Genomic DNA, 288358 nt, shown 5'->3' with positions numbered 1-288358 from the left:
GATTCTGTGAAATTCCCTTGGCTTATTCCCACTGTGGTTATCACCAGTCCTTTCCTGCACATGTTATTTCTAAAATGGGTTTATGTCAGGCCTGGTAAGCATCTGAAATCTGAAAGTGGCTAAATAGTGAAAAGAAGAGATAGCAAATTTTTATGAATTCAAGACTGTATCTCTCCCCAGTCTGAGGCAGCCCACACAGTTTTCGCACAAACAATTGGAAGCTTCCCAAATTTCTTCTTTGATTGCTCATTGCTGTACAATACTATAAATTAGTTTGTTCAGTCATGGCTAAAGCCATCCACCCACTTACAGCTATTCTTATAGAAAATAATGTACTTTCCCACTGACGCATGTAATTTGTGTCTTCTGGTCATAGTACATCTGATATATATAGAGAAGACAATAATGGATAAGGGATTCAATTTGATTTCTGACATATCCCTGGAAAAAAGAGCCAATGGCTTAAGAGAATGTGTGTATACATTTTGCCTGAATGATAAATAAACAAATGGAACGTTTCAATTGCACTATTCAATAACATCAGTAATTTTCTGAGTTTATGAATGGCTGAAATGCCAACAAGTGGACATAACAATCATAGGTATAATTATTTTGACTGTAACTAACTTGCAACTTTTGAAAACCGGAAGTTAAAAAGCATGTCAGACTGTATAGATGCAGTTAAGATGCCCAAATTGAAAAGTAGAACATAGCATTAAATAGTCTTGGTGAATGTATTTTATTCTTAAAGGGAACATTCCTTTCTATTTGGTAATACTATAAGACTTCAAAAATTATGTGTTACTTACGCAGTTTAACTGTTTGTTCAAACTGATAAAGCACATGGTTTAAAAAAAATAATCATTGGTCATGCATTTGGAGTTCAGGTGCTTAGAGGAAGAATAGGCAAACATAGAGCTATAAATCACAGGAGATAGGAGGCTTGGAAGAATTTTCTGAGAACTTTGGGAAGTACCTCATGACTTCTACAAAGTGTATTGAAAATCTGAGGAGCTGAGACACAGAATTTCAAGGTGAAGTTCCATAATTATGGAATTATATATTTATATATGTCTACTTATATCAACGTGAAGTTCTTCTGTGTTCTATATTCTGCAGAAAGAGTGGCCTCTGACATGGCTGAAGATAAAGCGTGCCGTGCCTTCCATCTCGCTGCACAACTGCCTGACCACCAGCTTGTGGCTTGCTTGGGGCCTGCTCCTGGGCAGATTCATCAGGTTTGCCTGACACTGTACTCACTTGTCAGATGTGTTAAGGTGAGTTCAATTCCTGCAGGCAGCAGGTAGCTCTAGCCATGCTGAGTTTGTGCGCAGAAGTTCGGAGTTTGCAGAGCTCCTCCTCAGAGCTGCTTTTGGCAACAGGGGAAAAAAAGTTCACTGGAAAATCCTTTGCATCAGTATATGGAAGGATATGTATTTACATACGAAGATATCAAGAAAAGCACATCCTGTTGTGAGTACATATAATCATGCACCCTTTGATTTATGCACATTCCATTAAGTAATATCATACACATCTTTTCTTGTATCTGAGACAGAAGGTATAATATCTTGTGATGCTACGTGGGACTGTTTCCTACACAGTGCTCATGGATGTCACATAGGTGGAAAGTACAGAACATGTTAAAATTATCCGCAGAGAAAGAAGAGCAATGAAAATTTTCTGGCAAATATAGGTCACCTATTTGTGCAAGTTAGTTTCATGGTTCACTGCCTGCTTTTTTACCTAAGGAGGGTTGTATAGCTAACATAAAATAAATATGTGGTACATAGACTGTGTTGATATTATTTAAATACAGTCTTGAGGGATGAAATTGGGAGTAATGCAGCTAAGCAATAAGAAAAGTACTGGACCATTAACACAATGAAATTAGTGTAAGTATACAGGACTAAGTAATCAGTATAAAATGCCTCAAGTATGCTTACAGTTATCGCAAATATATAGTTGCATTATTTGATAAATGTCATGTGGTCATATCTTTTAATACTGCATTCTAATGTAGAAGCCCAAATGGATTTTTTGTTGCTGTTATATTTTAGGAAATGGATATTTAAAAATCTTAAAAAGATACTCCTTGCACATGACAGTAAGGTACTACTTCTATATGTCGTTATGTTATTAACTCTAGTCACAGAGTTCTTGCTGTGGAGGCCATTTAAATGAACTCATTTCATAGACACAGTGCAAAATTAGAGCGGTACCAAAATTCCACAGCTCAGTGCTGAGTTTGCACGTTATTATTAAAAATATAGCACATCATATTCAGAATTAGTGCTTTTAATCTTGATTACAAAATTATTTTTCTCAGAATTTGCACACTGGATTGGAAAACAGATCCAACTGAAAACTCATCCTGGAAAAGATGGCTTTTTAACCTGTATCACTCGTCTGATACAACTTGCCAGAGGGCAGTGCAAATGGCTGTGCCAGGGCAGGAGCTGGGTGGTGGATAGAGCTGCTGCTTTTAGTAGCAGTGCCAATTTCTGCTGGTTTAAGGTGTTCATTTAAGCTCCGCTTTTGGGTATGCAACTCCATAGTGACTGAAGGCTAGGTTGGTGCTGTTATGGTCCCATGACATTTCCTTCTTTCCCTCAGCTGCATACTCTCACCTTCCTTTTCTTTGGCACAGGATTTTTATTTACCCATTGTGAGCTAGTTTAGGTAGTGAAAGGGGCAGAGATTTAATTTTCTATTAAGTGTGTCATCCAAACAGACTCATCAGAAGGTCAATATGAACCTTACAGGCAACAGTATGAGAGAGCAATGCAAAGCTATGGGCAGGTTTGCAGCATCTGATTTGTATTGGCTTAAATTATCTTGGAAGTAAAACTGTTTTGTGGCAGTCAAAATTTACTTAGGCTAAGCTGCTGCAGTCCTCTCTTCTCTTGCCTGGCTGCATGTTCCCGCACCTTCTTCCTGTAGGCATTCACAACCGTGGAAATTGCATTGGTACAGGGATCAGCCAAAAACTAACTGCTGTTTTTTGTTAAGCATGATTAATTTTCAAATGGTCCAGCTCCTGAACCAGCTCCCTTTCTGGTCACATAAGCACCCAATTTAAGTTGGTTTAAGCTGCCAAGGAATTGCATTTCAGAGTGATGTGGTTTATTCACCCGAAGGTCTTCTCCATTCGATGAAAGAGTATGGAACCAAAAACAGCCAGAGGTGAGAGCTCTGCAATGTGTGAATTGCTCTATTCCTCCTGCTGGGTGCCTTCTCCTCCCAGAGGCAGTGCTTGTGGGGCTCTGATCCATGTCCACTGACCTTGAAAGATAATCCAGGAGAAGCATGTTCCTCAGTTGCCTACTGAAGTGCATAGAAGGAGAGGACCGGTCTGTCCACAAGTTAATGTTCACACCAAAACCTCCCAGCATGTTCCTGCCTTTCCGAGCTCTATCCCCTGAGTCTGTGAGATGTTAATGCTGTCAGCCACTGAGCAACACGGCAGGAAAAGGAGAGCTTTTGTTGTCCTGGGAGGGAAAGTGTTCTGTGACCTGTGTACCTTCTTACAGACTGCAGGCCTGGCTGTATTTCTGACTCACTGTCTATAAGCAAAAACTAGCAGCTTTGAACATACAAATTCTGACAGCTTTAAATAAGTCAGATTTTTCTGAAAATCTATCTTGTGAGCAGTGTGGCTTCCTGGTACTGTAAAGCCTCCTTTTAAAAAGTGCCAGCAGATATGCATAAGCAGGCTTATGCTAAACATACATGAAGAAATTGCATATACAGTAAGTTAGCTATAAATAAGCACAAAACAAAGAAAATGAAAGGGAAAATTCTGCCTTGCTATGTGTATTTCTGGCATAAAATAATACTGAAGAGTGAATCTGGTATGTGTCTCTCAGAGAGTTGTGCATTTTGCTTGAAAAGCATTTAAAATATACTGAATTTTAAGAGAAAATATTTTCTTTGTATTTACTATCTCACACATACAGCATTCCCTAAGGCTGTTTTATTTATCAATTCATACTTATAAGTAATTTCCATAGAGTTACTCTGAAAAAATTGCAAGATGTGGTAAGAATAATAAAAAACACCCTGACATTTTCACAGGAAATACTGTAAAAGAAAACCTGCAATTGTCTTTTAAGCTACCCAGTCTCACAGACCATATTTAGAATGTAAAATAATACTGAAATTACAAACATGTGAGTATCAGAATTGATTTTCTCTCAAAACATGTTGCCTGGGGAGGGCATGTGCTGCCCTTCTATTGCTCTTCACAGCCAGAAATACTTATGCTTAAACCCATTAATTTGTGTTGAAACGAGGCTCTCATGAAGACCCTGGAGTCTTCAGAAGGAACCAGCTGTTTTGGTTTCAAGGAGCTTTAAGGAACTTTCTCAGAAGTCTGTGGCAACTCAGACAAAAAATCAGTGCATTTTAAATCTGCAAATCTGCAAGTGGGAACCTGTTTTGTATATCCAGAGTCTGCTATATGTGACAAATGTGACATAAATCTGACATCTGTATGCGTCCTATGTGTGTCACAAAACCTTTTCTTTCATCAGTTCTGAAGTTGGCACTTGCTCAACTGTCATGTCAGAGATGTATGCAGTAGACGAGGTGGTTGAAGGCCAAAGATTAAAGGGACAAGGACTGACACGATAAGAGCAAGACTGTAGTTTCTAACACTGTTTCAGGTATATTGTTATTTTTGAGGCATAATTTTTTCCTTTGTTATTAATTCCAGTTAGGTAGGGTGCCCGCTGCTTGGGCTCGCACTAGTGGCTTAGGCTATTGGTTGGGGCAGTAGAAACGTAGACACACATTCCCTTCTTCCACTGCTGCTGAAGCAGCATCCCTTGGCACAGGGACAGTGTGGATATCTGAGGATTGAGATTTCCCTACAAGATTTGCCAGAGGACATCTGTCAGAGCCCAAAGAGGTAACAGCTGCACAGAGCAGGGTGGAAAATTTTGAAAGAGAGCGAATACTGATAAGGAAAGAGGACAGCAATTTTTATCTGCCTAGGGCAGCAAAAAACCTTGCATCAGCTCTGCTCAGTTTTAATACAGATTTTATTCTGGCTTTGTTTAGTTTTCCCAGGGAATATTGTGATGTGCGTGTATGTGGGTTGCATTATTCTTTGTGTTATTATTGGCTCACTTAATTCAGTTTAGGGAAAGGCATTCTAAGCAGAATATATTTTAGAGTTATTTTTCAAAAATGCAAAGTGCATCAACCTAATGAATACCCTCTGGAAGAGTCCTGCACCCATAAAGCCACATTGTTTCATGCACTGGCCCCTAGCAGCTTCAAGGCAGCATTTAGAGACATGGAAAAGGTCATTGCTGCTAAAACACGTACTGGAGGAGAGAAGGAAAGAGACAAAAAACCACATTGCTATGACAGACTAAGGGAAAGCTACATATTTGAAGACTGCCAGGATTCAGCGTGAAGGTTTGATGAAAGTTATAATATGTGCTTTTCCTTCCCAAAAGAGCCTGAATAAGCTCAAGTCTGTAACCTGCAGAATGGTAAAGGCTGTAAAACAAGATAGTGTGAGTTCAACGTAGAGACAATAGCATTGATGATCCTCAAGAAACTGTAGTCTCACAGTACCATCCAGCAAGTACAAACAGTTGTTTGTCACTTCCTTAGAGTTCAACCAATTTGTTCAACTCTGCACATGCAGATGGAAATAATTATATTTTTTTTTCACAGATGAGCCTTAAAGATGTTATTCAAGATGCAGATTAGGTTGTGCCTGGAACGTGCTGTGTCAAACAGTGATGACTGAAGACTAGATGACCTGCAAAGATGCCAGTGAGACTTCAGAGACTTTGCTAATAATTACCTATAACTAGTACTTACCTAACAGTTTAGAAGAGTGTGTATATACCTCTTTAATCTATACAGGCTTGTCTGAATACGAAAGAAAAAAAAAAAAGAGTTAGTCAACAGCACAGATGTTGTTGTGTGATAAGTTGTTGTTGCACAGATAAGTGCACAGATAAGTTGTTGGCCTGCCTTTGAGTGATGCATGGGCCCAGGGCTCCCTCTGGGTGAGAGGATATTAAAAATGAGCCCTAAAATCCCCTTATGTGGGTTAAAATATGAGACCTGATCTGATCGCTGCCTACAACTACATTGTCTCTCTGGTCCTTGTTTCACTGGTGGTTTGAATGTCGTATCTCTACTACTGTAAGTTGTCTCAGGAAAGTATAGAAACAAAGAATCAGATGTTTAACGGATGAGACAAGTTTGTCCCCATAGCCCAAGGCCATTAAACAATTTCAGGCTTTGTGGAAATACAGTCTAGAAAAGCATCATTTAGGCAGTATCCTGGGGGAAATCTTTTCCTTGTTCTTCAAGATCACCTTTTCACTGATGTACCCATGAAGCTGCTGGATTTGGATGCATTCAGATCATCCTCCTCCTCTGTTTTCAGGGTCCTGCCAGTGCTACTTGTATGCACCCCCAACTCAGTGATTTCATTACAAGTCCATCTCTTGCTAGGGTGCATGCACCCTGCCCACACCATCTCTTTCCTCTCTGAAGGCACATGTAGATTACCTTTCATAGTTTTCGCTCTTTCAATTTCCTCACCTCCCCTTGGTCTGCTCCCAGTGCATAGGTGTTGAGGCCAGTCTTCTGTCCAGAAATTTTGCTGGTTCCATTTTGACTGTTTTCTGTTTCAATAATGGTGTCCTCAGTAGATGTCCCCTGATTATTTTCAATTAAATTATGAGGCAAGGACATGTCTGTGTCCTGTTTTACCAGACTTCCTTCCTCCTGCTGCTAACTGCAGACCTGCAGGGACTGCTAGAGGGACTGACAGAAGGCAGGGAGAATCTACAGCCCATGCTCACTGTCATTTTTTCTGGGACTCTCTATGCAAGTGATTGGCACCTTCACTGGGGGAGCTGTCACCTCTCATCATCCACTGGCATTTGGATATTTCTAAAAAATCGTGCGTGTTTCTGTGAGCTATGTCACCCTCTAATTCAGTAAATATGTTCTCATTTTTAAATATAGCTTTGTTTATTTCTAATATGCTAAAGCATGTTTTTTCTTCTTTGTATATGGATCAAAGATTACTTGAGTGAGACTGCAGATATATTTAGGAGTTTGCTGCCATCTGCAGTTGAAATCTAATAATCCCAGTTTACATGAGTGATTCCTCCCCAGTGTCTTCAAAGACCTTCAAATCTCAGACTAGCAACAAGACATGCATTAATGACTGTCATTCTGTCCTGACTACCAAGTTCCTACTCTAACAGAATGGAGAAGTGTTTACATAAAATTATTTAACTTTTTCTGGCTGTAAAGTTCATTGACAATCCAGATAGACAGCAAACCCTTGCAGTCATCTCTTCAGCTGTCTTTTTGGTCAATTTGTTAATTTTCCAGTCTATGAACACTTGCAACACAATCTCCCTGTTTAAACTTTGACCAGGAAATTTTCAGAAACTTTCCAGCCTTAATACAGAATTTGAGTGGTTTGGGAGTGGGAGTTGAACACCTGCATTTTCTGAACTGGACTGTCTCCTTGTTTCATCTCTAAAAAAGGAGGACAGCTGGTGATGTAAGATAGCTGTAGTGGGTTTTCTCATTGAGATATATGGTGAATCCTAGTACCGAAGAGAAAGGCATTAAAGCCTGCATGTATCAGGCTGATATAGAATGGAATAAGAAAAGTAATTTTAATAAGATTTACCTCTACAGTTCTGCAATCATTCTAGGCACCAAAATATCCAGAAAAATCTAGATGCACCAAAGGATGCTTGGGATAATTTAAAAAAAAATACAGTTAAAATTTCTATATATTTTATGATTTTGTAGGTAATGCATATAAAATAGTAGGAGAAAAATTAATGTAGTTCTTCACACATCCTGCAAATAAACACAGAAATAAGTAAATAACTACATAAAAGAATGAGAATGGCACAAGGGAAGTGAGTAGAGATGATTAAATTGTTGTGGCATGAACATTTTCTAAGTATGGCTGGATAGTTTTCTATTTATTTTTTTTTCAAATTAATCTAGTCAGGCAACTTTACTGAGGTCGTACAGTAAGAAATTATTTTTGACTGTCTGCATAAGAAAGCAAATTATTAGTTTCTATAATATTTAAAAGTCCTTCCTGCACTCTAGTAAAGGAACTGCTGCCCATTTCACAGGTATTGGTCCTAACTCCTCTACTAAGCACATTTACAAGCTAAAAATTTCTGTATTTGTAAGGATCTAATATGACAATCTCTTTTGATTTTCCTATCTCTGCAAACCAGAGTAAAATGAACAAGTCTTTTAAGTCTGATCATCAAGGACTGTAAATCACTGTTTCTTCACTGAAGGCAATGGAGCTGCACTGATTTGTAGAAACTGAAGATCTATCCCTGGATTTTAAGTGTTTCATAAACACTTCAGTCAAACTGAGAAACATACATGATGATTCAAATAATAGTTTGCTTTCTGCATATTATAGTTTATGCTCTTTTGTCCAATTTGGAGTACTTAAAATATCAACAAATATAATAAAAGTACAATATAGCAGTGATCAGCATGAAGTGCATCAAATTACTACAGTTTAATCACTGAGTGAACTGCCAGCTTATTTTTGCAGTCATACAAAAGCAATGTCTTAATTTGTTCTGACAAATGGAGATTGTTACTTATGCAGATGGTGCATAGATGAAACATGAGTGGTTAAACTTTGCCAGCTTGTCTTTTTCCAAATAATGCTGCCACGGTTTCACCCCAAACAGCAACCAAACACCACACAGCCACTTACTCAGTACCCCCCTGGTTGGATGGGGGAGAGAATCAGAAGAGTACAAGTGAGAGAACCCATTGATTGAGATAAAGACGGTTTAATAAATAAAGCAAAAGCTACGCGCACAAGTAAAGCAAAACAAGGAATTCATTCACTACTTTCCATCAGCAGGCAGATGTTCAGTCACCTCCAGGAAAGCAGGGCCCTATCACACAGAACAATTACTTGAGAAGACAAGAGAACTCCAAACACCCCCCCAATTCCTTCTTCTTCACCCAGCTTTATATACTGAGCATGACGTCATATGGTATGGATGGGCACAAACTTGAGCATAGGAAGTTCCACCTAAACATGAGGAGGAACTTCTTTACTTTGAGGGTGGCAGAGCACTGGAACAGGCTGCCCAGAGAGGTGGTGGAGTTTCTGTCTCTGGAGACATTCAAAACCCGCCTGGACGCGTTCCTGTGTAACCTGCTCTAGGTGACCCTGCTCTGGCAGGGAGGTTGGACTAGATGATCTCCAGAGGTCCCTTCCAACCCTATGATTCTATGATTGTATGAATAGCCCTTTGGTCAGATAAGGTCAGCTGTCCCAGCGGTGTCTCCTCCCAACTTTTTGTGCCCTCCCAGTCTACTTGCTGGTGGGGTAGTGTGAAGAGCAGAAAAGGCTTTGACTGCTTAGCAACAACCAAAACCACCAGTATGCTGTCAACACCATTCTCATTCCCAGCTGCTAGTAAGAAAGTCAACTCTATCCCAGCTGAAACCATGGTGAGTGCTCAACACAGCAATCCTAAAGCTCACAGAATAAAAACTGCTTCCATGCTAAGATCAAGGTCAGAAATTGTAGCCACTGTCAATCCAGTTTTAACTAATTGTCTGTATGGTTGAGGATTTGTCTTAAGGCATTTTAGGGAGTCTGTGTTTCTGTTCACTAAGGAAATGGACGTCATCTTGTATGCATTTATTCTCTCCCCTTCCTGTTTACGGGAAGACTTCACAATCCTCATATATGCAGAAGTGCACAGGCTTTTTGTTCAGCATCTGGAAATCAAGCAGCTCAGGTTTTGGCTTGAGGACCTTGAGTGACTCACTTAACTTCTTTTTAGTGTTTAAATTTAGGTGTTGATTTTCACCCTAGAAAGTCAGTAATATCTGGGTGATCAGTGAATTACAAGGTTTAGTTGAGGAAAATGTTCTGAGACCTTTGACTTAGGCTTCTTTAAGAGCTCTTAATATGTATTATGTGATTTGGCTAACAACGAGCACATTCAGAATTCATAAAAACAGTAGCTATAAAAATTCTCTTCTGTAAAACTACGCTAGTTAATTGAAGTTTTTATTGTAATGCATTCAAATTGTAGCTTGTAAAAAGGATAGTGCAAACCATTTTTCCCATATTGCATTAGTAAAGAGCATAACCAAAACAAATACTGAAATAAACTTTAGTTTTCTTGTTTCTTAAATTACGAGTGTTGTCCTACAACAACCTATGAATAAAATAAATATATGAGGAAATACGTTATGTTCCATATTACACTTCTTAGTGACTAAAACTGACGTTGTTTTGGCTGGTCTGGTACTACAAAATTTGAGTTACAAAGTTTCTGAGAGATCACAAAGATATAATTTGTAACCTGATGCAAGGTCTTGTATCTGCCATAAGCTTAGCATATGTATTTTAGAAATTCAGCATCACTTAGATCCAAGGTTCAGGTTTTGGCCATGTTCTCTGATTTTTGATTGATTGGCGGAAAATTCTTCCTTTAGGGACAGCTCAGTGACTTGTCTTTCAAACAGGAAAAAGTACTCAGAGGAAAACAGTCTTTCTGTCCAACACAGTAATATAAATTAAAAAGTCATCAGCTAAAATAACATTAGAGTGTGTTGTAGACCTGAGTGTTACCAGGCAGAAAGTTTAACAGCAGCTTAAAACTAAAGTCTATCAGAATTTGTCTGGCACTATTTGCAACTTAAGATAGACTCTGTCTAGAAAATTTAAGGCTTTGCAAACTTTTGCAATACCAGTTGAAGTGGTGTTGGGGTTTTTTTGCAAGCAATATGTGACAGGTCTTTCCCAAAGCAGACACTGGTCATATGCTGGTGCTGGAAGCTCTTCTTCTTGAGAATCCCAGGCTGGCCTAGAGGGAAGCTCTCTCTGAGCTTGTGCTTGACCCCACTTGCCTTTCTTCTGGAAAGCTGTCAATAGAGACTTCCACAGAAATCATGCAAAACTCTCCTTTATGATCATGTGCAGTTGATAACGTTTGTACACATGAGAAGAGAGAGAAATAGGGAATAAAAGATCATCAGCTTACTTGAGAAAAAGGTGAGTTTGTTCCCACTCCTTTAACACTAAAGTACTCGACCAGGAAAGAAGAGGGAGGAGAGGAGGAAACTAAAAAAATCTTGAAGTGCCATCTAACTTGCAAGATTAGGAGGGAAAAGTAGTGGGAGCTGTTAAAACTGTCCCCATGGTCTGGATAGAAAACATGTAATTCTGAGTAATCAGAAGTAAGAGCTGGGAAGAGCACTGGAGAGGTGATAAGTGTGCTTCCACAGAGATGTGCCAGCCACAATTACAGTAATAATGTGAAGCAGTGGGTGCTGCTGATGCCAACAGGCCTGGATTGCGCACTGATGTGGTGACACCAGGATGTTCAGTCCATCCATCCGGTTGCTCCCTGGGCAGGCAGGGGAAACACCCACCCGTCACCTGCCCCACCACGCCTGACCATGGGAGTAGACCTGACCCTTAGGGTATGATCAGCACAAGGTATTTAGTTTATTATTCTGCTGCAGCTGCAGTGATCAAGCGTAGGGCTGCCTTTCAGGTGCCCCCTGACAGCACTGGGCACAGGATCAGCATGCTGCATTATCCCTTTCCCTTTCCCTGGTCCCCCGCCTTGCTGCCCTCGTATTCTCCCTTCTCTGCCCCTGTTGATTTCCCAGAAAAGCAACCTCCCCCTAAATACTTTTCCCACGTTGGTCCTTGTTTTGCTATATCTGTACCCAAATTTGCTATTTCTGATACCATTACCTAGGTGATCTTGGCCTTTTATGGAGACGTTGATAACAATAACAACCTATGTGGTGTTGGCTTTGCAAGATTGTACTCCCCAAAATGCCCCTATTACTCCTCTCCAGTTCCCCAGCTCTCTGTGAAGTCCACCTGCAGCTCACAAGTCCCCCCCCATAGCCCCCTGCAGTATTCTGACATCCATGGCAGCACTGTCCATCAAGTCTGGCTGTGTCTTACACTGCTATAGCCACCTGCAGCCCTGTCTCACCAGCAGTTCCCAACATCTTCTTGGTTGGCTGAGGCCTCGGCAGTTGTCCAGCCACCTCCTGGCAGCCCTGTCGTCTTCATGGGCCTCCGACTAGATCAGGTTTGCCTGGCTGGTCATTGCCTCCTTCTGCTGTCCAGGGTGGGTGGGTGCAGTGAGCCCATGTGAACTCAGTGAAGCCATGGTGAGCCAAGGAGACTGCCCAAGGCTTGTCCTGGGTGAGGAAGGAGACAACCTGATTTCTCTGCGAGAAGAGAATTTACTCTCTTGTTGTATGATGGTGGGTTTGCTTGCAATTTAATTCCCTTTAGGGAGCTATGCATTATGAATAAACTAATAACCTTGAATCTGACATGACGAGGCTCCCGACTTTTGATCATAGCTCAGAGATGGCTGCTGAGGGTAGATGGGGCAGAGCCAGCTGAGGGAAAAGCATTAGAAAGCTGAACAGCTGGCAGTTACTGAGGTGACTGAGGAATAGAAAGCAGTAAATAAGGATGTTTGGATGAAACTTGTTCTTGCTGAAGAGGTAATTATGTTTTCCAAAGGGTACACTAATTTATCTATGTGGGTTTTTGCTTGGTTTGGTGGTAATTTGCACGCTATTTGAGAGCTGTGTGTTGATGTGAAGATGGAGGCTTGGCAGCTGAGGGTAACACAATTTTGTGTGTTGCTGTGTAAAAAATCCTTGGGACAATAAACATTTTGAAGAGAATAAAATAATCGAGTGAGGATGTAACCGTTGATTGCAACATGACTTGGCCACCAGTGCCATGGGAAACACAGAGACAGTTGTAAGATGACTGATAGGCACTTCCTGTAGCCATTATCAGGAAAGATGAGTTCAAACCTGAAAAAGTTCCTCAAGAACTCATGAATCGCTCATTTTCTTGAAAGAACTTGACTGACTTAGTTTAGGAAGATTACACTGAAAACCAAAATGTTTAACAATTTTAAGTACATCAAGGTGGTAAACAGCATGACAGAAGAAAGTCTGTTTAAGATACAGGCTATGATGTGTGCACCAGAACAGATGGATATAAGGCTAGTAAACACCGAAGAAAGTTACAAATCATCACAGCATTAAAGTTCTGAAATAGCTTTGCAGCAGGAGTAATAGAGCTTGAAAATTATCTAGGCCTTGGCTGCTGCTTGATTTGCTGTTAAAATAAATTATTTCATGTGGTTGTGGGGACAGCAGGACAACACTTGATAACTTTTGAACATAAGACTGGAAAGGACATTGTCTTCCTAGAAATATAAGCAGAGCAGTTTGATGAAATGCTACAGTAAATCACTCTGATTCTTAAATGCCATTATATTAAAGGGTTGTTATTTCTCCAAAGGGTCTAGGACATCTTAAGCCACTGAAAAAAGTAAGAGGTATTTATTATCAAGGAGGTTTAGACCCAAGAACTGTCTGCACCAGCATCCATACAGCTGTCATGGCCTTCTACTGTGAGGAGTTGCATGGTAAATGGTTATGTTCTGCCTTGGCCTAAGGGAAAGGTACCTTCAGCTGAAAAATTGCTCTGGTTGCTGGTTTTGACAGAAGGCAGACTGTGTACAGGAATCCCTTTATCTGACGGACAGACTGCATCTGAACTAAACCTGTTTTAATAGTTGACTCAGCCTTGCCCATTTAAAGCCATTACAAGGGTCCCATCCTGCTAAGGAGGTAGTGATCCCTGTTGTGTGTTTCTGCATCTAAGGAAAGCAAAGATGCTTTTGAACACAACAAAAAAATTGTCTGCATTTGGCTTGTTTTCATTTAGTCTAAGCTCTGGGCATCTAGCAGAAATTATTCTAAATATTTACTGCATTGAAAGTTTCCCTAAACTTAACCTCTCTATAGTACTCATGTTCTTTTATATAGATATGTATATATTGTTTGCAAGGATGACCTTCACACTTCCTGAAGGAGAATCTCAGTTCTCTTTCTGAACACAAAAAAAATTCTTATTTTGATATGAAATAAGCTAAACCTTTATCATGGATGACTAAAATAAGTAACTATACTGTTTTTGAAGCAGCAGCCTTATGGGTAGAAATCAAAACCCTGTTTTATGGCAAATACTTCAGTAGTAGTCCTGAAATATTTGCTTAGGAGTTTGTAGTCACCGCTGTTTACTACTGTACATTTTTTTTAAATATAAATACATATGTTATTTGTATGTGTAGCACTGGAGCCATCTTAGAAAGAGGCAAATGCAGAATGCAAATATGGACAAAGTGTTAATCTGACACATTTGAAGTGTTGTCTGAATGAAAAAACAGTGTAATGCAAAATTTTGGTAAGGGATATGGTGTTGTCTTCAACAAGATTAAATTGTATTTATTTTCCTTTCAGAATAAATTATAAATGTCACAGTTCTACACAGCTGAAAAGACTGAATTAATTAGCCTGTCACCTGAGAGCTTTCGCCCTTTCTGGAAGAGAATGAAGTGCTTTGAAAGAGCACTGGAAAGGGCCCTCATCCTACTTGACCTTTCCAGAGATGCAGCAGACAGATCGATGGGGAAGTGACTGCAACGAGCTGGCACCTTGCAGAGAGGGTATACTTCAGGAGGCCCAAAACAAGGCAGAAATACATGGAGGTCGACTACTTTGTTTTATGAAGGGTCTCTCCTCTCTTTTTGGTTAAGGCTGAGGTAACTTCCAACTACTTTGTCTGTCCCTTGACTTTATTTTGTTTTAATTGTCTGTGTCTTTATCTAAATCAAACCCTTCTTTGTTCTAAAACATCGGTGGTTTGAATTTATAGTAGCTAATCTTGGGGGTGAACAACCTGGGGCAATTGAAGATGGCTCTCTGAGGTAGAAGTTTTAAAGAGAAACTGGACTTTCTGTAGTTGTTTTCCTGGTCTTTCTTGGCTCAAAATCAAAACTAAACAGCATCACCTTAGAAACCCCAAATGTGCCCTCACTGGTGTCGGTAAGAATTGGTGATGACTCCAAGCACATACAATCGGGGTAGTTAATATGCTGCTGCAAGGTTCATGCTCTCTATGGGATATTGATTCAGTGGTTTGTTCCTGTGATCCTCGGCCAGCTGCTTCCTTGTGGGTAGAGGAGAGTGGAAGAGTACAGAGAGGGGAAATCATTGTGGTTGGAAGTGTGTATGCTAGATTCTTGGTTTGAGGGTGAATTCCGCCAAATGTATCTTTTCACTGAGACCTATTATGCAACATTTGTCTTTGAATGTCAAAGCCCAGTTGTGGGGAGTGATGCAAAACAGCAAATAATATGTGGGTAGAGAGAGTGCCACCTGAGACAATGCTCCTGAATCCCCTCTGACAAAGCTTTCATGTAGTGAAGGGTTTTAAGTATTTAGTTATGGGGGAGAGGGAATCCTATTTTCAGAGCCTGCCCTGCCTTCTTCACCCATTTCCCAACAAGCACATTTATATATTTAACATTTTGCCTATATTAGTAGCCTCTGAACAGCTAACTAACCAAGAAAAAAAAGCATCAAGAGGTGCATGGCAAAGCTAAGTAATTATGTTGATGATAGCAGCTAAACCAGATGTATCTCTCCTAATCACTCCAAAAAAAAAAAAAATTGAATGCCAAAAATGAGTCAATAAGGAACCTTTGCAATTTTTATTGGATTGTTGCTCAACAGCAGAAATATCTAACTTGTAGTTACCAACTTTCTAAAATCAAGTCTTCCAGCAGCTTGGAGGCATGTGTCCGCTGAACCATTCTGTGTTGCTATGTATCTGAATGGTGGAGAAATCAGTGAACAGGATTCATAAATTGTACCTATACCAGCAAATTGAATGGTGTCTGGATGTGAATTTATTAGTATGGGGTGGGTCAAAAAGTCCTCTCCCAGCACAGGCCAAGGACTGTTCCCAGTGTGTAGTTTGAATGCGTCACAACTATTCTGGGGGGAAAGAGGTTTAATGCGATGGAGGTGGCTGGTCTGTAACAGCCACTCTCAGGGCCAGAGAATACACTCTGGCACTATTTAGCTTTCTGTGTAGAAGTAGGCATCACCTCTGGTCAGAGCGCTCTTCTAGAAAACAGGAGACAAGATGAAGCTGATTGCAATAACAAACTCTTTCAGCTGTTTCCTGATGTGTATAGTGATGAGGTCACTCACTTGCAAGGTGATGTTCTAGGCTCTGGTCCTTGCTTTGAGGAATTTTCTGTATTGAAAAAATTAGTGGAGAAAATGAAGAGAATGAATCCTTCCACCCAACAGACTGTAACTGTAGCTTACAGTCAATGTAGAGTCAAAGTCATTTGTGCTCTTTTTATGGCTCAATTAATCTTGATTTTCCTTTATTATACATTGAATGGCTTGACCAAGAATAATAGACTGTGTCTTTACACCCATCCCCCTACACTGGTGATTAGGGCACTCATGTGGAAGGTGAGAAACAAGGATTTATAATTTATTCATATTTGTACATCTAACTCTGACGAATTGCCTTGAAGGATAAAATGAAGGATGACGCTGAAGTTACGGGTTGAGGCCAAGATTATATTGATCGGTTTAAAAGTTCAGTATTCTGTGATTTGATTTAGGACAGAAAGCGGACACAGGAGGCCTACAGACAGACACATGAGTTATTAGTGTAAGCAAGTACACTGTGATTTCCATTTGTTATAGCAAATCCCAATTGTGGTGTGATGCTGCCAGAAGTTTTCACTCTTGTCTATTGAGAAATGATGGTTACTGCCTTTCCAAACATGAAATACTCCAAGGTAAACAGTGCTCATACTCAGAATAATACGGATACCGAGGGAAAGGGTTTCCCTGCTTTGCTCCTTCTGTGTACACTCCTTGAGCATTTAATGTACAAACCTGCGGTGGTGTGTGGCTGTGATTTTTCATCTATTCTATCTTCTACTTTACCTTCTAAATAATCACTGTAACTGTGAAACCAGAAGAAGGAGGTTTTGTGGGTGCTGCTGTCTCAGAACTTGTCCAACTAATTCATTGTTGTACTTTGTGCTGTGCTCTTGCCCTCTTTGTAGGATTGTTCTGGTGGTAAGGAGGACAGCACTGAATGACTTTAATCTTCAATTCCTACCTTTCTTAAAAAAAATTATGAAGAATTTGTGCCTTTCTTATCAACCAGTCTTTCTAGTTAGAGATCTCTTTGGTTAGGACTATCTTTTTCTGAGACACTGTTTTTTATTATCTCTTTTGCATTACAACTGAATCCTTACAAAGGAGTTAAACTTCCTCCTGCTGTTCTGGCAGTGAAGAAGACAGTCTTCAGTGATCTGTGGAAATTCTTCTGCAGAAACCAGAGAAGCTATTAGCATCCCTAAAGTCCAAGTTATTGCCTGAAAGGTTTCTTGGCAAAGAAGAGTACTTGGTCTTCAGTGTGAAGACCATTAACTTACTGCATGGAAGTTGCTTAAGTACCTGAAAATTCTTGTTACAGAGGTTCTTGCCTTGTTCAGGCAAAACGGGAAATAACCTGAACTGCTGTTTTAACTGTGGAACAGCTTGCAGTTCTGTTTAAAATACAGAGTGAAGATGCAGTGATACTTCCTGACCTTGTTAGAGAGGAAACCATTTTATTTTGATTTTTCTGTTAGAACTTGACACAGTGAAACACATGGTCCAATAAAATGTTAATAACTCCTCAAGGGTAAAATGTAGCCAACCTAAAAGTACTGCATGGGTACTGCACAGGTCAGTCACCTGTTCTTCACATGGATGCATTTTTAACAGCATTGTCTGTATATGGTGTTCCAGCTTAAATTTTGAACGAGCCTGGTTTTAATTAGCCTCCAGGAGGGAAAACAAGCTCTTGGTAAACTGTCAGAATGTTGTTGTGTGCTAATAAGACTGGTGGGATTTGGCTCAAATAATCCAACATATTCAGGAGCTGCTGTTACATTAGTAACTTTTTGACCCGAAAAGAAAAAGGGAATATTCAGCCTGGAACTAGGTTCCTGGTCTTTCCAGGTAATCTGCAGTGGTTAGATGCTTAAGAAAGGGATTGTTGGGCACCAGTGGAGTCAGAGAAGCAAGGCATCAAAAAATGCTGTAGATAAATGTGTGCCTAATGGAACTCACAGCTGCGCACTCTCTCTTGCAAAGAAAACTGGTGGCTCATCTCTCTAAGAGCGTGGCAAGAGCAAACTGGGACTCATTGCAGCAAATTTGACAATGGTCAAAGCTTTACCCAGTGGTATAGGAAACCTGCCAGAGGAATTTCCTAGATACCGTGAACTCTTACACCAGATGATGGTTCTGTCTTCTGGATTTATGGATTTGTATAAATCTTTTTTTTTTTTTGGGGGGTGGGGTGGTGGTGGCTTTTTTTTTTTGGTTGTCATGTCAGAACTGCTGGACAATAGAAGCAAACTATATGGCTTAGCCCATATAAAGGGAGAAAATGAGACAATTGTACTGGAGAAACAGGGAGACATCCCCTATGATGTGAGAGACTAAGGTTTGTATCCCTGCTGCAGAGACAAGCTCTGACCTCAGGTGTTTAGTATTATATGTGAGTAAGCACAGGTTAAGCTGGATTGGAGAAAAAATACCGGAATACTAGAAAATCAAAATTGACTCATGACGTTTCATGCACCAGCCTAAATTGTTGTCGCACATAGTTTTGCTGGTTTTGTTTTTTTTTTTTTTTTCTGGTTGTGGCTATTTTAGGTGCCACTTATTATTCCTAGCCTGAGTCTGCCACACCTGTTTCCTCACACAGGCCCCTGCAGTGGCACTTCTTATGGAGCAGATGATGACTCTGAGATAATGGAGGTATTGGGAGATGCATGGAACAACCTTTGTGGCCTTAGAAATGCCTTTCTTAATTTGCAAAAACCTTTTGCCATAAATAGTTTGCCACAGACACATATTTAGGCATGGGGCTTATGCAAATGATGGATACCTGGTCCACATGCTGGTTTACAGATGGTTAACAAAGCTAACACAAAGTTTATATTGGAATTACAGCTTTTTTTTTTTTTTTTCAACATTATATACCTGAAGCAAATATCTAGTACTAAGATAGCTCCAGCAATCCAATAGGTGGTTTTAGATCAAGTATTCTTAATTTGTCTCTTAGATTAGACATCTGATTTTAAAAGTTGTTCTACAAATCAATGTACTAATAAAACCAGAAGAGTCTCCAGACTATCTTTCTCGATCTTGTGTGTTCATGAACTGGACTTTAACAGCTTGCAGTGTCAATTCTATTAAGCATTCGATAACAAAGTAGGCAGTGCTCGCTATGCAAAAGCTGTTTTCCCAGACAGATAAATTACCAGGCTAAAGTGCAAATACTCTTATTCTGTCAATGAATTAAAATTATTGCCTCTAAAAATGGCGCATATGTCCAAAGCGGTGAAACATCTGGTTTCTTTTTTTGTAAATGTTCCTGGGCAAAATAAGTCATGTATAACTGTAGTATTACCTACATCTATCCTTGTTTGCAAATTTTTACACCATTCCACAAGAAATTGCAGATAGTTCTTCAGTTTCATTTCAGCAGCATGAAAGAAAAATATTTAAGCCCCCTTTAGATATTTAACTTTCTTTAGTGGCTAAAAGAAAGGATAGGCTTGTAGGTAAAGCACCGGGCAGAGAATTGTTCACTTGGCTGTAGCCTTCCTGTGTTACTATGGACAAATTAAACAGGTACTTTTTTTTTTTTTTCACTGTTAGGATTTCAGTAATATTGCTTCCTTTCAATCTTCCCCAAGGGTGCTGTAACTTGTTTGAGATGGAGACCATCTCTTACAGCGTTCATACAAGATACACTGATGCCAAATTCTAGGCAGGCAACAAAACTAGCCTTTTTCTGCTGCTGGTCCTTTTCTTGTATTTTTATAATTCCTTTAGGTAAAACCTTTTGAATATATGGACATGGTGTAGCCTGTTGGAATTCTGTTCCCTTTTCAGTAAGGAGTTGCTTTGTCCAAGCCTGGAGGACATATAACTGTGTAAACAGTGAAAAATTAAGTCTTTTTTTTTTTTTTTTTTTTCTGTGGTGGCATGTTCTTTGCCTCTGGGAGAAGTTATTCTCACTAGGGGAACTTTTTTCAGTTACCTGTACTCTGAGATTAGTATGGAAATTGGTTATCTATTCCTTTTTTATCTTTTTTCATCTCTGTTCTTTAGAAAAACATGTAATTTCCTATCCTCCCTTTGTAATTCAGACTGAAGAAAACAGAAGATTGCTATGACATCCTCAACCTTTTTGATTGTAAACCTTTTGAATGTAAACTTAAAAACATAAATGATTAATGAATTAAAAATTAGTGCATACAGGAGGACCTTTCCATCTCTAGAAGTGCAGAGTATAGAACCTTCCTTCTAATTTCATGTGAAATTGAAGCCGCCTTCTAATCAGGCAAACTTTGGGGCCTTGCAAATATTCTTTTAGAAATTTGACAATATTAGAGGAAACCCTATTTCCAGGATAGGGCAGGAAGGACTTTGCTTCTAACTGAAATCACTTTCTACCTGGTAGAACTTTGCACACACAAAAAAAGTATCTTTGTTGCATTTTAAGGTCATAGGATGAAGTACATAGCCTTTATTTCTTGTCCAGTTACGATTACCCTATTTTTCCTCCCTCCTCAAGCAAACATATATTAAAGATTGGAACAAAAATCCAGTCAGAACCTTGATCCACTCGTGTGAGACTTACTGATGTGACGATGACATAGCTGCTTTTAGGACGCTATGTTTCATTTAAAGATCTTTTTTAAGTGAAGAGCGGCAGTGGTGTCTGTGAATTGGAGGTATTGCACAATTTACAACAGTTCTAATTTTTTCCTTCGGTCCCTCTATAAGAAGAGTATGATCTCAAACTCAAATAGACCTTCCCACAGCACCCTGCTTTTACTGAAGCCTGTCTACACTGATTTCCCTGCAAGGTAACAAAAGGTAACAAGAACCTTTAAGAGCATCAGCAGTTGTAATTTGCTTTTACCCATTTAAATTCAGAGGTCCTTCTGGGGTTTCCATAGGCTTAAGGGAAAATACTATTACTCTTCTCTGATACAGATTTGCAGCGTGAAACCATCACTCCACTTACACACTCCATGCATTGCATTTTACAGTCATTGTCTTGATTACTGAGCTGCAATTGATTCACCGGACAGCAAATTGAAAAATTATCTCTAGGCTTCTATGTAATATTACCTCTGATAGCAGGTGCATTAGATGGTGCTTTAGTACTAACAGAAGGCTGTCAGGCTGTTGCCTTCTCTGCCAGCTAGCTCTAACTGCTAGAAGAAAATTAAAGTCTGGGTTTAGAAGCTACAGCCACTGACAGGTTCCTTTCAAACAACAGCAAAGTATGGGATGGCAGATTGGGAGGGAGGGAAACACTCACCTTACTATATTCAAGCAATTTGGGTGCTTAATTTGCCTTATAAATAATGGTGATTAAAGAGCTCTCATGCCAAAGTTGGTTAGAAAGAGCAATGTTCTTTTTATTTCAGCATCTGTGGGTTGCATGTGCATCTCCTGTAGTGAACTGTTACTCACTTGTGTGCCTCTGTCGTCTTCATCAGGGGTAAGAGGCACGCCATAAAACTCAGGCAGCAGCTTTAGAGCAGAGGACGTAGTAGTCTTTCAGACAGCGTGCAGCGAAGGTGGAGACCTCATTGCTACAGATGTAGCTACAGATGTAGAAGCTAGAAGTACAAATGATTTTGCATGAATGTGTGAATTTTTTGTGTTTCTTTTAATATATCCATGGAAGATAAGAGGTCGTGAACAAATTTTTGGACCACGAGGAGCTATATAATCAAGAGTCATGACCAGTTCTGTGCAGTTTTGTGAACAAGGATGTAACGGAATCAAAAAATTGAGACAAGGCAAAATAAGCTGAAGTATAACAATACAAACTTTGCTGAGGAAGATGCCATCTGGAATTTCAGGAAGGTTTTTGGTGCTGAAAGGGATGAAAGCAGAACTGGAGAAAATTAGTACTAAATGTGATAGAAAAATGGCGTTGAGGTAGTAGTTGCGTGTGGGCGGTAAGCAGGGTAGAATTTCTTTCAGTTCAGTCTCTACTAAGACCTTTTTGAGAACAGTGGAGCCTCAGGCATGCTTGTGTTGAGAGGCAGAGGGGAAGGGGTATAAAGCCAAGAGGCTGTCTTCATGCTGGTGGTGTACTTTGTGGTTTAATTTGGAAAAGCAATATATATGCAAGGAGAAAAAGTGAAGGAGCAGTTCTGGGTCAGAGGGCTAGGAATGTTCTTGTCTTCTAAGTTATTTTGAAGCAGCCGTTGAGCAACAGGAGGAGAAAAGCAATGTTTGCTTCTTTCTTAGGGTCAATGAATAGAGGCTATGTTTGTAAAAAGGTGGGGTTTTTTCCTCTAGGAAAAAGGCTGTCATTGATGTAAGTGAAATTGTTGATTCCATTCTGCAGTAAATTTTATGTACCAGTGGGGATGTATGTGAGTACATGCATTACTCGCATCTCGTGGGGGTTTCTAAGGACTGTGACTTCAAGGTCTCCAAGTGGAGTCACACCTATTACAGTTTCTGCAGTGTCCCTTTAGCCTCAAAAGTCTATGCATAGCTAGAATGTCTTTATTTAGATCTTACCTTTCCCTGTGTATGTGGGTGCATGCACATGTGCACACAACTGTCCGTTGCTCACTGTGGCCCTTACAGCTTGTGATAAAGCCACAAGCACCAGCAAAAGTGACCTTCCTAAATGTAAGATGACAGTGCTTTTATCCCTCTGCTTGGCATGACTGGAAGCTGTAACTGTAAAAGAGAGGAATGTCTGCCTTTCTGTGCATCCCTTCTGCTCCCTGCCCAAACAGAGCTTAGCAGCCTGCTAACGGGAGGTTGGCATTAGCAATTGTGTAGTGACCCCTGGCCAATTTATGAACTCTCCCCTGCCCTGGGAAGGAGGGGCTGACACATGCCCTTATGTTTTCCTTGCACTCCTTCCACGCTTTCTGCTTTCTTTTCTTGCCAGACACTTTGACACCCTGTCTTATTTTACACTTACAGCAACTTTCTGCTGAGAGCTTAATGAGTGCAAAAGGGCATTCATGACTTCCCAACATTGTAAGGCGTAATAGTGCTGTGGGGGAGACAATCTAAAAATGAACAGAAACAGCAGAACACTGAAGGGCGAGCAGGATGCTGCAAAGCCATCTAGAAATATCTACATACCCTGGAATGACTTTGCCTCACCTTGAATATCTAGCTTTTTTTCCCCCCACTGTAGTTTGCAAAGCTCTACCTGGATACTTCAAGTGTGCCTAAAGCTAGGCTTCACAAAGCGTTAGTGCATTGCTAGCACCATGTGAAATCCTTTCCACATAAGTTTGCTGCTGTATGGTGGAATATTATTAATGCTTGACAACCTCTTGAGAAATAGTTGGCTTTCTCTGGACTCCATCTCATTTTAGCAGATTAGGGTCTGTATTTTTCCCTTCCTGTAGAAAAAGCACACAGAAGAGAAAGTCTTATTGGCACCTAACTGTGTTTTCAGCTTTACGTTCTGCTTTATGCGTTCCTTTCAGAACAGACAGAAGCCCTCAAAAGCAACATTGGCAGTTCTTATGGAAAGCTGAGATTAACAGACTGAGGACACTTTTGGGCTGGTTTTATTCTGTTTAGGTCTCCCATGTCACCAACCACAGGGCTCTCTTCTTTGCTGTTTTGTAGCTTGGCTAGAAAGGTGTGTATTTGACCTAATTACTGCTCAGAGTTTATTAGTCTAGTCTCCCTCGTCATAATTCTTGATTTCTTGATGGAACCTGCCTAAACATGGGACTGGAAGAGTTACTTGGCATTGAGTTGAAGGCCTGGAGCCAGGCACACTCTAGCCAGGAAGGTGGAAGTTGTTTTGCCATTCTGCTTGGTTGTTAAGATATTGCTCCTCTGCCTTTATGGTTGAGGGTCTGTGTTGGTTTTCAGTTCTCTGGCTACATTAAGTGCTCCTTCTTCCCTCACAAAGTGACAAACGTTCAATCGAAATGCCTGGAGAAGTCCAGTCTCGCAGAGGATTCTGTAGACAAAATAGTCTTAGTTCTCAACTTCATAGAAAAAACCCTGGGCCAGTCGGTGCTTGTCAATGTTGTGGGGAAATTCCTGAGCCTCTCTTTACACTGACAAGCCTTGCAAAACAGCGGTCCTTTGGGACATTTCGGGACGTGCAAGGGAAAGCACGTTTCTCCAGTTGTTTCAAGCGTGAGTAATACTGAATAAAAATACCCTGAAATACAGGAAGCATATGTATGTAACAATGCTTAACTTCATTTGTTTCTAAAGGAATCACAGAGAAAATGTGGTCTAGTAAAACAGATCTGGTGACCTTAAGAACCTAAACAAAATCACCAGAGCAGAAGTGGTGGGGTCCTTATGAATGTGGGGTCAGCTTCGGGTTCCTTTTTTGATATGCTGAGTGCAGCTGGAGGTACACACAAGCCTGCTGCACCAAGACTCTTCCGCCAAGCAAAGACCTTTTACTATGGGCTTCCGAAATGGTTCCGTAACCACGGTGTTACAGCTAGCACAGGATGCTCAGCAAGGCTTAATATGCTTGGGAAACAAAACAAGCTCGCTCTCATGATCTGATAACTTATCAGCTGCTTGTATGATGTAGATTTTAACCTTTATAGATTCCCAGATTGAAGAGAAGTTAATATTGCCCCAGTGTTAATTGCAGCTGCTTAGGAGGACTGAGGACAGAGGGTGGCAGTACAGCGCTGCCGGAGCCCACCTGCACAAATTGTAAGAGGCTGTGTCAGCACTGAGTGGGTGTAAAACATTTCACACACAATTGCTTCTAATTAAATGTACATATTTTTTTGTTTTGCTTCACAATAGGGCAAAAATAACTTCTGTTTGCCTGGTGTGTTTCGGTATGTTTTAAACTCTATCTTAATGTTTGATTTAAGCTTAGGCAGTGAAGTTTAAAACCATGAGTCATGTGTACAGTGTATGTATGCAAAGGCAAAACTTGCCTCTAAGAGGCTGGTCACACATCTTTTACTTATTAAATGCTATAAAATTACTGCTTGTTCTGACGACAACAAACAGGCCATTTCTTAGCATAAGGAAGAGTTAACAAGAGGCTGTGGTACTGAGGCTCAGGCTTGGGGGGAGATTGAAGAATCTTTGCTGAGAATCTGTCCTGGTTCCGGTGGGGATAGGGTTAACTTTTCCTGGTATTCCATGCCATGTGAGCCACGCCCACCCTGAGCTGCCGGGGGAGGGGGCAGGAACTTGCTGCTTAAAAGCGGGCTGGGGCGTCCCGGGTCCGGCCGGTCGGCGAGCGGCGGGGAGCGGCGGAGCGGCGGTCCCGTAATCGCGTTTGTATATTCCCCTGTCCGTGTTGTTGTTGTTTGCCTGTTCCCTTTGCTGTTCTGTTAAACTGCTTTTGTCCCAACCCAAGAGTCTTGCCTTTTCTTACGATCCTTCCTGTGTTAGGAAGGCACGTGCGAGCGGCACGTGGTTCTTTGTTGCCATCTGAGGCTAAACCACGACAGTCCTTTTTGGCGCCCAACGTGGGGCTTGAAGGGTTGAGATAACGACAGAATCCAACTAGAACGTGGAAAAAACGGTTTTGGTTTTTTTTCTTGTATGCATTTATCTTATTAGGTAAGTAGTCACTGGTCATCATGTTGCTTGGTTTGTTCTCATGGCTGTGTTACATAAATTCCTATATGGCTTATGTACTCCCTGCGATGCTGTTTACCATGTCTGGAAGAGGGATGAGGATTATCATTCTGCTGTCCTGTGCGATATCTGTTTATGATATGATAACATCACTGTTCAGACGGTTATTTTGGGGTGTTTATGTGGTTTTGTTGTCCTGTCCGTACATTGGACACAGTCTCTCAGAATTTGTTAATAGTTTCCCCAGCCCTTTTGCCTCCCTTTTCTCCTTCGGGTCAGGTATGACAGCTTTTGAGAATCTTGAATATCCTTGGGATACTCAAACTAGTGTGTTCCTAGTGCTATGTCTCCTGAATACGTTCCAGGTCTTGTTTAGGGTTAAGCGACTATTTAAGACTACCACCCGGAGATCTGCTCCGAGGCTGGATAGTCAGGGGTGGCATGGCATGTGGGAGAGCATGGGCAGGTACCTAGAGAACTACTCGCCTCCAATGGTCTGGGACTTCACCCCTGAACAATTACAGGACCCTGATAAAGTGGTAGAATATTTGAAGGGAAAATGTTGTGGCTATTCTAGAGAGGCACAACTCACCGCGCTGTGCTGGGCCCTGGCCAGTATCTACCAGGCACTGCTCAGAATTATGCAGCACCCTCAAGGGGAAGAGATGGAAACCAGACCGGCGGCCCCTGCGGCTGCGGCGGCCCCTGCGGCGGCCCCTGCGGCTGCTGCAACCCCTGCGGCGGCCCCTGCGGCTGCTGCAACCCCTGCGGCGGCCCCTGCGGCTGCTGCAACCCCTGCGGCGGCCCCTGCGGCTGCTGCAACCCCTGCGGCGGCCCCTGCGGCTGCTGCAACCCCTGCGGCGGCCCCTGCGGCTGCTGCAACCCCTGCGGCGGCCCCTGCGGCTGCTGCAACCCCTGCGGCGGCCCCTGCGGCTGCTGCAACCCCTGCGGCGGACACTGCGGCTACTGCAACCCCCGTGGTAGCCACTGCCACTGAACCAGAGAACCAACCCGTGCCGGTATCAGTTGCCCCCATACAGAAGAAGAAGTACACAAAGAAATCAGTTCGCTTAGTAAGAGATGATGATGAACCAGGGCCATCACGAGAGCAGGAGGAAGAGGCAGAACCAGAGATAATTACTCGATCCCTATCCTTGAGTGAGCTGCGGGATATGCGAAAAGACTTCAGCCGACTTTCAGGCGAGCACATTGTCACCTGGCTGCTCCGGTGCTGGGATAATGGGGCCAGTAGCCTGGAATTAGAGGGTAGGGAGGCCAGGCAGCTGGGATCCCTGTCTAGGGAAGGCGGCATTGACAAGGCGATTGGGAAAAAGACCCAAGCCCTCAGCCTCTGGAAACGACTCCTGTTAGGCGTGAGGGAGAGGTACCCCTTCAGTGAGGATGTTGTATGTCAGCCAAGCAAGTGGACTACCATGGAAAGAGGTATCCAGTACCTGAGAGAATTAGCCGTGCGGGAGATGATTTACTATGACTTGGACAATGCCGACTTACCCACAGACCCTGATGAGGTGCGATGCACAAGGCCCATGTGGCGGAAGTTTGTACGGAGCGCACCATCGTCATATGCCAACTCCCTGGCAGTAATGGAATGGAAAGGTGAAGAGGGACCAACGGTGGATGAGGTAGCTGGCCGGCTCCGGCGATATGAAGAAAGTCTCTCTTCCCCCCTTGTCTCAGCTGTGGAGAAACTGTCGCGGAAGGTCCAGCAACTTGAAGAGAATATGTTCTACTCCCCACCTGCACGGGCCAGCATCTCAGCTATTAGAAGCAGGCATTTCCCCACTCAAGAGAGAGAGTACAGAGGGTACACACCACGAGGCACCCTGTGGTTCTACCTGCGGGACCACGGAGAGGACATGAGGAAGTGGGATGGACGACCTACTTCGATCCTGCGGACACGGGTACAGGAGTTGCAAGGAAGGACAACCACAAAAGGGGATCCCTCCAGGAAAAGTGCCGCCCCAGTTTCCAGTGGGCCGTTCCCCAGACAAAGCAGAAGGCCTGATCTTGCTTCTGATCCTCTTGAAGGAACTTCCAAGTCATTTATGCAAGAAGTGAGTAATGGATACTATGACGAGTATTAGGGGGGCCCTGCCTCCGGCCAGGTGGAGGAAAGGGACAACCGGGTTTATTGGACGGTGTGGATTCGATGGCCTGGCACATCAGACCCACAGGAGTATAAGGCTCTCGTGGACACGGGTGCGCAGTGTACTTTAATACCATCAAGCTATAGAGGGGCAGAACCCATTTGTATTTCTGGGGTGACAGGGGGATCCCAAGAGTTGACTGTACTGGAGGCAGAAGTGAGCCTAACTGGGAATGAGTGGCAAAAGCATCCCATTGTGACTGGCCCAGAGGCTCCATGCATCCTTGGTATAGATTACCTCAGGAGAGGGTATTTTAAGGACCCAAAAGGGTACCGCTGGGCCTTTGGCATAGCTGCTTTGGAGACAGAGGAAGTTAAACAGTTGTCTGCCTTGCCTGGTCTCTCGGAGGATTCTTCTGTTGTGGGGTTGTTGAGGGTCAAAGAACAACAGGTGCCGATTGCTACCACAACGGTGCATCGGCGGCAGTATCGCACTAACCGAGACTCTCTGATTCCCATCCATGAGCTGATTCGTCAACTAGAGGTTCAAGGAGTGATCAGCAAGACTCGCTCACCCTTTAACAGTCCCATATGGCCGGTGCGAAAATCTAATGGAGAGTGGAGGCTAACTGTAGACTATCGTGGTCTGAATGAAGTCACGCCACCGCTGAGTGCTGCCGTGCCGGACATGCTAGAACTGCAGTACGAACTGGAGTCCAAGGCAGCCAAGTGGTATGCCACGATTGATATAGCGAATGCATTCTTCTCAATCCCTTTGGCAGCAGAGTGCAGGCCACAGTTTGCTTTCACTTGGAGGGGCGTCCAATACACCTGGAATCGACTGCCCCAGGGGTGGAAACACAGCCCCACCATTTGCCATGGACTGATCCAGACTGCACTGGAACAGGGTGAAGCTCCAGAACATCTGCAGTACATTGATGACATCATTGTATGGGGAAACACAGCAGAAGAAGTTTTTGAGAAAGGGAGTAAAATAGTCCAAATCCTTCTGAATGCTGGTTTTGCTATAAAGCGAAGTAAGGTCAAGGGACCTGCGCAGGAGATCCAGTTTTTAGGAATAAAATGGCAAGATGGACGCCGTCAGATTCCAATGGATGTGATCAACAAAATAGCAGCTATGTCTCCACCAACTAGTAAAAAGGAAACACAGGCTTTCTTAGGTATTGTGGGTTTTTGGAGAATGCATATCCCAGATTACAGTCAAATTGTAAGCCCTCTGTATCAAGTAACCCGGAAGAAGAATGATTTTAAATGGGGTCCTGAGCAACGACAAGCTTTTGAACAAATCAAACAGGAAATAGTCCATGCAGTGGCCCTGGGGCCAGTCCGGGCAGGACAAGATGTTAAAAATGTGCTCTATACCGCAGCCGGGGAGAACGGCCCTACCTGGAGCCTCTGGCAGAAAGCACCAGGGGAGACTCGAGGTCGACCCCTAGGGTTTTGGAGTCGTGGATACAGAGGATCCGAAGCCCGCTACACTCCAACAGAAAAAGAGATATTGGCAGCATATGAGGGGGTTCGAGCTGCTTCGGAAGTAGTTGGTACAGAAGCACAGCTCCTCTTAGCACCTCGACTGCCGGTGCTGGGTTGGATGTTCAGAGAAAGGGTCCCCACCACACATCATGCAACCGATGCTACATGGAGTAAGTGGATTGCACTGATCACGCAGCGAACTCGAATGGGAAACCCCAGTCGCCCAGGAATTCTGGAAGTGATCATGGACTGGCCAGAAGGCAAGGATTTCGGAATGTCACCAGAGGAGGAGGTGACGCGTGCAGAAGAGGCCCCACCATATAATAAACTGCCAGAAAATGAGAAGAAATATGCCCTGTTCACTGATGGGTCCTGCCGTATTGTGGGAAAGCATCGAAAGTGGAAGGCTGCTGTGTGGAGTCCTACACGACGGGTTGCAGAAGCCAGTGAGGGACAGGGTGAATCGAGCCAGTTTGCAGAGGTGAAGGCTATTCAGCTGGCTTTGGACATTGCTGAGCGAGAAAAATGGCCAGTACTTTATCTCTACACTGACTCATGGATGGTGGCAAATGCTCTGTGGGGGTGGTTACAGCAGTGGAAGCAGGGCAACTGGCAGCGCAGAGGCAAACCCATCTGGGCTGCTGAACTGTGGAAAGATATTGCTGCCCGGATAGAGAATCTGGTTGTGAAAGTACGCCATGTAGATGCCCATGTACCGAAGAATCGGGCCACGGAGGAACATCAGAACAACCAGCAGGTGGATCGGGCCGCTAGGATTGAAGTGGCTCAACTGGATCTGGACTGGCAACGTAAGGGTGAACTATTCATAGCTCGGTGGGCCCATGACTCCTCAGGCCATCAAGGGAGAGATGCGACATATAGATGGGCTCGTGACCGAGGGGTGGACTTGACCATGGACACTATTGCACAGGTCATCCATGAATGTGAGACATGCGCTGCAATCAAACAAGCCAAGCGTTTGAAGCCTCTTTGGTATGGAGGGCGATGGCTGAAATACAAATATGGGGAGGCCTGGCAGATTGATTATATCACACTGCCACAAACCCGTCAAGGCAAGCGCTATGTGCTCACAATGGTGGAAGCAACCACTGGATGGCTGGAAACATACCCTGTGCCCCATGCCACTGCCCGGAACACTATCCTGGGCCTTGAGAAGCAAGTCCTGTGGCGACATGGTACCCCAGAGAGAATTGAGTCGGATAACGGGACTCATTTCCGAAACAGCCTCATAGACACCTGGGCCAAAGAGCATGGTATCGAGTGGGTGTATCACATCCCCTATCACGCACCAGCCTCTGGGAAGATAGAACGATACAATGGACTGTTAAAAACTACACTGAGAGCAATGGGTGGTGGGACTTTCAAACACTGGGATACACATTTAGCAAAAGCTACCTGGCTAGTTAACACCAGGGGATCTAACAATCGGGCTGGCCCTGCCCAATCAAAACTTCCACGTACTGTAGAAGGGGATAAAGTCCCCGTAGTGCATATGAAGAATATGCTAGGGAAGACAGTCTGGGTTAGTCCTGCCTCAGGCAAAGGCAAACCCATCCGTGGGATTGCTTTTGCCCAAGGACCTGGGTGCACTTGGTGGGTGATGCGGCAGGATGGGGAAGTCCGATGTGTACCTCATGGGGATCTGATTTTGGGCGAGAATAGCCAATGAATCAGATCGTGTGCTGTTAATTGATAAGTAACACTGTCACTGTATGTCCTCATTGCTATAATTGATATCAGTTGTACTACAAGTAAGGCACAGGGATGATGGGATAAGAACTGATCTCAGCAGCTGGCGCCCAGCAGTTTCCTCAAGATCTACATCTTTAGCCCACGGACTGCGTGCATGAGCCACACCGGGTGCACCAGTCACAAGCTCCGAAAAATACAGCATGCAACAGACCAGCACCACCCAGCATCTCACCTGCCCTGAGAGACTGTTTTAACAAATGGAGCCCAAAGCCGTGGATTAAAAGAACTCAACGGACACTTTGGAGGGATGACCCATAAACTAAGGGCATTATATGTGTGTATATATATATATATATATATAACAGGGGAAAGTGGCGGCAATTCATTGGAACCTGCTGGGCATGGCATAGATGGTATGGAATAAGGGGTGGATAATGTCCTGGTTCCGGTGGGGATAGGGTTAACTTTTCCTGGTATTCCATGCCATGTGAGCCACGCCCACCCTGAGCTGCCGGGGGAGGGGGCAGGAACTTGCTGCTTAAAAGCGGGCTGGGGCGTCCCGGGTCCGGCCGGTCGGCGAGCGGCGGGGAGCGGCGGAGCGGCGGTCCCGTAATCGCGTTTGTATATTCCCCTGTCCGTGTTGTTGTTGTTTGCCTGTTCCCTTTGCTGTTCTGTTAAACTGCTTTTGTCCCAACCCAAGAGTCTTGCCTTTTCTTACGATCCTTCCTGTGTTAGGAAGGCACGTGCGAGCGGCACGTGGTTCTTTGTTGCCATCTGAGGCTAAACCACGACAGAATCATAGTAGAGCAGAATGGATGAGGACTGTAGAAGGATGAATGCTTCCAGGAGCCCTAAAATGCTTCATTTTGCATTTCCCCTCCTTGGAGAAACTGAGGTAACAAATTCCTTAATGTGCTGCTGGAACAGGTTGAAATTTTATGGGGCTGTGTGCAGGACTAAAACTCGCAAAACCCACCAGCCCCAAAGTCCCTTAAACTAAAATCAGATCTATCCCCCCACCCCTCCAGCCCCCGGCCATTGAAAAACTGGTACAATCTTTGTCCCTCTCTCACATTCCCAATTAAGTGAAATGAAGGTGTTTGTTAGGCTGCTGATAACATGCTGTAAGGATGTGCGTATGTCCAAAACATTAGTCATGAACCCTCTTTGTTCTTTGAGGAAAACAGCAAGTAGAATTATGGAAGGATCATCCAGAGTTCTTAGAACTAATGAAAGGTTTCCTGAATGAGTTTCAAAAATTAGCTTTTTTAAAAGAAGCTAGCTGAGCATTGAAAGGAAACCTTGCCCATTTCCTCCATTAACAGGAATAGTCTTTTTTGAATGAGAGGTCAGCTTTCAGGTGGCAGACCAAAGTTTCTGGGTCACATTGATTGAAGCTCAAACAGAAAAGTTTTGTATTGTTGAAAATTGGTGACATAATTATACTATTTATATTGTTTATATTGTGATTATTTATATTGTTGTAAATTGCTGATGTGATTTGGATCCGTGTTATGTATGCAGCTTGAAAATGACTGTAAATCTGAGATAACAAACGTAACTCCCAAATGTTGTTTACTTGAACTATATAGAAGTAAAACGTCATTTATTTTTGACCTGTGTTATAATAAGAGCTTCTCTGAAAAAGAAAAAATACACACACAAACACTGGGCTACTTTTACAAATGCCTTTTTCCTCATTCATTTTGTTTAGCACTTCAACAGTTCACTTAGATGAAATGTTGTATTTTGCTTTTACATCAGTTGTTTTACTTAATCTTGTCTTGCTGTGCTCTTTTGGCTAATCAGGAAATGCATCACAATCTGTTTATTTGTGCAGGTGAAATTATTTTATGTCTGATAATTCCAGGAGAGATTGTTTCAGGTCTAAATCATCCCCAGAATACTAAGTAGCTTACGGGGAAACAGGCCCAATGTTTATACCTATTTCATACCAGTCTTGATTTTAGATCAGAACAATGCAAAAGAACATTCCTGAGCTGAAGATGTAATGTTCTGGAAACTTTTAAAGCTTTTTTTAGTCGTGGAATAATTATTCTCATGCTTAAACAGTAGAAAAGCTTGGCAGACTAACTCCAGCAAAGTCCAATATGACTCAGAAGAATGGAGAGAAAAGATTACCTCTTCCAGTTGACTCTCGCTCTTTCTGATTTCAGTCACTCTTTAGAAGTTGTTTCTTGCTTCATCACTACTCCTTTTTGGGTTTTTTTAGTGCCTGTTTTCAGCAGACAGTGCATCTGAGTATAAAAATACCAGAGATCATCTTCCACCTCAACTCCTTTTGGATGGCAGCTCTCTAGATCTTTTCATAAAGGCATTAAAAATCTTTGAAAGGACAAAGGTGAGCTTTAAACAATTGTCTAATTTACAATAGTAAAAAAGAAAGTGGTGGTGTACAAGTCAAGACCTGACTGATAGAAGTCACAGCACACATTTTCATTGGAACTGTACTTTATATTTGTGAAAAGAATCTGAAATATTACTGAGAGTCTTTCTAGTTACTCCTTTTTAACAGCAATGTGATAATCTCCTGCAGCTGTGCTAACATTATTGCCAGAACTTTATGTAGTTTATTTCACTGACATCACATTTCTCATTAAGTACACTGTGGTCTTCACCTATCAGACAAGGTGTTGAAAGAAATATTTGCAATGACCCATTTTCTGCAAATGAAGTATTGTGCCCCCTATGAATCATTGTTTTAGAAAGGCTTTGTCTGCCAGAGGTTGGATGCAAGGTGTGTCAGGTGTTTCTCCAAAACGTGCAGAAACTTGCAAATTGCATGTAATGACACACACTTCCATTTCTGCAGGAAAGGGTTACACAAACTAGGAACGTGCCTGATTTTTGCAGCTCTGCTTTGTGACAATTTGGTAGCAGTAATGTCACCCTGATTTGAAAGGCAGGATTCCCCCAGCTGAGGAAATGAATTTTTGTGGTGGAAAGCAATGTAAGAGGCATGGCCACAGGTTGCGATGTGATGATGTTGGCTGGGGTCGCGCAGATACATGAATGCAGCAGCAGCCACCTGTGTTTCTTTGCTGCAAATAAGATTAGTTCCTAGGTGAGTTCAGTTTGTGCTGGGAGTCAGAGCAGCTTCCCAGAATTTAGAGAAGTGATTTGAGCCAAGCTCAGGAAGACTCAAAAATTGTGCCCTTCGGTTACGAAGAGCAAGAGACAATTTGAAATAGTTATTCCCGGTGGACGCTGTAATGAGGTTAGGTTAGACACCTAATAATTCTAAGTCCTTATTGTCTAATGACACAATTTAAAATAGTATTTCAGACTTGGGCCTCACAGGTAACTGGGTTAGATCAGTATTCTCCTGCTCTGATAGAAACTCTTCTATTCATTCCTCAAAGCCGTGTCTTTTTGTGACTGCCTAAATGTAGGCTTTCAGGTTTCAGTATAGAAATCCGACTATAAGACTTTCCTTTGTAGCTGTATGTATAGACAAGATATTTATTTGAGGGCAAGGTAGAATACAATTGTCAATATAAATATTTTGGTTGGGAGAGAAAAAAAAAAAACACCTTGGAAATGATTCAGGGGAGGAAGATTTTTTTGAGCAGCTGTATCAAAAGCTAGACAGAATGATTGTAGCATCCTAACATATTGTCAGTAATGGCTCGGTGGCTGAATCTTTTTTTTTTTTTTCTTACCAACCCTTTGAAATCTTCCTTCAATTAGTCTCTGAAGGAAGATCAATGAAGTAGTTTTCTCTTCCAACAGTAAAGATGTGTCTAGACTTTGCAATGGAGAAAGTAACAGTTTGTCCACAGCAGTGAAGTCTCCACTCTTAGCTACTATAATATATATGTAGGGCTCCCAACATGACTGAGTCTTCCTCATACAAGGTGCTTTTATCTACACAAAAAAGCAAGCTTTTCTGTTAAGTCACTTGCAAAAAAACTAAAGAAGATTAGTAAAAGCAGCAACACTAGGGAGAAATACGTTACTATCCCTCATCCCAAGATAAGGGTAAATTTTTACATTTGGAAGAGTGAAGTGTTTAAAACAAGAAATTTTTTTTTTCTCCGCAGGTGTTTTCCTGTACTTTCACTCATCCCTGATGTTCTGTTGAGTTAGTCAGTGAGGTTATTAAAAAATTAAGCTGTCTCAAGCATTGTTCTGCTGATGTTTGTCATGGACAGTGAGCCCATACCCACGAGAGACATTATGTTCCAGCTTCCTCCCTCAGCTGTACTTGCTTGGGCATCAGTTAGCTCTTGTTCCTCACTGCTCTGCAGGGAATGGCTGGTACACAGGATTAGGAAGACTAGAACTATGAAGGAAAGCTCAGGTTCTTGTAGTTCATCCCTCTCCGAAGGGAAACAAATAAGAAATAGTAAAGGCACACAGAGGACAGATGCAGCTGTCTCATTAGTAAATTACACAGGTGTGATGGCCTCACCTGTACTTGTTAAGTACTAACGAGGTGAGTGGTGTCCCTCAAAACTGAATCCAGCTTTCAGGTGCGCAGGGTTCATGGTAATCCCTGCTGGAAGAAATTGTGGCTCCACCTCCTTTAAACTTGAATGTTGTGTGAGGCTTGTAAAGTAAGAGAACTCTTTGCACGGACAGAGAAGGTGACTTCTGTATTGCCTGTTGGCCTAAATATTCAGGTAAGCATCTGTTGATGAACTCCTTCCTGCTCTTAATTAATTTCTATTTGTCAAGTTTGTTTGTACAGGCAAAATTCAGCCAGGTCCTGCACACCATACCTCTGTAATAACAGACAGGCCTGGCTTGCAGAAGCTAGCAGAGGAGGTTGGCAGTGTGACCTCTGTTCTGCTGCCTTGGAGGCAAACGCAGCATCCTCGAGATCTGCAGTTTGCTGCCCGAGGTTGCAGACCAGTTATATGGCAGAGCAAAGAGTGGCACGTCTTCCAGTTGGGAAGGCAGCGTATTCCTTGGCAGGCTCCCTAGAGGGCTCATCCAGATCTGTGTCTGTTTGTTGTCGCTGTACTAATCACCTCGTGGTTTAAGCAGATGACTGACTTAGCCTACTTAGTGGGGTCAGGGATGGGAAAAATTTCAGATCTCCTTATTCCTCTCTGTTTGCCTTGGTTTTCTCAGCTTCACAGGGGAGATTACAGCAACACTGAGATAGCCAAATATTTGCTCGTATGAGTACATATCTTAATTAGCAAAGTTCTTTGAAAAACCGTCTGTGGCAAGTGCTCCAACAGCAAGAGGAATCCTTCATGCTATAAAAAGCCAGGAATTGTTTCCTGCAGTGTTTAGTCACCTCTCAGGATAGAGCCACTAATTTCTCCTCCTCCCCTTTAATACACACATTATGTAAATAAACCTAACAATAACCTGTCTGGAGTATTTTATTTCTTAATTAATGTAGTTCAATATTATGAATAAATAAGATCGCATTCAGATTGTGAGTATAGTAAAGTTAAGGGGATATGATCCAAGAAGGAGTTTCAAATCCCTTCGCATCTGTTCCACTATTTTGTCGGATTAATTTTATGTTCTAAATTAAATTATTCTTATGAATCTGTTTCCTCTGATGTTCTGCCCTCCTCCCCCCTGTCTTTTCATCATCTGTCTGCTCAACACCTTTGCTGCTCTCTCGCATGGGGAAATAAAAACCACTTGACAGCCCAGCTGGCTGAGCAGGTCTGTGCTGTTCCCCTCCATCCCTTGTGGGGCTGCTGAATGTGATGGGTTTGGAAAGCTCTGGACTGGTTGGTCTCTGTTTTCAGATGTATTCAGGCTTTCCAACTGGCATTCGTTGTTACTTTGATCCACATTTTAATTAAAAACTTGGGAATTCAAAGTCCAGTGAACTGCAGTACACTTACTTTTTACTAAAAGACCCTTCTCTTTCTCTCTTCCCTACCCTAAGATAAAGATGAGGCCCAAACACCTCCCAGGGCCTTGCTTATTTCTGTTTACTGAAGGAGAAACAGTTGATAAATATTCATCTCCCTTACATAGTTTTTACAAGGATTGTTTTTAACTTTTGGCTACAGAAATGCTGATGCAACTATAGTTTCCAAGTCACCACAAAAGAAAAAAAAAATCAGGAAAAGTTCCCAAGACAGGAAAACAAAATTATTTTAGGCATATAAGATGCTTATTTAGTAATTGAGACTTCCTTTTAATTTTGCTAAGTTATAAACTCTCAATGGAAGGAATCGCCCCTCCCTTGTCCTAAAAGGACCCGGTACATTGTGGGCACTCCCACAAGGTAAAAATAACTGGGTTGAAGGTACAGATGCTGAGGTGCTCCCTGTCCTCTCTGGTGTGAAGAAGAGAGTCTTTGCTCAAAGATGCTTCCTTCCCCCCTGTCGCGTTAAAAGGACTGTAGTTTCGATATTTGTCTGTCAGAGTCCCAGGACTTTCACTGATTGACTCTCAGAGTCCCACCAAAGGACTTTCACTGAATCAGATTCACAAATAATCGAAATTAGTTACTTTATTGAGAGCGACAGATGCAGATTTGAGATTGCCGTTGATAAATTCACTGACTACAATAGCGCTAATTACTTAAGGTTAATATTGCTAGCAAAAATAACCATAGTATAACAACCCGGGGTAACATTCACCAGAGGGTGAAAGGTGCAGCGCTTACCCAGAAAGGCGTCCCTGCCTGGGGTGGAGGAAGAGAACGCAGCCCATCAACTGGTCCATCAGGTATCAAGTTTCTTCACTCCCATTTTAACAGTGATTTTCTCCATCCTTTTATCCCCAAAATTACAAGGTTTCCCTCCCCTAGGTGACGTGTAGTATGATTTGGGTGGAGAGACGAGTGCTATAGTCATACATGTTTAGCATGATCTCTAAAATCTTCATTAGCATATACAGGGGTGTCAACTTTAATATGGATTTCACAGGTAATGAGGCAAAGGTCAATTACCAGGCACGGGAGACTCTCAAGGAAACGAAGAGCTACACAAGGTCTCTGTTATCTTGATTTTACTGTCTCTGCTGACAAAAAGCAGGGCTGTCCTGGCTCCCCAAGACTACCCCGTTATTTATGTATCCTGTGATAGCCAGACAAGCCTTCACTCCCCTGGGTTGCACAAGAGATAGCAAAGCCAGTCTTAATTGCACTTTGAGCACAGAGACTTCACCTCATCGTCCAAATTCCACACCCCCCCTTGCCCGACCTCACACGGCACAAGCAGGGCCTGGACCCCTGTCAAGTAACCTCCTCACTGCCTCCAAAACCCTGCAGGTCCTTCTGGGGTGCCACTGCCTCCCTTCTCCTCCCTGGCGTCCCCCTTGCTGAGAGTAGCCAGCGGTGCTGGGCCCTGAGTTGCTGATGTCTGACTGCGGGGCCCCTGTTTTTCCTAAAATGAGTAGCTCCATATTCCCGACTGATTCCCACCCCCTCCGCCTTTGATAGGATCAAAAGTTTGTAGCTATTGTAAATATTCTTTCCTTTTCTTAAATATGTATTTTTAAGAATTTACAGGCATGCAGTTGTTAGTGGGACTTGAATGCTTCATCTCTGGAGAAAAATTTGGTAGAAATCAGCCTGATGGGTTAGAAATCACTTGGAGAGGGACAAACTAACATAGGCAGACTAAATGACCATATAGAAATGGATTATAGCTAGAAATGTACTGTTTTTTCTAGGAACATTGTCAGGCCATGATCATTTACATGCTGCCATGTCTCATAGCACATACGGAAAGATGAATACAAGTATCTCCTGGTATCCCTGTGGGTATTTGCTTCCACCTTTTAATTTATTTAGTGTTATTCTTACATTCTTATGTTGCAGATTCCAGATTGCACACAAGAGCAATCTCTACGGTGTATGGTTTTTCCTCCTTCCCTCATAGGAAATCAAAGAGAGGATGCAGGAGGCATCCTGAGTCAGCTCCCGCATGTTGAGAGACGTGTGCTGTGGCTGTTTCTTCTGGTGACATCTCTTTGAGTCTGTCTCCTGAAACTAGAAATCCCTTTTTCCCATTTAAGGAATATTAGCCATAATCTCTACGCTTCTAATCTTTTTTAAACTTTTTTTTTTTCTTTTACTACTTACACTTATCTCTTCCCCTGCGGTAAAAGAAACAGCAACTTAACGCGAAGGAAATCATACCTGATTTATTCATGCTTGTATAAACAGCATGTATTTCTTCACATACAGGTAAATGGAATTATAAAGACAAGACTTTGTGAATAAAATTTTGAGAAATGAGAGAGTTTGCTGGTAACTCATTTACCGTGACAGGAGATGAATAGAGGTAATTTAGTCTCATAAAAGTAAAATTGGCTCATGTCTTACATGGGAGTGGGAGGAAGAATATTGTTTAGCAGCTGGAAAGCAGAGTGGAGTTGAGAATTGGCAGCTGTGCTGAGGGGGTTTGACTGCCTGGCTCTGCAACCTTGGGTGAGTCATTTTGTGTGCCTGATGTACATGCTCCCTTCTGTAAATACAGATCTCATTCTTGGCTGGTTTGTAGAGGGTTTTGTTCTCCCCATGTGAAGCACCAAAAAATAGGACTCCAGTGTGGTGCTGCTCTATTGCAAGGTTTGAATCAGGTTTTTTTTCCCCTCCCTCTTCTGCTCCTGTGGCTGATATATTTGCTCCATAAGTATACTTCAGCCTTCACATCTTTCCTGGGGTCAGAGAGGGTGGAATGTAATCCTGAAAGAAAAGCAAATATCCTTTGGTTTTGAAGATATATAATAGTAAGATAAAAAGATTAGGGCCTGTGGGACTAGGCATTATGAGACTCAAATGAAGTATAAGATCTTCTAAGGTACCTACCTCCTTGGACAAATAAGCTGGACTGAAGGCACATATGAATTGTGCTCTGGGAAGTTCTTTCCCAGGACTTCCCTATTAAAAACAAAAAGCAAAAAAGAGACTGAGGAAAAACCACACAGGAAAAAATTCCCCTTGTTACTAGTGAAAATGCTGTGAAAGTCCCTTAGCTAAAGGATCGTCAGGGCTGCTCTGTGATGTAGGCTGAACAGTGGCTCCCTCTCGAGGTCTAGACATGGCCTGAAATGAGAGAGAGCGAGCTGGCAAGGAGGAGGTGGATGCCAAAAAGAAGAAGAGAGAGGGGGGGAAAAAAAAAAGGCATGAAATGAGCTAAAGATTTTGCAGAAACTGGCTTCGGAGTCATTTGTTTCCCCACTGTGAAGGCAGCCAACAGGTTTTGTTGTGGCACAGATTTTGTTTTTGAAGCTGGGACAGAGAGGAGAGGAGGTTTGAGGGTAAACTGGATTGGGTCTGACATGGCCTCTAGTTTTTGGAGGTTCCCAAGAGTGCGCTTTATAAAAATCTGTAGGACTATCAAAAATTCGTTGGTTCCACAGTGCAAAACAGTGTTTGCCTAGTGGTGTGAATGGATTAAAAACCAAAAATGTTTATTTTTCTCCCTAACCAGGTAGCTTTCAGCAGTTTTAGACTCTTAAGAGAGGTAAACAATGAGACTGGGTTATTTCTGCTGGCATTTTGGTTCATAAGAAGTCTTTGCTATCAGTCCTTTTGAAGCTGGGATATTATAGTCTAAAACGGAGTTGCTAAACCTTATGTTATCAGTAATTAATAAAATTATCATGTTTCTGTTTTTCATTTTTGTGGGCTTTCTGGTTCTTCTGAGTGTTCGTGATGTGCAGGCTGCCCTTTCTTAATTAATTATTTGCACATTATTACTGGTAACTGGAGACAGTAAGATTACTTGCGCCTCTTTAAAACATTCCCCTAAATTACTCTGAAGATGCCGTTGTGGCCGTACTACCATACACGCTGCTTCTGTGCTTTTAATCGGCTCATCATGCTGCAAATCTGTGAATAATGTTGTTTACAACAGTTTTGGGGCTCTTCACTAAACACTACAAACGTCTTTGGCCTGGGGCTTGCTGAAGTCCGCAGAGATTGCTCTAGCCTGAGTACTAATCCTTGTGCTTTTCAGCCTGGGATTTAAAAAGCCTATTCAAATTTAGGAAGCTGTACAAATGCTCGGGGTGTAGGAAGGCAGGAGAGAGCCGTATGAGCTCAGGGAAATCTCCACCTCTCCTAACCTTTAAAAGGTCTGTGTGCATCTCGCTAGGAGATTTACTTGAAGAAAGCCTATAGATACCTACCTCCCAGCAAAAGGGCAAATCCAGTGAGGGGTTCCAGTGGGCTGTGAAGTGGATAAGGCTAAGCAGAGAGCTGGGGTGATCAGTAGAAACTGCTAGGTGATGTTTGTGTTGGTGAGCAACCGGCAACCTGTGACTGCCATCTTTACAGCAAGGGAAAAAATTATCAGCTCCTGGATTTTTTTTGTTTCTTTTGATATTTTAAAACAAAGTAAGACAAAAAGTGGATGTAACACAAACTGCACTTTAATAAGCCAAGGAAGGAAAGCTATGCATGAATATTTTCAACTTTTCCTGGCAGCTGGGTCTTTTAGTGCTGCAAGCACCCACTTGTGCCATGGAGGAGCACAGAGCCTGTGGACACACTAGGGCGAGGGAAGGGAATTTTTGGTGTCGTGAGAGGACAGGAGGCCAGTCTGCAATGCAGGGTCATGATTTTAATTTTTATTTTTTTTTCTGCTTGTAGTTTGCAGGCCGTGTTTTTTGTGATTGACTCTCATATTAGGCTTCCAAAGTTGGTGCCCCTACAGCTGCAGAGCGGGTGTGCTCTAGCTGCCCTCCTTAGTGTGCCTGTTCTGCATTCTTCAGCCCTGAGAAGAAGCAGGCATGTCTGAGACAGCAGTGCCATTTTCACCAAAATTCATTTCTTGGCTTATCTGAAGATGACTTTTCTTTTTAAGTGCCCAGTTTGGATGTGTGTGGGTGACACCCCCATTATCTCTGACTCCTTTTCCACCTCCATTATGAAGTATCTCACCATTATCACAGTTCACCTCGCCTGGTTTAGTGGCTTCTGCTTGTAAAAGTTACATCGTCTTCTATTCACTACCTTCCTTTCAACCCAATGCTTTCCGCAACTCATTTTGCCTTATTCTTTTTACTGCTGATCTCCCTATGCCCTTTTCTCGTTTGAATAATTGCCCAGTGACTTACATTTATCTTATCTTCTATTGTAAAAATTTTCAGGAAGAGAACGTGTCTGTATAACTTGCTCTACCTTTATGGCATTATAGACTATAAATGGTTGTTATTAATAATGCATCTCAAAATGGTCTCTTATTTGACAAGTGTACTTTTATTTTAATATATAATATTTATGGCATGCTTGTAAGTGTTCTGAAGCATATTTTATAAAATTAATGGAGTCCCACAAAATGAGAACTCACTGCTGTGTCTGGCTGTTAAATTTTTGCTGAAAAATGGGAAGAGGCTGGAGGATTTTGTATGCAAATTATGAAAGGTGGAGATTCGGCTTTATGTATGTTGGCAGCCAATGTTGGGAGAGGGAGAGAGAAAGATCCTGAGATGTGATATATTAAAACACTTGAGAATGATAGAGAAAAGAAAGCTTCAAATTTTGTTGAAACTATTCATGTTAAGACATGCACACTTTAATTACAGAAGCCAAACATCAGCTGAATGGAAGCCGCTGATTTGTTTTCACTAGGTACAACATAGCTCTGAATGATAAGAAAACGGATAGTTTGCTTGGAGAGAATAAATCCAGACATAGTGTTTATAATCTGAAATAACCACATTTGAAAAATCAGATCATCCATAGGATATTTTAAAAAAAAAAAAAAAAAAAAAAAGGAAAGAGAAGAACAGACAAAACACCTATGTTTTATTTTCCTTGAGTGTTCCTTAGGCTGTATCTGCTTCATAAATCTCCATGTAAAATTCTATAAAATTGTTTTGTCCAGGTGAAAAATTGACTTCACTAAAATAAATGGGAGTTTTGCCATTGACTTTAATGGAGCTGGTTTTCTTGCTAAGTTATTTTTAGAAAGGAAAATGCTCATTGTTGCAAGAAATTTTCCCCAGTTAGCCCACCTTGGTGATAGCATGGGTAAAAAGACAGAAGATTTAGTGCCCCAAACAAGTTGTAAATGTGAGTAGCCAATTAATTCTGTAGCTGAAAATGTTCATATACTTCAGTGTGAGGCTGTTTCCTCCTCCTTATTGCCTTGGAACAGAAAGAAATGAGAATTAGATACTGGGATCTATGTTGCAGTCTATCAAATGCTACTGCAGAAGTGGGTAGTTGGAAGGATTGCTTATATCTGTAAATATGTCTTAGTATAAAACAGTAATAGACTCTACATGTACTCTCACTTTTTCTTTTTTATTGAGAAATATTCAGGTTTTGGATTAAAGTGAGATGCAGACAATAGTATTTTACTGGAACAAATGTATTCAATTTTGTATCTGAGAAAAAAAATCAAAGAACACCTCATTGGTTATTCAGTCAGAGATAAGCATGAGACAAAAATGGCAAATTGAAAAACAGGATTATTTTTCTCTATAGCCTCAATTTCCTATAATTTAATGTAGTTTTTCAAGTCTTTAGATGTGGGTCCAACACTAACTAGCTTCGCTCATAAACTTATTTTCTCTAGAGCTCTCAGAGTGGAAATGGTTATAGTAGCAGCTGAGAGCCCTTGCAGAAATTGTGAGAGGGCCTCTAGCATTGCTCTGCGCTGGTCTTGCTGGGAGACCCCAGGGAGGCTTCCCAGGTAATTGCTCATTATGTAGGTCCTGGCTTATCTTCTCCCCCTTGTTTGCATCCCTGGGTATCAGGAGAGAGGTGATCAATAAGATGATAAACTCCCTTTTTCTGTCTCCATCCCATCGGACCGTGAAGGTGTGTTTTAATTAGTTTTCTATCTATCTGTATTCTTGCAATGACACTTACAGTAGAAAGGTGCTTCACGAGAAAAGGAGGAAATAACAAGTTTCTTTTTCTGTAGAGATTCTTAGGTTTTTCTAGCATCTTTCTTTTAAGCTCCTCTCTCATCCTGCTGAGTCTCTTCCTCCTTTGCTTTTTGTTCTTTTGCTGGCATGGGTTGCACTGGACCTAAGTCACCAAAATTAGTTTCCTGGGCTGTCTGAGCAGCGGTATGCTGTGCCATGAGAAAGTGCTGTTCCTGCTTTTAGGAATTTTGCTCTTGTGCTTTTCCACACTCTGAGACATGAGAAAGGGAGTTTGTCACTGTGGAGAGAGGAGCACTCTGTTCCCAGCTTTCATGGGTGGTGGTTGATCAACGGTTGGTGGGTATTTTATCATGAGTTCTCGGTGCAGCTGACTGTTAGTGAGGCAGGTTTTGTTAGTTTTTAGGCAAGTTTTGATTTGTTTGTGCTTGCTTCTAGTCTGTGTGGTTGCTCTCGAACACGGATCACCATGGTGAGAGCTGGCTTTACACTAAGTAGCAGTGGAAAAGCACATTTCAAGCTACTTCTTGGCAATTTGCTGCTTAATGTTAAAATGTTGAAACAAAATGAAGTAGCAATCTTCCTTGGGCTGCAGAGTTTCTGGAGAGACAACTTGACTCCAGGAGGAGTCCAGTTGTTATGGTAATCTTGCTTCCCACCGTCAGTTCCTTGGCATTTCTTGGCAGAGATGCTGTGTGTGCTACCTGACTCTGTTGCAGCTGAGCGCTTCCAAAGGCCTAGTTCCTGTTGCCAGGTCTTGTTCTGATACATCAGTGGGAACCTCAGTGGGACCAAGGAGGTGTCTGTGTGGGGAGGGAGAGCTCAGTGACCTCATAGGATGGGGTTTGGTTCTTTGCACTTTGGACCAGACATTGACCTGCATCTTTTGCTGCTCAAGTGTGTACCTGAGCTCCTGGCCATCTGGACGGCATTTCTGGTCAACAGATGACAGTGGTGATTAGAAAAAACTTCTATAACCAAAAGGTTCATTGAAATCACTGCATTTGCAAAGAACTATGTTTTTTTCACAAGTAGCAAATCTACTCCCCTAACTAGCTCTGCCCTCAGTTTTTCATGTAGCAGCAGGGAACGGAGGATTTTTCCCTTATGACTTATGTTATATATCCCAGTTCACTCTGGACAGAGTAGAAGCCACTCGTGGGCTAGCAGGTGCCACAGCCTTTAATTTGTCAGGGAAGGCTCAGAAGTGGTTAAAACCTCTTTTTGTTGTGTGATTCTGGGTTAAAAATCTCAGTCATTAGAGTCAGTGTTCAGCTGGATTACAAGCAAGGGACCAGGAGCAGAGGCTTTCAGTTCACCACCAGCGGCTCTGTTATAGCATGCCCAAAGGTGTTGGTCTGTAGGAGCAAGCCACCGTTGTGCCACGCTCTAGCGGCGTGAGGGTGGGCAGCAGGACTGTGGGATACCCACCCTGAGGAACACCTACACTGAGGGATGCTGGTTACACATGGACAGGCAGTGGAGGAGACTGTTGGCAAACTCCTTCTTAGACAGGGAAAACATCAGGCATGAATTCTTTGGCTCTTGAACCACAAAGGAGGAGCGCTGTGATGCTTGAGCTGGTGGTTTGAGTGTCTTCTCCCTCTGCCCTTCCATGGAACAGTGTAGTAAACTTGTCGGGACGTTAGACTCTTTTGGTGGTATTTTGAGCCATTATGTTTTGCTTTCCCATGGTTTCTCCTGCGATCTGGCCAGTTTCTGCCCAGAATGGCTATGGAGTGTTGTACTGTTAATGCGCTGCCGCTGCCCTTGTTAGCTCTGGGTGGCATCTTCGAGGACAGCTGAGACAAATCCTGAAACTCCTGTGCAGCTGTAGATTAGCGGGTGTTGTATAAACTGTAATGATTGAAACTGCACAGGAAAAGTATGTTTTTTAGAATAAGTTATTTCTCTGCTTACTTGTGTACCATGGAATTGTAGCTCAATATTTAAAGTAATGTAAAGTTTTGCAGTGGTTTTTTGTTGTTGTTTTTTTGGGTTTGGGTTTTTTTTTTTTTTTTAAAAACATAGAGCACTTATGGCTGGTTGTTACCACTGGAAAGCTAAATGCAAATGTCTGAGGAAAAGCATTCAAAACGCATACGAGAGGAGCTGGGAATTACATCAAACCCAGAAGCAAATGGAATAGAAAGCAACTGTGGCTGAACATTTAGCTGTAGCTGAAAGATAATCAAATTATCATAAAAACTCTTGTAAATACAGCATTTGGTATAGTTTTGCTCATCCCTTACTTTGTCCCCCCTGCTATACAATTATTTGCACAGTACTTTTGAAATAGAGCATTGTAATATTTTTAAATTGCAAATTGAGGGAACAGAACAAAGCTTACGGATATAGCTTTTCGCAGAACGTAGCAACAATTTTTCACATGGGTTTGAACATACAATTGGCCATAGCAAATGTGAAAGCAGCAAGGTTGTGAGCCTCCTTTTATTTTGAGTGTTTTTTTTTTTGAAGTTGAGGGATTTAACATGCCAGGAGAAAGCAGCTGCAAAAGAGCTCTGAGAAGGCACCTCCATGAGAACGGTCTCCGCCTTTGAGAGGGGCTGGGGGGACGTGAGGTACTCAGAGCCGAGGGAAGCAGACGTGTGCCCAGCAGCAAGTGTAAAGTGCTGGATTGAGAAAAGTAGGACTGAAACACAGAAATGTTTCACACAGCTGAGGTTCTTCAAGGGACAGGCATCAAAATAGAAAGTTGTTTGGGAGGGAATGTGCTGGGTATTAAATAGCAAGTATGTAGCAGGTAGAGGGTAGTAGTAGTCTCCAACTAGAGATGAAAGATGGATTATAACATCTGAACTGTTGGCTAAGAGCAGCAGGATCACAACTGTGAGATCTTACAGCAGTGCAAGAGAGCTGAAAAACTTCGACTATGTATTTTAATAAACAAAGTTCAAACCAGCTGAGGTCAACCAGCGACACAGTTGCCTACCATGCAAGCATTCCCAAAGCCTTGTCCTGACCTGTAGCTGCTGGGCTGTGTCGTGTTGGGCAGCTAAATCCAGCAGCTTGGCAGTGGTGAGGCTGCCACAGATCCGTGCCCTTGGTCCAGCCTGTGGCAGGGCTTATCATGTATTCCCAGTAGGCACATGCACACACAGACAGACCTATACAGAACATATATATGTATATATGGGAAATTGCCGATATCCCTTGCTTTTCCCACCTTTGATGCCTCCTCTAAACATCCCATAAGCCTTGCACCATGACAAAATCCTCTTCCCCTGCATACTCCTTGGCAATACCCACCCTCCAAAAGCTGCTCCGGAGATTTGCTCCTGTTGACTCATCCTGGTGGGCGGACACCTGGGCACCAGGTCTCCTGGGACAGCCCTGGGAGGGGGCCTGGACAGGGTATCCCTTTCCCCGGAGTCCCTCACTTGGGTTCCCACACGCCTGTATGCCTCTATGCTCCTCTGGGAGTGTGGAGGTGGGCCTTTGATGGCCATAGGCTGACTTACATGGGTCTGGGAGTGGCTCGGATAGGGTATTATTACATGATGCCTCAGGATACCATTGCCTGTGTGCTCTTTGGATACGTGCTAATGAACTTTTTAAAATCACAAAATCTACCATTACCGTAGGATCGCTGTTTGCAGCATCAGAATTCTTTAACTAGCCCCCATAGCTGAAACAAATAAATCTGGGCTCTTCTGTCATGTGCAGTGCCAACCTTAACATCTCTCTGAGCTTCTAGAGTACCAGCAAATCCCCTTGTCATGTGGTGATGCTCCTTAGCAGGTGAATCCATGGCCAGAATGTGACAGTATAATGAAGTCACACTGACTGTGACAACAACGCACAATTGAAGTGAAGGGATAAAATATTAATAAGAGGGGTTCTTTAATGTCCTGTAACATATCAGTGCAGGAAAGTTGAAAGGCAAACAACCTTCCACAAATCAGCCACAAAGTGTGCACAGAAAGTTTGGAGAGCATGTGAAAGTTTTAGAGAGGGGCTTCCAAAGAGAGGGTTGATTATGGTGATTTTAATTACAGGGTGAGTGAGCGCAGGTGCAGATAGAGGAGCAGATACCTGAGAAATGAGGGGAGACCTTATCGCTCTCTACAACTACCTGAAAGGAGGTTGTAGAGAGGTGGGAGTTGATCTCTTCTCCCAAGTAACAAGCGATAGGACAAGAGGAAGTGGCCTCAAGTTGTGCCAGGGGAGGTTTAGATTCAATATTAGGAAAAATGTCTTCACTGAAAGGATTGTCAAGCATTGGAACAGGCTGCCCAGGGAAGTGATTGAGTCACCATCCCTGGAGGTATTTAAATGTGTGTAGATGTGGTGCTTAGGGACATGATTTAGTGGTGGTTTTGTCAGTGTTAGGTTGACGGTTGGGCTCGATGATCTGAAAGGTCCCTTCCAGCCTAGATGATTCTATTCTATACTGTTGAATGCTGACAGCCTGCTGGGCTCTAACTGGATTCTGCAGCTGCGTGACTTGCTCCGTCTTCCACTTTGTGCCTGTACAAATGCATAAAACCAGGAGAGCAAACCCCTGTGATTTATCTCTTTGCGCAGTATTCAGACGGGAACTCTGGGTCTCGGTGACCATTTCCTGGGTTTGGCAGACTGCGTTTTGACGCATAATCTTTCCTCCTGCATTTGAGATCAACCAGGACAGACTAATCCCAAGATTAAGGGGGATCGGATGAAGGGCTGTTTCCATAGCAAATGCTGTCATATGAGTGCTGAGTTACTCTTGTGACGGAGCAAGGCCATAGGGCTGTGCAGGCGGCGGGGCAAATCTTGTTTGTCTTGCCTCATTGTCAACTCAGTCCTAGTTCCCTTTTCCCCTGCAGAAAACAAACCACACCAAGCACCCAATTAAGAGACTGAATTGCTAGAAATTCTAACCCAGGCTTGTATTTACATCTCTCGTGAGTAACGATCTGCGCTAAGATTTGCATTAGTTCATGTTTAACTTGTTGAGTAGCAGTTTGTGTGGTTCTGGAGACAAGCTACAGGAGAGGGCTGCCTGCTGGCTACCCCAAGGATTGCCCTGTAGAGCTGCACGCCCGCAACCGTGCTGGAAAAGTAAGACACCCGATCTAAGAGCTGCCCTCCAAAATTACTTAAGCAGGTCTAAGGAGGAAGTCCTTTGACAGAAATTGATACTACTGAGACTGTTGTGTAAAATGACAGCAGTTTATTTCACTATCATCTTTGTATGAGGCTTTCTACTAACAGAAAATAAGGTTATCTATGAGGTGTAGCTGATATTGCAATATTTAGATTGGAGATTTTACCGATGCATCCTTTCGACACAAAAATCTAGTCACAGTTCCTATGACAACTGTTCCTTCTTCCTCTGGAGCAGGGGCTAACAATAGCATTTCATTATATGATCATGTAACACTGGGCACTGTGACAGCCTTGTCATCTCTGCTCCGGTGTTTGCTCCTAAATGCCATTTAGCTGAATCCTGATTGTATTGAGCAGAACATGAACTGGAGTGACTGACCTTCACTGTGCTTACTGCCTGCCACCTCCGCCTTCCCAGCTTCATGCTTTTCGTTAGTCAGCTCACTTTCTACCAAAATATATTTGGTATGCTGAATTTTATTGACAAAAACTTCTAGACATTTATTTCTGTGGTAGCAATTCTGTACACTGACTAAAATTAATTAACAATAGTATCTTAACAAGTACACAGAGTACTAATCTGTATCAAACCAACCTGCTCACAAAACTTCATGAGTATAGCAGCCAAACCAGACTAAGCAGCAGAGTTACTTCTGCAACACATTTGGGAAAAATTATAACAAGTTGAACAGATATATTAAAAGACTTTATTCACAATAGAGAAATTTTTACAAATATAAGTTCTTAAAAATTAAGCATCTTGATCTATTATGTATTCCATAATTTCAGTTTATATAAAGATGAAAAGACTAAATGGACTATGTACAAATCAAAAACAATTTAAATGCATGATAGAAATGGATAATGTGTATGATGAAGTCACCATAGAAACAGTGAACCGTTGGGCATTGCAAAAATCTGTGTACAATCAACACATATGCAATACTTACTTATCTCACAAACAATCAGAACACTTTTTTTTTCCCTATGAAACAATGTGGGTGCCATTAAAAGTGATTTACCTCTTAGGACTCAAAATATGCAGATTTAGATGCATTATTATGCTACAAAGAAATGGAAAACGTATAGGCAGTGTGTTTATGCAAAGGTAATGTCCTGCCCCCCCCTCCCCCCAATAAAGCATTTTCTTTTGCTCTTGTGAATGACTGGGAACACAAAGTGACCATCACTAGCCGCTTCCATGCAGCTAGCTAAGTGAATGGGAAATAAAACACACATTATCCATGTTATCTCAGCAATCTAACAACCAGTGGTTAAGTACTGACTGTTTCAAAATGATTGTTCTAACTTTGGTGTTTTGGGGTTACTTTTTAAAAAAAAAAAAAAAAAAAAAAGGAAGAAACATCAATATATTCTCAGTTTATGAAAAGGTTTTTTCTTACAGTTGTCAGATCTACACGTTGTACAATCTTCTCGTCTACTTACATTAGTTTACAAAAAGTACAGTATAGTGCAGTTTGTACATACAACCTGAATACCAATACCAGACACATCAAATTTGTGCTCTTTCAAATAATTGTAACTCCCAAACTAAAAAAAAAAAAATATTCATACTAAATGCTTGTATTACAAGGAAACAGTCATGAGGCTTATATTTAAGTACGTAGGACCCAACGCGTACAAGAGTTGTGTGTTTGTAGCCTGTGTTTGAAACATGGAGAAGAGCTATTTGTTCTCCACTATTGCTCTTCAGCTTGTTAAATAAAGGCAAGCTCAGCAGACACACTTGGGGGAAGCATACTGTGGTTAAGAAATTCATGTAAAAAAAGGCTTACAAAATGCATTTCTCAAAGACTGCTTTTGTTTGAGCTATTGTAGTTAATTAACTAACTGATGTGAGGCCTACAGCAGCACATGCACAACCACGTGGTAGGCAGCAGCAGATGACCGAATAAAAACAACTAAGACAAAAGTAATTATTATTACTTTTTGATTAAAGAGGGAAGAAACTTTTTGTTTTTATTCCACAGCTATAAATTCTCTGTGGTACTTGGCCGGGGGGGGGAAGCTCCCTTATAATTACTGTTTCTGAAGAAGTACAATGAAATATTATAATCCTCCAACAATATACATGCTGGAGTACCGAAGTAAGCAGCAGCTCTGCTTTTCAATAGAGGAGAGCCAAGACTTCATCCTTGCTCGTTCAGTTGCAGAAAACTGTTACCATGACATGAGGGAATCCATACTTTAAAAAAGAAAATAATGTTGTTAATTAAAAAAAAAACAAACCACAACGCAGTAAAGCAAAAAGTTTTGACTCAATGTGCTGTTTCCATGTAAGCAGGCTTTATCTGAGGCAGATGCACTTACATTTGTACCCGTTCTCCCAGCTCTGGGTTGCCCAGGCGCAGTAGGGTACCCCTATTAACTTCCATGTATGAATGCTCGGCTCTGCCAGGCCTGCGATGGAAGGATCAGCATCCCTGAAGATCCTCTTGTCTTGCCCCCTACAAAAATGTCTTTGGCAGCTCATGTGGCACATGCCATCTTCTGTCTGCAGGGGAAGCAGAGAGGCAGTGCCGTCTGTTACAGACTCCAGAGGGTCGGGTTTATGGGTCACCCTCCAGCTGCTATGTATAAAAATGCAATCCGTTATCTTTGCTCTTGGCTCCTACCTAAGAAAAACTACATTGCAGACCTCTATCAGTAGAGAAAAAAATGTAATCTGTGATGCCTAAACAAATGTGCTTCCTCAGCTGTGATTAGCTCTGCTGGACATGTGAGCTATCCTACTAAATACCTTTAAAGAAGATTACTGTTCGGAACCATATTTGTTTTGCTGCAGTCAAATCAGTGAATAATGTGCTTTCTCTGAACGGGAAGCCAGGTGTTACACCCTACTCAAAATATACGAAAATCATCCTGTCATTAAATGAAAACATAGGTAGACTTAGTAATCATGTAAACCACTCCAAACTACACTTAAGTAGAAATAGGAATTAATCGTGCCTATTTTTTTTCCCTTTGGTGATGCTACAAAGTAAAACATTTTTGGCAAAGCTGTTACCTTTCTTAGTAAACCAGGCCTCTAATCTAGGGAATAATTTTAAGCACGCTGCATTTCTGTGACTTAGAGAAGACAGACTTGGTGCTTTCAGAGTTTTAGTTCTACACTGGATAATTTCCTTTCTGAATGATTATCCTCTTTTTAAGGAGACAAGTTTTCTTCAAGGCATCTGAACATCTAATTTTATTCATGTAGATACATCAAATTGCTTTGTGACAAGAAACTATCAAGTCTGGTGTCAAGTCTGAACCTATCTGAATGTTTGAGAAAGTCCCAGGAAACCAAACAAATTGGCTCTGATATAATTCTCAGCTTCCAGGAAAATGTCATCGAGTATTTTTTTTGTCTTCTTACCATCCAACCAAATGAAAGCTACTGGACTAAATACATAAAGAAGGTAAGACTCCCTTTCTTAATATGAAATGACTATCTTCTTTTACTCTGTATTAGCCTGACTAAAGAAATGAGAATAACACCACTTAGAAAAGGGAGGAAACAGTTTATTCTATTCTATTACAATAGTCTAATCAAAACCTGAAAAACTAAGGTCTGCTAACTAATGTGCTAAATTCATAAAAACTAAGTTTAGACTAACTTCAACGTATACTGCAGTTTCAGAGTTGTGTTTGCATGAGATGAAAATATTCCTATGTAGACTTCATTGACAATGAAAGACATCAGATACTTTACCAAGTAATGATAGACCCGCATAAGAAGAGGCTGTCACAGTCACAAGATTTGTCTTGGATGACACACAAAACAAATTGACATAGAACAAAAAGAAGAAAAAAAGCTCTTTATACTTAATTCAATATGGCTTTTTGCAACATGGCAAAATATTACAGCTTAAAGCAGACATCTCCTCACAGAGGAGAAAAGAATTTTGCAGTCAAATTAAAAGTATAACAGGAAACAAGTAACATGCAGACCCGTTGCTCTTTTTGGCCAAGATGACACTGCAGCCTAACAAAATCTGGGGACATGTCCTATTTCTTTTCAAAGAAGTGGTTCAGCTGGATAAGAGGAAGGAAGTTTTATCATAATCAGTTGGGCTCCATTCATAAATATTTACTGTTAAAGAAAACAGACTGCAAAACACTTGATTTAAAAATTTAACTCAGGAACTTAAAACCAAATCATGTGCCCAAGTTCTGGAAAGAAACAGAAGGAATGAAACAAGTATAACTTAATCTTCATCTATTTCTGGTTTTCTTCTTTATTCCCATCATCTTTGTGAAGAACAGGGAGAGGATGAGCCTCTGTGTTGAAGACCCAGTGTTCGAATGGAAGAAGGTCATCTTCAGAAAACAGCAAATACAAGTACCTGGCAAGAAAAAAAAGCAGGAAATGTGACCACATCAGGGAGGAGAAACCACAATAGTTTTCAGGAAAACATAAATACTTGATTTCCCTAGATGAATGCATCAATGGAAACAGCTGACCAAATACAAAACACCAGTAAGTCCCAGCATCACAATGGTTAGCGCAAAGATTTGGGGCTACTCAACTCAGATTGACTCAAGGGCAATAGCAACTGGAGACCAACAAAAGAACGTCTCTGTCCTGGCAGAGGACAAAGAAGTTTACGCTGTCAAGGTTAAATATCAATTCGCTTCACTTCCATTTAATCCTCAGTAATTTTATTACATATTGTTTAGATAACATACAACCACAGTAGGTTTTTTTTCCTCCGGAATGCCCACATATATCAAGGTGTAGGACTGAAAACATTGTAGTCCAATACTGCCTTAATTCTGAGAACAACCCGTGGCTTAGGATTTTTAAAGAAGAAAACTAGCACTACAGCAGGAGCTTGGGCAGCCATTTACTAAGATAGCGTCCATTAAAACCAGCAGTAAACAGTAAACAAATCCAAGATTTTATTTATTGTCCTGATACTGTAGCATGATTATTGAAGTCTGCTTAGAAATGAAAGTCTGCTTAGCAAATGAAATTTTATTTTTTCCTCAATCACCATCCTTCCCTGAAGGCTTTTCTTGGTCTAATTCTGATAGGCCAATGTAAAAGGTATAGTAGAGGCAGTGCACTATCTCAAAAAAAAAAAAAATTGCCAGGATGTACATAAATATATTTATGATATTTAATTTACTGGAGTACTACATTTTCTGTTGAAATGGCATGATTTCTTCTTTCTGGTCTTTGCAACTTTCTCTTGCACAGCAAAAAAAAAGAAGTGAGGAGACCAAGAGATGTTAATTTTGTTAAAAGCTTAGGATATGGTGATAGATAAATGAAATCTTTTGGTTTTCCTCTTAACAGGCCACGCAAGTTGACTTCTTTTTCCTTTGTCTGTAGTTTTAAAATGAAAAGTATGCAATACAAGCCTGATAAGTCCTCTGTCTACTCAATTTGTTTCTCTAGTGTTGGCATATATAATTAGATCCTATCAAAGCTAGGAGACTTAATTCCTCAGCAAAGACCATCAAGTACCTTTATCAGAAGTAAAGATAATTTCCAGAAGTCATAGAATTCAGTTTATTGATGTAGAAGGGAATAAAAGGCAATTTGGCTTCCCATCACCTAAGAAAAGCTCTACTATTTCAGTCAGATTTTGTTAAGTATTTATCATTAGTACCCTTGACATTCACTTATCTGTAAAGTTGATACATAGAACTACTTCGCATTAATGAAAGTCAACTTTCTTAACTTACTTGAGTGTCTCTGAAAGGAAGAAACTTTGCTGCACATCATCATGGCTTTCATGATTGTTATAAACATCTCTAATGCCAGAATAGCCACCATCTACTCGGCAATGTTTTTCCAGTGCCTGAAGAGGGGATAAAAAAAGCCAGTGGGATTAACAAAATGAATCATCTGTCAATTTTTCTTTGTTTAACAATAAAACTATCCCCCCAAAAAAATTGCCACAAATTTTTTGATAAGGAGGTGAAAACTAGATAAAGCTCGAGATAGAAAACTCTTTCTGAAAAGAGACAGGCACACATCTAATTTTACATTTAGGAAGAAAAGCAAAATGGTAAATTAATAAAAGAAGTGAACACAAACCAGTTTTCAGAAGGAAAGATATACGGATATACGGATGTAAAGATATATGGATTTTCACTTATTTTCTTTTTCCTCTTTTTAATAGGAATAACAATAGCCTCTCTCTCACAGGCTTGTCTGTCAGCCTTCAAAGATCATGTCACATATACCTTTCTTGGTCACATTTTAGTTCTTAAAAATTATTGTGATAGAATTGAATACCAGTCTTTTCCTTACCTCTTGTAAGTCGCTTCAAAAAAGGAAAGGCAACTCTCTATTTTCTATGTAAGTTGTTTGGTTTCTCTGCAATTATTTCATTTTTCAGTGGGAAACCTCTGATACTGGGCTGTGACTGAATTTCTTTTCTGCAGGAGGTACTATTTTTCTTTGACACCTTCCTGAAAAAGCTTTGTCTGTTCCACAGGAGTAGACAGAAAGCTAGTAAGTGGCTGCCCTTAATGCAACATATTTTAGATGTAAAAATAAGAATGTGTTTTTCACTAACTAATTTCCAAACTGTATATTTAGTTAAAAGGTGTAAAACAGGTGATTGACTCCTATTTTACAATAAAAAGGAGCACATGCACCACCTAAAAATATAATTTCTTTTCCGCCCACAGGAATGTTCTATATGATCAGCTAATTTTGAAAGAGAAAAAAGATCAGATGACGGGTGTTTACAGAAGGGCTAAAAACATATACCTGGTACTGGAAGTGTAGACGGTATATAGTTAGTTATACTATTTAATACAATTTGCTGGTTTTCCTTATTTTAGATGTGTTTATATTAGAAAGGTGGTACCTATATGCCTATGTATGAGCCACAACTTCTTTAAATAGACTGCTATCCAATACGTTATTCGAATATTAGTTCTCTTCTCACTGCTTTGTTTAAAAACATTCATTCATCTTTTTTCTTTATAATTGACCTATTTAACAAGGTCGAAAGTATTCTTAGCATCTTCATTTTTCTTATTCTGTTTTATAATAACTCTGGTATCATGCAGTATAATAAAGGAGTGAAAAGAATCTAAGATGATTATATTTAAACCAATTCATTATCCAAAAACAAATCCAGAAAATGCTCTTTAGCCCTAAATAACTTCTCACAATGAAAATGACAGTAAGCATGATGGATTACTACATTTACTCAGGACCACGCTACTCTGAAACATGGCGCCTGTTGTGGAGACACAGGTATTGGAGCAACAACTTTCAGGCAGAAATACCTGGAGTTTTCCATCAAACCCCCAATGAAGAGATGGCAGACAACTAGTTCCTCCATTTCTGAAGTTATCCCAAATATCACTGAAGTGACTACAGGATATGTAGATTTTATTTAGGGAAAGATGCTGCTTTTCAAACCACATATAGTGAAAAGCTATGAAAAGGCAGAAGATATGTCTAGAACAAGCAAACAGGCACAATAAGCATTTTCTGATGAGGGATGGGACTAACAGTCACTAATAATTACTGAGGTATCCATCACCTCCACCTGCTCTAAAGGCTCTTCTGTGTTTTGCTGTGAGTAGATATCCTAAATGTCCTTGTTTTTGCTGGAGTCCCCGTAGCTATCTGCATATATTTAGCTTGCATGTCAGGCTCTCCATAGTTTTCACTGGGGAGTAAGCTGCCTATTGTATGTTTAAAAGGGATTTTTCTCCAGGAGCGATCCTTTAAAATATAACAGGCCTATTTGTCTTTTCTTCTGTGTCTTTAGGTTCTTTAATTTTCCTGGACACTTTTACTAAGTGACAAATATACTTAAGTTTAAACAAGTAATTTCCCCTGGCTGATACTCCTTCCCTCTCCTCTACTTCAACCTGCAATGAATTCAAAATGCTGAATCTGTGTCTGGATTTTCAATGTCAAACACAAGATTATGTTTTCCAAGGCACAGCAGAAGGAGAACTTGAAGGATAAGGCTATTATTCAAGGAAACAACTGCATTCTGAAGAGGGTGAGGTAAAATAAAAGCAAATTGCATTTGGGGTTTATGTGCTCTAACATGTAGTTAGAACCTTCTTTATGAGTTTGTTGTGGGGAGATACCGTTATAGGTACCTGAACACACCGTTATGATGTAGACTAAGAGGCTGACTTGCACCATGTTAGCCATCTGGTGGTACCTACTTGATGCAAACGTGAACCATCTTACCCCTCAAAGCTACTTTCCACTTAACTAAAGGAACGGGACATTTGTGTCCAGCATTAGTATGATAAAAAGGCTCTTGGTTGTCACCCTTCTTTAACTGGCAGTAATGGCCTTTTGTGCCCGTACCTGCAGTTCCAGAGTTCAGTGGTGTTCACATTGATGGTGGGGTAGTGGTGGGTGGGAAGAAACAATCCAACACATTTTAAATTAGTATTTCTTAGAAAATTAGGGTGGCTAAGATCAGTTATGCTGAGTGAAAACTGGCTGACAGTCTCAAAGTATCATAAAGGGAAAAAACAAAGGAAGCGCAATGAATTCAAAATATGTGCTGCATTTATAATGCAGAAAGGGAGACTTTCATGAGCTAAGCTGATAAAACCTTTCTGACTCAGTGAATATTGCTGTTGGTCATAACTGCATTTTCTCCAACCGCTGAAGTACATACAGAGTGATCTTGGCCTCAAATTAAAGCAGCAAAGCAAATTTCCAAAGAAAAAATGGAGAGGCTAGAGCATGTTTTTGAGTCTATAAGAGAAAGAAATAATAGACTTTTTGGAGAGTTTAGAAGTCATGACCTATAGAGCAGTCTCCTAGCTGCAAGGGCACTGGGAAACAAACATAATGAGGTCTTATCGCCAGTGTCATGAGTACAAAATGGACATGAAACACCTGAAGAACAACTTTTTTGGGCAACAACAAGCGGGATGATTGTTGCCCTTTTTTTGTTTTGATCGCAGCTTCCTCTTTGTGCAACAGGTGTTGGTAATTAAACCAACCATATTCCATGGTCAGGGACTTCCCCAAGAACAAAAGGGTGGAGTGGTGTGCTCTCTGGAGCATGAGCAGAATTTATGAAATAGTTGTGGTAAACTATCATGACACATGCTGAAACAAAAAAAAAAAAACAGTATCATGTGGAGCTGTGTGGGCTATAAACATCAAGGAAGGAGAGAAAAAAAATTTTGAAACCTACAACTGCCTGTATAACTTCTGCAAAGTGGTAAGATTTGTTTTTGTGAAACACTCAGATGCACATCAGGACAGTGGAAGATGGGTCTGTACAGATTGGGACCAGCTGCATCTCCCACACATGGGCCGTAATCCACCACACGTTAGGGCCAGACCAGACTGGTTACAAGAACGTTGAGCAAGGAACACATGGGGAGTGCTAAGAAGGTAAACGAGTGTACGAATGAAATAAAACAAACAAACTGAACCAACAGGGTAAAGAATAATAATAATAAGGAAAACATTTCAATTGTTTATAAGAATGTTATCAATGTGGGCAGCAACAATGAGTCAGGAAAAACATCTCCTGGAGAAGGAACACTTGGCATTGCTGATGCCTGGTGGGATGACTTCCATAAACAGCCATTGAAAATATTCCAATTATAATCTGCCTGGGAAGATTCCAGCAGTAAAATGTGTGGTGTTAGCAAAGAAGTAAGGAAGGGAACAGCACTCTAAATTAGAGGATTTTTTTTTTTTTTTAAAAATTGCTTTGGAATCATTAACTCAGAAGCATATTGTTTCAGGGCCGATAGAGCCAACACCTGAGGGAGGCAAATAAAATGTCCTGAATAACTACAGTCTACCTAGCCGAATATAGTGTTGACTGCAGGTATGGAATTGCTGTAAATACTCAAACAAGGAAGAGCTAGAGAGTGAAAGTATAGTTAATGCTAGCAGCTATTCTTTTATGGAAAGTAGATTCTACCATAAATTTCATTCTTCAAGAATATCTTACTGCCAAACTTTAAATGGTCTTTTTGTACAATATTCAACAACATTTGAGATGTGTTTGGTATCTCAGACAGTGAATACTGAATACAGTTACAGATCTTGGGTGCTATTGAGGGAGCCAGGTAACTGGTGGACGTCACTCCTAGAAACAAGAGGTATTGGGCAAACTGCCAAGCAAGATGTTTTTTAAATCCTGGAAAGAAACAACTCTGCAAAGGAATGAGAGGTCACTGTCAACAAAACACTGCAGGGAGTTTTGTTTTCTTTTTTGTGTGCTTTTCCTTAAGTATACAAAGCGTCAAAAATAACGTTCTTCAGCTTCCCGTATCTCCTATAAGATCTCAGTCTGCTTAGAAATTCCAAAGGAAGAGTGAAAGGCAAGTAATTTAACAAAGGCAACATCAATGTGAGGAGAAAATAAGTGAACTCCAAAAGTGTAGTAAGAATCTATGCCTCGAGGATGAAACAAATCCAAAGGCTTTAATCTCTAACAGCAAGAGTGATTAACCACTGAAAAAGGGAAATGATGGATTTGGCAAGGAAATTTTTGCAGTATAGGCTAACTGCCATCTTGGAAGGCTTCTGCTAGACAAACAAATAGGTTCGGCATAATTGGTTGAAGCTCAAAGGCCAGTTGGATGCAGGAATTTAAATCTAGAAGAGATTGTTATAATTAATGGAGTTCAGTCCACCATAGCCACTTTTTGAAAGTGATCAATTTTTTAAATGTTCAGTACTATCTAGTACATCATCTTGGCCTTCATCACCTTAATTAAAATAACCTTCATACAATTACGGTTGAATATACACTTTATAAAACTTATTTCCATGTCTAAGGCTGAAATTTGACATAAGTTTGCACTTTCCATTCACAAGCAGCAACACTCAACATCTTGAGCAGTACATCCAGATATGACCCTGACCTGCAAAGTATTTAAGAAGGAGAAATCACAACGTATTTTTCTAATACACAATACCAGCGGTTTTTGGTTTTATCAAAGTGATCTTACTTCATCTTTTTAGTAAACGAATCTCTGGAAATTTGAGTTGATAGTAGTAATTTAAAATAAATATTTGCTCTCCAGCTGCTAAACCAGATACCCTTCAGTAGCTCACTTAACAAGATATTAGGATCTAATAAGAAAAAAGTCCAATAGAACGTTACCTCTACAGCTTCCCATCCCCACTGCCTGTACTTTGGGTCGTGAGTGAGCCGCCACATGTACATGTAGGTCTCTATGACTTCCGGTCGTAGGATGTAGTATTTTTCATTTTGTCTTGTTGCGATGGCCTCAACACCACCATCAAATCTGAAGGCTTCTGGTCCCAGTTTCATGCCTAGCCAATATAAAAACACGTGCTAAAATAAAAGCATTAAAAAACGTTTCAAATTATGTAACCGACATTTCATGTGACACGTGACAAGCCAGGTTACCCCAAACCATATAATTTCTGAAAGATACTGCAGCACCTCCTGTGTTTAGTATTTTGTAATACTAAAAAAATACTACAAATTGTTCCAGTTTGAACAGTGATGCCAACATTTGCATTCTGAAAGACTTCGTATAACTAGCACCGTGTGAAATTTTTCTTAAAAGACGAGGATATTTACTTTTCTATATCAAACTGGAAAATACACTCTGGGACCTGAAATGCTGCCAGGATTATTTTTATAAGAAGATGAAAGAATCCGAACAAATTTCCTGCGCAGAAATCCACTTTCTTTGTGCAATTCTATTCTTGCCAGGGTTTTACCAACAAAAGTGAGAATAAAATCATTTTTTTGTGCATAAAACATGATTAATAGCTATATTGATGCATAAATGAACAGGTTCCCTCTCTTACTTGTATTCGCCTATTCAGACATTGGCAAAGTGAAAAAAAAGCTGTCATGTTAATTACTAGAGTGAGTAGATATGATTCAGGTGCACAGAAATTATTTATAGAACAGAGCAGCCATTCTTAAAGTTACTCTGGGAGCAAAGCAGCATTTGCTCAGAAAGGTTGAAGAGTTCCCACCGTCATACAACCTTTATTCGGCATTACGCAAAAATACCTTCACGAAGTCAAACTGTGAAACTAAACTCCGCGATACAGTACTTACTCGTACGATCGTAGGATTCGTGGCATGTCCTAGCGATTTCAGCACCAAGCTCGATGTGATGGCCCGTCTTGTCGTTCGGTGCTCCGTCTGCTCCAAGACCAAACATGCCTCCAGCAAAACAAGTGAGATGCCCCATCTTGTGTTCGAGCAGCCCGCCCTTCCACTCAGCGATGTATGTCAGCCCCCCGCTTGATTTGCGAATGAGGTGGGTCTCGATGGCCTGCAAAAACCACATGATTTCAAACCCTGTGGTACCATTTGGTAAAGTATGAAGGACAAAGACAAAGTTGTCTTGTATGTTGGTTGGTTTCTCTCCATATTGCCTTTGCTTATAAATTAAAATGGATAATATGAGCTAGCATAACCTCAAAGTGCAGCCAAACCAACAAAGATTAGCATGCATCAGTAACTATGATTTTTTTTGCTACAACTTTGAGCAATTTACACAGCACATTTTATAAAAATATTGGAAAGACCTAAAAAATACAATTCCATTTTAAAATTCTTTATTTCTTTCCAACTTTGAGCAATTTTAGGTAATTTCACTTTTAATGGTAATGAGCCATCGTTCATCTTCCATACTTCCCATTGTAATTCTGACTTAAAGAATGTAGTTATTGGTATAATTTCATGTCAATTATATGCAGACATAACATACTCAAAATGCCTGACCCAGTGAGTGCACTGAATGATGCCAGGCCTCTAAGCCTATATGGCATTCCCAAAGTCCAATGCGTTTTCCCTCCCAGACTGAATTCCTCTGTAGCTGTCAATCAAGAGCAGGGTCTGGAAAAATCCCTAAGCAGAATAAAACCATACAAATCTCCTAGAGAGAATTAGAATTAGTTGGTCCTGTTAGCAATATATGGTCACTGAACATGAAATCCAGGAAAACAACCTGCCCTTACGAGAGGAACAGGATTAAAACAATAGAGGAGATGCAGAAGAGCACATTAATTAGAAGCCCACACAGAAAGCGAGCTATTACTCTTTAAAGGGTAATGGAGAGGAGACGAACAACGCTATCATACATTCAGTTATCCAGCAGTAGTCTGGTTTATTCTGTTGCAATCATAAGACCCAGCGTGAAAAATCTTCTCTAAACTAGAATCATCATCAGAATAATTGTACAAGTTTTACTTACTAAGTAGCTTTTTTGTGCCATGAACGTCACATTGAGAACTACACTTTTTTTCACTAACATCAGTGCAAAGCACTTAGTAAGGATGTTTTCTGCCCACCTCCAGACCCATTATTGGCTCAGAAAACTCCTCCATCCCTTTCTTTCCTCCTTGATTATACGTTTTTAGCACTAGTATATACTGAAAAGCGTACCTAAATTTTAAATCAGCAGTAAAGAATGAAGATTCCTGTACTTTAAACAAATCCTGCATAATTTAACCTATAAAAAGAGGACTTAAATATCAAAGGGGAAAGGTGAAAAACAATTTCCTTAAGCATCCAAACCACAGACCCCACTGTGGTAAATGAAAGAATTCCAGTGGCTGAGTTGGTGTCGAGCTAATTAGTGGTTGTGTATTCAAAGTGCATATAAAAAAGCTTTTCTGACAGGTTGGGAAACAAGTAGTGGAGTACCTAGATACTTTTTAAAAAAATAATGTTCTTTAAAACATGTCTTTTGTGCCCAGGGTATAAAATATTTGAATTTATAATTGAAGAATTGACAGAACGGAGTTCAAAGAACCTGCTACAAAATGTATTAATGCATAAACAGGCAAAATTTATGAGAAGATAGAAATAATTGGAAAACTTCCAGAATCTTTCAGAGTGCTGTTCGCATTTTTATTAAACAGTATATATCTTGTAATAGGATGCCTTATTGTTACATAAACACAACAGTTTTGTGGGAAACAGCTTTCAGAATACTTAGACATTCTAAAAAACAAGCCACCTAAAACCAAGTTCAGATATTACATTTCATTAAAACCTTTCAGCATGGTGTCGCCATCTCAAATGAACAATTCTGGCAGTAGTTGATAACTCTACTGGTCACTTAGCTGTTGAGTCAGAATTTATTTAAAAAATAAACAAATTTTAAAAGAGATTGATGACCACAGTTACCTATATTGCATTTTTTTTTCAGTAAAGAATTAATGAGAGACAGAATGAAGTATTGCTGTACCTGACAGAAATAACAGTGATCGTGCACCTTCAGAACTATAGTAACTAGACCAGAGATGGTCCTTGTAGTGTTAAAAGGGATTCTGCAATACTAATTAGTCTTTCAGAGTTTTCTTCCCCTCTATTGGCTCAAGATTAAAGTTCAGGCTGAAAAAAGACGACCTCCACTTGGGAAAGCTTAAAATTATTCTAACAAACTGGTGTTAAGAAACTAACAAACTGATGTTAATTGATGCTAGGAATGTCACAAAATAAAAATATATTTTATAATTATAATTTTGTAATTATTCATGTTTAGTAAAGCAAATCATCTTGGTTTTATAAATGGGTCCTATTAAGAACTAGTATAGATGCATATTAAAAGTTATTTTTATTACGTGTCTTATTTAAAGCTATTTTTATTAGGTAATTATTTGATCTATTACAGACTCTCAAATTGCCTTGTCATGCTCTGTACAATTATGGGTCCCTTAGTGCTAGATAATACCTATACTGATGTATAGAACGTTATTAACGGCACGCTAGGTAACTAAGCATTTCTGCCTAGACATGAAATCCAAATAATCTTCGATATGTACAAATAACCTTCAGAAGCCATAAGCCCAAGTGTGCCAAACTTGCAAGTCCATCAGCACTCAACAAACTCTTATTCTCAAAGACAGGAAAACAAATACTGTAACTTGCTAAAGCCTAAACTTCATTTGACCTTTGATGCTTATGAAGTAATAGTTTGTAGAAGTTACATGATTTAAGCAAACTGACCTCAACCGAATGGCTTTCGTAAAGTGTGAAAGGCAGAGGAACGTCGCTTCCCAGAGGGCCGGTAACTCTCTGTGTGGTACTGGGTGGTGCACCAGCACAGCTCACAAAACCACTGCCAGGGAGCTTACAGTGGGACGGTCAAAAGCTTCAACTAAATCTCAGAAGTTTCTTCATGGGCCATTTTCGGTCCAAGCTAGACAAACTGTTTTTGTCAGAAATAGGTTTCCCTTCTTTCACCGCTATTCATCTACTGAGAACAGAGAGACTTGCTGCTTGCCCTGAAACAACGTTCTCCAAAGGCTTGCTAACAACTTTGCGGTATCAAAGTTTCATGAAGTTTGGAATAATTCCAGAATGGCATCGAAGTGTCAGATTATAATGAATTCGTTAGGTGGGTTCCAGTTGTTTCAGGAACTCAGCATTTAAAAAAAGTTATAAAAGATCAGCATATTTAGAAAGCCTCACAAATGTAAATGCTTTTGATCTTAAAAAAAAAAAAAAGTACAACCTACATAAGTAGAACATATATAAAAGACATTCCCCAACATTAACTATCGATGAATGTATTCATTGAAATTTTGAACTCCTGTATCGATAATAGTATTTGCAGCTTCAGATGTGGCAAAACCTCCCTTTTCCTCACAAGTCCAACCTAACTATAGTTTAATTTCAGAATTTACTTCCAAATATTGTTAAAGCACTACTTCTGGAACGTAGAAGGTTTGTATAATGCATTTGCACAATGCATTAGTATAAGAAAATATTTTCAAAGTAAGCAATAAACAAAAATCAGTACTCTTTCAAAATTATCACTTCTGAATCTATACCCAAACTATCTATCCTACATCTATTGGAAATTCACAAAACTGCTATTCACATTTTTAATATTTTTTTTTGTTATAATACAATGGTATGTACTTCTCTGAGCAGCACATCAAAATATTTTTCAGCGAGTTTCACGAAGGTTGTAAGTGCCATCAGGCTGGACTGCACTTTCTGAAAGACATTCACTTTTTAAAGAAGCTCGAGGTCCAGAGCAGCACTGAATCACTAGCTGGAAAACACGGGCAATTGTTTTAAGTATAAAAAAAACCTTGAAGGCAAAGTTCAAGGATGATGAAGGAATACTATCAGTTTAAATGAAGATATAATAAGGGTCTCTGAACTTGAGCAGCAGGATGGAAAGGCAGGGTTGCTATCCCGCAGGGAAATGCTATTGCTTTCTGCAATGCTGTGGGTGCGCTTCTGGCAGGGAAATCAAGTTATTTAAACAAGTTATTATAAAAGGTGAATAGGTAGTATGGTGGCAAAGATACACCCAAGTGAAAAGCACTGTTTGGTAGAATTAACTCTGAATTTCATCCTTAGAATCAATTTACTTTTATTTTTACTTTTATATCCACACACTTAAAAAAGGGACATGCTTATTTGAATGGCAGCTCTATTACAATTTGGTCCCCGCCTACGAATAATTCCTTCTTGCACTGCTTGCAGATCAGGTGGTGTCGTATTTATCACTATAGAGGTTATTATTTCATTTTACTGTAATTAATATTGTCAATATAAACTAATATACAGTATCCGCAAAGAATAAAAAAGGCTAGAAGAATGTGGTCTTTGATTAGCTGTAAATACATTATTGATGGATAATTGTTTGGAACTTGTACACTTTTCCTTTTAAGTAAATGGAAATTTCATGTTACTGTTTTCCAGAATGTATTTCTGCAATTCAAATAGTAATGTCTTTCTTTCCATCACGGTAAAGCAGACAGAATGTGCAACATAAAAGGTTGCAAAGAAAAAGTGGCTGCAAATGTATGTTCCCAAAGGGAGAAATAGCAGGTGCTCCCTGGGGGGGGGACAAAAAAAAAAAAAAAAGAAAAAAAAAAGAAAAAAAGAAAAATTAAGACAACCTGACTTTAGACTGTAGTGGACAAAAAATGAGAGGAAGAAAGGGAAACTAAAGGAAAATAAACAACATTTGCCAGATATTTAAAGAAATTAATTTACTACATATAAGGCCAATACGGCGTACAGTTTGTAGTGTACCTGCAAGCTCTTACAGCCAGACTGACTTTTACGGCTTTTTTTTTTCGTGCTTTTATGTAAGGCTCTGCTTACGGTCCTCACTGCAATAAAGCCTTTAGCTAAATTACTTTTTTTTCCATCTTGTGGGAAATTATTCCCTCCATACAACAACTGTAAAAATGCTGGAGCACTCAATTAGAAACGCTAACAGTCCCTTTTAGAGTTTGAATTGTGACTCAAGTGCACCTTGTATTACTCCCGGCATCTTTCTCATGAGTTCGCATGTTAAAATTCTGCCCCCGCCTGTCTGTCATGCTGGAAGAACTGCAGTGAATGAGACGTTACGCATTGTTTAGGTTACGGGATTGCACAGTGCGCATGTGTGTAATCTCTGTTACTGATAGCACAAAAAAGAAAATCTTCAGTTTTTCCCAACCTGATTTCCTCCTCCTCCTCCTGCTGCCTTTCTTCAGGCGATACGTTTTGCGTTCTCTGCTTATCAGCCTGGTCCTTAGCTTTTACGTTATACTACCAGCCTCACACTTGCAAAATTAAGCAGAACTGGTCCCTCCTAATAAATTGCCATCGTCCTCCATTCTTCTTTGGTGCCTGCCCTGGGGTCACCAGGAGAATCTCTGTTCCAGGGAGTCAGGACCCTCGGACACACGACTGTGCCAGCTCCTCCCAGCCTTTGTGGAATGCTAGGGACAAAAAGCAGCTTAAACACTGTCTTCAAACACTTTCCCCCTCAATCTCCAACTTGATTTTGTGATTGGGAAGTCCTTCCTTTAGCCTTTGATTTGTTTGGGATGTTGAACTGGGTTGCTTATAGAGAAACACAGGGGATGCAGAACTGAAGTCATCTCTGTTCAAATAAGTAAAAAAACCCAATCAACAAGCTTATTTTTAATAGAGGGTATTCCCTTGGTGGGTTATGCTGACAGGTAATAAAAATATTAATGAGATCCCTACAGAGCACAGATGTAGGCTTCTCAGGAAAAAAGTTCTGCACCTCAAAGTTGCTCAATTCAAAATAAACACATCCCACGAAAAAGTTAATTCTACTAAAGAAGCAGGGACAACAAACTACAAACCTCAAAATGCAATGTAAAACTGCAGTTCTACTTCCTCTAGCACTTACTTTTACCTCTCCTTTTAGAATAATGGTTTAATTATGATTAATGAATTTCAATGACTACTGTTGTTTTAACAACAAAACCCAGGTGTTTCATTTCCCACCTCAAGATGTCACTGTAGCTGGAGATAAAACTGTCTTGCAAGTCATAGTTATGTATTTCCATGCCTTAATAAATTCGAAACTTCAAAAATATGATCCTAGTTCTAAATTTCCGGGGTTTATAATGTTTGCTTTGGGGATAATTACAACTCTGCAGGCTTCTTTACAACAAAGCACTATAAATTATCTCAGTCCAAACTTTTAATATATTTTTCTTTCCCTGGGAATCTTCTTCATAAACAGTATTTTGACAATTTGAAGCAACAGGGAGTATGAGAAAGAGAATTCTACTACATATTTGCAGAAATTTGAAGATGTATAATGTCAGTTGCTTATTTGTTTTAATATTTATGGCATTACATTTTACTGCTTTGAAACAGCACAGAGCAGCAGACGGGTCAGGATTGTTGTGGTTTTGCACGCTGTGAGTTTGTAAGTCAATTGCCTGTTTTCTTGACTTTGAGTTTCCCTCATGTTTTCTCTGTTGAGTTGATCTAATGCAACAGGTACTTTTCTTCAGTAATCTTTATAACCCATCAAATTTATCCTTTATACAAAATTCCAATGAGTTTATTACGAAAACTTTAAGATTTGCGTTGTTCCGTTATTACGTCTGTTTCGGAGATGGCAGAAAAACATTGCACATTTTTTTTTTAAGCTTCATATGTAGTAGTTGATTCTGTTTTCTTAAATATCCTTCATACAGGTTTTAAATATGTATTACAAGATGCATGAATGACGTGGAAGTATACTGCCGGAAAAAATAGGATGAAATAGGAAGTTCAAGGTCTTACAATTTATTTAAATACTTCTGCCAAAGAAAAGTGCCATCTTCTTAATCCTGAGGTCTTCACTGCTTACTAAACTGCACTTTAAAAATCAAAACTGAAATCTGAACACAGAAGAACTTTCATTTGTTTAACACGATTTATAAGAAACGTTTTGAAAGCAATAAGGCACTGACTGCTTTTGGACTTAAGACGCGTTATATGGACAATCTTACATGTGAAATGAAACGTGAATGCTTATAACAGAGATGCCCAAGTTTTTAAAATAGAAATGTTGGCAAGCATTTAACTATTATGATACCTATCGATTCGATCACTAAAAGACGATTAAGTTCTAGGGTAAAGCTGATAATTTACTTTTGTCTGAAAATCTACTTATACGTTTTTTGCCCCTGTATAGATCTATTAGTGTCTGTAAGAGCACCAGTGCTCCTGCAGTAAACATACTTAATGCTGTCTGCTACCAGAAGACAGGCTAGACATATTCATATTCGAAAAACAGTATTAATGGAACGGCATGAATCAAAGCAAGTCACTCTCAAAATGTTACATTATGTATTTCTTGAATATTCTAGCATATTTATGGCTCCCGACAAGCTTTTTTTGCTGTCAAAAATAGCAGAAGTAGTTGGGACATTTCTCTGACAACAAGACCGAAGCCACGAGCAAAAAGGGGACAATTTCTCTCACAGGACTTTTTTAGTTAAAATCCTCCTTAAAGAGTTCTAACAACATTATAGCTTGCTGCTTCTCCTGACAGTCCACAAACAAGCATTTTAATAAGTACTTTCGATAGCCCAAAATATAGACATAAGTAAATCATTAAGAATTTAAAAATGTGCAGAAGCCTGTCTTCCATCTCGATACTTTCTGTAAGCAGTTGTAGAGAGCCTTAAAACTCCTGTCAAGAGGGGAAATACAGCGAAGAGAATAAAAAGGAGCAGCGAGTCCTCTGCGCGTTCTCGTCTGTTAAGTGTAATAAATCTTGTGTTCCTACATAATGCAGCTATACTATCGCTACGTGCAGAACACCAGTGCAGCTGGGGGATAAATATTTTTAAAATGACAGCTGACAAAATATGGAAATGAACTGCATATTTCTTCATTTTTACATATAGACACCCCCCCCAAAAAAAAAAAAAAAAAAATTGCAATGGGAATGCTGCGTCCCCTGCGCTGTTTCATTCTGAAGATGGCTCCTATTGCACCACCCTGCCTGCCCCATTTATGCATGTCCTTCAATGCCAAGAAGTGTTCAATATGGGCTGTTCAATTCATTAATATACTTTTGGCTTTACCCGGTATGACAAACTGTTCTGAGTTGTTGCAGTTCTGTCATTGTCCACATCGGTTATACAGTTTTTAAGATCACTACGATCACAAAGCAAGCCACTTCAAGCAACTTAATGGAAACTGCAATCAGCACAGACCAGCCACCAGACTGTCACTACAGTTAAATAGACCCTCATGAAACTCTGGAGATGAAAAGGGCCTATCTGCCAATATCTTGTTTTCGTTTCTCTAACAACACTTTGTTCTCTCCCTCATTTCAATGAGAAAGGAGTCTACGTGGATTTGTTTTATTTATCTGGAAGGCTGAAATCTCGACAGCTCTGAAAAATGTTCACTACTTAATGCTGACAATTAAATATACCAAAAAAAACCCAAACCGAAATCAAAACCACATTGCTTCCTTTGGCAAAGTACAAATGGAGTATATCAAGGCTAGTCTCAAAAGTTAGAAACAACAAAAAAAAATTATAAAAAATTATAAAGTGGTCCTATATATTTTCTGTCTGAATACTCAAAAGCCTGAGGCCAAAAGTGACTTTTTTGCCTTTTTGATACCCACAAAAGGTTACTGCATTCCTTACTGGCACAACCCAGCGTAGCAGCAGGCTGTCATGCAGGAGTGCTGCTGAAATCTGGCAGAGAACGGCCGTGGCACTGCTTCGCAAACCCTATTCTTCCGCTTGCTACTTCCATTGTTTCTACTTCCCCATGCTAGGTTCTCCGGAGATCACTAGTTTTCTTGTTACAATATTCTGAGCAGTTGCTCCCCAGTAAGAAAAATTAACAAATCTAAATGTCTAAAAGTAAACTACCTCTTTCTAAAGGTAAAACTGCGGATCTCAGCAGCTTTACTTTTTTGATACCATGGGGCCACCCTGGGCTGCACTGAAGCTGCTTGGGAAGTGCTGGCGAGGGATTCTCCCTCTTCCTGTGAAGTTCTTCAGGGTCAAGTTACTGCTCTATTTACAGCCTTTAGATATGCCATTTCTCTAGAAATACACTGAGGAGGGGATGAAGGCAGTGTCAGAGAGAGAGAGAGAGAAGAAATATTTAAGCTGCAGAAAGTTTGCAGCAATGGCCATAAATAAATGTTAACAGGAAAATTTGGAAAAGACGCCTGGCCATCAGACATCAAGTGTGAGACAAACTATGAAGTTATGTGAGCAGTAGGAAAATTGCCCTTCAACTTAGAAAATAAGGGTTGACACATTCAAGAGGGGAGGATTTGATGCAATTCCTTGTGACACTGCTGGTGCTGGACTAGATACAAGTGGACCCACAAGGTCCATTTTTGCTCTAAATTACCATGTTCTCGTACTACACCTACTCAATTGTGTCTCAGAGATCAACTGTGTTGACTGAAAAGAGCGGGATGGTTCCTGTCCTGGATACTTTCAAAGACCGATAAGATTATTCTATAGGCAGTTACATCCTCAAAATATGACTAAAAGCTGAATACACGTTTGTTCTGTAACTAAACGTTGCATGCTATCCATTGAAACCAGTTTAAGAAGATCTCTTACTTCCTGTATTATGTGAAACAGGACATTATATTCATTGCTTTTTGAAAGAGAAAAATAACTTACATTAAAAATACATTCACTTGTCTTTTTATGCAAATTCTAGAGTTTATGAATCCCTCTGATGGCCTTATAAATACATTCATATTATGCTCTGGTATTCAAAATAAGACTATATCTCTGTCCCTTTTCCCATTAGAAATAAACTCTTCTTTAAATGGCATCAGCCAAATACGCATCTTATTCATGGCAAGCAGAAAAAGTTTTTAAATCTAGTTTGACATCTTAGTTATTGCTTTTAACTTAAGCCATAAAACAATCTATAGGTGCTGCAAAAATTCCAATAGAAAGAACTCTTTGTTTTTAATATGAGTTACGGAACAATGTAAGAAATAACCCCAAAGCTTTATCTAAATAAATCTCAGCTTTTCACAGCGAATTATAACTCACCATATATTTTCATTTGTAGTTTCTCAATAGCAGAAGATATTGAATTAGGCATCAAACCTTCACATTGCTCTTTCAGAATTCGGTGAGCATGTGCTGGGCCCAACGGCCAGGAATAATCACGCCGTTCCCTTTGGCATAGTCTTAAAAAGATTCTGAAAGTGTCGGGGGAAATTTATCTAAGAAAATATGAAGCAGACTCAGATAGCCCAAACCGTGTAGGCTTAGTCATAAAGAACGACTGCAGCTTGTGCAGACACTTAAATTAGCTGTAATTTAGATAAGTAAGGGATCGATAGCAATAAAGCCAATATCATGATGGATTTCAAAACGAGCCAGTTACTCCGGTGTAGAACCTGACATCTCAACGGGGCCCAAACCGTCTGCAGTTTCTGTGAGGCTGCAACTTCCCTGCCCTTTTCTGAACAAGCTACATTAGAACATCACAGGCTGCATGTACACTTTCACCTTTGGTGCAGATGTACCTCGGTACAGAAAACAGAGAACACGAATGCCGTCTCTCAGAAAATACTGGAAATAGCATTCTACCAAGCATCATGGTGAAATCTAGCACATATTTAGTGACCATTTGGCCCTCTCAAACACTGATACTCTGGACAGACATAATGCTTGGACTGCTTAAGAGCTAGCACTACTAAAAAATATTAAGGTAATAGGTACTTTAAATCTAGTCACATACAGCAGAGCTCAGGCCCTGACATTGGTATTGCCACATTCGGTGATGCTGCTGACCAGGCAATTCTGCTCCCCCAGCTCAATCCCCAGCAGGGAGAACCAGTCACGCAGTGTGGTGGCCGTCACCGCTTCTGCTCCCCAGTGGGACCTTGGGATGCCTGTGACAACTGTCCTACCTGAAGTTGTTGTTATTCTGGTATAGCTAAGGCATGAGTTTAAACAAAGCCATGCTGCTGCACCCTGCATGGACACACCTCGGGGTGCTCCTGGCCCTGTTCCCTCATGACCAGCCAGCAGCAGGTAGCTCTGCACCCTCTGGGCAGTTCGGTTCGGGCTGGCTCAGGAGGGACCCCGGCACACAGCCACCGTGCAACTGACATGGGACGCACACCCGCTCGTGTGGTGTAAGGCAAGAGAGACGTCTTGATGTACCTCACTCCAGCTGCGCTCAAGTGAGGGGCAGGTGAACCTTCAGCCTTAGTAGGAGCAGGCCAGGGCTGGCCATGGAGGCACTCTCCTGGACTCTCTGCTATCAGCTGGGATCAACGTGCCCCTGCTGCTCCCCTGCAGGACAGGAGACAATGTGCTCACACCAACAAGGATGATGGTCACACTACGTTTGGGATATTCTGCCTGCAGCAGTTTCCAGAGTAGCTGTACTAGTAAAAGCACATTTTTTACCACATGTGTCTATGCACTAGCACTTACCCTGTATAAGAATGTATTTAAAAGAAAAACCTCAGGTTATTAAACCAATGGAAGTAGAAGACTGAAGCAGGTTTGAGTGGCTTCAAAATGCCTTCCACGGTAAGATGAACTGATATGGTATTATCAGGCACTTTGTTCTCTCTTTTTGGCTACCAACCTAATGGCTGAGCTATTGCAGTATCACTGTTTTTATGTTATAGCCTCAAATGCACTCAACCCTAATTTAAAATCCACCTTTCGCTCTGAAGTTGAAATCACGTTAGGGGTGGAAATGAGGCTGACTGCATCCAAATCTGCACTTACAAAATTAAAGGCAGGATTTTCTTAGCAGAGGATACTTGGTCGTTGAATTTACTACCACCAGCGATCACACCCTCCCTCAAATCATCACATATGACTTTTCTCTCTAATGAAAAAAAAGGGAGCTGCAATGAGCCAGAGTTTTATTTTTTTAATGTCACCACTTTTTGTGGTATGGGAAGTAAAAGGAGACTTATGTCTCTTCCCTAGGGACAGCACATTTCCAGATGTATGAAAGAATAAGCAGATATTGCCTAGCATCTCGAAGCCTTGTCTACAGAGGCACTGAACATACATCCAGTTAAATAAGAGACAAAAGTCCTGGCCCTAGAGAGCTTCCAGTCAAAAAAGATGAAAGGATAGGGAAAAAAGAAGTAATATTATCCTCTTTTTTTATATATATCTATGAAAGCAAGACCTGAGAAAATAGGTCATTTGCCCAAGACTGGAAGGAAAGTCTGTAAATAGCAATTTAAACTTAATACTTCTCAAGTCTCAATCTGGTGTCACAAAACCATTATTTCTCCCAAAACAGCATATTAAGGAAATACTAAAAATAACAAAGCAAATTGCAGACCAGAAGGATCATAAATAAAATATTAGATAGAAATGTAAGTATGAACAATTCTGATTTTTGAAAACTTTCTCTTGTGCCCAATTCGAATAATTGGCTGTTTCACAGAAGCTGGCAAATATGTGCCTCTTGTAACAACAAGTTATTGTGCAGCAAAACCTTCTATTTTCATTTATAATTATCTACCGTAATATATCGCTCCCTGTGTTGACCACAATCAAAATACTCTAATGGCTGAAATATGAGGTCGAAACACAAGAGAGGAACTCCCTCCTGGATATACGGAAAAAGGACAAAAGGAATATATTTTGGGAAGACTGAGGAAAAAAGCCTTGAACTTCTATCTGAGAGCTACTTGTAGATACATTTTTTTGTTGCATATTTTATACTTTTCTCCTCCGGTGTTAGAGAGAACTGACTGTATTTCAGTTGGAAAAAAAATAGCTGTGCTTCAAGACTCTCCCCTTTCTCACAGTATCTGTATTCCTCTGGCAGTTATATTTGAGGAAGTCTTCTAAAAAGAGAAACTAATTCTTTAAAAAACCCACACTGTGGTGGCAAAGACATAAATCCCTCATCTTGTCCTCAGAGCCTGTTTCTTTAGGATTATTATAGATTAGATTATTATGGAAAGGAAAATTTAAATATCTTATTTACCTGAACAGCTTCATAATACATTTTCTTGCCTTCTTCATCTGTCTTGTCCGACATCAGCCATGCCTTGAGCAAATATTCATAAAAGCTATCCCCAAGCCCTCCAATGGAGACGTGATCTAGAAAGGGAAGGAAGAGATTCAACGCAATTTCACCTTCGGCCTGGGCAATAAAATACAATTACAGTTTGAAACAGTGCATTTAATGATCTCTTACTACAACAATCTTTAATAAACGTAACCCTGGAACCTCAAGAAAAATATGTCTGGTACGTACAGTGAATTATATCTTTAATTGCTAACTTTTCCATCAAGCTAAAGCAGCATAGTTATTTAATATCCCCAACATGCCACAGGAGTTCATGGCAAAGAAATAAGAATTTATATGTGTAACATCCAATTCATGTAGTCTATCCCATACAAAAATGTGTTAGTCTAAGTTCTTTTTTATACTAAAACCAGGAAAGTTTGATAAAGGCTTTCCGTTCTTAACATGCAGGCATTGTTTTCATTTGCTCTTTTATTCATTAATGCTCCATTTAAGTCACTTCACAAAAAAGGCTAAGATGTTTTAGCTCCTTCCTGCAGAGTTGAATTTCAGGTTATCTTACGGTATTTCAAAATGCCAACCCATATGTTTAAAAATAATACTACATTTTTGAACATCTGGCAGCTCTCGGAACTCAGCAGTGGTTCCAGAAGGGAAAAAAAAAAAAAAAAAAAAAGACTTTGCCCCATCTACAGATGATTATTGCCATCACACCGCTTTATTCTGCCCTACGCTTACTGTGTGAAAACATCTGGTATTACAGATGCCGGGATTATTCAACTGCACACGTTTAGGATGTGACTCTGCAAATACTAACACCAACCGAGTCAGACCGTTTGATGTCAGTTGCACCAGTGATGTCAAAGTTGCTGATGCTCTCAGTTTGCCAAATTCTTGGCAAAATTTTAATGGCCTATCATGATTTCAGCGTAGGTCCCCTAAACACATAAAATACTCGAACGATACATATATTAAAAAAGTGTTTCTCTAAACTCCATTAAACTAAGAACACCAGCTGGGAGTTTTCTTTTTTAAGTTGGTGCTGCCTGGTAACATCAAGGGATTTGGCATTTATTGAGTCTTCAGTGAAGTGCTTTACTAGGACTACTCATTTATAAAGGTCAATTTTACAGTGAGGAAGGCGTTTGCTAATTGCACCCGGGACATCCAGGATGGAGATGTGGTTACGTGTATCACGCGGCAAGTCTGTGAGTCATATCACAAAATTCTGGGCATGAGAAAAGCAGAACACGCATGGGGTAATCCAGGCTCGTGAAGTGAGATGCAGAAGGGTTAGTACAGAGCTCACGCTTCCCAACACCTAACTCTCATCTTTGCTTCAAAGTTATGCTTCCATTGGTGGAACTCAAAAGAACACATCGAATTTATTTTTAAATTCCTTTGTATCTTCTCTTCATGGAATGCCTTTTGCCTACTGAACAGGTTGCAAAGCCATGCAAATGTAGAAGATAGACACTTTTTTTCTATTCAAACTTTATTAATAGTGTCTTTTTCATCCACTAGCCTGTGACATACAAAAAATAATTTAGTTTTCCAAATGTATCCTGTCCCTTTGCCTAACAAATACATCGTACCATGAAACCAGGATTATAAACGGCTTCCCCCCACCGCTCCTCTTTTGAACGAGATAGATTAAATTTCTGGGAAGAATACACCATTTATTTAATTAAATGTTCATGATCCAAAAGGAAAAGAGGCTTCTTAAAAAAAAAGAGAACATTTTCTATGATCGAAGGCTGATCTTTGAACAGCAGCATTTAAATGACCTTTACGGTTTCCTAAATAAATTACCATAGAAACCTCTGACATTTGCAAACTAAATAGCACAAGCACAGTTTCATCAATAATAAGCCCTGTTATTATATACATTATTGCAGTAGACAAATCCAATTGACGCATGCTGCAGCAAATCACTGTCAGTTTACTGTCAAAATAACAAGGGCTAAATGAATTTACAGGAACAATGGCAGTGATCCAGCAGTGTCCTTCACAGTTACAGCATTGCTAGAGAAGAAACGTTCAGAAACGATTCCCCCCTCCCCGCTTGATGTTTGAGAGATAATACTTCTGTCTGGTACCAATTAAGGGTCTAGGAATTTGTTTTTTTCTGTTGTAATCAACTGAAAACAGCCTAGAAAAGCAATCTCAAATAAAACATCTCTCAAGTCTTACATTCTGATCTTCTACTACGTAAAGAAAAAATAAATAAATCAGTGCCTGGGAATGGAAGCAACTGAATTGGAAGAGATGCAACAAGCTCCAAGTTGCTTTTGCTGCTTCAGCACGCTAGGGGCTGACCAGCGTCAACATCTGTGTCCACCATTTGCATGTGCAAGAAGCTATTTCTTTGCCAATACTACGTGCAATTGGAAAGCAAAGCTGCTATAAGCTAAGTTTTCCTGTGCTCACCAACAAAAGCTGTCATTTAACGTGAACAAGGAGTACATAAGACACAACTATATTAAGAATAGGGAAATGGCAAAGGCCACAAGGCAGAGTAAGTATTTGACTGCTTTAAAATAAGTAAGGCAGAGCCTATAATGGCATCAGCCACTAGAAAGATCTGCTCTCATGCAGCTCACCAAAAAGCTGAGGTTCCGTGGCTGACTGAAGGAGGTAACTGGACCTGGGTCACTGATGCTGAGGTGGCCTTCTAAGCAAACCCAGTGCCTATTGCTGTAGGATCAACGCTTCCAGCGGGAGTGTTTAATGTTTTACAAAGCGGTGTGAAACCGAGGTGAGTGACAAGTGGGCACACATCTCTCGGATCTGTAAACAGATCATAAAATCATAGAATCATAGAACCATAAGGTTGGAAGGGACCTCTGAAGATCATCCAGTCCAACCCCCCTGCCAGAGCAGGGTCACCTAGAGCAGGTTGCACAGGAACGCGTCCAGGTGGGTTTTGAATGTCTCCAGAGACAGAGACTCCACCACCTCCCTAGGCAGCCTGTTCCAGTGCTCTGACATCCTCAAAGTAAAGAAGTTCCTCCTCATGTCAGAGTTCATGCCAACATGCCAATAGGAGTTGATGGTTACACATGCTGAGCTGCCACGGGCCTTGTGGCACGGTGACCTGAAGGAAGCCCCACAGCCCAGCAGACTAGAAGCCTTTTGAAAATGACGAGCATACTTCTAATTCATAAAGGGAAATGGCCTTTGCTTTGATGGAACAATACAATTGAGCAGCACAACATTTTTGGATGTCTTTTTAATTCAGAGTGTGACACAAAGCATTCAAAAATATATTTTATTCAATAAAACACTTGTTATTTCCCTTTGCGAAAATTATCATCTATCCAGACTGTGGCCAGTCCTCTTACCTACCCAGACCGTGGCCAGTCCCATAAAGACTCCAGAACCTCACTTCCACCTTAGCTGCATCCTAAACAAACTATCATATTCAAAAATATCTCCAGTCATTTCCCTCTCTTGTATTGTCTACCCAGCTCTAGCACTGATAATCTGCAGGGTCATCTCCTCTGTCTGTGTCTTTTCAGACCAAGACAGCCTATCTTGCTTGTTTTCTTTCAATAATAGAGGGAGGAAAAAACACGAGAACATTGAGTCAGATGAATGGGATGGTGATAGACTGAACCTAAGTAGGAAAAGTGGAAGAGGAAGTAGGGTCTCTAGAATCGTGATCCTGCACACTATGTGGTCTTTGAACGTTATGAAGATCAGAGAAGGCAATGTACAACAAGAAAAGGTGCAGTCGTCAGGAAGGGGCTAAGAAGTTCAAATACTTCAAGCCTTTTATTATACTCTTTCCCTAGTAATTTTGGTGCCTCGAGTAACGGTTCCAAAGGGATTCATGCCATGACACAATTCTGTTTAGTTTACTTCCTCAGTTGTTGGCATTAAACACAACACAAGTCACAGCTGGTATTAACTGGAAAGACTTGTTTTATGTTCAGTGGAGCCACACCACTCTAAAAATATGGAATTTCATTCAGATGAGCTGATAATGCTTCCTTAAACAGCTACTTTAGAAAGCACTTTAGATTTCTGAATAAAAGACTTCTATAGTCTACAAATTCCTTTCCAAAATGATACATATTCAGATATTTCCCCGCTTGCAGAAACCATACTGAAAGATCAAAGAAAATTACATTAAAATACAGCAAGTAGGGTTATTATTTTTGTATTTGTAACATTTTTTACTTTGTATAGAACCTCAGATACCATCTGAGTTTTAATACTTTATAAAAGTTCTTTATATATACACAAAAAACACATAACAGCGATTGAAAGAAGTTAGCGACTGCAAACAGCACACTGATAGACAGGTCATACTACCAAAGAAATGATCTACTTACGCTGGCCCCATTGGCCGCTGCTAGGATTCAGATAGTTGGGGTAAAGGCCCTCTGGTTTATCCAGTCGATTTAGAACTTTTCGAATATTCATTACCTATTGGAAGGGTACAAAACACTGAGCACTGCTCCATTTTCCCCCCCCCAAAAATAAAACAGCATTGGTACAAAAGTCTTTAAGTGCAAATATCCCTAAAAATGAAAAAGATAGTCTTATTCGACATATATACCTGAATACCTCTGTGCAATCATATTACTATTAAAGAAGATCCTCTAAGCTGATATCATCGCATAAAGGAGCTCCTCAAAACCTTGGGAGTTTCTGTGTCAAGTGGCGGTAATAACACAACACAACAGAAGCAAGCTCCGAAGCTCAGGATTTGCCATACAGAATATCTCGCCCCTCCACAGGATACCGAAAGTCACGGCGGCTAGTTGCCCTAACTAAACTCAGCTACTTCAGCATTATGTTCCTCATATACCCAAATCAGAAATGGTATTAAATATTAAGCCTATCGCCTAGTTCAGGTGCAGAAGCGAACTGTAAAGCGGTTTTGCCTGGAAAAGGAGAGCACTGCTGGAACACAAGCTGCTCCGCACAAGCAGCTTGCCCAGCAGGAACCCAGGCAGCCCTGAGCGCTCCGCCGGCACTGCTAAGGAGCTCGCTACAAATGAGAGGCCTGGGGAAACAATTACAGTCCAGATGCTCTGCAGCTGGAGTCACCCAGCAGCACAATCCGTTGCAGAGCACACGAAATAAGTTATACTCAATTTTAACATTCACAGGAAAAGCAAATGTAGCAACTTGGGAGTTCTTGGGAATGAAGACCCTGAGCACCACAGACCAGAAATCGGAACAAAAAGGTACTGACAGCTTCATTATAACACTCTGAATGCCTGGAGATCAAGTGAACTAGCTGCTGAGAAAGAAGATAAATTAGCTTATACCAAGCCGCAGAAGGATTTTTGTTGTGGTACACAAACCGCCTTCTGCTTCTTGACACTACACTGCTAACTGCCCAAACGCAGACCGCAACGAGTCCTAGACCTCATTTAATGAATTCTTCTATGAGTACTTCCGTGCAAAGCTTATTCCAGTGTTTCTTCTTCTTTATCAAGTGTGCCAGCCCTGGAACGGCTTGCCTCAGAGGACTGTGGAATCGCAATCTCTAAAGGGTTTTAGGAGCAGCATACATAAACAGATTTCCAGCATCTCGCAGTTACAGCTCCATGCCACTTGGGAAGAGAACCATAGGCTAGGATTTTTAACATACCCACTTTCATCACACTTTAATTGCCTCTTGATAGAACAGACGTTATACATTAAATTACCATAAGTATCAAAAGATAATTAAGTTACCCAACAAGTTTGTTTCTGGGTGCTGCCACCCCCCCCCATCCTTCCCCCAGGTCGGATTTAAGAGAAACTCTGTCTTTAAATTCTTCCCTAAATACATTCAAATTGCTAGGAGTTTGTTTCACAAAATTTATTCCAGTGCTGAAAATGGTGTCGCATCAAAATCATTCAGTCCTTTAAGTTTGGTAGATTATTTTAAGATTATTAGATAGATAATAGTTTTAGCTAACACAGGGCAGTTGGAGTAAGAATACAAACCCAAAACAAGTGGAAGCTTTACTTAGAAAAAAAGAAAAAGATAAACCATACAGCGTATTATAAAGAACAGGACTCGCTGACTATTTACGCACAAAAAGCAAAGCCAAATTGCTTAGGTGAGAATTGCTGGAGGGAGAAGAAGAGTTGCTTTCCTTGCCTTATGTAAATAAAAGTATCCAGAAGGCAATGATATAAAATTTTGGAAGAATTAGTAAGCACAACAACTGTTTTGTCAAAGGACGGTTTTGGGTTTTTTTTTTTTTTCTTCTCACAAAGAAAGCTCAAAGCACATTTCTCAAAGGTCAATGCAACGGAAGGGCTTTCTGACCTTGCTGACAGTATGACACCATGCAGGGTTTTGAAGACTAAACTTGCTGAATTCACACAAGGCAGCCACGGTGCTTTGCTTTCTATAGGCATCACATATTATCCCTAATATAATGTCAGTTTTTGTTTTCACCACGTTCAGGTGAAATACTGAAGGTGGCTCTATGGTCTGATTGTTTAACGTGACACTAATTTAGAACATAAACAGAAATTTTATGTTTTATGGGGTCAGGTAAGTGCTATATACGTGAAGAAGCATCATAATGGTTTTGGAACAGACTTTTGACTTTATAATACAAAAAACATGCCAAGGTGATTAGGGAAACGTCTAGAAAATATATACCTCCTGTGACAAATGCTTACAACTGAGGAAAACACAAATCTCTCCCCAGAGATATTTTTCTCCCAACGTGATTTATCTTTTACAATGTGATTTTGACTGAACAGTCTAACCTTTTCAGCAAAGACAGGGTTTCCAGACAGGTGGCTCAAGTGTACGAACTCCAGATGCAAAGTCCCAAATTCTGCCAAAATGCTGCTGCCGCCAGAGGCCCATGGCCAATTTCGACCGATTCCACTGAGGTGAGGGGGAAGAGAAATACAGAAAATAACCATGAGCATCTATAAGGCAATGCTAATAAAATGTAGCAAGTGGTAGATATGCTGTTATCAAGAGAAGATAATTAATTTAAAACGTACTTAATATCTGCATAAGAAACCATGCTTCGTCAGCCTTCCGTGACTTCACCACAGGACCTTGAATTACTTTGGTCCAGTTCTGCTTAGGCTTGTAAAATTGCCTCTTGCAACAAGCCCGTCTTTTAGCTCATGGATAGCTCCGTTACACGTATCACTGTCCCAGTGTTTCACTGTACGGTATCATGTCTAAAGACAGTACAAAAAACATCCTCATGCTTCACCTGTTTTCCCTGTATTTAACGCAACACTCTCAAATTCCAACTCTTCCTTCTACAGTGCCATTGTTTATTAACTTAAAACACTGCATGTATACAGCACTGGCTTTAAGTTAAAAGCACTACATGCAGTATACCCTTCTTTATACCTGAGAATTTAATAGAGTAGGATATATAGGCACTGTCTGTCTGGACACTCTTTCCAGGATTAGTAACTTCAGTTTTAATTAAGACCTAAAGATACTTCACAGTAAAATTAATCTCAGGTTATGTGCTGAGAGTAGAGAAAAGCACATTTATTGCTAAATCCCCACTAGAAACTAAAGCTGGTTGAGATTCAGGATGAAAAGTTTGCTAAAGTTTCATTACAAAAAGATGGGGTATTTTCCCTTGAAATTTCCAGCAGCAATATTCAGAAAACCCCCTGAAATTAAAGAAAAGCTAGCCAACTTTCCAGAGCACCTAGGTGAATAATGACATATTAGACCAGCATATTATTAGCATGAATGTTAGATATAAATAAGCTCATTAGGTACTGGAATGTCTTCCTTATTTTCAAGCTGTAAACAGTATTAAAGACACACACATATATATAAATAAAAAATTTAATTTTACTTTTACACATAAGCAGGACTGCAGTCATCAGTTAACACCATGAAAATCGGGTATTCTTCCTGAATTAAAATGTGACTCATATTATGAAAAAACAAAACAAAGCAAAAAAAAACCAAGAAACCCCATTTTTAGTTCATCGTGATGGAAGTCCTCTGTTGTATTAAAATTTCTTCTTCAAAAGGTCAAGTATCTATAACTGAAGTTTAACCAACATCATGAAATTAAGACTCCATTAAATTAATTTCCCCACAAGCTATATTAACACATTATTTTGAGATTTCTGCCACACACACAAAATAAAACCCAGTCATTAAACTTTAAAAGCAGAGGAAACGCTACAAATAAAGAGCATGTTTGTGTTCTACTTAAATGTCACGGCTTTAAACTGTGCAACACCTTTGGCTGCCTGGCCTTGAGCTGAAGGCACCGCTGGAACTCACTCAAGTGCCACCAAAAATAAACCCAGAATATTACCTGCTGATGGGTGGACTTGTATTGTCCCATTTCTGATGTACCATAGCATCCCTCAAACACTCCCCATAGGTATGCTATGGACTTTCTTTTACCCAGACCATAAAGCAATGAAGTGGCTAAGCTTATCTGCGTGCTGAGGGGAGGGAGAACTTGGTGGAGCAAAAGGAAAGAGATCAGATGAGGTTCCCCTGGCTGACCATAAAGGTGAGAGGCTGGGACGCATGAAGGCCCCTGATGCAAATGATTGCCTGAAACTCCAAAGGAGAAAAATGTTTCTAATCTTCATAGCTGCAGACAAGATCAATGACATAATGAAATCAGGGTACTGCAAAGACGCACACAATCCAACTTCGATATGGTATTTGTACGACAGAAACATAACATAAGTTTTATGGGATCTGAATATCTCATTTTAAGAGCAATCTTACAAAGATCAGAGTGCTTTTTACATTTGATGAAAGCAAAAGTGAAAAGAAAAACCCACCTGGCTTCCAAGCTGTCTGCACTTCAATCTACTGTGGGTCAGAATTCTTCCAAACGGTGAACATGAAAGTGTCAGATATTACAGAAAATAAGATGAGGGTGAGTACTGTAGACAACATGTCTGGAAAACTCTTATCTACAGACTGAAGAGCTTACACCTACAGACTGCTTATTCACCCAAGAACAGGCACCATCCCCGGGACACACAGGCCCAAGTCCTGCCTAACTGCTGACTTCTAGATGACAATATTTTAGCTTGTTTCCAAATCATCTAGATTAAAAGAGATATCATAAGACACTAGTGGTAAATAAAGCTCATCAGGAAAAAAAAAAAAAGTGAAATATTTCAAGATTTTGAAAAGTTACCGTGATATGGTGCAACTGGCAAAAGCCCACTTTTTTTTTTCTATTATTTCTCAATAAATCTCAAAATGGAAACACTGAGCTGTTCCTGCAGCAAAACATTAACTAAACTTGTCAGAAAATGTAATAAAGTCCCTACTTGCACTCCACCGCAATGTCTGCTGGTATCAACACAACCTGTCAGAACATTTTGACATACTGCATTTTGTTAACTGGAAAAATTTCCAAGCATGGCTATCGAGAGGTTTACTGCATGCAGTAATGTCTTTCACCAAGACAGGAAGACTCTTCTTGCTGAAGATGAGAGATTTCACACTCTCTGATCCTTTTTGACCAGGGAAAGTAGACTTTGGCTTTTGTTTAACAGTCTCTTGGCTTAAAAAAAAGGAAACTGAAGAGTGTGCTCTTTTTCCAGCCCACCCAAAAAAATTTTTTCCTAGATATTGTATATTTTTAAACAGAACAAACCTTAAGCAAGACAGCATCTGAATAGATGAAAGGATATGCTGAAATGGAAAAAAGACTTGAGTGCATCTATAATGAGAATGAGTGCATCTATAAATGACATGAGGTGCCCTAGAAAATAACATGCAATAAATAAGTGCAATAGCTCAGTAAATGTTAATATCCAGGCATAGTAAAACACTGATTTTTGCCCATGTATAAAACAACACATCCAGTGCTCCCAACTCGGATATTTTTCAAACTCTTCACCACTATTGGGGTGACCAAAAAATTTAAAAAAGTCAGTGCTGGGTACCTATTTACTCTTCAGCCATAAAGTCAATGCTGGGAATCTATTTACTCTTCAGTTATGAAGTCATGGGCTGTCTTCCTGAAGTCTTGAGATGCAGAAGGTTTTATTTCTACTCCAAGTTTTAGCAAAACTATTTATAGTGTTGCAAGTCCCTACAGTTTTTCATCCAAGGGCACCCATCACTCGGGTCAAGAAGCTTTTGGGGGATTTTCAAAAGGTGGCTTAAGGCTCTGTTTTTGATCCGCACAAACTTATGTGCAGATCACTCCTCTCAACCAAAGCAAAATCTGTAAAGTACTGAAAACGTTTCAGCTTATTTTTACTCAGTTATTCATCCAAAATGGTTTAATGTCCCAAACGCCTTGTAAGCTGACTAAAACCCTCTCCAGAAAGAGATAGATATGTACCACCACTGGTAAAGGACAGCAAAGGGGGCCCAAGGATGACACTCACTCTTTCTGTTAGCTGCATTCCTTTATCTCACTTTCTTTTTGTAATTTACTTTGCCACTGTATTTTTCAATTTTCCTATGTTGATACTCACTACAACCTGCACTAAGAGTCAGTCATGTACTGACAGCAGAGTCAGAAGCAAAAATCCTTCTGTACCCTTCAGGAAGGAAGGAAGAAGACACATACCTTGTTTGAAGATCCAGCCCAGTACTAAAATAATTTCAGTTTACAGGGCACTATTTTAATGTACCTCATATCATTGTGTCTAAAATCATACTGTTTATACTACTTAAAACCCATCTAAATTTTCTGTAAAATAGGACTTTAGAACTTACTTCTGTATTATTATAACTGGTGTTATAACAAGTATCATGTAATTAAGTGAAATTTGAAGTGAGGATCTGGATCAGAAAAGCATATTAAAGCAGGGCCATCACTGTTTTATGATATTTCCCATTTATTTTATGAACTTTGTTACCGAACACTGAGTGCCACAGAATCCGATATACAGTGTTTGTAATTTTACTGTCATTCATTCTCAGGAAATATGAGCCTGACTGACCTGCTGGTAACTCAACTCAGTATTTTTCCAGTAGAGCACAGTTGGTCCTTCTGTATATAGGAACAAAAAGTATGAGATCACTATCTCTTCTAAAACGTACAGAACGTACCAGGAGAGGGAACCACAGAAGAAACAATATTTACAAGATTTTAAAAAAATTACATTATGTCCCCAATATATATAAAGCAGCAGCTAATTTTCAACTGAAAGGAACAGCAAATCCTCAGGGAAACTGCATAAATACTTCAAAGAGTCAAAACACATATCAAATCAAAATTCTTGCCATCAGTGAGCAGAACTGTTTCAGTCTCTGCAGACAGTTTGTTTATTATCCCCCAGCCTTTCCTGAGGGGTGCCAGGACAACTCCACAAGCTGGAGGCAGAGCAAGACTTCAGAATTTCAATATTTAACGCAAAATGCAAAAGCACAACCTAATAGTCGGTATCGTCCTGCAGACTGAGCTAGTAAAAAAGGTGAAAGACCAGAATAAAACAGATCCAGCAATAACAACATGAAACGTCCAAGAGCTGCTCTTGCGAAAGGTTTTAGGTTTAAATATGAAAATAAGTCCCTGTATCCCCTTTGGACTTTACCAATGCTGATGCTTTTTGCAAAAAAGCTATTCCAGTTACAATGGTGGGTGAAAATGCAAAATGCCACAACAGAGAAATGAGTTGGAGCATACAGGTTGTGCCTGGTACTTCCAGGAGCGCTGAGGGGACAAAGGGATATGCCCGGAGAATACAATTGATGACTGGAATTCTTTGGGCTTAAACCTGTTTTAACAGGAACCCACAAGAGCAGAGCATTGCCCAGCCCACCCTGCAGCCCCTGGCTAACTCGCCTCCCTCCGCACCACCAGCCACCCCTCTGACAACCACAAGGGAGAGAAGCCTTCTCAAACGGAGGTCAAGAAAAAGGGGGAGGGTGATGCAAAGGCCTCACAAACTTTCCTGCAGCTTTTTTATAGAATCACAGAATGGTTAGAGTTAGAAGGGACCTTAAAGATCACCCAGTTCCAACGCCCCTGCCATGGGCAGGACACCTCCCACTAGACCAGGCTGCTCAAAGCCCCATCCAGCCTGGCCTTGAACACTGCCAGGGATGGGGCATCCACAGCCTCCCTGGGCAACTTGTTCCAGTGTCTCACCACCCTCACAGTAAAGAATTTCTTCCTAATATCTAATCTAAATCTGCCCTCTTTTGGTTTAAAACCACTACCCATCATCTTATCACTACAATTCCTGATAAAGAGTCCCTCCCCATCTCTTCTGTAGGCCCCCATTTAGGTTCTGGAAGGCCACTATAAGGTCTCCCCGGAGCCTTCTCTTCTCCAGGCTGAACAACCCCAACTCTCTCAGCCTGTCCTCATAGGAGAGGTGCTCCAGCCCTCTGATCATCTTCATGGCCCTCCTCTGGACTTGCTCCAACAGGTCCCTTTCTCCTTTTTCCCCTTCCCAGTTCCCCAGGACGCACTTCATACTTCTCCTTGACTCTCAACCCCCAAGTGTACACGCCTTATAAATAGAAATAAAGATGACTCTCAGCTTTTTTTTGTGAAAGAAAACATCATCCCCCGCTTTTCCCCCCCAAGAGGAAGCCTGTGGTCCTCAGACAATTTTGAAAGCATAATATGATTGCTTTTTCCGTCTTTTAGCCTTAAATTATGACCACATGTGATTTGGCTGCACCCCAGCCTGTGCAATTCAGCACAGGGACACTGTGAACCAGCTATGGGACGGACTGTGAGTGAAGATGGGGAAATGCGAGAGCAGAGCAACTCCAGCAAGGGTATTCACGGAAATGAATCTCTTTGGGGCTCCCCTGAGAATCAGGTACAGGGAGATAACAGAATTAAATCACTTCACAGAGGAGATTAAGCTAAAGATGGAGTCTCTCCTTTTACAGAGTAAACCCAGGGAGACCAGTCTCACCTACACTTACCCCTTGCCAGGTGCCCAAATCTCCCCCAAGATTTCAATTAGTTTCACAGCATCAGATGAATTTTCAAGGCTCTACACGCTAATAGATATATATAACAAAAGAGAAGACTGAAGATAAATGCTTTGTAATGTTATAGTTTTAATTCCTTCATCATAAAATACGTTTTTTCCCTAGCTCACAATTTATTTTTAATGGTCCTTTTTTGTATGGGACACATCTGCATAACATTTTAATAAAATATTGCAAGATAACTTTTGGGAGATTAAACTACAAAAATAAATACAGAAAACTTTTATGTAGTACTGAAACATGAAAAGAATACCTCAAAGTTCATGAATCTTCCATACCTAGCCAGGCAAAGCCATACAGTGGTCCCACATATTGTGAATTAGTAAAATAAACAAGTTAACACAATGCATTATGTTCAAAATTTCTCTCATAGATATAATACAAGTCAATTTATTATTATTTTCTCCTCCATATTTTAATGGAGTGAGAAAAATCTCCAAGGGCACATTCCATTTTGGCAGAATTGGTCACTATTTCTATGGATGATTTTTTTTTAAGCAAATGTCTTCCATTTATAAAAAGACAGTATAACTGCATTTCTAATAAAATTTTTATACATTGTAAAAACTGTCAGCCTATATCTTTTCTGACACTACCAGTCTTTAATAATAATAATAATAACAATAATAATGATATTTTAATTTAATTAAATCAACTAAGACTCCTTAGAACAAATGAAGAGAGGTCAGTAAAGGGTCAAGTTTTCATTTCCAAACTCAGTATCTATTTCACATTTTAAACAAAAATTAAGTTGCTATAAAGCCACAGGTGGCACAAAATATGTCAAAATGCTAAATAAAACTTAATTGCTTTCAGCATTTCCTAGGCAGATGAATGAATCAAAACCCAAACCATTAATACATTCTAAATATACTTTGCAACACACACCCCAACATAAAAATAAGCAAATAATGGGAAAAAATATTTCATGGATACTACGGTTGCATACTGTGATCCCCTAGCCAAGGGAGTCACTACGGCAGCCAAAGGGATGATCTTCAGAGGTCATTTTCATAGAATATCTAATGCTGCATGCATTATTTAAGTTTGCCACATCTGAAAATGCTTTCATAAGAATGATTTTTTATTTCGTCCTGAATGGAACCATTTGTCAATGTGTCACAAAAAAAAAAAAAAAAAAAAAAAAAGAGAGAGTGGCTTATTCTCTTCCCATAAACCAATGCTGGTCATTAGCCACACATTCCCTGCTAACAACTTGCTAAAGGAGAAGCTAAATCCAATACCACAGACCAAACTGGGGACGTTAAAGGGTGATCTGCTGTTGATGCTTTTTAGAAGAGGTTCCCTTCAAACCGCTGTGCTGCATCTTTCTCCTTTTAATATTGCAGCTAACTAACAATGCTAATCAGCTAGGGTTTATGATTTAATTTTTAAAGAAGCTGTGATGAAGAATGAAATTATTTTATTATGTGTTCACACTTTTTAAAACAAACAAAAACAACCCCAAGCATGGAGCACACAGGCAATGCTGGTTAGAGTTTCAACTACTGTATTTGATAAATTACATGCTCAAAAGATATTTTTTTTTAAATTTCCTTTACGCACCCAAGGATACAGCATATGGGATTTTGGTGTAAAAGCTGAAAAAAAAAAACCCCACTGAAATCGATGATTGATTTGTTAACACATCAAAGATATTTAATGTGTTTTTGTTTTCCCCATACCTGGCAAAATTATCCATACCCCTATTCGGCAGAAGGAAGATAGGGACACAGAAATTCCAGGTTTGCCTGCACCACTGGTACTCAACTCTTCCACCCAAGTCTAGTGGCAGGAGGTGCCAGGACAGCACTTTGTGGGATAAGTCAGACGAGGAAACCATGACAGGGCTAGCACAGTAGCTGTGTATTTCTAGCCCCAGTAGCAAGTGTGAAACACCTTCCAAATTACAATAAATGACAATTAACTTTTTGCAGGCCTATGTGGTCCTTATCTCCCCCCAGGCAGCATCAACCAAGGCAGACAGACTCCTGCCGGAGCTGTGACTCTTCCACAGCATCCCTGTTCTGAGAAAGGAAAACAATTATAATCTGGTTAAGCATCTCTCACACAGCATCGTGACAGCTGGAGATGGCAGAAAAACAAACTTAAATCAGCCAGCTAGCCTATGCGGTAGTTTTGATGTCTGCTTTATTCCTCTTTGTTAGGAGAATCTTTTAGGCAAATGCTAGCAGCTGGTTAGTTTTTGGGCTGTGACAATGAATGTGTAACTACTGCCCTTGCCTAATCGCTGCCCAGCTGGCAGCTCCCTGCTCAGCTGAGCTGCCCTCTCTGAAGGCTGACTGATACCGGCAATTACCTGGTGAGGTGATTTCTAAGGATGCTGACTTAGCAGGAGGAGGCAGACAGGGAATTAGTACCATCAGCAACCGCAGCATGAAGACTAACAACAAAAGTGGTTACTCGATTTTACAGTATGTCAGGGAATAAAAAAAAAATTCTATGCTGTAATGTCAGGCAGAACAAGAATGTTTTTTTTTTACTGTAACAAGTGAGATAATGAAGAGGTATAGCCTGAAGAGTTATTAGTTTGAGAACATTAATTTTGTCTATTTGCCTAGTCACATGCAGTGTCAGCATTAATATATGCTGATCTCCTGGCCACTTCAGTTCTGCCAGTACAGGAGATGCATCCATTTGTATTGGGAGGCACATGCACATCATTGTCTGGCTGGAAATGAGAGCAGGAAAAGTCAGATTACTGTGGCTGACCGTTCATCGTGTGAGAAACTACCTGCACAGCTCCAATTCAAACATTACAGAGATGTCTGTCTGTAAAAGGGCATGAGAAGAGGAAACAGTCTCCTTGCTCCCCTTGTCAATTTTAGGAAGATGGGAGCAGTCGGAATAGTTTTGTGGTTCTTGAAGAATAAGAGTTGTTTTAGAGACCCTACAGTACTTGGGCACATCAGTTGCACCGTCTGTGGTTAAATTTTTCAAGAACAAAAGTTATCTTCTTCCCAACATTTTTCCCTTTCACCTTTGTAAGGAAACCTACCCATCGACCTTTAAAGCTGTCCTAGAATGGTCACTATTTCCTTACTGTACTTGCAGGCAAAAGGTCAAAATGCTCAGTGACCATGGAACACTATCAAGTGGGCTGATCTTCCTCCAGGTGACCCTCAGACAGGCAATTTCTCTTGAAACTGGACAGAACAGCAACAGAGCCTGAAGAGCACTGTTAACGTAAAAGTAGGAAGTGAGCAGAAGGTGCACGAAGTATGAAATTTCCAGTATCAACCTATGCTGTGGCCTCCGCCAAGACAGGTCCCCACATCCCAGAAGGATCTGGTCGGTAGTGGAGGAGGAGTTGGTGAAGTATGCATATGAACACACAGGGGAGGCTAGAGAGTTATGTCTGCCCCATGACTAAGTCATCGTCCATGAAACTTCACTAAGTACTCTTTGCTCAGTAAAAAAAGACACTGTTCAATACCACCATCAAACTTACTGTCATGGCAGCAGGACCAGCTGCCCCATGGTGAAATGTATTTGCTCATGACTAGGTCAGAGTAATGAGGGCTCCCGGGGAAATACTGAAGTGTGGACAGTGAAGTGAATGGAAACAGGGACAGAGGGAGCAGGAGGAGCCAAGACAGAGGTGGAGACCAAAATGCCACAAAGAACCAAGACAAAGAGCAGACAATCTCATCTGCCTCTGGAGAGCAGCAGAGAATAAGCAAAGGCTAGTGAAATTGCCCATGGGAACATCATGCTTTACTGTATGCGTGGAAGTCTGACAGCTGCTGAAAATAAAAATAAAACACCTCCTCTGTGAGCTCCAAAAACCACCAGACATCATCAGATAGTTCTTTTGTGATCTGATACAGTTTTTAAACATCTGGATTTAGCGATACTGTGTCTATTGATGCTTAAAATAATCAGACTATCTTATTCTTACCAGTCCATTCCGACTGGTTGGTTTATTTATGTCAAATTCCCGTAGCATTTCTCTGTGGAAAAAGACTAAATTCCTTTAGGACTCTACTGGCAGGGTTCGTACAATCCTTTCCTTATGGCTGCCTGCCCTGTGACACTTCTCACCTTGCTGGTGCTCTAAAGGGGCATCAAAGCTTGTGGAACTGGCACCCTGCGGCAAACCAGCAGAGCAGTAAACTCACACGTATGCGCCCACACAGAGGAGTGTGAGAAAGGGGGAGACAATTAGTAGCCAAGCAGTACATGATTTGAAATGTCAGTATGAGACATGTCAAGTATTTAAAGGTAATCTTCAGTGTCACCATCTAAAACTGTACTAAAACAGTACTTGTTACCATAATCATTTCTGATAAAGGTTATCTGAGCACAGCAAACACCTACATGTCTCCCACAACACACTAAAGAATAAACTAAACAATTCATGTTGCCTATTACTTTATGCACTAAAGGTTTAATTAATCAATTCCAAGGGCTATAAAAGCAAGAGGGAATACAACACAACAGAGCACAACTAGAGATAATAAGTACCAGCATAGACTACTTTTAATCAGATCCCCAAAGAAAAGCGAAAATAACAGGAAATGAAAAGTCTTGAATGGAAGGCTTACAGTTCTGCCATCCATGCGATAATAAGTTCGTGTAAAAAGAAGAAGGTATTAGAATAAAATTCCCTACTGTAGCAACTGGTATAACTCAGTGACAGTCTAAAAAAACTCCCCAAAACCAAACCCTACCAAAAAAATGAACAAAAAGTCCCTCCACCTCAAAATAAAAAACAACCCCAAGCAACAAAGCAAGAAAAACTTCAAAACCCCCTGGTTCTGAGAAGCCAATGGAAATGACCTTCTTAACAGAGTCACTGGGAAAAAAGTATATTAAGAATTTTGGAAGAGTACATGAGAAACACCATTTATAGATGTTCTATCCTCTCTGCCATGCCTTTTAATACTAGAAGACAAACTAACTTTGTTTGTTTAAGTCTAAAGCTTATTTTAGAACTTTACCTTTTAGATTAAATAAGAGTGCTTGCTGCTTTAAACCACCACAGCCACAGCAATCAGCACTAGATCCACTTGGCTCAGCACCTCTCTCTATAAAACTGTTCTCCCAGTTTTATATCACTTTTCCAACGTTCAACTTTTAGGTTGTCTTTTTTTTTTTTCTGCTGAGGATTTGCTATAAAACCCCACTCCACCCTGATCAGTTAATTAACTTCTGATTTCAGTGAGTTTCTATCCCATGTCAGAATTCCTTTACTACTAACTGATATTCAAGCTTTGCTAAATTATTCTTGTGTCATATCAATTGCACTGTCCAAGTGCAAATAAACATTACTAATTTCCTTTGTCTGTAAAACAATTTGTTACTAGGATGAGTGTTGAGCAGTTTGCACTTGGAGGTGGCTGGGTAACACAGAAACAGTGTGGAGAACTGGTGCTAGAACCCAGAACTTTCCCATTCCTTTTTTGTTCTTGATATGTTTGGGTTGTGGGGTTTTTTTATTACTGCTCTTTCTTTCTGGCCCCACAGCCTTCCTCTTGCTCTCCCAATTGACTTCCATGTTACCAGACATTCCTCCCGCTACCGCCAGTCACTTCAGATCTTTTAAGTTGTCTCCACGCAGCCTCAAGTGGGAAGCAGCAAGATGCATTTCTGTCACGGAGATCCTGCAATAGCGGTCACCTCCAGTTCAGGTTAAGGACACTCACAACCCAATCAAGAAAATTAGCGTACAAAAATATTGTGAAAACAGAGGCTTCTCTATCAGAAGAGCAGAAGTCACTTTTTCAAGGAAAGACGCTACAGATCTTCTGGACAGGACAAAATCCAAGTATTCGGTCTTTTCAGACTGATGAGGACTTTTCAGATAAGGTAAAGATTCAAAGCATCAAAGCAACAGATGGCAAGTGACAGGAAACTTGCCAGCCACTAATTCCCACTTTTGCACTTCCCAACACTAATTTTATAGTACTCCAGATCATCCTAATCTCAACTGTGGTCATTTTAAATACATCTGTACCACTCTTGTTTATCCAGATCATATTCATTCCTTACCACCAGATGGTAACTTTAAAAAGTATCTTTGATCTTTGACTTTTCTGAACTCATTTAGCTTTTATTAGCTTCTCATGTCAAGAAAATATTTTAAGTGGATTCACAGTCATTTAAGTTAAAAAGTCTTTCAAAGCATTTAGTCCCGTTTATTGTGCTTGATATGGCATGTGGTACCATTAAATGTTTGAAGTGAGAATCAAATTCATTACACTAACTGCATGGCTCCGTTATTAAAAATAATTGGCTGACAAGTTGCAAAGGTCTATTTTAAGCAGTTTTGTAGCCACCATTGATTGCAAGGAGCTTATACCAAAGGCTTTCTGACTGACAGTCAATTATTTCTCCTTTTAATACAGCTGTTGGATCAACAGTGGTTTCAGATACGGGACAGCTTGTCACAAGGCTTGCAGCTGTGATGCTCATCTGATATAACATTAACTTAAAAATGCCACAAATTACACTTGCATATGCATTCACAGATACGTGTATCAATCTAAACACGTACAATAGAGAGACACCACTGTTGTCTAGGGAAACCTCTCTCTTATGTGTCTGCGTTCACAGATGCTGTGACAGCTGTAGGAAACACCACCGAAATGGCATCCTGGTTCACTGAAAGGGACAGCTTTTCCAGATAAAAACCCCTGAAGTGGTCTTTTTCAGACTACTGTTGCTAAAGACATAATCTGTTTTGACAAATGCTTTAAGAAAAGTATAAATGCCCCTTTTTTCCAGTCTGTTTCAATCTTCTCCTTCTTTACACACACGTTGCCGTGTCATATAAATCCATTTGTTCTGGGATCAGATAGCATTTGTTTTTCTCAGTGCCAGTCGCTACAGGCTTGATCCTTACTCACAGCCAACAGAAAAAATCCTGGTGGCTTCAACAGATACTGATCAAGCATAAAAATCCTGTAACTGTCATCAAAATTATTGCAGAGACTATAGGTAATACAAATACAGGGAATCCCTGCAGCCTGACTGAAACACCACTATCACTGTATAACTCCTTTCCATTAACACCGTTTGGATTTGGGAACTGGTTCTCTTCCTGGAAATCGGTAATACGATGTAAAACCAGACTGTTCTGGTTTCTTTGCCCAGCACATGACACATTTGCTTAAGCAGAGCTTTACCCTTCAATGGCCATAACTATTTGAAAATCAAGGTTAAAGGCAATTACTTTAAAAGTACTCACTTACATGTAACTTACAGACTCCTTTTTGCTCGCTTTATACACTTACAGAAGATACATATTATTCAGTATAATCCACTCAATTTAGTGATAAAGAGGCATTCCTATTTTTCTCAAATGACATTAGTTTCAGGTGTATCACTGGCCACGTGGAAGATATCCATATTATTTAGCAGTTTCTGGTTCTGAATGTTATATTTGTGCTCAAAACGGAATGCTTTAATAAACACTAAATGTGATTTCATTAGACCACATACTTATAAATGACTGAAGTCCCTCATTGTTCACGTGATCAAGGAAAATTAACAGTGGCTAAAATATGATCAAATTTATGAAGTAAGGTATGATTACATAGGAATATTTCCTACTGTCTAGCAGGCAGATGGAAAAAATAACCCCACATAATCTAACACGCACCCGATTTTCACCTGAGGAAAATATCCCCACTACGCTTTTCCTGTGGCAGGGTCTCTATTATCAGTTATTCAATTGAATTCCACCAAATCCAGAACTTCACCTTTAACCTGCTTATAACTACTTTAAGCAACCAATACTATTATACAGTTGCTGCTCATAGATGAGCTACTTACAAGAAACCAATGACGCTGACTGTCTCAGATAGCAAGGCACAGCACAACACAGCTTAATTCTCAGATATGCACTAAAAATTATGATCCAGGACAATCTGATTATACCATAAAGAGAAGAAGGAAAAAAAAAAAAAAAAAGGAGAAACATTACCTTGAAAACTCAGGAACGTCAGATAAGGCAAGACTTGTATTTTTAAAGAAAAAGTAATTTTGTTCCATAATCTTTTTGCAGTAATCCATGTTTTAAATTATGATACAATGATACTTTAAAGTACTGAATATCCTGAACAAGGAAAGGAGTTTTCTGTTCGATTACCAAATAATTCGATAGAGTTGAAAAAGGCTGAAAGACCTATGCTACCTCGACAGTACAGAAAAATGAGAAGCACCAAACATTTCTTCTAAAAATATGTCTTAAAAAAAATACTCACAATCCATGCACTAAGACTTATGACCACCCTTAAGATATCCTTTGGAGGATTTTGTAAACCAGATTATCGGTTCATAAAGGTGCTAGCATCAAGTAGTCAAATAAGCTTTTCTTAACAGAATTTTAATCAATACAATGAAAATAAGATAATAAAGGATGAAGTGAAATCAGCATGAAAGGATTACCATTTAAAATGATAGAACAATCAAAGACTCAGGAAAAAAAAAAACCCACACTTCTGGATTCCTGCTGGAGACAGTATGTGTACTTTTTTGTTCCTGCACCAGCACACACTTTTCATTAACCACATTGAAAAAGCTTCTGCAAATTAAACAATGTGCACAAGGGAAAGTACCTTGCCTTTTTTTTTTTTTATCAACGAAAACAAGCTATAGTTTTACGAAGCATTTAAGAAAATCAGGTTTCTGTTTCAATTCCAGCAAAACATTTGGTCAGAGGTTTTAAATGTTGTTTATAATCTCTCACTGCTTTTAATGGCTTCAGTGCAAAAATCTATATTTTAAGTTGTGTTTTTTTTTTCTTTTTCGTATTTCCAGCTGTAGACTGGAATAGTATAGCATGGAGTATCTTGCAAGGATCATCATGTAAGAAGTGCCATAGTGGTTCTTCAACTAAAATGAAGACCACGTCAGTATACTCTGAACAGATACGGCATATTGGTTAGTCTTTTTGACACTTTTGAAAGACAATGTCCGTCAAAATAAGTATTTTTGGTAAGGAGCACAATTGTCTTTTGGGTCCCAGAGAGACTTTGAACTGAAAAGCAATCAAAAGAAATTATTTTTAGGTCTTTTATGAGTAACTTAAAATAGAGTCTCTGTCAAAATGATTTATTTCTTGACTCTTGTTATATTACAAATTTGGGAGTACAACACCCAGGCCCAAGTCAAAATGATCAAAGGAAACTCAAAAGTGGAGATGGCCCCCCTTTCTCACTCCCACCTCTTTCAGGTGGGCAGATTTCCAAAGGGTGATTTCAAGGGCCAGGAACCAGAGTTCAAATTGTCTTTGATGTGTGGGTGAATGCAGGGATGGGTAACGAAAGGCCAGGCTCCCTTCTCCTCCCTAACCGGCCAGCACAAGAACAACCTCTGCTACAGCTGCTGTCTCCGTGGTCAGCAACAGGTCGTTCTCTAATCCTCTGAAGTAGCTAAGACATGTCAATGTTTAGTCAATGCATGACTGATTAACGACAAACCAATCTGGCTCACACACGCAAAGCTATACAATTACAAAGGATCATAAAAGGAAAAGAGGAAAAAATCAACCAGTTGTTTACTTCAAAGAGGCTCAAGAGATACTGAAACAGTCTCCCATATCACATGATCAAGTACTGATATGGTACAGAATAACACAATAACTACATAAAAGTGATGGTATCGTTTTGTCCGAATTTGTTTTCTCTTTCAGTTACGCTTGAGTGAAGGGAAATAAACATAAGTGATGCTGTGTGTATACCAGAGCTGCTCTGATTTTGAGTATTTTTCTGACTCAAAAAAACGTGTATGGAAAAGAGGCCTAGAGAATTCATGAAGGTATACCTGGGATTAGAATTTGCTACCGAAGCATCCCAAAAAGCTCGTAGAAGCAGGTGTGGGGAAGGAGGTTTCAAAAATGAGCAGGCTGTTAAGTGGAAATGCAAATAAGACATGTCACGGGGTAGGTGACGTGACTTAAATGCGAACTGAGGAATGAAAGTGCTGAAGGTTGTACGTTATTCACTCATGGAAAGGCCTTCCTTGACCTGCATCCAATACAGGACACCAACCACATTTCAAGGAAGACAAGGATGAATTTTAGAAAGCTTAGAGAAGAGTAACAAGAATTATCAGGAACACAGAAAGCATTGCCCCAGGGCTGAGGAGAGAAAGAGCGATCCTGTTAACAGACAACCGGTTAGATATGGCAATAGTCTTCTTCCAACACGTAAAAGGGGATAAATCTTCCACTAAAATAGTGAAGTATTTAAGTTTTTGGTCAGACAGCAGAGCAAATAACACCCGCCCCAAAAAACTCCCAGAAGTGAAGATAAAGAAACACTGGAAGCTTCCTTGGAAAAACATGGAATCTCCCCATTGCAAGTCTTGAAGAAATGGCTAGACAAACATCTCTCTTGGATAACTTAGGCGCAGCTTAGGCGTTTAGTATTGGAACACACGGATTGGTGACGTGACTTCTGTCTTATTATCTGTGATTATTTCATTTCTGAAACCTCCCAAAAACATCTGATAAAGCAATAGAAAGCTAAATCATACATCCTTGATGAATTAAGCTCCTTTAAAAATAGTAATAAAAAATTTACAGCACCCCATCCCTGGGCATTATAGGAGGAGGAGGGAAGCAAGTAAAGCCCATAAAGAGTCCTTTTTGAATTTTGAAGGTATGCCTTATCAAATCGTCTGTGGTGTGTCATTCAGGAGAACCAGTCTATCATGCAAAAATTGGACAGTTTAGACTTCATTAAGTGGAGAAAAGGAAGTAAGTTTGAATCACTGTCCAAAGTTTAATTACCGAAAAGCAGGCTTGTGAACTTGTGCTGCTCATTAAAATTTTGGGTGCTAGTAAACCTTAACCGTACAATGGGCTGAATACTAAATGACAGGTTTAAGTCTTCAAAGACAGCTCCAAAAGCTGCTAGCTGTTAAAACAATGCTGACTAAAGCATAGTTAAGCAAAACTCACTTAGTTTACAAAATGAATTCTGGGTAGAAGATCGAGAAAATACTTTATTTATGGCCTCAGTAGAATAACATGACATGATGTGAAACAACATTGCTGGAAGACTGCACATTCTAATGCCCTTTAGAAAATACTAATTTCAAAAGAATTAAAATCAAAATGAAACACACTTAAAGTCTTCTTTGCTCCAATAGATTTCATTATCTAGAAAGCATGCTGTATGACATGAAATGGACAACGTGAAAGGTCAACCAGAAAGACTGTCAGTTTTGCTGCACCAACCATGATTTGCTGGGATATATTTAAAACACGTGAGCCTCACCAAGGCTAAGTATTGAATCAAGACATTTACATTAATGGTTCTTTGACAGACTCATACTCAAATTTTTTTATACTACACAGAAACCACACAACATGAGCACCATTACAAGATATATAGCATATGGATACCATTAAAGCTCGATTATAATGAATACTTGCTCATTTATTTCTCTAAGCACTACTGCAAGGAATGTAGCAGCAGTTTTACAGATGTCAGCTGGAAATAGTAGCCTTTCGTTTAATTTGCTGAAAGATTGTTCCCTCCTATTAACTCCCTCGTAAAGATGTGTCAGTGTTGTAACAATAAAAATGTAATTTTAACGTGAAGTTTAAACTGATGAAGGCAAATTTCTGGAACAAACTGCTTCACTGGCTCACTAGTCTCTTTTTATTTCCTTCTCAATAGCTCTCAAACTACCCCACCATTGTACAAGTCTCATTGTGTCTCTGCCCTCTGCTATCTGGATTCCTACAGCGATATCCATGTGTCTGTGACATTTACTGCTGGGATTTTATTTCTGCCTGTTCGTAGGCAGTAAATTGTTTAATATAGAGCAAAGCGACTATTCTGATAAGTGTTTTAAAAATTACATTCAGTTATACCATATCCTCTAAGGCAGGTCCACCCAGTTAGGTTATGCTACAGCGAGCAAGGTCTGCTCACCAAAAAGCAGTAAACATGAGGTTGCTCATTTTTAAATGTGAGATTACAGTGAGAACATGGGAGAACACCACGTATTTCGGATGTTGGCTAGGTGCACCCACCTAACCCAACGCCAAGACGACAGTACATCAGCCCGCTGGACGCAACACACAGATACACATATGAATTCCTACTCTTCTCTACCCTTACACGAATCAGCCAGAGTTAAAGCTCAGCCAGAACAGAACGTGACCATGGAAGTATTGCTCGTTGGGTCACTCATTCTTAAGGTTGACTAGCCAGGCATTAGCTCTCTACTATAGTAATTTCAAATTATATGACAGTATTAGGAAAAAAAAAAAAAATAGCAGAGATTCCGCCTACACAGAACCCAATATTCACCCTAACACCGTCAAGTGCTGGTAGCAAGAGGCACACTTATTTGAAATGCTCACCCAGACATAATGTTGGTACGATAATGCCATACAGTTAGTTAGTATGAATGTGTACATGATTTTTAGCAACAACTCATTGCAAAACAGCATAGAGAAAATCCAGAACAATCTCAGCAGATACAGGTTCTTGGGCAATCCTTGTTTCTCCTGATGGAAGAATTTAGCATCTTGTTTTACAGTTTCTTCCTCAATATGAATATCGTGCTGGCCATCACAGCAGAAGCCAAATGATATGAGGATCAGCTTTCAAAGTTATATGTACATGCAACCAATCAGCAATCAGGAGATTAAAAAGAAAAAAGTTAAAAGTTTTTCTTTAAAAAAAAGAAGAAAAAAAAGACATTAAAAGCCAACCTACCTATCAAAACTGGAGACAAAGATTGAAGCGTTGTGGTTAACGTTCCATACCTTTTAATACTATGAGGAAAAACCACAGATAGCTACAGAAAGCCTTGAGCCGTTCATATATGACTGATTTTGGAGGATCTTTTGGACTTCACTACCCATGTCATTTCTACAACCATCCATTTTGTCAGCACAGCTGAATGAATTACACCACTGGATATCATTTAGGGTTGTATTTTGTCCTATGCAGCTACAAGTTAATTCTGTAACATGTGCTCTTTGTCAGTTGTAATACTTGGTATTACATGAAAGCACATAACGACAGTATAGAGGATCTAACTGAAAGTTACAGTTTCATGATCAAACTGATTTACAGTACTGGCGTGTCTAATCCACCACAGAGTGACTTCAAAGAATACATAAGACACTTCATAATAGCTCTTTCTCCAAACAGCTGCATTGCATGTAACTATTCTTATTTTGCCATGTGCAAACTGAGCTTTATCACTGTGAGTGCTCATGAAAATTGTGTTACACTGGTGAGTGCAAAGGAAACACTTAGCGAATTTGAAAATAAAACAATACAAAAACTTAAGATACTGACAAAATGGTTTGAAGTAGACAAAAATAACAAAAATATGAATTGCTCACAACCATGTGTCTAAACAGAAAGAAAAAAAAAAAGACAAATTTGCTATAGTCTTCATTCAATTGATTTGTTCCAAAATGAATTGTTCAATATGACTAATGCAATAAACTGCATTGCTGCCCATTTTTTATTTTCAAATAGAAGTTAATTTATTCAATGAAAATTTCTTGATATGGTGCACAATATAGGATATTTCAGGATCCTAAAATCACTGATGTGACAGTGTCTGTGAAACACAAATTAGAAGAAACCATAAGACGGTGAACACCACCATGCAACATTCACAGTCATTAACATCAACCAACAAACCTCAGACAATTTTCAAGTTACATTCTTCGTGTTTGAGTTCATTTGAGTGGGATTGTGGGGTTTTTTTTTGGTTTTGGGTTTTTTTTTTAGCGTCTCCAGGAGTTATGCATAAAGCAAACCCAATATGAGATCTGCCTGAATCTTACTCTCTACCACTCAAACAATAGAATTTCCTAGTAGGTCCTTCAAGAAATCCCAAGGCTGTTATTTGATAAGAGCCTCAGTAACTCCTTCCCCCCCAATCCCTTATATATTTTATTCTCATTATGGAGTAATCAAATCTTTTCACTTCTGATTAAAATCTTTTATTTGATTGGCTCTCTGCTCAGCTTGAGCTGGATCAAACAAAAGACATAGAAGGCTTTGCTTTCTTTACTTTAGGTATCTAAGACCAGGTTTGTCATCCCCACATGTCCTGAGAACAAGCACATCAAAGGTGTCGAGCAAATATCTACCTTTAGGCACTTTCCTGTTTAACCATAAACCACAGCACAGCAAGGGGGGAAGACTGGGAGAAACACTTCAGAAGCTCACTCCTGAGCTGAACTAACCCACTAATGAAGACATCCACATTGATTCCTTGATCTTAATTATTCACAAGCCCTTAAGCCATAACATACCCACCATCCACTTATCAGTAAGATCAGATGGATTTAAACTCTATAGCTAATGCTTTCTTTTAAAGGAAGCAATAACCTAGGGAGCTAAAGCACATGCCCAAGAAGTGAAGGACCTCAGTTCAATTGTCCTCCAGCTGAGGAGGGTCAGACCTATACCTGTTAAATTCCTGGAGAACATCTTAAATACTAGGCAAGAAGCTGTCCTGGCAAAGGCTGTCCATCTTTTCTCCTGTTGAAATTGTGTCACAAAACAACCAAAGGGACAGATTCACTCGGCTGAAAACTCCTGGCTTTTGGTCTCCCAGAACACCTTCTCTAATGCATTCCTAATGAACAAACACCAACAACAAAAGCCCTAAACCAAGACAAGCATCCTCCCCCTGCCACAAGGTTTTACACAAATAAAGCAGTTTTTTTAAACTGTCCGTTCACTGATAGTGTAAGGATACCGAATAGTTTTTGGACATTTTTCAGAGTCTGATTTACATAGATGCTTTGTACTTTTTCCCCTTCAATTGTTAAAAGTAACACTGAAGATAAACCTTATTGACAACATTACAATACTTTGTTCATCGGTGTATTTTAGATCAAACTTGGTAGTAGCAAAACCAGTCAGGCTGCTTAAGGGTATTTTCTCTTATCAATTCCACTACCAGGATCCTAGTTCTAGTTTTTGTTCAGTAGCATTTGATTTCCTAATAGACAAGAGGCACTGAGCATGGGGTGATCCACAGTAACCTTCACGCCTCATAAAGAAGGCAAAAGCACGAACACTCCCCCTCTCTCAAGTTACCTTGTCATGCTAATTCAATACACCCAGGTAATTTCTATTTTCCCTTTGTGTTTCTGAAAAACATTTATGGGCAGATTATGGAAAATGCAAACTAATATGACCATTGCAGTAATTGCATTGGTTAGGTTTATTAATTTGTCACAATTAAGGCAATAAGAGTTTTAGTAACAACATTATATTACTTGATTAGTTTTGAAAGTGATTATCCTAAGAACTCTATTTAATTGGAAGCATCTCAATTTACAGGGTACATTAAATTCTCAGTAGCATTTTAAGATTATTCAACATATGCAGGTCAATTACCAGTAATCACTGTTTCATGCAACTGCTTCATAAAAAACTTCAGTACAACACTGGAAAAGAATAAAAGAGGGTTCTAAAAAGTGCAACTGAACTTCAGTTCACATTATTATAGTAAAAGGCCATATCTAACATCTAAATTGGTAAAACCATCCTGAAATGGAAAAGATTCTAAAAATGTGAGCAAAGATTAAAGAACAGTTGTCTACCTTAAACCAGATGATGATAATTTGTCAGGACTGCCAAATTACTGAGTTGCACTAACTGCACTCATGCCCAGCTGCACATTAATTACCAGATTAGAAAGTTATAATTAATTTTCTTAATATCACTACACTGCTTTTCTTCCTTGAGTTAATAAAAACAGATTGCAATCAATCTTTGTTAATTCACACTGCAGAACAGAACTGCTGTAGCTATTTCCATATGCGAAAAGCACCGCATGCATAGTTCTTGGTGTAATACCCTGCCTAGAAGCTGTTTCTTCTGACATTTTAATGAAGTGTTGTAATAAGGCAAATAAATTATAAATTATAATTTGACTTAGCAGAAAAACTACATAAGCTTAAAAATGAATTTTTAAAGAATCTTCTTAATGACAAAGTTCAGAATTGGATAGTATTTCAACATATTTTCAACTAGAAAAGAGGTTATACTCATAATTGCATTGTTGAAAGACTTCAATGCTGAAACTTTTTAAATTTCTTCGTCAGCTGACTTTGTCATCAGAAAACATCAAAAGTGCTCGATACCTGTCTGTCCTTCGCAGACCACGCTTTGCAAGAAACTGCAAGAACTAGTAAAGGAAAACAACTTTATAGAGAAACGAACTAAAGTTCATCAGAGTTCTGGTCAAGAATATGCAGTTATAAATACTGCAAAAATAACTAATGCAGCATTCAAGCAGCATACATTTTCCTGTGTCTGTAACTGTATTTAGTATCAAAAGGCATCTTTATAAGATGGAACGGATTATTCAAGGGTTCTTATGTGAGGAAAGGAGAAACGAGTAAAATCAATGCACCTTTTTTCATTTTCCATTCGTGCCTGAAAGATGTTTTATTTCTCCAGCCACATTGCTGCTTAAAAATTATTTCTTTGTGCTCCTTGCTTCCCCTCCTTTGTAAAAGATAAGAATGAGTTGCAGAAACATGAGAATTATGACATCATGGCTTCCAAAGAGCAGCAACCTATTTTATTCTGATTTAACAAAAGTCTTCACGTGTCAGCTTATGTGTCAGAAGGGGAAGACTGAATATTCAATAGCAAATGAAGGCTGAAAATGTTTTGAGTTTGGGTTGGTTTTTTGGTTGGGTTTTTTTGTTGCCTTTTTTTTTTTTTAATGTTTCTAAACATTCTCCGATTTTCTTATTTCACAAATACTGTGTTCAGTGTTGGGCCCCTCACTACAGAAAAGACACTGAGGTGCTGGAGCGCGTCCAGAGCAGGGCAACAAGGCTGATGAAGGGTCTAGAACAGAATTCTTATGAGGAGCAGCTGAGGGAGCTGGGGTTGTTTAGCCTGGAGAAAAGGAGGCTGAGGGGAGACCTTGTCTCCCCCTGCAACTACTTGAAAGGAGGTTGTAACAAGGTGGGGGCTGGTCTCCTCTCCCACATAACAGGCGATAAGACAAGAAGAAATGGCCTCAAGTTGCAGCAGGGGAGGTTTCAATTGGATATTAGGAAAAGTTTCTTGACTGAAAGGGTTATCAAGCATTGGAACAGGCTGCCCAGGGATGTGGTTGAATCCCTGGAGGTATTTAAAAGACATGTAAATGTGGTGCTGAGGGACGTGGTTTAGTGGTGGACTTGGCTGTGCTAGGTTGGTGGGCTTGATGATCTTAAAGGTCTTTTTCAACCTAAATGGTTCTATGATTCTATTATAAAGTCTTCCAGGGGATGGTAAAAACCAAGTAATTCTGTATTTGAAAGAAACTGGAGATAAGAAAAGGGATTTTTAAAGAAAATATAGCCTTCAGCAGAAAAGCCAAGCACAGCCTTTTTTTTATTTGTTCTTTCTCCCAAACTTCCCTAAAGCAGCCCAATTTGCCTTACACTGCTAAATGTTATAAATATGTTATATATATATCTACTCATATATAAAACATCTATATATGTGTATAGATATATATAAATACACACACCTCTGAATGTATACCAAAATATGCCCAAGAACAGTTGTTTATCACACCTTCCAGAATATTCAAGTACAAAATATATTCAAGACCTTAAAGAACAGTGTGTTATATGGTAATACACCAGGAGAAGTAGAATTTATGAATCGACTCTTCCATAAAGCATCTGACCTTAAGGCAGCAACTCTAGCATGTGTCCCATTTTGGGTACTGCAGAGAGGCAGAGAAGCAGATCAGCTAGACAACCTCAAACACAGGAGGGAATGAGGAAGGGGCTGAAAAACAATCAGTCCAGAAGTCTCAGGAGACATACGTGGGACAAACCCAGTACAGTACTGAAACATTACTTTTCGCAAGCCATGAAACTGAAACATCTGAAAAAAGGCTCAGAGAAGCAACCCATAGATCTGGAAAACATAATGCATCCAGGATTCAGATTCCTCTTACGAAAGATGTGGGGTCAAAGGCAGAATCACAATTTAGTAGAAAAAACATCCATCAGAGCTGAAAATCACCAGTGGTGTGCTTCTCGTCCAAAATAGAAATGGATTAGAAAAGGGCAGCAAGCATGGAAGAGTACCAGGGTTAGAAAATACATAAATTAGAACAGGATCAAAGACGGATTGCAATAGTTCTTGATTTACAGAAAACATACAACTAAAATGCACTGGATGATCTCAGAAGCTTATAATAAAAACTTGCAACTTCAATTAAGGATTCAAATAAGGCCTGGATGCTGAAGTGACACGACAAGAAACAACACAGCTGCTTTCCAAAGAAAAACTGTGCCGTTACATTGACTAACACTGAGACAGCTGACAGCAACAAGTACATCACCTCAGGTATCTGTATTTAACCCCGAGATTACTATTCAAAATCAAGGAAGTGTTCTGTATTCAGCTGGATGTAAGGTCACAAACCTGAGAAAATCCAACTAATGATCTGCAATTATATAAGCAAGGAAGCCAATAATCCTTCCATCATTTTAAGATTACCAAGAAAGGGAACTCTGCAAATATCTCCAAATGCTAAACCTAACTGAACAATTAACAAGTGATAAACTTTAGTTTCTGTTAAAAAACAAAAATAAAACAAAACAAAATCCTAAAGCTAAAAAATCAGTCTGCATGAGTGTTCTTAGTATTCTGATATAATAGACAGATTCATAGAGTAAAAGATAACTTATTTTATGCTGATTTGTTATCTTAAGGTCACTCTAAAAGATAAAATGGAAAACTGCAGTGAAAGTTTCTATCTGATGTATCCATGAAAACGGATATGCCACGAATTTCAGAAGAACAAATGATGTCACAGGCATTTATAACTAGTCAGCTTAAAATTAAACATGCTTACAAAAATAGCATAAAAAACACCCATCAGCATTGTCATAAAGAAACTAAAAACCACAAAATTCAAGTTTCACAGTATTAATAGGGTTATGAAGTACTATAAAGAAAAGTTTAACATTCGGGTGAAATAGTTATTTGTGATATACATTATGCATTGTAACCGCATCAGTTACAGGTAGGGTTTCAGCTGCCCACCTGGGAGGTTACAGTTTGGAAGAGGTTAAGGAGAGGATCCTCTTGAATCAGCAGCAATAAGAAGCCATGCAGTGATAAATAAAGATTTACATATATATATGTATATATATATACACACGCACACTCTGCATATATGTGTGTGTGCATATCTATAATGAAAGATATCTCAAAAAGGTTAACGTACTTAAAGAAATATTGAAGGGAAAAATGTCTTTTTAGTGAGGAAAAAAAAAATAGTCCTCTGTGAAGAGGCAGTAGAATCTCTTCTCAATAATGATTTCTGAAAGAATGTAGTTATCAACTCTTCTTCACATGCGTTATGTTAGGACAAGAATACAGATTAACTGTAGTCACCTATTTAAACTAGTGCTTATTTTAGAATCTAAAATAGTCCTTACTTTTGACACTAGGTAAAAATCTTGTTCCTCCAGTCTTGTAATGTCGAACAGGTCCCATACCCTTATACATATTATCACCAACAATTTAGTCAGACAGTCAAAGTATAGGGCTTGGTAGATCTCAATCCTTACTATCCACCACATCATAAAGATGCTTAAACTAGAGCAGGAAAAGCAAATAATCACCACCTTTCTGTTTTGAAATTACTATTTTTAGGAATGATGTGCTCAATTTTAGAATTTATCCAGGCAGAAGTATTAAAGCAATTCAAGCTAAAATATGCAAGCAAAACACTTAGTAAATGCCCCCTCTCCCCTTCTCATGGCCATTTAAAGAGTTCCCTAATGAAATACGGAGTGATGGATTTTGCAGGCAAAATCCCTCAAATGTCCATACACTGTATCAAATACACAAAGTGAATAATTCAGAAGTCTCTTCACAATTTCTTATTTAGAAAATTCTTAGGAGAAACTATCCTAACGCAACTATTATTTTTAAATGAAGTGTTTCCCTGACATGACTTGAATTGTGGCAGAAGTGACCAAGAAGTGCTTGTGCTCATTTTATTTATTTAATGAAACCTGAAGTCTGATTCCATCCCCCTCTGAAGGAAGCCTCTTCCAACAGTCACATTTCATCTATTACAAGATTATAATTTACTGGACGCAGGTTAAAATTAGGACATACAAGCAATTGAAAGGGAAATGATCTTTAACCAGTGCAAAGATTAATGTGCCTACACTCAGGTGTCGGAACTCCCAGCACAGTCAATACGGTCAAGGAAGGGCAGCTGAGTGGGTCAGGCACTGGGCAATTATTTCAGGGCAGGACAATGACTCCTCGAGCTGCTTCCTAGTGCCTGGCTCCCTAATGACCATAACGGGAGCTAGTACCTGCTGCGCCGGCACAACATAAAAACGTGTCTCCTCTTGAACTGAGTCTCATCCTGCGCATCTTGATGTATAACTCCAACTCTCCAATACATTTGGCAGCTCAATACTAAGGGTTCCCATGCATTTCCTAGTCAGCGGGAAAGTACATCATACAGATAACTCCTAATTATCTGCCAATATTGAAGCAACAGCAGCAGTTACCCAGCTAAAGCAAGAGCACAAGCAACTCAACGTCTATATACTAATTTATGAAATCCTATTTTCAATAAATGCAATTCCAAATCTTGCAGGCAGATTTCTTCGGGGAACAAGAGCAGTTTTAACTATCAGGAAGCAGACTGAGGATCTGATGCAACTTTCTCACACTAGTCACTATCCACCCAATGTCACTGTGTTCCAATGAGGGTCTAGTACTCTAGGGACTAGTAGAAAATTTTAAGTACCTGGTTGGTACATGTCACCTATTGGTACATACCATAGGCGACCATGACTCAAGTCCCACCCTTTTCCAGCAGAGAAAAATTTAATGTCTTCTTTATAATTGACACACAAAGAAAAGCCATTTTCCATCCTTTTTAAGCCATCAAAACAAAAATTTGTGATAGCTGGGGAAGGTTTTGATAACCCTGAAGTCAGTGTCTGCTGTGGAGGGGGAAAAAAACGATGAAGACCAAGACCCTCCTGTAACCAGCTGGCTTCTGTGGGACTGTCTGGCACAAAGCTTCTTATGTTTTATTAAAGAACACTATCTATTGTTATCACCACAGAGATCTATAAAGTGTTTGCAATCATACATTTTATGCTGAGGAATCACATTACTAATACTCACATAGGGTTTTACACAGACAAGAAGTATGATAATTATGAACTTGTAAATATTCGTACTCTATTATAGCGCACTAGTAAACTTGGGGCAAAGAGTTAGTGTTTAAACCTAGAATTTGGGACCAGAATCTCTTTCCTTTGGGGATAAAGAAAGCACTTGAACTGAGAAAGATATTTTGCAGTAGCAATAATAGGTCCCAAATCCTTTCAGCGTTATTGCCAGAGGGCAGCCTCCCACACAAATTCAGCGTTACAATATTGAATTGAAGCTGCTGTTTGAATAATACAGCTTAACATTACGGGCTATCACCAAAATAATATTTTTCTTGGATTCCCTCCCTTCCCCCCCCTCCACCCAACCAGATATGTTCCTTGAACTATCTCATGGAATTTTTCAGATATTTTTAAAACAAGATTTTTTGCATCGCTCAATAGCAAATCAGACACCATGATGAGTTAAAAATATCTATCCTGAAAATTGCACTGATGTGTACTGATACCTACAATCAGAAAATCTTAATTTTAGTAACACTCTCAGACCAATTTTTTAATTTTATGTGACCATGAAAAAATTATTTATAGAAACCCAAAGGAAAAAAGGAAAGCAGTTAGTTCTTTTTAAATGAACTATAATTTTACAATAGTTCATTTGATTCTTGTTGAATATAAAGCACTTGTCATGCAATGCAGAACAGGCTACTCGTTTCAAATAAGACACAGACATGGCAAGCAATTTGCTTACTGTGACGTTCTGAAATAATGAAATTGCTAATTGGATGGCATATAACATCGTGATATCAACATGTCCCCAACACAAAACCAATTTTCCAAGTTTGTTTTGCATCCAGTACTGACTGAAGAAATGTAAAGTTGTTTGTGAATCACGCAATGAATCAGTGGGTTAACCAGCACCCAAAATGGCAGTGCACAAAAGATGTTCAGATTTGCTGAAATCATCCTTGTCACTGGTTACTTATAAATTAGGAATCCCCAATTCAAAAAGTTAGTTCTTACAATTACTTGCCTAAGGTCTTCTTTAGCAAATGGAAAGAGATCAGTATCCCTAGAAGGCAAATCATTCTATCCCAAAATGTGTGTTTAACACCAGACAAATAATTTTCAGATAGGTTAATTTCAGCTAGGATTTATCTCTGCATCCAGGGGTAATACAAACCCATACTGTGATCCAAATGTCTGAAGGATAAAGTCTGGTTTCAGTTGGCCTGTTTTGCTACAGGGGAAATCTCTGTCTTTAACTCAATATCCAAATCCTTTTTGCTACTATTTCCACTTTATGACATCGGTGGGTGGAGCATTTGCCAAAACCACACATACAAAGTCTTTATTAAGCATGCAAACTACACTACTTTTTCCTTTTTTTTCTAAGATAGTTTTGATTCCTTCCTCTAAAATTATGCCTAAATTAGACAGAAAGGTTAAAATTAAAGACCCCATGTAAACACAACTTCTGCATGGTCCTACAATGACAAACTGCAGACTATGTAAGCCTTTCCTCTTTATGACCCCTTTAAAAAACAGGTTTATCTTTGCCAAAGATAGCCAGATTTGAAAAATAAGCTTTATTTAACTCTGTAGTTTCTTGGGTTTTTTTTGTTTTTGTTTTTGTTTTGTTTTTTTTTTTAATTTAGACACTAAAGTTAATAGTGCAAACCATAAAACTTAAATTAGCCATTCTGACTGAATCTCCGCAAGACAGTGCTTTTTGAGTCATTAGAATAAGTAAAAGCACGAATCACTAATTCTGTTACAGAAAATAATACCATAGAGACAAGTTGATGCTCAGGAAAATTTTGCAAAATAATGCAACATTCACATTTCAGGCATTTCTGATAGTGTAAGCAGGGGAATTAAGATGTCCAAAAGGTTTACTGAATTTACGTGTTTGGATCCATTCTTCTTTTTATTTTCAAACTTTCCCAAAGCATTAAGATTCCTTTACAAGTGATAAAGAAATATACCCTTAAGTGCATTGATTATAACGTTTTAGAAGAAGTCCCAGAACTCAGAGAACTGTTCTGTCATACACTAAAATCTACATCTTTTCTTAAGAATACTAGAGTTCTTTTCATGAGGTAGGACACTAAAGACATTTTGAAGGCCATCTATTCCTCAAGTGATTTAGGCACATGTGACCTTGAACACGTTCTGAAATGAGGAATTACTTTGAAACTTTAAAATATTTTCAAGCAACTCCTGTTGTCTGAAGATCAACATTTCATACCTCAGTGGTTGATTTATCAGTCACATTTCCTCCTAGGCAGAAGGTGCTGACAGATAAGCTCCTTCAAATGCCTGCAACCTAAAGTACTGCCAGTACTCTGAAATACCAGACCATGTGCCCCAGGAGACAACAACACTTGTGCCTGTGTCGCCCTGGCAGACACTGTGGCATTTTAGCATAAAATCCCTTGCGGAAGCTGCCAGGCTCTGTTGGACAAGCCAGACTAGTGTGTGTGTGTGGGGAGCCATCATGCTCAGCGCGACTGTCATGGAACAGGAATCTCAGCTGGTGGTAAAACCTAAAGCATTCAAAATATAAAATTATGGGCATATTTTTCCTTGTTATTTTCTTTTTTTCGACTAACGTGAGAGAAAAAAAGATTTTTTGAAGCTGTGTGTGGGTGTATTTTCTTGTTTTGAATCCACGCAGTGGCTCTGAGGGCTCAGTAGCTCTGAAAAACTTTTGTTCAAACCTTGAACTCTTTGAGGCCTGGAAAGGCCTGTGACATAACTTAAGTATTCTGTACAAAACGTGATCATTTTAAAAAACAACAATTAAAAAAAAACATCAAAAGAGGACCGTGCTTTAAAATCATGCTGACAACATCCCAATAGCATAAATATTGTAGCTTCGTCACTTCCATCCTGTTGCCTACAAGTGAGTAACTACTTTGTTCAAACAATTTAGCAATTCCTCTGCTATCTCATTCCTAAAATATGTAATATTGAATTCAACTCAAGTCCACCATTTATGTATAATCAGTGCTAACATATAAAGGCAAAAAACCCTAGGCTGACATCTGACACAGTAAACATTTTATGTTTATATTGAGTAAATGTTATCACTCCCTGTGGTTTGATTTTAATACAAATTAACCAAATTCATTTCAAACTCCTCCTTTTTGACTTGTTACGCTTCCCTGCTCTGATCCACTCCACCCATACCTCATAGCTTTTCCTTCTATACAGAACTTCCCATGGTCCCTATATCCATAAATGCTTACATTATTTACTTCTGTCACGGAGCCAGTGGAACAAGCACAGCATCCCCCTTAGCCACAACAGCATTTGCAAACAGGCTGGACACCCAAAAAAACCCCACTTCTGTTTTTTTCTGGTTCCAGAAATAAAAACGTTATTTTAGCCATCAAAAATTTTTTCATTAAGGTAAGGCATAACTATTTTCTAAAGTTTCCGATGCACTTAGAGGTTATATGATACATTGATTTTTCATAAAAAGCCAGGCACCTTAATGTCTAACAGTATTACTACATAGTAGCACACAAGCGATAATAAATAACCTTAAAACAACAATTCAACTGGTCAATGTATAGAGAACAAACATTTTATGGAAAATATATTCTTTCATATAAGAATGCTTCTGGGTTGCTTCTTAGAAAGTAGTAACGTGGTCATATTGGAACTAATAGTGACTAAAAAATTATACAGGTCTGCTTTCAAAGGGGGAAAAAGTGACATAAAGACAATTTCCACCCAAAAGAGAAAAAATAATGTGCAGAATCTTATACTCAGAAGAAGTTTATTCCTGACTGATCCAATAGACTAACAACAATCTGGGTTCTTCCCTGTATTTCACAGCTGGGCGTCATCCCATAAACACAAGCTCCATACAGCTTCCTTTTTAATAGTTACATGGGTAAAAATATTTAAATAGATACATTAAAAAGGTTACTTGATCTTGTGAACATGATGCAAGCTAGGTATTTGTTAAGATTATTTAGCTCACTAAGAGAGTTATGATTTTAGAGTTATAATTTCAGATTATTTTTTTATTTCTATAAATCCGAGAGGCATATTGCAGAAATACACAAGCAATCTGATTGCTCAGTCATAAATTGCTTGAAGATTTTGGAGAGAAAGGGAAATGAAAATTTTAACAAGAAGAATTCAGATTGTCACGGCTCACTGAGAAGAAAAAAAAAGGATCATGAACTAGTGGTATTTTAAGTAGCTGTTATAGTTGGTTTTTTACAAGTACTGAAGACGAAATATCTAAACAAAGGATTTGGGTGAGGGAGGAAAATAAATAAGTAAATAAATAAAAGTGGCATTGCCAGCTTGTGTTCCTTGTCCCCAAAAAGAAGACTCAAGCCTATCTGCCAAGCCACCACTGCTTTATACACATTTCCCTTCTCTAGCCTCTCTTTTTATACCAGTGTTTTCAGCCAGAATACTCAACAACGGCTATACAGCAGTGCTGAGCCATAACAGGAACTTCAGATTTGGCAGCATAAGGAGAAGTGAAAAACAGATGCTGAAGATGAACTGAAGATACAGAGCAATATAAAGAACATCAGAAATATGGAAATGCAACTGAAACTTTTAGAAAGAGAGAAAAGGAAATCCCAGTACAAACGACCAATCTATACTTAAAATGTACTTCGGAGACAAAAGGAAATTTTACAAACAAATACACTTGAGAACTGGCTAATAGTTTTAGCTGAAGAATAGTACAGCGTACTTTTTAATATATTCCATAATTAGGGTTCCACAAATAAGGCAGTAAATGTCCCATGGACATTAAGTTGTGAGGAAAGACGCAGGATGAAGAAAAACAATGGAGAAGAAAAACAATGGAGAAGAAAAAGAGTACAAGACTTCAGGTGGATGCCTTTGGTATGTAAGGACACACTCCGACAAAAGTACATATAGAAGTTTACACACAGAGGCACTCGAGGACAGAGCAAGTCTGGCTTTGATTATACAGGACGAGCAGAGAAAACAAACTATTTTATGAAGAACATTTGCATAGTGAAACAAACATCCAGCTCATCTGTTAATCCAAAAATAGTAATTTAAAAATAACCAGACACCCACAATCTATTGTGAGTGTTTGCCAATTTGAAGCATAAATCAAAATAAAATCAAATAAAATACTGATCAGAAATGAGGCGTATTAGATCTGTAACATATGCAGGCTTCAGTGGCTTAGCATTTCCTAAGCCTGGATGACAGCGTTATTTGTTTATGCACAGTATTATGGAAGAGTCATCTACTGAAGGTCAAATCTAGGCAGATGTGCAAGGATTCAGAATAAATAACCAAGAACCCAGCTTTTAATGTAACTTTTTCTGCCATACTAAAGAAAGTTATCTCAGCAAAGATCCTCTTTCACTTCAGTGCCAGATATGCAATGAATCCTTTTTGCCTCACCGCCTTGTAGTGGCTGTGGCTGACGTTTGTAGTGCACCACAGCAGTTGTTACTGTGTTCAGTTTTGGGCCCCTCACTACAGGAAAGACACTGAGGTGCAGGAGTGTGTCCAGAGAAGGGCAATGAAGCTGGTGAAGGCTCTAGAGCACAAGTCTTATGAGAAGCAGGTGAGAGAGCTGGGGTTGTTTGGCCTGGAGAAAAGGAGGCTGAGGGAAGACCTTATCGCTTTTTACAACTACCGGAAAGGAGGTTGTAGAGAGGTCGGAGTTGACCTCTTCTCCCAAGTAACAAGTGATAGGTCAAGAGGAAATGGCCTCAAGTTGCACCGGGGGAGGTTTAGACTTGGTATTAGAAAAAATTTCTTCACCAAAAGGGTTATCAAACATTGCAACAGGCTGCCCAGGGACGTGGTGGAATCGTCATCCCTGGAGGTATTTAAAAGATGGGTAGATGTGGTGCTTAGGGACATAGTCTAGTGGTGGTTTTGGCAGTGTTAGGTTGATGGTTGGACTCGACGATCTTGAAGGTCCCTTCCAACCTAGATGGTTCTATGACAAAACCATAAAGACCAAACACAGAATTTGCACTAGTTGCATAAACCATTGATATATTTAGTAGAGAAGCACAGATTTAGATAAGGGCTACATATAAGACAAATTTTTAGCCTAAATACCTCAAATACGTTTAACACATACTATATAGGGTTTAGAATACGTAGCTTCTACTACGTAGGTTTAGAATAGGGTTCCATATAACATAAGGTTTTGTAACAGCTTAAAAAACAAATAACTAACAAACCTCCAGCTGTTGTGCTACTGAACTTGTGCAGAAGTTGTTACAGTCTGTTGAGAAGAGATCATTAGCGTGCATGTAACCAACCAGTCAAAGTCCAAGGATCATCACCAGGCAGAAGTTAATCAGGCCCGTCAACGACGAGAAAGTTCAGGAGGCGTGAATTTCCTCCCTCTCCTGCACACAGAGGTGCTTTTTGCCTCCCACCTCACTTGTGTTTGAAAGGGAGGCAGAAGATAAACCTGTCTGAACTGACGTACCAGGGGGCTCTGTAGGTCTGGCTCTGAGCAGTTTACTGGGAAGACTGAAGCAAACACAGCCAACCAAGGAAGCGCACCTGTGTATGTCCCGCTCTGGGGAAAAGATGTACCCATAAATACAGATCAAGCAGACAACAGTGGGAGACGCTGACTGTCAAGGAGGGAATCAGGCAAAGAACCACAACATGACACCAACACACACACACATGTGAAATTCTCCTTGTTTCCCTTTTGCGTGCTAGGTGGTGCTGGGGTTTATCCGCAGGATGAAGAAAGCTGATGTGTCCTTGCCAATACACAGCTATACCGCCCAGGTGTAACTTTCAATATTCTTCCCCAGACAGTGCAAAGAATTGCTGAGATCTGCCTGGAGTCAGATACTGGAGGCCAGAGTGACTCCAGGAGAGCATCTCCTACAGCAACCACGCACCTGTCTTCAAAGCACAACCACTCCTCGGGAGAGGGTGCAAAACAGCGAGTCACTTGTAGCAGGTATTACTCTTGTTTCTCGGAATGCTGACATCACGTTTGAGAACAGGTAAGAATATGAGTACAAAGCGGCAGGAAAATTTACCCTTTCAGAGTAGCAGATGTCCTTTGGCCCTTACCCTATGTATGACAGCCCTAAAAGAAATGAAGGACTTCAGGAAAAGTGATTAGCGACATACTAACTGACCAAAAACCAGCCAGTTCTGAGGTGCATGAATGTATTTCTATATGTATTCTAGTGCGTAAAACATATATCTACTTAAATTTCCTAATTTAAACTGCAGAACCAAGTATCTCATGTCAACTTTTACCTAGCTGGAAAGACAAAAATTGTGCAGCAGTTGTAGTAGTCCTATGACAAAGATGGTTTCAACATAACTTTTTATATGCTGTAGTCACCAAAAAGCAGTTGTTTTACCTCTTAATATTAAGCAATGCCCAAGGTATCCCAGTGGGAGTGTTGAAAGCAGGTAGTAATTTCTCTCCAAGCTCCACTGCCTTTTTTCGGAAAACCTGGAAGTTAAGAAGAAACAAAGTGTTGGAAAATGCAGTGTTATCCCACTAAATTAATTTAGATAATATCGTTATTGTGCGTATAGTGTGTCATCTCAGCACAATGAAGTGTCCTTCAGAGTGACGTCGAAGGAACGAAGTAGCACAACCCATTTTCCATCACCCACAGTGACGTGAGAGAACTCACACAGCAGGATCATGCGATGACGATGCCCAGATGACCTGCATCTGGCACGACTGGCGTCAAGCCAGAGACATCAGCGCGGCCAGACGCACTCCTGTGTGCGCAGAGCTGCCTGTGCACTCCCCGCCGTGCCTGCCAGGTGCTCTGGGGTCAGGGATGGAGACCATCATCCGGGCGCTGCTGGATCCAGGCTGGCTGGCAGGCAGCTCCCTGCCCCAAGGGACACGTCCTCCCCAAGTGGTGGGGATGTGGCCACAGGAACACCGCCTTTGCTCTGCGTGAGGTTTATTATTGGTGGCCCAGCGTGCCTTGGGAAACCAGGCTGGATCACCGTGTGCCTGCCCTTCTGCCAATGTGCTGCATGGCCAATATGCACTATCTGCGGCAAAATCAATCCCCTCCCCTCCCCTTCTCCAAAACAAAACAACACAACAAAATAAAAAAGAAAAATTGTACTTTTGCAGCACCACAGTCTTACAGACTCAGCTGGCTTATACCCAAATGGGTATCAATGCCATGATTAATCAAAAAATTGGAATATAACACTACAGATAACTGAGACTTAAATGGTCTTTAGCATCTAAAGAGTTTAACAGCAGGAAGATTTACGTGCAGAGTAATAGTTACAAAGCTAGAAGGATTTTGCTGTCCTTCAAGTGCCAGCTCAACCCAGGTTACATTAACCTGACTTTTCGAGCACTGACTGCTCTAATAAGAGAGTTTTTAATTAGAAGCAATATTGTTCCAACTTAAATATAGAAACCTATTTAGAGATTTCAATATGTGGATGTTCAAGGCCTATTTACTTGGAATTACACTGGGATTCTGCACAACACTGAAAGGGATTATCCCAGGTGTAGTAGCCAAAATAGCAAAGTCACCTTCATCGCTCTCTCTTTCTAATAATGGCTCCCTTCAATTCATTTTTTTTTCCCCTCAGGCATATTTATGATGAATTTTTATTTATTTATGTATTAGAAATCAACTCATACGTCTGATCCATCCTGCGGTGTAACCAAGTACAGTACAGCAAATTTTCAGAGAAGGAAAAAAAATGCATATGTGTTTACGTGAATACATAAATAAAGACATTTGCTGGTCAAAACAAGGTAGTGAAGAAATTTCTTCCCACACAAGCAAAATACAATTTATAAAATCCCCACTTTCTAAAAGCCACTTTGAGGAAAGGTTTTTATTATTGAAAGATATGTGATCAGGAGAGAATATGAAACTCTGGGATAATCACATTACCACAAAGAAGCTCCAGATTACCCCACAGTCTCTTTGTATGACACAGATCTCAAGATTTCTCTGACAACAGTCCAAGATTTACAATTACAGTACAAGATATTTTGAGGGAGGTTAAGTAATTTGAAGTCAAGTTATAGCTGGAGTGAGAAAATGTTTTTGAGTGGATTGCAAGTGAGTGCTGGGAGAATCTTGAAGCAAGGCAACAGGGAAAATAATTTGCTTGGAAATCCCTTCATAATCAACGTTATTTCTGACTTTCTGGTTTACTGGTTGTGTATCAATTTTGTGTACCAATTGCTGAGAACTGGTTATGGATTTTTGGTCTTCATCCAGTACATAATTCAGTCTCCCCAAGGGTTAAAACCTTGAGGGACACTGAGAAACAGTTGGTGCAGAACATAATTATCTCTTAATAGACTTCCTTGAGAGGAGCAAGTGGCAGTAACCCCACCAGGAGCTCTCGTCACACTACGCAGCCACATTTTTCCACTTTGGTCTGCTGAACCCAAACCTATGCTTTGCTCTTTCAGCCTGTCACAACATATAGTGCGATCAACTCACCCGCTTACCTTAGCACCTCTGCCCTGAAACACTGACGTACAAACAGGAGAGAGGTTACAATGACCCTCACAAGCAATGGGCGCACAGGGACCCCAAATTTCTGTAGAAGCTTCTGCTGTGCAATGTAAAACCCTATCTTTTGCCACATGTAAAAGGGGGTGGATATTTTATGTTATGAAATGTGGCTAAAGGTGCCATATGTACTCAAGGACATCTCCCTTTCAAAAAGCACATACATATTTAAGCATAGCAGTGGCAGCAAGGCTCAATAACTGCTGTACCTTACAGGCTGTGTTAATCCTTCATCATTAAAAAGATTACGTGCAAGCTCAGAAAGAGGTCTTTTACAATATTTGTTTCTGGACAAAAAAGTAACATTTTAGTGTCTTAATTAAGATTTTGATGTACAGCAATAATGTTTTGCTTTCAAATATTTCTACCAACTCACATATTTTTTTAAATTCTATTGTATTTCTTTTATAAATTAACAACCTGCTTTCTTTCAAAATAAAATTGCCTACTTTATGGAAATGAAGTAAAAAATAATGGTTATGAAAAAACAAACACATCCGATACAAAGCAGTACGGAAATACTGTTCCATATACAGATACGCAAGGAAAATGTAATTCACTTCTGGCAAGGATAGTGCTCTCAACACCAACATCAGAACACACAGCAAAGCCAGGCGTTCTAACTTCTTTCTTGTCCAAAATACACCTCTGCCAATGTAGTAAACAATTTTCCTAGTAGGCAACTAGGAACAGAGAATTTAAAAGAAAAAATATTTTCAAACCATCATACAATTTTGGAACAAGTCTTGAGGTGAAGATGCACTTCTTGTTTACAAGAGAATTTCAACAGATTATTATTAATGCATGCTAGTGATTTTCCTTCCCCTTCCAAAGTTTTTTAAAAAAAAAAATCAACTATGGACATTATCCAATTTTATCTCTAGGGCTAATTTAACATGGCTGAACAACTGACTGCTAAATCACTATCTATTAAGTAGAACAGCATCGGCAAGAACGACAAGAATAAAACACTGAATGACTGAACACAATAAATAGCAACTTCACTCAGCAAAATTATGCTCTGAAAGCAAGGGTGAAAGGGTGAAGATTAACAAAGGAACCACTTTATTTTTCAATTTGCAGCTTTAACAGTTAAAAAATAACATTAGGAAAAGCAGGGGTTGTGATTATTGCGCACACTGTCCGCAATGCTCAGCGTATTTTTCTTTTGCAGAAACTTCTAATGTTGGACAAGAAATAAATATTGTAGAGGGTAAGATATTTGTTCAGATAATAGAAGCAAAGAAACAATAGAAACTTTTACTTAATATCTCTATTGCTGACATGAATTTCAACTTTTTGCCAGGCCCTAATCTCTCCCCACTATCACTCAGCAAAGTCATTTTTTGGTAAGCACAAAGTATGACAGCCATTACTGAGATGCACAGAGTAAAGGCAGAAATGACAGAGCACAAAACCGAGACACATTATATATAATAAAGGAAAAGATCCACAGCAGAATTTCCCATCCCAGTGGTTATCTTGAGAGGCTTGGGGACTTTTCCTGGCCTCTCTTTATGGATGCTCAGCCAGCAGTAATGAAGCCTTACTCGCACGAAGTACTCCGACTGGATCACACCAGGCAGAAGCTGTCACAGTCCCATGCCTGCACCCACCCTTCACTCCACATTAGTTCTCATGTTAGTTCTAAAAGTCTACAAACTACTCCCAAGACCTCCATGACTTGCTCCGCTGCTGTATCATATCTAGACTGCAAACTTTTTAAGGAAGAGGGGCTGTGGAGTTATCTACCTGACATATCACCTGTCCCTTCATCAGATGATGCAATGACTAAGCCACACTGTCATCCATCCCTTCTTTTAAATTGAGGATTCAGAGGAAAAGTACTATAGCTACCTCTAAAAAGCAACCAAACCACTAAAAATGGTATTAATATTTAACTCAGATAGAATAATTTTCTTCATTGTAGTGTAGTATCTAATTGAAGCACTGTGATTCAGGAAAGAAAATGGTAATTGAAACCAGTCAGAAATACATGATCGGTGTGTAACTCTACCAAGTTAGGTAGGATATTAAATGCTTTCTCAAACATTTCTCTCAAACCTAATTTTTACCAGAAGACAGATACTGGATGTGAGATAATCCTTCTTTTTAAACTCAAAGTATTATTAATGTTTTTTAAAAGGCTTAGGTAAGATCTCTAACAAACTAGTATGATACTGATTCTCACTGTTGGAAGGTCCTGCGTAAATAGGACTCCTCTGTGAAATAAGTACACGGACTCCTTCACACTCTGCAGTCCTACTGATAATTAAAATTAGCACTACAGCAAATTAGACACTTACTATAGTCGTATAATAGATTATACAGAAGACAGAGTTACTACATTTTCTATGGAGATCTCTGTTTATATTAGTAGGCTATGAATTGTTAGTTAAAATTAGCTCAATACTCAGTAAAGCAGCACCTTCACTGTCCTTTGAGTTACCAGTCTCAAGTGCCTTACAAACACAAAAGTCACTCCAACCACCACCATTACACCAAGCCAGCAATTCTTCGAAGAACATCTTGAGTAACCTGTAATACGTAACCAAGAAATCCACCTCACTGCTGCGCACGCTCGGCTTTCCTGTTACTCTGTCGATTCCACAGGCAACACACATACCAAGCCAAGGAGCAAAACGCTATTTTTCTCACTCCATTCGGTATTCTTAATTATTTTTTTCAATCCGTGTTAAGTATTTGTGGTCTTCGTAAGAGAGAACAAACTAAGGGAATGTCCCCTACCACACAACCACTGCACAAGCTGCTAGGAGGCGTGCTCTTGCACAGCACCGTACCTATGCACACTGTGATTCCCAATACCAAAAGTCATTCAATCTGTACCTTTCACTCTAGTAGGACTGCTAGCACTGTCACTGAAAAGGGTAAGGAAAGTAACCACATTTACCTATACAGTACTTCCATTGGCAGATTTCCCACAGTAATTTTTTTTCTAATAAAAATTTCCTTAATTCAGCGAAGCACTACTAGAAAAACAGTTTGGGTATGGGGTTTTTTTTAGGTTCTGCTTACTTTGTGCCCCTGATGCAAATGTAGAGGTTTTGGATGTGAATTAGGATACAGAGACGGATGAAAAAGAAGTTGTGAATTTAATGAACCAAGTTTCCAAGTACCCACTTAATTTAAAGCAGCTACTCGCATTTCTCTACACAACCTTGTGGCATGCAGACATCAAAAGTGTGTTTCGTCATTATTTTTTTTTAAATGGCTTTAGAGAAGAAGTCTTTTTCTTCTAAAAGACATTGTTAAAAGAGGTCATACACCCAGAACTGTGTTGCTCGTGTTAGAAGACCGAGTCCTACAATCAATCAGATTTTGCAGACTCTTGTGCCCATGATCAAATCTCATTAGGGAAAACAGTGTTCCCACAGAGAAATGAGGATCTGCCTGCAAAGAAGCAACTGCAGGGCTAAGACCAGAGCTATCATCTGGTAAGCACTGGCTTTCATTATAGTGCAAGAATGTTATCTCCTCTGGATAAACAAAAATGTTTCCTCTGGCTTCAATGACAAACCCCTTTGAAAATGTTAGACTACCTCATAATAGATTTAATTGCTGTTGCTAATCAGGAAGAAAAGAAAACACAGGAAACAAAGAAATATCTTAGAATTGCGTATGACGCATGTCTAATCAGAAAAGACCATAACGTGGTACAATATAATAAATTAAAGAACAGCCAGAATTCTGCCTTAAGAAGTCCTCCAGACGAGGGAATTCAGAAGTTAAATTTTAACACTGGAGGAAACAATCCTATTTTTTACTTTTTTTTTTTTTTTTTCAATTGACAAAGACATTTTCTCCACATTTCTAATACTGTCAAATTAAGCATGTTTCATTTTTGGTTTTTATTTACAGATAGAAACTGACAAGCCACTAAGTAAGATTTATTGCTTGCTTTCCTGTACCTGACTGCCTTTCCCAGTAGGGTAAGGAATTAATATTTCAGTGCAAAAGCAGAAAACGAGAGCAGAAAAATGAACAGGGACAGGCCGCTTTGCTGCTCTTCAGAACACTGAGTAGAAATCCTTTCAGTGTAACAAATGTTGATTTAGGTTTAAAGTGATCTGCTAACAAAAGGGAACTTCCTTAGAAGAACTTGTTCCAATACCTTCTTCCCTGAAAGACAATACAATATTTCTGCTATGCTTCCGTTTGTTTTATTTTTACAATGAAAGATTAGAAACGCTACAAAAATTGTGGTGTTCCATCCAAAATACCAGAATACTTGAAATACCACAAGCTGAATTCTTCTACTATCTCCAATACCAAATGACACAACACTTCAGTATCATATTATTTGAAATCATTTCCTATAACATGTTTTCAGCGCTCATGACACCTGGATAAGTTACCCAGCTGCTGGCACTAATTTAGCAGCAATTATTGGTTTCACAGTTACTGTCATCTTGACACTAGCAGGTGGGTTTGAGTTTAATTTCAGTTAGTCCTCACTTACTCCTGACTGAGATAAGTCAGTTACGAATCATCTGTTCTATCAGGTGAGGAGACAGTTAATAACATTTCTGGAAACAAGCACTGCAATGAGTCTTGTCAATGTGGTAACCAGTCCTGACAGAAGGAGCCCAATGGACTTCATTTAGGATCTTCACAGCTCTAGTCGTATTTATTGTACATCTAGATCCAGAAGTGCCAAGAGCATGTTTTGAGCATTTTTCCCAGAAAACAGCCTGGGTCCAAGGGCAACTTGCTAGCTCTGGGCAAGCCTTGCTCCCGCTAGACCTGAGCAGAGCACTTGTGAAATGCCACATCAACACATGAACCCACCTCCAGCCCAGGGCTGCACCCAACCTCATGGCTTCCTACTGGGATACAGAAGAGGACAGTGCATGAAAAACAAGTGGCTCCGCTTGAGGCTACACCTACAGGGGTCAAAGACAAGCCAGAGCTAATCAGCCTGATTACATACGCCAACACCTGAGTCAGCATCATGATCTTCAGCACTGTGAGTTCTGGGAAGGCTTTCTGGTTTGCAGGCATAGCGTTGGACCCAAAGCACCTGTGCCCGTCTGTATCACTTTGTTCGGAACTAATAGGCCTCCCTCCAGTCCCCAGGACCAGAGGGTCACTGATGGCCGAGCGGAGCAGGCTTGGCTCTTCTGGGGTTGCACCAACCCGGAGCTCAGAAGCTTGGCTGAATGTGGGAAATTTCCCTACAGAGGCAAGGGGGTGCTTCTGCACTAAACACCCTGAAGTATCCAACGTTGCCTGAGCCAAACCCACCAATGGGGCATCCCAGGCGTAGTCAGCCTGGACAGTGAAGAGCTGACGATGTGCTGGAAATTTAAATCCACACTGTTTCCATAAAAGCACATAAAAGTGAAGGCAAAAACCTGTGCTTTAGCTCCTTTACAAAGCATGGTTTGTTACACCTTCACACGAGAATATTGACTGGACAGAGCAGCATTTTATTTTATGGAGAATTTAAACAAGTCACCTCCTCCCTGGAGATTAGCAAAACGCAACTGGCCGGGTTTCTATCCCATCGGGATACCGGCAGAGGGAGCACAAGTTAAGCTGTTAACAAAGGACAGCCCAGGGGCATCTTGGAGTTAGGAGTTGTCAGAAATCCCAGGAAAAGGACTAAATTTAAACAAAACTTAGTTTGGTAAATAATCGCAGATGCTCCCCTCTCATTATAATTCTCAAAGCAGCACTAGTTTTCGTAGAAATCTCTCCCTCACACATATAAACAATATCACAGCTGTATAAAGCCGGAGGAACGTTTAATTTAAAAATAATGACAATCTGCAGCCATTCCCACAATCCTGCTCAGCATCTACCGTCATCCGGCGCTGGGCTGGAACGTGTTAAAAGACAAACGGTTTTCAGTGAAGAGAGAGAGAGCCTGGAAAATACAGATCCTGTAGTAAAAAGAGGAGTTTCTCTCCCAACCTAAGGCTGAAAGAGCCACGAGGTAGCATTTATAGTGAGCTCTTCAGCACGGACATCCAAAGCTTATATTGCACACATCGGAGAGAGCAGCAGGCATCAGTGCTCTCAGACCTTGCGAGAGCTCTTGGCACCCAAGATGACGGTGGCGATTCAGGAAGGTGCACATAAATTTCCTCTTTTTTTTTTTTTAAATCGTGACTGTAGAAGTACACAAATAACCTTACTGTAGAGATTCAGGCAGCTTTTGGTATCTGTGTGCCACAACTCTATCTCACCTGCAAACTGCTAGAGCAGTACGTGTCTTTTTCACAACTTGAGGAAATAACAAACACGGGTAGGCTTTTAGATTTGTACTGCCATTTACAGAATAATCCAGTACGCTGGTCACCAGCTCATAGAAGCAAATCCACTTTAAAAAGATGGTTATTACAAAAATTAGATTACATTTTTGAAAAAAAACAAAACAAAAACAACAAAACCAACCCAATCGTAAATTAAAAAATCCTTTCTTTTATTCAATTAGTCTTTTTTGTTATGGTTTCACTGATGGCAAGAAAATTAATTTTATTTTCTAGCTGATTATTGTACCAAAGAAATCACATAGTACCATGAAGAGTCCCTCCCTGCAGAAAAGACTGTAGGGAACTTAATCAAATGGAAGTAACTGGATTAGTGAGAGATTTCCAGATTTAATCCAAATGTACGTAGCAACAAGCACAAAACCCCTCAAGTTATCAGCAGTAGCTAACACATGTAATTACTTCAGTTGTTTTTGAACTAAAGAATTTCTAAATTGATATATTGTGTTTGAAAATCTTATTTTTGGAAGGTCAGTAATAAATGGTACAAACTGGCAGAAAGAAGGCAAGGCATAAACCAAAGAAATATTAATGTACAGTAACTTATACACATCTGACTTGCACTTTAAAATTGGAATGAAGGAAGGGATTGCTGAATAACTGCATAATTAAAAAAAATCATAAAGGAAGGCTTTGTTCCAGTTATATTTAGTTATTTCCTTTTGCCCTATTCATGTGTATTTAAGACTGCTTGCACAGACATAAACTACAAGAACTATTTAACAGGAAGAACTTTTAAACTGCAAGAAAAAAAGTAGCTGCTAATTTATCTACTAATGTCAAGAAAGCATTAGTTTTTTTAAAGCTTATGTATACTTGCCCAATTAAAAGCTTAGCTACAAGCCATTAGTAGCCGGAAAGCTCACGAACCAACCATTTAATAATCTCTCTGTTGCGATAATTCAAGAAAAGGTGGTGATGTAGTAAAGAAACTTCAACGATTGCCTGTTATAAAAGGAATTTGCTAGGTATAAAAGCCTTTGAGAATTCCTCACCCCAAACTCAGGGCAGCCTTAATTTTTCCAGAGGTGTGATGCAGAGCATGCCCAGCGAGTGATGGGTTGGATTTGCTGCAGAGGTGCAGATCGACTGTGCGCTGGCAGCTGGCTCCCGAGGCCCAAACCACAGCTAACAAGGCTCGCGCCTACAAAAGCTGCGCTCAAATTGTAAGACTGTGAAATGACACACCACCCCAAATAAATAAGTAAGTAAATTAGGAAACAGCTCAGTGTCAGTAAATCGGTGTCAAAGATTTGAGATGCCAGTCTTGCGTCCTGTCAGCAATAGAAAGCCTGGAATCCCAGGTCTCCAGTCAAATAAAGCATGTGTTTCTAGCAAGGGCAGATGGCAAGCTAGCAGGCATTAAAACTGTCAGCAGCCCGGGACGGAGGATTGAGCCCACACCTAAGAGCAAGTGGAAGTTTTAAATCTCTGTTTTTACCCGATATCCACATAACCGGAACAGGATGTTATCCCATTATATATGTATCAACACTATGGTATGTCCTGCCCTGTAAAAGGCACCATAAAATGGCACATCTAAAATATGAACAGACACTATCACTAAAAAACTCCTTCCCAAGAAAACCCCTCCCATCCCCAACAAACCAAATGCCCCTAAAACCTGCACAAGTCTGATATTCAAACGCTTGGATGCTGGTCAGAGACACTGTAGTCCCAAAAGCAACTCGTAGACTAACACCAGGCAAGGATGTCACGAGCACAAAGCATGTCACATATTTAGCACTCTGGGTCTTCTACAGTTAAGGGGGTTGATACATTTATTTGAAAATATATTGGTCATAAGTAAATACGAATGGAATTAAAAATATGGCATATACAATGGAAACTCATTATTTTGTGAAGCGATACAGAAAACATCTGGATGTCATCTTAGAGGTTTGTGTTTTTCCTGATTAAGGAAACAGCTGCCTTAGTAAAATTACTCATATCCACCAGTAATGAAGAGTATCTTTTAGCACAATTCCTCTGTTAAGCCACAAGCATCTGCTTCCTAATTTTCTTTTTATTTAATCTTGTGTACCCAGCCCAAGTGCTGTAACAACAAATTTAAATAGCTGCCTCATTTTACGTCTTGCAAGCTATCGTATCTAAACAAAGAATAGCACTTTGCATATGAAACTCTCCTTTCAAGCAGGTGACCGTTGAGAGGTGATTTGCAGCACCATCTGTGTGAAAGCAGGGGGTGGGGTGGAGGACCCTAATAAACTTTGCATGGTGAATCAATAATTACATAGTTAATGTAGCATAAAGTGCTAACAGAAGATTCATTCCTGGCCTTGTAAATTCAACTGTATCTTTTAATTCCGATATCATTAAGTGATTTAGAGTGATGCCTTCACTCTAAAGTTCACTCCTAGTCCACGACGGTAAGCACAGAAAAGGCTAAAATCACTCTGCATAGGTAAAGGGTATTCTATTTGCTTTTTAATGTTAACTCAACAGAAAATGGAGAGCTGTTTGTTTCAGCCAGTGTTATGTGATACTTGTAAGTTTGTTCCAGCTGTCAATGGAAAGAGTTTTAAATCATGCTTATCAAATACACAAGTATAACAGTGTGAACAGGGTATGCCTACTTTAATCATTCTTCTGATCATTATTTTTTGTCTAACTTCATTTGCTGACTTTAATATTTTACTCCAACATCAGAATACTAGCTTAATGAAACAAGTCTCAGCAGAGAGAATCAAAAGGGTCCTAGGCTCAGGATCTCCCATATTCTGCCATCTTCCTTGAACAAACCACGAGCTTATGGGAACCTGCAGAGCAAACCTGGTCACCTTGCCAAGCCAATGGAAAAAAAAACACAAACCAAACTACTCTGTCCTCTTGCTCTGGTCCCCCTCAAAAGGGTGGTCTTCCTGAATCACCACATATGCTCAATCTGACACCATCACAGGTATTTTAAGTCAGGTATTTATATCTCTCACAGACAAGTCCTCAAACGGTTAAAATTTATACTGACAATGTCCTCAGTCCAGGTAGCACAGAGTAGCTCTCCTCCAGCCAGCTGAGGATTTGCTCCTTCTGGAGAGAGTTATTCCTATGGCTGTAGAGCAATTGCTGTGGGTCTGCAGTGGTAGTGCCATGCCCTGAGAAAGGAAAGTTTTCCTTTTCCCTGCAGTTTTCACACAAAGTGCTCCAGACAGCCAAGGGGCTGTGTTTTCATGAAGCTGTGAGTGAAAACTCACAGAGTTACAGAATGGTTGAGGTTGGAAAGTACCTCTGGAGCTCATCTGGTCCAACCACCCTGGCTCAAGCAGGGCCGCCTAGAGCCAGTTGCCCAGGATGTGTTTAGATGGCTTTTGAATATCTCCAAGGATGGAGACTCCACAACTGCTCTGGACAACCTGTGCCGTGCTCAGTCACCCTCACAGTAAAAACGTGTTTCCTCATGTTCAGAGGGAACCTCCTACATTTCAGTTTCTGCTGAAAGTTTTATATAAATGTTACACATATATTGTGGCACAGCATTAGGGCATGTACAGGGCAGTGTCATAGTTTAGTCCTAAGTGAATTTTGTCCAAGCTATAGCTTCAGTAGACACTGGAAACTACTTATCAACATGAATCCCCTCTTGTAATGTAGCAGTGTCTTCCTTTAGAAAGAAGCAAGAAGTAAACTCATAATAACAACAACAAAAACAACTAATAACTAGCAAACTACATGCAATGCGGGTGACAAAAGGATTAGGGCAAGGTACAAAGCAGGATGAGAATCCAAACTGTCAAGTTTGAACACCAAAGTTTTAAAAACAAGTCATGATGTTGGGCATAAAATCACAGAGTTCCAGGCTTTACACAGTCTTCCTTAAACACAAAAAGCTTAAGGAGTCTCATTTGCATTAAAGTTTACTCTAGTGTCCTTCACCAGAGATCCTCTGTTCCTCTTCCTGCATGGGCAATTCCACTGACAATTAATTTCATGTGTTCATGGATACAAGAATAATAAATTAAAAACTACTCATTTAGAGTGTTCCTTCTACTCTTTAAATATGTATCAGATATAATGAGTATTCACTGAAAATTAACGTTGTATGTTAAGGCTGTCCCATGTTTAAACAGTAAAGCGTTTCTTTTAATCCTTATACTAGGATTGAAGCCGACACAGGAATTTCCAGATTTTGTGATCTCAGATACTGGAAGCATCATAAATATCTTAAAAAGTACAATGATCACAAGTACAAAGACAGTGCCAACCGTCCCTCTGTTAGATTTACAGCACGGATCACTTAGGAACAAGCCGTTTGATCATAAAACTCTCTCATTGATCTTTTTCTGGGCACCAGCAGCTACAGACTCCTTCTGCTTCACTTTTATATATAAGGAAAAGGAACCAAGAGTTTTATCTGTTCCAGCCCTAACGTTTCAGTGGTCTTTGAGATTACAAGTAGATATTGATGACTGTCACTACCACTAACATCATAGAAACTACTTCTTTCATTTGTTTTGGTAAATTCCATTAAAAACAATGGGATACAGAAAGTGCCATTTGGGTAAATTCAGCCCGGGGTTTGCAACTGTGCAAACAGCTTAGCTGGACTCCATGACAGGTGAGTTTTGTAACACTACCAGCGGTGCTGATGCATTCCTAAAAAGTTATTTTTCAGGGGAGAGCAACAAGTTAAAATTTAGCATACTCTGCAGGTTCCTCCCTCCACAAGACCTCAAATGGCTTTTTCTGTAACTAATGTAACAAGAAAAAACTTCTTTTGTATAGCAGAAAAAGAAGATGATGGCTTCTTAACTCAGCGCTTGCTTTCTTATGGTTGAGATTTCTCTGAAAGACAACAGTCACTGACTTGTCTGATGAATAACGGACATATCCAAAATGAGTCTAAATAAAGTGCTTGTGTATTTTCCTTAAATTAAATATAAGAAATGTGAACTCTCTTCTAGTTCTTTTTATGTAAGCCAAATGGCAGGCTTCAAGAGAGAAGAACTCTGATTTAAGAAGCTGCTTTTATGTTGCAAGTTAAATCATCAGGCAGACTAATTCAATTCCTTTCTGTTTACTGTAAGACTATTTCTCTTACTGGACAAGCCATAAAACTAAAGTGACTGAAATACAAGGAGGCAAGCAGACATTTCCAATTCTTAAGAGTCAGAAACAAGTGCTCTGACTGAAGAGCAGTGCTGCCAGCAAGTAATAAATTTATGGGAGATTCAACTGCTTCTCTGAATTCCCTGCAGTTAAAACTTTTTTTAGAGTTAAACCTCAAAATCATTCCTATAATTAAACAGCCATAAGATGTTCTCCCCAAAGATTAACATTATTTTTGAATGCAGCGTATATTTGGAGGAAATAATGGTTAGAAGTAGTCATAAATATTTCAAGTATGCATATTAGCATATACAGGTATCATTACGTTGCTTTTCATTCCCCCGTTGGGAGCAGGGGAAAAGAAAAAAAAGACATGACAGTCACGTAAACTCTCTCTGTTTTTACCAAAACTCATGACAGGGCTTTAGTGTTTTTACCGTTTGACCGAACACTTCACATAGCTGTTCCTAGAGAGAATACTTCAGAGGTTTCACTACATTATTTTTATATTTAATGGTATGTTAATTAAAACATGATAGTACCTTAACTGTAATTTCAAATTGGAATTAGATATAAAAAAGGTCTTAAAAATATGATTTAGAAAAGGGGCATTTTAGCACCAGCTGCACTCATCACTTCTACCACCAACTGTCATAGTCCGTCAAGAGAAAACAGGTTGAGCAAGGAGTTCTTCTCGCTATCCCCATAAGTCTTTACTTTTGGCCTTGGGTCAGTTAATAACCATATTAACTTAACACACAACCTTCGAGCAAATCAGAAAGACTGATGGCATTTAAGATCGGAGTAAGTCTGCCCAGACGTGCCAAGCACCATCCCCACAGTCTCCTGCAGCTGTGTGGCAACGTTTGCCCAGAGCATCTCAGCAGTTATTGATCTTGCCTGGAATCAGGAATATTATTTGTTCTTCCCTCTAGAATATAAATGCAAATAAAAGCAACCCTGGAGAAAAAAGACTGAGCATAGACTGAAGGATGTTTGTAAGAGGCACCCTACAAGCAGCAAATGCTGATGAGAAGGTTTGAGTTATTCACTGGTTTTGCATGATAAAGAGAAAAAGATGGGAACTGTCTGTACACTATGAATAGTGTTTTTAAGAACAAGTTGGGGAAAATAGCATCTTTTAAGAAACAGCATTGTGAGCTGCTGACTTTGTTCTGCAGCTGTTGGTTTGAAGAAAATAAAAAAGAGTTTTCAAAGAAAAATGGAAGAGAATGAAGTTCACAGCGTATCCTTTTCACATGATGATCCTGAGGATCTACTGGACTGCAAAATTATCTAGTCGAGCTTGCAAAAATTAAGGACAACTTGCCCCTTAAGGGACAACATGACTTTAAAGCACTAACTGGACTGAACCAGCTTCCAAAAACAACTGGTGGTGTTATTTTGCTTAGCCTGCAAAAGCAGATGACTGCCTAAAGGCTGAAAAAAGAAACAAACCAGACACATCTAGTTCTTCAGATTAACTAGTTACAGAGCCTTTTCGGTAGTTCAATGCATCTGAATCACAAGGAACAACGGAACTGGCCCTTGATGCCAGAAGGAAGATTGCTTTCTGTTAATTGAAGGTTGACTCTACTCCAGTGACACTGCTGCTGGAATGATTTTCCTTGTTTGCTTTAGAGTTTTGTCAGTTTACATAAGGTTGGTTTTTTTGGATGTTAAAATAAGCTTTTGAGCCTTCATGTATCTGAATGACGAGAGTCCCCTCATACTATACTGTCTTAACTATCTACTATTTGAAGGAGTTATCAAGGTCAGGTGGGTTAATGTAAGGAATCAAAGGTGTTAAGTGAAAAATATCAGAGCTGAACACATCAAACAGAATCCAAGTTCTTCAGAATATTTTACCACCTCCTGACCTCTCTTATATCTTACACTTTACAGAAAATTAAACAGTAAGATAGCTGACCATCTAACATCTGTGGGAATACAAAAGTATATTACTTGTTGACAAAAGACTTGCAATGTAAGCAGTGAGCTAAGAAACTGGATCCGCTGTTTAAATATATCCTAAACTATTTTTCGTTGAGGAAAGAAAGCAAGATTTGCATGAAACACTGTCACTATATACTACTCCTCTTTTTCACTTTTCAAATATTCATGGAAGTGATTTTGTTCATTCTTAAGCCAGTCCTTGGCTTAAGAAAAGTTTGCAGTTTGCCCATTTCTCTGCACTTAGCCCTATGCAAACTGAACCCTTATATTCACTGATTTGAGGAAAACAAAGATTTGTCTTTCAAATGCTTCGTGACAGCTCTGATTAGGGGCAAACACCTGCCAAAAACCCAAATTCCCCTTGGCATCCGTTGTGCTGGAAGTGGCACAGGATTTTTCATGTGAACATCTTTTCCAAATTCCTTCTCAATCATTTGCACATAGGGTGCAAATACAGTCTGCATATGGCAGAGGCAAGCGTTTGGCACAGGAGAGACAGGAACTGCACTCATTTATCAACCACAACATTTATCAACATTATTCAACTGTTGCATTTCTACAAATAAACGGCACACAAATTGCATGTGGATTCCTGCAATTTCCAATGGATCTGGTAAAAAGCCCCCTCCTTATCTTTCCTTTCAAATCTTTCAGATTTATGTTGTTTGAAAAGCGCAAGCAATAGATCCTGCCAAAAAAAAAATATTCTGGCCAATTAGCACTCTCCATAAATTGATCCCAAGAGTTCATGCAAACTTAAAGCCATTGAACCTTGTTTGTATCTGTTTCAGATTTGATCTGCTGAGCAAGATGTACTGCTAATTCCAAAGGAGACTAAAAGGGTATCTACTTCTTCTGCAGCAAAGATGCCATTATCTGTTCCTATTGCTGAAGTCATGAAGGGCATGCAAGAACAGCAATGATGTCTGCGTCTGATTTTAGGCGTTCAATTTGCTCAATGATTTTCAGTTAGCTTGAAGCAGCAGGACTTGTCCTGAGCACAAAGTGGTGGTTTGTAACAAATCTCTAATCTGATCCTTCAAATGGCAAATTGGATGAGGAAATTTGCCAATTTCATCATAATTTTCTATTCACTTGGTTCGTATTTAAAGTACTTAGAATTAATTAATGCTTACGTGTTCTTTAATAGAAGCAATTTAAGTTTTTGCAAAAATATACAAAAGTAGAAGCATTCTTTGCTAAAGTCATATTTGGGAACCTTAGTAGTTGACAACAGAATGAAAAACACGGGAATCTACTGGATGGTTTATCTTCTCTAAGCTAATAAGGAGAGGACATTATCATCTACTTAACTCTCGACTTAATGAAAAATGACCTCTGGATCAGACTGTCTATGGAGACAAAGCACAAAATGGAATCTTACATAAACTAGCTAAATGTTGTGAAAGATTTAGATGAAGAAATGAAGAGTTACTCCATGCCCAGAGTAAAATGCAAGTATACATTATTTTTACCTGTACTTTTTCTGGGAAAAAATTCAGTTTGATGATTCAGTAACATTTACTACTTATCACCTAATTGAATTTTTATAATACATCTACAGAGAGAATATACTTTCTCAAATATTTTACATAGCCTGGAATTAAAGGGGGGCAAATTAATGCTGATCTATTCCTACTGTCAGCACTGACTTGAGATATTTTTAGGTTGCTTTCATTTGCAGAAAAAAGTCAAATTCTGGGCTGTAAAATTATACATAAGGATTATTCTTTAGATATGGATAGTATATTTGCAAGAATCTCACCGCTGCTTGCAAATGGCTCCACAGAACCCTATATTTAACCATACGTTGTACATTTTCAATTAAATTTGCAGAACAGAACAATCCCACTAACTCTTCAGGCAATATGTTTTTACTCTCCTTTTATTCTTCCTTATTGTTTCAATTGCATTTAGTGCTGCAAAATGACAGAACTGAACACTGAGATAAACGAAAGAGACAAATGTCTTGGAGACTGAGTTCCTTTGCAGGTGCATGGTGACTCTGGACAGACTGTTAATAGCATAACATTTCTTCTGTATAGCATATTAACCCACATGCAAAGAATCCTTCTTTCGGGTCTATCTAGAGCTGCTGCGCAAAAGGAAAGCCCCCACACTAGTATTTCTGGTAGACATGCCCTCTCCAACTGTTCTGTAGAACCACACTCAAGCGAAACTGCAGGAGCTGGTTGAGAGCCAAATCCTCAGAACAAACAAACCAGCTCCCTCTCAGCTGCTTGAATTCTACTTAATAATATAGCTCACAAGCTCATGTCAAACACACCAGCTGTTACAATCACAATCAGATATTACTTAGCTCTCATTATCATCCATTCTCCTTTCCAAAAGTTTACCAGCTTTAGCCCCAGACTACAGTAGTCTGGAGGCGAGCAGGGATTTCAGTTAAAATTAATGTAATGAGCAATAGAACTTTTTGGTTTAGTTATTTCTAAAGTCAACAGAGGAATGCAAACACATGTCAAATAAGTTTGCCATGGGAGAAGCCAAATTATTTTTTTGTTTTGAAAGAACTCCAGAAAGAAATGCCTTTCAGTTATGTAAAAAGGAAACAAACCACTAAAAGCGAAGAATGTGGTTATGTACAGGTCAGATTTCTAAACTCATGTTTCTCAGACCAAAATCGGGGCCCTGGCTCCTGGTTTCACACTAGGCTTAGTTGTGGCAGCTGCAGCAGGCTATCACCATAGCTGCTCTGTCCCCCTGCTGCGGATATTCGCGCCAATGACAGACATCTCAAAGAGAAACCTACCCACTGGTGAACTCCGGCAGACAGCAATTCACTGAATCAATGTAAATTGCCACTATTTTCACTTTACGTTAGTAGAGTAGCCCCAGGGTCTTTATTATGAGGCACAAAAATTGCTGGTGATGGCAGCTGACTGCGTGCCTGGTGTACAGATGGCAGAGGCTCCACAAGGCTTCAGGTACTTGAGCTGAGTAAGAGTGCCCAGTCATGGTATCAGCACCTCCAAAGCAGAGAGGGAAGAGAAGGAAAACCAAGAAGCAAAATTTGAATTAAGTGCTAGGCTGAAAAATCAGCATTTCTGTTACCCTTCTTTGATGTTTCCTCAGCATTATGTGTGGGGCCATCTTGAGAGGCAGAGCTGCACAGAGCATCTCAGCAAGTAGCATTGGGAAAAAGGGGACAGAAGTATTAGGAACGAGGAAGCTTCTGGAGTACAGGGAACCTGTTTAACGGAGATGGGTTTCATCAACAGCGACAGTATAATTGCACCGCAGGAACTTAAGAGACAGAAATAGAAGACTGAAGAGCAGTCTGCTTGGAACAGCAGAAGAACAGTCCACATCAAAGAAAATCTTAGGAGTCAAGGTTATCTCCAGAATGTGAATCCACAGGGATGCTGTAGTACATTTTGATGCGACTAGCGCAGAAAGAGAACAGTGTTAGATCTATTAAAGGTGGTGAAGAGACTGAAATACTAATGGGGATTACAGACTGTGATTGCGAGAAACAGAGGAGATTTTAAATCCTTCTCTGCCCCCGAGTAGGCTGTTAAGTGCTACATCAGAGCAGATATAAACCATGCTTTTATACACTGTAATGACAGCTGCTTGCAGAAACTCAGAGTCTATAAGAGAAAAAGTAGCTCTTGACTTATAGTTTGACATATTACTGTCTAAGAGGGGCCGCATGCTCCAATTCAAAATGCTGTTATAAATGAAAGGTTGACCTTGGTAATGTTTAAGTTTGGAAAGAGAATCAAGAAGACCAGCTGAAATGAACTTAGAAAGGAACAGACAAATGGGTAAAATGCCTGGAGATGACCTGGGGAATAACAGATGAGGTTCAGAGTCACGAGATTCTCAAATCAAAAGATTCAGATAACTTCTATCTTCTTTTGATATGACAATAAAGAAGGTAATTAAAAGCAAAAGTACATTAAAGTCCGATTAAGGAATACAGAAACTGATAACGTCTGACAAGTTCAATGAAAAACTATTAAGTCAGGCTAAAAGTAATTTTTGAAGAACAAGTTTTTGAAGTTAAAACGAAAAACAACAAAAAGAGAAACATGAAGCTTGCTAGAGAGCCAGGAGGAACAATTAAGACACGCCTGTGTAAAAGAGCATAGTGCACGAAACAAAGCCATTGCAGAAAACCTAAATTTGCCCCAGTGTTCCGTCTTGAAGAGCCCAGACAGGTTCCCATGTAAGGAGATTCTTAAAAGGACAAGCCTAATGCACTGTCCCAATATTGAAGCTGGACTAGATGACCTCTTGAGGTCCCTTCCAAGCTGAATAACTCCAGGATTCTATGAAATATGGAAGGTTAAAAAAATTATAAATTGATAAAAATGAAACAAATCATCAAGATCATTTCAGAGCTCTAAAGGAACTAAAACATGACACCACTGAAGTACTGATGTATCACTTAAAGTGGCAGCAGATGGATGGTAGGTGGCAAACAGGACCCAAATCTGAAAACGGGGCTGCAGAAAACTACAGGCGATTGCAGTCTTCTAGTTTCTACCAAACAGGGAATTCTGCTGCCAGTCTGGGAAGATGCTTAAGGAGGAGTTAAGTGGCATTCACGCAGAAGTGCTCAGGCTGATACAGTATGCCTGGAGTTTCAAACAGCATTAGAAATCAAGCTTCCAAGACATAAAAGGAAAAGTCCTCTTGTTAATTAGTGTCAAGTTAAGTGAAAGGAAGCAGGAGATAAAACATGTAGTCAATTCTCACACTGGCGAGATAAGATCCCTAAGGCATCTATACTGGAACCTAAATTCCTCATTTGCAGAAACAGGCCAGTACCTTTGTATGGGTGACAAACTTCACCCTCCTACTATTGAAGATTTCTAAATGATGAATTATATTTTTTTGTGTTTACAGAATTCAAATATTCTCTATGAAGGGAGACCTCTATAAGAGGGGGAGAGTCAGATGGAAATAGCTACAGCTAAATTCTGGGGAATGTTTTAGTGGTATATGAAGTCAGCAATGTTTTGTGGTCAGCCTGGCAAAGGCAGCTCTAGATCAATAGCATCTGCATCATTATTTCATGTCTGCTCCTCATTAATAAGACAGCGCTGCCATCACTGATGGATGGTTGCTTTAAATGGGCAATGATTAGGTCTGAAGTCAGACAGCAGGCCAAGATCAAGTGAGGTTGAATAGTGGCACTGCAACTCCTATTCTAAATGCAGATATAAACTAATTAGGTGATATGTCATCACTCTTTTTCTCCCTTCTTTTTTTCTTTTTTACTTCTAATTAACAGTTGGTAGAGAGTAACAGATGAAACTCAGAAAGTCCAACATTTATTATTGTGAAGAAATGTTTCTTGTGGGTTTTTTATTCCTTCATCCTGATCAGGATACATTCATGTTCCTTCAAACAGGATATACTGCCAGAGTAAAAAAATGGAAAAAAAAAAAAAAATATAGAAAGCTCTCCATTTGTGCTTCATGCTGTAGAGAGAAATGGCAGTATGAACACCATTATCAACTTTTTTTGACTTCTTCCAGTGAAGATAACTATCTTTAGTCCTAGAAAAGAGAAGGTTATATTATGCAGAAAGAACAGCTGCTGAATTCAAAATATTTTAACTCTGAGGAAAAAAAAAAATTACTCATCCCATTCAAAAAATGGAAGAGCTTCAAAGGAATCTGGGAACTTACCAGCTGGATCTGAAACTCACATGCTCCTCATTCACTTCAGAGCATTTTGGATTTACTTTTTTGATACTCATACAAACAGCAGTTATTAAAAACTCCTTTTATTTCTGCCTATGCAATGTATGTCCTGACTGTGGAACCAATCTTCAAGTAAAACAGTCCCCTTTTTACACAGCTTTAGTACCTATAGGTACTTTTACAGTACCTATAAGAACCAGCTATCAGTAAACCAGAAGAGCTAGTCAAATCAGTATTTAGGGTTGTATATTCTCTACAAGCAGTGCCATACACTTACTGTGACTTTCAGCACCAGTATCACCGTTATTCCCAACAGTGAAGATTACAGTGCTCAGAAATAATCACAGAATCTTCATGGTTGGAAAGGACCCTTAAGATCATCGAGTCCAACCAAAAAACCTACAATCTCTGCCCTTCAGATCATGCCGTGAAGTGCCAAATCTAGACGCTTCTTAAATACCTCTAGGGATGGTGACTCGACCACCTCCCTGGGCAGGCTGTTCCAGTGCCTGACCACTCTTTCAGTAAAGTAATTCTTCCTAATATCTAACCTAAACCTCCCCTGCCGCAACTTCAGACCCTTTCCTCTGGTCCTGTCATTATTCACCCGGGAGAAGAGGCCAACACCCACCTCTCTTATCCTTAACATGGGCCCCAGGGAGGCAACAGACCTCCCTGTGGGAAGGGTCCAGCCTGCATATGGGACCCTCCGTTCCCCTCAGAATGTTTGTCATCCCCACGAATTCCAAGAAAGGTCTTAGCTGCTGTTAGAGGACACAGTGTTGTCCTTCTCCAAAAGTTAACAAATTATCTCCTTATATGACTACATTTGGAAATGTGCTTTAAGCAAGGGGAAAAAAAAATATCTGGGTCTGCAGAACAGGGAATCTTGTTACATTTAATACTCCTGACCCTTGGTATACCAGAATTTTACATCAGACTAGTAAGTACCACAAAGCACTTGTAAAACAAATCTCTCCCTTACTAGACATCTTATTTTCCAGTACAAAACCAAAAACCATCACATACCATGTTGCTTAGAAGAGGAATCATGTCTACTAATGAATCCAGGTTTAATTTAAACAAAACAATCAGGAAAGTTTGCAAATATATCTGTCCTGTTCCTATGGTTTAAACTTACCATATTACAGGCTTCTCCAGATGCTTTCATACAAACAAACAAAAAAATCAATACTAGCACTGCTTTAAAGGAGCCAGGTTTGTTTTTAGTAATCCCTTATAGCCACTGACTCATGGAAAGAAAACAGGGAAGCACTCATATGAACAAGTGTTCATATATAGTGTAACTATGAGGGACTTAAAGAAAAAAAAAAAGAGCAGTCCTTAAAAAGTTACTTAACTTGAAATCAAATTTTCTGGTGTTTGTAGCTGTTTTACAAATGAAGTTTGATATTTGACTGGAATTCTTTCTAGCTTGGGTTTAAATAGCAATCATAGAATAAATTTTAAAAAGTTACTTAAAGTGTATTACTGTTCTAGCACTTTTAGGCATTTCGTATTAATTCTAGTAAGACAGAAATTCTAGGAAGTTTAATATAATGCATCTCATAGCTCTGTTCACAAGTAAGCAGCACACACTTATCAAGAGGCAAAGTATTCAATTTGTTCATTTTTAAAATTATTCACTTTGGTGCCTTTATCTAAATGAACTATTATGTGAGCAGGATGTTTTAGGAACTAGTCCGTGTGATAGGATATTCTTTAATCATGATTAGTTAGACTTACAAATGATTATGGAACATACAATATGTTGCAGCTTTGGATCATTACCCATGGAAATGTAATTCAGAAGTACAAACAATAATTATTTCCATCACTCCTTTTACTGAAACATGGCTTTCTTTAATTAGGACACTGATAAGTGTGTACAGCAAATACAAGATTTTTAAACAGTTAATCTGATAAAGAATAAAATGAGCTTTTAAGTGAGAAAGCTTAATCCTCCAAACAGCCTGCACACAGGTTGTTCCACCTCCTTAGGAACGCCCACTAATATAATGGACTAAAGGCTGATTAAAGATGGTTTTTCTGTGGTGGCAGCCAGCCTGTGGGGCCCTGGGTCCTTTCCACAGCTGTCACAGCACCAGAGAAGGACAGACCCAGGCAGCATGGGCACCCTCACACCGCTGCATGGCTGCTCTGTCCTCTGACCGGCCACATCCCACCCTACTACAGGCACCAGCCGGCTACTGCTTCAGTGTCCAGTACCTAAAGGGGGGCTTACAGGAAGGATGGAGAAGGACTCTTTACCAGGGAGAGTAATGATAGGACAAGGGGGAACGGTTTCAAACTGAAAGAGGGGAGATTTAGATTGGATATTAGGAAGAAATTCTTTACTGTGAGGATGGTGAGGCACTGGAACAGGTTGCCCAGGGAAGTTGTGGATGCCCCATCCCTGGCAGTGTTCAAGGCCAGGCTGGATGGGGCTTTGAGCAGCCTGGTCTAGTGGGAGGGGGTTGGAACTAGATGATCTTTAAGGTCCCTTCCAACCTAAACCATTCTATGACTTAGGAGACAAATTGGGAAGTTTCCCCAAATCTGATACAAGGCAGAGCACAGGGAGTTGCAGTCTCCAAGCCACTAGGACAACTGTTAGCTTAGGAGCATCATTCTGTCTTGGATAGCAGATGTCTACCACAGAGCACAAAACCCAGTGGCAAGCATAGACAGTGTCTTTCCCAGCCTGCAAGAGCTCAGGACCCTCCTTAATCGTACACGTCATCTTTGTGTTTAGGGGCCCATTTTACTTTCATTAACAATTTTAATTTCATTAACAATAACATTACATTCATTTTTAGAACAGACATTAGCATCCAGTGTCACTAATGCTCCACTGCAAAGAGTTCCACTTAATTATGCATTGAGTCAAATACCTCCTTTTGTTTTAAATATTTCCTCATTTCGTTTGTACAACAGGGTTTTATTGGAACACAAGTATTGCTATCCATCTAGTCCAAGAGGTGGTGGTAAAACTGCCTCTCTAAAGGTGAAGGAATGCCTGAGAAGCAATGGCTAGGTGTTATTTAGGAGAAACTATCTGCACTGATTGAAAATGAGCCTGCACATTAACAGACACAAGATATAAACCATCAACATATACATGAAATCAACAGCACTGATGACAAATGGTTCGGGCATTTCTTGGCAGACAACTGCCACTTGATGTAAAGGCTCACGTGCAGTCCTCTACCAGCTTGTTGTCTGCCAAGAAGCATCCTCTGCTTCCGTCAGAACTGCTTAATTAAAATGTAGCAATAGGTTATACTGGAAAAGTTCATGCCTGTTTGCAAGGAGCAGATATGCAGTGAAAGATAGAACTATTTAATCGCAGAAGGAAGAGCTTTCCATTCTAGACACCCTTAGATATGCTTATTTCTGGTTGCTGAGTTACTGTAGGAGGACAAGTGATTTCCTTCAAGAGTTGAAGATGAAACATTAAGTAAACCAATATTTAGTAAAGATAAAGAAGCCAGCTACCAAGAACCTCTTGATTTTTTTCCTTACTGGTAAGGGCGAATTTTAAATGGGTCTAAGTGTAAAATTTTCTTCCAGAAAAATCTAAGACAGTTAAAACATGAAAAACTGTATATTTTAAAACATTAATGTATTTTCAATACCACCTACACTCACGGTAGGACCATGGGAAATAGATAGGTACAATAAAAATGTCAGAGGAACGTTGCCTCCTTATAACTGCTTTGTCAGGCCCATGACCCAATAGTACCTGCTAAGACAGCTTTAGCATAATGCTAAATTTTAACAAAAGCCAACATGCACACCATAGAATTTAAGTTAATTTAAAGTGACAGGTTCAAAACAGGGCTTTACCTACTATTTGGGAAATTTACATATGAAAGAAAATTACACACCTTTAGGGTTTTGTGGAGTTTACACCAGTAATTACTTTGGATTTAAAGAAATTCAATGATAAATTCAACTTATGGATAAAGAGTATTAACTTCTGGTAATCCTATAATAAAATACTATGATAATCCAGAGATAGGAACAAGAACTTAGACTAGGAAGATTAAAGACTTTTCAAGTGCCAAGCTAAAAATTTAAAATATCACAGTACCACTATAGCCTTCTCCAAATATATTACAGAAATAACTGCATTAGTCAAAGCCCTTAGATGAAATTGCTTCTTCATCCTTTCTAGAAACCATGACAGGCAATAGAGATTAATGGGATACTAACGCTTTAGACATTCACATATATAGGTTTACCAGTTACCTTTTTGGTCTTAACATGTCTTTTCCATGTGAGGCCAACAGAAGTAAAGTTTATAGGAATTAAAGAATATACTGCAAACTAATCAGTGAAGCAGGAACCTGATGCACCAAATCTACCACTACCATGGCATAGGAACTTCATAATTACACACTCTGGCATGAAGCCTGGTAAAAATGCACTGGGTATGGTTTCAACTCAGGGAAAAAAAAAATAAAACCATTTAACACTTACATCAAGTAATAACTTCAAGACTTATACAAAGCAACAGTGATAAAAGCAAGAAAACACATTGGACAGGTCTCTGCTGCACAAGCCATTTTTAAAGTTCTAAACAAATTTAATTTAGATAAATAAGATTATTAAAATAAAGTTACCTACTTATCTAGATGATGATATTTTAGATAAACCATGTGGAAATGTCTTACCTCTTCTCCTGAAAGATAGTAAGCTGAAAGGAGTCCACCGACAAAACGGATGTTCACTTCAAATACTGAAATTTCAGCGTTCTGTTGAAATAAACAAACATAGTTTTATCCCGATATTTTTCTGTACAGTTTTGTTTGTTTATTTTTGTCTTTTTTATATATATACATGCAGGTATTAAGTGACAACAGCTGTAAATGGCAAAACACAGAAGACACAGGGAAAGCCGACATAACTGAACTTAAGAGCATTTTAAAGTATTTCCTTCTCTTCCTCAACTAAGCGAAATATCCTATTATCCTCATCCTTTTTACCTTTTTATCTCTTCCACTTGGACATAAGGCATTCTCTAAATCCACATAACTAAGTACTTCCTTGCAAATGATTCAGTGCTCACACACAAAAAGTGCTCTCGGACCACGTCTCACACTACCTCACCTCACACCATCTCTTCTTAGACACCGTATGACAAGTTCTTGATCAGAATGCCCAAGAGTTTTCCTACTTCAGTCTAAATGGACATTATTGTAAAAGGGGAGGTCAATTATATGTTAATGATAAAAATGTAATCATGACGCGTATTTACTAGGAAGCAGATGATCTTTCACCATCACTGCCAGCCCTTCCCAAGCTGGACTGGCCAAATGATAGAGACTAGGTTTGTTGTACTGAGCAGTACAGATACATCCATTACCTGTTTCAAAATTCAAAGTACATTCTTCTTTGCCTTTTTAAATCCAAACCTAAATGAAGAATCTGAGTCTCATGATCACTACCTTCTCTTGTTCTTTCCCAAGTCAATTCCAATTTTACCCCACTACACAACATCCGATCCACTCAAGAGGCATTCAGTCGAAAAGCTGATCTATTGAAGGTTTTTAATTTTTGCTTTTTTAAATGCAATTTTGATGTAATACTACTTTTTACATTTTTCTATTTCTGTAGAAAAATTGTACCCAGCAGTCAATCTCTTGCTTTTATTGAGTTGTTTTTATCCATCTTGTATTTGTTGACAGATACTATAGCTATATTCAAAATAAATCAATGCATGGTGGAGCTGTGGGATTTTCTTCCGAACGACTTTTCTCACTCAGCTAGTTTTTGTACTTTTCCAGTTTAAATGTTCAGATGTCAGTTTACAGAGGAGGGAAGAAGTTGCTCTCTGTTTTCTATGGATTTTAAATTCTAGTAAACTGCCTTTGTAGAAGAAAACAGCACCAGGTTACTTTTTAGAAATATTACTTCACGCTTTCCAGTTTGCAAGGCACTCTGATTAAGGAAAAGTATTTAGACACATTTCAGAGAGTTGTTTAATGCTTCATCAGTTGTAAAGGTACAGACTTCAAAAAACCACCGATTTGCTACAATGTTTGTCCACTTACCCTCAGGCACTTAACTTTTCTCCTCTAAAATCTGTTGTGTACTTCCCCCTCTAAAAATGGAGGATATAATTTCATCCACAGAATTGCTCTGATTAATATATAATTCATATATACTACATGTGTGTGCCTGTGTAGTTTCTTTTATGCACACAAGCACAGTTCAAAGGATCAAAGCAAAGCCATCACACACATCTGCCTATTGAAAACTCACACCTGGCATCATATGTTAAGACTGCAAACTGAAAAAGTTATCTTCCTGTCTTGCACTGGTCAGAACTTAGCATTTTTCAAGTTTATTTTAAGTGTACTAAGACTCAGCAGTTTCTCCTCACTCACTGCTCTCCCAATACTGGTCTACTCATTCTTTCTGAAAGAAGCTACAAAGAAAAAGAAAAAAAAAAAAGAAAAAAAAAAGGAGGCTTAATTCCTATTTCCAAAATTAATCTGATATTTCTCCTTCCAAGTGTCCAGTCATTGTCTCACTGAATGCAGCAAGAAGGAGAATGAAGTAACTGGAAACAGGTATTCACTTCAACTTTAACTAGTGCCCTTTCTGTGCATTTCTTCTTATTATGTTGTGATATCTGGTAAACCTGGGGGGATGGATATGAAAGCTGAACCAGCTAGACAATACAGCTGTTCACCTGCTCAGCAGGCTACCTATGTAAGAACTCTATGTTAAATAAAGAAGTCTACCTTAACTAAATCCAATGCATAAAACAGCTTGTAGAGAACTGAGGTGACTTAAGAAAGGCTGATCTGATCTGACTGAAGAAAGGATGATTAAAGGAATGATGGGGGCAGCTTCTCTTCCCAGGAACTTGAGCTAGCTGAAACTCCTATAAATAGTATTTTACTTGAGAACCAGCTTCAGAAGTTCAAGGTCTTTCCATTACAGTCCTGAGCCTCAACACATGTTAAGAATTTTTCTTTGATGCGGGAAAGTTGAAGATGTAAAGAGGTAGGTATTAAACAAGGAAATGAGTTAATCAGACATCCCAGACACTTGTGCTTCCTGTAAGGATGAAATTAAATTATGTTTTTATTCTGAATTGCTCAAAGTAAACTGAGTGATATATGAGCTGAGTATTTTGTCTCCAGAACCTTACATTTTACCTTTCTGGATTTAATATGGCCACTCACAAACCACTGTTATTTTTCAAGGAATGTGAAGGCCCTTTAAGAAAAGCTCAGTATGTGTGCACTGACATCTGCTTCTGGAATTCAGTTATAGACAAAAAGATGACTCTGAAGTAATGTGAATAAAGATTTTACTGTCGAACCACAAAGATTAATTGCACTGTAATCCTGTTTGCTGAAGTGGCGATCTTTCAGGACATTTCTTGAAGCCAACCATTGTTTTAGCTTTATCAGATTTCCAATACTTCACTTGCACATGTCTCTGAACCTTTGTTTGAAATCCTCATCTCTTACTACAATCTTTATACAAACCACTGAAGCAGACGCAATTAATGAAATGGACAGACATTTCATTAATGGTAGATTTGAAAGCTGTATGCTTAATACATAGTTATTCAAAACTCATTATACCAGGCCAGTAGTATTCTCAGAAAGCACAGGAATTATTGCATTTTCCAGAACAGTTAGTTTTACAATTTCATGTCAAAGAAGCATTCATCTCTACATGGAAAATTTGTGTGAAGAAGTAGTCTGTTAAAACAAGTGAACTTTTTCTAGAAGTAGCAGATGTCAGCTACACCAACTTTACCTTTCTTTTTGGTTTGATTTTTTAAGATTTTTGCATTATGCATTTAAGATGCCACACCCTGATCATTACCCTCTCTTCATATTTTTAATCACCATCCACATACAGTTTGCACAAATAAGTCTGTATATTTCTACTCAGCAGTCAAATCCCAAGTAAGCAATGTTATTCTTTTATTTAGGTCTCAGATCTGGCTGTACACAAATACCTCATGATGCACATAACAGTGACAAAATATATGGGAAAAATCTTTATCTGCACTTCCCAAAGCTTCTACTTCACCAGCTGAAGAGGCCAGAATTATTTTACTTTATTTTTTATTTCAAGTTTAACCTTCTCTTTCAAACAATCATTGTATATGATGGTTTGAATATATATGTCTCAGACATAGCAGGTCTGAGAAGTGACTGAATTAATTCCATTATATCTAATGGAACTTCTGTAAGGAGAAGTGACAACATACTTGTTTTAAAATGACTACAATTTTCCTTTTGCAAGATCACAAGTATATAAGATGATTCTGACCAACTGGATAGATAATATCTCTAATTTTACAGTCTTTTCATTAGTACTCCAATTAGCCTGCACGGCCATGTGCTGTGTACGATGATACCTGAAACACCTTTGTTAGTACATGTCTCTGCTAAGCTTTTATTGTTCCTATGCAATATCATCTTGCCCTGGCTGCTAGTTTTGGAGGTCTCCCTTTTATAAAGGATTCTGAAAGTATGTAGATGGCTTGGGAAAGTGATATGCATATTGGGAACAACGTGTTTTTTGTTTTACTTCCAGGGCTTTTATGTTAATTGAAGGACATGAGTAATTAAGTCTTTCATCTTACACATGATCAATAATTTATCATTCACTATTTGATCTTCTGATAAGTGAATCATAAATGGGACAGTCCAAGTATTATACAAAATCTGGAGAAAATGTGACTGCTGCTCACTCTGCTTAGAGAAACAGAAAACCAAAGGCAATATATGTATACATTATGTGGTGCAAGAGCAAAACTGTGATGACCTTGTGGAATTTCATCTGGTTTCCTTGATTAGCTTCTAAAGACAAAATTATTTTGACAAAAAGATGTAACATCCTTTACATTGCTGGCTAGACACATAACACCAAAGTGAACCTATTCACATATGGTAGAGACTGCTCTTTCTCAAACTCAGGCTCTGCAAATAACCAAGTCTCTACAATCAAAGGATGAAACAGCTGAGTGTTACCACATTTTGTCTTGACAAGGAGAAATGCTAAAATAAGGGGTTTTTTTTAAAGCAAGAGAACAACCATAGATCAGAAACACTCAAGAAGCTGCAGAACGTGACAGATTTAACTAGTAAACTTATTTAAGTAACTTTTTTTAAAAAAAGGGAGGCTGACTATACCTTAGAAAGCCCCGTCTTCAAAAAGCAACAAATATTACCAAACAGGGGAAAAAATACGAAGTGCCAAGAGTTACATTAGCTAGTTTGTGTTACTCTGCATTTGTGTTTTATTTGCAAACCTATGACTGGGTCAATCTGATCTCAGCTGCACCTCACCACTTCCTTCACCCTTCCATAAACCGGAGGATTAAGTCTATAACCATTAAACTGCTGAAGCTTCAACCAGCTGTCATTGAATTTAATATTGAAAGCACTGTTCAGACAACAAAACTACTGTCAGCTGGGCTCTCCTGAAGCCCTTCTTCTATTGGACTCCTCCAGCTTTTAAAAAAATCAGTATTCACATCCTTCTGGATCATTTCCTTAATGCATCTCTTTCCTGCAAGTCTTCCTCTCCACAAATTCATAAACCAAGGCCAAAACAATTTCCATCTATATTCTCTCATGGGAAGTCGCTTTCACTTATAAACACAACATTTGAAATGCAACCCAATTTTATTTATCTACTATCAGCTTCCACCTGGCACTCATCAATGCTGGTACTTGCTCTGCCATTCATAATTCAATTGCAGAAAATACTGTGTGTTCTTTATGTGGATGAAGGTATTCACAATAACCAAGTCACCTAAATTTACATTTGATAAAGAGCTTACTGTCTTAGTTTTTATAAAGATACAAATAAGGCCACAAATCCTACCAAATAATTTGTTTCAGTCATCTTTGTTGCACAGATTCTTTCCAAAACTTACTTTCTTTCTCCTGTTCTCATGAAGAGTGCAATACAAGTTCAGTCACCTCGTCTGCGTTTCCATCTATTGCTCCTGTGTACAAGGAATAAAGTGACACCCCCACCCCCACGCCATACTGTACCATTGCAAACAGCCCCTACCCTGCAGGTTAAGAAGCTGTGCAACAGAACGCCAGGGACCCTACACTGAACAATGCTGAATGATGTACATAATTCTAGACTAAACAATGGACACAAAGGGCCCACATTTCAAGTGAAATGAGGGGCATTTGTAATTATTATTGCTATTAAGTAATAATGTTCCCCTGTTGAAGCACAAAGGTTGGGAACAAAACCAAATCTTAGCATTTTTCAAGCAGTCCAGGGAGTATGATAGAGGCACAAAAAGTACTACAATAGCTCACTTTAAACTACTGTATTAAACAACCTTTTAATTACTTGCAGTTATGGGGGAAAAAAAAAGTTTCATTCATATTCCACAAATGAAATTTAGTGGCAGCTTGCTAAAATACTCAGTTCTCATAGACAAGGGAAACAATTTTAGCAACCTTTTTATTGCAAGTATCAAAGCCTGTTTATTGCATAACATGCTATTTAATCTTGCTGAAGTCCCCCCATGGCAAACTGTAACATCTTAAACAGGCACAAAAATAAAGTGTTACTGAAGGCATCAACCAACGCTAGCAGCAAAAGAACTGCATTTAATAATGAATTTGCAAGATCTTCTTTTAGCCCATCAAAATAATTTCTTATTCATAATCAAAACAAAATCAAGTCATTTTGAAGTCTGGCATTTAAAGTGTACTAACAAGTTATATGGCAAACTAGTAAACAAATAGTCCCACAAATTAAAGAACCATTTTCAACTGCTGGCTTTCTTAAGCTTCCTCACAGACCCATTATAAATTTACTTGAAGTCCATTTACTCTCACTTCCCACACACCCTTTTTTTTTTTTTTTTTCTTTTTTTTAAATAGGAAAGCTACCCTATTGCAAATTGTTATATTAGGAAACTTTCTGATTTTCTCACTTAAAGAGAAAAAAACCACCAAGAATAAAGCGCCAAAAACCATCTGCCTCCAAGCCAGAACATTAGGTTATGGACTGTTAAATATAATTACAAGTCAATCATAATACCTACGGTTTGAGAGTAATAGCATTTAAACTTGTAAATGTTGAAGTTTGAAGTAAACAATATGGATTCTAAAAGTTTGTCCTGTTACTGACTGCGACACCATTGATAGATTTGAGCTAAAGATAAATGCTGGAAGCATTAATACTTAGATCCAAATAATATTTGCTATTCTGGGATCTTGGAAAAGGGGCACGCTAATCTACACATGGCAGTAGAGATAAACATATTTTCAAGATTCTGTACTTTTTCCACTCTCTTCTAGTTTCAAAATAGACATATTACATGCAAAACTTCTACATTGCATGAAGCTGCACACAAAGCTACTTTAAAAAGACACTCAAATCTGCAAAGCTAAGTACAAAGACAAAAATCAGAACCAGTAAGTAAACCTTCAGGCTGGCTTATTAAATCAGATACAGTGACTGACTGACCTCTGGTAAACAGCTTTGCTTAAGAGTGCTGGCAGGATACAATCCTCAACTTACCCTTGCCATCTTACTCATTCCCTTCTCTTTAGGCAGTTCCTCAACTCATTTAGTACCTATCTTCAAGAACAAATACGAAACACTCTTCATACTTTCCCCACAGCACAACATCCACTCTTTCCTAGGTTGATCCATCCCGTGCAGTTAACAAGGGAAGGTATCTGTGATGAGACGGATTATGCACGATGAGTCAGTGCCTGCACAAAATGTCAGCGGAAGTCAACTAAATTATATCCACACAAAGCTCTTGCACAGACTGGTGCCACTGGAGCAAACATAACTTCCCACCATCCTTCATTTTGACCAAAACCAGAAAGGGATGAGGCAAAGAAAGCAAAATTCCCTAATAACCAAAAGGAAGGTGATTTTAAGTTTGAATCCAAATTCACCTTTGAGATATCTTCTGGTGGAAGAAACCATTTTCCTCTTCTCCCAACAAGCATATGGCTTCCTGCTCCATATCCTGTTCCCATCCTGGTCTTGCCTGATAACACCCACATCAGATGGCTGATCAGTGGGTCGAGGTGTGAAATTCAAGCACTGTCCCACATACCATTTGTGAGCACCTTCTGGTCTGGTTTGGGTCCCTGTTGTTCCACCCAGTGCCCAGGCAAGCTTTAGGACACCATGTAGGCCAAGAACTGTTCTCAGTATGCAGTACGGGCAAGACCGTCCTTTTGTGTGCAAGGAGTTTAGCAGGGATGAAGAGGGGGATGGATCAGTTAGTGTCGCATCCTAAAGAGGCTGGGGGGCATCTGGGCATAAAAGTGAAGCACCATCAGTTCCAGTACTTAACAACTCCCAACCCTTCACTGCTGTGGCCAAGTGGCTCAGCTCCTCCATTGCTACTCACTGAACCCTGACCTCTTCATCCATCTCATTAAGATCCCTCTTCCAGTATCTCTTCCCAAGTATGGATTCATTGTGGTTTTACCCCCCTGCGCTGCAGAGGCCGATAGCTTTTTCCTCCCCAACGTGAAGCAGGGGTTGGGGTGGTGGTACAGAAACTCTTTCAGAAAGCTACAAACGCTCTGTGTGTGTGCAGGTCCTAAAGCAAATAATGAAAAAAATAAAAACAGAGCAGCACACAGCAACGCATAGTTGTAGCTAGGAAACAACCAAGCTCCCCAGTGATCCCCTGAAAGACTGGCTCCTTTTTCCTCCCTTGCAACGTGTTGATATAGAAGGCGGCGCAGGGCAGCCCTGCGCAGGGTCATGCACGAGCACGGCCAAAAAGGTGTGCGGGCAGCAGCACACGTGGGGAGGTCAGACCAAGCCCTCAGCTATATTAACTGAAGAGCAAAAATACAGCTCTTCAGAGGTGAAGTGATTTAACGGAAAACAGAGCACACATTCATGGTGCAAAGACCACGGATGTACCCACTGCTAAGTGTCAGCTCTTTCCAAAGGTGCATGTATGTCTAAATCTCTTAAAATATTGACAGAATCAGAAAATGCAACTTAATTCCTGAAGGACTACTCAGTTTGGCTGAAACTTCAGCAAGGTATCAAATATGAGGAATTTCAGCAGTTATGAGAGAAAAAAACTCCGAGCATTGCAATGTGGATATCCCAGTTATAAAACCATAGGGCTACCAGCTCCAGCTATAACAAGAATAGTCTAAGAGTGTTATACTCCAAAAGGGGAAGCTTCCAAACACATCCACTCACAAGTTTACCAAAATTCACAAGTTTGCCAAGAAAGGTGGCTTTTACTTATCTTGAATTTTCCTTCAAAATCAAAACATTGCTTTCTTCAGCAAGGTAAACAAGAGTAACCCTGACAACTAATTCATTGACTTGAGGGACTGAAATCTAACAGGGGAAGAGATGATGCCACTTCCCATTAAGTCATCTTTAGTCCATAAATCCTTCTATGTGGATAAACTAGTGCCTACTTTACAAAGTGACATTTGGAAACTTTTACAATTAGGTGATGAAAATGATCAAGTGCTGGCCAAATGCCAGATGTACAATGAGTATCTGACATATTAGAAACTCCTGGAGAGGAAAACTTGCTTTATCTAGCTGCATTGACATAGAATATAAAGAGAAAAGATTCTGCCACAGAATACAGTCACAGCTATTTTTGTAAAGAACATCTTAAAGAAAATTTAAGATTGAAAAAGCACAGTTCTAAGATTAAATGGAAAGACAAACTAATCCTATTTATTACACAAATAAAGACCAAACATGCTTCCCCAAAAGCTGATTAAGCAGTCACTGCCCAGGAAATGACCAGAAACATCAAACAGAAACACATTTTATACCACTCACAAGAAATAACGCTTAAGGATATGTCAGTGTGTCAGTTGTTAAAAACTAAATCACTTTTATGGGAGAAAGGTTGCAAAAACAGCAGCAAGCATGAGTGTACAAAACATTAATGCCGAAAATGTCAAGTAATACCCGATACATAATAAATGCTTAAACACAAAAGAGAAGAGGGCCCTTTGTGTTAAGTAATTTCCAACTTCAAACTGTAAGATACAAACGCAAAGCAGAATTTGAAACTAGAACTTATATTTAAAGTGGAAAACTAAACAAGAGTACAAGTTTACTAGCTTCAAACAATTCAGCCATTAAACAAACTGACATCAATTATTAAAGTTGGTGTTGCAGTTACTTATTCTCATTTCCTCCTTCCACTTTCATCCACTCATCACTGATGCCAATGTAAAATTCAATTCTGTATGACTACGGAGTATTACGAAAATAATTTTGTGAGGTGTTGAAGCCAAGGCAGCTACTTACAGGAATATCAGGAATAAGATACTGTTCCTGATGCACATCAGTATTATCTGTAAAGTAGTTTCGGTAAATCTGCTAAATTGGATTGCTGCATTGATTGACTAACAGAATACAAAATTGCAGACATTTTGAAAGAATTCATAGGCTTTTAAGCATTACTGAGGAAAAAATCCGGGCTACATAATTTTTAAAAGTACATGAACAACAGGACCTGAAATTGTAGGCAACACCATCTAGAAGTAGAAGTTTCCAGCACAAGGTATATCATCAGACATCTGACACTACTCAGAAGCACAGTTTAATATCCTGTATTTACATTATTAATGTAAACATAAATGCACACTAAATTGCTGCTTATATAAACTATATATTATCCACTCTTATTAACTCCTCCTTCTTAAAATGATAATTAATTCTCAAGCATTTTAGAGAAGCTAATTAATCCTGACTTTTGCATAACATATTAGAAAGAGTACTTTGTTTTCAGAAAGTGTTTCTACCATTACGCACGTCAACTACAAGAGCTTTTAAGTGCTCAGTGTACCGTGCCTACAATGCTTTCCTCCTTTACTACACTGATTAGCAGAGGTACTCCATTAGCTCTCTGTACCAAGCAGTTACAATAAACACCCCGGCCCACAAAAGAAAAAAAAAAAAAAAAAAAAGAAAAACCAAAAAAAGAGACCAAAACCAGGACTTCCCAATTTAATTGAAGTTTTACAGAGGTTCTTGCATGTTCAGAACCTTCCTAGAATAAAAACTTTAATAACGAACTTTGCTCTCAGCTGCATAGTTACCAGTTAATAGGATGATTTCAACGTGCACTTGTGATGACCTGGTGCCTCGTAAGACTAAAGCAGATCAGTTTGTGCCAACAGTTCAGCCTAACTCATGGGATTCAACTCTTCTAGAATACACAAAGGAACTTAAATGGCAAGCATGGCACGGAGCTTTCTCTAAACGCAAGTCTAATTTGTGGAAGATTTCACAAAGCAAAAGTGTAAAGTGTTTGCGTAACTAAAAAATTAATGCTTGAAGTGTCCCGATTCTTCTATCCTAGAGGACTGAAAAGTTTGTTGTTTATTTTGCGATGGTAAATACTCTATTCTTTTTTCCTTCCTTCAGTCCAGCTCGTTGCCTCCTACCTATCTAAATCTCTCCGACTGAAAAACTGTATAAGTGGAGCAGTAAATTTATTATGTTTCTGCCTCCTGCCTTGTTTTATCTACCAATGAGCTAAATACTGTAGCCCTGCATCGCGCTTTCAATCTTAGAACCCAGTCGTCAATTGGCCCCCAAAGACTAAACAGAGCATTAAATGTTAATCAGCAACACTACTTACCACATTGAAATCTAAGTTTTTTTCAACCCACTCCTTGGCTTCCTTGAATTCCTCTTTCATTTCCATGATGTATAGTGTATCAAGGGCATCCACTATTGTTGCTCCTTGAATGTTACCTGAAATACATGAAGAGCCGGTGATTTAATTTCCAACAGAAGGCTTTTCAGTTAGATCTAATTAATTTAAATTAATTCTAATTTCAAATTCAATTTCAATTAATCCAATTAAAAGTTGGGCATATAAGCATTCAAGTGGGCAACTAGTAATTCACAGCCTTAACTTTGATTCTCATGCCACAACACAGCATCATAATATTTAAGTATTTCTTCCACTAATGAAGTTTTGAAGAACGGTTCTGATGCACTGCATTTTCAGCCATGAGTTTTCATTTTTAAACACTGATGGAACAGTTCACTGTAAAATGTAATTCACAGAAGACAACGAATCTCCATAAATGGGGAAATGACTGTTTCTTCCAGTTTGGAGTAAAAAAATCAGTTGCTTTTTTTGCTTTTATACTCAATAATATACATAAGGCTTTAAGAAGCTGATAAGCAGTGATCACACTTCAGTTAAGCAAGCCCTTTAAGAAGTTCCCTCTCTACAAAACAATTTTTCTGATACTGTGCATCACCATGTAACCGGCACAAGACAGCACTAGGGGAGGAAAGGCAAACTTGCCACATCTGAATTTGTCAGCTCAGGACAGACAGTCAGACGTCGGTTTTCAGAGCAAGTTATGGATGTTTGCAAAAGTGGCATCCTTCTGCCTCTGTTATGAAGATGGATAAGAGTCAGTTTATCAGCTTTCACCTAACGTTGCAAGACGAAATATCATCAGTATGTTCACCTTGGCATGGATTAAACGTTCGTGAAACATACCAAAAGGGTAGTGTGGAGAGCTGGGGAGAAAATAAAGCCGCTCAGATGACTTTCCTGTGCTTTCTTCAAATTTACAATGACCTTTTCAAAACATCTTTTTCATCTAAGAAGAGTTTGATTTCCTATTTACTGAATAGTGTCAAAAATTCAATTTTGGCCACTTTATTTTGTGTTTATGAATTTAGCTACAGCAATGTTCATTAGGAATGCAAACTACTGTTAAGGTATTCTTTAAAGACAACCCTAGATACAGAAGTAAACATTTAGAATTACAGAATAATTTAAGTTGCAAGGAACAGAGAAAGTCATTAGGTCCAGTCTCTCTCCCCCAGCAGGGCTAATGACCAGAGTGGATGGTTGACTACTCATTCAGGAATTCATTGCACTGTGTGACTAACGAGACGGTAGCTGCAACTAAGTTTACAGAACTTGATTAGCATCTTGCCTCTGAAATACCTGATGAAAAAATAAACTTAGTTTGTAGAGTTATCAAGTATCACAACTGAATAATTCATATTTAAGTAGGAAATCCACTATTTCAGTAAACTCTGTGTTTACTGCCATCAAGGTAGTAATTTGCTTCCTGACGAAATGGAGGAGGCCTCCCTATAGCAGGATTGACATCATTTTCTTAACTTAAGCATCCTGTTAGAAAGTAGCTTTCCATTTGTATCATCTTAAACAAATTAATACTTGAGATCATTATAATAGTTACTTGGTAAATTTAACAGAACCAGATGCTCTGTTTTAGCAACTGCTAATTGCTTATGCCATCCCTTTTTGGAATGTCCCTTTTCTACTCTGAAGGAAGGAATCTATAAGTTTTCCCCTAGATATTCCACTAATAAAACTGTAGCATACTTTGGGAAGGAGGACATCGTATCTTCCCAGAGCTTAGTTGGAGCTTGGCTCCCCTTCTCTCATATTAAAGGAAGGGCATCCCTTTAAACTTAGCTAAGTAACTTCTATTTTTCCCAAGCTCATGAGAAACTGAGAGAGACTGTGGAAAACTGCTGGAGGACACATGCTCAAGAACACTACTGCAAAGGCTCTAGAGATGTTTAGTAACTCTGTACAACAAAAGCAGCTCCTGGTGAACTTTTACAACTGAGCTCTACTTAGAGAAAAATCATCTATAACCTGCTTTGCTCGAGTGGCTTGCGATAGGCTCACTGTGCAGTGACATTCTTTGTGATAATCCTCTTGTAATACAGCTAACACCACCTCTAAACAGTTGAGCTTTCAATTTTAAGGATTAGTACTTGAGCTGCAACTCACTACTGAGTCACAAGAAAAAGAGGAGAATTCAACCTTATTGAGAAATCGCCCTTGGAGTCACCCGCTTCCTATGATTTTTATTATATTTTTTCTCCCCCCCCCGAATCTGGCCTATACAGAACCAGAATATGGCCTACTTAGAGCACAGGCTGCTCCCTGCAGGCAGACAGAAAAAAACCGGAGAATCCCAAGTAGATCTTACTTTATTTAGAACAACTTTTGCCATTATTCTGAAGGCTCCAGAAAATAGAATAAAGCAATTAACAATAAATAGTCAAGTTTGTCCCGAACAGTTATACTCCAAAATTCTTGAATAAAAGATAAAAGAACACAGAGTGCCCTCTTAAAGTGTCAGTTTAGAGGCTAGAGTTATGACTTGTGAACAATCACAGTTTACACTAAGTTAGCCAACAGGATAATCCAAATTTAAGAGTGTTAAGGAAATTGCGTAGCTAAACAGCTCATTTATAACCAGTCAGACAAACAAGGTCGGGGGTGGGGAGGGGGGAAGGAAATAAAAGGAATGCAATGAAGTTAAATGAACATTTCTTATTATGGAATAAGACCAAATATTTCACAAGCTTATATATGCTATGCTTCACAAAGCACACCACATAAACTATTAAATACAGTTATCGTTCATCTTGGTTCCTACACAACATTCCCAAGGAACGACACAGCAGGCTTGGTCTACAACAGGCAAAGATTGTTGCTAGGCAGTTACAATGCACACTCATATGACAGAGTATTTGGACAGGAGGACTGTTTTGTTATACACCTGAGGAACTGCTATTTGATTAACAATGAGCACTGGGTTACAAAAAGTGCCAGCAAAGTTGCAGTCACCATGGCAGAATTTCACAGTTGCCCTAGGCAGAAGGAAAATATCATAAGTAACACTGGGAGCAAATTCATACACCTACAGTAATTACAGAATTATTTTGCAGATAACACAAAAAAGTAGTATACTCAAGGTAGAGAAAATGGGCTGAAATGCATAAAACATAAGTTTGAAGTGGATGCTTTTGATGATAAAAGGGATAATCAGATGCACACAGCTACCAAAGTGATATTATTAGTCTCTACCAAAACCTCCAGACCAAGTACCCCTATACGTTCCATGTCACTTTCTTTGTTAAACCTGCTTCTCTTTTTCTCTCTCCTCTTTACTAACAGGAGCATTTGTTCCATATAAGAGATACATAGAGAACACGTAAAATAGCTTACAAGCTAGTTAACTGAAGAGAAAACAAAAGAAATCAGTCAACATGAAACTTCAAGTGGACTATCTAGCAGCATCTATAGAGCATCCTTTCCAGTTTAACACCTGAAATCTTTAGCAATGATCTGGATGAAAATAAAAAGAACCTACTCCTAACAAGAGTTGTGGATGGTTAACTAAGATGACTGATCATCCAGCATTTCAGAATAGCATGATATAAAGCACAGAGCAGTCTAGATCACCTCTGGATGATGCACAATGGGTCCATTTAAACGGCATGCTTTTTAATACCTAACAATGCAAAGGTACGTGCACACAAACAAGAAAAAGAGATTACATTCGAGAAAGGAGTAGTGCCTCAGGGGCGGGTGGGAAGAGCAGAATAAAAAGAGTGATGGGAGGATGAATAACTTCGTATGAGTTTCCAGGGTGTCACTGCAGGGAGAACTGCTATGGATGACAAGCTTGTTAGCACAGCTCTGTGACTGAGCTTATGTGGCCATATGGTTTAAGAACCACAGCTGGCTTATGGCCAAACTGGTTGGAGGGTGGGCCAAAAGCAGCTTTTATTTGTCTAGCCCAGGCTTTTAGACGCAGCTTATATTTTGGCCGAAAGAGTCTGAAATAGAACACTGCCAGGATGCCAGAGTCAATGCATCTTGGGTGCACTTAACAGTTTGTTTACAACTTTCCTCCCATCCCTTGTATACCAAGTATGAGGTTTAGTTCTCCAGAACATCCATATTCGTCACCATCAAATATATTTGGAGAGAGATATATATACACACATACACTTACATATATGTGAAGCAGATGAAGATTTGTGATCTGCAAGAATATCATACAAAACTTTACATGGAAGAAAGTTTCAGACGTGTCCTAATGTACTGTCTATAACAGGATGGAAGCCAGGCCCCTTACTCTTCTCAAATTCATCTGCTTTTCTTTTTCTGACTCTGTGTCATGTTCTGAATGGAAGGAAACTGTGGCAAAGCACAGCACAAAAACGGAAGATAGGGAAAGATGAAGTGGCCTAAGGTCCTGCTATACATCAGCTCCCTCACCTATTATAGCTTATCATCCAACAAGAGTCATAAACTAGGATTCTTTTTTCTTGCATGACTGTAGAAGATGAGTAGAATGTTGTTTTTTCTTGCAGAAAAAGTGCATTTTTGTGTTTCTGATATGAAGTATCCAAATTCATACAGGAAATCTATATTTTTATTTTTTTTAATGTGATACAAATTCAGCACATACAAATAATAATGGATATCCCTGCAACTAAAGTGAAAGTGTTCAAAAAAGTTTCCTCTATTATTGTCAGAAGAACTGCTCTTTAGGACTACTTTGTACTACTGTGGAAAAAAAAAGTTATACATATCTGTATTTGAATTGCACTCAGACCCACCCTCATCTTCTTAGACTCTTCATTGTTTTCAGCCAGCGAGGCAAGCTTGTTTTGTTACCTGCCAGTTATTGTAAGTTGAAGTAGCTCAGTCAAAGCAGTTGTATTCTATGAAATCTTCCTTCAGTTTGTCATTTCAGACTCAAAATTCCAGCCAAAAATACAGAAATATAAGCTGTCACATTTTTTTCTTAATCTGGCCATTAAGAACAGTTCAGCTTTTCCTAACGTGGGGAGTAAGACCAGACTCTTTGTAACATTAAATGTACAAACTGAAAAAAAAAAAATCAAGCATCCCTGTTTTTCAGCTCTATACGCATATATATTGTACAGAAACAACCCTGAACTATATTATTCTCAGAATATTCAAGAATACATATAGGTTTGACAAAATTAACGTTTTGATAAGAGCTGTAGGTTTCTTAGAGCACTGTTTCAAAAGCTGACTCAGATTTTAAAACATCGTTTTCCTTTATTTAAAGTTCACTGAAAAGGTTCCTATCCAATATCATTAGCAATTTAAAGTGTCAAGAGTGATTAATTATTAAAGTGCGCTATGCCAAAACATGAAACTCTTACTGAAGTACTGGCAAACCCCCAGCAACACTAACATTTTTAACTTCAGTCACTATTACCAGCTGGTAAGGGTGGGAAAAAGAAACAATGCTTTCAATTTTTGTACAGATCTAGCTTTTCATATGTGTAACATGAAACAATGCTGTGATATTTCTTACAATACTCTTATGATCTCTAGCCTTTTGTACATTTGTGCATTTTAGAGCCAGCTCGGGTGTCTTTGTATTTAATAGAGCTCAATGAATTTTTCCTCCATTGCTCGTCTCTTTGCTTTTTGTGGAAGCCTTTGGCATCCACCACACTTCTGGCACCCGTGCAGCTCGGCTACATATTTCCTTATGAACCACCTTCTTTCGTTTGTTTGAACATGCCACCTACTGATTTGATATTTCCACCCCTTACAAAGGGTAATGTTCCCCACAAGGAACAATAAATCCTTGTTCACCCCATCTATGCCACATTTTATTGGCCTCCATATATTATACTGAAAAGTTTTCAATCTTAAGTACTTGTTTTGAGTTCAAGGCCACCAGTTCTGTGTATTAACTTAGAATAGCGTCTCCCATGCCGCTATGGGCCACTTTAAATTTAGGTACGTTAGACCCCATTTGCTATTTTGAAGTGCAATTATCGTCTCTCAGGGAATCCTGGTTTCGTGGAACTGCTTGCAGTTTGCCATTGCTGCAGGTATCTCGAGTAACTTGTTAGCACTGCCAAACTGTCACGCTGGTCACTTGATTTTTCAGTGCTGTGATAAGTAATTTGAGAGCATGGCGTCAGCAGTAATGCATCCCTGCAAGAGGTCAGTAATAACCCTCAAAAATGCTCCTTTGGAAATCTAAAAAGACAATAAACTTCCTCGTTTTCATACCAACCAACTTCTTTGAAAAAACAGCAGTGGAGCAGCGTGACCTCCTCTCACAAATGCTGTGTTGAGTCATTCGTCCACATATCTGCTAATGTTATTCTTTAGACAAGTTTCTATTAGTTTAGTTGGAAAGACATCAGGCTTACTTCCAAAATTAAGACTACATACTGAAATGCAAAATTCCAAGGAAGCCAGGAGCAACAGCGAAGAGAAACAAGAAGGGGGGCAGGGGGGGACACGTTGAAGATTTCCCATTTAAATTAACATATTTAAACATGTTTAAGTGCATGTACAGTTAATTTTCTAGACATACATTAATAAACTTACAGTTTAAAAACACACACGTGGGTACACTGCAAGACAGTTTTGAAAATTATTTTTGGCAGGCTTTAAAAATCTTCATACACCTCAGCAATCTGTACAAGAAACTACAAAAGTTAGTTCAAAGCGGGAGGAACAGGATCTTGCTAAATTATAGTACTTTGGCTTTGCAGATTGTGAGTATTTATTAAATGCCTCCCTTTTCCCCTGCAGAAAAAGTCCTTTTTCACTTGCAGAGACTAATTATACTATGCCCACAAGTTATAATATTATTAAACTTGCAATACTGCACTTGAAATACAGATAATTAAAAAAGCCCTTTAGTAACACTCACTTAAGTGCAGAAAATGCTTCTAGAAAGAGCTCTCTGCCGGTGTAGCAATGATCATTAGTTTTAAAATTAGCACAGAAGGCTTGGAGAGAAACAGCTCCTGGGTTGGGGAGGGGGGTGGGGAGGGGTGGGTTGGTACAGGTGGGGGGGTACTGTGAAAATAATTGACAAAATCTCAGGGCCTACTTTCTACCAGGTACAGGCAGAGAATGATTAGTGCTCCCAGCAGAAGTCACACCAGAGTAGGAGACGTGCCTTGTTTCACTGATGCACTGGTATGATGCAAACAGATGTTTAGCTATTCCAATTTACTTGATTAGTCTAGAAATAGTCGCACACTTCATGGAATTATACTAATAAGAATGCTACAAAGATGGCAACTGACAACTTTTCACTTCTGCCTTTTCAAATAGTTGTTATTGTAACTGAATACTTTGTAGTTGGAGTAAACTATTAAAAAAAACCACAATAATGTTAGCTACTTGCCAAGACATCATGGTGAAAGCTAAAGTGACGAATAAAAAGGAAATCAAAACATTACGTGGATGTGCTTGAAAGACTTTGCAATGGTCAGAGGCAAGTATGTGGCTTTGGCTTGAAACAGAAATATTTCAGTTTACATATGTTTCAGACATTGTCTAAAATTTAGTTATTTTTAGTGTGCACACATGAGAGGAAGCAACTTATCATAATGTGAATATGTCTACAGTCTACCAGGCTAAAGACTCCCTCAGCTTACCAAATACACCCTCCACACACGCTGCTCACAGAATACCAGCAAGATAAAGGCAGGTCCTTGTCTTTAAAAGTTGGTTTCATGGCCTGGGTTTAGGACAAATAAAATGTCATTTCAAAGTTTGGCAAGAAGTTCTCAGCTACCGCTCTGCTAACTCCTAATTTGTATGAGGTGTTAAAGCAGGACGCTTTTTCTTCCCCTAAGGTTAGAACCACCAGTCATCCCTATCCTTTCTGTCATGGTCATCCCACTGGCCGTATTCCTCTTCCCCGTGCCTAACAACAGTGCCAGTATAGTTGCCAAATTCATGCTGGTATTGCCTAACAGTCACATCTATGTGTAATTACACTTCTTAAAAGCCCATCTGATTTTTACGTTTCAGAGAAACACATCATGATGGTTGTGTTTTGCTTTCCAAGACGCAACTGTCATTATAATCTAGCTACAAAATGCTGTATCATGCTAGCAAGGACTGAAGCATTTATACTTGCAATACCATTTGAAAACAATTCTCTGTTTCTGTCTCAGGAAAGTTATACTGTCTGTTACCTGTACAGCATCGAGCACCAGTGAGCTCCAGCATTGGAACCTGTTGTTCCCCACAGTCAGGTACTTAAAGTCTCTATCCCATAACAGCCACTCCCAATATATGCACCAATTAATTCATAACCGCACCAATTAATTCATAGGAGGGGAAGTGTTCAAAATTAAACAGCTGGCTAATGAAATGTGCTATATCTTACTGCTATTAAGACAATCAGAAACTTGTAATTTTGAAAAATTGAAGCAAGAAGAAAAGACAATCATGGCAAATTGGAGATAATTATGAGGGATGACAGAGAACTGAAGGTCTCACTTGATTTCTGAAGGCTGTGAGGAGATTCATGGGACACAGAGCTAGAGATAACCTCTTCTCAACTAATTCAATTCAGAATTACCTTAAAAGTAGCCAACCATTTGCAATTCACTTTTTTTTTTTTAAAAAGGAGCCAGAAAAAGAGAAGATAAGGAAACTTTTGTGTCCTTTCACAAGGAAAAAGAGGTTCAATTATTTGACAAAAAAGGGAAAAACAGAAAAATTAGATCATCCTTTTATTGCTTTACAAAAAAGGCAGCATTTGTTGAATTCAAACATGAAGGTAGAGATCAGATCTAATGACCTGAGGACACTATTACAGAAGCAAGGATTTGCTTCTAAAAAACAAAAGGACATTATGGATTCAGGAAAGGGTAGCTTATGAGACAGAACTGCTTGCAGATATGCTGCTCTTTAGTATTTTGTAAAGCAATTCAGCAGAAAGAGACCTAATGCTTATTTTGATTTGCCACCAAGATCAATAACAGTGAAGATGTTTCTAAGGAAATCTCCTCAGCAATAAGATCTTATACTAGATGACCACGATGAGAAAGCGATCTGCATTTAGACTGGCTCTTACTCCTTTAAATGCAGTCTTATTTTCAAATTCCACACTTGTCCTTTTTCACACTGAATAGTGCCTGCAGTGACTTATTCTTATGCAACATCCACAGAACTCCTGCTTCAAAATTTCACAAGGAAATACGTCTACAGCTTTTTCTGCTAATCCATGCAACATCATTAAGAACTCAAACTTTGTCAATTTTTACACCACTTCTGATTCCAAATGAAACTACCTTAAGCATTTTAATTTTCAAGACATCACACGACATTTTGTTGTCCTCCAAGAAAAGAAAGAAAATAGGATTGCATTAAGTAGTTCTTCAAATATGATATTAAATTGCACAACTATCAGTCACCTGAATGAAGATAATAAACTTTAGTTTTCAAGAAAACAGAAGAGAACAGAAGCCCGACCTAACTCTGAAGTTCACCCAAACTACTTTGGTTTCAAGCACCCAACTCATGTTTAAAGTCCAATAACTAACTATATGATAATCACCTAGTTACATTTTTGATGTTACCTTGGGTAGACAAGCAGTGCAGCAAGATCAATGTAGATGTTGTATTTTCAAAATTATTTTTGTAATCACAACTGCTGTCTCTTAGCAACTTCCAAATATAGTTGAGGATTTGATAAGTGCTCTATTTAGGCTGTTTTAGGAAATGTTTCCACTTCAAACTATCTTTTCCAAACATTTAAAGTAAGTTCTTGTTAAAATCAAAATAATATATTGATTTTGTCTCAGCTGTAGAAATTAGTTCATTTTTCAGCTTTCTGTTTGGAAAACAGAAGCTATTTGAATACAAAGTTTGCCATCAAACAGTTTAATTCTTCATTTTTCTGCAAAAATGAAGATGATGACAGTTCATAGGACTGCTTTCTAATGCTTCTTCAGAATGCTGTTGCTCTTCAGCTGCTGTTCATCCAACCCTACGTCCCACTTGCACATTGAAAAAGTCTTGCCTCATTACACCGCATTTCTGCGGCATGCCTCTCCTACTAGAACTTTTCGGCTCTGTATTTGTTCTACAATAACAACAACTTGTGCATTATTTAAGCATCTCCTGGGCAACATTTAGAGGTGCAAATAATGGGTATGTCCATGAAAGGACCATGTCCTGGTAAAGGGAGCCTGACTGATACAGATTAACAAGTTTGGTTTAAGTAATGGAAATAAATTCCTGAAAACTGTAGACAGCTTCAGCTACCTTCATGAATATAGAGAGTATCTTTTGTTCTTTGTACAGGATTTCCCCCCCACCCCCCCTTACAGTTTTTGTTTCCTGCTTATTGAATGTGGTATCAATGCGTTCCACTTCATAGGAAAAGTTTAAGGCACGGCAGTATTTAATGCAACAAAACTACATCTTTATCACGCAGCAATGACATGCTCCATTTATTCTCATTCAGAAGGTAATCTATAAGAGTCATAGAAAGCATAACCTTCATTTACTGTTACTTTTTATACATAAGCAAGAAACACGCTGCATGACAGAGGGTAGAAGGAACACATGTTTATCACCTATAAGCTTTTCAGCTGATTTACTGTTTTACACTAACGTCACTAAGCACAAAAATACACTCTACTCACCAAATAAATTGCTTGAATGTCCTTGCTTAGATATGGGTTTCAGCTCATTTAATCCCCATGCGTAACGCTTATAATTATCCCAGGCATGTTTCATCATCTGTAGGGAAACGAAAGCAGGATTATAATGTTGATTTAGCAAGAAGCCACAGCAAATACTGACTTGAGAATATTCTCAATATTAAACATTTAATTCAATGCTTAATTAAACTCATGTTGTATGCATTACTCAATACAGAATAACAGTGGCATTGTGTTTCCGGGGGGCAGTGGGTTGGATGGTTACCAGAAGAATTCCATGTCTGTCCCATCTACCTCTACCGTTATCTGCATGTTTACGGGGAAGACACACTCAAATTTATTGTGTTATATACCAATTCAAATAAGATTTTATTTCCCTTAAGCATACACCTCAAACTGAGGGAAGTAAATATTTTTAAAGAAGTTTTTTCTCCTAGAGCAGGAATTTTCAAGGTCAAAATTATGCTCACAGTAGTTTTCAGATTCTGGCAGAGACGTTCTTGCATAAAATTTCTTCAAAATCAGTATGGCTAATAACAGAAGAAGGAAGGTAAAGTGGGCAGGCAGAACACCTAGGGAAGATTTTGAGGTTATTATGATATGATCTTCTATGACTATAAATACTACTGTATGTATCTGCAGCTACTTTCACATGTCATTATGCACAAATAGCTGAGAACTTTTATAACTAAACGTATCACTAAAAAACGTGTTTTGCATAATGAGGTGCACCACAAGTAAATACCGCTTTGGGAAACTGCCTCAGGGAACCCAGCACAGCAGTTTTGCGTTAAGAGCAGAGGACATCCACGTCAGAAGCCGGGGCAGCGGGTTAACTCAAGGACACTTCACACGCTCTACCACCACGATCAGCCAGACCTAGCCAAAACGGTCCTTTCTGGGGGTGGTCCAGGTGCACAGCCAGAAGCCTGCCTGTACCTCCTCAAACACGCAGCGAGGACAATGCACAGAGCTCTGCAGGCCTGGTGAAGAACCACGGCCACTCCAGCGGGTCCAACACCTCCCTTTACCAACCACCACCTTTAGTGCCTGCTCAGGAAGAGCACTTCTTTAAGGTCCACCACAAGCAGCCTGGCTTCACGTAACAGAAGGAAAGATTTTTGCCTCCTTGTTGTCCCTCCTCCCCTCTTCCACAAGGCAGAGCAGCGCTGGGAATGCCAGAGGTCATCTTCTAGACAAGAAGTGACAATTACAGACCTTTTCAAAGATACTGCTTCAGGTTGTCAGCTGACAACACTGCTCTGCCCTTGCTTTCAGACCTCTTCTTGAGGCCATGCGTGTCAAGGGTAATTCTGTTAAATAACAGTTATAATCCCAAATTTAAAAGCAACAGCCTTGGGACACGCTGATAATAGTAATCCTGCACTTTCTTTCCTTTTCTCAAATCACATAGGAAAGTTATGTCAATTAAAAATTTACATTAGGCCAGACAATAATAAATGACAACAGATTTTCAAGAGTACTGCTACACTTGTGAGAATAAACGTTTCTTTGCTATTTATGGAAGCACAAATGCACATCTATCCTGCAGTAAAATTCAGGGATGTTAATTTCCTCTAGAGCCCTTACAGGCCCAGCTTTACAAATGCAAAAATTGGCATCTGCATTTAATACGTGAGCTATTTCAGCCAGAAGGTTAGCCTGGTGTCAAATCTCAGCTGAAAGGCAGGGAGTAAGAGGCTCTGTGGAAATGGTCTCAGGCCATGGATGGCACCAATACGCCAGATGACAGGAGTGGTGTCCCTTGCTTGACTTCACTGCAAAATGGCTTTGGAGCTCTCCAAGGACGGGGCGTTTTGTCCCAACACAGAAGTGTAATAGGCAGACAAGTGGTAGATTTTATGTCTATGGGGCATTCCCAATCCCTGGCTACAGTGATCAAGATAATATGAAATCAGTCGTTTGGCCACAGCATATTTTATAATTCACCAATTGAAGTTTTCCAGTAATTTTGCATATTATATAAAAAAAGATTTATTCTGCCCTGCCGTCATGCGCCAGAGCTGCAAGTTCAGCTTTAGATATTAACCTACAAACTCTCAAAGATTTCAGCAGGCTAAATCCTGCCTTGCACTGAGCCTGACATTGTCAAAGCTTATTTTCTCATAAAATCACATCAGAATCTTTTAATTTGTTTAATCTTAATCTGGGAACACCACACAGTAGGGCTATTTTTATTATTTTTTTTAAAAACTAAACTTGTAATTAAGCCATCTGAATCAAAGTGCCTGAAGATGCAGTATTATAACAAAATTAAAATTGCTCTAGCCAGTACTGCCTTAGTCTTTCCCTTTCCCCCTCCTTTTTCTCCTAGCACATCTCTGCTCCTTCTCCTGCATAAGTGGTGCAGTGTTCATCTATCCTCACACCAAGTCAGTTGAGGAAACAAACTTTTGCAAGTGAAATTTTTGTTTTGAGAAAACAATCATTTTTGTCCTGTCTCATTCCCCAAGTCCAACTCCCATGAGTATCAGAGTTACCAAGCGGGAAAGGCAGGAACACCTCCAGACCCAGTTCAGTTCAACCAAGACAGTCACAAAGTGACACTACAAGATGTCCCATATATACTCAGTTGCCTTTAGTTTTTCCAACTGATTGATGTTTTGATCATATTGCACTGTAAATGCACGTGTGAGTTCTTAACCACTCTGATTACCCTATTATTAGTCAACCCCTCGATAGTAAGACAGAAAGCTGACTCACGCAGTAGACACTACCTTCTAATAATATTTATTATTGCATGTTAACAAAGAACAACTTTTTTTTTCTTTTTTCCAAAATGTCCTCCCATTTTGCTGAGTCTAACCACTCAGGTACATTTGTCTAATTGCTTCTTACGAAAAAATTGCTTCTGGAGAAACTGGCTGCTCATGGCCTGGACAGGTGTACTCTTCGCTGGGTAAAAAACTGGCTGGATGGCCGTGCCCAGAGAGTGGTGGTAAAAGGAGTTAAATCCAGTTGGTGTCCAGTCACAAGTGGTGTCCCCCAGGGCTCGGTGCTGGGGCCGGTTCTCTTTAATATCTTTATCAATGATCTGGATGAAGGGATTGAATGCACCCTCAGTAAGTTCACGGATGACACTAAACTGGGCGGGCGTGTTGATCTGCTTGAGGGTAGGTTGGCTCTGCAGAGGGATCTGGACAGGCTGGACCGATGGGCTGAGACCAATGGTATGAGGTTCAACAAGGCCAAGTGCCGGGTCCTGCACTTGGGTCACAACAACCCCATGCAGCGCTACAGGATTGGGGCAGAGTGGCTCGAAAGCAGCTCGACAGAAAAGGACCTGGGGGTGTTGGTTGACAGCCGGCTGAATATGAGCCAGCAGTGTGCCCAGGTGGCCAAGAAGGCCAACAGCATCCTAGCCTGTATCAGGAATAGTGTGGTGAGCCGGACTAGGGAAGTGATCATCCCCCTGTACTCGGCACTGGTGAGGCCCCACCTCGAGTACTGCGTTCAGTTTTGGGCCCCTCGCTACAAGAGGGACATTGAGGTGTTGGAGCGTGTCCAGAGAAGGGCTACAAAGCTGGTGAGGGGTCTGGAGGACAAACCTTATGAAGAACGACTGAGGGAGCTGGGGTTGTTTAGCTTGGAGAAGAGGAGGCTGAGGGGAGACCTTATCACCCTCTACAACTACCTGAAAGGAGGTTGTAGAGAGATGGGGGCTGACCTCTTCTCCCTGCTGACAAGTGATAGGACGAGGGGAAACGGGTTCAAGTTACGTCAGGGAAGGTTTAGATTGGATATTAGGAAACATTTTTTCACTGAAAGGGTTATTAAACATTGGAATAGGCTGCCCAGGGAGGTGGTGGATTCACCATCCCTGGAGGTGTTTAAAAAAAGGGTAGATGGGGCACTTAGGGACATGGTTTAGAAGTGGCTTTTGTCAGGTTAGGTTAAAGGTTGGACTCGATGATCTTAAAGGTCCCTTCCAACCTCAGCAATTCTATGATTCTATGAAATTATAATGCATGAATCCGAAAAGCCAAGCAGACAGACAAAACCAGTAACTTGGAAAAGACCCCAAACTTAAAGAAGTATTTCCACAGAGAAAAACACCAAAATCTAATCAAAGTATTAATTTAGAACTCTTCCAGAAAGTCTAAATCTAGATAAAAACCTCTAAGCTTAGTAAGTTTCCTACTAAGAAAATGCGCCTTTAGAACATCCTTGCTTTAGATAATTGGAGGTTTATGGACATAACATTGAAAGCAAAATGCAACTCCAAAAGCAGTCAGTGAGCCCTCTAGTGTTTCAAGAGGACAGGAGTTATGCCAACTAGATACAAATATGATAGGCTATTTAGCAAAAAGTTACTAGGACTCAGTGTTACTGTACTTACTGGGCAAATAGTCCACCCATATAGTAGCCTAAAACAACTATCTTAATCAACACTGCCTGCTGGACATGCGAGTTTGGGCTTCTTCCTTAGCAAGAAGTCTCAATTTCTAGAATTCAATACTCTACATGTTTTTTCCCCCCGGTGAAAATCAAAAAATTGTATTAAGTTTCCCACTAAATGAATTTCCTATTTGTTAATAGCTTTGTTTTCTACAGAAGAAAGAAAAAGTTCTAAAATATTGAGTAGCCATTTAAATAAACCCATCCCGCTGATAATTATTCTTTACTTAGGCCAAATTCCTAGCACTGGTAGTTCAGGAATGAATTTTAACAGCCTTTTGTAGAAAACCATCTATCTTTGCAGTCTTCACCTTTCTGTTTGCAGGAGACATGCTCAAATCAGTATCCAGATTTTTTTTAATTCATAGAATAGTTTAGGTTGGAAGGGACCTTTAAGATCATCAAATGCAACTGTTAACCTAACATTGCCAAGTCCTCCACTAAACCATGTCCCTCAGCACCACATCTACATGTCTTTTAAATCCTCCAGGGATGGTGACTCAACCATTTCCCTGGGCAGCCTGTTCCAATGCTTGACAACTCTTTCGGTGAAGACGTTTTTCCTAATATCCCATCTAAACCTCCCCTGGCACAACTTGAGGCCATTTCCTCTTGTCCTATTGCTTATTACTTGAAAGAAGAGACTGATCGCCACCTCTCCACAACTTCCTTTCAGGTTAATTGTAAGAGTGATAAAGTCTCCCCTCAGCCACCTTTTCTTCAGCTTAAACCACAGCTCCCTCAGCATCTCCTCATCAGACTTGTGCTCCAGACCCCTCACCAGCTCATTGCCCTTCTCTGGACACCGTCCAGAATCTCAGTGTCCTCCTTGTAGTGAGGGGCCCAAAACTGAACACAGTACTCAAGTTGGGGCCTCACCAGTGCCAAGTACAGAGGTACTATCACTTCCCTACTCCTGCTGGATGCACTAATTCTAATACAAGCCGGGATGCTATTTGTGTTCTTGACCATCTGGACACACTGCTGGCTCATATCCAGCCAGCTATTGACCAACACCCCCAGGTCCTTTTCCACCAGGCAGCTTTCCAGCCACTCTTCCCCAGGCCCCATTGTACGGGGTTGTTGTGACCCAAGTGCAGTACCTGGCACTTTGCCTTGTTGAACCTCATACCATTGCTCTCAGACCATCAATCCAGCCTGTCCAGATCCCTCTGCAGAGCCTTCCAACCCTCAAGCGGGTCGACACTCCCACCTAACTTGGTGTCATCTGCAAACTTACTGAAGGTGCACTCAACCCCCTTGTCCAGATCATTGATAAAGATATTAAAGAGAATCGGCCCCAATACCGAGCCCTCGGGAACACCACTTGTGACCAGCCACCAACTGGATTTAATTCCATTCACCACAACCCTTTGGGGCCAGCCTTCCAGACAGTTTTTTACCTAGCAAAGAGTACACCCATCCAAGCCATGAGCAGACAGCTTCTCCAGGAGAATGCTGTGGGAAACAGTGTCAAAGGCTTTACTAAAGTCTAGGTAGACAACGTCCACAGCCTTTCCCTTGTCCACTAAGTGGGTCACCTTGTCATAGAAGGAGATAAGGTTATAACTGAATAAAGTCCACAGTTACTGAGAACATCTGTATTTCAACATAACATTAAGGATCCTGTTAAAAAAAGAAGTTCCTAATGATGAAGAGTCTAACAGCTTTTGACCAGATGACTCCAGATACTCTCTAACTTCTCTACAGTGTAACTAATGAAATTATTTCACCCGAGTGCTTTCAAATAATTCCTTATTAGTCCTCCAGGATGTCAATAGGCAGAGTTACATTTGCATAGACGTATTGCTCAGTCCTTCTGGTTTTACCAAGATATGTTCATTGAAGCTCAAACTCTCGAAGACCCTGACAGCTTACTGAGAAGCCTCGTGTCTACATTAGCAAAGTCCATTTCCAATGGAGCTCTACCTCAGGTCACTCACAATCAGAAGCAGCAGCTGAAGGCTTGGCTAGCTAGCACTGTTTCACTAGTAAGCTGGCTGCTTTTACATCTTCAGAAAAAAAATGGGCCACTGTTTTTTTACTTAGGAAGTCAGAAAATGCCAAAATACTACCCCACTTCTGTTGAAGAATAACGAAGAGTGCTATTGTAATTGATATCAGCAAAGTCACTTAGAAAAAAAAAAAAAGGTGAAGGTCTGACATTATGCGCAAAAGGACCTGTGCATTTCTTTTTTGAACTCTAAAAGAAGCATTTTGAAATATAATTTTAAAATGCTTCACAACCCACTGTACATTACAAAAAAAATAAATATCAAATTTGTTCTCCAGAAGCAGAAGCAAAAACCTTTTCTACAGCTATAATGCTGGCCAACCTAAAGATGATGATAATGCACTTCCATTTGTTGGTATTTTAGTTACTGCCATCTTCCAGAGCACTCTAATATAATGTCTACAGAGGACACATAAACCACTTGAAATGTGGAATACACAGTTCTATTCGAACAGGAGTACCCAAGAGTTCAGGCACAAAACAAGAGCAATGCTGAATCAGCACAGTAATAGTGGTATTTAGATGCAAACTACTGCAGTACCAGGTGGAGTGAAAATAATAAGAAACTTAATAAGGTTTATTTTTAGCAGTTACATACAAACTGGGGAGATTTTAAAGAGGATGTCAGGAAAAGAATTTCAGCACTTTCTAGAACTGGGATATTAAAGGAAAAAAATTTCATTGCATGAAATCCTAACCTTCAACAGAGCCATTTAAACCATGCCAAGACAAGGGACGAAGGCAGAAGACTGGATGCCCAAGAAACGAAGAGACAATTTAAAAACAAACAAACAACAAAACCCAAAAAAACCCCAAACAACCAAAAAACCAAAACAAAACTTTGAAGAAAATGTAACAGTTTGCTTGTCTAATCTCTACTAAACTCTCATTGTTCAATTAAATATTCTCTCAGATTACACTGAACTTTTTACACATTTAAGCGATTCTCACCTTTTAAGCTTCTTCTTACCAGAACTACATGTTCACTCAGTCTGGTCTCCCTGAACCTTCTCTCCTTCCTGTTACTGTTACTAAAACTTCATTCTTTCACAGTATCAGCAAGGGAAATGAAGGAAGTCCCTAGAATTAGTAAGAAAACTCTATACGCGTTCCACTTAAACTTTCCTCCTGTACAAATCAACTTGCTTGGTTGATGACTGTGCTGGGTCTGGCTGGGATGGAATTACCATCCTTCAGAGCAGCCCATATGGTGTTTGGAATTTGTGGCTGAAAAAGTTGATAACACAGCAACGTTTTGGCTATTGCTGAGCAGTGCTTATACGACATCAAGGCTTTCTCCTTTTCTAACTCTTGCCCCTTCCCTGATTCCCCCAACAAGCAGGATGGGGGGGACACAGCTGGGACAGCTAACCCCAGTTGGCCAAAGGGATATTCCCTACCTTATAACATCATGTCCAGCAACAAAAATTGGGGCAGAGGAAGAAGGAGGTGTTTTCCAAGGTGGCAGACTGGGCATCAGTCTGCTTGTGGGAGGTGGTGAGTGATTGATTGCCTTTGCATCACTTCTCCCTGCCCCCTCCTGCCTTCACCTAATAAACTGTCTTTATCTTGACCCACCAGTTTTATCCCTTTCCTTCTTCCTGTTCTATCCTGCAGCCCACCTGGTGGGCCAACAGCTGTGTGGGTGCCTGGCTGCTGGTCCAGGTGAACCCACCACAATGTCTCATAGTATCTCCAGCGTGGGAAGTCTGTGACCAAAACACAACCACCAGCTGATTTCTTCACTCTGAGGACAATTTGCATTAAGCATTAGCAAAAAGTCAAGCTTTAGAAAGCCCTACTTTCTCACTTTCCATTCCCATTATTGTTAACTAACGGTACATAAATGAGACTCGGTGAATCAGAATCGGAGAAGGTTTGAGGTTGGAAGGGACCCTGGAGGTCATCTTGCCCAACACCCATCAAAAGATCTATTGTCAACTGCTTTCGCAGTCCCCAAATACCAGCCAAACCTAGTACAGCTGAAAATTTTCACAGTCATTCTAGAAATCTGTTATTAATAAATGTAATGTTACCTTTGAAGGTGCTGTCACCAATCAGGATTTCTCTGTGAAAAACTGTATGATCTCCTTCAACCGATTCACTATCAATTTTCATAAAATCATGCTGCATAAATAACAGCTCTGTTTCATATGCTCTTACAAAATCTACTGATTATCAGTAATTATTTTTGACAATACACTGTCCTTTTTATTTTTTAGAAGTGTGACATTTTTCTTTCATCATCTTCATAACGGTATTTAGTGTAATATTGCACGTCTAAAGAAATATAAGTAATTAACTGAGTTTATTGATCCGGTCTTGAATGATTTGCATCTTAGAAACATGAAGTAATAGGTGCATCTTTCTCTATATCTCAATAAATAACACTTTTTCTAGGATTAGGAAACACAAATACATTGCGAAATCATTTGACAATTTTCCTTGTTTCAGAGCGTGATCCTTGTTACTTTTTCATAATTCACTATTATTGCTTTGGTAGTACTTCAAACTCTTTATTTCAATCCTTTCTTGCAGTTCGGCATGTAATCTTAACACACCCCAATTTCTTTTGCATCTGGAAGTGTTTCAATCACTAATAACTGCCTTGGATTGCCTTAAAAACATTAAATTGGATTTTTAAAATAATTTATATTGGTATTTGTAGCTCTTTACCCCGTTCAGACTTGCTCTATAGCAGAAATTCTAGGTAAAGAGGCAGGGTGTTCTACTGCAGTTACTTCTTCTCATGACCTTATCTAAGCAGACATGCACATACGACTAAGAGTGATACATGTCTAGTTTTGGTTTTTTCAGTTACACCAACGCTGTCCACTGTTATGCTAGACTGCTGGCAACATCCGTTTTAAGCAACTTTTCATAAAGCAAAAACTCAAAGTTAACTTCTTGACTGAAGACCACGATTCACTAGAAAACTAGATAAAACTGGTTTGAATTCAGATGAGTTTTTCTGTAGGTAGAATGGTGTCTAGAGTTTGATTTCAAATTAAACATTAGCACTTATAGTCAACAGAATTTTATTCTAAGCTCTTCATTTTTAGTTACTATTTCTTATTCTGGAAACAAAGCAATAAAAAAAAATAAGTCTCAAATATCCAAAGAAGGTTCATCTCATTGGATACTGTTTACGTTTTTTCCTTGAATCTGACAAAAGAAGATACAAATGACAACATATTCCCTTTCCCTACTAGCAACAGAAATTTGTTTTTCTCCTTCAAGACACATAAAATAAATCCTGTCACTATGAGCCTTCACGTATATGTATAACCACTTCTTATCTGTCAGCAGGAAGATTATTGCAAATCAAGAGCTTGACAGATTTCTGGTGTTTATAACCTCGTTTCCTAATGGCATCATCCCGAGTTAAAAGCAAGCCACACACTGTCAATGTTTGTTTAACAGTCACTGCCAATGTGTCACCGTTTCTAATTTAGCAGGTGGGTGACAAGCATGGTCCGAAGCCCACGCAGGCTGGAGGAGTTCCTGCAAGTGCTTCCTGACGGGATTTCCACTTAGCCAAGTAAAACCCCAAAGGAGACTTTTGCATTAGTTAACAGGCCAGTAACAAGGATTCCCAGTTGCTATTTTCCACTAAAGAGCAGCTAGAGATTTTGGGAACGTTTAGGCACTTGCCATATAGCTCACGCTTTTATTTTGCATTGCGATAGGAACAAAGAACTCTTGGCAACTCGGAAGTTTGTCCGAGAGTGCTACCCACAGCATGGGGTATTGCCACGCACCGAGTGGGGGAAATACCTACAACTCTTAAAATGACAATAGAGCTAAGGTAGCCAAACCGATCTACAAGCTTCTCCATTAACATCAACCAGGCACATCGTATCAAGAAATATTTTATATGGTTCTGTATTTAATGCTCTGCATGAAAGGGATGTGCGAGCAAACTCCTGCTGCTCCTCAGCATTTCAGGATCCTAAAACAAATTAAATCCAAAACCAAATTAAAAATAATAAAAAAAATCTAATATCTGCATATAAAAAAGGAAATAAGAGGGAAAATAAAAACATTAAGGACTATTCTAAGGATTAATTCATCATTTGTATTGCAAAGCAGTTCCAAATCCTCAAACGGAAAGCTTGACAGAAATGCAAAGTATGATTCCCACATGTGTTACGTTAAGTTACAGATAAGCTTCTATTCTTATATTTTCTACTCCTCACAGTAGCTTGTAAGCCTCTTTACTAGTGTATTAAACTATCCAACTAATATTCATCATATGCTGTTCTGGGCATCATTTGTTAACCAGAGACAGATGTTGCACAGTGTTTCATTCTGTTACACATTTTAAAAGGAATAAATTATTCTATTAATTCTGTAACAAGAATTCTAATTAAAAGGTGACTAAAGAGAACAGGAACTTTGCAGGTAAGGTATTTTATGCACTTATTCAATTACTGCAAGTTTTATTTAATGCACAAGCACACAGGAAAAACACGACTATTTCATGTAAGAAATAAGAACGGCAGCCCTGACGCTTTGATATGTCTGCAACAAAAAAAAATAAGGAGTTCATTTGAAAATGATTATACGACATACCAAACTACTCAATGATAACAAGCTATGCTTTACTCATTTGTCAGGCATCCCTCTCTTTTCTGAACAGTAAAGTACTTCTAAAATTATGAGTATACTGAAAAAAATGGAGATACCAGAATGCTTTACAGTTAGTTTCTGAGAGCTGGGCCATAGTGCTTTAAGTATTGCATGGTTGGTTTTAGTAGAAGTCACAGGGTAGTGAGGCTTGAACGAAGACCTGAGTTCACCTCCATACTCCAAACACTAATATCATTCAGTACAAGCTGGTATCTACAGCCTGCTTCTTACCTGGCCAGCCCAACATCACGGGTATAAGAAAAACAAACTATTTGGTGCAGCACAGAAGCACCCTAGCTGAGACCCTTTCCCTGAATAAACAAAAACTCGGAAGGCAAGAACAACATACAACCCTTCCCACAGAGAGCACTGTCCTTGCACCTTCTGAAGCTGAAGGTCTGGCCAGTTTCAGCCAAACAAAATTATCGATTTCAGGAAAAGAAAAAAAGAAAGTGTGGTTCAAAAATCTTGCCCATACAGTTACCCAAATCTAATGTAAAAGCATTCATCCTACCTTGAATCATCCAAAGTAGATCAGTTTTAGATTCATTTGCTCAACTTCAGCTGTCTTTCGCCCAATGTATAGAAAGCAAAATAGATATGCAAGAAATCGCTAATCCCTTTGAAAATGGAGGGGTTTGAAAAATATATTTGTTTGTTTCTCCCCTCAGGTAAGCTAGGATTTGAGTACGTTCTGTAGGCATTAAGAGTTTTTCCTTAAAACACGTGCCTTGAAAACATCAATTAAGAATCTGTTGAACTGTTTTGGCCTCCAGCTCTCAGTTACTAGTGGGGGAACCAATGACCCTTTCTCAGTAATTACAAGAGTGGAAAAAGAAATGAAAATATGGTATCAAAGTGCAACATTACAAAATTAAGCATAGCCAACATTAATGTTGAAGATGCTGTATTTTCAACCTGTTTCAGTTGCCATTTATGTGTGTATACATACACAAGATGGAAATCTGAAATGAACTGTCCAAGTCATCCAGTTACGAACAAAAGAGCAGTCTAAAGAATAAGCCATACAGCCCCTATCTTACAACTTAGCAACTGTTACCAAGATCTGCATTTCAGAAAAAAAATTGAAGCCTACAGCTTGTCACTCAAGACCACTGTATTTCTCCAAACACTGAACAAAAGAGTCAGATGCACTCGTTAACAGATAGACTGAAAAATTATTTCCTTATTACTAGCGTAAGATGTAGATGATGTTTCTTCAGACAACCTATGATTTCAGCAGTTTGGATTTTATTTTTTTTTTTTTTTTTAATATCTACGATGGACAAATCAGTGACACTCCAATGTTTTTTTTGTAAGGAGTCACTGATGACTAATTTTTAAAGAATCAAATCACACAGGTGTTTTGCGCTAGTGAAATATCCATTAAAAGAAAAACATATCCATCATAAGGTAATGTGCAAGAACTCAAGTCGCTGTTCTTTACTGACAATAACCAGAAAGAAAGCTGAAGTATTTTCACTTAAAACAGAAAAGCATTGCAGAGTTGTACAAAAAGCTAAAGTATTTCTTTGATCTTGTGCAGAATTAGTAGCAGCCTCTGAAGTTCATGCATAATTTGACTAATGTCATAAAAGGGAAAGAAAAAAGAAAGCAATTTGTGGAAATACTACTCTTATGAATAATAGTGGTATACATAGACTCATCCCACTCAGTGTCATTTTTTTTTTCCTGGTCTACTTATGACTTGCTATAATTTCCAAGAACTCCCAAGCTGAACGGTGTGAAGAGTGAGGCTCCCGCAACTGCATGATACAATCATGCTTTTGTTCTCTGTTTTTCTCTTACTGTTCTTTAAACAGTTATTTGATAAGGTTTGCTTCTAATTAGATTATAAGTTATTCATGGCATAGACTGCATCTCCGACTTGTTCGTTAGGTACCTGGCACTACATAGCCATGCTGCTACTGAAGTTCCCAATCTCAGCAGAGGTAATGCAAATAAAAAATAAGCACAGTGCTGTGCAGCACAACACATCCAGATGAAGCGATGAACATCAAGGTGATTCAAGTTGCTGTTTCAGAGCATGATTAAAATCCACAAAAAGCAAGTAAGGGGGATTCAAAGAACCTGTTTATTTTTCTTTCGCACATGTTGAACTCACAATCTCCCCTCCCATGCATGTAAGTTTTATTCTGCCGCTAAAGTCAGTAGCAAACTTCTGTCCACACCTGACCTATCCAGGGTATCTTTCAAAACAAAAACTAAACAGGAACAGCCAAAAAAACCAACAACCACTGACCAGAAGTTTTTCCCCCTTGCAGAATGAGTCTACATTCATCCCACAATCCTGCTTCCTTACCAGGGCACATGCCAGAAACTGGGCGGGACAAGAGACTATCCTTACTGGTAAGAAGTCTTAGTTGTGATAGGAATGCCAGACTGGCACTGAAAAGCAACACTTCAGATGTATTTTCTAAATGCAATTTTTCTTTAGTTTTATTTTTTTTTTTTATCTAATTGCTTTCTTTTGAAGCAAATATTTTTAAACATTTTTTCATAGTATTTTTTTTTTTCTTTAGGAAAAAAATTAAACAGCAAGCCATGCATTATTGGTAGATTTGGGACTATCACCAACCTAGTTCACTAGCTAATAACAAAGTAAAAACAAACCAGTTATAAAAACCATTAGATATCAGTTAAGCAGAACCTTACTAAGCTTGATGTTGTCATTCAATTCACAAAGTGCAGGGCACTTCAAGCTTTCCAAAGTACTGGGTACTGGCAATAAATACTTTCCCCATCCTCAGGCCATCAGCTTTTGACAAGAGGCCAGACCAGACGAAACCATAACAAATTGTTATCCATGCACCACTAATTGTCAGCTCTAAATATTTTTCTCCTCTTCCCGTGCCCCACATGAGTTCTTCCTTTCCACTCCCCTCTCCTCTCTCCTGCATCCAGTTAAAGAGGCTGAAGTACTCCACTGCCAAAGCTCATTATTGTGGCCATGGTGAAACAGCACTTTCAGAAGTCAGAGAGCCTGTTCACTGAAAAGTATTTACATAGATTAATCTGATACGCAGTCGCTGCACAGATCAAGGGCTAAGTCTGCATCATTACCGCTACCCTCAGAGAAGTATCTTCAGACTAATAGCCTGAAATTAGAGCAAAAGGATTGGACTGTTTCCCAACAGCTGAAAACCAGTTACACGGAGGTCAAAAGCAGATGATACTAGTTTCTGACTTTTTTTTTTTCCCTTTCCCTCCTTTTAATATCTTTATTAGTGACCTGCAGGCTGTGATGCAAGTTTGCAGGTGACACCAAGTTGGGGTGAGGGAGGGAAATCCCATCTGGGAATCAGGGCTGCCATTCACAGAGGCCAAGACAGGCTGGAGGAACTGGCCATCAGGAACTTCATGAAATCCAGCAGGGACAAATGCAAAGTCCATAACCCCTGTCAACAATACAGGCTGGGGAGAAGCTCTGCAGGGAAGGTGTGGGACTCTTGGTGCACAGAGAGCTGCGCACGTGCCAACAGGACCACAGCCCATCCATCAACTGACAGGATTATCCATCCCCCTGTTCTCAGCGCTTAGGAGACCACATCTAGATACTGCGTCTAGGTCTGGCACTCCCAGTACAGGGAAAGATACCAATAAACTGGACAGCTTGCGGGGGGTCGGGGGGGGACCTGGCAGCAACGCCCATACCTGTGGAGAGGTGGTCGAGATGAGGGAGCCAGAGAGGCAAGGGGCATCAGCTGGACCAAGCAGGAGAGGTTGAGATGGGACCCGAGGAAAAGGCTTTTCCCTGGGGCCAGCAGGGCCGAGGCACAGGCTGCCCAGAGATGCTGGGGGGGCGGGTTCCAGCCCGCAGGGGACACAGCCCTGAGCAGCCCCAGCTGACCCCAGCGCGGAGCCTGCTGCGGCAGGGATCGACCAGGGACCTCCAGATCCCATTAAACTTAGTATGGATTGCACATATTTACCTAAATTTCACAGAGCAAGTAAATCGACCTGCTTCTCCCCATCAACAACAAGGACACAACTCAAATTCCAGCCCAAGGTTGTGGCTGGTTAAAATATTTCAGATGAGAATTATGAGTCACTAAAGGTTTTTCCCAGCCTTCAGAAATATTTCAAGGTATTTTCTGTATTGAATAAACTACTTCAGCTATGCAAAACACTGCCAGCTCATTTCTGACAGGAAGTTAAGAGCTATCTACTTAGCTATTGCCTTAGTATTGAAAGATTCAAGAAGAACAATTAAGATAATCAGACCTGGCGAAACATGATGAAGATCCAGTGTCATGCACAAATTCACGATTTCTGCTCATTTCACATTTACATCTACTTATCTTGGTCAGGGCTAATCAAACAGCTTACCCAGGGCTGCATTTGATTTCAGAAGAAAATTATTTTAAGAAAGATTTATTCCTGCAGCCCTCAAACTATCTCCAGGGAACATGGGCTGCATTGTAGCAAATTTTCTGAGGTGAAAATCTGTTGTAAATTAGTCATCACGTCTCTCTGTACGAACAGTGAGAGAACCACCACTACAGAAAACGCTATCAGTTATTTTCCTTTAGCAGTTTTATCACAGCATTTGAAATTGATATTGTAAACTTCAGCATTACCATTGTTTGTGGGGCATTTGTTTTTCCTCTTAAAACAGTTACGTGATTACCTGCCCTGTGGATCATGACGGAACCAGTTCTGGTGAAGTGCCCAAAATACATGACTCTCAGACTTTACGCCTTTTGCTTAATTCCACTACAGAAGAGTGACCAGATTAAGTTAGCTTTCCAGTTCACATAAACACATTTGCAAAAGAGTAGTAAGACACTTGCCCTCATATCCAACAAATGAAACGTACCTACTGGTATCTATAATTTCCTTCCTTCAATCTGGAGTTAAGGATGACAGCTTGGAAATGACACCTTTACACTGAAAAGTATATATATTCAGTGAATCCTTTTGTGGAAGGATACAACTTAAAAGCAGCTTTAAAAAAATCTATACAAATCTGCTTTATGTAGAAGTAATTTAACCTTTAGGTAGTATTTCTTCTAGTGCTATACATAGCATATTAACGCATTACACAACATTTTTCTTATATATGTTCCTCAGCAAGAAGCCTTTATAAATGAGACAGCAAATTATAGTACTGTTAATATTTTATTAGCTCTACATGGGTTTGAGAAGAGCTGTCACAGGCTTACAGAGAATGTCTGTGCTCGTGCTTCCATGACAGGCAGAAGAAATCAGATGCTCACTCGTACAAGGAAATTAATGGAAAACCATAAAACTGATAGGAAATTAAAACAGCCAAGATGAGTACTAGCGGTCTGTTCCAATCACCTCCTGGCAGTAGAGGATACAGAAGAAAAAGAAAGAATTCAATTAAGAAGCATGGAGATATTTTCCTCAATGGAAAGGCTGAAAAATTAGCTCTACTTATTTGTAAACAGACAAAAAAGAGAACAAGATAAAAGTAAAGGCATACAGAGAGTAAGGGCTCCTCCTGAACATCTTTGTAAATGAGAAAAGGAGACAATGAAACACACAAGTGTTAGGTTTGTTACTGAAAAAGGCAAACACTCAAGAATCATTGCCAGAAGATACAGTGACAACTTACTGAGATATGGAAGGATTTGAGAGAGCAGATGGTCACAGTGGCTCAAATTTCATACTGCACTTCCCAAGCTGTTAACAAAAAGTGCTTCAAATGCCTTATAGCTTTCACAGCACAAATGGAGCATAATTCCAGTTTGTGCTATCTGTAACACAGCTAATGGTGTGATGACTTTCATGCAGTGTAGTATTATTAGGAGGAAACACCCTCCACCCCACCCACCCAGTACAGACTTAGTCCCCCAGTAAGCAAAAATTTTAGCTTTGCATTGCCATTTAAACTTAACAGTTTCTCGGCATATATGGTGCCTCAGACAAATACATAAGGTATCATTAAAAAAATATAGAAGATGGGCTGTTGGTCCATAATGCAATGCAGTCAAACGAAGCACCTCTGCTATGAAGACAGGCTGGGGTCGTTCAGCCTGGAGAAGAGAAGGCTCCGGGGAGACTTTATAGTGGCCTTCCAGTACCTAAAGGGGGCCTACAGGAAGGATGGGGAGGGACTCTTTATCAGGGAGTGTAGCGACAGGACGAGGGGTAATGGTTTTAGACTGAAAGAGGGGAAATTTAGATTAGATATTAGGAAGAAATTCTTTACTGTGAGGGTGGTGAGACACTGGAAAAGGTTGCCCAGGAAAGCTGTGGATGTCCCATCCCTGGCAGTGTTCAAGGCCAGGCTGGATGGGGCTTTGAGCAGCCTGGTCTAGTGGGAGGTGTCCCTGCCCATGGCAGGGGGGTGAGAACCGGATGACCTTCAAGGTTCCTTCTAACCCAAACCATTCTATGGTTTCTGTCCCTTCCTAAGCAGAAACGGGGAAGCCAGCTATAGGGTTAACAGACTTGCAAGCTTGGAGAAAGGAAAGGCCATGGTTGGACTTGTCTTCCAGCACACACTACTCCTTTCTTTTGATTCTCTGCCTTTTTCAGGCAGGTATGTAAAACCATTCAAGTTTACCACATCAGCTCTATTGATTCCACACTTTATTTTGAGTTCCCCAAAGGAGATCAAAGTATTTATTGTACCTAAAAGTACAACACAGAAGGGAAAGCCTTTGCTATCCCTCAAACTGTTTTGAATAGTTCAGTCTAAAATATCCAAAATAATCTATGGCGTTTACTGCAGTTGTTTCTAAGAAATTCTTCAAAGATAAGCCCAATTATGTGGCAAAAGTGACAACAATACATCCAAGTCGTCCTAATAATTTCCAAGAAATACTACCTATGGCGGGTCACTGAGTTACAAAGTGTCTGGTAGAATAGAACTGGTGCAGAAGTTCCCTGTGGAAGAACCAACTGTTCATGTTTAAAAACCAGCTCCCCCTCCTCTCACAAAAATCAACCAGCCAAACAACAACAAAAAAAACCCCAAACAAAAAACACACCAACTCCACTTGCCCTGACTATAAATTTGAATTTGACAAGTCCCTTCCAGGCAGGCTGATGGGTGAGGAGCAGAGCAGACAGGGGCTGAGCTTCCCCAGCAGCCTGCTTGACAGGTCCTGTCAATTTTGATTTCTGGTTTACTGACTGCCCATGAGCAAATTTTGTAAATTCTGAAGATTCTATTTTTGGTGAAACATTTTTGTAAAATAAGTAAGTTGTTTTTTTGTCTCACGTTTCTTCCCTAAATCTCAAATTATTCCCCAAGAAACATCCTCTATCCAGCTCAGGGTTTGATCCGTTTTCCAAGTCTACCTTTTTCCAGCTACCAAGTTCCCTAATCTCCAATACAAACAGCTGTGGTTATCCCAATAACAAAGACTTCAGGAAATCCCCAGCCACATCCATAGTTATGTGAACATCAAGGTCTATGTAAACTACATTATTCTGCAATCTTTTCTGGGGCACAGACACAAAGAATTACAGCCTACAAGACATCAGGGTAGCGTGCAAATGACACGCCCAGGCTTGTGGTGCCTCTAACAAGATAACACCACCACCAAGCATGAGATGCTACAGATAACAGAGGGGCAGCAGCGTATATGCAGGTGGCTCACCCTGTGGTTGTGGCACCACTAACAAGACAGCAACACGAGAAAGGGCAGGCAGGCACTAGAGATAATAGAAGGGGAGTGCTAGCTTAATAGAATTTGCCAGTCAACAGAACTGAAGCCAGTGGGGAAGGGGAAGCAGGACTGAGACATTTAATTAAGGAGCGATGAGGATGGCAAATGGAAAGAACTTGTAAAGGGAAAAAAGCGAGAAGGAAGTGTAAGGGGAAACAAATCAGGTGTTTGAGGGCGCACTATCAATGCATCTTGGAACAGGACAATAAATCTGTTCAGGCTCTGGTCATATCTGCATCCAACTTATGCCGTGAGGAGCAACCTGCGTGCTCCCCCTCCTGCTGGTGAGGGAACAGCTTGAGGGGGGAACACCCCCTGATGTCCTAACAACGTACAGGATGGAACAGACATCTCCCCATGTTTATAGCTCATTAACTGAGCATTTGGGTAGTACTAATGTAATTCTATTTATGACAGGTAGGAATTCTGTTTGTGCCATTCTGAAAGAATTGTAGCATCTATCTTCAGGGCCTTTTTTTGGTTGTTGTTCCTCTCTCAATAATAGATTTCTCTCAGTACAAGCCAGGCAACAACCACTCCAGTTCTCAGAAGATCCACAACAAAAAATGACTGCTAGATGAGAGCCTAAAAGGCTTATTGACTACAGCTTCCCATCCCTAACAAAAGTTTAGGAAGGGTACAAACAGACAGAAATACTTCCTATGAGTAAAAGGAGTGTTCAGAGCTTGAGAGTTACGGGGTTTCAGGGCCAGATATGATACTTGTGTGATTAATAATCCCCAGTAGAGTTTTCTTTCATGAAATTACTCAACTGTCTTCTGAACTTGTGTAAATTTTGGATATTTACAATATCCTGCAGAAAGGGCTCTACAGCTCTACAACATAATATGTAAGGAACTGGTTTGTTCTGATTTTGTCACCTAGTAGTTCCATTTGATGTGCTCTATATTCGTCAAACAGGAATATTTCTCAGAATAGGCTTAAATAACACCACTAAATGCACCATAAAAATCGATGTCTTATTATTACCTTTCTCCCAATTACATTATTTTTCTGGAAAACACTGAATCTATTTAATCTTAAAATTTTGAAACAAAGTATGCTTTTATTGTGTATTTTGGTAATGATTGTTGTAGTGGAGAATAGACTGACTGTCAGGGAATGTGTAATTTAACTTCCTTCTAATTATCTACTATTTGTGTATTAGAAGGAGCTAAAGTGCTTTAAACCTGCCCTAGCTCCTGCATTCTAAAATAGGTAAGCAGTTCTGATCTTTTCTGAAATGCTTCATAAGATCCATCCATAAAAAACGGACATAAAATAGCCAAGTGCTATCATAGCATTCAGTTTCTACACCATGCTCACGTGCAGCACCCTTTTGCTCATACTGACGTGCAGGTTACCTGCCTATGATCTCACAGTCTCCATACACTTATTGATTTCAGAATCAAATTACAGAAATCCAGAGCTTTTAATTTTTAAGGATTCAAACATAACATTTAGCACGTTAAACTAACATGTCTTACAGATGACAGTTTAGGACAGCAGAGGCTTCAGTCCTTCTAAGGGTATTACATTTCTCCAGAACTATACAAAGCTCCCTTTTTGAGCACAGAAGTTGAACATACACGCTATTTAGACAGCTTCTTACAGTCTTCTCAAAACTGCAATATGTTTCATTCCTAGAACTTATTCTTTCATAACTTCTTCCTTCAAAAATGAAAGGGGAAGAAATAGTTGTTATTCTAATACTACTTTTTCACCAAAATGTGAAATGTTTCACTCTGACATCAAAGAATTTGAGAAAGACATTTCATTTCTTCTAAATGCTCCCCTGCTGCTCTGCTTGAGACTAACACAGAAAAGCTCCGTAGGTTTCTCATTCCAAGGTTTCCATCCTGTAATGGCCACTTGAAAAGAACACCGTCACAAAAGAAACCTCCTGACCCATCTGTAAGTCTGTCTTGTCAGCCCACTCTCACAAAATGACAAATTATATTTTCCACATACGCAGGAGATTATTAACCACACAGAGAGCTCATCTGCAAATCATGACTTGGATCTGTAATAGTATTTTTTTGGGGTTTTTTTGTGTTTTTTTTTGTTTGTTTGTTTTAAAACCAGGACACTTTGGAAGTTCCTAGCATCACTCGTTTACAGTAGAACAAAATACCTCCTTGTTGTTTCCTGTTAATCATAAAAAGCAAGCCCCACCACCCCCCTCATCCAGTGACTTAGGTCTGCCAAGCACATGGAATATTTCAAGACTTTCTTTGTCTGACTGTTGAGGCTTACAAAGGCAACCTGGAGACCTCCGCTCTGGCATATCCAAGTTCATTTTAACTATTCTTTCTTGATTTGGAGCATGTTGTTTGGTATTTTAAGGTATTCTGAAGTAGCTCCTCTCTGCTCTTAATTTTTAGCAATGCAGTATTGCCAGAACATATCTATATATATGCCATTTTGGAGAAGTAAAAGGAAGTATTTTTCTTTGAAAGGTATGATATAAATTTAGAACCCAAGCAACCTACAGTCCACTACGGACAGACAGTAGGAGACTTAATTCTAGAGTCCACTGACTTTCACTTCTACCTTTTCCATAGAATTATCTGATAAGTGCTTCATGCAGTTGCAAACCTGTACATATTTGAAATACGAGCTGAGGGCTAGTGCAAAGGAAAATGTGTGAAAATCAAAATTTGACTAAGTTTGACAAAATTAAGGTGCTACTCTGTAACAGGGTAGTGGAACTTGTTCTAACAAGTAAGTTACCTTCTAAAAAAGCAGTTAAAATATAGAATGCTGCATGACTAGGAGATTCAGACTTGACAGAATTAGCTTGTCACTTAAATAAAAAGCTATGGTCTAAAGTGTCATTAAAATTATTTTTTAGAACAACTAATCAGTTCTGTGAGATCTGCTAAGTAAAAGTTAAGCCTATCACTAAAGGTGGAAACTTTTCATTAAGTTATGAGTGAGCAGCGAATCACAGAATCACAGAATCACAGAATCACAGAATCACAGAATCACAGAATCACAGAATCACAGAATCACAGAATCACAGAATCACAGAATCACAGAATCACAGAATCACAGAATCACAGAATCACAGAATCACAGAATCACAGAATCACAGAATCACAGAATCACAGAATCACAGAATCACAGAATCACAGAATCACAGAATCACAGAATCACAGAATCACAGAATCACAGAATCACAGAATCACAGAATCACAGAATCACAGAATCACAGAATCACAGAATCACAGAATCACAGAATCACAGAATCACAGAATCACAGAATCACAGAATCACAGAATCACAGAATCGTAGGGGTTGGAAGGGACCTCTGGAGATCATCTAGTCCAACCCCCCTGCCAGAGCAGGGTCACCCAGAGCAGGTTGCACAGGAACGTGTCCAGGCGGGTTTTGAATGTCTCCAGAGTTGGAGACTCCACCACCTCTCTGGGCAGCCTGTTCCAGAGCTCTGCCACCCTCAAAGCAAAGAAGTTCCTCCTCATGTTTAGGTGGAACTTCCTATGCTCAAGTTTGTGCCCATTACTGGGCACAAGCTTCTTCTGGGATGGGAAGATACACTTTGTACCTACAACAACAGAACTCCATACCAGGAAACTCAACACTGCCCTGCTAATTTTGCTGCCATAGTAATAGTTCTTAATAGTAATGGCTAGTCCCCAAAAAGATTTACGTGTAGTTACAACCAGGCCAGGTTAAGCCTATTTTTTAGCTGGCATGGTTAACCAGGTTAAAAATTTAGCTGCACGAGTTAAGGAAGACAATGAAGTGCTGGTGCTGATATTGAAGGGGAAATCTTATTGTCCCATCTGTCAGTCATAAAAATAAACAAGCCAACACTACCACTGCCCTACCCTGCTGAAGAGAAGACACTCATTTCCTTGTATTCTACTTGTATCCATTAATAGTCTATATTCTTTTAAGGCTGTCATTTCTTTGAGGAGAAATCATCTTTGAGTCTAGTCCTTTTACATGTACTAGCATAGTAGCTTTGACAAAAGCTACTAGGCAGTGCGTTCATCTGCCATGGACTCTGAAATAGGTCAATAACCATTTGCTCCAGCTAAATCAAAGCTGACGCCTCCAGAAGTGTCACACCAGTTGGAGCCCACAGCTGAAGTGCTGAAGCCTGAAGCTTTTCACCTTCCCACCCAAGAGCATTCAGAAGTGGCAGGAAAGCATTTGGGCTGTGCAATACGGGAGGACAGGCTTTGCTCTGGTGCGTGGTGCCACTGGAGCTGGTCTTGTATCAGGACCTGTGGCCAACAACTGAAAGCTAGAGTAGGCCTGCTGTTGGTCCCAGAAACAGATCAGTGTAATTAAAAAATGCAGGGGCTCAGACTTTCAATTTCTCTAGCTGACTCCATGCCTATCTTATATATGACGCTACTGCTCCTTACTAATAGGTAATAACCAGAAGCTGCAGCAAGAAACTAACAAGTTTAAACACCGAGCAAGCATTTCACATTTTGTGAGGAAGTTTTAAAGTCAGCATCAAATGTACATACCTCCTTCTAAAAGTCAATAACGCCTGCTGGTGCAAGCTAGTGCTGTAATCAGACTGCAAGCTAAACCCAAGGGGGTGTCAAGCAGAATGGAAAAAGAAGGGTCTGCAAGAGAGGCAACATATCAGAAAAACATCTGCATTTGAAGTTTCCTGACAGTATTAAATAAACTCAAATTCAAAAATCACAGTCCTTCAAAACCTATGCCCTGAAAAACTTGTTTAATATTTGCAGTCTGGTGGGTTTTTTCATTGATTTTAAGAGAAATTGCTTACTGCTTTCTTTCTCGAGAATGGCAGTCCCTGTGGAATAACTGTTGCCTTGCTTGAAACTGACAGGTAGGGCCATGAAGAAAGGAAGCGCTCATCCACAGTAATGCCCCAATTCTCATCTGTTTCCATTCTCAGTACTGAAGAAGGGATATTAGAATGCTTTAAGAAAGCATTGGGAAAAACCAGTTTCATGCCATCAGGTCACGGGTATCCTTAAAAGGTAGGCACTGGGAGAGTTTGATCCCTTCCCCCAGACAGAGGGATCTGCTGGTGATCCCATGTGTCTACACTAATATTCTTCTTGGGAGCAAACTACTCTCATCAATTTGTTCATGCAAGGTATGGTTTTTACAGATCAAAATGAACTATAGTTTTAGTTAGCTTGGCTTACAAATATTCCACAATCCACATTAATTTCCAGAAACATTTGGCCCCTGCAGTCAAAAAGGTTGGCCCCAAGTGCACATACATCTCTTCTATGATCAACACCAGCACATGCACTCTGCCTTCAGGGAAGATGATTTTTCAGTGGCAAGGTGCGTGCCAAAAAAACCACTGGGTTTTGGGTGAATTTGACTCCAGCTCTGATCTGGCAGAGCCATGCTTGGTTAGATTTTTAAGCGTACTGCCAAAGCCCAAGGGAGAACGAAAGAAATGTGGGTTTCCGTTGATTTGGGAAAAGCAGTTGACTATAGATCTTAAAAGGTTATGAAGACATAAAAATAATTTGTTTTTCCTCATAATACATATTTTCAGTATTTTTCTGTAGAAACAGAATCAGTTAGGTTTAGGGATAGATGCTAAAAGAAATGAAAGTTCTGCTAGAAAAAAATGAAATATTTCTAAATTCATACGGAGGTATTAGTGAGGCCATAGCTACTTCCGTAACACTAACCATATCACAAAAGCCGGAGAGCGTGAATGAAACTGAGTGAGAGGGATTAACTACATGGATTAACTATACAAATCCATTGTTATCAAATTCCTTGTATAAAAAAAACTGATTGAGAACTCCTGATTAGGATTTTCAGTACTATAAAATAGTGAATAAAATTTATTTTTAAACATGTTGTGACTTGCAAGCAAATACTGTTCTTATCCAAAGAGGTCTATATTTAATTAGTAGTAGCACTTCTGAAGATCAAAAAATGTTATTTCTCCCCAGCAGTCCACAGGGCAAAAGGTAAAACGTACGAATAATAAAACACTGAATCAGATTTCATACAATAAAGCCATTAGTACACCTTCATATAGCCATACAGTAAGTTTCAAGACCTACTTTTCATCATCCGAGCTGTGAAACACTTCCTCCCTACTCACCAGCCAAAACGAGGGCCTTTCCCAGGCTTCAGTCTCATATACAAACCGTAACGGCTGTGAAACGGTCATTCTAATTACAGTAAAAGCAAATACAGATAGAGAAGTGTGCTACAACCCTATCTTTACCATGTTTAGAAAGATGGTAAAAATTATGGTACAGCTCTACTTCTTTGGCAATAATTCCACATATTAAGGTATGAGCTTTTTCTTTGGTCTTTTTTCATTAACGCACATACGTATTTATATATACATACACACAAAGCTTCTACCACTTCACTCCAAACACTGTTTTGTACGCTGGTTTCTTTGGTATGATGTGGCACATCCATGATGTTCCCAGTTATTAGTTTTCAAATTAAAAACAATCAAGTTTTCCTTCACATACTTTCACTGTTCCTTCTCCCGTCAGAAAACCGACAAAGTTTCTCTCCTCCTTCTATATAACATCCTTGGGGAATTAAGTCAAATCCTTAATGATTTTAAGGAAAAGACAGAAGTTGACACTTGGGTGGGTTTTTTTGTGGGGGGCACAGTGGTAGTAGAAAAGATAACACATAACAAATTCCCAGTTGTTTTGATTACGGCATGTACAATGCCACCCAGGATATTTCTTATAACCAGCGTATTTGAAACTGCATATTAAAGCACAGCAGGAATATCCAAGAGAAATTATGAATAGGTTATTTTCTTTCTGATTATATCACATTCACAGCTTGTTTTACAGCATGCAGAAGTTCCCCACATAACACAGGACTAACAGCGACACGATGTTACCAAGTACAAGAGAATCATTATTGGTGAAGCTGCAGTAAAACCAGCCACAAAGTTCTTAGGGAAATGTTTCTTCATGCGGACATAAAGTAGGGCTGGTAAAACAGACACTAGGTGTGCTTGACATTGAGGTAGTAGATCACGTCCCCGTTTATTTGCATTGCAGCGTGCACATGAACACAGGCTTTTAAAGCTGTTTTTGAGCCTTTGGCATCAGCCGCTGGCCTTGTTCTTTCCTCAGAAAATAAAACATATGTATTTTTCAAACAGTGGCATGAATCTGAAATGGATAAGAACCCTCATGGCAAATAAAGAATAAAATAGGCACCGCAAAAATATTGCACTCAAACAGAAGGGAAGAAAAAACTCCACAAAATCCTCCCATCACAGAACACAGTAATGGGTAATTAGCACACCAGGAAGCTACTATAAAGTCACTCTGAAATGAGCACATGTAACATCTTGCAGTATACTATTATCCATTTCAAATAACTTTGTAGTAGTTGTGTCATTCTAGGTTCTCATGAACAAGACTATAACTGACCAGAAAAAAATGTTTTGTTGATGCCCAGCACATATGGATCAGAAGACCATTCATCTAAAGTTTCTTTTCACATGCAAGAGACCCAAGTGGTGTGACCTTCAATAGCTCAGACTACAGGACCCACTTTACCTCGGAAAATGAAATGCTGAATTTTTACTTCAAGTCACAGATCAAAAGTGTAAAAGTGGAGACGCACCAGTCACGCTTTGGATTGCTAAACAAGATTCAAAATAACTTACTTTCTTGATGAAATTAAACCTGTATACACAGACAAGGAAAACACATCTAATGAAAGTTAAAACAAGCTTGACTCCTTTCCAAAACTCAGAAGCCCTTTCCTCAAACTTATTCCCACAAAAAGCATTCATGTAGGTTTTACAGTTACCTTTTCACACTTTCACTTGAAATGTCAAATAAAAACTATGGGCGATCACTGTTCCCTTAACAAAGGATCATAAAGTTGGGGCAAAAGGAAGGTTATATAGTCCCTGCTACAGCTGGAAAGATCTTTGCTTCTCACATCGCAAAATCAGAACAGGCACGTCAAATCGAAGGGGTGCTCATGTATCACTATAGTGCTGGTAACCTACCCTTTTAGAAATGACTAGCGAGATTGGACACTGAGCATGAGGCAGTATAAAGAAAGACTTCATTTCAAAACCAAGCTTCTGTAAAGCCAGACCTCTTTGTGATGTCAAAAGTGACAGAAAATCAAATGCTGAAACGGTGGACTCTCATGAATTGGTAGCACAGTGCAATAGTACAACCCTACTGCAAAAATATTTACAGTGCCCACTGTAAACCATGCAATAAGTCACACAAAACACAGAAATTTAATCAAAACCCACAAGTTCGTAAGATAGTGATTAGATACTTAAGAAAGAAATCAGAGAACTGTGCTTTAAATCTAATTCAATGGTAGCCATTTCAGTTACAATATATAAACCCTGAAATTATCAACTTTGAACTGACACTATATTAGCTTTCAAGTCCCTAGCTTCATGTTTGCAATGCATAAACATCAGGTGATTGATATTTTGATCAGAGGCATGCAGAGGAAAGACACTTCAAAACAGCACAAGATTCCTTAATGGTAGGTCTCGCAGCCCGTGTCAGTATGTTAGTAACCCATTTACACCCACTAAAGTGGCAAAAGTTGCAACTGAGAGTTTGGTTTTCCATCGATAGCTTGTATTTCAAAACTTCAAATGGGAATTCCCTATATTAACCATACCTGTTTCTCCAGTAAACATCTCCTTATTTTTAAAAATTTCAAAATAGCCGCTGAGCTAACACACGGTTGCCTGCTGGGCTTTCCTAATGAAACCAAGAGGTAGCACAGACGCAAGTCAGCCAGAAAAGGCTACATGCCATTTTCCTCCACCACCTTACCTCCCATACTAAAAGCTCACTTCAAAACAATTAATGCATGAATGAGAAATACCTAAGCCCCAAGGCCATTTAAATGCTAGACAGGAGAATAAGATCTTGAAGGAACTGAGGAAGACCAGTAATAAAGACCCTGGACTCAGCTCAGCTGGAAACTGCCATGAGACAGGAGGGGCCTCTAAAGGTACATCGGCAGCAAAAGAAGGACCAAACAGAACAGGGACTTGCTGCTCAACAGGTTCAGAAAACCAGTGGCAAAGGACATGAAAAAGATTGAGCACTCTGTCTTTTTGCTTTGCTCTTTACTTGGCGAGGGACGCTCACCGGGCTTTGTGGCAAGGGCATGGGCAAAGGTGGAAGTAAATGAAGACAAAGTTATGGTCGGATTACTAAAGCAAAATGGACATACACAAGTTCATGGGACCAGATGAGATGCTTCTGACGGTGCCAAGGGAGCTGGCTGATGCCATTGCAAGGCCTCTCTAGATCACCTTTGTAAGGGTAGTGATCAAGGGTAACTGAGTAACTGAGGAAAAAAAGCAAGAAGAAAGACCCAGGGTACTACAGGCCAGTCAGATTTCTTCCAAACCCTAGGAAGAAAATGGAGCAAATCCTCCTTGAATCTATTTCCAGGAACAATAAGAACAGAAACACCTTTGTGAACAGCAAGCATGATTTCCCAGAGGCAACATGTGCCCAACCAACCCAGTTACTTATTATGATGAAGCCACTGGCTGTGTGGATGAGAACAGAGCAGCAGACATCATTTACCTTGACTTCAGTATGCTTTTTGACGCCTTAGCACCATGGCAGCCAAAAAGATATGGACTAGATGGCTGGTCAACAAGGTTGATGAAAAAGGTGGCTGAAATGACAAGCTCAAGACAGCAGTAAACAGGTCAAAGTCTAACTAGTAGCCAGCTACAAGTGACATTTCTCTGGGGTTGATCTGAATAACAGAGCAGAACACACCCTCACCATCTTCATGGGTAACACCAAACTCCAGCAATCAAGAAGCTGGAGAGTAGGGTTCCTACCTGAACAACCTCAACAAGCTGGAGGAGTGAGCTGACAAGCCTCATGAAGCCCAAAAAAAGCAAATGCAAAAATATTATACCTAATGTAAAATAATCAGTCACATGCCACAATATGCAATAGGAACTTACAGGCTAGAAAACAGCTTTGAGAAGACATGACATATGAGAAGAGATAGACTGAGCCGAGTTTGCTCAGACTAGAGAAGAGAAGGCTTCTTAATTACTTAATTGGTGCCCACAGAGAAAAGGTAGCCAAGCTTTTCTCAGTGATGCACAATGAAAGGAGAAAAGACAGTAGTCACAAGTTGCAGCAAGAGAGAAATTCTAGATAGATACAATAATAATAATTAAAAAAAACTACAATAAGGGTCTTCAGCCATTGGAATATGTTTGTTCAGAGGAGCTGCAAAACCTCCCTCTGCAGAGATATTCCACACGTGAATACGCAGGACTCTGAGCAACCTCTTTTAATTTTGAAGTTATTCCTGCTTTCTAAGCAAGGGATCAGGCCTCCAGAGGGCCAGTGGTGAGCGTGGATCTCCCTCCTCCTTAGCAACAAAATCGTACGGTAAGCAGAAGGTTGGGAGAAAGAACAAACAGGACTGCAGTGTGCATAAATGCAGACCAACCATGTCTCCATAATGCTTTCAGATGATCAGGCTACATATGAAAACTCTTTCCATGAAGCCTGAAAACTTTCTCACAGAGTATCTACTTTCTGCAAGGCTTAGATTTATATAATAAAAAAATAAACTTGAGCAAAACTGATTACTGAAATACAACGATTTCTTTGCTACAACCTAATATACTAGATTTTGCTTGCAGCGTATGCATAATTATCTTTTCAACTTAGATGTAAAAAACCCTAAACAACTATGCCTTTTACTTTTTTCAAGGTGTTTATTCAGACCAGAGCTGCCCCCAAAAAACTACATCTTCAGCTATAGACAACAGAATTTATCATTTACCAACTGTACAATATATTAGACTTATGTAAAACATATATATGGAGAGAGCTATGAATACATCTCTGTCTCAATATATGAATACAGTGATTTTTTTAAAAAGAAATTGCACGAAAACACTTCTGGGCTTTTCTTCAGAAAGGTCGTTTTTTTGAAATGCCCTTCTTGATCTCTGATGTCACTTCAGCCCTTGACAAGACCACACGTGTTTCTATGAAGATTCAGTTCGGGTTCAGTGCCATGCTTACTCTAGAGCTTTACAGAATAAGACATAAAAATATCAGTCAAAACTTGCAGTTTGTCTTTACATAGCATAGTTTTTCCCGTGGTGATTCTTCAGCCGATCTCACCAGAACAAAAAAAAGCAGCATGCAGCTTTGAAGTATTATGACTTTTTAAATACGTAATGCCTATAACTCTTCTACTCTCTAAATGGTAATTAGGTTTTCTGTTGCACAATGGGGGAGGAGGGGGGCGTGGAAATCCACCTAACATCTATTTCTCTTCTTTAAGCTTTAGTTTAAAGAACCTGGTAACGCTATCTAAGTCCAACACAAAATTTGAAGTGCAATTCTCAAAATCACAGATGGGTGGAGAACTACAACCACAGTAACAAGCAGCAGATATCCCTGCAGACAGCAGCACGGGCAAAGCGTTATCATCAGTATCACCATTCAGTGCACCAACAGATGTCAGTGCTCAAAGGCAGTGAGAAAACTGACAGTGAAGTTAAAGACTGGCTCTGCATCTGCGGGCGTGTATCCGTGAATAGCAAAATTACTATCTCCTTAAGCACTACGCTTTGAAAGCAAAATTTATTTTTTTTTTTTTAGCTTGGTATTCTTTAACACGAGCTACTTCCTATTTCCTTGGAAGAAAGCAGTCCCTGAACAAAAGAAATTTCAAAAGGCACAGAGATGTTTATTATGCAGTGGACCAAGCGAAAGAAAAATATGCAGATACTTTAAAGAAATAGCCTCACAGTGGTCTGAATACTAATTAAAGAAACAAGGCACACGGATCTAGTGCAATTTTATTGCAATGTTTTAAAAGCACATACTGACTTGAATAAATAATTGAAAAAGAGGGTTTGTGTTGCCAAGCAATAAGATCACCCCTACACAAGTCAGATGATGTAAAATTCTGGAAGAAAGTATCATTCTTTCCTTTCTACTTTATTCATATAAACAATACACAGTACTGCCTCTAACCTAAATGCCAGCAATATATATCTTCACATGAGAGGTGCAAACCTGCATGTTTTTACATAATAATTGCAACTTCTGTTTCTGCTCAGCATCAGAGAAAAAAGTCGATTCTTCTGAAATAATTTTTGAGATGCACTCAGGAAGTCTTGTAACAGCCAGATGTTCCATAGCCATCAGCTCATCCACTGCATAGCATCATTTTGATTCTCTGCTCAGTATTGCCTACCATCTCCTCTAATTTTCATGTCACTTCTTACGTTATTAGAGATTTGCACTTTAAAAAAAGAAAAGCCCAAGTTTCTTAGAAGCCAGACTTCCATTCACTTGCTTTATCCCTAAGACAATTCAAAAGCCAAGGTACATGTAGTTTCCAAGAGGGAGTGGGAGGACAAATGAAAGTAGATTTTACACTTGTAGTTACCTTTGCATGAGAGACTGCATTCTCAGTGTTCCCACAAGGGCTGTGAATGTTTAACTTTAACAGTTATAAGAATGTAACAGCAGGTTATGTGCTCATCCAATCTGTCTGAAAAGCTTTTAAAATTAGAGGCATCAGAATGAGCAATACCTGTATCTTCATAAACACCAGCTATAAAATCCAATCAGCTTACTGCAGAGAGTTATAGCAAGTTGTCATGTTATTTCGTACAAGCGTTTCTCGGTTACAACAGAGTTCAAACCGAAGATTTCAAGAAAGGCAAACTGGGATTTTTACTACCCTACTTTGCCTTCCTTCAAAACAGAGCATTTGATTTCAAGTATTGCTTAAAAAGCTTACAGCTAGCGACCCAAACACAGACCCAGGGAGTCTCAGGTTTAGTGTCCCCCCGTAACAAACAGTGTGATTAGCAGCAGTTCAGTGGCAAACCACAGCTGCCCATGCGCAGCCACAAACCAGACACCAAACCCCAGGTTTAAACTGACCCCATTGAGCTGACGTGCCCAGGCTAGAGACCTGCAGCGTGGGTAGGACCAAAGACAGCCTTCGCCCAGCACACAGCAACAGCCCCTGCTTTAGTGGGTGGAAAAAAAACACAAATCAGAGCCAGGCAGTCAAGCTCTGCTCTTTACCATCACACTGTGTGATGTTGCGCAGGTTGCTAGACCCCTCTCACCCCTGGAAAACCAAACTGCTTTCCCATGACGATGGTACAGCCTTCTGGACTCTGCAGGCAAGGCTGCCGAGCACTGCGATACGACAGCCCGCTTAACCGCAATTCTGTAAAAAGGTTTCATTTGATCTGGTTCGGGCAAGCACGCGCTTTATTACTCACCAATTATGTTTTCATGACAGACTTGCAGACCCAATTATAAGAAGTCATGGAAAACAGAGAAACAGGGATGCTTCTTAGAAGCGTGCACACATTGTTTAGGGTTTTTTTTACTTCTCTTTTTAAGCATGTGATATAAACAAATTTTGTGGGTAAAGGAGATTTTCACACAAAAGAAGGAACCAGTACATTGAGTATCTGGTACATTGCCCATATTGCTTAATTCATAGGCCCACCTAAACAATTATTTTCTTTATTTGTAAAATGACAGTTCTAGAAATAACTTAAGACCACAAAATCCCTCAAAACTGAATGTCTGAAACATACTTTACACAGAGACACATCTGAATAGCTGAGCTTGTTACCAAAAAAGCACACGTCAGTGTTGAACACAGTGTTTCGTCATCTCTGTACCATTTCAGGCAGCAGTTTATTTCCAGAAGTGCTGCACCGTTAGACAGCAGCGAACACTGAATCAAAACCACTTTCCTGAAGTATTAGACTCTTATTCTGCCAAATAAGTTAGGAAGACAAATTTATTACTTGTAAATAAATAGAATATCTTAGCAAGTAGTTCCTTTAAGATTAAAAGAGCAGAAGCTTACACTTATGCTCGTTCCCCAAGCTAGAAAAAAAACCAAACAAACCCAACCCAACCAAAAATTAACACACTGAACAATTCTTAAAGCAGCATTTTTCAGACAGCTTTAAGAAAAGGTCTGTCCATCCGACAGTCCTACAGGTGCTTCTGTGACCACATTAATTACCTTCCACAAGAAGTGCTGTCTCCTGTCTGAGCATGATTTCCTTTTCATAGTCCTGTGCTTTCATTAGCATTCAAAGAAGCTATCAAAGCCTGGCTGTCTACCACTTATTTTCCCCCTGAATGAGATAAGACACCTTTTTGGCCTCAATGGTAGATTTTAGTAAACAGGTGTAACTTCTCTGCTTCAGAACTACAGCCTTAAGCAACAGTACTCACCAATGTTATGATTTACTCTATTTCTTTATATTAAATGGCTGCCGTAGGCTGCTATACTAACAATAAATATGAAATTATCACCATGAGAATATAACTTTTGCCAAAATGCAGGAGACATTCCATTTTAAGCTTTACCTCACATCTTTACATCGCCTTGTTTAGCTTTCACAAAAAGAGTCCTGTATGTCTGGAATTTAGGTTTTGCCTTTACAAAAACGTGCACATCGGTTTTCAGTTAAAGAATTAATCTTGTGCTTGATTTTTTTGTGAAAGCCAGATGTTTTCCACTGAACAATTAAAGTATTTTCATTTTCCTTACAATTCTGAGAATCCAGTTACATAGGACATGCAATTAGTTTCAGTAAATTTACCTGTTGAGAACACAGACCAAGTCTGAATGTAAGAAAACTAAATACTCTTCTTAGCCCACAGAAAACAGGCATAAGGCTGAAAAAACATGAACTAGCAATGGGAACACACCCTGTTCTGGTCAAATATGCACACAGCCACACACTGAGGCATCCCTCCACCTCATGACCAATGTTCAAATCAGAAAGGCATTTGCTTGCATGGCAGAAGCTTCAAATCATTTGACTGGGAAGAGGCTGCCAGAAAAAAAAAAAAGGGCAGCTGAAGCAACTCACCTGAAACAATGTCCTCCCCTAAAAAGACCTTAAGGGTTCCCAGCAGAAAGAACATTAATTTGGCAAAGGCATACCCTATTTCATGTCTTGCAGACGAAAAGATGCCTCAGTCCCATTCTCCTCCACTTTGCTGTCCTTTCAAATGCATTGGCTTAGTGGGGGTCCACTGCTTCCACCGTGCTCAGACCTCCACTAAGCCATTTTGGCTCCCTACCCCAACAGGCCACAAACCTAACAAAAGTGGGGATAGTTTCCTGCCTGGTTGGCAGGTTGAACTGGTTCTGCATAGGATCTGGCAAGTGACAGAAAATAAGAGGTTGCTTAACAGAGTCACTGAATCATACTTTTAGTAACTCAGATGAAGCTTCTCTGGGGTTTGGACTAGATGACCTTTAAAGGTCCCTTCCAACCCAAACTATTCCATGATTCTCTGCATCTTGTAGTGCCATTATCCCTAAGCAAGCAATTTAACTTACTGTTTTGTGACAATTTAGATGCCCTAAGATAACCCCTGCCACCTCCAGCTGCCACTTTACAAGAGCACAAATCTCCCGAACAACCCGGGGAGAACGTCCACGAGCTCTGTAAGGATGCCCTTAAGTTTCGGGTACAAGGTACCTACCTACGGCCCCTTATTTGATTCCCTGTATTTAATTCACATCCTTACCATCTTTTATAAAACCATTACCAAAAAAAAAAAACCAACAAACCCAAAACACCAACAATATATATCAGGAAGGAAAGCACTGCTAAACACTCAAAAAGAATTAGAGATAAAAAAATACTGAAGATTATAGGTAGGTAAATAAAGCTGGGGTGGGGCAGGGGGGGAAGCCAAAACACATTTTAAACTCCTTTGACAAACTGAATGACTGCTACCAGATGTCAGCATTAAGGTCACAAAAGAACCCTCTTTTGAAATGCATTGCGTCATCAGCACATTACCAGGAATCATCACATTGCTTACTCCTTACATCTCAATGCCTTTCCTTTCACTGTGTCTTGTTCTTAAAGAAATGTACCATCAGGGAAGGTGGCTTTTTCTGTTTGAAACCCAAACCACTCCATACTTCCACAGCTGCATTTTAACTCTCCCCCCCACCCCCCACGGAGGCCTGCACAACCTTCCTCCCAGTAAAAGCACCCTGAATGTTGGTCTACAGGAGCTGGGGCTTCAGGAATTCCTGCCATTATGTTTCTTTTCCCCTTTTCTGTTCTGAGAAAAGGTGTTGGGAGGTAACGGTCTCCTGAACCACAGCACTTCAGCCTGCTAGAGAAGGTTATTACAGTAGATTGAACCTTTGCTCTGCAAATGTCACATTGCAGACATTCAGTTTTAACAGAGAAGCCAGGCCGGAAGATCAGGTACCGGCTCCTAAAACAAGGCTACCGAAAGAGGTCTTGTACCTCTTTCGTCCACATAGTACTGTTCCCTCACTGCAGCCAAAACTAGGACCAAGTCAACTCTTCCATTAAGGCCTCAACTCACCAACTTGGCAAAAGGCTTGGCAGAAAACTATCCAACTTTTTTTGCTCTGGCAGTTTTCTGCTGGTTTAGTGAGCTGAAGCAGCGTACGGAGGGCTAGAACGAAACGAACACAAAGTAGAGAGTGGAAGAAGGCAGTCACAAGTGGTAAGAAGAGATTGCTCTTTTGACAGCAACAAGTACAAGTGAGCTCACCTTGTCTCAGAAAAATCACCAAAAGGAAACAAATCCCCCCCCAGCCTGGCACTGGACGCCTCCGAGCAGGTGCACCAGGATAGCAAGCAGTAGGAAAGCAAGTGGTGGTAGCATGCAGGAAGGCAGAAGGGGCCAGCGGCTCTTCTTCAGCAGCAAGCCACCTCCTATAATGTTGCCATCACTCCTCCTTGATATCGGAGAGTTCTGGTTATGCTCAAGTGCTGCTATGTCAAGTGTGTATTAGATCTCTGATTAAAGCTTTATTTCCATGCTCACAAGCTTTCTTTCCTCCAGATACTTTTGAACTTCCCACAACATTACTGAGACTGCTTGCTTAACCTAATGACTTCCAACTAAACTGCATAAAAGCCACCATAGAAAACAATTAAGCAAACAAAATGAATGCTGAGGACTTAGGAGGGTCTGGGAAAGCCTTAGGCAGCTCACACGGCCAAGGCAACTTCAATTCAGTTCTTCATAGAAAGACAGCGTGAAGTAATCTTCAGCTGTGGAGTCTGTTTTGCTAACTTGCAACCATTGTTCTGTTGAGCTTAAAGGACTAGTGCTCAGGAATGACCACAGAATCAGTGAATAAAATTCTCCTCTCCAGGATTTACACTAGATGACTGCAACGGTTGAGAGCTGTGCGGGTTTTGGAAGCACCACGAGGTACTTTGGACATTGATTCCAGCTTTCCAAAGAGGCTTTTATCCTTAAGATATGTCCAGACAGCACTGAACAATAATGTGTAGTGTTTCCAAGCTAGCTACCTTGTGCAAGAGCAGCACAGCTGCATTAGTATGGTGCTCCACCAACACCAATAGCTTGCTGTTCAACAGGATTAATTAGCCTGGGCAGAGCACCGCACTAATGTGATTATATTGCTGCTAGTACCTGAGCTAGCTCATTCATCGTTTTCTATTCCTTTCCTCTGTAATAAAAAGACTTCAGTTTTTCCCATTTTCCTAACACCTAAATAATTCAATAACTTTGGGGTTTTTTTATTATTATTGGAAGAGAGAGGAATGAGATTTGGAAAAGATTCGAAGTCAGATTTCCCTACAGTGCATCTCCTGCTTCTATAGCCTGTCCTCACTATTACCATCCTCTTCTAAGCACTTCTTTTGTTCCTATCAAGCTGCCACCTTTTCCAAACTGCCTGTGAACCTGCAAGTGTTCCCTGGACATCAGAAATAATGATGCCCAGCCACAACCAACAGTGATAAGAGCAGAGACTTTCAGCTTATTTGAGCAGAACAGAGTCATCATTGCCTTCCACTCCCCCTTTTTTACAGGTGGGGAACAAATACCACAAGAAGTACTTGCTCTACAGAGGGGACACCTCTCAAATCAATGAGTGGAAGTGCAGGAATACAAACCACAGCCTCCTTATTCACAGTATGGGGCTCCTATTAGGACACCAAACCAGACAGGAGTGTGAGGTGTACGTGTACCAGACACCTACACTCAGCCCCAAGTCACGGAGACACCCGAGCATCAGTGGAACTGCCCAAAGAACTCAAGTTCTGACAAAATGCAAGTGGGGTGGTGTGCTCAAAAGCAGCTATGCCTTTTTGCTCAAGCCATCCTGAAACACCTGCCACGAGGAAGATGCTCAGAGCAGGCAACATTAAATCGACTAGTAAAAAATTCAGCAGCCACAAGCAACTGACAGCAGTTTTACAACAGGATGTGCTGGGCAAACCCCACTGCTGGCAGTACTGCCAGACCCTCTTTCTTTTGAGCTTGCCTGTAATTCATCGTCAGAAGAGAACGAGAGGAATATCGCAGCACCTGTTAGCATCCCCCGTCTTTGGCCTACACCCCTTACCCACAGGGGCACACCTGGGCACAGGCAGGCCCTGCAGGTGTAACACGTCAGGACGATCACCACACACAGACCCTGAGAACAACCATATCATTCTGGTAGAGCGGAAGGCAGTGACAGCAACATGATCTCCATTTCCCCCTGCTTCCACAAGTCTTTTACCCGCTTGACAAACTTCTAGCAACTTATTTTTCTAGTTATTTGTTGTACTATGTTGGTTTTGACACTAAAAGGGGTTCAAGAATCTTTATAGTCCCACCTTTTTTAAGTTTCACTTTTTTTTTTTTAAATACGAAAGAGTATGCCACAGAAGAAAATGGTTAAAATTTCCGTAACAAAACTTTGTTAAGAAATGCTATGAAGTCCCAGCATTTTGCTGTTTTGTGACCACAAACCATATCACAGCTGTCTGGCTAGACTTCCAAACCCTTATTTCAACTTAAAATTCAAAATAGTAAATGAACAAAACATCTCTAAGCAATCTCCCCTCTCAGCTTTATGTCAGCAGATTGACAAGACAGAGCTCTTCCAGGACAGAAATGCCTGGATTTGGCAGAATTTTTGCCTGGAAATGACAGAATTTTTTGTCATTCTTTTCCTTTAAAGTAGCCTGCTTCCTTCTGTCAAAAACATCCACAGGAATAGTTTCATATTTTGAGTTCTAGGTATGTGACATACACCATACAATGCAGGCACAAATTCCAGGCTCCAAAGAGTACGAAAGCAGAAAGATTCTTCATTTTTGCACCTCCAGCATGCAACCACCAGGCACAAGGAGAGGAGCTTTAAGGGATAATTCCAGCTTCTCTGCATGTACAGCCTAGTACAAAAGTTCATGCTTTAAAATGTTACAATTTAAAACTCTTTCTAAAAAGACTGCGGATTAGAATTCCAGTTTGACAGTAAAGTATCAATATAAAAAAAGTAGCCAAGAGCTTGCAAAGACAGAGAAAAGCAACATGAAGGCCAACACATCAAAAAACATGAAGCAAATTAACACAGAATAGGAAACACTGTTTCAGTCAGTGAAAAAAAAAATAAAAATAGAAGTATTCTGTGAAAGAAAAACCAAACCAGGCAAGGTACTCCAAAAATGCAAGAGCAATTAAGTAAAAAACTTGTTAAGGTCACATACTGAAACAGGAGGAAAGGAAACTCCCAGAAACAACACATAATATTGAGGAATTATACTGAGACATGAAGGAAAAATAAAGATCTGGAAACTAAGTGCAGTCCCTCTGTCATCTCCCATGCTTCCACAGACAAAAAAAAAAAAAATCTGTTTTGGGGGGTTACTGTGTTATTGGTGACTGGCTCCTGTGCAGAAGTGGAGGAGAAAGAAGAGCGATAGAATGGAAAGGGAGGTAGAAAAATTGAAGAGATACTGGGTTATGTATGTATGTACACACACATATCTACACAAGCACACAAATATATATGCACGCAAATGTATCCATATATAATAAAAGATAACTTGGCACAGAGCAGGACCAGCAAAAGCAGCAGTATATTTAAGTTTTATCTTCTTCCTCCCGCTTATTTACTTGTTGCGGTCTTCTATACTACAGAATCGTGTACATCAGGTCTGGGGCCTCATTACTTCTAAATACTTCTACATGGCAATTCAAGATAACTGGAAAAAGAGTTTGCTGATATTTCTAATTGTTCCATATGCCTCAGGGAGGCTCTATGACTACAACAGACGACAACATAGTCTCTGCACACTTCAAGATGTGGTCTGTACCATACACTCCCGAGGGTTTCTCCCTTCAAAATACCTTTGCATTGATATTTATTACTTATGACTGCTGCACAATGTGCTAAAATAGTTAAACCGATGCAAGGACTCCAGAGCACAGAACACAACTTGAGGTTTTTGAGAGCTTGATATCTGGTGCTCAGTTGTGATGTCAGGGCTCACTTTTCAGACAGCTCTGTACAGACAATAAAAATAAGTCAGTCCAAATAAGGCTAACGATGCTTCACAAACACAGAAATAAATACTCAGTAGTTACAGTCTCACTCCTATCTCATTGCCATCACCACAGAACAGGAAACATACTACTGATTAATTCATAAACCCTAATCTCCGCAGGCAACTGAAACTGGCAGCTCGATAAATAAACCGGCCAGTAATGATGGGAGGTTGAACTATATTATCAAGGAAATTCTTCTTGTGTCAGAGGACGCTGTCAAGCTCTGCTCACGACAGTCTTACCCATATCCAGTTTGGAGCATTTCTGTAAGAAAGGACTTTAAAAGGGTACCTGAACCAACCGAGCAGCACTAAAGAACAAGACAGTTCAGAGAATTCGTCAAAACACATAGAGCTCAGACGCTTCACCGCTATAACCTAAATAGACTGTATTTTGCCAAATACCCTCAACTCTTCAGACAGCCGATATCACACAACAGCGAACCGCACGGATCCGAGACAGATCGCGACATCTCCGAAGCGCTCGCACAACACCCGCACCTCGCACTCGGAAACGCGCCGAGCTCGGCCAGCGCCGGACCGCAGGGAGGGGACAGGGGTCACCTCCTCTGCCACCGGTGCGGCACGGGGAGGGCACCGTCCCCCGCCGCCCGCCCCGGGGAGGCACTCGCCGCTCACCGACCAGCGGCCGAGCCCGGGATGCCCCACGGGGCGGGCAGGCGGCCCCACGTCGCGATGGGGCTTCCCGGGCGTCGCCTTTCCTCCCCGGCGCCGCTGCCCCCAGCCCTCGCTCGGCGCCCCCCGCCCCCTCTGCCGCCCCTCACTGGGCTTTGCTTCCTCCCCGGGTTTCGGTGCAACAGCTGGGGGAGGACGATAACGTGGCGGGGAGGCGGGGAGCAGCCGGCACGGAGCGCGCCCGGCGCCGGCACTGCCGGGTCCGCAGGCAGCGCTGGTTCCGCGGCCGCGCAGGGGCGCGGGACGCACCGCGGGCTGCGAGAGTGCAACTGCGGGCGACGAAGCCGACCTGCCTAGCAGCTGCCGAGCAAAGCCCGGCCAGAAGGGCCCCCTCCCGCAGGGAGGTGGCGGCGGCAGAAAGGCTCCCCCCGACTCCGCCGACAGCGACCTGTTGCCCCACACGGGCGCGCCGAGGCGCGACCCCGGGCGCGGGACCGGGACCGACCGCCGCCACCCACCTCTTTGATTTTGTCCCTCCTCTGCCGGACGGCGGGGTCGGCGGGCTCCTGCCCCACAGCACCGACGGGCTGGCGGAAGAGGCGCTGGGGCAACCCAGGGGCGCCCGCCTCCTTCCTGCCGCGGGCGTCCTGCAGAAGTTTCTCCTTGTCCTGGCGGATGTCCCTGCGGATCTCCTCGGGCAGCTTCTGCAGCGTCTCCTTAGCCTCCCGCAGAGCCCGCTCGTGGTCGGCGCGGATCCGCTCCAGGCTGCCCGCCCCGCCCGCGGCCGCCGCCGCCGGGCCGCCCCCGGGCTGCGGTGGGGCGCGGGGCTGCCCGCCGGGCGGCGGCGGCGGCGGCTGCAGGGCGGCCGAGTGGAAGAAGACGCCGCTAAGGAGCTTGGAGGAGTCGGGCAGGAAGAAGATGGCCCCGAAGCAGAGGGTGATGAAGGCGCTGAACACCAGCAGCAGCACGAACTTCTCCGTCAGCCGGAACGCGCCGGGGCCCGCCGCCTTCCTGCCACCGCCGCCCGCCCCGCCGCCCGCGGGGCCGCCCAGCGCCCCCGGCCCCGCCGCGCTACCGAAGAGCGGCAGCAGGCTAGCGGCGGGCATGGCCCCCGCGCCGCCTCACCAGCGGCGCAGCGCGCCCCGCCGCCGCGCAGGGACCGCACCGCACCGGACGGCTCTCGCCGCCGCCGCCTCCTCGCCTCCGCCTCCTCCTCCTCCTCCCCGCGTCGGCGGCAGAAAGTTTTCCCCGGGCGGACGCGGCAACTTTTCCCTTCGCCGCCGGCAGCGCTCGGCGTCTGCGGGGCGGGCGCTGTCAGCTCCAGCCCATGCTGCCGGGCCGCCGCCGCGGGTACCGCTCGTGCCGCTCCCCGCTCCGCCCGCGCGGAACTGCCGGGCGGCCGGGGGCGGGGCGGGGCGGGGCGGGGCCGCCGACGGCCCAATGGCGGCGTGGGCGGGGCCGGGGGCGGGGCGCGGGGCACGGCCGCCGCTCCACCGCCCTCCCGCGCTGACGGACCCCGGGGGTCCCCGGGGATCGGACCCGTGGGGGGCTTCCCAGGCCGCCCCCCCACCCCCGCGGGATGTGGGTGCACTCACGGGCAGGCGCGGCTACACGCGGGCAGACACGCTTGTGCCCCCGCCGCGGGGTGCTTGCACGCCCGCGGACACGCGTGGACACACGCTCGCTGGCGGGCGCGCACAGCGGGGGGGGGCGGCAACACCGCACCCAGCCAGGTGAGCGGGGCTGGGTGTCAATCCCTCCCCGCTCTTCCAGCAGGAGCCGTGTTCTGCGTAAGAAAACCAGGATTTTAATTTTATTTTCTTTTTCTGCAGGTACAGGGTACCTTCTGCTGGGAGAAAGGGGAGTATATCGATGTGAGTGGGGAAAATTCGACTGTGCGTCTATGCTAGCGCAGATGAAAAAACCAGCATGTGTCGGTGCAAAGAAATGTCGTATTTGATAGCCGATCAAATTGCTGCATCGAGCTCCTTGAGCCTTGCGTGAGAGGAAAAGTTTCCAAAAAAAAAAAAAAAGACACCGATTTATTATTTCGCTCATGTTACAGAGCAATACAATAAACAGTGGGGGTGTGAGAAGCAGGGAAACACAATAAAGTGCTGTGTCACTTTAACTGTAAAAGGGAAACCAGCCAGCACCCAGAGGTTTACCTCCAACTTTTTTAGAACACACTTGGAGCCTACCTCGACTTTCACAGCGGTCCAGCACCATGAACTTAAAAATGTTTCCTCCAAAATGTGAATCATGGAGTCAGAAAGAAAACAGTGAGATATGTTGTTCCCAGAAGTTGTGATGCTGAGGTTGGTTTGTTTGTGTGTTATTTGCATGACTCTATTTTGCAAGGGTGGAAAAAAAAAAAACGGTAGAGGGAAGTCTGTGCTTTAAACAAGGGCAGGGAGAAAGCATTGCATAAGCTGTAAAGACGCGATTTTGAAAATGGGTTTGGCATGGGGCTAATTCTGCTCCCAGTGGAATTAAGGGGAGTTTTACCATTGACTTAATAGGAATAAAGTAAGGCTGCTGCCCAGTGCTTTTCTAAATCCCATTCTTTAGAAGTTCGAATATGTAACAGATTAATTAGAAACAGGTTTAGAGAAGATGGTTACATAGAAATGTTGGATTGAGTCCTGCAAAACTCCCAGAAGTATACGAGCAAATACTCCTGTAAAATTTCAGGATTATACGTGAAACTGAAGGATCGGGGGCCCGATTTTGCATCCAGCGAAATCAATAATTTCCTTTAGTTTTTACTCTAGTTTTCTTTTAAATCCTATTTTTTCCTTAGTTGCATTTCCCCACATTTAGATGTGAAACTATTGCTTAAACTAAACAATAAGCACTCTGATTTTGACACACATTTCCCAGAAATGTGTAATGTAGCCTGGTAGCTGTGCCAAGATAAAACTGTTTAGGATTGAAGAATTCAGCCTGCTTGGAAAAGGAGATAAGAATCTATGATGCTTTTTTTTTATTCCTTAAAATAAATAAAAAAAACAACATTTAAGGTAGCAAATATGGAGTTTAGGTATTGAAAGACAGTTGACTAATGCAAAGGCTTCCTAAATGGTGAAATACCACTCTCAGCTTCAGCGAGCGTATTCTGTTTCAATTGCTGTGTATGTGGGTGTGTAATATTTTCACAGATTGCCCTCAGAACTCATCAGTACTTACATGATAATATTTGGGGGCAGAATTTATTGCTGCCTTTCTTCAGCATTCTGAGGTAATTCCTTAGGTTGCCATATTTCTATATCACTTTGTGAAGGGATGCAAGAGTTGGAAATACTATCGCGTGGGGTTCTGCTTCTGTGTCTCGCCTTCCTAAACTGGAGCCCTCTGAACTCACCAGCCCCTTGCCTTCTTTTGGTGTCCTTCCTAAGTGGTAGGGGTTGAATGTGAATCCACGCCAGGGGTTTCACTGCCACCCTCATCGCTACCTTTGGGACATCCTGCTCATTCTCTGAGCACGTGGGAAGTAACAACCAGTGTTTTCTATAAGAAGACAGAAGTTGTTAAATTCTCTAGCCTCTGTGATGAGATAATCATTCCAAGGACAACGGTCATCTGGGCCCTAACATGGGACTGCTCCTCTGAACAGGACCCTAAATTTTGTATGCATGCAGAGCTTGCCTGTTGTTAACACCTAATGTTACAAACAGTTACCAGCCAAGTCATGTGGGAACTATTCAGAGGGACTATTGGTGCATGTAAAGTTACTGGCGTACAAAGCTGTCCACAAGACGAGGGCAATGGTGACTGAATGAAAAAAAACCTGCCTCAACCCAACATTACAAGTCCCTTGTTTTTTTCATCAATAATTTACTTTAGGCACAATACAGAACTGTACAAGATATTCCAAAGAACACAAAAATCCAGGGAGTATCTCAGAATAAAATACTTCAAACACAAGTAGTAGAACCAAGTGTTGTCAAACCAGGGACAACATGCTCAGTTTCAGCTGGCTGTGTCCAACAGACAAAGCAGCTGTAAAGTTAAACCACGTTGGTAGGTGCTTAAGTAATGTCAAAAAAATCCAAATAAAGCATGAACAAATGGAGCTTGGTGTTTGCAATAATCTAGTGACAGCAGTGGAAAGCCCACATGCCTGCACCAGGGCTTGCACTGGAAGAGCCTCTTTTGATACAGCTTTGTCAGCATATCCACCTAGCGGAAACGTTGAGCTGGCTGACACTTTGGGTTTTTTGGTTTGTTTTTGTTTTGTTTTGTTTTTTTTCTTAACTAATTGAGCTACATTACTTCCTGGATGACATCAGCTAAATGGGAAAACAAAACCAAAAACAAAAACAGAAACAAGTCTTCAGGCGGTTGTTTTGCTATGCTGGGTACGGCTGGGTCCAATCCAGTTTGGTCGTGCCAACAGAACACCGGACTGCATCTCTCCCGTGGAGGAAGATGCCTCTTCTGTGGGATCAGCTGCAGGATCAGGAATCATTTTCCAGCAATCATGCACAGGTCAGGCATTTATAGAAAGGTAGAACTGATACATGAGAGGTGGTGAGAGGGAGATCTGCATAATCAAGGGACAAGGCACTTTTCTATAATAAATGTCCTGAATGGGCAAATTTGCTGCATATTGACTGAAAGGCCTGGAAAAAAATAGCTCTACTGTTTCTTTTCCCTTTTTTTTTTTTTTTTTTTTAATCAGCTGCACCTAATTTGTCATGGTTCTAGCCCTAGATCTTGCCTAGTGATAGGGAATGTATGGTCTAAAAGATACATGTAACAGATAAGGAGGATATTAACAGCCCATTTTTAGGCACATTCAGCTGAAGCAGAGATACTGACTGATGCATCTTTTTTGTTAGCGAGTTTGTAATAGTACCACTCCCTTACAAGGGGTTCCCAGTGTTACGTTCTGGTTAAGACTCCTGTAAAAAATTACTTGACAGATTCCTTTTGAAATGCAGTACTTCTGCCCAGCTCTTCAGACATTTAATTTAATTTTTAAATTAATCTTTCAGAGATTTCATTTTTTTATATATATATATATTTAATTTTAATTTTAATTTTATTTAACAGGCTTGCCTTTGGGAATGTGATTCACAACCCCAAGTTAGACATCCAGCTCTTCATAGAGTAAGTAGCGTGACATAGACTTAGGGTTCCTGGGGCTCACAGGCTGGATTCATAACACCCAGTGTGTGTTTGGAAGGAGGCTTCAGCCATTTGAGGGCCAGATGTGTATGAAACACTCCCTGTCTCTCCGATTTTGGTGCTTGGCTGCAATTCAGTATGTGAGGAAAGCGTGATTCACAGTGGCAAAAACTTTGCTTGATCTTCAGTGCTTTGAGAATAAGGGACTGCTTTTCTTTAAGAGCTCAGAATAGAGAAGTATTGACCACTTATTTAAGAGTCCTGTGGTTAGACCACTTGCTCAGGAAGTTGGAGATCTGCGTTCGACATGTTTTGTAGTCTTAGGGGATTCAAATTATCCTCTTTTGCCTTGCAGTAATATCCTGGAGAACGTGTACATTCCCCACCACCTTTCCTTTTGAAGTAGTGCTGTGACTCAGAGAGCAGTGCAGGATTCTGTGGGCAAACAAGAGAAAAGTTTTCTGTGAGGAGTGTTGCTCAACAGTCCTGAAGCGAGAACACTCTGCTCCCAGAGAAGCCTACAGCCTAAGAGACAGGGCACTAATCTGAGAGATGGTGGACGCCATCGCAATGAAACGAGCATTGAAGACTGGTCGCCTATTTGAGGATGGAAAACAGAAGAAAGAAAATTAAATTCTATGACAGCCTTTCTCAAACATTTCCTCCAGTTAAACACATGAGATGAATGTGTCTAATATCCAAACTTCGTAAACACTGCAGAAACGTACCAGGAATATGAAGCTATAAGCTTGCAGAACTTCTTAGTCTACTCCTTCAACTCTTTTCTGGCATGGCCCATCAATGCTATGAAAGGCCTCTTTTCTACCAGTATCTTTGGAATTATCCTTCTTAACTCCTTCCATCCCCACCTGAGGGAGGGGATCATTCATTTCTCAAAATGAAGGCTCTGTAGCGCACGCAGATTTCAGTGCTTATTGGGAGGGTTTGCTGAAAGCATCCAGCTAAGCACCTGGCTCAGGGCAGAAAAGCTCTGCCCTTTCTCTCTTCCCCAAGATTTCAGAAGGCATGGAAGATGAACTGCAAAACATGCTGCCTGAAGAAAATATTTGACTTTTGTTCTATAAAAACATGAAATATTAAAAGCATTTTCTTCAGCATCGCAAGAAGCCGGAGTCTAGAATTTGAACTCTCACCACTTGCAGGATTGTGTTCAGTAGTAGCATGAAGCTATCATACTCAACCCCAGATGGCATCTTTGAGAATATCTCACTTAAGTTGCTCCTTGCTTTTCATCTTTTTTTTATTGCTTCTGTTACAGACTTTTTGCAGTCCCTCAGAGCAAGCAAACAAGGCCATGGTGTTATGTGTGCAAGTGAGAGGCAGAAAAAATAAAGAAAAGAAAAAGAGCTACAAACTTTTGTTCCTCTTTCCAGAACAGTTTATCAATGCTTACATCCTTGAAGAGAATTTTAGCTACTGAGCTAAGAAATGGAAGTTAGTGTTTATGGTATTTCACCATTTAAGATTCAGATAGACATCTCTCATAATTATTCTTATAGCAATTAAGGATGAAGTTGTTTTGAGAGTTTCCATGAAATCCCATCTGGACCTTAGGTCTTTAAGAGATTATTAAAAGTCATGTCAGGCCCCTGTGTTCTCTTCCCTTGTCCCTCAGCACTTAAGAAACTGCTGTTACCTAGAGGTTGATATGTTCATTTACTTCCAGTCTCCCATTTCTGTACCCAGATTCACCAGCAAAGGTAGAAGGCCACCAGGTACGGCATATATTTAAGAGACAAAGCTCAGTGGATTGTGAGTGACTGAAAACAATTTACTACTGTGCTTTCATTTAGTCGTAATTATCTCCAACAGCACTAAAATTTCTTACGCCAGCACTATGCCTGTAGCAACTGTTTTCTCCCAGCAGCAATTCCCTGGTTGTCATAGTTTGTGTATTGCTTTTACAGGTATGAATTTAGAGATTATTCTGACAAGATTAAATCAAGATGAGGAGGCAAAAAATTTGTGAGAGGATTCTTGGAAAACAGACTTACTGTCTTTTCCAAGGTGGCATCATTTTCCTGAACCAGAGAGGATAAATGTTGGCAGAGGACAAGAAGTAGCCATTGGAGCTGGGTTTTGCTGTTGTTCAACAGCTGCCAGGTAATGGGAATAACTGGACTTCCTGGTTGCAAACCAAAGCTGGCTCTTTTAGTACATAGCCCCAAGGAAAAGTGGTTAGAGCAGAGATTACTAACCCAATAACTGTGCTAAGGAATAGAAGTATACTATAATAGATGACTGGAAGTATCAGAAGATATATTAAAACCAAAGGACAAGGTGAACTATTCATTTATTTCTTTATATTAGGACTGCTTGATTTGTACAAGATTTTAATTCCATATTTAATGGCTCCTTGGCTACTTCATAAAAAACAAAGCTGAAAATGTTCCCAAGTTTTTATCACCCTGACCACAGGTGATGCCATGTGGATTATGTAAATTGCCCTCGTAATGGTTGAAGTGATGTCCTTGTGCTTTTCTTCCCAATGGTTATTTCCCTAACTAGATGAGTTAATTCTGCTCAACAGCACATTTTAATAGAACGAGTACAGACATGGCTTGCTGACCGTACCCTGATTGACTGAGGCATTACTCCAACTTTATTTTTGAGTCTGTTTTAAAGCTGCTTTGTTTTTCTGTAGGTCTTACATGGCTTTGGGGTTATAAGCAGCAGAGGTTATGTATTTATTTATTTTCTTAGTTAATCTTTCCTATTGAAAACGTTCCACTGTTTACTGGCTTTGTCGCCTGGAAAAAGGTGGTGCACCTTTTTACAGTGGTTCTAAATAGGACCACTACACATTTCCCTTTCACAGACTTTTGTTCAAAATTGTTGTGGCCGGTTCCATGAGTCCTTGATGGATCTTTTACTCTAAGCCACAGAATCCTTTTGGTGACAAAGAGTTAATCTTTTTTTATTTTGCTGTCTGTGCCATGTGTGTTCTGACGCACCTTGACACGTAGTGATAATGCGTCAGATGTGTCCAGCTACCACCTGACGCCCTGTATGAATTCATACAGGTAAAATCACTCCCAGAGTAGTGGCTTTCAGGGGCATAATGCCAGCTGGCGTGTGTGTGCACAATGCACACGTGTCTGCTTAGATCTTACACAGTTGTGAATTATTTGTCTTCTTTAAATGAAATCCAGGAGTTTCAGCCTCAGTTCAAATCTGATCTTTTATCCTGCTGATACTCCCTTGTTTGATTTACTGCTTGGGCTAAATGGTGCAGAAAAAATCAGAGCTAATCTGACCTTTGCTCTTGCGGTTTGGCTAAACCAGGATTTTATTGAAAACCTAGATAAGAAAAATGGCTGTGCCATTTTTTTTTTGTCTGTATGATGAGCCTTGGTTTCCTCAGCTGTGAAATAAGAGCTAACTCGTTTCACACTAATATCTAATGTATGGAGTTTGCTTTGATATCCTTAGATGAAATGTTGTTTTGGGGCGCAAAGTTTTGTTTTGTTTTCCTTAGAAATTAATTTTTTCCTAGTTTTCAGTGCTCAATTACTAATCCAAGGACTTGTGATACATACTGACAATCTATCCTAGGCCAGTTCTGGTTCGTTTCACTTTTTTGGCTGTCTTCCTGAAACACGGGTCTCCTTTCTCCTCCACATATGTCCAATCGTCCCTGAGCCTTCTGCTTTATTGACAGCTGTATTGCTTCAATGTCATCTGATGCTCTGGTCCATTGCTCCAACCCTGAGCTTGCAGTGTGTAATGCTTTCCAGAATTCAAGGCACCTTTGAGTGCTTTATGTCCCCCAAAAGCACCAGGCAATATGGGAACCCAGGCTCAAGAATGACAAGAGTGAATTAGCAGCAAGCAGCTTTCTGACAGGCAGATTTATCCAAGGCTGAAAAGGGATGATAATTATTGAGTCAGAAGCAAATGTTTCTTAGGGAAACCTTCCTGACTCAAAGAATATGCTGAAGACTGAATGAGTTTTTCACTTCTGGGCTGGTGTCTGTGGCACAAAGGTTTTCATGCATGAAGAGTATTGTCTTGAGAAAAGGGTTAATATTTATATGTAAATCAAACCTACAAAGTGGGGTACAAGTGCGAGAAGGTCGTCTAAGCTTTTCATAGTTTCATGCCTCTCTGTATGTCTCTCTAGTTCTCTTTCATATTGTCCGTTCCTTTAATGTCCCTGCCAGCAGGATGGGAACCTGCCTTTGTCTTGAATAAACCTACAGGGCATTTGGAAACGTGGAAAGTGAAGAGTTAGTTTTTGTAACAGCAATTGAACATCAATACTTTTAGATAACATTTCTACTGTAAGAGGTAATATCTGGTGTTTTCTCAAGTTAACCAGTAACTGTCTATATTTGAAAAATATTCATGGTCTGTTCTTTATTTCTGGCTCATCATTGGCATCAGCTATTTTGCTTCAATTAAAAAAATGTGGTGTGTCTTTCCTCTTATGTATTTGAATTAACAGATGAGAGACAGCAAAATAAGTTAATTGTTAACGTATGTACATGAACAGAGGACAAATTCCAAACAGAGCAGAAGGAGGCATCTGGGTAAGGTTGTCATGCTCCTAGAATCACCCATTAAATACAGGTTTACCTTGTTGTTCCACCTTTTCCCCCAAAGGTTAGTGCAGAGGCAGTTTCTCTTTATGGGCATACAGCTTATTGTCTGATCTATATTAGGAAGACATTGATTTGCAAACTGCTCTGGAAGAGATCTTTAAAGTTAGGATTCTTTTTTTCTTTTTTTCAGGAAGGAGTGTTTCCTGATAGACAACAAAGTTCACCATGTAGCATTTAAGCAGCTGCAAGTAATTTATTCTTCTCTCTAGTTGGAGTGGAAGAAAGAATAAATCCATCCTACCTAGCAGGCAGGGAGAAGTCATGTTTCTCTAATGGTTTGGGCTGGCATGACCTATCCCGTGCCTTCTGCCAGAGCTGGAATATACTGCTTTTGAAAAAACAGCTGGGGTTGTCTTTAAAGATTTTTATCAGAAGTGGTTTGGTGTCATGCTGTCTTTTACTACAACCCCACCATCTCTCTTCAAACAAAGATTTTCTATCTTGTGTTGCCTCACGTTTACTCCTCTGTTTTAGTTCATGGTGACATTTTGATAGTGCAGAACTCAGGTAGCCAGAAACGTTAATAATCAAGTGTTTGCCTGAGAATGTTAGTGAAAAACTGTTTATACAACACCGTGACCATTTATAAAGCACCCTATTTGCCAAAGTTGTACCAGAATGTTTGAAAAAATTGCAAAGAGCTCTGAATATAGTGGAAAGAAACTTGAGAAATAACTTTCTGGCCAATGATGTGCTGCTTTGTTCGGTCTCTCAAAAGGGTTGTTGCGCTGTGGAAGGCTCGAGCTGACTTGTCCTCTCACCAGTCCTGTCCTATTAACAGTCCTGCTGGGGCTGTAGAGAGGCCTCCACAAGGCATCTGAGGGACCACACCTTTACCACCAAGGTCTTTTTGCACCTCTGGCTGTTCACTCCATCACTGATGGGTTTGTGCCACATGCAGCCATCCTGTGGTCTTGTCAAAAGGCTTCATTTAAGCCATTGCCCATCAGCATCTCATAGCAAAAGTTGGAGATTAGGAACATGTGCTGGTGCCAGATTTCAGGCTACAGACTTGCCTACAGTGTGCCCCTATATCCACTTCTCCTGAAGGACCAACCAACTGGCACTCTCCCATCCTTTTGTAACCTGCATAGAAGACGTCCCCCCACCAGCCTGAAGCTGGCCCCAATGACATGTCCTGCAAGGGTCATTGGTCTAGTAGTTCTCTTCCATGAGGGAAAACCAGAGGCCTGACCCGGAATAATTCAAGACTGACAACACAAATACTGATGATTTGCCCATGGAATAGGGACCATATTGTACACAAACTGCTGGAAGGATGATGGTAAAGAGCAGTTCTTAGGTTTGTATGTTGGTGGATGGAAAAGTAGGGAACAGAAAGCAGGCATTTGGGAACAAAAGTCTGTCTCTGAAGCACTGTGTCAGGAAAACAGATATTGTCACGAAACATGATTTGTTGCTAGCTGGAGTCATAATGCATGGGTATTGTCCAGGACAAGATATCTTTATAGTTGTCTCTTGTATTAGCCAGAGGCAAGAAGGAGACCTTAAAACAGCTCTCTCTCACATCCTCAACACACTAGTGTTTCTTAGTCTTACTGAGCTGCGATCACCCAGATGTTAACCAGGATGGTGCACAACGACCAGGAAAAACACAGACATGGTACAAGTCTTTTAAAATTATGTGTGAGTTCTTTCTTAGAGCCAGTTTTGTTACCATTACTGATGTTAGATACTGCCTAATTCCATCCTGTTTTAGTCAATTGGATTACTTACTGTGATGTGGAAATAATCTGTGTAATGGAGTGTCAGTTGTGTGTTCTGAAACCACGACCAGCAAATTCTGCGTAGGAGCAGTGCTGTTCCCCACAACTCAATCTGTTCATAAGCATGGCTTGGAGGTTAAGCCACCAGGCCAGCAGGGTTGCTGCCATGCTTGTCTGTGAAGTGGCTTGTGAATGGTTAATGCAGTGAACTAAATACTAAGATGAATGCCTAAATACGTAAGTAAAGCAGACATAATATTAAGAACTAGGAAATCTGAATGGGTTGCTTTAGTTTAACGCATTAACCTAAAATGAGTTACTCTACTGTCCTTCCCAAAACAGGATGGGCGGATATGGAAAGCGGATCCATAAATAGAAGTCGCTGAGTTGCGTCCTGTGTCAGGCCCGTCTAGTGCTCCTTATCCTCTGCTTTCCTACAATTTTTAGCTGTGGAGATTTAATCTGAGCTGCCTGTCATTGAGATGGAGAACTAGACGGGGTACCAAAGAGAGTCTAAGCATTTGGGAATAAGGAAGTAACTAGCTTTAAAATTAAAGAATACCAGCCAGATATTTTTATAATAGTAATAAAATAATTTATGAATAATCTTTTAAAAACTACAAAGGTAAATTTCCCTTGAATAGCAATTACTAACCCAGTTGTATGGTATTTCCAATGTTTACCACTCCATTGCCAGTGTTTTTTTCCTTTACTGTAGGTTGGATGGAAACTAGTGAAAGACTCGTGAGGTGGCAACTGGCCAGTACTAAAATTTCTGTCTCATACTATCTGTACAAACCTGACAGAGACAATATGTCCTGCCTAAATGTTTCCCACAGGAACAAAACAAAAGTAGTAGGAAAGAACATAGTTCTCTGACTGAACTGTTTGCTCAGCAAGGTATTGCTAAAGAGACTCGAATGAGTGTTGGCTCAGTTTAGGCTTTTTCTTAAAACAGCCTTGTAGGATTAAATAAGCAAGCTTTGCATAACCAGAAGTACATCGGATTGCCTTGTCTCCAAGTAGGGTACTGGCCCCTCAACAAATGTTCTTTTCACTCGCTTTTTTCCTTTCTTCTCCCACATGTCCAAAAAGCAATAAACTGCAAAAATGGATTTTCGTTTGGTTTTGTTTGCTTTTAATGAAAAAAATGAATAAAGGATTTAAGTAAGTTATCTCATACTATATAGAAATCTATTAGTTATAACTCGTCACTAAAAACTCTGCTGTGGACATTATTCAAAGGCATAAAACTGCAACGAATGGACAAGTGAATCTGCTTGAGTATTTTTTTTTAAGTGTGGAACTCAGATGTTTACAAACATAAATATAATCCTGCAATCGGTTATACTCTGGTTGATTGTAATCATCAAAAGGGATCATGAGGTCAGACTGTAGTGCTCTGTAGACTGATAAAATGTGTCTTGGTTTCACTCAGCCTCAAGTACTGAGTCAGAGGGGTCTGGCTCTATTTAGGTCTCGGTGAAGATGAATTTTTGGGATGTGGTGCAATACAGGACTGAAATAATGTTGATAAGTGAAGAAACACACCAAGAAGAGGAAAATTTATGCTTGACCCTTTTTTGAGTGGTTGTTAACCAAGCCCTGATGTGTGATCCCACTAAATCTCCAGGTATGTGCCCAGGTATGGGTAGTCAGGAACACCACTCCCTCCTTTCTTTTACCTCACCCTAATTATTGTCCTAGTTAGACTAAAATACACTCAAAGTCTACTGAGAAACTTCAGCCAATGTGGGATGCAGTCAAATCTAGGTATCAGCAAGTATTCTACCACACTCCATGCTCTAAAATAGCTTCCAGCTATTTTTAGATGAAATTTAAACTATTGGTATAGAACCCTTGATTCCGTAAACAGTCTGGGTCTTTGTATCTTAGAAAAATCTCTTTCCAAAGGGGATTACTAGTTTTTAATATAGAGATTAAAATCAGTGGATGCTTCTTTTCATCTGTTGTTGTTTGTTGTTCTTCTTGCCTATAATTTAGGAGGCCAAGACACTAAATAGTCCAGTAAATATATGTTAAAAATATTTTGTCAAAATAATTTGTTATTAATAAACATTGCCAAAAAAAAAAAAAAAGCCTAGATAGCAAGATAAATTGTAGGTAGTCAAGCTTTCTCTTTCCTTTTCTGGCTGCTTGTAAACAAAGACAATTAAAGTAATGGGAAAGGATACACTCTGTAGGAAGGCTACCCTTAGTCTAGTAAGGGCCGTTTCCATGGACTCTGTAGTCAGCGGAGAAAGATAAACCCTTTAAGTACAGCTGCTTTGGGGTTTTGTTCTGAATCTCTTCTGGAAGAGTTGATCTCTCTCCATCAGCAACAGAGAAAACTCCTGGAGCTTATAGAGTAATGCCTGTGATCATCGCCCAGGAGTGGCAGACAAGCACCAGTGGTTTCTTCCAGAGGTGTAGGAAAGCTCTGGAGATTTTGTTTTCTGAATCAGATGGGGAAGCAGGCAAGTGAATAAGCTGGTATATAATATCAAGAGAAAGACCACTCTTGCCTGACAGCAGTATGTGCTGGTAGCTCTGTATCCTTGTTCATAAAGCATGAACTATTAGTGAAAACAGGCTTTTCTCCCTTACAATCCTCTCACAAGCCCTGAGTAAAACATTAGGACTTGCATGCAGTTTTCAGCCACTGCATTAACCAAAAACAACTGAATTGTACCCTGACAGGTTCCTGCCACAGGTCTGTGGTGAGATGCACTGAACTGCAGTTCATTATCACTGTTTCTGTCTGTAATGCTGATAGGTGATCTTTTTCTTCCCACAAGGATAGACAGGTATCCCTCATTGGGGATGCATCCTATAGTCCTGACCATCCTTTGCCTTTCACCTTTGCAAGGATTTTTTACCCTGTGAAGAGGTAATAGAGTATCTGTGGGCTGGTCTGGCAGTGCCCATGCGCTCTGAAATGTTCACACTTCGTACTGAAAGCCTGCGCAGTTATGCTTTTTTAAAACTGATCTAAGAAAGAACAGAGTCAGCCCCCCGATACCTCGCATGTTTTCCTTTCCCCTTGAGCTGCTGCTTTTTATATTACCCTCACAAAATGATTTCTCTCTTATAAAGGCCATCTCCATGTAAACCCTCTCCAGTGCAGTGACTCAGGCAAACAGAGGCATTGTACATGGGGAAGCTCCTTCCTTACGGATAACTGTGAAGAACACAATAAAAGAGAAGAACTTCCCAGCTTACTCGACTATAATATTGTTGTAGTTTTCCCTTTAGTGTGGGGAAAAATAGTGATGTGTTGAGGCTAGTGTTAATGCGAGTGTCTTTTCTTTCAAGTCAGTGCATTTGCAACCAAAGGACTCCCTCTGGCCTTGGGCTTCCTTTCAGGCTACTTTTAAACACACACTTTTTGCTTGTTCAGGAAGCTGTCATTAAACAGCAATAACCTTTTATTACTGAATTTAGCTGGGTTTGAATGGGTGACCTAGAGATTAAAATTTCAGACTCTGTTACTAATTAACAGAGTCATTTGAATCCCTGATGGATTTATTATTTAGTACCTGGATTTAGATATTTTCTTCTTTCATTTCACAAAGGTGAATTTCACATGTCTTTTGTGAAAGCTACTGTTTATTGCAGAGCAAGTTTAGTATACTTATTCATCACTTTGCCGTGATAAGCGCTAGTCCTCTTGGCCCTGATTCCTGCAAACCTTCAGTCAGGTTCTTTTTAAACACAGGGTTAAGTATGTTCCTAAAGGCCGTACTGAGGCAGGAATTTATCAGGCTAAGCTCTGCCTCCTGAGTTTTTCCCTGGGGAAGGGCTATATGCTGGTTTTGCACTGGGTGTGAAAAGGTAGAATAGATAATAGTAAAATATGCTTTTGCTTATTTGTAATTATGACAGCTTTGTATGAAACACAAACTATTTTCAGTTGAAGACATTAGTTTTCTAGCACGTGAGATACTCAAACTGCAGGGAACTGCTAATTGTGAGAATATCTGACAGCGTTTCATTGGAAACCAGTGAAAAACTGAAGAGGTTTAGGCTGAAAATTGTATTTATAAGTAAATAACCCCACCTATAGTATAATAAGTGAGCTCAGGCATCTGAATGTCAGTGGCCTAAGTAATGAGAAAATCCTATTTGTTGGCTAAAAGTAGACTACTAAAATTATGCAATTTCTTCTTCTGTATATCAAGAGTGACTGAAAGTACTGGACATCTAAACCTCTGAGGACTGAATTTTAATCCCATGTAAACATTTTGTTGACAAAGTTCAGCACAATTGCACTCTTTAACAAAATCTTTATCTTATAGTGTAATACTTTTTTATGTTATAATGCGTGCAGTGTTTGTGAAACAATATATTTAAAAACACAATTTAAAAATAAGGCTTTTAAAACTCATAAATTCTTTAGGAATATATGTTGGGCCTTGTGTGAAGTTTCTAGGTAGTATATTAATGAAAAGTAACTTAATTTCACCCTGGCAGGTTCTAACCAGAAGACAGCTTTGCAGAGCTGATTCTACAGCTGCGGTGATGCACCGGGAACAAAACCTAAGGGCAGTTTCAGTGACAGTTTTTAAATTTGTTACTCATCGGTCAGTCTGGTTTTCCTCTTGCCTTATAGGTTTGTGGGAAGAAAACAGACGTTTTTAGGAAGGCTTTTGATGGGTGTTTTACTTTAAGACTCCAACTGCTCAGTCTTCCGATTGTTTTAATTTACTGTTTGTTACATTACCGTTCTGAATGAATTATAAGGGTCTTGTTATCAAAGTATTCTGTAAGCCCTAGGTCACGGCTTCCAGCTAAGAAAAGTAGATCTTTTACAGTTTACATATCTGCAATTGCAGGGAACGGATTTTTCACTGTCAGGCTTAATGTAGCCTGAACAATATCACAGTCTCACAGAGGTTAAAGAAACCTTTACCTAATAAATTATTGTTTATTTTGCCTTGCTATCCTAAAGAACTGTGAAACATGTGGAAGGAGGGAGCCCGTGTACCGCCCAGCAGCGCTTCCCAGCTGATTGATTCAGGTGTGAGCTGCAGCGACACGATACTCGTGCACACACTTCACCCCCCCCCCCCCCCCCCCCCCGCCTTTTCTGGTTTAGTTTCCAAGGAAATCACAGGTGTAACACGTCTGCATTATCAGGGAAAGAGGACCATGGAGCACAGAGCAAAGATCGCCGCTGTGCTGTACAGGTAGAGCCAGGATGTATCGTTTTATCATTAAAGTACATCATTTATATATACAAATAAAGATCTGGGAGAAAATAAACTGACACAAACAGAAGCAGAAAATTTAGGCACCTTTTACTGCAGAGGGGCTTATATGGCCCAAGTAAATAGGATTCATGGACGGTAAGGAGCAAGGTCTAAGTTTGGGGGATTTTGTGTTCAACTGTATCACGTTCTTGTGTTTCTGCTTTCCAGGAAGGAGCGCACAGAGGCAACTGCATGTGTTTGATGCAACACCAGCCAAGAAGTGGCAGCACTACCAGACCTATTATCTGTGTCTTTCACTACATATATAACTGTATATGGAGATACAGAGTTTAAATACAACCTTGTAGTAAACAGAAGTCCTGTCTAAACCAAGTAATTTTTTTTTAGAATTTTGGAGTGGACTCCTGAGAGTTGTTTAGCTGCTCTGTGACAATGTAATTAAAAGCAGAGCATTGTTTAGGGTAAATAAGACCGTCTTCATGAATAACTTATATTCGACAAGAGCTGACTTTGTGTCAGCATATAGAGAATAACCAGAAAATAAAGTGATGTATGCCTCATTTGCACAGTTTAAAATCAGTGGGCATTCATTTTTTTCACATGGGTTCCTTAACCAGAAAAAAGATGTTTGCCCAGGTGGCTGAAAAAGAGATACTTCACAGAAGCAGAGCACCAGGGAAACAAGATGGCACCAGAAGTGAAATGAGAAGACACTTGCTGATCTAGAAGCTGTAGAGAGGAATTTTCTGCCTTTCACACAGGGGACATAGAAGTCTGTGTTGATATATTTCTAGAAAAGGAATAAGCAAAAGTGTTTCTCTGAATGTCTCATGAGAGTTCATCTTTTTATTAGTTAATGTCTTTTATCTGAGATCACAATTCCAGTCCCAACTACAGATTTTTTTGCCTGTTTCACGGATTTTGTTTACTGCATTGGCACTATACAAAACCCCTCAGCAGTAGCACAACTCCCCTCAAGTCAGAAAGTATTGATTTATGAAAAAAAACCACATTCCTTTTTTTCCTAACTTGTTTTGAATAGAATTTTTTATTTTTATGATAGTAAAATCTGTTGCCAGATTAATTTTTCAACCTTTCCAATCTGCCATAAATTTAAAGGCTAAAATTCTAGAGAGCAATGGGACATGCAGAATGACTTTATAGCGTTTTTGGAAGGAAACAGAAATTGTGATATATACCACTTATTAACAAACTTGAGGGAGATTATAGAATGCCCTCTGGATTTTCAATCTACATTTTAACCCAAACTTTAGAGCAACTTGAGAGAGGTTTTCATTCAGAGCAGCTTTCTTTCGTGTTAGGTTGTCTCCAGTTCATGAAGGGACACAATCTGAAGGGCCTTGTAGGTGCTACACGCATAACCAGTATGGGCACGTTCCATAAAGTCACGTTCCTTTCTCCTGAGTCTCAAGGTTTTGATATAAGAAGGTCTTAATATTTGAGACTACTGAGCAATTATGTTATATTTTCGCAGGTCGAAGGGACACATGCTATGGCTTTTTTGCTATGGTAAAAAACCTCATAGGCTTTTAGCTTTATGACATAACTGTCCTTTCCAATAAATGCTTTATTTCCAGCAGCGCCATTGGGAAGAACAGAATGCCCTTTCCTAAATCAAGTTAGAATGATATTTTTCTTATAGCCACAGATCAGAAAATAAGGCAGAAAGCCATGCCTTTATTCCTGTCTGCCCACGGGTCAGCAACAGTGTGTGAGTGAACACAGTTGTCAGTGCACTACGGCATAGCTACCCCATCGTATTGGCCACTTATCCCACATGTGACTCCAGGATAGACAGTACGGAGCATCTCATGTTTCGCCCTATGGCATCTCAGTGCCCGCAGGCAGTGCCGTGGGTTGGCCTGTGTGCTTGCAGGCAACTGGAGGAAACGAGAAGGTGCGACAGGGGCAGGTTCCCTTTGCCCAAGTGACCAGAGGCAGGCAAAGCAATATGTCTTTGGCTCCTGCAGCCTCCTTCTCCAGTCAAAAGGCTGGTGGAGAAGTTGGCTACAGACCACCTGATTTCCATTGCCAGGATGGCATTCCCCTTATTCTCTTACCCCAGCAGTGAAGCAGGACCAGGGCTGTGAAAAGGAGCTCTTTTCTGTCTGTGTAAAGGGAATTTTTCTGCATCTTTAGAAGATAGCTGAGTTAGTGACAGGGTAAAAATACCAAATTACAAGGATATCACAGGGAGACTAGTCTTATGAAGAAATTGCAGAGATCACCTATGATTTTTACTGAGCAAAACACATGCTATTTTATCACTTTCTTGTAATGGATCAAACTAATCCCAGTTTCTTTTTGGGAGAGGGAGACTTAGATGAAATGGTATTTGGATGGAGGTGCATTTAATAACATTTTATGACATATTATTTTTTACAACTTGTTATTTTTGCTTCTCTACCAAAAGAAAAATGACGCTCTGTTTGAACACTGTAAGACTACAGATGTGGCATGGCATTTTTACCTCTGTCTGCATTTTCAAAGCAGGGGTGAGGCGAGGGGAGCAGATGACTAGAAGTGAGCTGACAGTGTACCATTTGACCATGCGGGAAGTCACAGCTGAAATTAGAGGGTGAAGCCTCACCCAAATCTTTCATAATAATAACCTTGTCCTGCAGATATGCTTAACTCTCCCTTCGTTCCCCCGTGCAGATCGCCTTCACCCTGCTGTACCCTGAGTCAGTCCAAGGAGAAGAGATGGTGATTCAGGGCTACAGATCCCTCTGAGATGAGTGTGATCCCTTTCTGGACTGAAAAGGAGATGAAGCATGTCTGCTTACCCCGGGGCCTCCACACGTGCCCCTGACCCCACTGATGAATTTGGGCATTGCTCAGAAGCCGGGTCAGTTTACGGATGTCAGGGCAGCTTTGGGTCTTCATTTTTTGCCGTTTGCCTCCCATGCCCTCAGTGTGCATGCTTGGTGTTTTCTGGTCTGTCCAGTCCTGTGATCAGGCAGTAGTTAGTGAGGTGCGCTGCTGTACTCTGAGGACGTGATTGGTGCTTTTTGCCTACCTCTTCCCAAGGCTGTAGCAAGAACCGTGTCTGAGCCCCGTGCGAGGTGGCCGCAGGATGGGCTGCTGAGAATTGCGGCACGGCACTCAGCACAAGCTCGGGTGAAGCCAAGAACCCACCAAGCAAAGCGGGATGGAGGAGGCGGAGCAGGGATGTGTGCAGGCAGATTATTTGCAGCCGGAGGTGAGAGCAGCAGTGGAAGCGTGACGACACGGAGGCAGGAGGGCGGCGGCGACCAGGGTGAGGGCCGGGAGTGCTTGCAAGCATTTGCTTGTTGTGGCAGGCCCTCCACCACAGTCACCTTGTCTGTGCAGGGCTCAGTGTAAGCTAGTTCAGGTCTGCCCTACACTGCTCCAAGTTATGGCTGGATTGGTGTTTGATGAGGACGTAGATGTATGAAAGCAGGGTGTGATGTGGGGAAAACCTGCAGCTGAAAGGAGGCGAGCGTGCAGAGAGGAGAAAGCCAAAATATCTCTGTGTTCCCATTGATCTCTGAAGTCGTCCCCAGATATTTTTAGGTTAAAGAACTGACAATTGCTTGGCAGATAACCCGTGGAGGCACCAAACTTGACAGAATTAGGAATTGCGTGTTCCAAGGATGATGTGTCCTTGAACTGGTTTTGGGAAGCATTACATACACAAGTGCCATCCCTACGCATCATTCATGCATGCCTGCTTGTTCGACTGTCAGAGCACTAAGACAAATATGTTGTGGTCAATGCGAGAGAACACCGATGCTCAATTTCCAGCTGAGTTCTTCCATACCGCTTTTAAAGCAGAGCGTACTGTTGATTGAGTGTAGTGGTGTGTTGCATAGATGTGTAATCTTTTTTTTCCCAGATTTCTCCCTTGAGAGTCCAGTAATACAAGCAACAAGTAGTTTACTGAACCCCTCACCAATCTCTCCAGCTTTTAAACACTGAAAACTTCTTACAGACAGCATTAACTTTGTTTAAATAAAGCTGGTATTCTATGATTTAATTAAACCAGTTCCCATACCTCTGTCAGACTTAGTTTATTCTTGTGAGGAAAAAGTTTATGCTAACACTAGAGGCTTATAAGCCATTTGTCAAAAGTGTAATGTTTAAGTTATTTAGGGAGACAATTATTTAGGGAGGCTATATAAACTTTCTTGAATTAGAGGCTTGCCCACACAAGGAAAAACATATAGAACAATTCAGGCTGCACCTTTAAAATTATAATAGCTATTACATTTTTAGCTACATGCCATGTGTGGATATTCAATGCTATTTGTAGGAAGGGGAAATACGAAGCTGGAGCAGGCCATCAGGTTTCTGCTGCAGGATATCTTAATTCATTAGATTCTTAGCAACATGTGGCAAGGATGTAGGCAGACACTTTTGTGGATCTTGGTAGGATGCAAGCGAGAACAAAAAAGGCAGCGGCCCTTCACCTGTGCTGGAAATCTCAGAGGAAATCGCTATACCAGGTCTGGACCTCTGGGATCACCAATAAGGCGTTCGCTTGTCTTTTAATATGTATTTCGTTTCCTTCCTAGGCCATTTCACGCTAGTTCATGAATGTGCTGGGTCTTTCTTAAGGAGATATTAACAGGAGTATCACAGAATGTCACCTTTTTGTATATATATCAGTTGTTGCATTATTCTGGCCAGTCTGGAAAATTCTGGGGGCTTGATTCACAAAGTGGCTACGCTGGTGTCCATCACCAGAAGAGCGCCTGGTAGCAGCTCCTTCACCTTCTGATGCGTTGCAGCACAGCACAAGTACTCTGCACACTGTGATGGAGACACAGGATAGGCCAGCAGAGCCTTACAACTGGGAGGTGTTGAGTCAAGGCTTCCAGACATGATGATTTAGTATATCTATCATCAGCAAGCACAAGTTTCAACCCACCCGCTGTAAAAAAAAAATCACTGACAAGGGCATTAATGCCAACTTGTTTATGCTTCTTGCTCTCCCTTGAGCGCATCAGCCTTTAGTAGGCATTAAGATTTTTCAGTTTCCATCTCACATACCAGTGGGTATCAATTACAGCACTGTAATTTAAAATAACAAACACATAGTATACGGTCTAAAATAATGAGAAATCTAGAACAACTGTACGGGCAGATGGTTTTATAGCCCAGCATTCAAAAGAAGATATAATCCTATTCAGTCTTGAATTGAAAAAGGCTGGGATCCTTTGAAGTCAGACAGCTATTGGGCAGTCCTCATTACAAACAATGAGCTCTATATCTTTGCCAAAGTATTAATATCTTTCTTCAGAATGGGTGAAATTAAATGAACGCAGAGATCTTACGAGTTTTGAAGAGAACTATTTCCACAAAACCATACAGCAAAAATTGATGCCAAGAGGGTGACTAGATCTCTTATTTGTGACAACTGAAAATAAATGTGACTGCATCATTTAGAGGTGTTAGACTAATTTTGCTTTATACAGACCTTTGTTCAATAGAATAATTCTAGAACAGTGTGTAGCATCTGATTTGTTCCAAGAGAATTAACTTTTTCATTATCTTTTCAAAAGACTGACCAGCCAGCAGTGTTTCTCCTGTGCTTAACAGGATACCAGGAACTAGGAAGCAACAAGCAGTTAGAAACCATAAATCATCCCCTGAATTTCCAATGAGCCTTAGCCTTTCGGTTATGCAGAGGACAATTGTTGCATGTTTTTACCCTCAGTGAAGTACAGGCAAGTCATAACACTAAACAACTTGTATCTTTTTCTGCATTATTCTGCCAGATCTGAGCTCTTGATTTGCAATACCATAGACATCAGGCCTTTGGCTGAAGACTGAGAGAAACTGGCGATTAAAACTTACCTTTCCCAGGACAGATTGCTTTGTTTTCATAATTGATTATTTGTCAGAATTTAATTCCTGTTCTGTTTTTGTGACAACGCTGAGGTAGTGACAAAGGGGTGCTCTAGGTGTGATGGTGCTGAATCCTGCCTGGGGAGGCGTGGGTTTCTTTCTTAGCTCAGCTCCAGATTTCCCATATTGCCTTGTGCATGTCATGTAATCAGTCTGTGCTTTACTTCTTTGTCTAAGGAATCTGGATGGTAAGCAGCCCCCCACTCGTAGTTCTTGTCCAGAAAAATACCTGGCAATTTTGAATCCTCTAAAAGCTGTGGTTGACCAGAAAATGATGGTGCTGAAGGGACCCACTAAGCTCCTTTAATTCTACTGAAATGGAAAACAGGAAAAGGCAAATGATAAAAAAGGAGGTAATCAGATTTGTTTCTTTAAATGACAGGCAGAAATATTTTTACACTCCTAGTACATTTCATTTCCTTTTCTGTTGCACATATAACCCAACTTTTCTCAAATGACTCCACATTACTTTTTAATCAGGCTTTACAAGTTGTTCAGCTTTTTTAGGCATTGTTCTAATGAAACCTCTGAGAAGAAATCAGCAAGTAGAAGAAAAGGTCTGACCTCTTCCTATTTACAGTACAATCTGTTCATTCCTCATAGTGTATTTCTCCTGCTGAGCGTGTTTTCTTTTCCTTTTACCTTGAAAACTAAATTTAAAAGTCTTCATTGACAGAAAATATGGGTTTATTGCCAATATGCACAACAATCAAGGAATATATCTTCTCGCCCCGGTAACAATTTTCTCTCTGGCACAAATGTCACGCATCGCTACCAGCCTTGGCAGTGCCTGGGCCCTTGGTGAGGTCGGTCATTGCATCATCGCGAGGGGCACTGTAGTGCCAAATGGTTGAATTCCTTCCATAGCTTTTAATCTCATTAAGAAATGTAGAATAATTTTTTCTTAAGTGCATTTTCCTCTCAGGATTTCTGTTCCACTGGATGTATTCCTACTGCCTTACGGCCTGATCTGTAGTCCACCGGGAGCTAGACTTGGTGAGAGTTTTTCCATTATTTTCATTATTTACTTTGTTTCACTTTGTATTATTGACTCATATCCACTTCAGCTTATACCCTTAGGCTAAAAGCTTCTAAAATGTGAAACTCCTTCTGTCAGGGGCACCTCATTTTCAATGAGAGAGAAGATTTCTAAGACCAGAAATATTAATGTGGACCTGAATCGAGGGAAAACAACAATCTATACATTCCTGCTTATTCTGCACATTTTATACCTCCCAGAAAAGATAGACGAACCCAGATTTACATTTTTATTTACCTATCTTTTAATTTAATCTCTCCATCCATCAGTAAGCTAAGCACAGAAGCTTTCCTCATGTTTTTCTCCTACTTGAGCCTTTCCTCCCCTGTTTCTCCTCAATCTCTGTAGCAAGCTAAACATTGGCATCTGCTGCTCCAGGAAATATTTTGTGGTTTTCTTAGTATCTGCAGGTGGCTGCACTTGGCTGCATCTCCCAGCCCTACTGCTTCCATGTTTCTCTGGTAGAAAGATATAGAAGTAATAGCATACAGAAGCAGCATGGTTTGGAGAAAGAAATACCTGTCTGGGAGTTCACTCTTCCCAGATACAGCTCCCTGGACATTTTACCTCCCGTGGAAATTTTTGAGATTTCTTCGTTTTTCCTGGTTTATACTGAGAGGAAAATGAGACCTTTTTGTGCTCATTTTGTTTATTTATTTATTTGGAGTGAAGGCAGCAGCAGTGAGTAGTAGCTGAGTACTTGGGGCATTCACACTGGATCCTGAAAAACGTAACAATCTAGCTCAGGGACAAGACCCTTTCCTACCCACGTCTGATACGAGTACAGAACTGCTCAGCCATACTGGAGCAGAGCTCTCTTCTATCTCTGAATTTGACAATGAAAAACCCAGCTCCCACCCTGTCCCATGGGAGACACTGGGAGATCTTTCCCAATATGTTTCTACAACAATTACACAGTTTTGATTAATCAAGATTTTATGCTTTATATTCCCCCCAGTTAGGTCTCCAAATTTCGTTTCTGCCTCTAATGCTGGTTTATCCTGTGCCTATGGACTATTGCTTGATACATTTCTGTTCCTGCTGCCCAACTGCTTATAAAACAGGGGTAAGACATCCTTAGTTTCCCTGGGATGCTTTACAATGATTGTAATAGCTGCATTTTGATGTAAACATGTAAATAGATGGAAGAATGCTAAATATTACTCAAATTAAGAGTACAGCTATAGGTATGCCAACAGGTTCCAGGCTGAATGTAATTTCATTTTAAATAAGCATGTATTTATTGCTTTTGATGACTGCATCATATATCATATGAATAGTGATAGATAGATTAGATTAGATAGATAGATAGATAGATAGATAGATAGATAGATAGATAGATAGATAGATTCATGTGTGTGTTGGTGTCCATGTCCAACCTCTGGTTCCTTGCAGGGTTTGTTTGAGCAGCTGTTTTTTCACCCCCAAAATGCAATGGTTTGTTTTAGACTGGGAAAAATAAATGCTTACAATCATTTGGCATACTACGAAGCTGTTACCAGATAAGGTCTTAATATTCCTGCAGTTTATAACTCTAGGTATCAAGTTTTGGTTGGTTTTTCTCATTCTGTTTGCAATGCAGCTTACAGATATTCATGTCATTTACTCATAGTTACAAATCTACATGCGACTTTAAGGTGTGATTTTAAGGATGGGTTGTACAAAAAATAAACCATAACAAAGTCTGTGTAAATTACAACGTGTCTGTGTAAAAGTATATGGACATGCAGTATTTCTCTGTTCACGGGGTTTTGTTGCATTTGGAGACTTTATGTTGTACTGTGCACTAAAAGCAGAGAGAAATTTAAGGCAGTTTCTTACTGTTGTGTGATCAAATGTGCCATTAAGATTTTACCAGATGAACCATTAATGCTGTGTTTTTACAGTTCCATTTCCTGAAAGAGATAATCTTTTTGTTTCAGGGGTCTGTGCATCATCTGTGCTATTACACCTGACACAGGTGGCCAGAGTCCCAGATGATATTGAGGAGAACCTTCCTTCTGAGACTGCACCATTGGAGTCGGCAGGAGTTTTGCCTTTGAAGAAATGTAGGCATGGAGGTGGCAGTAAGCAAGGACTGTGCTCCACTGGTCCTCTGACTGTGCCTTGTGGGCAAAGAGCCTCCTAAACTCATGGGGTGTAGCTTTACAACAGGTGAAGAGAACTGAAATGCTGGGATATTATCATGTTTTCCCTTGCTTTCCTTACCACATCGAGGATGTCAGCTGAGCTGCTGCAGAGGTCTCAGAACAACTTACACAGTGTATCCCGTGTGTGTGTGTATGTTCATGTGGGTGATTTAAGCTGGCAGGCAGATGAAAGTACCCAAAGATCTGGTGCATGGTAGCATAACACAGATCGTATTGCCTTTACACTGTGATTTTTTTTCAACATGAGGAAAAACTTCTTTACTTTGAGGGTGGCAGAGCACTGGAACAGGCTGCCCAGAGAGGTCGCGGAGTTTCCTTCTCTAGAGACATTCAAAACCCGCCTGGGCGCGTTCCTGTGCAACCTGCTCTAGGTGACCCTGCTCTGGCAGGGGGGTTTGACTCTGAAGGTGATCTCTGAAGATCCCTTCCAGCCCCTACTATTCTGTGATTCTGTGATTTTCCCCAAGGAAGACAGGGAGCTCAGAATGAGATGCAAAAACCACCGTAGCTGTAGCTCCTCATCGTTCAGTTTGATGGTTCATCTCCTTGACGCAGTGCTTCTGAGCTCCCCAGGAGCTGCCTATTGATGAAAAAAAGGTTAATCCATGTTCCCACCCAGAAGCATTGCTCAAAGACAGTTCTGGTAATGCAATTAATTGCTTCCTCTGGTAGACCCAGGTGGGTATCAGCAAACAGGTTTGACCATACAGTTGGCCAGTTTGGACACACTGTTATGTGCTATGTTTTTAACTAGTTGTTGCAGTGTGATTGGTCTCAGAGGTATCATGAATTACACCTTTTGGTTCTACTTGGCAAAATAAAGGTGGCCAATGGTCTGGATTATGAATTCCATAAAAATTCCATAATTAAATATGTTAAACTTTTTGTGTTGTTTTGATAATCTGACAATCCCCACACCTTTTTCATACTGTTATTTTTTGCTGACCCACCTCCTTTCAGCATCCCATTTTGGCCCCCCAATGCTTAGGCCAGGAGAAAGCAAGTAATAAATATGACAAGGCTCTTTAGTATTGTAAAGATGTGAAACTCTTTCCATGTTCTCATCGGAGCATCATACCCCATGATTCATAAAAATTTCCTGTGGTTACTTCAGGTACTTAGGAGTTTACCTCATTCCCATTAAAAGTCAAAGGCATGTCTTTTACACCTCCAGTGATTTTAGTGGAGGCAGCTTCTAAACTTAATAAAATACTGTATCATTTCAAAATTTGAGAGTATCTGGTACTGATTATGAAAGGTTAATAACATTTTAAATTGGAACTACAAAATATTAATTGTGCTTCCTCCTTAAGTCAAATGCACTTCATGTCTGTTTCTATGACGATGATAATTAATATAGAGGGAACGGTAACAGGCTCAAACGGACTGGATCCTGCGGTGAGCTGAGCAACTCTTGAAAGGACTGAGGGTCCTCAGCTCGCCTGGCAGCAACAGAGAGGAACATCTCAAAGGAAACAAGCTGCATTTTGCAGGGTCACGTCTTGCAACTTTTGCCAATTAGGAGTAGAGTCTGTTGTACAGTGCTGCATAATCCTATTAAAAGCAACCAGATGTGACTCCACAGCAAGTGGCGGCACCAAATGTAAAACATCCATCCTGTGCGGTACAACAGAGTCTCAGCTCCTACTGGAGTTTGCACGGTTGGTGCTTGTCAGCTTAGATGCTTACCACTACGACACTCAAATTGCCACTCCAAGCACTGCTAAATGATCCCCACAAAAGCATTCCCGTGCTGGTGGCGGAGAAGTGAAAATGAGGAGGACAGGAAATACAGCTGAAGTGCTGCTCAGGAAGCCAGGGAGGAGAAGTGGGTTTCACTTCTCTTTTCAAACAACTGGGAAGTAAAGTGAAGATTCTTCATGAATTCGTACCCCACCCCATTCCCTCCCTTTTCTTTCTCTTTCTAGCCATGCCTGGAATTTGTTTTCAATCAAGTATAAATTCATCTTTCAATAAGAATTAAAAAATCAAATAGGAAATAATATTTCCTATTATATATATTTGACTTTTATTATATATATACATATATATTAATTTTTTAATTATTAAAAGAGGAATTTATACTCAAATAGGAAATATTTCCTATTTGAGTGTATCCAGGAAGTTCCCAGGAATTTTGGGAAGACATACATATAAACTCACCCCAAATATTTATATATGCATCTTATATACATACCTGCTAGGAGCTCATTTCTTCTTCCTCAGAAAACAGAAAAAGGAGGTTGGATAGCAAGTGTTCAAAGGACCTCACCTCAGGAGTATTTTTACTCTGTTAAATGAAACTGTGAGGTTTTTAATATATCAATGATAACGGTGTATATACTATTGAAATTTAATTTATATATGTCATGTTTTTGACAAACCACATTGTTATATACGTCTTTCAGATATAAAGGGACCAAGGGTTCAATTTAATCAAAGCTGAAATTGGATTTATTTAAGAAAATACTGCACAGGAAATCATTCATCTGAGATTTTAATCCTTCTGGAAGGTTCCTCCCATTACCCGTGAGAGAAGCCTTGCACCCCAGGCCTACCCTCCAAACTAGCGTGAATGTGACTTAGCTTTTTTAGGTCCAATATGAGGCTTCTTACATGGGGCTGTTGATGGGAAGGAGTAGAATGTGTAGCCGGAGGTGCAATTTTATAAAATTATATTTCTCTCCTATGCTTCTACTATAGAGAAGAAGTAGTAGGAAGTGGCTCTGTTGTTCACAAGGGTGGGCTAAACTTCATTCACTGAAAGAACTTAATAGAGTCACTGGAGATATTAAGAAAGCTTATTAGCTGTTAACATGAAAAAGACTCATATTTTATCTGTTATTTTAAATTTTGGTATAAAAATAGAGGTGTAAAGAAGTGTGAACGTTGAGAAGGTGTTTTTTTTTCTTAAACAGACATTTGCCATCTTAGTGAAAAGCAGGATGGGCATTTAAAATCATTTAAGCAGAGTGTTTATCACAGGCACTGAAACAAAAGCCTGCTGAATTCTAAATTACAAACCTGGTCAGGAATTGACTGTTGGACTCTGCCTTTTTAACTCTCCTTCAAGAGATACAATCTGTCTTTGTGACTATCAGTGCCTCAGAGAAAAACACGACATAGGCAGCTCTGTAAGGTTCTTGCGCAGGGAAAACAAGTGCACAGTTAAAACCATTTAAATGTGATAACATTTTTGTTAGCTGGGAACCTGCAGCACCCCTACTACCCAGCCATATAGAAGTACTCAGCAGTGTTTTTGCAATTGCCTTGGACCTGTGCTTTCCTGATGGAAAGATCCAGAACAGAAGCCCGTGTCTCCATGTGTCGTGGGAAGCCAGGGCTCAGGCGTCGGTGGCGCTGGCAGAAATCGAGCGATGGAATTATTCTGCCCAGGGACAGGTAGAGGAGACGGCGGCATACCAATTTGCTTGGTTTTTACAAGCCTCTCAACTCCATGTGTAATTAAAGAGACTTTTCATATTTAATAGTATTTATCTTGTGTGTCAGATAACACTTGTTAAAAGTCATCAGCTTTTCATTACCAAGATCATTAATACTATTGGTGATACCGTGACTTGAATAGCTCTTTGCTTGTTTGTCACAGCTGCAAATTGACTTTCTAATGACTGTTTCAGTTGTAAATTTGCCTTTTCAAGAACAAACTCAGAAGTATCAGACTTGTTGCTTACCTCAGATTCTTTTACTGCATTTACTTTTGACATAAAGCAATGTTAAGCGAGTGATTTTAGTTGGAAGCTCTCTTCTGGAAGGTCGTATTTTCAAATAGGTAGCATGTTGCCCAACGGAACAGGTTTTTTGTGCATCCAAATTTTGCTGATTTTTCCATCTGTTCCCCTGCTGTGATAGGACACCTGGCAAAAGGACCAGATCCTGTTTTTTCCTGCATGTGCACACTTTGGCCTGCTAACCTTTGCATTGCTACCGCTGTGTGTGATGGAAGGAACAAAATTGTGCTGGGCTGGCAGGCAGGAAACCCGTCTGCTCTGTGCTTTCGCTTTTACTTGCAGACTGAGCCAACGAGTTACTGGGAGGCATCAGGCTGGACTCTGCTGCTCTTTCACAGCACAAGGGCAGGTTAAGGACTTTGCTCATTTTTTTACATCTTCATATACAAAAAGCTCTCAATATGAATTTGATCTTATACGAGGCTTTAGGACAGGCGGTCTTAGATCTTCAAGCCAAAAGTAAAACAGTAGGTCATTTAGTTTTGCCTCTTATGAAAGTCAAGGTGTGAGTTTCTTCCAGTTCTTTAGCTAGGCTCAGATCTTTGATTAATGCATAATTTCCAGAAGACATCAAGGAATGGAGAGCACAATGCTTTCCTTTTAGTTTGTTGCCATTACTCATCACCTTAATGCTATTTATTTTTGCTAGTGTAAGTATCAGTCCATAGCTGCTGGACTTGAGAGACCACCTCTGACTTATTCAGTCACTATTCTTACCTGTGCAAAGTGCAAGTTCCCACAACCTTCCAGAGTAGACAGATATGTCTCAAAGAAATACTTTGACTTGCAGGTCTACTCCATCTGAGTTCTTACATTGCTTATACTTTCCTAGATTGCGAATTACTTGTGATAGGCCTTTGTAGGCTTTCTTTAACAAAAAATTAGAAATTAACAGGAAATTGAGAACCCCTGTTATGATACAAGATCTTACTCACTGTGTTTGCAAACAGTGCCCAGGTTGGAAGGTGGGGGCAGAGGGATTGCTACCTGAGGCTTGACATGGAGAATAAAGTGTTATGAGGAGCCTCTGTGTGGTAAAGATAAGCCAATGTATTGTGGATGCAAAGAATACATCTTCAAATTTGGCTATGCTAGATGGCAGTTTAATGACAGTACCTCGCCAGCTTTAATTGTTGTCATGTTGTCAGCAAGCACAAGGTTATATACTGGCAGAAAGCTACTTTTGAGATGGAGGGTCAAATCAGAAAAAAAGCAGAACATCACCAAAGCAACTTTTTAGTCAGAAGGTGATTGTTAGAGCCAAAATAATTCAGCTTGGATGTTTAGCCCATTTCGTTGGCAAGAGTGTGAACTGGAGCTGAAATTTCCCGGAGGCGTCCTCGTTCAAGGTGAGAGCCAAGCCAAAGAGATCAGCCAGGCTTGCAGCTGAATCCAGCACAGTACTAAGCACTGTGGTCCTGACACAATAAAACTGTCAGGACCAAACTTAAATTTGTGGACCTCGATAGTCCACTGCCTGGGCATGGAGCAGGGTGGGATCATACTGTGAGCTTTGACTACCTCAAAGTTTCCTGTGGTTGTGTTGGTGCTCCCATCATTGTCACCTTGCACAGGGGATATAGAAAGGGAGGTAGTTGAAAGGACTGTTCCCCTAGCATATCAAGAGCAAGTCGGTTTGGTGGAAAACCCTGGGGGGTGATGTCTGTTAGTGAGTTTGCTCACCAAGAAGGCTAGGCATTTGGTTTCTGCAGGTATACTCTTGGTAGTACAGAAGAAATGTCTTTCTCTCTTTGTTGCCAAGACGTAGTCTAACTTATTCACAAAACCCTCTCCATCACAAAGTCCTCTCCACTTTGCATTCAAAGCCAGACAAACATCACTTGGACATTAATTGCATTGGACGATCAGATAAGCTGTGATCTCACAGTGTTAGTGAATTATTTCATTTGGTTTTGGGTTTAAACAAATCTCCATGGAGAACTCTGGTATACTTCATATATCCCTAATTCATATGTTTGATGGCGAAGCAAGATATTAAGGGAGTTCCATGAAGATCTGCGTGTAGGCAAGGTTTCGTTGCATATAGGGAGATGGAACTGTAGGAATCCCCTGAGGATATAAAAGCTTGAGAGTAAGCTGTCAGTGCAATCCAGAATGATTTGACAGCCATCTATGGGAGGACCGAGTATTTAGTGTAGGGAAATGGAGGTGCATTTCCAGTCAAGGGGCACCTTGTGTGGAAAGGTTACCTGCTTTGTTGGGTCACATTAAAAGGATCATGGGAGTTACTAGTCACTGAGGTAAATGACCCACAGAGAATGATAAATCAATATAAAAACCATGACCTTTGCAGTGGGAGCAGCAAATATTTCCTTTTACAGGCAGCAATTATTCTGTATGGACAAAGAGTGCTTTCCACCTAACAATACAAAATAAGTTGTGAAAAAGTTACATGGCCCTGGTAATTTTCTCTTGCAAAACCACAAATCATAGAATCATAGAATGGTTTGGGCTGGAAGGGACCTTAAAGATCATAAGGGACCTTAAAGATCATCTAGTTCCAACCCCCCTGCCATGGGCAGGGACATCTCCCACTAGACCTGCTTACTCAAAGCCCCATCCAGCCTGGCCTTGAACACTTCCAGGCATGGGCCATCCACAAATTCTCTAAGCAGCCTGTTCCAGTGTCTCACCACACTCACAGTAAAGAATTTCTTCCTAATGTCTAATCTAAATTTCCCCTCTTTCAGTTTAAAGCCGTTACCTCTCTTCCTACCACTACACTCCCTGATAAAGAGTCCCTCCCCAGCTTTCCTGTAGGCCCCCCTTGGGTACTGGAAGGCTGCTATAAGGTCTTCCTGGAGCCTTCTCTTCTCCAGGCTGAACAACCTCAACTCTCTCAGCCTGTCTTCATAGGAGAGGTGCTCCAGCCCTCCTCTGGACCCGCTCCAACAGGTCCATGTCCTTATGTTGGGGGCCCCAGAGCTGGACACAGTACTTGAGGTGGGGTCTCATGAGAGTGGAGTGGAGAGGGAGAATCACCTCCCTTGACCTGCTAGTGATGCTTCTTTTGATGCAGCCCAGGATATGGTTGGCTTTCTGGGCTTCAGGCACATGTTGCTGGGTCATGTTGAGCTTCTCGTCAACCAACATTCATTTCCTTAGTATCAAGTAGTGAACATATATATAGTTTGCAATCAGAGAAGTGCTTTAGTAATAACAGTTATTTTAGATAGAATGAAATAAAAACCTCTGACAGTGATAAATCAACCCCTTACAACCTTGGTTCTGGTGGTGCCAGTGGCTTTTTGCAAGAGAGATGGCAACAGACATTCTCAAGGATAAAACAGCACAGACAGAATGTGGCAACTGAAGACAAAAAGCTGTAATGCTATAGCAAAGGTGTATACTGCTATCATTTGCTCTCGTTGGTGGAAATAAGAAAAACACTTGTACAAACTCGATTAGTTTTATCATTACAGGGAAAAGAATGGCTGGTCTCTAGGGTGCATATGTACTTGTGCACGATCGACGTGTGTACCCTCACATGCACTTGTGTACAATTGCCTTCTCTTAGAAAAAAATAAGAATTGCTGGAATTTGCCATGCATGCTGTTGAAATATTAACAAAGTCCCATATAATCCCACTAGTGAAGGTTTAGAGTGGGATTCAGCTCCAGAGTAAGATATGTAACTGAAGATGTCAACATATGAACTTAGTGGGTAAAATACCTACATTTGGATGCCTTAACCTGGAGATAAGTCTTGCCTCTTCAGCTCTCAGACAAAGCAACACAAGCTTGATCTTTGGTGTTACTAAGAAGCTCCAAGTAACAGTTGCGATATTTTAGAAGGCATCTGTAGTTGCATAGCTCTTTGTTAATAAACTGATGGAAATTGAGAGGGAGGATGATTGGGCAGCTTACAAACATGGCAGCTAATAAAAAAAAATTAACAATAATGAAATGGAGCTTTTGTTGCTAACTCCTCATTTCTTAAATACCATGAAAAAAAGTTATGTTGATGATGTGGAAATTTTGCTCTGTATTATAGTCTTAACCAGTAAAATGCTACAATAATGCTGGGAAATGGAAGATTTTAGTTCCCATTTTATGAGTCATCTGAGCTTTCAGAGTAATGAGTGTATATTAACATCTACATGGCTTAGGGCTGGATGGAAGTTTAGATAAGTGACCTTCATATCTCATGCTTTAATGCTGATGATTCTCAACTGTACACTCACAGTACCATCTGTAAGAAGGTGTAAAGGCCTTTTTGTCCATATCCCTGCCTTTGGTTGGTGTTGAGGAAAATAATTTTCCCCTTTGACTTGTTATCTTGTGCTCTTCTTGGTCAGGGTAGGTCTCTAGTTTCTTTCTGTGCTTCAGAATTCTTGTTTGCATCACATTATCCCAGATGCCAAAGTCTCCTCTTATAAATCTGCTATGACTGCCTCATTCCCCTCTGCCTTCCACCTTGCATACTAATTTACCTTTGTGTGACCAGAGTAAGAAAAACAGCAGGAAAAAAAGGGAAGAGATGCAACGACATTTCTGTTGGGATAACTCATACACCCAATGCTTCAGGGAAAGCAAAACACACTGTCTCTTGCTGAAGCATGAAAAATCAAGAAATCCTTAGGTTTCTGTAGGATGGCCTCACTTCTCCTTTTGGAAGGATGGAAAACCCCCTTCAACTACCTCCAAGAATTCTCTGGGGATAGTATATCTTCCGTGCTCTTTTCTCTTTGAGGGATGAAGCCTCAGGGCTTGTGGCAGACAGCCCCAGGGGTTCTCTCTGCCTGGCTCAGCCTCTGCGTGCGGAGGGTCCCCAGTTTCAGCCATGGTCAGAGCAAGGGCTGCCCCTTTGCCCATTCTCGAAGCAAGGCATTACCCATGCGAGCAGCAGGGTCTTGCTGCCCCTGTTGAGTTTTTGAGTTAGGGTTTTTCATGTTTACTTGTAACCCAGCTCTTGCTCAACTGATCCCTTTCCTCTTTCCTGCTGGGAAGCATACTGGTATTAGTGACTGTGCAAAGAGCAACGCTCTAGTTCATTTCTTCTACAATTTGCTAGAGGACATTACAGTATCCCTTTTCCATGAATTTCCTTACTGCAGCATACATGGAATGGCAAATCCCTTTGCACATATGCACAGATGGTCATAATCTCTCCTGCATGATGAGGTGTTTTTGCTCACCATTTTTAATGTCAGATTTACTCTTTTAGCTTCAAAGCCTCTCAGCTTCACAGATCCATGTCTCTTCTTCTTGTTCCTTTTTCCTTTTTCTCTCCACCCATTTATGTTTTTTTTCTTCCTATTCGTAAGAGGCTGTCAACATGTACAAACTGACCAACATGAGTGTGTAGTAAACCAAGCTATGCTGGAATAATTTCCTGTGTGAACAGCCTTACACACTGTTACAGAATAATTGTCTTTTTTCCAAAGCTACACACTGTGTCCTCAAAACCTGAAGAAAATTCTTGGCCCAGATTCTCACAATTTGTCTCCAGTTTAATGGTTGGGGGCTGATCTTCTGGAGAGCAGCTCAGTGGAAAGAGACCTGGGAGTCCTGGTGGACAACAGGACAACCACGAGCCAGCAATATACCCTTGTGGCCAAGAAGGCCAATGGCATCCTGGGGTGCATCAAGAAGAGTGTGGCCAGCAGGTGGAGGGAGGTCATCCTCCCCCTCTACTCTGCCTTGGTGAGGCTGCACCTGGAGTACTGTGTCCAGTTCTGGGCTCCCCGGTTCAAGAAGGACAGGAACTGCTGGAGAGGTGCAGCAGAGAGCTACCAAGATGATTAGGGGACTGGAACACCTCTCTCATGAAGAAAGGCTGAGGGATTTGGGTCTCTTCAGCCTGGACAAAAGACGGCTGAGGGGGGACCTTATCAATGCTTACAAACACTTAAAGGGTGGGTGTCAGGAGGATGGCACCAGGCTCTTTTCAGTGGTGCCCAGTGACAGGACAAGAGCTAATGGGCTCAAACTTGAGCATAGGAAGTTCCACCTAAACATGAGGAGGAACTTCTTTACTTTGAGGGTGGCAGAGCACTGGCACAGGCTGCCCAGAGAGGTGGTGAAGTCTCCGTCTCTGGAGACATTCAAAACCCACCTGGACGTGTTCCTGTATAACCTGCTCTAAGACAACCCTGCTCTGGCAGGGGGGTTGGACTAGATGATCTCCAGAGGTCCCTTCCAACCCTATGGTTCTATGATTCTATTATTAATGACAGGAAAACCCAGAAATGTCTCTGTTTGGATGACATGCATTGTTTATCCTGATGTAAAGCTTGTGCAACACTGTAGAAAATGAGTTCTGTGTTTCTCTCTGTCAAAAGGATCATCCCAATTATTTCAGATTTTGTCTACTCCTGGTCTGAATGTATCGATTTCTGTCTCTTCTCACTACCATTTAATTTTGTCATTAAAAAGGTAATAACCTTCTTAAATTTGGAAGTGTTTAATCTCTCATAAAAATAGCTGTGTTGTAAATGCTAGAACTCAGTCAAAACAATAACATTTTGTTATACTATCACAACTGCATCCTTAAATTATCATAAATTGTCTTGGAATTAGCATAATAATTCTATAAAAGGAATAAGAATTTATAAAATGAATGTGAAAAATGTTTAAGTTTATCATAAAGTAGGAAATAGATCCTAGGGCAGAACTGGAAAATGCTTGGTGGCGTGTAGCAGATAAAGTAATGACTAGAAAATCCAGGATGTGTTAATACAATGGATGACTGTTGGCTGAAATCTTAATACTGTGTGAAGGATTAATGGAAACCATCCTAGCATACCAAGAACATATTAAATGCACTACTTTACCGTTAGGAGGATTTGGATCTGTTCAATAGAAGCATTTGATTAAGGAGCACTTTCTTGTAAGCAGCAAAAGGCAGGCAAGCTGAGGCACACCGTGCCCCTTTAGAAACCATCACACTTTTTCTCCTTGGTGCACATTCTTTCATGGTCCGTGCTGCCCTGCTGGGCTCTCTCTCTGAAGTTCCTTTGGTACCATCCCTGAGGGGATGCCCGTGGAGAGACACGGCAAAGGAGAATGCGTATCTCTAGCAACTGGGAATGTGCATTGGTTTCAGGGCCCATCACTACGTCTCCATCAGCTTTCATGGCAGCGACACAAACCAGTGCTTTACTCTAACATCTGCAAATCTGAGAAGCTGGGGCTCCTTGAGGGCTGCTACCCACCCTTCCAGTGGGCTGTGAGCACAGCCCCCAGGCAGCCCATAGTGCCCCAACAAGCCAGTCATCTGCTGCCAGCACCTGCAAAGAAGTCTCTGGGGGAGCTCTTCTGCCAGAGCAGGACACTCCTGTGCTGGGAGTCGGTCCCTCTGGAGCTGTGGAGGCAGGTTTGGGGGAGCAACAGGGCAGCTCAGGAAGGGAAATTACATCCATCCTCAGCAGGGAGAAGAAGACAGACTTTTCCACTGTGAGGAACATTATGTTCCCAAGACATGGAAAGTGGGAAGAAAAAAAAGGAACCAAGAAGACAGGAGAGTGAGGACAAAGTCCAAAGTACCAGGGCAGAGTGTGAGGGGGAGGAAGGGGAGAGGGCTGGTAAGACAGAAATGGAAAAGGGAGGGGGATAAGCATAAGGCAAAGGAACTTGGGAATGGAGGGTCTTCAGTGGTCTCCATTCTCCTGCCGAAGAGATGGGGACAGTCCCTCCTGTGAAGAGATCTCTCATCTTCTATCGACTCCCTGCCATGTGGTTTTTCTTCCCTCCTGCCCCTTTCCTAAATGCAGTCTACTTTTTCACTTATAAAATCTATTGTCATCACTGTTAGCATTATCAGCAATACTCTTTTGACCAAGATGGCACCTAGCAGCCATACGCAGGTTGAGGTCTCCTGTAGTGAAAGTTGCCCTCTGACATCTGCCTGAGGCAGAAAGGCAGCTGAGGAGGAGGGGAGGAGAGGGAGCGATCAGAAGAGGGTGGAGAAAGTAGAAATGGGACTAAAGTACTATGAGGAGAGGAAAACACCAGGTGCCTTATTATTTTGCAAAGATAACTCAACTCTCTGAGTGCGACCCTTTTGAAGCATTATTCTGTGAGTGAGCCAGGTGCTTGACCTGCCCCTCAGAAACTATCACCATGTGGATGGAGGCTACATGAGGCCGGCCACAAGGCTGGTCCTGCAGGTGCCTCCACCAGCCCCACTCTGGGCATCCGCCCTGCGAGGCAAAGCGTACCACTCCTGGGGTGCTGTTCCAGGTCTGTTTTCTCACTGATTTGCCTACTGGGCTTGCTAGCAAAGACATCCATTTTGAAGACAAGATTTGGGTTTTCTTTTTATTAAAAATGATAAAAAATAAATGAAGACCCTCTGTTTTCAGACCAGTTGCTGGTGTTCATCTGCATTGCACGGCTCTGAAACAACGAGCAGGTCCACTGCTTACTGTAAGTGCATCTGGAAACAGGAGCTATGTGCTTTGCCCGGGCAATCCCCTAAAGGAATCTCAAAGATTAAAGTTTTCTTAATATTTATGTTCCTTTTGCATTACTTTGCTGAAGTTTTAAGTCAAATAATTTTGCAGCTTAGATTTGGGTGCACACTGTGTTCAAGTTTGTTGCCACTGACACTAGATTTAATTTAAGCGTCAGCTGGAATTTTCTAAACCAGCTAACTTTATGATACAGTTAAATATGTTTTGTTTTTTTGGAGTTGTGAATGTCGTCAAATAAGGGAATGTTTTACAAATGAGTTTGGGTAGAATAGGAGATATTGCAATGTTCTTTTTGTAATAAAATGCAAATAGAAATTATAGCTAGAGTACTTTTGAAAACATTTTGAAATGGTTTTAGGACTTCACTCTTATCTTGACAAGCAAAGACTTTAATACATCTTTTTTCTTCATGGTGGTGAAACTTGTATACATCAATCACAGACCATTGAGAGCAAGACAAAGGCTTTATTTGGCATCAGAAAGCTAAATTTGTTAGTTGGCTGTACTTTGTTCTATACTGGAGAATATCATTGGAAAATGGGAAAATCTTCATTTTTCAAAATTGTGTCTGAGTTTCAGCAAATCCCATCTTACATTTTGTGGAAAAAAAACCCCAGATCCAGCAGTGGTGGTTTAGTGTTCCTGACGCTTGACTTGCTACATTCAGAAATGATGCAGATTTATAACAGGGGAAAGCCACAGTCTCTCTTGGTTCCGTCTGCTCAGCCCACTCCTTCTCAGAGCTTCTCACCACTCCTGTCAGATGGCTCAGCTGTTTGCTTGGCTCCCATAGCTTGTATCCTGTTGTACTGAGGCAATGTGAAATGAGTACCAGCTTACCTTGGTACGTGGTACATACAGCCTCCACATGAATGTCTCTGTCACCCCTACGGTGGAGAAAGAGAGGGGGAGCAGAGAACTGGAAGTGGGAACCATGATCGATATCCCAAGGTAGACAACATTTGTCGATCCAAGCCCTGAATCCCAGGTAGTTGGCACAGCTATGGATCTGCCTCAGGCAGCTCTAATCCAGATGAAAAATGGTATCTGTAGGTTTTTGACCTTGAAATTTAGTCAGTATTAGATGATAGGACTATATTGATTGCTATCATAATGAGGACAGAACAGCTAGATGAAATGCAAGAAATGAAAACGTGACAGTGCGTGGGGAGGAGGAATCTCCATGGCAGAAAGCAGGGCATGCTTGCCCTGATAAGTGCCTCTTACTAGCATCCAGTAAGTCATTTCAGTAGAGAGCAGGCTGGAAGGGGACGCCTGCTGCAGCTGAAGGGGCTGCGTGCTCTTCATACCTGCCCCTGGGCTGCTCCTCTGAGAGTCTCCCTGCGGTGGGAGCTCTGTTCCCTGCTCCCCGTGCGGGTGTGCACTTAATAGGCATGATTTAGTGTGGGTACAGAACAGAGTCAGATTTAATTTGCGAGTTTACTGCCAAACCTGAACCAATTTTTAAGCCAGCTGTACAGCACTGATTTAACAAGAAATGGAAACCATTCAAAGCTCTGTGAATTTGGCAGAAATTAACAATTTTGGCTGATTGTTACTGTGGGGTTTGGACTAACTCAAACCTAAAGCTCACAGTGAAATTCAGGAGGCTTGAATCCACGCCAAGGGAAAGGTTTGCATAGATCTCTGCAAATTGGAAGTGTCAAGGTTTCAACCGCTCTGCTTGATAAGTGAGTAAGGAGAGATTTCCCTCTGAAGTCTGCATCTCTCCTGGAATCCAGAATGAATGTGTCATGGCAACGTAGCACACCTGATAATGTATCTTTGTGAAGCAGCTTTATTTGAATGGGTTGTTAATGACATAAACAATAGCAATTATAAGTATTGATATTATATTGACAGGCTGTGAAATGGTTTGGTGATTCATTCTCCTAAATTAGCTATTTTCTGCTCTGCACTGTGAATACTGCTCTTGCTGATAGCAAACCAAAAATAACTTAAGAAAAAAGAAGAACTATCTTGGGGGAACTATATTTGGGGCAAATATTTGTGTAGGGATTAGAGCTGGGTATTGTACTCCTTGCTAATATGGTATGGGTAAAACTGGCCTTCTTTTCTGTGTATGGTTTGTGCACTCATTTCTGTGAAAGTATTTGTTAGTTATAATTAGTTGCCAAATTGGTTGCAGAGTTGTTAGGTGCAACGGTTGTTTGCGATTTCTTGCTATGAATATTTATAATGTGCAAAAATGTCTATCATATGGTATTGGATCCGGCCTTTAATAGAGTAACTGAAACAAAGCAAGTAGAGGGAAAAAACCCCAACAAACCCCAAACAAGATTAGGCGAAGTGCAAAACAAATATTGTTCATACACTGATAGTCACGCATGCAGAGCACTGTAGGTATTTGTGTGAAAAGCAGCAACTTTCCAAACATTCAACTCTACTGAGAATTTTTTTCAGATTTTTTTTTTTGTGAAAATGTGTAGCATGAGTCATCTATAAAAACTGTTTAAATTATGAAAAGATGAACACAAATATAAAATTTGAGTTACCCAGGCGGTGTTTGCATTGAAGAATTAGAGCTTTGGGTTTTCACACCAATATTGAAAGGTCAACATTTAAAAAAACCGAGATTTCAGAATGTAACTGTAGACTCCTATTTTTTTTAAATTAAGATTTCCACTTCATCTGCAAAGAACTCTGTTCTTTAGCTACTAATACTAGTGCATGGAAGAAAGGACATAGGAAGAAGAAGAATTTATCTTCAGTGAGATTAATGGAGTGCAACCCAGTACTGTTTTATTGTTCTGTAACACCAGATTTTAACAACTGATCTGTACAATAGTCACAAGTGGCTGGTTGTCTTACCTTAAATCAGAGTAATTTGTGATACTGTGTTAATATTTATCTCAGTCACGTAATGTTTATTATCACAGTCGTATCTCTCCCTTTCTTGTTATTTTTGGTGTGTTTACCTGCGATGTTTCAGCATAGCTGGTAGGCACTTAGTAAGCCGGTGGGGCACTGTGGAAGGACACCAGGTAGTGCCATGTCCCCTGATTCTGACCCTGGCCTCACACCTGTGCATTAGTCTCCGCTACACTTCACAGGCATTAATAATCACGATTTAAATAGCTTAAAACTGAGTAATGAGCTCACCTGAGCACCTTTGTAAGAATGTTTATCAATCATTAGGGAAATAGTCAAAAAAGTGAAAAATTAGCATGCCAGAAGCCGTGTAATAAACCCTGTAAGACTAGATATTAGAAAGATTAATCTGCTCTTTCACTACAGCAATATATATCTATAATGAGATGCAGTTGCTTCTTACAAATGCGCCACAGATTAATTAGTTTCAGCATACTGCAACTTGGTCACAGTACCTTAAAGGCTCTTGAAAAACATTATCCATGATAGGGGAAACAAAGTGAGAACACAGGAGGGACACTGAGAAAAGCAAATAAACTTGGCTCTTTGCACTGTTGTATTCTGGGGAGACAATTTCTCTTTAATGACTTTTCACGCAAAAATCCTGATAGGATGTTACAGATGTGACCTTCACCTGTAAATTTTCAATTTGAATAAGTAAGTTAAGGAGAATCAAGTAGGCACAATACGTATTTCTCAAAAAAAATGTGCCGTGCTTGAAGACCCTGGAGTAAATATTGTTTTAATTTCTCCCCCTCCTGCTTTATGTATAACATTTTAAGTGATTGCAATGTTTTAAACCAGATGTGCTGGGCCAGAATTATTCAACTGTTGCACAGCTTAAGTTAAAGAGAACACGTGCTGTGCGTGTCTGCATAAGTAAGTGCTACGCTGTGCCAACACTTTCTCTTTTCTGTTTGTGTATTTTCTGCAATCCATCTCCCTCAGGGAAACAAGTGCATGGGACCGTGTATAAAACACACAACAAAAAAGCCCAAACCATGCATGACGCATTATGTAAAGGGAAGACATGGTGGTGTAATATAAAAAATTCATCAGCATGAGTATGAGACGCCTGCATTACTTAAGAGAAGCAAAAGCCAAAGTTAAATTATGTAGGTCACCCCAACAAGTAACAAACAGACCTTATGTGGAGACTGTCCTTTGTTCTATAATACACAAAAATTGTTTATGTTCATTACTGAGACTTTTTGTTTCTACTTGTACCTAAAGGCTGATATTTTATTTATAATAAGGTTTATCCCTAAATGCAACCTGAAATTATTTTGAGATCCACATAATTATTTTAAGATCCACATGATGTAGATCCAAACAAACCATATGCCATGATGTGGGAGAACCAGAATTCAAAACCAAAGGAGTCAGAAGAGTTTACTGGGAATCAGGTAGAATGCCTAGCAGAACCGCTAAATTTTTGGATCATTAGATATCTGTATATCTCAGAAATTTGTAACTGATCCAGAACTGAATAATTTTGTCCTAGGAAACACATATTCTATGAGGGAAGAAGAAGGAAGTATTTAATTGTCAGATCATTTTAATTTTATTTTTTTTTTAATGTAGCTGTGTGCTTTTGTTCTGAAATTATTAACAAAAAGAGTGCGAATGGTATCGTAGGCACAAAGTGAAAATATCTCCTGGCTGCCACTTCTATGCATGCTTACATTACTGTTTGAACTCTAATGTTTTGTAGACAATCCTGAATAACTACAAGCTCATTTTCCTTTTCCTTCAACTGTGATATTTATTGACCTATAAATCACTCCTATAATTTTGTTTCTCTAGTTGTGCAGTTGTGACAGCACCTTTTGGTTACAATAATCTCAGTAACATCAATGTGTACTGCGTACATGTGGACCGGAGGCAAAAGTATGACTTGCATCAGAAGTGATGACATATCAAATCCTCGTAAAATCAGTGGAGATAATTACATATACTTTTCCTTATAAAGCGTTCTCAATACTTCTCTGGGATTGATTGAGACGTAGATTACTTGCTCCACCCTTGCCAAAGAGTTGCAATAAGAGAGATGGCAATGGCTGTGGGGGTCCACTGGCTGCTCCAAAGTTTATGTAGGGGGACACCCCCTTAACTGTGTGCATGCAAATGCATACAGCCAGGGAATCAGGCAGGAGGATCTTGAGCAGTATGTGCTGTCACAAACCTACAACGTTGTTAGAATAGCTGAGAAGTAGTGGAACAATTTGCACAACTGGAGGATGGTGGTTAATGGATTGTACTCAGCCTGGAGGCTGGTAACAAGCTGGTAACAAGCCGGGTACTGCAGGGGTCTGTCCTGGGACCATGTAATATCTTTTTCAGTGATCTGGAGATGGTGGACTGCAGTCTCATCGAGCCTGCAGGTGACAGCAAGTGGGAGGATCAGTTGATGAGCTGGAGGCCAAGGCTGTTGTTCACAAAGCAAGACAGGCTGGAGGAACAGGCCAAAAGGAACTTTATGAAATTCAGTGGGGATAAATGCATAGTCAATAACCCCTGGAAATGGGCTGCCCTGCGAAGAGAGGCTGAGGGACCAGGCCTGGCTCGGCACTGAGGAGATACAGCTCTGAGCGGGGAATAACAACAGCCACCCAGTACCTATGGGAGATGGTTGAGAATAGGGAGCCAGACAGACAAGGAGCATTGGCTGTAACAAACAAGAGGGGTTCAGATGGAATATAAGGAAAAGGCTTTTCCCCATTGGGCCAGCAGGGTAACCACCCCATCCAGCCCAAGTTAACCCGTGGTAATTGATGGAGCACTGGCTCAGGTTGCCCAGTGAGGTTGTGGAGTACCCATCCTTGGAGACAATTCAAAAGACACCTGGACATGGATCTGGGCAGCCTGCTCTAGGTAACCTTGGTTTAGCAGGGGGTTAGACCAGATGACCTCCAGATGTCCCTTCCAGTCCTGACTATTCTATGATCCTGTGATCCTACAATCCTATCTAGGGATGTAGTTTTAGGAAAAAATGTAATATTACAGTGGCTTTTATTCTGTGTGTTCTAGATCCTCTAACATAGCCGTGCCCTTGAGACCATAAATTTATCCTCTTCCAAAAATTTCAAAATTTGTTCCCAAGTAATTACATTGCAAGACCAGAATTGGCAGTTCCCACCTCTTATTATGTGCACAATGCAACCACAGTCTTGCCACCTCTTGCTTTGTAATTGCAAATAATATGTTGCTGACTTCACTCTTATTGGATGACCTAAATAAGATTTCAGTCCTGATCTGCTGAGTACTGTATATCCTTTCAGGTCTAGACTCTATAAGTTCTCTGAATATTGGAGCCAGGGCCATTGAACACTTGTATCAATCTTAGGTGTCTTGGAGCTTGCAACACAGTGTTGCTGAAGGACTCACTCTGAGTTTCCACTAATTGGATAGTCACTCAGTTAACCAAGAATCCTTGCATAGGACACATATCACTGCACACGCATACCTATATGGATGCATATGCACTGCATAACTAATCAGTGGTAATGTTCGTTTAAACTCTATAAACACTTTAACAATCTACTTACATCTGATGTTAGAATACACTAGATCCCAGCAGCAGATCTTCTGGATGATTTCAGCTATCAAATCCAAAATCATGGCTAAAATTCTGTTTGGGTTTGAAACTCAGCTCTTTGCTCTTTGGTGTTCTCCCTGATTGATATTTCTGTGTTTCAGTGAATGCTCTTGTCACAAATTGAGAGCTCAATAAAATATAATGCCCCATAAGAATACAGATTATATGAAGGCAAAATTTATTCCATGAGCCCAAGGGGATAATTTGCTTTTCATCTCCTCCTTCTCTCTAAAAATATAAAACTACCAATAAATGGTATGTAAAGGAGACCAGAGCAAACTGAAGAGTTAAAAGTTTGCAATTTATTAACTCGAGCATGAAAGTACAGAAAATAGGCAGGGACTCAAGTTAGTTGGGAAAGAAGTCTCAACCTATTGCATTAAAACATGGTTTGCACTAGTCTAATGAGTTTTCTACCAAATGAGGCATGAAACATACTGCCAGAATATAAAGTCAGTAAAATACCCAAATTACCGTATAATGTCATTATATGTTTTATTTTATTGGGGAGCTGGTACAGAATACATTATCTTTAAACTTACACAATCTACAAAACCAAAAAACCCCTCTTTTTTTATGAATGTGTCATTCAGATAAGTTGCAAATAAAAAAAGATCAAAACCTATGGAAATCGGTAAGAAAAATATATATTTACAACATTTGCAAGAACACATGGAAAGAATTGTTCAGTAAAGATGTCAGTGCAGTGTTCTATTTACAGTCTTTGTTTATCAGACCTATGAAAAAACACACAGAAAAGTGGGAAATATAGCATCACACAGAAAACATTTTTTTCTAAAATTTTTCCAAATAATTAAGAACTGCAATATCTTTAATTTAAGGGTAGCACATATAAAATACTATGCGGAGATTTGCTTCAAAAATTAATCTTATTTTAGAATGCTATATTTTGTAAATATTTAATGCTTTCTTCTAGTAAGGAATTGTGCTAAGTTGCAAGTGGTAGTTTTGCATGACTAAAGGAGTTGGTGATTAAAATAAAAAAAAAAAAGGAAGAATGATCTTGAGTTGTTTGCTCAGAGTCCTTTTTTTTGTTTCTGTCCCTAAGGGACCTCTTTGCAACTGTAAGACAATTGGATATTTTCGAAATTAATGGAATTTCTATTACATCTCATGAGGCTGGAATTCGTCTGCTCCAATCTCCTCAGACACAAGAGTAGATTGTCGCTCAAGTATTCTCCCTTTGACTACTCCTGAATTCCATTTTTCAGTGGGTTCATTACAAACTACACCCAGAAGCTTCCTAGAATTGACTGCAAGTCAGTGTATTGCATCAATTACTGCAATGTGATGAATTAAATCCTCGTTTATCCTAAATGCCAATAGACAGCTCTGAATCTTTCCTGCATGGCCAAACATTGCTTTAAACACAGGCAGAACTCTGCTTGCGTTGTTTGGCTGATTCACTCTTTTGCATCCTTTTGCTGTTATCTGTTGTTAAAACAGTTGTGCTTCCTCTCAACATGCTGTTTGACAGATGACTGTCCATCAACCTCCTCAATGTCCCTTTATCTGCCCAATGATACACTGACATTGACAGACTCTGCCTTCATTTTTAGCGTGCCCCAGGTGTTTTCCTTCTAGATACCTTTGGAAATAGAGTGCTGTTGAACCCAGTGGCCAGCTCTAACATTCATTAAAAATTAATTTCCTACTTGCCTGGTATTTTTCTGATTTATGTGCTTCTGAAGGCATTTTGATGCCTTCTTGTGCATGGGTAGATTTCCAGGCTTCTCATCAGTATGTTAAACTGAAAGTAGGATTGAGGGCCTGTAGTTTGGCCTTAGCAATTAGTAATGCTTTTTCCCTTCTGGGGAAAAAAAGTTCCTATCGCTTTTGAAGTATGTAATCTGATTCATTCTGTTATACGGGATTTCCTTAATGGAGCACTTTATCTTGGGAGACGATGTTAGGGCAGAAGAGCTGGGCAAGGACTAGGCCTCTCTCCCATGTGAGGGGACTTCAGGGAGCAAGGGAGCTGTTCTTCTCTGGGCTTCGAGGAGGGAGGAGGCCAATTTAGGTTAAACCCTTAGCAGCCTTGCAAAATGTCCACTCGGGGAAAGATGAGAGGGGAAACCATGTCCTCAGGAATCTTTGTGGACCTTTTAAATTAAATTTCGCCATAGCTTTAACCCTATCTTTTTTTTTTTTTTGGCCTCAGCTTGCAAATTGGCTCCTCTGTTACTGGGAAGAGCAATGTCTTTATCTAAAATCTAATTCTTCAAACGTGCAGCCAAGATAGGCAGTGGTAGTGTTGTATCTGCCTACCCTGGGTACCTGCTTGTTCTAACAGTGCAGCTAGCGTCAGTGCCAAACAAACAGAAATGCACCCTCATTTGACACCATTTGAAAAAATGATCAAGCCTGCATTTTCTTTGACTACATAAACTGTGCCTTAACATAACCCCCTGATGATGGTAATTGTTTTTATTGGCATGCTATGTTACTTTAAGATGGTTCAGAGTCAATCACAGCACAGACTGCCAAATATTTTTTAAAATCTTTGACATTTGTGGCATGTGGTCTTTGCTATTGGACATTCTCTCCGGTATTTATTTTTGGAGCAGAAATGTGATTGACACATAATCTTTTGGGTCTAAATCCAGCCTGCTCTTCTCTTAGGTTTGCTCCAATTACTCCCTTTGTTCTATTCATGAACTAACTGCAGAAGACTTTGTTTGTCACTGAAAGAGAGTAATACCTCACTAGAGGTATTAATGCATGTTTCTTTGGTCTTCTTTTTCTGTCTTCACCCACATAAATTGTGGCCTCCTCTAATGTCAGAGTTTCACTTTCCTCTGACCTTCTGGAGATGATACAGATGTCCATCCAATACAAAAAGGATCAATGTGGCTCTGGGGGAAACCACACTGGAAAAAGTAAACAACTTCTCAGATACCTTAGTGCAGGAAAGGCATCTGTAGGGATGAGCCAGCTCTCTCTGAGCACAATGATTTCCATGCCCCATTGGTTTTGATCTCAGACATTCCATAAAAGACCCTTACAACTAGGCATATGTTCAAGAATATTGTCAGTACTACAGTTCACTGGACTTTCACTTCTGATGATCATAGAATCATAGAATTGTCTAGGTTGGAAAGGACCTTTCAGATCATCTAGTCCAACCATCAACCTAGCACTGACAAAAACCATCACTAAACCATATCTCTAAGCACTTTGTCTACCTGTCTTTTAAATACCTCCAGGGATGGTAACTCAACCACTGCCATCATCGCTGACTGTTGCTATTTAACACTGCAGATTTATAATTTTCATTTATTTTGTTTGAGATGTAGCTAAAAGGAACTGATTGTTTCCCAGTATGAATAACATCTCTCTGCTTTGGAAGTCCTCAAGAAGCATCATGTCACGGCCACTCAGCTCCATGATTATGTGCTATTTTTATTTGTGAATTACTGTTGTTCACTCAACCTAAAGAGTTCTGAAATTTGATGTGTCTGCTTCTTCCATCACCTGTACTGCAGCCATTGTTTCCAAGACACAGAAAGCTGTTTTCATAATTTATTTTATATTTTTGCAGCACTCCTTGACTCAGAGCCTCCCCACAGCTTTCTCCAGCTTTTGTGATTCTTACTGGGACAAAGTTTATTGATTTTACATGCCACATGCAAGGGTGGTGATTTTGCTCTGTTCCTTTTACTGAAGTCTTGTGATGCTCATCTCCCTGAAATCTGCCTGTGCAAACACAGAGTCTTTCAGACAGACCTCTTCTCTGTGCTGGAGAACAGGCCCGGCAACAAATGTTGGGCTCAGAGAACTGTGTGCACATGGGGGAAATGGCTCAGAAAGCTGGCCATCTTGGGTAATTGGGACTAAATCTCTTGTCCTACAATTTCTTCCTTCTCTGCTCCCCCCAGGGAGATAAAAAAGGAGATAGCCTGCTGTTTACCAGAAATAATTTTCCTCAGGTACAAGGGTTTGGACCAGTGAAAGAAGGTATCCCCTCACTTAGGCATGTGGTGGGGAATCTGGCTCAGTGGGTTTAAGAACATTATCCTGCATGAAGCGTCCTTACCTCTCTGTGTTGCAGCAAGACCTCCTCTTCCACTAGCCAAAATCCAAAGGGGACTACTCCAGATAGCAGCTTTTTCTTAACTCAGAAGTAGCTCAACAAGGGAGTTTGTCCATTTGTCTTTTGAATCCTGACAGATATTAAATTGTGGGATGCAAAATGAAAACTCTATTAAATAGTGTTCTTTGTCCATCCGCTAAAAAAAATATTTCCCAGTAAGGGAAGACTATTTTTTGGAAATTAGCTCCTCCAGCAGAAGTCCTTTTATTTTTGTATGCAGGTGTCTTAGGTGGTAGATAAGGCTGGGGCATTTTTGCAAAAATGTTCAAGATTAGTTAAGCTGGTCCTGCTGCAGGTAAATGAATTTCAAATACAAAGTAGCAAATTTAAAGAGCCTTCAGGGTTTTTCTGCACTGTGATTTAGAATCAAACTTATTTTTCACAAAAGCTTAATTTTAAAAGATAACTTTCTTTTTTTCTATTCAGCAAAATGTAAATTGCACTAGGTAATAACAATAATTGTCTATGAAAAAATGTTTCTTCATTTGGCACTGTTTAGAACATTCTAATGAATTATGGTAATAAAGGCAACTTTCTTGTGCTTTATAGTATACGAAACTAATGCCTTGAAGGGACAATATAAAGGGATACAAAGCTGGTTGCAAGCAGTATCTTCTGTAAACATTTTTAAGGTAATTACGTAGTAGACCATAATGAATACCAATCAAAAAGACAGATACTATGTTTTTCCTCTTAGGTAAGATTAAGACACGTTTAGGTTCTAAATAACTATAAACATTTTAAAGGAAATAATTTTTATTGGTGGAAGGTTGAAGTTGAGCAGCTAATGGCACTGAGCTCTCCTCCTCTACAGGATTAAAATTAATTTTAAGTCAAATTTTGGAGTTAAAAGTTAATGGGAACGCAGAGGAGACTACAAATACATAGGCTGTGATATTTTTTGCTTCCTCGCCGTATATTGTAGTGGGAAATGGTAATTGGTGGGGAGCAGTACACATGACCTGGAAGTCAATGTTTGTCTCTGCAGGATGAAAGGGTATTAAAAGCATAATGAGAGAGGAGAAGCAAATGGATGGGGGCAGGATCTCACTCTCTTTCTACACTATTATTTTACCAGTAGACTATATTCCATGGCATACTGACATACGCCTGGAGTCAAACCTGTGGGAATGTGCAAGTTACTTGCTTATAAAATTCTCTGCATTGCACAGTTAAAAAATTACTGCAAGTATTCTGAGTATCCTGAAGTAATTTCTGGTGATTTTAACAGTGTAAAGACTTTTTTAAAGGGAATTACAACCCCAGAGTATGCTCAATGGATATGTATGTTCATAATACATCCTTGGTAGGATATTGCTCAGTGAACAAAATAGAATAATGTTATTCTTTTCCAAATGAGAAAACTGAAATATGGAAATTGCCCTAGGGGGTGAGACCATCAGTCCAGTATTTTGTCTAGGAGTTGTCAGTGCTAGCGGATTAAATGCCTAATCCTCTCTCCACCACCAACAATGAAACAAAGCCTCAATGAAAAACTTGACTATGCATACATTTTTGTATAACTACCATTACATAGAAATTGCCTTAAAATACATGTAATATTGGCATTACATTCATGGCACTGTCAGGAAATCCCAGAGAGGAGTTAAGAGGGGAACTTTTGGAGAATGATTAGATTCAGTGGTGAAACAGAAGCATGGAACTGAGCAGTGGCGGAGGCTGAGCTGCCCCCCAGTTGTGGGGTGGGATGTGTGGCCTGTAGGAGAGGTAGGAGCAAGGAGTGTAAGGCAAGCAGCCTGCATTACTCTCTCAAATTACTCCTGTAGTACGACTGTTTGCTTTGAAGAAGCATATCAGGATCTGTTCGGAGGCATGATGCATCCATAGTGACCACTGGTTCATTGTCCCTCATTTAACAGTGGGCTTCAAACCAATAAAGACCTAAAAAAATGCAAGCTATTTTGAATTAGGATGTGAAATCTGCACTACAGGAACATTACTCCGGTTCCTGGCAACTCTGAAGTATATTCCTATATATTAATAAACTACCGAAGAAGTAGAACTAAATGAACATCACACTTTCCTGGGTTTGAACGTTTAATCTTTTTCTTTTCTCAAGGTCATTTCCATTACTGACATTTTAGTTTAATGCGAAATTGACCGTGTCCCACCAAGAATTCTATATTTCGTAATTAAACCACCAGCAGGCACAGTGGTGGTTGGATATATTTGGCAAGGAATATTGATGTGGATTTCTTGCTGCAACAACATGCATGTGTATAAAGTTCAGCAACATGAGTTCTTTGTCTCTGAACATTGTACAATCAATATTCTATTACTGCAACATGAGCTCTGCTGCATTGTAGCTAAATTAGTGTGTAAGACTCAAGAATGCAACGATGGAAAGAATTCTAATTTCTATACACAAAATGCATGTAAGCCGTTTATTTCAGCTGTAACAGCTCTGTTTCAGTACCTGTTACTTCAAGAACTATTTATGTAATCTCATTAAATAGGAGTTTAGGAAGTTTTATTTTCCTTGGGATTTTCTTCAGCAATAATTTCAAGGAAGCATCATATTCTTCTTGGTGATTTTGTTCAAATTCTTTCTGTTTGTTTTGCTTTGTATGATGAAGATGTCTACAGCATCAGGAGGTCTATTATACAGGCTTTGCTACAGACTGAAACTCTTTTATGGTAAAAAAAACCCCAAACCCAAACCAAGGGGTCTGGGGATGAGAGGCATGAGCTGTTCTCCGGGAACAAAGGGAAAGCCGTTACAATGCTGATTATTTAGGCAGCAGGACTAATGTACATCGGCAGACTGCTGTACATCACCCCCACAGACAAGCCAGGATGGGCTTTCTATAAATTCAGTGTAGGCAGCTGCCTGCAGGAGCAGAGTGCTGAAGGTAGCAACTTCTTTCCTCATTTCTTTCATCTCCTGAAAAGACATCTGCTGCTGCAGTTGTTGCTGCTGCTAGGATGGTGCAAGGGAGAGGTCCCTGCAGGCGGCACGGATATCCTGGTGCCCAGCTCCCTTCCCTGCCTCCTGCTTCCAACAGGGGCCATGCCAGCCCCTGCCCAGGCCCGTGGAGAGGTGCAAGGGGGACCCATCTGAAAACCTGGGTGTGGACATAGAAGGGCTGGATAGTGGCAACGGGAGGGAAGCTCCTAGGGGAGGAGGAAGATAAAGAGTCATTTGGGCATAACTGGATTTCAGAAGGTGGTGAACTGTAGGATGCTGGGGTTCAGTCCCTCCTGGGAAAGGAAGGGGGGGTGCTGCTCAGGTGGGGTGGAATGTAGGGCAGGCAGAGAGAGAAGGAGAAAAGCTTTCACTTGCAGTACCCTGGGACTTCCCACAACCCTCATTACGTCTTTTGTCCAGAGTCTCTAAAATCTTTTATCCACCCAACTCATTCTGCCACTACTGAGGAACTGAATTTTGAATTTATTTTGTCATTTCTTTGGGGGATGGAAGTCAAGTTTGTCCAGACAGCCTACAAGTCCTGAGTTGTCTCTGCCTGCTTTAACCACCTCATCTGTGCAGGAGTTTCATTGGTGTCTCTGAATGGATGCCATGCAGCTCTGCTTTCTCCCTCCTCCCTCCCAAAACCTAAGAAAGGATTGACTTTGCAAGGAAAGTGCTTTTTTTAGGAACTCAGGATATATACGCCTGTCACTCAGTTTCAAAGTGTCAAAGCACGTACCATAGGTTCAGTACTTGAATGGAGTTCCCTTCTAAAACCTGAGCCTGAGGAGAGGAGAAAAATGATCGTTTCACTGTGTGTGCCATTTAGAGGACAGCACTCAGCGCTCACCATTGCTCTCCTAATGCCAGGAGAGTATTGGTGAAGGCAGTGTTGCTGCTGCAAAGTTAAGCTGTTCTGGAGAGTTTCACTGACAACTGAACTCCTAAGTGGCAAAGGCTGAGAGGACCGTGAAAGGCCATGGAGTCCAGTCACCTGTCCAAAGGCAGGATGAACCATAGCTGTTACAGTTCCCGACAGGAGCGTGTCTAACTTAGGCTTAAAGCCTCCCACGGGAAGATACGACAATGTCCTCCCCTATGCTGTGCTTATGATTTACTGTACTACTGTGGCTTAACAGAAGAATTCACCTATGCTGATAGCCGATACTCGTGCTTATAGATCTTATTTACCTTTAGTTTATACATGCTATTTGCCTTTTTTTGCGACTTCGTGACCTTGTTGACTCAAATTCAGATGGTAATTCATAATGCCAAATCCTTTTCTCCATGGTGACTGAAGTGGTTATTGTAGACTCTGTATTTATGTAGTGGATTATTTCCACTTAAGCACAGATTTTTACTTATTTGTCCTGACTGCAGTGCATCTTTTTTCTTCCTGACCATTTTTCATATTTGGTAAGAGGCTTTAGAATTCTAATCCTGTCCTCTGGTGTGTTTGCAACCCTTCCTGAGGCACATCTAGTGTGTATTCTTTCATCCAAACCATCGGTGCAAGCATTAAGTTGTGCAAGTGTAAGATCCAGGGCAGACCCCTAGGGAATCCATTAGATGCACCTCTTCGGTGTGGTAGCGCACCTTCTAATCCACACTTGCTTATGAGACTCATGCGATGCAGCGTCAAAAGCTGTACTGAAATCAAAGTATTTCAAAGGTAGCGCTTCTCCCCTGTCTGTGAGACCATTACTTTGTCACAGGAAGAGAGGAGATTATCTTGCCTAGATTTGTTCTTGACTGCTATTTATCTCGTTATTTTCTAGAGGTTTACACGCTGATTATTTCCCTCAGTTTTTTCCTAAGAAAGAAGAATGTCAGCATTGCATTTCCCTTATTTCCTGGAATATTTCTCTGTCCTCCATGAGCTCTCAGTGACAACTGCTAATGCTTCTGAGGTTGTTCAAGTAGGCTTTTCACACATGAGAGCAAAATTCATTAGGCCCAACTGATGTGAAAACAGCTAATTTATCAAAGTATTTTCTAGTCTGTTCTTCCCCTGCTGTATCTGAGTTCTTATGCCTTTCTTACTGGTGCTTGTTATACTAATGCCTGACATGAGAGTGACATTTTTTTCTTTCTTGGCAACATTGGACTGAAGTGCCTGCTTACCACAGAGCAGGAAACCTTTCCCCAGGCTTCCATTTCAATATGCTTGTTTTCTTTCTTTTACTTGTGATACCTCATTTTGGACCTTGGCCTTTCACTTATTTTCTTTTGTCTGTGTATGTTCTTTCAAACTCCTCTGTATTAGTTCTGCCTAATTTACAGTTTCTGTGTGATTTGATTTTAAGATCACTGAAGATCATTTACCCACCTACGCTTGTTCATTTTGTCTGCACTGAGATAGTTTCCTTTTCTTTAAGGAACTTTAGATTTATCGAACCTTAGCTATCAGTTCTCAGAATTTCTTAAAATTTGCCTTTTTCAAGTCTGTTGTCCTCAATTAGCTGGACAGTTCTGCTTATCTATTATTTTCTGTATACTGCCATGCAACTTGCATTTCAAATGCAAGGTAATATCTACTGTTCTTTTTTCCTGTGCACTTCTGTGGAAGTTGTACTTAGAATTATAGAATCATAGAATGGTTTGGGTTGTAAGGGACCTGTAAACGTCATCTAGTCCAACACCCCTGCAATAAGCAGGGACATCTTCAACCAGAGCAGGTTGCTCAGAGCCCCGTGCAACCTGACCTTGGATGTTTCTAGGGATGGGGCACCTTCCACCTCTCTGGGCAACCTGTTCCAGTGTTTCACCACCCTCATTGTATAAAATATCTTCCTTATATCTAGTCTGAATCTACTCTCTTTTAGTTTAAAGCCATCGCCCCTTGTCCTATTGCAACAGGCCCTGCTAAAAAGTTTGTCCCCATCTTTCTCATAAGCTCCCTTTGGTTACTGAAAGGCCACAATAAGGTCTCCTTGGAGCCTTCTCTTCTCCAGACCGCACAACCCCAGCTCTCTCAGCCTGTCTTCATGGGAGAGGTGTTCCAGCCCTCTGATCATTTTTGGGACCCTCCTCTGGACCCACTCCAACAGGTCCATGTCTTCCCTGTGCTGAGAACTCCAGAGCTGGAAGCAGTACTCCAGGAGGGGTCTCAAGAGGGTGGAATAGAGGGGCAAAATCACCTCCCTCAACCTGCTGGCCACGCTTCTTTTGACATAGCCCAGGTTACAGTTGGCCTTGTGGGTTGCGAGTGCACATTGCTGGCTCACATTCAGTTTCTCATCCACCAGTACCTCCAGGTCCTCCTCAGTAGGGCTGCTCTCAATCACTTGTCCATGCTTATGTTCTAGCCAAGTGAACTAGTTCACTAGGTCTTTTGCAGCAATTAAATCAGAAATATAATCACTTTAAGACTTCTTCTCCTGCTTATTCACTACATTTCTTGTATTACTGTACGGACATCAAAACTCATTCCTCGTAGCTTCATTATGAATAAAACTATTCCCTAAATCATGAGCCCTTCCCCTGATTACCTTATGAAGTACTTGTTCATAAGTGGTGTTTTAGCTCTGAAGTCCTTTCTCTTTGCCTCCTTTTCTTTGGAAAGGAGCATGACACAGTGTTTCTATGCTCTTCACAAATGTGAATCCTAGAGCCTTTTTCCTAATGCAAGGTGAGATTTCAATGAAATAATTACATGACTAAGGCTATAAGAAACCTGCTACCCTGGTGCAAACTGCATTGAACTCATGGATCTCAGTGGCTCTCTGAGGCTGTAATGAGAGTGCCTAAGTTTACGAATATAGAAAACTAAAACATAGATTGTCAAAGGATCCTAAAAATGGTGAACATGTTTTTAAAACCCTGAGATTCTGCTGTCTAGCAGCACATAATCACTTATAGGTAAAGAGGCTGGAGAGATATTAGAAATTTTGTTAGCACTTGTTTGATGTGGTAAGTTCATTCCACCCCTCCTGTGCTTGTGCTCCAGATAATGCCTATCTACCGTACCGTCATTTATTTATTTTTATTGACTCACTCACTTCACAGAATTACTGGGTGAGAGAAAAACACCTATTTGCAATCTAATCAAGCAAACAAATATAATTATAGCTATCTGGTGTTTCCTTACTTGCAGTTGTCTTATCTGTCTTTGCCTTGATTGTTTTCTTGTTTGGTAACCATAAATTCAGGAAAGTGAACTTTAGGTGGAAGCCCCTCTCACCAATAGATGCTAGACTAAATGCTTAAAACAAATAAATCACAACAACAGGAAGATCAAGACCAAAATCCCTATAATTTTTAGCTGGAGAACGTCTTTATGTTATATGTATGCACTATCTGCCACAGGGCATGGGCACTGGCCACTACAGTGAAGTTATTTGTTTTATGTAGGTTTCAAACAACTATCACTGAGCAGGCTGGTAGTTTTTCAAAACACTTGCCAGGGACACTATGGCCACTTGTAATGTATTTAATGAAACAGGACAAGGACTGTTCTCTGTCCCTCATAGCTTGGTCCTCGCCATACCTAACCTCACTTCTGCCCTAAGGTGAGTTTGTTGCATTCAAAGTATCTATATGGACTACTCCCAAGCACATACCATCCTTCAAAACATGCCTGTAAATTACCTGGGAGAGTACTGGCTGGCATGAGACAAAGCCATGCGAGGGGCATTCAAATAGTTAAATAAAACAGACGTATTGGCTAGGAAGCTACTTCTATGCCCACTGCTTTTTTGCATATACAAAGCCAAGAAAATGTATCTCATTGAGATGTTGTTAGTTATTCAGTGACATCCTTGCTGAATGGGAAAGCTGCTTTCATTGTTACAAATGAGAACTTAATTTTAAATAATTTTAAAGCTCCCATTTTCCAAAATTTTTACCTAACGCATAATTGGAAGACAATGATTTTCCTAGAAGAGTGAAAAATTTAGTAAGTTGCTATGTTTGTAATAAAATTCAACAGTAACAACTGTTTCATCACAGTGGACAAATAAGTGTTCGAAGAAGAATTTATGTTTATAACAACAGCTGAATACCAAGAGAAAAATGGAGAGAGCTGTCAGCTTCTTCCCAGGCCATGTTTTAAATGAGAATAGACAAAGCACTAAAAAATATGCTGTTCTGTTTATGCAAGGCAGTGAAACAAAAATGACATATTAGATTTTGCATTTCTATTTCTTTAACCTGAGTGATTCAAGTTTATGTGTAGAATTAAATGAACAGACATGATATTTATCTAGATTAAAAAAAAAATATTTATTTATTTACCATTTCTTATTTTTAGCTTGAACAAATTTATGGTTTTGCAGGGATACCACTGAGAAGGACAATTTTTTGTGGCAGGAGGGCCTGGGAGATACAGACCAGAGCTACGTATTGCCTGGTGCAGTGTTCTGTTCTCAATAGTTCTTTTTATCATGTGGAACTTTGTCTAAAGCTTAACTATATTGGTGGAAGTGAATGCAAGCCTGAAATGAAGCACCAGCTATTAGAACAAGTTCTTCCTCAACTTTGTCTTTTTCTCTCGTAGTATATCAAGCCAAACCATTTGTGTAGATCAAAAAAGTTCATTCCTGTTTGGTCCTGCTCAGCCCTTTTCTCCTGTCAATGCGACATGGGGCCCTGCCTTGTCCTGTTAGCGATGTTAGCCTTGATCATCTGCTCTCCTGCTTCTCCCTGGATATGAATACCCGTGTATGCTCTGCTGCACTGTCTGTGTGCTTAAAGAAGGAAACTCACATTGTGGTTTCATTTTTCCAATGCCATATGCTCCTTCATCAGTGACTGAGAATCTCATTTTTGTCACCTGTTTATGCCTGGAAGCATTATGAATTATGATTGCTGGTTGCTAAGGGTACAGCTATGTGACAGGGCTTGAGCTAGTCTGGAGGTTCAGTGATGCCTCCAGGGCAGTTCGACCCCCTCACTCTCTGTCCCATTTTCCTCCCTATTACCTGCAGCTCCTCACCTTGCAATCCTGACCTCTCTGTTGAGCTGGCTCTGTGCTTCCTCTAATCTTGCTCCAAGCCAATGCAAACTTGCTCAACTAGTAGAAAATCAATCTAGTGGAAAAAAAAAAAAGGTATTTTTTCTTCTGTGTTAGTGAGCTGGTTACTGCTTGTTCAGATGTGCTCTAGAGATAGCATGGCGGGGGCAGGAAAGATGACGTAGGCAGGAATGTGTGTTTGCATGAGGACTTGGACTTCCTTTTTGACCACAGCAAATATTAAATGGGCTTATCTGCATCATGTAGCCCCGTACTCAGAACTGACTCAGACACATGCACAATTTACTTGTTAGCTCAATGGCAGTAAGATACAATACTCAGCCATGGATGAGACCTTTGTACTAGCTCCATTTATTTGAATAATAACTCTGTGATAAACACAACACTTGAACTTCGGTCAAATTCCCTTGTTCAGTAGGTTATTTAGAGTTGCAGCCTTCAGTCAGCAGAAAAATCAATGGATGAATTCCAGTCTATGCATTTCAGCTAACAACCTTGTGCTTTAACTCAGATGCCCCTCATGCTTAGTCGGATAAAATTTGCCACTGGAGACATTAGCCTCTTTCTATTGATTAGAGAAGGAACTTTGACCTTTACATCTGGAGCACTGAAGGAAGTGCAAATTGAGTGCCTACGGCAGGGTGATTGGATCCTACTCATTGAGCATTCAAATAAAGATAATTCACAGCAACAGAGAAAGGCTGAGTTTGGAAGGTACCTCTGGAGATTACTTCTCCAAAATTGCTGCTTGGGGCAGGGTCACCTAGAGCAGGTCAGGGCTGTGTCCACTCAGGTTTTGAATATCTCCAAGGATGGTGACTCTGCAACCTCTATGGGTAATCTGTTCCGGTGTTCAATCACTCTTACAGCTAAGAAGAATTTTCTTGTTTTTAAATAGGCTTATTTGTATTTCAGTGTGTGCCCATTGCCTCATGTCCTTTTACTGGGCACCACTGAAAAATGTCTGGCTCTGTTTTCTTTAGTCCTCCCCATCAGGTATTTATACATCCCATTCATAAGATCCCCCTGACCCTTGTCTTCTTCAGGCTAAACAGTCCCAGCTCTCTTAGCCTCTCCTTGTATGACAGATGCTCCAGTTGTTTAGTCACCTTTGTCGCCCTTCACTGGACTCGCTAGAATATGTCCATGTATCTCTTGTACTGGAAAGCCCAGAACGGGACCCAGCACTCCAGGTGTGTCTCACCAGTGCTGAGTAGAGGGGAAGGATAACCTCCCTCATCCAGTTGGTGATACTCTTCCTCACCAGGAGGACGTTGGCTGCCTTTGCCGTAAGGACACTTTGCTATCTCATGTTCAGCTTGTTGTCCACCAGGAGCCCAATGTCCATCTCTGCAAAGCTGCTTTCCAGCCAGTTGATTTCCAGCATGTACTGATGCACAGAGTCCAGCAAAGCCCCTCTTCCGTGTCAGGAAGTTACCATTGATGCACTCCAAAACCTTCCGGATTGCTTGTTTCCTGCATCAGTACTGTCCCTCCAGTAGATGTTGTTGTGGTTCAAGTACCCCATGAGGACAAGGGCCTGTGAATGTGAGACTTCTTCCAGTAGCCTGAAGGCAGACTCATCTACTACTTCTTCTCATATGCTACTTCTTTATGATCAGGTGGTCTGTACCACAACATCAATAACTTAGTTTAGATAATAATAACAGGTAATTTCTTTGTGGTATGGCAACATTTTAGATATTTCCAGAAAGAATCATTCTCTTGCTAATCATCAAAGAAATCATAAAAGAAAAACTGAAGAATGAAATATAAGTGGCACAACTGGGTAAGAGGCTCCTAAGAAACCACTTGATTTAAGTGTCATTTTTTTACGATATGTCACTATAATTATCCTTAGTATATCCTAACTACATTGTTGATTAATAATTTAAAAGAAAACATTTTCAGGGCAAGGAACAAGTCTTCCTTGGTGTTTTGTATGGGAATTGTATTGATGTTGTAAACTATTTAAAACTGTTCAGTTAGCTCAGCAAAAATGACTGAATCTGTAGAGTAACTTTGTGTAAACTCTACTCGTCCTTGAATTTTTTCTCATTTAAATATTCTGTGTATGCAAGATAGTCTACAGAGGACAATGCAAATACATGCACAGTGCATAAACAGTGTGACACGATAGAAATGAAAGGCAGGGAACTAGGATAAAAACCGTCAAATCTGATAAAAGATGGTAAGCAATAGACAACAGAATTAGGATGATGAAATGCTGTACTAGGAAGGTAAGATGATTTGATAGGTGGGATGTGGTTAATGAGGCACGGCTTTATAATTGCAAAACTAAAATATTAGGACAGGGCAATGGATAGGAGGAAGTAGGACAGCAGTGACTGAGAAATCCTAGCAGTAAGGTTTTCAATTCCTCACTGTGGCACTAAAATTCCATAATAGATTCACTGCTTTGAGATTCACGCAGGTTTGAAAACTTTAGCTATAATTGCTTGGGTTTTGTGGCTTTCTTTTATTTTACTCTCTAGAACAGTGATGTTCTGTCAAACAGGAAGCTCAGTGCTGTTAATTGGCTGGGGCAGACTTAATTGCAGTGGTTTAAGACATCGCTGTTGCTAAGCTCTTCACTCCGTGGCGAGCTGTTCCTCACCCGTCTGAGGCATGGCAGCACCAAATGTAGGTGAAAGCTGTCACTCTGTCCAGCTCGAGGTCTGGCTACCTCCACATCCTGCTCTCAGCAGTGGCCAAGTTCCAGGATGGATATGTGGTGGCACCTGGCTGTTGCCATTCACTTTCCAAGAGGAGGCACAAGTTTGCTCCGGCACATCAGGCTCAGCTGCAGCCAGGAGGGAAGGCGCTGGGCTCCTTCGTGCCCCGCTGTGAGCAGGGACATGCTGAGAAGGGGCAGGCAGATTCAAAACAAGCTTCCCTGAGGAAAGAAGATCATGAAAGGAGATATCACTGCAAATGAAATAGTATGACTGATATCCTGTCACTGCAAAAGTCAGTGACAAATGGCCATCTCCTTACCTATAAAATCTATAAAGAGCACATGGTAGTTAGCATGTGGCTAAACAACCTGGTTCTGAAAACATGCAGGGGAAGCTTTTAAGTACCTCATTTCTTCCATACAATTCAACAAAACTGGTTTTCTTAGGTGTGTAAAAGTTTGTGGGATTGAACCCAGTAGTTTATTATATGGAATGTTTCTTTAAATTGGTAGAACTGGGCATTTAATTTTACACTTACATTGCACTCCGTCTCTGGAGACATTCCAAACCCACCTGGATGTGTTCCTGTGCAACCTGCTCTGGGTGACCCTGCTCTGGCAGGGGCAGTTGGACTAGATGATCTCCAGAGGTCCCTTCCAACCCCTACCATTCTGTGATTCTGTGATTCTGTAATCTCTGTTATGGAAGTGCAGGACTGTGTGTCTCTCAAGGTAAAAGCAGTGTTAGTACCACAATATATGTAATGATGAAAAAAGCTGTATATGAGTAGATTAGGGTTCCAGTTAAATATGAAGGTACCTCTTTTGATAAAGTTTACACGTCAAAAGGATTGCAAGTTCAGTTTGGAAAAACACTTACAGAATATGAGTATGTTTTCCAACCACCTAAGTTTACTGCAAACCCAAATCCTTGGGACTCCCTGTTTCCAAAAGTGCTGAGCCTCTCATTAGGACCAACTCTTGCTTTATTTTGTCTCTGCTCTTGGGTATTTTTCCAACCCCAGAAAATACTGGAAATCAAATGGAAATTATAAGCTGAAGGTGGGAGCTTTTTGAAAAATAGAACCCAAGCCCAAAGCTCTTTTTGTTTTGGATGAAGACTTAAGCTTGGCATTTCTCATGCTCTCTGTTTCTATTTCTTTTCCCTATGCTGTCGCACTGTATTGCTCTCATTATGAAATTAGGGAAGATTTACAAGGAAGTAGTTTGTGGGGTTTGGGGCTGGGAGACATTTTCTCACATGATGACAAAAATGGAGAAGAACTGAGGAGGTGGACTGAGGAAGCACTGTTTCTGGTAGCAATTAGAAAGAGATATTAGTGAATATAGACAAATACTTTGGAAAGAAATGATAAAAACCAGTGTATGGTAACGGTTGCGCAATCATTATAGGCTTATTTGGAAACAACCTGGTAGTGATTATGCAAGTCCTTTATTTCTGTTTTGATAATACTTCTCAGTGAGAATACAATGAATGACATAATTTAAAAAAATAAGTGCCCGTTTGTGATGTAGAGATGGTATCAATTCCCTCCATGCTGCCTGGTTCAGGAAATATCAGTCATTAGAGTCATTAGAGTCATTGGTGAACATGACGCACAAGGACATTCCTGTTTACAATTTTATGACATAGATAGTGTTTCACAGCAGTCCCTTGTACCTACAGCGTCATGCCCAGCGTATAGATGGGCACCAACGTGGCCGTCTCAGTTGCCTTGGCATTGCCTGATTGGTTAATAAGTTCTAGCCTTGCTTTTGTCTATTGCAAATTAGGGACACCTATAAAATTACCAGGTTCTTCTCCAGTATAAGCCTATAGCATAGCACATAAAACTCCGAGCTGCACAACATAGGGTTCTGCCTGATTACAGGACCATCCTTGAATTTAGAGAATATGGCTACAGGAAAAAAGACAGGCTGTCTGTTAACATATGTAAATAATGATTGCAGGTATAACCCATGTACGTGGCATAAGGGCTGAACATTTCTCAAAAGCAGGGATCAACATAAGCATTTCCTCTGGCCTCTGAAATAAGGATTTCTCTGTGCTCTAATTTCCAGACTAGGTCTTACCCAACACTGGGCAAGGTTTGCTGTTATACCTATAATGACAAAATGTTGTAATGTAGGTGCAGATTTATCAGCAAAGGGAGATTACTTATACTGCTTATACTAATTCCCTGAAGAAAATAACACTGGCAACCTATCCTGTATCCATGTTTTTGTTACTATAATTAAGCTTGTGCTTGGATTTTTTGGCATAGGAATGAGCACAAAATAACACAGCTTTAACTGATAATCTAGACTGACGTTTAAGTTTTGCCTTGGAGGAAAGTACCTCCTTGCCCTCCCACCTTGACTTCTTAATCTGAATTTCTTACAAATGTAGAGAGAGCTTCCACTATATTCTTGACAGTTTATTTTTGGTGATGGGTGTTGACTTTTCTCATTTTAACCTTCAGTAAATGGGAAGAGAACAGAAGTTAGGTCTATAGGAACAGGGACAGGAAGGAGGCATAGTGGTACTTTATTCCTCTGTACTACCAGTCCTAACATTTTCTCTCTTTCTGCTGCTTATATCAACTGTGGTCAGGAGCAAACCCAAGTTTATTTCAATGTTTTTGAAGCAGAAGCAGAGGAGGTATACTTCAAGGCAGAAATATTTCAGAATAAAGAAAAAGAAGCTTAAAGATACTTACTTTAATCTTCCAGTAACTTTTATTTGAGTAAATAACTTCTCAGCCTTTTGTTACCAAGTTTATATTTAGCCCAGGATACAGCTATTGCCTTGAAATAAACTATTCATTTATTTTTCAAATAATGTTTATTATATCACTTCTAGGATTTTGCAATAAGGAGACTGTTAAAGAAAGTAGGAAGAGTTCATCTAGCAAAATCAGGACGGCATGTTCTCCTGTCCTTTAACATCAAACATAGATTAGTCTCCTGCATTTGCTTCACCCCTCTATGTAAATACGTAAAAACACAGACTGGATTATTAAGTTTACCTTGTTCAGTCACTCTGGTGACACTGATGCATATGTCAGGCTCCTAGAGTTCTGTAAAAGATAAGATTAGTAAGGAAATAAAGTTCAAGGGTCAGAGCTTTGGTAAACAACCAAAGACAAAGGAAGTCCATTGAGGTGAAATTGCTTAAAACATACATATCGAGTAACCATTTAAATTTCATCCCTTGAATTTATAGTGCAAATAGGAAGAGAGGAAAAAACAAGGCAGGCAATGTGTCCCTGATTCAGATATTCCAGTGAACGAGAAGAACTTTTAGGAGACTTCTCCTAAGCTTTCCAGGTGCTGTGCTCTTGAGACCTTGGTCTGTCCTTCAGCCAGTGTTCTGCTTCTGGGCTTTTTATCACACAGACACTATTTCTACCTTGCATGATATTGCCTTGGCCAGGGTGCTTGCTCCTACCCTTATTGATAGTCCTCTCTAAAAAGTTATGTTAATGCTATTGCATTAAGGAGAAGTGAGATTGCATTCTTCCCAAGGGAGAAACAGATGACCTTGCAGCCCTTTGCTCATGCATAACCTTTTGCAGAAATTGGAGTTGCAGGGGTGATGCCCCTGACTGCAACATCTGTGGGAGCGATATGAGCTGTAGCTGCATCCCTGGCTTGGGAGACACAAAAACAGTCTGGCACCCTGACTGGCACTATGCTTAGCAGCTGCCATGCTCCACCTCTCACTTTGCTCCTGGTTACTTACATGGTGTGAGTTGCTTTTCTCTTGAGTGGCCAAGTAAAGTGCTTTGCCCATAGAGTAGGTTTAACTTTAGGAAATGATGAATATACAGATTTTTTAAGGACTGTGTAGGTTTTGAACTTTGAGAGTGGCTTCTTTTTGAAGCTCAGGAGCACAGACAGAACCAGCTCTTGTTGCTGGCAAGAGTCTTCTGGAATTCCTACTGGTTTAAAAGGAATTGGGGATCACAGGAGGCAGAGGAAAGAAATCCAGTCTTCCTTTCAGAGCTATACATCTCTAATTCCCTTTGATCTTTTGCTCAGCATTTGATTAAATGTTTGGATGTAGACCGGATCGCCTAATCAGAGGCAGTTTGCAATAACTGTGTACCAGTGTTATGTGCTTCAGTCTACCTCTGTAATCTTGCAGACCAGGATACAAGGACTTGGTGGTGTTATCATCCATAAGAAAGAAGCTATTTAAGGTCAGTTTCACGCTTCTTTTAAGATTTTCAGAGGCAGTTCTCCAGGTACAATAAATTCTGTATCGGTTCAATGTACTGAAGAACCCTGTAAAAATAGTCTCCTAGCATTAATATTTACCATTGTGGTTACAGGGGGAAAGTACCTTATACTCATTACTCAAGACTGATGTCAGCAGAGTGTTTCAGTTAGAGATGTACCTTAACCATAATCTCAGATCCAGATAACCTAGATCTGAACATCTCTCAAACATCAGGAAATTTAATCCTACTGTGACTTTCACAGTGAATCTCCTTTTCATAATGAGTCAGACACTCAGTTTAAAGATACTCCCATATATAAAAGTCCCAGATCTAACTCCCTGCCGTGCTGTTACTTCTACAGATTTAAATCTAGCTCTGATAACTGAGGCTTAGGCTGCCCCAATGCCGCTGAATTAAACAACACCACAATGTTTCCAAGCACCTGCTGGAATAGTCCCTGACACTCTTTTTGACCAGAATAACTAGCATTTTCTGAAACAGTTTCCAGGCACAGCAAGGGACTTAGCACACGTCAAGGAGCGTACTTGCTATGGCAGTTTGGATGACCTTGTTTTGGAAGCTAAGAGAACTTAGCAGAAGAGACATGGCCACATTGTGCCAGCTGATCTTAGAGCCAGAAAACAGGCCCTGGCATGTTTCCTTTACTAGTATAGATATAGATATAGCCTCAGGGTTTTCATCTTTGGCTCTGTGATTTGTTAGGAAATTTTTTACTTTGGATAAGACAGCAAGATGAATCACTTTATCTGTTCGTTTAAGACGTGGAACTGGGTAGAAGCTAAAGATCTCGTAGCCCTTTTCAACAGAAAAACAGGAAGAGCCCACATGTCCCAGGTTATGTTTTCTGTCTCAGTTGGTGGTATTTGAAATTTGAACTGCTTTTCTTTAATCATAATACTGTTATGGTTTGGTTCTCTACATTTCAGGGCGATTTGCCGTATTAGGAGGTGTCAGGCCAATGAAAAATGACATTTGATTCTTTGTTGTTCAATTCTGTGCCCACTATTTGTTGTTTTCATAGGATATTTAATTCCAAAATGAATACAGCCATTTCTCTGAATGATGTCGTGAAATAACTGTTCTTAATGCCCAATACCCACTGATGGTAAGCAAGAGATGAAGATGATAGCTTTTCTCTCATAAAGAGCTACCATTGAAACATTGGAAGAGATATCTGTATTTGTACCTCTGAGGGATTGCAGGGCCAAGCAGAAAGTTTTACTATTTATGGTGATGAAGCAGGACAGGCAAATTGAAACTCACCTTTGGTATTCCACTGCAAATTTGTGTTGTTTTATGTAATATCTTGTGGATATTTGGAGAGCCATTGCAAACCCAGCAATCTGGAGGGACCTCAGGACCATCTGCCTGAAGGCACTGGAGGGGCTTGTCCCTGTTGCTGGGAGCTAATGATGGACATGACAGGAGGGTGACGCTTTGGTCTAGTTCATTCCACAGTGGAGGGAGAGCTGTGGCAAGCCGGTGTGATCTCCAAGTATGACTCCTGTGTAGGAGAAGCTCAGATGATCAGATTACAGGGCTACCTTCTCCTCAGTTACAACTGTGTCAGACTGAAATTTCAGGACATTTATACTAGCGAGTGGAGGGAAAAAACTGGCCCATAGCAAACAGAAAAGCTTTGGGTCATGTAGCCTATTGCTCTGTCGATGCAAGATTATAGCTCTTGAACATCAGTCTTGAGCAGATTAACTGGCTCAAATAAAAGGGCTTCTACTCTTTCCCTTTGGGGGATTTGCCATTGTTAGAAGTAACTTTTATTTGATCTTTTTAAAAAATATTAGCTCGATTTTCTTATTTGCCCTCATGTTATCTTCCATAACTCTTTCTGCACCATGCCCTCCAAAAGGGAGACAATGCATCCCAAAACAGCGACATCTGGACTCAGTACAAGATCCAAATTTCACAGTCTAGTTTGAAGTGCTGGGATGCAATTCTGTCCTAACCGTGTCATCACTCAGCTTGGCAACACATAGTTAACTCTTTCTTATCTTCCTAATCTTTTTCAGTTGCTTTATGGGGGAAGAAAATACATTGGTTTAAATCATGAGGTTAATGGGAATATTTATGGAAGTTTTCATATTTGAATTCTGCACATTCTGCCTTTTGTTCTGACAGTCTTCTTTCTTCCTTTAAGTGCATATTTATGAATGGCAAAGATAATAATAGACAAATCTCTCCTCAGTTGGCATGGAAGCAGGATGTTATCAGAGAAATGATCAGTTTAAATTAATATGCAAGGATAGTGGAAAGGCAGACGTCTGCACTGCAGGTTAGCAAGTTGTCCACCTTGAACATCATGGAAGCCTTACACTCAGCACCACCAATACCATTGCAGATCTCAGAGCTTCAGTTTTGACCAGCAATCTGATGATAGAAGATGGGGCTTGACCAATCAAAGCACCTAACATTTCTTTTTTGAGAAACAGTCAGTCTCTTTAAGTGTTGTTCTTAATTTGCTCAGTCTATTTTACAGTATTTGCAGACTCCCAGTGGCAAGCCAGGGGTGCTCCTTGTTGAGCCATGTATTGAGAAAAGCACGGTAATGAGTTGTGTGTATCCGGTTGTTGTTTTTTTTATACCCAATGGGTCTTGAAATGCAGTCTTGTATTAAATGTTAAATGCCCATTTTAAAAAAAAAAAGTTTCAGTGGGCACCGAGTCTTTGGGCATTGGCTTATGTGATGCTCTCACCTCCTGTCATTGTACGCTTTCTCACCTAGAGGTGATTGATTTACTACCATGCTGATCTCTGTGGAAGGAGGTCTTAGACATGTTTGTGGTTTCAGTGTTGTATCCCTGTTGCCTTTCTGTAGGCTCGTCTGCACAGCTGAAAAGGTGTTTGTTTTTTTAACTTACACTTAAGTTATGATAAGGTAAAAATTCAACCGAAACCAGGCCCTTTGCTTGCATCTCCAGGACAAGCATGTAAGGTCACTGCTGTACCTCAGTGAGTTCCTCACATCCCATGTTTCCTACTAGGTTTCAGGCACTCCTTGCTTCTGAAACACTGTGATATTTGACCAGCATCCTCCTTCATATAGAGCCTTTGTCATTTAGCAATAGAGAAAAGCAGTACAGAAAGGTTTTCGAAACAGCCGTGTGAATATTTTGTCTAATCTAATCTCACGCTTCACTGCGAGCAAAGCTAGATAAGCTTCCCTCAGAGTGGCAGAGCAGAACCTGCTGCCAGCCGCTGAGAAAGGGTGTCTGTATGGGTGCGAGAGCCTGACCGACTCTCCTGGGCCTCTTTGAAAGACTCTGTATCCTTCCATCCTTTGCCCTACAACTATATTTCTAAATATTGTCTTGCTCAATGTACCCATGTGTGGGCTCCCCTTGTTGAACTGGCTTTCGTGCTGCTAGGGCCATAATGAACTGTATGAAGGAGGTTCCACCTTTTTTACATTAGGCTCTGCTAAATAAGACCCCTGCACAGCTCATACGCAGCTCTGAAAGCTGTATGGCTAGTGATTAATGGATGTCTTCCCCTAGCATTAATTCTTCATCTCTGATTGAGTTGTCTTCCAGTGCTTTCAGGTTTTTATGAAGGGAGGTTAGACATTCAGGAATGTGTCCAAGGTGAGGCATGAAGCACTGGTTTCAGTGTTGCACAAGGCATAAGTACAGTTTTCAGGAACGCCTCCTAAAGCATTTGGTGAGCCATACATTGCCAGTGCGGGTGGCTCTGGACTCCGCTAACCTTATTTTGCAAAGTCAGATGCTGAAGGTATCCCTTAGATCATGCCACTGGGTGAAACAAGAGCGCAATTGGTTCATCTTTTCATCTGTCTTCTTTTGTTTGTTTGCTTTTCCTCCTCTTCAGTGACATAAACGGATGGTCTCTGGCAGGAAGGTAATAGCATCAGGAAGTAGTAGTAGTATCATCTGATGCTCCCTAACCCTTTGATTATCTGACAGCAGTTTAAAGTGCAGCTCTATGCTGAAAAATGATTCTAAAAATGGCACTGTGGGGTTCCGTGCCTATCATCTCTAAATTATTTCCATATCAAATGTCTTCTGTGAGCAATGAAAAAGACACTTAATTTTGTTCCTGCCTGTCAGCCCCCGTGAACATAACCTGGACTTGAAGTTCACACTGGATTCTTTTCTTCTCCCATGTAATTGCCAGTAATGGAGTGTTCAATGAGCCAAATTAAGCCTTCAGTTATACCGTGGCAAGTCTACTGGCTTTGAACTGGACCTCACTGCCATCTGTAAAGCCCCGCGTTTTCTGCAGTTTTGCTCAGGTGACTGGAACCTATTAAACACCTCTGTTGATGCATAACAGGAGGAAATACAAATCAGCTCCCTGTGCCTTTACCGCTTTTGGTATGCGAACAGAGGTGGAAAGCAGAAATTTTTATTTTTTCCTCCCTAAAGTGGAATGCACAGGGTGCAGGTCTGTGGGGGAAAATGTCATAATTTTTCGTGTAGTATTTTTCGGATCAAAATTGTACTCTTCAGAAGAAGAATACTACTTCCCATATGACACAGCCTTAAACAATTTGCTTTGCTTTTTTCATATTTTGCATGTTGTTCTTGCTCTGTACGAACTACTCAGTCTTGTTTTTCCTGCTATTCTTGTTTTTGGTACTCTTTTTGTAATCTTTTGTACTCCCCTCTAATCTCATCAGAGAATATACACCCCGTTTGACGAATACACCCTCCCACCCTCCCATCTCTGTAGGCTGAAGAACATTTGCTGTTCACAGTGTTCTGCACTTTATTTCTTGACTTGAAGCACTAAAATATGGTTTATACATATATACATACAGCAACGCATATATTATAGATGTAGGAAAAGTGTGCATGCTGCAATACCTTTTTCAAATAGCTGTTTTCACAAACCAAACCCCCAGTATTCAGCAATAGTAAAACTGGTATCAGATCCCAGCAGCAGTACTCCGGCAGTCAAAGAGAGTGATATGACAGGAAGTGCATGCAATTCAAAATAGTCTGTCTTTATTGGTGGACAGTTTGGCCAGATTGTGGTGGAGAAAGAATACAAAACCCTTAAAAATCAAGTAAACTCCTTTTTTGAAAAAATGGTCTGGTAGACCTTGTCTGGCTGCTGACTTTCCCCATTCAGGATGGCCAGATAAACTAACACGTGCTGACTAGTTCTTTGCCAAATTTCCTCTACCTAAGGATGCACGGAAGAAAAGGCAAAAATGCATCCTGAATTCTGGCCCCCAGATAATTCCACCAGTATGTTTGTGTACCAAAGAGACAAATACAACATACAAGCATAAAAGAATAAATGAAGTAATTTCAGAAAATAGTAATTGCTTTGAATTCTAGAGTTTTAGTTTTGTTTGCTTCAAATAATCAGCTGCAGACCCTCCGTGGTGGCCTCCAGGCTGGCTAGCTTCCCAAGCACGTCTTTGAAGGTTGGTCCAGGCTCCCTTTTAACACGTGAGATGAATTCCTGGGTATATTTAGCAGCATTTCCTTTCAAGTAGGTCTCTGAAGAAGTGGCTGTTGGATAACATTGCCCAGTGTAAGGTGGGGAAGAGGACAGAGATTAACTGGCTTTTATTAAAGTCAGTGTGTATCTATGGGGCCCAAATTTGTACAGGGGCAATTTTATCATAGGGACTGTGTTGTATATTGGCTGGATAACTCAACATACAGAAAGCCCACACAGCACAGAGCTTGTCAAAAGGAAGGCAGAGGAATGGTTTAGGCTTCATTCTGCAATGAGGTGTGGAGACTACAGGGGGAGAGGAATGTTAGGTCTGTCAGGACAGTGGCCCCTGCTGTCTTTCTTACTCCTCTGGAGCATGTGCCCATTGCATCTGTGGTGGTGGCAATAGCACAGACATCTGTAAGTCACATTGCAACTGTGCCAATTGAATTGACAGAAATTCATTATATAAATGGCTGCTGAAGAGTCTTGTTGATGGAAATTTCTGCCACTCCTCATATAACATAGCTTCTAATCACTGCTCTTCCAACAGGGACAAAAAAAAAAAGTAAGTAAAAGAGAAACTGGAAGAGTCCATCCCCAAATTACTACAGGACATGGTGTGGAGTGCTATAAAAATGGTTATGTTCAATGCCACTCCTCTGGCAAAGACTTGCATAACTCACTGGTGGCTCCATCGGTCATGAGCAAAGCACTCATCCCAAATGCATGGCCATAAAATCTTTATAGTGCCTTGCAAAGTGTGGTGTGCTATAAAGTTTTTATAACCTTGCATTTGGGATGACCACATTAGATCATTACATATTTTCCCCATAAATATTTTGGCTTACTGCTGCTCTGCGCCAACTAACCTTTACAGATGGTTCCTAGCATAGCTAAAAGATCCCTGCTTTGTTTTTTTTTTGTTGTTTGGTTTTGTTTTTTTTTTTTCTTCTTTTTTTTTTTGTCAGCACGAATTTAATGTACTCCTTTTGTTTCATTAAGTCCCAGAGTTAGGCTGCAGGGGAAGTGGAATAGTGCAGTCAATACATGACTGGATTTGCTTTCCAGTTATATCAATCACATTGTCTCACTCCATTATTAAACATTTATGCTGTGGTAATGTTTGCATAGTACAGCTGATATACAAGCCCAGGCACAGCGGCAGTGTGTATGGGGTATGTATCATGGGATCTGGTTTGTATGCTGTCAGCCCTTGGGGAATCTATATCACTCAGAGGTTTCATTATATAAAGCACTAATATATACTACAAAGATACTTCCTGCCTCCATTTTCGTTTATTCACAATTCTTTTCTTGGCTACTTTTCAGCCAGATGAGTTAGTTACTCTTTCCCTCTGTGACACTCTGAGCCCAGGAATATGCAACCTGGAGTGAAGAAAGAAATGAAGAAGCCCTCCATCCGTCGGTAGCGTGAATTTATTTTGGCTTAACCAGTTATGACACTGCACCATGTTTCTATATCTGTAAAAGGGGACTAACAGTGCTGAGTCATTTTAAAAACTGGGTTGAGAAATGTTGCAAAAGGGCTTCTTACTATATTGAATACAAAAGTTTAAGCTCAGGCATGCCTTTTGGAGAGCGAGATGGTGTAGGATATATGAAGAAGTTAAGAATTTTGTAAAGAAACGTGCCTATTTTAGTAAGCATGACATACTTAAAAGTTCTTATACTATCTGAAGCACCTTGAAAAATATGACCGAGGTGTTGTGCTGAACACGACAATTTTTAAGCCGATAGATTGGATTAAGATATGAAACCTTGAAATAGAACTACTTTTAAAGAATATCTCTGTCTTTAAAATCAAAATTACTTTAAAAGTGAATTAGAATTAGCATTTTTTTAAAAAACAACACAGTTCCAGAATAAGAATCAATACAATGATGAAAGCTAGATGATCTTTAAGGTCCCTTCCAACCTGAACCATTCTGTGATTCTGTGAAATAAAGAGAGGAACGTTCTGCAAATTTTGAACAAAACTGATGAAAAAACAGTTTTAAGATTCAAGGCAGATTATGTCAGGGGACAAAACAATCACTGTATGAAAAATATTAGAACCAGTCTTCTAGTCCAAATAATGAGCATTCATCAGCTTTTACCTGTAGTTTAATGAATTACATTAGTTTAAATATTAGTGCTGACTGAGGCGATGGGGCTATAAATCAGTGCCAAAATGCATTAACTAATCAGGGTAAAATAAAGTTCCAATACAGAGTTCCACTCTTTTCTGAGATTTTTAAAAATTATCATTTGTTTATAACAATTTTTTCTTGCTTAATTATCACCAGATTTTGTCCCCTGTTGTTAGACAATTGGGTCCACAAACAGTTGGTTACTTCTTGTCTCTTGAGCACTCATTTAAAGCAGGTTTCAGCAGACTTTTGGAAGCCCCAGCTTAACCAAAATTTGTGATTTTATGCATGATGATCATCAGTATACAAGAAAAGGAAAATAATGTCATCCATTGTCACCCGTTCATTCATTGTCATCTGTTTCTGACAGCAGGCAGAATCTGACTGAGTTAATGCCATACGTTTTCAGCTGCTGAACAAAAGGGAAAACTTTGACACTCTGCAGTGCTAACTTACATACGCAAATGGTGTCAATGTAGTCCACTGGGCAGAATGCAGAGCAAGGTATTTTTGTGTGATATATTAAATGATCACTACTTTCTTGTGAGAAATAGGTCCAGTCCTCAAGTAGGTAACATTTGGTTAGAATTGAATGAGTTACAGAAGTGAAAATTTGAGACTTAACTGATTTTAGGGAGGAAACTTGCAAACTTTCATAGGATTAATAAAATTGAAGAGTAAATCATCCTTTTCTGTATGTCTAGTGCTGTCTGGTGCTGAGGACTGTCTGTAATCAATGTTTGAGTCTTAATGAGTACCCTCTCTGTATGTTTATTTATGCTTTCAAGCTACTGTTTATATGTGTCTGGTAATGGTGAAAAATGTCTTCCAGGTGCAGCATAATGTAAATGTGGAAGACAAAGCTCCAAGGGACAGAACGGAGTTTTGCAGCTGACAGCTGCACATATGATGTCCCCTGATGGAGTAGTTTAATACAGGCCACAATCAATTAATTACATTTATAGTTTGTGCAAAACTGTCAGGTGCAGTAAAAAAAGTAGTTTTGGAAAAGCACAGATGGAAATGTGTATATTCTACTCTTAAAATAGCTGCTACCTATATCATTAGTATCTTAAATTATCAGAATGCAAAAATTGATATGACCTCATGTGCTCTTTTGCATCTTCCTTCTTTTGACATTTATGTTGGCCCAAACAGTGAAAATAATTTGAGTGCAGTTCTTCTCTGAACAATGTCTGGCTGAACAGAGCATTTTGGAGTTCACTGCTTCTGTCAGTGAATTCCAGATCAAATCTTATCCAATTTACACAGAAAATTTAAAGACCACTTAATCTGATGTAGGTTTATATTATTTATTTTTAGATGGACATGACAGTACATATCACTGTAAATTGAAGGACCCGAATTCTGAGCCTGGAAAAAAAAAAATCATATGTGGAATAATATTCTTCCTTTTCCCACCATATTATTTTTCGCTTATCCATCAACATCATTTAATAAGGAATTTTGGAGACAAAATGCCTTGATCATTTTGACTTTGACTTAGCTAACTGTGCTGGCTGTGTTGAAAGGAAGAAGGCACTCATTCTCCCACAGAGAGCTAGTTCTAATGTGATAAAAGAAGTTTAAATCAGTACAAACAGCACCCAATTTGCAGGCTTTGCAAGCATCCAGCTGAGCAACTAAATCGCTAAACACGTGTAGATTTACGCCTCCTTTTTAAAAAATTTCCAGCTATGCAGCTTGATCTAACGATAGATGTTATCTCTCAAATGATTCCAACGTCAACCTATATATAAGAAATACGGGTTTGAGATTCAGTCTAGGACTTCACAATACTCTGAAAACAACCCCCAGTGTTCTGCATTTCCAGAATTGGCTGGTTGTGTGCCGGGGGCACAGGGATGCGGCACGGGGAACCACTGCACCACATAGGGACCTGGGATTTCTCTATTCCCACCCGCGCAAGGCAGAGAGCAGGGTGTGCCAGAGGCTGGCTCAAGCAGCTGATTCGGATATTGGCTGCTTTGTCAACAGTTGTTTTGACCAAACTGTCTCCAATAGAGATCTGGCCTTGAACAGCTATTGTGGAGCTGCTTCTTTCAATTAGCTCTCCAAAGGGATGCTTCATCCCACACTGAGATCCCATTTGTGTGGTTTTAGAGCAGTCTAAACTGTCACTCCCCCAACACTCTCAGTGTAGGAAAAGCCCAGAAATAGCCTACAGAAGCTGTTGTGCCTATAATTCAAACCCAAACTTATTTCATTCTAACTTCCAGCCTTGACAGTCTTCCAGCTTAATCAGACAGAAGATGGGACAAAGAAAATCCACTGCTCAAGTGTTCATATTGTTCTTATGGATTTAGAAGGTTCCATATGAAATACAGTTTGAATCAATGTCAAAAGAATGAATAAATAAATAAAATGACCAAGCTTCCAAACCCATCTGAGGCTCTGTTTTATACTAACCCGTGGTCAGTTTCCAGGCTTGTTATGGGCTACAGGGTCTAAGTCCTCTTGGTTTAAGCTAATTGAGCATTTTCCTCATTCTATTTTACGTTTTCTCCATTCATGCTCTTTTCTGTGCCATGGCTTCTACTTTTGTTTTTTACGCCGTTAGCCTTAGTTCTCAGTTATAGTCAGGGAAATACTAACACTTTTCATCCACTGAAATCTATGATGAACAGGAATGAAAAAATGCCCACTAGCAACTAGCTGCAATTTCCCATTTACTGTGCACTGCAATACTGCGTTCCTGCCACTGTGTAGCATTCTGCAATACTCTAAATTAAACTAATTAACATGATTTAGGGTGATGTCTGTCGTGTCTGTTTATCAAGGAACAGTCACAGTTTGCTTCTCTCATCTGTCTCCAGGAGTCTTCCTTGCAGGTAAGAGCCTCTCTGTTGCAAGAAGGGCTCTTCTCTGTGCTTTTTGTAGCTGCGGCTTGGTGAGAGGAAGGCAGTTTATTGTTCTTAGTGCGTCTGATGTAAACCTGCCTTAAGAATCTGGGAGATTCTGGGCATAAAAGCAGTATGTAAGCAAAGACCTTCTCTTAGTGGTTGGTGGTTTCTATGGCTCCATAAAAGCTAGTTTCTTGGGGTTAATAGACTAATAAATTAGATAGGCCAGTTCAGTTTCTTGAGAGCTATTGAACTGAGAGGCCTCCAGGCACATGTTTTATTTGCACCTGTTTAGCTGTGGGTTTTTTCAGGTATTTTTGGGAGCACCAGGAGCTAAAACTTCCCTTCCAGTTTTCTCTCATAACCCTAAATGAAAGCTGTGTTTCCATTAACAGTTGTGTTTCCTTGACCCTGCCACATTGATAACAATTCATCCTTCAGATTCTTCCCTGAAGCTCCTTGCTAACTTTCTTGGGGGGCCTTGGATATTCCTTTTGCTTAACCTTTGAGCACTCTCCCCATTTTGTTTATCCTTTTCTGCATGTGAGTTCACTATATTTATATAGATATGTTTCAAGGGAATGATTCGAGGGAAACATTGCACCATTTTTAAAAAGGGTAGAAAGGAGGACCTGTCAGCCTCACCTCTCTGCCTGGGAATATCATGGAACAGATCATCCTTGAGGCTATGCTAAGACACATGGAGGACAAGGAGTTATTCGAGACAGCCAGCATGGCTTCACCAAGGGCAAGTCCTGCCTGACCAACATCAGTGGACAAGGGAAGAGCTACGAGTGTTGTCTATTTGGATTTCTGTAAGGCCTTTGGCATGGTCCCCCCCAACATCTTTCTCTCTAAATTGGAGAGACATGGGTTTGATGGGTGGACTGCTCAGTGGATGAGGAATTGTTGGGATGGTCACATCCAGAGGGTAGTGGTCAATGGTTCAATGTCCAGATGGAGATCGGTGACAAGTGGTGTCCCTCAGAGGTCTGTATCAGGTCCAGCACTTTTTAATATCTTCATCAATGACATAGACAGTGGGATTGGGTGCACCCTCAGCAAGTTTGCAGATGACACCAAGCTGAGTGGTGCGGTTGATGTGACTGAGGGATGGGTTGTCATCCAGAGGGACCCGGGCAGGCTCAAGAAGAGGACCCATGTGAACCTTATGAGGTTCAACAAGGCCAAGTGCAGGGTCCTGCACCTGGGTTGGGAGAACTCCCAGTATCAATACAGGTTGGGATATGAAAGGATTGAGAGCAGCCCTGCTGAGGAGGACCTGGAGGTACTGGTGGATGAGAAACTGGATGTGAGCCAGCAATGTGCGCTCGCAACCCACAGGGCCAACTGTAACCTGGGCTACGTCAAAAGAAGCGTGGCCAGCAGGTTGAGGGAGGTGATTCTGCCCCTCTATTCCACCCTCTTGAGACCCCTCCTGGAGTACTGCTTCCAGCTCTGGAGTTCTCAGCACAGGGAAGACATGGACCTGTTGGAGTGGGTCCAGAGGAGGGTCCCAAAAATGATCAGAGGGCTGGAACACCTCTCCCATGAAGACAGGCTGAGAGAGCTGGGGTTGTGCGGTCTGGAGAAGAGAAGGCTCCAAGGAGACCTTATTGTGGCCTTTCAGTAACCAAAGGGAGCTTATGAGAAAGATGGGGACAAACTTTTTAGCAGGGCCTGTTGCAACAGGACAAGGGGCGATGGCTTTAAACTAAAAGAGAGTAGATTCAGACTAGATATAAGGAAGAAATTTTATACAATGAGGGTGGTGAAACACTGGAACAGGTTGCCCAGAGAGGTGGTAGGTGCCCCATCCCTAGAAACATCCAAGGTCAGGTTGGACGGGGCTCTGAGCAACCTGCTCTAGTTGAAGATGTCCCTGCTCATTGCAGGGGTGTTGGACTAGATGATCTTTACAGGTCCCTTACAACCCAAACCATTCTATGATTCTATCTGCTGTTTGGGATACACAACAAAAGTGTCCTGGGAAGTTGCAAGGCATTGACAAGCACTAAGTTATTCTGCTTCATGCGAACAGTCTTACCTGTCTACATTCTGTTTTGAAGATCTGCAGGATGAGGAATTAACCTGTGTGCAAAGTACTGTGTTCACCAATGCTTCCCCATAAACAGTAGCAACCTGACTAATCCGTTTGGTTTCTTGAGGTTCTTGTGTTTAGTAGAAGCTTGTTGTATATGGATTTTTGAGCATCCTGTAAATGAATATTTCCATTGGAAACCACTCTGACATTACTACACAGGTGAGAAACCAAGAAACTGCTTTCTGTAACCCTTTAACAATGGAACTGGATGCAAGAACTGCCTTAGTTTGAGCAGCAAGATGCAGGGAAGTGTGTGAGAGAAGAGCAAGCACAATGTTATAGTTGCCCAGATTATGCTCTAACATATTCCAGCTCACAGACTTCCTGAACCGCATCATGTCTTTTGTATTTTCTTCTTTGTCCTTTCTCTCTCTAAACCCATATGAACTTACCGGCTTTGTGCATTCTGCTGTAAGGAATTCCCCAGCACTCCTCCTCTTTCTGTCATGTTTTTTCTGCCATGTGTTTCTGCCATGCTTTATTTTAACCTGCCACCAGTTCACCAGTTTGAGCTGGTGAGCTCTGGGTATTTGTTCCTTGCTCACTTCTTCACAGTTTTGTAGATTTCTGTTGCAATGCGCTCTCATCTGGACTCTGGATATGACTAGTAATTTCAGCTGTTCCTTGTAACGAGCCATTCTGAAACAGGCTTCAGGCAGCTTCTGTAATTGGCTTCATTGTTGTTTTGCTTCTCTGCTATCTTTTCTCAGCTCCTTCTGGATATGGCGAGGGGGACAAGAACAGCACACAGTATTCATGGAAGAAATATATGGGGTGACGTACCAGTGTTTTACTTTAGTTCTTGTTGTGGGTTAACTCCATTGGGCAGCTCAGCCCCAAACAGCTGCTTGTTCATTCCCTCTAGCACCACCCCATGGGATGGGGGGTAGAATCAGAAGAGCAGAAGTGAGAAAACTTGTGGGTTGAGATACAGAGTTCAATAGGTAAAGCAAAAGCTGCACATGCAAGCAAAGCAAAATAAGGAATTCATTCATTACCTCCCATCGGCAGGCAGGTGTTCAGCCATCTCCATAGCAGCAGGGCTCCATCATGTGTAACAGTTACTTGGGAAGACAAACACCGTCACTCTAAATTTCCCCCCTTCCTCCTTCTTCCCCCCAGCTTTTATTGCTGAACATGATGTCATATAGTATGGAATATCCCTTTGGTCAGTTGGGGTCAACTGTCCCGGCTGTGTCCCCTCCCAACCTCTTGCCCACCTTCAATCTACTCACTGGTGGAACAGTGTAAGAAAGAGAAAAGGCCTTGATGCTGTGTAAGCCCTGCTCAGCAATAACTAAAACAACTGTGTAATCAACACTGTTTTCATCACAAGTACAAAACATAGCACGATACAAGCTACTATGAAGAAAACTAACTCTACCGCAGCCAAACCCAGTTCAGTTCTCTATTACTTCTCTCATAATTCCGAGCATTTTAATTGTTTATTTGGCTCCTGCTCAGTGTCATCTTTCTTTAAATGATTTATTATAAGCTGAAGATCTCAGTCTGGTTGGGAGTCAGCTCTGAGCCCCCTCCTGCAGATGTAAAGCTTTGATTGTTTTTCCCTGCTTGCATCCTTCTACATTTATCTATATTGAATTTCATTGTCAGTGTTTACTAGAAGTTGTATTAAAACATTACAAACAGCTGTTAACTTTTAAACCTGTATGTGTGTGCGCATTTCCAGATCAGAATCTTTCATGGTGGAAACTGCTTAATGTCAGATTGAATAAAAAGACATGAAAAGTGATGAGTACTTAGGTGAATTGTTTTAAGTTGCATAATAAAAATAGGGGCCTTCATGAGGGATTAAAGTGGGAGAAACTGTGGAAAAGAAGAATATAGGTACAAGAACCATTATATGATGCTAGGAATATAGATGTGCCATAGGAGTATGGAGTATATGGCCATACAGTTTTCTGGAGTTCCGGATGCCTTCTTCCTTATTAGAAGAAAACATAGCACCAGTTTTGTGTGTTCTTTCTCGTATTTAATCCTGTCTGTTCATACTCCTCCGTAATGTGACTCAACATAGATATGAGGGTGGCTTGTTTCCCATATATGGGGTGTATTGCCATGGGGTGTTGAGGTTCCATGATTAGCACACCCAAATTCATTGATGCACATTTTCAGGCTCTTCTAGTTAAGCCAAGTGAACTCTCCAGAAGCACGCACACCTGGGGGATTAGTTGTCTCCCACTTTGTTGGACAATAACTCCTATAATCATTGAGATTTTAAAAACTGATTTTGTGTGGCTCAGCTTTCCTGTATGCCTGAAAACACCTCTGATCATAGCAGAGTGGCATTTGGCCCTGGAAACGTGCACAATAAATTGGAGTTTGTATTACTGACATGGTAACAGCTTGACACTGTACAAACTGCCATGATTTGTTGGTAAATTCTCAGAGGAAGCCGCTGCAGATATTGTGCTCAGACCTACTTATTAATCTGTGTCTCTCATTGACATGATACATGGTAAGCAGTTACGGCATCTCATCCTGGTGCCTCTGATGCCGTGCCATCTTTCCATCTCAGTCCACAATGCTGTGATTTGGGAGTGCATGCAGATGAAATGAAATCTGCAGTGCCGTCGTGGGTCTTCAAGCACAAAAACATGTAGTAGAGGAGTGAGTCTGAACAGAGGGGGAATTTGGTGTTGGATCACGCATGTGACGTGTGTAGTGCTGCAGATGTGCCTGCTTTCACACGACTATACAGATAAAAATGTTAAATAATTTGGTTTTAAAATGTTAGATGGTCTTAAAAATGACAAAGGAAAAACAATCACAGCTGCCAGGATAGTCTCTAATACTCTTGTGTCTAGTCACTACTGTACAAGAAAAACCATAAAAGTATGTAATAAAGAGACTATAACTGGCCACCTGTGGGTGCCATCTGGTGGTGAATACTCTGATCCTGATCCAGCAAGGATTCGAATCCTTGCTTGTCTCTAAAGCATGATTGCCCCTCCTGTGTGCGTTGTTACTAAGCCCGTCCCACACGATGGGGTGAGCATGTGGGAAGAATGAATTCTAATGCAGGTTCTCCAATGGAGACCCTCTGAATATTTGCCTTTCAAATGAACTAAGACTTGTAACAACTCTGAGGAGGATAGAGCACTTCTTGCTCATGGGAAGACTGAAGAACCAAGCAAGGACCCCTATTGTAAAGTCCCAGGGCACACAGGAAAGCATGGAAGCACTGTGAATAGAGTTCACGAATTTGCCACGAATGCACATTTCTGTGTTTGTGAAAACTCAAAATACAATTTTAAAGCATTTGGGTTATACTTACACAGATGTGTGCAGAAGGGCCGTGCTCAGAGCTGCATTAGCACAGCAGCGTGCCTGGCCTCGTATGTCCTTCTGCAGCCCATGAGCCTGGGCATGTACTAGCTGGGACTCCTTATTTCCGTCATAGGTAGCAGAGCTTGGGGGTCTCTTTACCTGCCTGTGGAGACCTGAAAGTCTAAAGAAATACCTAAATGCCTACAGTTAGCCCTCTCCCATCTGTGCTCAGCTGGTAAAGAAAGGAGCTGATGAGAGATGCTGCTGCCTCTTGTTTCTCATCAGGATCCAGTGGAGGAGGGGCCCTACTTTCCTAAGGCTGCTCACGGAGGAGGCGAGACACTATCCGCAGCTGTTTAAGATAACTTACTGTCTTTGCCTGAAGCTACCGCCCCATCCCTTCTGCTAGGAAACATTAGGGACAATAACCTCTGAGGGGGGGACAGTAGCTCAGAGGCCCGGGAGGAGGGAAAGGCATGGCAAGGGGCCACAGTTGGCACAGCAATCTGGGCAGTGACCGTCTGTCCGGAGCGGTCTGCAGACTGCTTCCCATCTCCCTTATCCATTGCCTGCAAGCTCAGAGGCTCAGGAGTTGTAAAGTGCTACCACAGAGGCTCTAACGGAGGCTTTACAGCAAGGCATTTCTTACCTCTTACAAACCAAGCAGAAAACAGTGCGATAAGATTAAAGCTGAGGAAAAGGCTCAGAATTTCCTTTCTTTCTCTACCAATAAAACAAAGTTTTATCTTAATTTCAACCCTACACGCATGAGTTTAGTATTCAGGCGAACAGTTCTCCTGAACTATATTATCTTGGTGCTGTTCAAAATCCCGTAAACCAGAAAGTACTAGATATCATTCCCCCACAGAAAGCACAGTGGGGAATAAGCAAATAAAGTTGAAACAGATAAAGATCCGAGTATTGATCTCTGCTTGTGTTGCCTAATAGAGCGTAACTCCAAAGGAATATTGTAGTCACTGATGGAGGAGAAATCGAAATAATCTGGCTATCACTTTACATGTCTGTGTATTAGAAGGGTCACGTAGGCTAAAGAGTGCTAGGGATTTACCCAAAATAACAACAGATTTTCATGAGGCATATAGATTTACAACAGCCTCCAGGAACACACCAGAAGACGCAGTTCAGTCCCCTTAGCAGTGACTTCAAATGGGCTAGCTGTGAACTCACAGCAGCTCCTCCACGCTTCTCTGCCTATCTGAAATGTGTTATCTCACAGCTTCCTTGTGTGGGGTGTCCCCCCAAATGATAGCACTGAAGTTGACACCGGGATTTTTCTGCTGATTTTTAGGGTGAAATTAGTACCAGAGGCCACATATGAAAGGCAGTACCTTTCTAAGGTGATGATTTCACTGTGTATTTTTAAGAGTTTATTTGAAATTGTTTGGGAACACTGCCTTCATTATGCAATTAATTCATGCTAGTTCCTGGAGTTGCGGCTGTATCTGAGAAATAAGGATAGAAATGACATTTTCTGACTCAGCAGTGATGGTTATCACTCTCGTGGATAAAAGGGTTTTATTACAGCTTTACTTCTGCTCAAATCACAGAACCTGTAGTTATAGGAAGGCAAAATGGATTCCATCTGGCTCATACATTATCAACAATTGTTAACGGAGCTTCAGTTACAAGCACAAATTGCCAAGGCAGAAATGAAGACCTTGAGGACAAATGCAGTTTCATACCTGTAATTTAGAGTGCAGTTTGGCTCACAAAATCTTTGCAATGTGCAATGAATGGGAGCCTTGCCTGACTTTCAGATCAACTTTTGGTTGAAGTTTTCAGAGCCAGCAGCTACGAAAAAAATAATTTTGTGCTTGTAAAGTGAAAAAATTCTTATCTGAAAGCCCTCTGGACACTTTGAATACATAGTAGCATGATGCAGTTACTTTTCACTGTGCACAAACATCACCCTCACGGTTTACATTATTCATGCAAACAAGATGCTGTAAATGCTGTCTCCTCCAGAGCCTCTGAGAGAGGAGGCTTCAGTTCTGCCTTGGAAATCCTGTAGGCTCTCCTCTTGGGTTTCATGTGATTTGCAAGGAAATACTGAGATGCTGCCTCAGCGTTTTGATGAGTGAAGACACATTCCTACAGCCACTATTGAAGGCATAGGAAATCTGTGTGGGCATGGAGTACTACCTACACGTATTGGAGTAGCATTTCAGGACCTAAAAATTTGTTCAACCTTACAGCCACAAAGGCTGTCTTGCAGAACAGTGACAAATGCCTTCTCAGCTCGAGAGGCTTATGAGAAAAACTCACATGTTTTATAAAGTGAAACAGGTAACAAGTGCAGCAGATTGAAGGCATACATCGTCGATGTGCTACTAGATGGTCATACTGAATTTCTATATATTTGTTAATCTGTAATGCACTTAGAGCACTGGAGTGACATCCCTCTTCTGAAAACTGTGCTTTCAAAGTTGATTGTGTGGCAGGAGGGCAGGTGGGGAAGGAGATGGAGAAAACAGGCAAAAGTTAAGGATGATTAAGTTGTAAGGCAGAAATAAATCCCAGTACCAAATCTCAGGTAAAGTTCTTCATCAGGAAAATCCTTCTTTCCTATCCACTCACCTTTTTTTATTCATTCATTTTTTTTGTGCAAATAGCAATGCTATAGTCCTGTCACTTGCTGTAAACCTTAGCAGCCCTAAAATCCCTGAAACATCTCACACCAGGAACCATGGTTGTGCTACCTCTCCCTTAGTATTATTTTTGAATGGGAGAAAGCAGTGGGCCTGAAAGATGAAGTGATTACTAAAAAAATGTTAGTGCTACTGACAGACCAGGGACCTGAGGAAACACTTTACCAAAAACTTAGCCATAAATTTCTGCTTAAACCCCGTTGCTTGAACATGCTTTAAACTAGAAGTGTGCTGAGTGTTTCCCTGCTGCTGGCCCTATGGAACAGCTTGCTGCTCCAGTAGCCCTTTTCTCACTTCTCGCAGTTGACACGCACTGCGAGAAAGTGAAGTCTATTTTTTTCCTAAACTGATATTGAAACATAGGTTATGGAATAACCAACTTTTAAATTGTATTTCATACACCATTGACTAGAAATTCTCATGGCTTCATTGCAATCCAGATCTCTTTTATTAAAAGGCATTCTTTCAGTCCCAGTGTGATATCCTTCCGTACTGTGAGTTATTATACACTAAATATGTGTGCTAATCCAAATGAAACTAACTTCCCTTGAGTATTTTTATAGCCTACAGTCAGTTGAATCTGGGCAGAAGCTACAGAACCTGGATTAATGTACCTCTCTGTTTTGACTGACATAAATAATTTACTTATTCTGCTTCAAAACAAAAACATTTATCCTTAAAGATGGGCTGGAAAGGATTACTTTTAATGAAGCTGCTAGGTTTTTTTTCTAGTTTCCATTAGGAAAATGACTGAATTTTTGTGCACGTGCACTTATGTTCTGTGAAGCGATGGTACACTTTTGTCCCTTACACAGTGTAGTGAGATTTCTGTACGTAATCGAAGCCACTAAAATGTTATGGGCATTACATTTGTGTTAATGAGGTGTTCATGAATGCAAGGAAGAACAATAGCCTGTCACTTCTTCATGAACTGATCTGACAATTTTGCTGTGCTTGGGGTATGAAACAAAAAAAGCTGTGGAGATGTTGTCATTAGTAAGATTTATAGCAGCAAAGACTTTGGTGACATAGGCCTGTTAGGATTACAATTAGATGTAAAAGATCATCCAAAAGAGTAGAACTGCAGGTAATTTATCTAATCAAATATAAGAAAGTGACACTTTTCAGAGACACACTTGGGAAAAGAAATCCTGCGGTGTTGTTTACATATGGTGCTAGCAGTCTTGGTGCTGCTTCCATAGATATAAATATATTTTGTTTCTCTGTAGCATATTATCTCTCCACCATGGTTTTTTTTCACCTTTAGTCTAAATAAAATGACTGTGTATATGTTAAGTGTGTGAGAATTAGTTTATGCCGTCGCTTACATTTCAAGATAGTTTAGTCTCATGCTTGCCTAGAGTCCTTCATCAAATAAGAGAGTTCTTATTCAACAAAATATTTTTTAAGAGTAGTTCTGCACAGTGTTTCTTATCTTGCTTTATGACCAAAATTATGGATTCTAGCATGCTGAGTGACAGTCCACTTCCCTGAGAGCTTTTCAGAACGTAAATAAATTTTGCACACTAGATGTAGCCCAATCTGAGCATCTAATCGTCACTGGATATTGAATATTTGAATAGTTATTGTAATCCAAGAAGATTAATTGCTTCTGTGAGTAAACAGCTAAAATAACTAAGATCATGTTAGAAAAAATCATGGGGATTATCTTCTTTGTTCTTCAGGGCATAAACTGATCAGTTGGAGGAAAAAATATCATTCAGTGACATATTGATTCATAATTGGGCCTACTTTGGGTAGTTTATTTTTCCCTCGGAAACACTCAGTAATGGCCAATACTGGAAACAACAGTCTATTTAAACTACTGATTTATTCTGGTGCATTTATGTATTTTTACATGTACTCTATTTAAGAGGACAACTTTTCGGCATGATGACATTGCACGAAGACTGTTTTTGTGTCCTCTTGTGCAAGGAATGCATATTCTTCACTGCATGTATATCTGAAAGCTATGGATTGACAAATGTTAGGTTTGAAATAGTTTTTCTAATAAATAGTTCTATGGATTTATGTTCCTTTTGGATTGAAACAGAAAAAAAATTGCAGGCATTCTCTACCAAAATCCAAAGACTGGAATGCATAACACTAGATCATGATCTAACTCAACTTTAATTGTAGCGAGTAAAAGTTTTTTACTGTTCTCATCGCCATTTCCTTCTGTTGTAAAGAAGGAATAAGCAGGTACTGAAGACATTTCTGAGTGAAATACTGCAGCCTGTGTTAAATGGGACACCAGACTCCTTTTGCATTTTTAAACTATGAAAGTGTGAAAAATTAATTCACATTCCACTCCAAACTGGGAAAATGAAGATGTACAGGTCTGTTTTCTCACCCAGCAATACAATTTTGGGGACACCATCTATATTCTTTATTCAAACTACTGTATAAGGCAGTGCATAAAACTACATCCCTTGAGGGTATAGATTACCCATAATGAAGAAGCCTCTTGAGGCATCTACTAGGAGTTTTAGTGTTTTAGACCTTAAAGTTATCTTAGAAAATGAGTGAAAATGTGATAAACTGTCATTCATCTCCTTTGAGTTGCTCTGTAATTCCTTCCATCTTTTCTTCAGACCTGTTTTCTTTCCAAAGAGTTATGCCAATATCTTTTGATTCCTTGTGTGGATGCCCATGCTTTTCTATAAGAGTGGCTTCTGTTTTGGTGTCATTTAAACCCCTTTCCAAGTTGCAGAAGTTGTGAATAA

The 288358-nt window shown here is 40.4% G+C and overlaps 1 protein-coding gene and 1 long non-coding RNA gene across 2 annotated transcripts; one reads left to right on the top strand and one right to left on the bottom strand.

The window, feature by feature from the left end:
- Nucleotides 1-49531: 49531 nt before the first annotated feature.
- Nucleotides 49532-204076, bottom strand: MAN1A1 (mannosidase alpha class 1A member 1). Its single transcript, XM_074580858.1, has 12 exons — nucleotides 203241-204076; nucleotides 162945-163041; nucleotides 152314-152429; nucleotides 141356-141436; nucleotides 115517-115611; nucleotides 80803-80926; nucleotides 78411-78504; nucleotides 74026-74141; nucleotides 60874-61093; nucleotides 59935-60107; nucleotides 54539-54654; nucleotides 49532-53190 (listed from the first exon to the last, which is right to left on the bottom strand). The coding sequence occupies exons 1-12, from the start codon at nucleotides 203826-203828 to the stop codon at nucleotides 53064-53066; spliced, it is 1947 nt and encodes a 648-aa protein (XP_074436959.1). The 5' UTR covers nucleotides 203829-204076; the 3' UTR covers nucleotides 49532-53063.
- Nucleotides 204077-204262: 186 nt separating this feature from the next.
- Nucleotides 204263-209700, top strand: LOC141741038 (uncharacterized). The gene is made up of 4 exons (XR_012586250.1): nucleotides 204263-204455; nucleotides 204555-205040; nucleotides 207781-207837; nucleotides 208211-209700. It is a non-coding gene; the product is annotated as an uncharacterized LOC141741038 (long non-coding RNA).
- The last annotated feature ends 78658 nt before the right edge of the window (nucleotides 209701-288358 follow it).

This window comes from Larus michahellis, chromosome 3 (genome assembly GCF_964199755.1).
Source record: "Larus michahellis chromosome 3, bLarMic1.1, whole genome shotgun sequence".
In the NCBI taxonomy this organism is placed as follows: Eukaryota; Metazoa; Chordata; class Aves; order Charadriiformes; family Laridae; genus Larus; species Larus michahellis.
The sequence above is the reverse complement of the archived record's forward strand: the minus strand, read 5'-3'. Positions and strand labels throughout refer to the sequence as shown.

What these genes read in the sequence shown, in the direction of transcription:
- MAN1A1 (XM_074580858.1), bottom strand. Translation starts at nt 203,828, where the DNA reads ATGCCCGCCGCTAGCCTGCTGCCGCTCTTCGGTAGCGCGGCGGGGCCG. An exon ending in ACCCTGTCTTTGCTGAAAAG is followed by an intron (nt 78,505 to 80,802) that starts GTTAGACTGTTC and finishes CCCTTCCAATAG; the next exon opens with GTAATGAATATTCGAAAAGT. An exon ending in TGTATTATGAAGCTGTTCAG is followed by an intron (nt 61,094 to 74,025) that starts GTAAATAAGATA and finishes TGGTTTTTGCAG; the next exon opens with GCCATCGAGACCCACCTCAT.